General features: G+C 39.1%; 1 protein-coding gene across 2 annotated transcripts; it reads left to right on the top strand.

The window, feature by feature from the left end:
* The first annotated feature begins 46,036 nt into the window (after nt 1-46,036).
* Nucleotides 46,037-212,009, top strand: ITGA8 (integrin subunit alpha 8). Of its 2 annotated transcripts, XM_074324799.2 has the most exons (31): nt 46,227-46,565; nt 47,327-47,460; nt 69,963-70,063; nt 72,902-73,025; nt 74,190-74,354; nt 80,928-80,989; nt 82,049-82,094; nt 85,570-85,695; nt 86,645-86,689; nt 93,153-93,196; nt 94,604-94,660; nt 96,985-97,037; nt 109,126-109,331; nt 112,247-112,438; nt 134,067-134,112; nt 136,676-136,783; nt 141,316-141,371; nt 141,797-141,951; nt 143,204-143,341; nt 143,829-143,896; nt 145,259-145,406; nt 152,809-152,901; nt 157,320-157,399; nt 162,277-162,357; nt 173,528-173,633; nt 175,892-176,050; nt 187,025-187,153; nt 191,415-191,528; nt 198,565-198,666; nt 207,266-207,388; nt 209,091-212,009. In XM_074324799.2, the coding sequence occupies exons 1-31, from the start codon at nt 46,360-46,362 to the stop codon at nt 209,175-209,177; spliced, it is 3,354 nt and encodes a 1,117-aa protein (XP_074180900.2). In that variant the 5' UTR covers nt 46,227-46,359; the 3' UTR covers nt 209,178-212,009. The 2 variants fall into 2 exon arrangements, with proteins under 2 accessions (XP_074180901.2, XP_074180900.2); XM_074324800.2 differs by lacking the exon at nt 74,190-74,354 and having other exon boundaries at nt 46,037-46,565.
* The last annotated feature ends 32,651 nt before the right edge of the window (nt 212,010-244,660 follow it).

Here is a 244,660-nt window from a genome sequence, read left to right as displayed (position 1 = left end):
GTCCCAGCCCAGGGCCTCACTTCCAGGAAGAGAAGTACCCATAACATCTGGCTGTGAAAACCAGCAGGGATTGCTTCTGAATGAAAGAAGGGCTGCTGGAAACCTAGATGCTGCCAGTCTTAAATGGCCTGCACACAGACTTGCTCACTTACAAACTCACTCTGTAGGCTCCAGGGCAGAGGAAGCAGTTCAAAAAGCGCCAGGGACATATGAGGAGGAAATAAATTGACTGGTTTCAGTGAGAGGGCTGGAGGGGCACAGGTAGAGACAAATCTCCAGGGACAGAAGTGAAGGCAGGCACCATTGTTCCTTTGTAGAACCCTCCCCACAACCAGCCCACCTGGCACAGGTCCCAATTCTGAGCTCTCCATTAAAGAGAGGTTGGGTAAAGCCATTAGAACCTCTCTGGTGATTCCCTGAGACCCTGCCCCACCCACCTCATGCACTGTGCAGAGCGACTTCCAACAGCTACTCCATACAAACAGACTGCCTCAGCTTGCATTATGGACTTTCCTAAAATCTCTCACAGGTCCACAAACCCCAAACAAGCAGCAGCTGGCCTCAGTGTGCCCTGTACCTCTTGCTAAGATACCTCAAGCCTACACAAGCATCAACCCCTCTCAACTTGCATTGTAAGTCCCATCAAGTAGCCCCAAGCCTGGCATTAACAATAGCCAGGCTTGGCTTGGAATGTAGCCTCAACTGTACAGTCACAAACCCAGCACAAGTGGCAACTGATCTCAGCTTATATTGTGTCTACCAAAGTGTCCAAAGCCCAACATTAGTGGCAGTGGGCCTTGGTTCACAATATGGCCTCTCCCAAGTGCTTCCAAGCCCGGAACAAGTGGAAACCAACCTCAGATCACTTTGTAGCTCCTACCAGATAGCTCCAAGGTAGGCACAAGTGGTGGCTGACCTTGACTTGCACTGGAGCCCCTTCTAAGAGGCTCCAAAAACAACACACTTGGTGGCCAGCTTCAAACCACAGCAGAGAAAACATACAACCAGCTCCCCAAATGATAGACCCAAAGGACAAATTTGGCAGTCACAAGAAGGTCACTAAAGTAACTTCTGCTCTGTGGGGTCATCCCTTGCACAGCCGCTCATCTGCTGTAGTCACAGCTAGCTGTCTTGGCCAGTCAGCTTGAGGATCTAGCCCACCCACTTACATGCCAAGAGTCAAGGCTCAACTACAACAGGAGGGCACTCACAACCCACACAAAGGACACCCCTGGAGAACATACATCAGGTGACCAGGGTGAGACTATGCCACTGGAACCTACAGGCTACCTACTATATAAGGCCGGTCTGTCAAGACCAGGAGATGTAGCAGATCTACAAAGTCTGACAATTAAGATCGTGAACTTGTTGCAACAATGTTGCTAACCTTTTTTGATGTTAGAGGGATTATTCATTATGAATTTGTACCAACTGGACAAACAGTTAACCAAGTTTACTATTTGGAAGTGCTGAAAAGGCTGCATGAAAAAGTTAGATGACCTGAACTTTCGCCAACAATTCATGGCTCTTGCATCACGACAACTCACCAACTCACACGGCACTGTCTGTGAGGGAGTTTTTAGCCAGTAAACAAATAATTGTATTGGAACACCCTCCCTACTCACTTGATCTGGCCCACAATGACTTCTTTCTTTCCCCAAAGAGAAAAGAAATATTGAAAAAAAGACATTTTAATGACATTCAAGAAATCAAGGGTAATACGATGATGGCCATTCCAGAAAAAGAGTTCCAAAATTGCTTTGAAGGGTAGACTAGGCACTGGCGTCGGTGCATAGCTTCTCAAGGGGAGTACTTCAAAAGTGACAGTAGTGATACTCAGCAATAAGGTATGTAGAACTTTTTCTAAAATGAATTCGCAAACTTAATTGTCAGGTCTCGTATATTTGTATCATTATGGTGTACCCCTAAAACTAAAACAGTGCTATACATCAATTATATCTCAATAAAAATGGTCATTAAGGATAGGGATGTATAGACGATTATAGGTTACCGAAGCAAAAGAGACAGATAAAGCCTAATGAAACCAATGTATTACTCTTCTTTCAAAATCAAACATTAGTTGTTGAATAAATAGCACAGAATACCACTGATCTTTTCAGCTTACCCAAGTCCCTTCCAGGAAGACGAACCATAAAGCAGAAAGAGTGCTTGACTGGCTTTATTCCCGGAATCTATCACTTATTTTACTTAGTTAACTTATTCAGCAAGCGTTTATTGACAATCTGCCACGTACCAGACAATTCTAGATCCTCTGATAAAAAATGAAAATAATTATACCTCTATTACCAGGTTCTTATGCGAGTTACATGAGATAAACTCTGTTCTTGACTCTCATTTATATTTAATAATAGTTGATGGAAAACATTTTCTCTTCCTTAATTCTTCAGAATAAAAGATTCTTGACTATGATCAGAAAAAAAAGGAGGGCAATTAGAAAAGAAGTAGTCACACAGTAACTAAGGTTCAGTATGTCAAGTATTACTTTCTCAAAGTCTCCATGATAATGATAGATACCGTGTTTACAGTGTCTCTGAATCAGTCACTGGGCTTAAGCCCTTTCAGCAACACTGGTACAGTTTCCTCATAGCACAGGTTCAATATCTGAAGTTTAGAGAGAAAGTTACTGCCTGTAATCACAAACCACAACATGGCGGGACTGGGGGACAGATTAGCCTGACCGTTTCCAGTACCAGCCCCTGAACAGCGGTGAACCCAGTGGCCCTAAGCCTACAGAACAGTGCATGTCACTCACACCTTCAAAGATAGGACGACTTTGCCCAGCTCAGTACTCTGAGGTACAAAGTGGCCTGGTGTCACCTCTGAATATTTGCTCCCAGTATGGATTTGGGCAATTTTCTTAAAAGTTATAGGCAGTAACTTTATCTCTAAACATGTGTATTTTATACAGTGGGGTTGAAAAGAGACACACCTTCATTCACAAGATCTTAGTGAGCACTGCTATACGTACAAAATAAGATTAAATATAAAGCATTCCACACAGACTAAATGATCAATGAATGTTTGTTCTTATCTGCCCACCTCTTCCTCATGAAGATGACGGAATATGGAAATCACAGACCTGCCATGTGTACCTGGGAGACAACTGCACCACACTGCAAATTTATACCAGCCCAGAATTTGTAAAAATAGGATCAATTCAATTGAAGAAAAATATGTATTACTCACTGTCACACATTTTATACTATTAGGGTATGTAACTTACAACAATTTCCTAAGCATGAAAGAAATTCATGGAGGTATTTTGATCTGAATTTAAGACGGAGAGTACAAATACGTTTTACATATTAAATCAATTGACTAATTCTAAACAATTGTTTTGAGTGAAAAAGCAAATGCAAACAATTTCCAACTATCTTATAGATCTAAATTAAAACATTTTGTCTATGCACACACATATGATTGTTACAATTTAATAAGGGAAATCAGCCATGTCAAAATCACATTGCTCTGAACAAACAAGCAAGCAAAAAAACGGTCTTCCTTTTTATTTACTACATTTACTATGTAGTCTTATTTACCGTCACAATACTTCTCTATTCATTTTTCACATTCCAAGAAAATCAGTACTGTCTTTCCCCATGTGGCAGAGTTCCCAAATCCTAATTGAAATACACAGTATTTCCTTGCAAAAGGAAGGAGCTGAAAGTTAACACAGTGGACGTTTCTGGGGGCTCAGTGGACCCCTGACATGGGTCCTAGTGTTCGCTACCTTTCTTGAATAACCTGCTTGGTTTCAATCTTTTTCTCTTCCCCTTAAAAATGGGTTATTGTGAGAATCCTCAATATTCTGCACGAATTTTCTGCTTCAAAGTCAGTCCTCTATAAGGGGTGGGGATTATAATCATTATTCTCAGCTAAGTCACTTGCCAACCAATGACGCTGTATCCTGACCAGTCAAAACTACTACCTTTCTAAAGGAGATGGTGCACGACTCTGCTGAGAAAAGACAGAAAGATATAACTACATTTAAAATCTTCAAGCTTCCAAACAATCCCCCTTTTTATGGAATGGGTGACTGTTTTTAGCAGATTCCCAGAAGAAGGTTTGTGACTCGCTTACAATGTTAAAAATCACTGCAATGAGTTTTAAGCTTTTCAAAGGCAGCAGCCAGGTCTTAATCACTTATGGAGTTCGAACCGTTTACAGAACAAAAATGGGGCTTAAGACTGGTGTGTTGAACTGTTATTCGATATAATACCTATTTGTAATCCATTATAATCTTCACCCATTTGAGTAGGAATTTCATGAACTGATTTTTCTCTTAAACTGCTGGGTTTTTAAGTTTTCCTCCAGTTGTCCTCAGTAAATGTAATATCAACTACGATAAGAGATGGATATGGAATAAAATAACATATTACGATTCAACTGACTAGAGCTCCCATACGTCAAAACAATGAGGATACTGGGTGACCCAAATGAATCTTGACTGGTGAAATTCGAAGAAGCGTTGGTTACAAGATTAGATTAAAAAACCTTAGGCATTAAAAAAAAAAAAAGAATGTTAACTATAATATATATATATAAAAAAAAAAAAAAAGCCTTAGGCATTGAGATAGAAAACACTGCTTTAGGTATGAAGGATTCTGTCTTTCTCCCAATACGGAGCCAAACCTTGAGGGGATGCTAGCTTTGGTTTCGCTGCATAGGAGTTTTATCATTTTGAAGCAGGAGGAGGTGGGGCCTGGGGTGGATTCCTGCACTGAGGATTGAGGTCTTGTGCCTAGGTGTCTAGGAGGAAAGCTGTGGGAAATTGGTGAGGGTTGGGAGAAAGGGAGGTAAGAGAAGGTCAGATGCAAACACCTGGTTTAGTATTTTCAAGAGGAAAAGGTGTCATAACCAGGACATGGAGATCTGGCAGCCAGAACCAGATGTTCCCAAAGGGCTGGAACTCAGTATAGGGACACTCTCAAACAGCAGACAGGAGGGGCTGTCCAGAAACACAGGTAGAGGGTCCTTGGTAGGTTTCATGTCACATCCTCACTATACAGATGAGAAAGTAAAGCCCAGAGGTTAAGGTCCAAGGTCACACACTGTTAAAGTGGCAGAGCAGGGACCCAAAGACAAGTCTTTGAGCAGGACCTACCTGGCCCCGTGTTTAAGGCAAGGCTAGACTGGCAAGTCCATGGTCTCTAGGGACAAGGAGCCAAGGTCACTATTCCCCTTCCTCCTGCAAGCACTTCCTGGCCACCTGGACGTCACATCATCCAATGCTGGTGCTTCTACTTCATTTCTGCTGCACTGGTTCGCCAGCCACTTCCCCTCCCTGTTTCTTTGTGTAAGAAAGTGAGCGGGGACAGAGGAATTTCTCTCGGGTTGCCAATCTTTGTAGGAGCGTAATATTCAGAGAGCATTCCCTTCTCACGCCAGTTTGAGAGGGTAGAGGGTCTCGCCTCCCTGAAAACAAATAAGAGTCATCAAGAGAACACATTTGGAGTCTGTGGGCACTTGCAAGAATGAGGGACCCTCCTCAGACAGCAGATATGGGCTAAGTCAAGACGCCGTCCTGAATGAGAAGGAAGAGAACTGCAGAAGGTGTGACAGGGAGCAGCCTGCATTTCTACTTGTTGGGGGCGCCAAGGGATGTGGCTGTGCGTGCGTCAGCTCCAGGTGGCCCAGCTAGGAGGGCTGCCCACCAGTACCTGGTATTTCCCACATCAGGAAACTGGGAAGAAAGGAGCCCCTGGGCACATTCTGAAGAACTCATCCATGTACATACATCCTATGAGAACAGCACTTGGGGACCCACTAAACGAAGAGGATCGATGGCGGGTTAGTGTTAGCCAGGAAACAAGTGACAGCCAGTCAGGGAAGGACTGTAAGACTTTCCAGTTACATCCTTTTCCCTCCCCTCTATCCTGGCCCGGCACATTGGAGCATCATTCCAAGCACTTTCCTCACCCCCAATCCAAGTCGTCAGAATCCTAGTTCCTCACTCCTTTGCTCCATGGAGTGAGGACAAAGGTATTAATCGAATGGAGGGAGCTGAAACTGACGATGCGTTTGAAATGGAAGCTTCACACTAGATTGATTTAATAACTATAAGTGAGCTGAAAGTTAAGGCACCTTAAAGTCAGTCTTGGTTCCCTCTCTTTCTCTCTATCCCACAATCAAACCATCAAAGGAGCCCATCAGTGCTAGCTTCAGAACATATCCCCAAGCCAACCACTTCTCACCACCACACTGCTTCCATTCTGGTAGAAGCCACCATTCTCTGATACAAGCCTGCACGACTGCAAAAACCCTCCCACATGTGTCCTGCCTCCCAACCTTGCACTACTACAGCCTTCTTTGAACACAGCAGACAGAATGACCCTATTGAAATGCAATTCAGATCATGTCAGTCTCCTGCTCAAAACCTTCCAATGGTTGCCCATCTCATTCAGAATCAAAACTGAAGTCTTTACACTGGCGAATATCGTCATATATATATGATCTGTACCCACCCTCCCCCATTTTCCCTCTAATTTTATTTCTTATGACTACCCCATAAAGACACTTCTATTTTCCAGCCACAACCGGCCAACCTCTTCACTGTTTTTTCAAATCACTAGGCATGTTCCTGTCTCAGGGCCTTTGCACTTGCTTTCCCTTTTCCTGAAACTCTCTTTACCCAGATATCCCAAGTCTCATCCCCTATTCCCTTCAGATCTTTGCTCAAATGTCACCTTCTAAATAAGTCCCAACCCTGGAAATGCCATTTAAAATTTAACTACTCCTCTAAGTCACCAGCACACCCCCTCCTCATTTCTTTCTTTTTCAAGAGTATATTACTGTTACCTGCCACTCCCCCTTTTTTTTTTTTTTTTTTTTTTGCTTTTCTGATCAGTCAGGATTGTTCATGCAACTTGCTTTGGCCAATAACATGTGAGAGGAGTGATGTATGCTACATCTGACAGCAGCTGTCAGAGTCATTACACGGCTTCACCATCTCTCCCCTCTGTCAGGAGGCCAGCGTGCCCTAGGGAACGATCTCTCCTTGACCTTGAAGGAGACATGGAGCACAGCAGGAGCCAACCTACAAAGGTCCTATAATGTAAACTTTGTCATTGCTTTTTTAGGTTGTTACCACCATACAACTCAGCTACCTAATACATTTATTTATTTCGTTTGTTATCTATATTTTCCACTCAAATATAGGCTCAATGAGAGCAGGAATTCTGGCTTGTTTTGTCACCACTGTATCACGAGTGATGAATACACCGTGGGAACTCAGTAAGCATTTGCTGAATGACTTAAGCTAGCCAAGAATTTGTCAAAGGATGGGAAAGGGAGACTTAACGAATTATGGTTTAAGCCAGTGACTGGGGGAAAAAAATAAAACCTTTTGATATGTACAACCACAGCATTTTGATCACTGGTTTTAATAAACCAGTGATATGTATGCTTGGTACATAGCAAATGCTGCGTAAAGGTCTGCTACCAAGCCTATTATTGCTATTTGTATGTCAAGGAGAATACATAACCAAAATTAGAGTATAAATGCCAAAGGTATTTCGACAAGGGAAAACTTTGTTTCAGGGCCAGGCACTGGGATGGCGGGAAATTCCAAATTGCTCTGCTCTTGTGACTGAGCGTTGGTGCCAGCTGATGACTGGGAGTTCAGCTGGGGTCGTATTCAGAGTCCTCTGTTCTTTCCCACGTGGACCTCTCCACATAACTGCTCAGGCTTCTGCACAGCACAGAAGCTCGATTCTAAAAGGTAGTGTTCCACGGAACAAGTTCCAAAGTGTAAGTGCCAAGCACGCTGCCACTCGTGTTTTGTTTGCTGACATTCCATTGGCCAAGGTTAGGCAAGTGGCTAAGCTCAGAGGCAATGATGGAGGCCACTCCACCAGGACGTCAGCATCATGGAGTAAGGGTCCCCTGGGTACCTGAAGGAAGAGCCTGTCACAGCCACCTTGGGACCTGCCTGGACTAAATATAGATTGAACATCCAGCATCGCAAATGTATCTCTTTACCCAAGTGTGAACGAATTTGGGAGATTGCGTCACACAAAGCAACTTTGCAAGAGCCTGATTTATAAATGATCGTGTGACCTACTTTATTTTTCACGGGAAGTCTGCCTGTATGAAAACTTGGTACCACACACGTGCGGGCAGTAGGTCCTCGTAGAGGCGAGGATCAACAGGAGACCCAATGGCAGGTCACTTGGAGAGCCAAGAAGCAGTAAAAAGGAAACTCTGTCCTGTCCAAAGAAACGCTCACAGGAAGCTAACAACACCTCATGTGTTGTCATTCTCCACGGCGAAGAATAGTTCATCTTAGTCACTTAAACTGGTCATTGGAGTCACGAGCCTCATGGACAATGCTAGGCAGAGAAGCCGGACCCCAGTCCCTAAAATTCTTCTTAAGGACTTACTATAGACCTATGCAATTATTACTTCAAAATTAAATATCACCAGGCTTCCAAGGACACATCTTCTACTAGTTTACATTTAAACGGGTGGTTTCTGATGAAACATTTAAACATTAAACTTCTACTAGGTTACATTTAAACGGGTGGTTACATTTAAATGGGTGGTTTCTGATGAAACTCAAGGATACAGGTTTCAACAACAAAATACAGACATGCTACCTCACAGTCGACGCGTTAGTCTAATAGTTAATCGCATTCACTTCTTGATGCTTCTCTTAGTACCGATTGTACAGAGTGATAGTTCTATATTTGCTTCCAGTTCCTAAAAGGAATGTTCCTTACTGGGACATAAAATTTGAAAACAAGTGTTTAGAAACAGCAAGTCATGCCAAAGGGAACATTCTTATTTAGAAACTGGCAAGATGAAGGCAAGTCACAGAACCATTCACAGAGACAAATGACAGAGTTAGGGAGGCAACCAGAGTTAAGGAGAGAACCAAGGATTCTCTCGCTGCATAAAGAGAGAATCTAGGTCTCAGATGACTCTGTCTATTAGCAATGCCCAATACAGGGTATGGTTTTTGTTTTGTCTAATCTCAGTTCTGAAAACTGAGAGGAAATTCCAAAGGCCTCAGTGTTCCAGGAGGATGAGGGCTCAGAAAAGGCCAATTTATTTTTAAAAAGGAACTCTTGGCAACTGTTGAAAATGAATCAGTTAAAACAACAATGAGATACCACTACACACCTACTAGAATGGCCAAAAGCCCAAACCCTGACAACACCAAATGCTGGCAAGGATGTAGAGCCACAGGAACTCTCACTCACTGTTGGTGCGAAATGCAAATGGTGCCGCCACTTTGGAAAACAGTTTGGCAGTTTCTTACAAAACTAAACACATTCCTGCCATACAATCCAGCAACCTCACTCATTGGCATTAACCCAAAGGAGTTGAAAAGTTATACCCACACAAAAACTTGCACGCAGATATTCGCAACAGTCTTATTCATAACTGCGAATACTTGGAAGCACCTCAGCTGTCCCTCAGCAGGTGAATGGATAAATAAACTGATCCATCCAGACAATGGAGTATTACGCAGTACTAAAAAAAAAGAGCTGTCAAGCCACAAAAAGACATGGAGGAAACTTAAATGTACATTACTAAGAAGCTAATCTGAAAAGGCTAAATATAGTAGGATCCCAACTATGTGACATTCTGGATCAGGCAAAACTATGGAGACAATAAAAAGATGAGTGGTTGCCAGGGGATGGGGGGAGAGAGGGATGAACAGGCAGAGCACAGAGGGGTTTTAGGGCCAATGAAGCTGCTCTGTATGACGCTATCACGACAGGTACATGTCATACATTTATTTGTCAAGACCTATAGCATGTACAATACCAAGAGTGAACCTTAATGTAACCTATGGGCTTTCAGTGGTTATGGTGTGTCAATGTAGGTTCATCAGTTGTAACAATGTACCGTCTGGTGATAATGGGGAAGGTTGTGCATGGGGGAGGGGACATCAGAAGGTATATGGGAAATCTCTCTACTTTCTGCTCAATTTTCCTGTTAACCTAAAATGACTCTTTTTAGTTTATTAATTTTTAAAAATGGAATCATTCGAGTGGAGTGGCCTGAAGTAAAAGAAAGGGGACCCAGAACCACGGCCAGAGCAGTGACATAAGCATAGTGGGAGCTATTTGCCAGCTAAACTCCATGCTTCCAGTTGCCCAGGCCAAAAACCACACTGCTGTCATCGTTACTCTCCTCCTCCCACGTCTCTCATCCGATCCATAAGCACATACTGTTGGTTGTACCTTCACAACACTGGGGGCGCCAAAAAATGTACACACATTTTAAGAGACGTTATCTATGGATTACTTTTCGAAGTTGAGTTACGTAGCAATGTGTATGTAGTACGACGTTCACTCAAAAGATGGCGTTAATCAAATGAATGCTAGCGTCATTCATTGTATTACAATTTTAATACAGTTTTTTCCTTCCTTAATATATATATATATATATATATATATATATATATATATATATATATATATATATATATAGCACCCTCTGTATATCCAGAAGCTAATCACTTCTCCCCATCTTCGTGATCTTCTTTCTAGATTATTGCAACAGCCTCCTAATTAGACTTCTGCATCCCCCGCCTTGACTCCTTAAGCTCTGTTCTCAATACAGGAGCTGAGGGATCCTAGTAAAACCGGAGACAAGAGTCAGGCCTCCACTCAAAATCCCCCAAAGACTTCGCAACTCACTCCAAGTGAAACCAACATCCTTACCCAGCATAAAAGACCCCATGTTATGTACCCTCTCTCATCCCCTCCCTATCAGTCTCACCTCACCTTCTAGCCTTCTTCCCCTGAACTCCATCCATCTGGAGCCTCCCTGTGCTCCAGAATTCATTACGTAAAAGAAGGCTTTACCTGTGCACTTCTTGCAAGGCTTTTCCCCAATGCTCCCTCCCTCATTTCCTCCGGATGTCTACACAACGTTATCTTATTGGTGAGCCCTCCCTGCCCACTCTGAAAAAAAAATAGAACCCCTCACCAACCACTGGCCAGGAACCATGCTTTCTCCCTTACCCTATGTTCTTTTTCTCCATAGCACCTTTTACTATCTGGTATACTATGTCTTTATTGGTTTATTATTTTACTGTTTGTCTTTCCTTTCTAGAATGTAAGGCTCATAAGGGTAGAAACTTTTATCTGCTCCTGCTTTGTCCACTGAATGCCTGGCACACCTCAGGAATTTGAAGATTTGTTGGATGAACTAATGAATTAGCCAATAGCAGAAATTTCTAGAATTTTAAAGGTGCAGGTTAAAAAGAAATGGAAAAGTGAGAGAAACTGATGCTGTTGGAATGTCCCTGTCTTGGTCTGTTTGCCCTCCTAGAACAAAGTACCATAGACTGTGTGGCTTATAAACAACAGAAATCTACCTCTCACAGTTCTGGAGGCCGGGAAGTCCAAGATGAAGAGGCTGGTAGATTCAGAGAGTCCACTTCCTGGCTCATAGACAGCCTTTTATCTCCCATGGTGGAAGGGGCAGGAGAGTTCTCTGGAGGGCTCAGAACTTAATCACCTCCCAAATACCATTACTTTGGGGATTACACTTCAACATATGAATTTCAGGGGCACACAAACAATCAGTCTATAGCAGTCTCTTAGTAGAGTTTTGCTACATAATTTTAGAACACATTGCACTATTCTATTGATTATGGGAGTTTTGCCCCTTTAATTAGTCTCCACTGACTGACCAACCTGATTTGGTTTATATCTTTCACTTATATTTGTCTTTTCAAGCTCATGTGCTTAATGCAGTCTTTACGAACTAAGTTCTTCGGATGCATGGAGTTGATTATAAACTCCAACAAGGTCTGAATAGTAGAAGGTCTTTGTCTTTCAGTTTGCTATTTTTGGACGCCTTTGCTTGAACACTGCAGCACTGCAACTGAAGAGAAAAACAAACGAGTCGACACACTCTCAAGGACATGACCACAAAACAATTGTCATGTTTTTATTAAAACCTGATAAGGTTTTCAAACTACATTTATCATTAGTTTATAGCCAAGCAAATTACAAATAGGTCAAGCATGTTTTTGGTAAGATGTCAGTTTGCTGCCGCTGAGAAATTATAGCAAAATGAAAAATCACTTGTCTTTTTTCTCAGTGCTTTAAACAACTGTAAAATAGCTTAAATTACACTTACTGAGCAAACAGATAAAACCATCTTAAGGCATTTGATGGTACCACCCAGCAAGGAAAACCATTTATTGCTGAAATTGCTTAGTGCCACTGATATTTTCATTTTTATCTTTAATTATTTAAATATTATAGTCAAGGATAAAAAGGAAAACTTAGACTACCCCACTGAGCCACTTGAGAATGGACCAAAATTCCACATTTTGTGAACCCCTTAGATTTGCAGCTATTTCTTTTCTACAGTTTTGTTATTGCTGTCCTGCCTCCATCATCCCTTCAAACTTCCTTGTTTAGCCTGAAAATGCATGGAACCATCTAGTAAAAGAGTATCTCAGTACTCAGCATGAGAAAACACTAAAAGTTCAGACCCTGTGTTGTGCTATGTAGCAATAAAACAGACATGAGGTTAAAAGTTGTCTGCCACTGCTGTTAAGGACTTTACAAGGTAAGACCTCATTGTAGGTCTCCACAGCCTGTCTCTATGGGAACTGCAAAACATCAACACATGACGGAAACATACAGCGTTCTTTGCACTGAACACAACAAACCACAGTTGAGTTGGGAGAAATTTTTCATGGCTAAATCGTTACGTACAGGTCCACATTACTCTTATAGTTCCTAAATTCAGAGTTAGAATTAATTACATTTCTTGGCCCATCTGTCCTCAAAATAAAACTACAATAACAGAACTACAATAATTGTAGTGTGATATAGACCCAGGAACAGACAGAGAGATGAATGGAGCAGAACAGAAGATGCAGAAATGAGCCCATGTGCATGCACACACATACACGTGTGTGTGTGCACGTGTGTGTGTATATAATATGTAGTATTTCAAATCAAAGGGGAAAGGATGGATTATTTGTGTGTCACCTTTTATCTATTTCAAGAAAAAAATTAGACCCCTACCTCAAAACCCTGTAATAAAATATAGTCCGGTTCCAGATGGTGACATTAGAGGCTGCAGAACTCACCTCCTCCCACAGACACAATGTATCTACAGCTATATATGAAACAATATGAGAGAAATCCAGACACTAGCTGAGTGACTCCTACACATTGGGCAAACAAGAAAAAACAACATGGAAACAAGTAGGAGAGGATAAGACACAAGCTTGCCATAAACCCCACCCCTGGCACAGCGACATACAACTGGGAAGGAAGTCACAACTCCCAACTTCTCCCTGAGGAGTGAAGGGTTAGACCCAATATCTAGCACCCCAACTTTTAAGACTTCCACCCGATGGGTGGGTCCCCAAAACACCTAACTCTGAAAGCCAATAGGGCTTGGGTCCATGAGACCCACAAAGCAAACAAAGGGGCTTGCAAGGATTCAGTGGCTATTGTCCTGAGGCTCAGCATAGAAGCAGCAGACTGAAACACACATCTCCCAGTCTTTCCATGAAAGAGTCCCCCTTGCTATCTTAAAATCCTCAGCCTGTGAGGCTCCTAATATAACACAAATCTGGGTGCCATCTTTGCATGCGCTCTTTCTTTTTGCCCTATTCCAAGTCGCCAAGTCTCCATGAAAGGAGCTTTTGCAGCTGCCACCCAGGGTTACTTTCAGCAGAGGTTACTTTCACCAGTCCCACAGGACTATAACAAACAAAGACACACTTTTTGACTGGCTATACCCTCAAAATTCAGTGCAGGAGGAACAGAGAGATATGCCCGTCTCCCAGTTCAGCCCGGAAAGAAGTCTATTTGCATATTTTAAAAACTGCTGTGTAGGGTCCAACTTTCAATCGGCCTGCATCGCATCGAGGTGCTAAGACCCTCCATTTTGAGACACTGAACGGCTTTGATACACCATCAACTACTGGTAGCCACTAAGAACAAAGGAGGTGGCTTGGACAATCACAAAGTTTAGAGATACAACCAAGAGATAGGGCTGGGATAAAAAAAGATAAAAAGATGTAAATTGTGATATCAAAACATACACGTGGGGGGAGGTTTAAAATGGAGAGCATTAGTATACATTCTAAATTAAGTTATCAGCTTAAAAATAGACTGCTGTAAAATAAGGTGTTTTATATAAACTTCATCGCAACCACAAAGCAAAAACCTATTAATAGATACACAAAAGATAAAAGAAAAGGAATCTAAGCATACCACTACAGAAAAATCATCAAATCACAAAGGAAACAAGCAGGTGAAGAAGAAACAAAGGAATTATAAAATGGAAAACAATTAAAAAATGGCAACAGTAAGCCCATATATATCAGTAATTACTTTAAATGCAAGTGGGCGAAGTTCTCCAATCAAAAGACAGAGTGCCTGAATGGATAAAACCCAAAAATCCAACTATATGCTGCCTACAAAGACTCACTTCAGTTTTAAGGACACACAGACTGGTAGTAAAGGGTGGGAAGAGATCTTCCATACGTATGAAAACCAAAAGAAAGTTATATGTAGACAAAATAGACTTTCAGACAATGACTATAATAAGAGACAAAGTCATGACATAATGACAAAAAGATCAACCCAACAAGATATAATATTTATAAATATTTATGCACCCAATACAGGAGCCTATAAATATATAAAGCCAATATTAACAAACCTTAAAAGAGAAATGGACAGAAATACAATAATAGAGGACTTCAATACTCCATTTCAACAATGACTGGATCATCCAGACGAAAAGTTAACCAGAAAACATTGAACTGAAACTACATGTTAGACTAGATACACTTACATGACATTTACAGAATATTTTATTTACAGAATGAAAATAGAAAATTCACAAATATGTGGAGATTAACAACATGCTACTGAATAATCAATGGGTCAAAGAAGAAATCAAAAGAAAAAAAACTCATTGAAACAAATGAAAATTGATATACAGCATACCAAAAGTTATAGAATACAGCAATAGCAGTTCTAAGAGGGACACTTATAGTAATAAATGCTAATATTAGAAAAAAGAAAGACTAGTTATCAAAGAAATGCAAATTAAAACCACAATGAGATATCGCCTCATACCTGTCAGAATCGCTATATTATCAATAAGTCAATAAACAGCAAGTGTTGGCGAGGATGTGGAGAAAGGGGAATGCTTGTGTGCTGTTGGTGAGATTGAGAATTGGTGCAGCCTCTACGGAAAACAGTTTGGAGATTCCTTAAAAAATTAAAAATGCAACTACCTCATGATCCAGCAATTCCACTTCTGGGTATTGATCAAAAATCAACAAATAAACAAACAAACAAAAAACCCCACAAAACACAAATTTGAAAAGCTATATGCGCCCCTATGGAAGATATGGAAGCAAGTGCCCATCAATAGATGACTGGATAAAGAACAACTGGTACTTATATACAGTGGAATATTACTTGCCCATAAAAAAGAATGACATCTTACCATTTGTGACAACATGAATGGACTTAGAGGGCACTATGCTAAGTGAAATAAGTCAGAGAAAGATAAATACTATATGACTTCACTTACATATGGAATCTAAAGAAAAAACCAAATGAACAAACAAAACAGATATATGTTTGCCAGATGGGGGTGGTGGCGGTTGAGAAGGCTGGGTGAAAATTGTGAAGGTATGAGGTATAAGTTGGTAGTTACAAAATAGGCACAGTGATATAAAGTACAACATAGGGAATATAGTCAATAATATTGTAATAACTATGTATATGTACCAGGTGGGTACTACTAGACTAATCAGAGGATCACTTCATAAATTATATAAATGCCTAACCACCATGTTCTTCAGCTGAAACTAACATAAAATATTGAATGTCAACAACTGAAAAATAATTTAAAAAACAAGAAAGATCTCAGATAAACAATCTCACCTTGCATCTCAAGGAAATAGAAAAAAGAACAAACTAAGCTCAAAGTTAGTAATAGAAAGAAAATAATAAAGACCAGAGCAGAAATAAAGAAGTAGAGACTAAAAAAGACAATAGAAGAGATGAATATAAGAGCTTATTTTTTGAAAAGATAAGCAAAATAGACAAACCTTTAGCTAGACACCTAGGAAAAAAAGAGAGGACTCAAATAAAATAAGAAATAAAAGAGGAGACATTACAACTGATATCATAGAAATACAAAGATTCATAAAAGACTACTATGAACATTATACTACAAAAAATTGGACAACCTGAAAGAAATGGAAAAATTCTTAGACATATACCTACCAAGACTAAAGCATGAATAAACAGAAAATCTGAACAGGACAATTAATAGTAACAAGACTAAATTAATAAACAAAACTCTCACAACAAACAGAAGTCCACAATCAGACAGTTTCACCAGTAAATTCTACCAAGCAGATAAAGAGAATTAACACCAATCCTTCTCAAACTCTTCCAAAAAAACTATTAGACGTAATAAACAAATTTCAAATTATATTAAAAAGTTAGAGTAATCAAATTTATTAAACAGTATTGTTTGGGGCATAAAACCAGAGACATAGATCAACAGAACAGAATACAGAGCCCAGAAATAAATCCATGCCTATATGACCACTAATTTTCAACAAAGGATCCAAGAATATACAAGGGGGAAGAACAGTATTTTCAATTAATGGTGTCGGGAAAACTGGACAGCTACATGCAAAAGATGAAACTGGATTACTATCTTATACCATACACAAAAAATCAACTTAAGTGGATTAAAGAATTGAACATAAGACCAGAAACCATTAAACTCCTAGAAGAAAACATAGGGAGTAAGTTCCTTGACATAGGTCTTGGCAATAGTATACTTTTTGGTTTTGACACCAAAAGCAAAAATGCAAAAGCAAAATAAACAAATGGAACTACATCAAACTAATAAAGCTTCTGTACAACAACATAAATCAACAAAAGGAAACCTATGGAATGGAAGAAAATATTTGCAAATCACATATTTGATAAGTGGCTAATACTATATATATATATATATATATATATACACACACACACACACACACACAGAACTCAATAGCTACAACAACAACAACAAAAACGCCCACCCCAATCTGATTAAACTATGGGCAGAGGATCTGAATAGGTCTTTTCCCAAAGAAGACATAGATGGCCAATAGATGTAAAAAGATGTAAAAAATGTAAAAACACCACAATAAGATTGTCACCTCATACCTATTACATTGACTATTATTAAAATCACAAGAGGTAACAAGTGCTGGCAAGGATGTGGAGAAAAGGAAACCGTTGTGCTCTGTTAGTGGGAATGTAAATTGTAGCCACTACGGAAAACACTATGGAGTTTCCTCAAAACATTAAAAATAGAGCTACCATATATGATCCAGCAATTCCACTTCTGGATAGTCATCCTAAGGAAACCAACCCACTATCTCAAAAAGGTATCTGTGCTCCCATGGTCATTGCAGCATTATGTACAATAGTCAAGACAAGGGAACAACATAAGTGGTCGCCTGATGAATGAATGGATAAATAAAATGTGATCTCTCTCTCTCTCTTTCTCTCTCTCTCTCTCTCACACACACACACACACAAACGTGTGTACCAGGGGTACCAAAAAACTGTATACAAGTAAAAGCAGTAGTTCGCCATCATCAGAAGTGTCTGGACGCTGATGGTAACCACTTTGAGCACCTCTTGTAATTGCAGAAGTCAAATGTGACCTGTATTCATCTTTTGTTATCGGTATATATTGAGTATTACAATTTTAATAGTTTTCCTTTCTTAAGATATGTGTACAGAGGGTGCCAAAAAGTGTATACACATTTTAAGAAAGGAAAAATCTATTAAAATTGTAATACTCAATATATACCAATACAAAAGAAGAATACAAGTCACGTTTGACTTCTGCAATTATGAGAGGGGCTCAGAGTGGTTACCATCAGCATCTAGACATTGCTGATTATGGCGAACTATTGCTCTTACTTGTATACAGTTTTTTGGCACCCCTGGTACACACGTGTTTGTGTGTGTGTGTGTACACATAATGGAATATTGTTCAGCCATAAAAAGAAGGAAATCCTGCCTTTTGCAACAACATGGGTGGACCTTGAGGGCATGATGCTCTGTGAAATAAGTCAGACAGAGAAAGACAAATACTGTATTATCTCACTTATATGTGGAATCTAAAGAACAAGATAAATGAACAAACAAAACAGAAACAGACTCATAGATACAGAGATCAGATTTGTGTTTCCATGGGGCGGGGGTGCAAAATGGATGCATGTGGTCAAAACATGCAGACTTCCAATTATAAGATAAATAAGTCCTAGGGATGTAATAAACAGCATGGAGACTATAGTTAACAATATTGTATTGCATACAGCAGGTCCTCAAATAATGCCATTTCATCCAGTGTCATTTCATTATAATGTTGATGAGATGCCCTGGGAACTTAACCCTTGTTTCAATCAGCCGATGGTAAAACTGGTTGCATTGTATGTCATTTTGCTTAAAGTGGAAGAATCTATTAATAATGTTAAGTGAGGACTTACTGTAGTTGAAAGTTGCTGAGAGAGTTGATCTTAAAATTTCTCATTACATTAAAAAAAAAAAAAACCACAACTATTACCAGGTGGTGTGAAGCATGTTAACTAAATTTGTGGTAATCATTTCACAATATATACACATATCAAATCATTATGTTGTGCACCTTGGACTAATACAATGTTAAATATTAATTATATCTCAATAAAACTGGAAAAATAAGAAAAATTTAAAGAGTACTAGTAAAATTTCTAAGTGACTTTATATGGCCTTGGTATGAAAAAAAGACTTTTTAAGCTTCACATCAAGTGGGAAGACAATAGCACTGACACAAAAATTATAATTTCTGTATATAGAAAATTGTAAGTAAAATTTAAAAAAATATATACTAGAAAAATACGTACCCAGTCATGTATGGGGATACGTTCTGAGAAATGCACTATTAGGGGATTTGGTAGCTGGGTTGACATCACAGAGCACTTATATAACCTTGGATGGTCTAGCCCACCACACACCCAAGCTCTGTGGTACAGCCAAGAGCACGGAGGCTGCAGGCCTATACAGCATGTTACTGTAAAAAACAGCATGAAACTAACTCCAGCACTCCAGCAAAAGAGAAAATGTTGTACTCGAAAGACATGGTAAACAGAAGTATGAGGCTGCTGCCAGCGTAACATGGCATACTGAATTACCGCAAACTTTTTTATAAGCAGAAAGAGCAGACTCTAAAATAACAATAAAAAGTATAGTACACTAAATACACAAACAAGTAACAGAGTCAATTATTATCAAGTACTATGTACCGTACATAATTGTATCTGCTATACTTTTATGTGAGTGGCAGTGCAAGTTTGTGTACACCAGTGTCACCACAAACACGTGAGTAATGTGTTGCACTATGATGTTACCATGGTTACGATGTCACTGGGTAACAGGAATTTTTTAGCTGCACTGTAATCTTATGGGACCACTGTCGTCATGTATTTGCTCCATCTTGACCAAAATGTCGGTATATGGCACATGACGCTAGGGGGCTGACAAAGAGCTTACATCACTACCCTGCCTCAATGGAAAAACTGACTTAGGATATTAAAGGACACTAATGAAAAAAATGCCTCTCTAAGCTGTAGTTTACTTCTTGAAAATTGAGCATAAAGATAACGCATGTAAAGAGCTTTGTGTTGTCCCTGCACTTGAAGTTTTTAATAAAAATGGTTTTATTTATTACTGTGCATGTGTGCTCATGCACAAGTGCATCTACACTGGGGGTGTCCAAACTGCAGCCCGCAGGCCGACTACGCCCGCAATCCATTGTTTATTGGCCCACAGCAAATTCCAAAAATATATTTAGTTTACTTAAATAAACCAGGTGAGGCAATACGTATTTCACCTCGAGTGAGTGGCCCGGCTGTTTGTGTATTTTACCGCATATGGCCCTTGGTGAAAAACATTGAAAAAAGTTTGGACACCCCTGGTCTACACAAACCCACTCCACCAGTTTGCCCAGCCATCCCAGGAAACTTCTCAGCCAGCAAACTGGAGTGGCTGGTCACCCTATTACATACCTACATACAGCAAGGGACCTGAAAGAAGGGGCACCAAGGTTTTAACAGGACTTAATTCTGGGAAGGAATTGTTATAGATTCCTTTTATTTTCTTTGCTACGCTTAGTTGTGTACTCTTTTTCCATAAATGTATGTGTTGGTTTTAGAAGAAAAAAACACACATTTATTCCAATTTGACATTTTTTAAAACCTTGAATACAGCCTCCAGAACTATTAATAGCTGTGGAATATAATTTCCAAACTATAGGCTGAGTCAAATATTAGCAGTTCTTAAAATATGAGAAATTCTTCTGGCCCCAAACATGATATGGGATCAATTTACCAGCGCTAAAGCAATGTTCCCCAAGCACTATAATGCCTTGACAATTAGCATGAAAAAGACAACATAAGTGGTTTAATAAAAAGCAAGTTATGCAGTTGTATTAGTATGCAATGTTTTTAGTGCTCAGTAAAAAGTGGAGATTTTCCATATTTCTGCTCCATGTAATACAATGACATTTGTGAGGTCATCATCTCAAAGACTAAGTATGACTTTTGTGTTAAAACCATGTACATCGGTTGCTAGGATTATGTGATTATGTCATGAACGTGATAGCATAAACATAGATGTTGTGATTTCTACTTAAATCGAGGGGTTTTTATTCTTGTTTATTTAATGTCCTTAACATTCAAAGTGTTCCTAACTTAAATACATACTTTGAAGTATTTTTTCGCTGGGTAGGAGAGAATCCAAGAACTTTAAAGAGCCAAAAAAAAAAAAAAAAAAAAAAAAAAAAGATATTTTCATTATTCTTTAAGTACCCAAGGAGCTGCAAGCAGCAGGGCAAACACGTATCTGTGAAGACCAAACCGTGGGGCAGCCTCTCAATGTGACTGAAAAGCTGAGCAATCCACGCAAAGGTTCTTCAGCACCAGTGGGGTCGTCTTGCATTTCCCTGTTTAGTGCCAGCAAGCTGTTAATGGCTTTATTACAGTCTTTCCAGGTACTGTACTTTCGAATACTACCACGTGAGATTTAGAATGTCTGAGTTGTTCAGAGAAAAAACAATTTTCTTTGAAACTGGAAGCACACAAGATAGCTTCGCATTCCCTAAGTCGGCTTCTTAGGGCTAAACTCAAAACGCAGACACACAGACAGACACACAGACACACACACACACAGCAGACACAGCTGAGGGCCAGGACCTCATGAAAACAGAGACATAACCCTGTAACTCGGCCCTTTCCAGCAACTCATGCCCTGATTTCAATGGCTCACCTACATGACGGCCAATTTGGCCGCAATTCCAGGGGCGTTCAAAATCCCGTCTTTTGAATCGAGCACAGTTTCCAGCCTTCTCAATGTATTGCCTCAGCCCCCTCTATAGAGAATTTGTGCTTATCACTCGGCCTTACTTACAGAGCCCAAATCAAGTATCTGGGATTACATTACTGCTATATAAACTCCTCTCTGGCTTGCCCAAGACAAAAGGTCTTTTTTTCCCATCAATTATAGCTAAAAAGCAGACTGTGCTTTGGGCTTTACTGCTGTCAAAAAACAAAAACAAAAGCCAGACTGCACCAGAATATACTCCTCCTATGTCACCAAACCCCTGCATCTCCAAGTGGTCCCTCCTTTGTCACTGCCTCACCAATCCCCAGGCCCCTCCATATGCAAACTGAAAAAGAAAGCAACCAGGTAGATTTTTTTTTAAGAAGTCATGAAAAACTTGTTTTCTGTCCACTATTATAAATTTTAGAGGAGCTGTCCTAGATGTATATAGAATAGCCCCCTAGGGAAGACGCAGCATTATTTTCATCGTACTGCAGCACAGAGAAACTCACACGAGTCCTTGAAAAGACATATAGGCTGACAGCAAGCAGAGTTCTAGAAACTGGTGGTAGAAAGTCGAGAGGGAAATATGCCGACCTGGGGAGCAACCAGCCTGTAACACCTGTACCGGAAATGAGGTGCTGGGGTTCACGCTAACTCCAGGACCCAAGATGGAATGAACCAGTGAGTTTGGGCCATTGACCTGTTGTGGGAAGGACTGTCACAAGGGCAGCTCATTAACTCACACAGAGCCCACTTCCACATTCTTCTGGAATGATGTCACCACCAACCCCCTCGCCTCTGCCTCCTCTTATTTTATCTCCCACCGAGAAACAAAAATATTCCCTTGGTCTGTTTTTTGTTATGCTTCCCTCATCACTAGAACCTATCACTGGCTCTAAAATTGATTGAATCAGATGTATTGTTTGGATCCAATGAAACCGATCCTGGATTACAGGGATCTTTACTAGGTCCTCTTCTCTCCCATCATCAAACCACCTTCATCTCCAACTGCAAACAGCAGCACCTCCTAAACCCACCCCCACCACCATCCTGTGAACCACAGCTCCCGCAGGCCACGAAACCCAAGGTAAGTGGTGACAACACTGCGAAGCTGTATGATTCTGAGACACAGGAGTGTCACGGCAGCACAGAGGAAAGCCCGTTTTCAGCTCAGACGCCAAGATGCACCCGCCAAAGCTGTTTGAAACAACTGCAAAGAGTCAGTTCCTGCACAAAGATCCTCATTGCCCAAAGAGAATAAAGCCTGGGAACATTCTCCAAGTCGAAGCCTGCAAAGAGAATCTACATGCAGTTTAGTCTAGGTAGAGAGAAAACGAGGAATGCAACAGTTTAAAGAGTCTAGCCAGCATTTGCAGAATACACTGGGAGAAATAAAATCTTCCCTAATCAATTCATAAAGATTCATCACTTACAGACTGTTCGGGGAGCAACGACATGAGCAAAGGCTAGTTATTTTCTGTACTTAGTTATAGAAACTTTGAAGGAAAAGAAGAAAAGATGTCATAGAGCAGGTGGTGCAGCAGAACGAAGGAGCCTGGAAAAAGAAGATTCCAGACAAGTCTCCAGCCCACCCTGCTTAATGCAATCACAGGTTCATGAAAGGGGAAGAACTGAAGACTCTTATCACAACCCACTACATGTTCCTTATAGCTTTGGGGGAAGAGACCTTGAAAAATCTATAGTCAATTGTAATTGCACAGAGCTTTCATTTCAGCGTATGAGTTCAGCCATTCTCAATGAATCCTTCTGTTGGATTTGTGAGACACCTGCCCACCTCCTTGACTCTTCCTATTTGTCAATGACCCTTTCTAGAGGCCTCCAACTATTCAACTAGTACATTTCATTTCAGATCACAGAAATGCCTCTGAACCCATCTCGTTTATTTCTATCCTTGTATATAGAGATAGCACTAGTTACGTATATCTGTCTATTGCTTAGTGTTTAAATGTATTACTGTTTATTTGGCACCTTCTTCCATGTAAAAAGCCATACCAGATATTGTGGGGACACACAGAAGACATAGCACATTATTCTTGTTCTCAAAGAGCTAACAATTAGTACGATGAAAGAAACCAGACAGGAAGTCATGAATTATTATAAATAATGACAAAGCAATTAAGAGATAGCTCAGCACTAGCGGTAACAGCTCTAGGGGGGCAGAGGGAGGAAGCCCACTGGGGCTAGGTATTCTTCTGTAGCTTCTTCCTACATGCCGGAAGTGGTTTATCTTACGGAGTCTTGCTGGATGCTTTCGGTCTAGCCCCTGCACCTACCCCCCAAAAATGGTAGTTTGGGTGCTGGGCATGAGTTGTAATGTTTTCATCCCAGAAACCCAGGAAAGGTGCTGGGGGAAAGGTCGCTTGACCACGAAAGACTCAAGAAGCAATATCTTTGAGAGGAATTGAAATCAGAACCCTGAAGACCATCCAATCAGAAATGCAATCCAAAGAGGCTAGGATTGGAGAAAGAGAAAAGAGGTGGAGAGAAAATACAGATGCGAGGGTGACCATCAGCTGGATGCTAAGGAAGGTGAGGTAAGTGAAAAGATTTGAACCTGAGTCTGGGAACATTGCCCAAGTCTAAGAAAATAGTTGCAGTATCTTTTATTTTAAAAAACTCTACCCTTGGGTTTTAGTGGGATGCGTCACAAAAGGGGCTCACTAAACTTAGATACCACCTTCCCCCAGGCCAAACTCTTTCCTACCAGGAGGGGAGAGATGTTACTTTCCTGGGAAGGATTACACAGGGCAGACTCTAATATTCCCTAGAAGATTTCTGAGGTGGGAGAAGGGTTCCCTCACCGACCTCTCTGACCCATACACTTCCCAGTAGCTGATTGTTAATGCCATAGGTTGCCCAGAACACACACTTAGGGATCTGAGGCAGAGAAGGAACTCGTGAGTCTTGATGAGCTGGATAAGTGTTAATAGAATGCCTGGGGTGTGAAGACCTTGAGAATAGCATCTCTTGGTACCTTGGAGGGTCAGAAGTTGTGGTTCCAGCAGCTGCCTTGGGCAGAATGTACCTTGTGTCTGGAGGTGAGCCTAAACTCACAAATCTCCAACTCCCTCCCACAGGGCCCAGCACTAGTTACAGAAATCTTTATATGTATATGGTGACAGCTTCCTTAATCGTGACCAGCTGTTAGGGTAACAGTGGTGCCAGGGATGGCAGGGGACCAGCAGGAGCGGAACAATGACTGATATTAAAGGGAGTGTTCTGGCCAGTGAACGATGGTGAGTCATTACAACTGAATTCTGTTGTGAGTACACAGAGCATATGTCGTTCTTAGTAAGAGGTGTTATTCTGGAGTTCTCATTTAGTATCAATTGATACAATCCATGTGGCTGAGAATCTATATGCAGTGGGCTGTGGGAACCAGACTGGGAAGGTCTGGAATAGTTGGCTATTGGGTCTGACAACAGAATCACCTGTGAAGACGATAGACCATTGGGCCTCATCCTAGATCTACCACATCAGGAAATTCAGGGGCGGAACTTGGGCACACGAACATTTTTAAAACTCCACAAGTGATTCTGAGGCCTAGTCAAGGTGGCGAACTACTGTTCTAGAACAATCCTCAAGAAAATTGGGATACAAAACGAGGACTGGATTTTGATATTATGTGGTCAGTTAAACTGTGAAGATACAAGGGACCAGCTCGTAATCTGTGGAGATGTTCTATGCTTAGGTGACCTGAGAAGGCAGAAGACCTTCTTAACGAACAAGGTGGCAGCTGATTTAGTAATTAGTGGAAGATAAATGCGCCCTCACTATGCAGCTAATTAACAATTACTTCAAAATGTGTTTTGGATTATTTCACTTTAGGAAGTACAAGAGAAAAGAATAAATTTTAGTCTGTGCTCAAGCATTTCCCAAAGGATACTATTTTGATTATCTTTCTTAGAAGATAAGTGAAAGTCATAGAGGACATGTTTAAAGTTGGATATTACATTTTAAATGTTTAAAAATATATAATCAATCAGAGAGAAGCCTTCTTCTGGTCAGCTTGACCTAGTCAGATATCTCTCTTATTCCTAAGTATTTCATTTGCTAAGTTAAATAAGGTGACACCAATAGGATTTGAGTCACCACTCTTCTGACCAGACCCGAGTAAATAGACCAATGGCTTAAAGCTCAACTCTGATAACAGCGGGAGGGCAGGGACAGAAGCAGGAGTGGTAGACCCTAGAAGAAAGCAGAGAGAGCCCTTTAAAAAATGAGACCACTGCTGGAAACATGTCAATTAAGATAGTCAACATCTTCTGGAGGATATTCCCATAGGGAAAGCAAGGAAAAAATTATGTTCCAGCAGCCGTCCGACCGGGGTACAAGGAGATTAGTAACATCTCCTTTGCCACCCACCCTTGAAAATGTCCTCCTTGGGAGTGTGGGTAGAGTAGCGGGTAGATATTTTATTGTTGCCACCCCTTCTTTCTTTGATAGGTAGGTCTCATTTCATCTTAAAGTCCCTGGTGTTTTCAGTTTAATCAAGAGGAGAATGGGTTCCAAATGTCCAAATTCTTCTAACTACATCAGTCCATCCACGGACATATCCACTCGTTGGCAACATCATATAACGTCATGGCATATGTAAGGCCACTAAAAATCGTGTTGGGTCACATTTAATGCTTTAATGGATCCAGTGGCCAGCTGGGGTGTTGTCATGGCACAAAGTACATGGGGTCAACCTCCCTTCATTGCTACAAAGAACCACCCTTTCTCCATATTCTCTCTTCTGCACCCTCCAACTTCCATGATTGCCTTTTCATGTCAGGGATGGGTCATTATATGTAAGCTACCACTGTTAGAGCTACAGCATCACCAAAGTTTGGGGGCCTAAGGATTCCCTGTGAAAGGACCTTAGTAGCCCACCAAGTATATCTGCTGACCAAGTATATTAGCCAGAGTTCTCCAGAGAACAGAAACTATAAGGTAGGTATGTAGGTGTAGGGGTGTGTGTGTGTGTGTGTGTGTGTGTGTGTGTGTGCGCGCGCCATAGATAGATCAATAGATAGATGTATTTTAAGGAATTGGCTTGCACAATTATAGAGACTGGCAAGACCATAATCTGCAGGGTGGGCAAGCAGCGTGGAGACCTAAGGAAGAGTCATTGTTGCAGTACAAGTCCAAAGGGTGTCTGCTGGCAGACTTCCCTCTTGCTTGGGGCAAGTTTGTCTTTTCTTCTATTGAGGCCTTCAACTGATTAGATGAGGCCCACCCACATAATGGGGAGAGATCTGCTTTACTCAGACTCCACCACTTTAAATGCTGATCTCATCCAAAAACACCCTCACATAGTCTGCTAAGTGAAATAAGTCAGACAGAGAAAGACAAATACCATATGATTTCACTTATATGTGGACTCAAAAAACAAAACAAACAAAACAGAAACAAACCCATAGATACAGAGAACAAACTAATGGTTACCAGATGGGTGGGGGCTTGGGAGGGCTGGATGACAAAGGAGAAGGGATTAAGAAGTACAAATTAGCAGCTACAAAATCGTCACGATGATGTAAAGTACAGCACAGGGAATATGGTCAATAATACTGTAATAACTGTATGGTGTCAGGTACAGTACTAGACTTATTGGGGTGATCACTTTGTAAGTTATATAAATGCCTAGTCACTGTTGTACACCTGAAACTAATATTGTATGTCGACTATAATTGAAAAAAAATATCGTGGCAAAAAAAAAACAAAACACAAAAGAACAAACAAAAAACACACCCTCCAAGACACACCCAGAATAATGTTTCACCAAATAACCGGGGACCAAAGCCCAGCTAAGTAGACCACGTAAAATTAACCATCACAGTGACGAGTGGGCACCCTAATCCACCTCTTCAAGCACCAGAGAGTAGCAGGTATAGGCAGTCCATAACGGGGTGTCCTCCTTTTCCCAGGTTGTAGAGGGGTAGCTAAAACAACTAGGTAGGGATAAACCCCCAAACCAATAAGATACCAATCTGGCCAGGATGATAGTCATTCCTTCTGGAAATCACAGTGTTGGAAAAAATGAGAAGCCCAATGGGGCATTTGAAGAATATCCTTGTTTCCAGTGCATGTTACACAGGGTCCTGAATGAGGATAGAGGGACGTGTGTCACATTCTTAATCCACTGGAGCAAAGGACAGGCTGCATTAGGGGTGAGGGGAGGCATGGAAGCTTACACAGCTCAAACCCACTCTACTGGGATATTCCCTTTTAAATGCTTTGAAGGCTGTAGGCTAGGCTTTTGCTTACCATTTGCTTTCCCAGAAATCTAATTAAAATATCTCTGGAAAAACTCTTAGTGATATTATGGATCACGTCCACCTTTATGGGTTTCACAGGAGTACACACAAACGAGACAGTCTGTCCTGTAGAAGAATTTGGCCAAACAATATGCTGTGACTCAGTTCAGGGTAGTCAGCTTTACCACCATCTCTGGATTGAAAAGCAGTCCACACATAGCCCATAAAATGCATCCCAGTAGCAGAGATGCTATTGTGATTGCAGCTGAGTGAGCCACTGCAAGGGACCTCATCCCACCCTGGAGGCTTTGAGGAGTTTCAAATCTGAGTCCACTCAGCAAACCGAACCAGCTACAGGACTTGTTTGACTTCAGCAGGAAAACAGACCAGGCCTGAGAGGAATGAGGGAAGGGACAGCGTAAAGGATCCCCCATCTGCTCTCTGTCCAGTAGATTGCGAATGCCTGAGGGCAGAGTCTTTGTCTTGTTCTGTTTTGTCCCCAGAATCTGGCACCTCTCAACCTGGGCTCAGTGAACACTCGTTAAGATGGGCTGATGAAACCAAGTCCAAAGTAATCTTCCTCCAAGTGCTCACACATAGTAGACAAAAAGGAACGGGACTTTTTTTGGCCAGAAAAATTGGAATGTGCTCAGAGTGATTAATTTTTTAAAGGAATGTATTTATATTGTAATAGCCACCATCTACGCACATCTGCTTGCTTCTCTGTAAAAGGAGACTGGGGAATGGCACCTTTCCTTAGCCCCCATACAACGCTCACGGACATATCTGATAGGTAAAGGTGGCAGAGTGGGTAACTCCCAAACTACTCGGTCACAACAGCTCTGTCTCTTCCTGGTGGAGGGACAGGTCCTGGATGATCTTACCAGGCTGCTTAATAAGCCTGGATTTTCATTCCTTGCAGTCAGAGGCTGCATAGCTAATCCCCAGCAACTAGCATAATGCCTAACCTCCACAGAAGGTGCTCAGGCAATGCGTACCCCAGGATGATGTCGTTGGTTCTTTCTTGCCGAGAAAGGGGATTGGAGCATGAAGGAATTTCAGGAAGGCCGTGATAAACAGAAATCTGGTAAAGTGGGCAAAGATTATTACACTGGAATGGGAGAAAGAAGTCAGAAGAGTAGCAGAGGATAAAGAGAATAACGCCTGAGGAGAACGACTATCGAGTTGTAGAATATTGAGTAGGTGGAAGTAGTAAGAGGACAAAAAGGAAGAAAGGTAACTAGACTCCCAGGGAACACCGACCCTGTCAGGATGCAGAATAGATTATGACATATATAGAAAGATGGAGAGCAAAAGATTGAGTCTCTAGAGAGATTCAGTGAACATGAAAAATAGAGTTTTCAATCTTAAAGAGCTTACACATTATATTTTTTTCATTAACAGCTATCAGGACCAAATGTCATAGCAAGAAATAATAATTAATTACCAGGGAATATTATCAGCTTGGGTAATTTACATATATTTCCCTTTAAATAATGCCTATAATATAAATATTATAATACATAAACACGTGTTTCTGTAAATTATATATTTACAACTACATTTCTCTTTAATAAACTGCTAAGTCATAGATTAAAACCCCACAAATATATGTAAATTTTGTATTTGTCATCTTAAAACTGAGGCATTTAGTACTTTCAAATGAAATACATCCTAAAGTCATCATTTTGGATGCTGCTGAAAATCTCCAGCTCTTTTCGAAAGCCATCCATCACATTCTAAGTGGACCCATAATTAATGCCTGAACTTTCATTCCTGTAGAGCAGTGAATCTTGACCATTATATAATTTCATTGTACATGGTTCGGGTTCACATAAATTATATAAAAGATGTGTAGTTATGTTTTTCATGGAAAAATTAATGTGTACTTTGAAATAAAACTAAATGAAAATTCCTGATCACTGCACTGTACACCTGAAGCTGAAGATGAAGAATAATGAATGCCAACTATAATTTTATATATATACATATATATGTATGTGTGTGTGTGTATATATATATATATATATATATATATATATATATATATGTATGTATATACTTACAAGAAGCAGAGTACAGCATTAGGAATAGAGACAGTGGAAATGTGGAAATGTAATGGCTCTGTGCCATGTCAGAGGGATAGTGGATGGGGAGGGGGGATCACACAGTGTGAGGGATATAAATGATAAACGTCTAAGTATTACTTTGTCTTGTGCACCTGAAACTAATAAATAAATAAATAAATAATAAATAATAATTGTTGACAAAAAAACTAAATGAAAATTTACAAATAATAAAAATAAAATTTTAACTTTGCTCACATTTCAATGAGAATTTGAATTTTGTTTGCCTTGGATGAAAGGATAAAATTAGAACGAGGCCTTTTTTACAGTGATGTTCATCTCAAAGTAATGTTGATATCTATTCAAATTTGACCTTTCTTGCTGATAGCCGTAACTGCTGGAGATTCCAATACGCAAAACGCTGAGATTTCCAATAAAATTAGAGTTCACTGTATCAGAAGAGCCCAGGCTTGTGTCAAGATTCCCTGGAATACCTCCCCTAATTCTTGGAATTGAATTAATGCCCCCATCGTGTCCTTTGTCTACGAAGTGACCTTAGGCAAATTCTGCATCTTTGATGTCGTCCTCAAAGACTTTTTAAAAAGGAAAACAGTACGAGCAGAGACCTTAAGACGTAGGCTGTGAGGAGCCGCTGACTTTCTCATCCCCTGGCTATCATGCTCTCATCGCCTCTCACCGCCCCTCATCCTGTTCCCTTCCAGATGTGAGTTCTTGCCTACTCCCAACCCATCAACAACCTTCTGCTCACTGTGCCACGTCCCTATGGAACAGCCAAGGGAGGGGACCCCAATCCACTACAGCCAGGAAATAGGAGGGCAACCCAAGTGGGGTCTGAACACTGTCACTCAGAAGCACCACTACCGTCATGGCTGGGCTTTATGGTAACTGCTCCATCATGAGGCCATTACAAGCAAGCCAGGTGGGCTGGCCTTTCAACAATCACATTTGTTCCTATCAAAAAATATGTTCCAAGTTCCATACACCCCATAAAAACTGGTTTCTGGGGCACAGTCTGCTCGGAGGCTAGGCGCTGCTTGCATATGATGTTCTACTTGCACTAGCCACAAGTTTCTCCCTCATTAGTTTTAACAAAGCCGCAATCCAGATGTATTTTCTTCCTGTGGGAATGTAGGCTTTATGCCTATCCATGTCTCAGCTGTCAGATATAGTAGTGAATGTTAAAAGAAATAAAAGTGGAAGATAAAAGCTTCTAACCACGTCTCTTTTTACCACTGCCAGGCAGGCCTCTAGTTTCTTACTATTTTGTTCTAAGAGCAGAGTAGAAAGTTGTCATCTTCACTGTGTTATTCTACAGAGTCATCCTGGGACAAGAAACTGACAGGGAAGCTGAAACATAACAGGATGTCTCAGGTTAGAGAGCGAACTTCTCTCCAGATTGAGCGTCCCAATTTGGTCAGCATCTCAACTGATTCTTAATTAGCCTTGGCTTAGTGCTCTCAAGAGCCTGCGATCTCCATGTAACATTCAATTGGACATGGAGGGAATGTCCTTTGAAGCGTCCACACTCTTGGGTAGAATGTAACTTCCCCTGCATTTTGAAATCCTAATCACCTGATTATTATCTTCATTCTTCATTACTAGTTATTAAGAACGAAACTGTGTTTTTAAATCTGGTGCGCAATGTGTGATTAATTAAACACGAGCAGACTGATGTCTTGCCTCTCACGTTATTATAATCTAGTGGTGTCTCACGGTCCCACTAAAAGCACAAATCTTTATCACAGCAAGCTCTCTATGTTTGTGGTGGCAAACCGCCCAAACAGTGTTGTTTGGCAAAAACAGGAGTGTTTTTAGCAACAAAATCCAAGACTCTACAATCTGAAACCAGCGTATCCTGGGCCAATTAACTGAGCATCTGTTACATCTGGCCCCAAACTGTTCAATCACACTCTAGATTATCTTCATGTGTGAAACAAAGGCATCGCCCGGGCTAGGTGAATTTTATTTTATTTTACTTTATCTTACTTTTGTCATATAAGTCAGAGTTTGCAAATGACCTCTAGATGTTTGAAGTCCTCTAGATAATTTAGGTTTTTTCTTTGTTTGTTTTAGTTTCTTATGAAATTTATTTTTTTTTAATCTACTTAAATATTTAGGGTTTGTATACTTAAAAAAGTTATTTGTATCAAATGTCATAGTTTGGGGTAAAATTAAACTCTAATAGACTTAAACAATCAAGAGTATTTCTGACTCACATTACTGAGAAGTTGAGAAGCCAGGCAGACGGCAGGGTGGTTCAGTCAGAAGCGCAGCTCCAGTTATCTGTGCTTTTCTGAGTCCTGCTCTGGCTGCCAGCAGAAGTTAAGGTTGTGGACCTCCTTTTTCCTAAGCCTCATCGCTCATCTTATATAAACCTCAACCAATAACGGTGGCTTTAGAATGCCAATCACTGATTGGTTTATGCCTGGGGCACTAACCTGATCCCTACCAATCATGTGGCCAGATGGCACAGGCTGCTTTGTTCATGCCAATCAGAGCCTACCCATAAAGTCGGTGGTGGGTCCATCCCACCTGAACTACCTGGATACTCTGCAATCGGGGGAGGGAAGAACAGGGGGAAGGGAGGCTCACCATAGAAACGGGAAAGAGGGATGGTGGATGCTAGCTAGCTACATAAGCAATTATTGAATGCCAACTGCACTATTTTCCTTAAAAAAGAACTGCTTTTTCTTTTTAGAATTGTAATAAGGAGATGTCACAGATATTGTTTAAAAGTAGCATACAATTTTTTTTTTTTAGAGCAGAAGGAGAAAGATAGAAATAGGACAGTATTTATCTACCCAAATAACACTTTTACCAATATTATGCTGATTAGGAATCCAAGAACTCTGGAATCTGAGTCCTTGGTTTTCAATTATATCTCCATCACTTAACCAGCTGCATGACCTTGCGTAAGTCAGTTAGCACCTGTGTCTCAGTAACTGAGGCTAACAATAGCGCCTCCCCCATCAGCACTAAATGAAATCACACATGCAAATAAATCTTGCAGCAGTAATGAGTGTCCGGTAGTTGGTGCCCACCCATCAGAATGTGACGTCTGTGTGGGCGAGGACTCTACCTGCCTTCTTCATCGCTGTCACCTCAGTGGCTGGCATAGAATAGAGGGTTGATAAACACTTGTGGGAAGAACAAATGAATCGCCTTTCCTCCATCTCTAATTCCCAAAACTAGAGTAAAGAAGAGGAAAGAGTTAAGGAACTCAGAGGCCAGTACAGCTGGAGCAAGTTCTTGGTGGCAGGCCAGCACTAAAATCCAGGAGGAATGGGGTTCAGAGTTGTAGATCTACGCTGAGTGCTGTTGGAACAGAGCAGCTGACAGGGGCTGGAAGAGAAGAGGTGGAAGTGTTTGTTAAATCCCACAGCACGGGCATTTTTTCCTTTTTGAGCCTGAGAAGCAAAGGACGAAGCTGGATCATCTGGTTCAGTAACATAATCTTAAAATAAAATGAAAAAGCTGGGAGGTTCTGTGGGAAAAGGGAGAATAAGAGGATTCAAAGGAAAAAGACAATAGAGGATTTAGTCCAAAACATCTAAAAGCAAATATTGTCTTCAGGGATTTTCAGAAACTCTCAACAAAAGGAGAAAGAAATTGACGATTAAAGCAGGGAAGGATAAAACTGTGGCGATGTTTCAAATATAGGACTGCACATGCTTCTTTAAAGTATACCTACAGGAATTCTCATCCAGACAGATAAACGTGCTCCTTTTTGAGGTGGCGCTCCCCACCCCCGAGCCTTCCTGATCTCCTGGGCTTCTGCCAAGGGGTGGCAGGACACTGACTGCAAACACCGTGAGAAGAAACAAAGCTGGACTAAACTGTCTTCCCACAGTAAAGCTAATGAATATTCACTGTAGAATATTCATTCAGAGGAAGGATACAGAAGAGAAGTCATATGGAATATACAGCCAATGCACAATCCTGCATTTTTATTTTATAGAGACATTTAAACTTAGAAGAGTTTTAGATTTACAGAAAACTTGCACCAAAAATAGTACAGATAGTTTCCATGTATGTCCTATGCCCAGTGTCCCCTGTCATTAAGATCTTCCATCAGTATGGTACATTGGTTACCATGAGTGAGTCCATATGCATACATTATTATTAATCAAAGCTCATACCATATTTAAATGACTTTAGTGTTTACCTAGTCTTTTGTCCCAGGATCCCATCCAGGACACCACATCACATTTAGTCTTCATGTCTCCTTAGGATCCTCTAAACTGTGACAGTTTTTCAGACTTTGCTTCTCTTGGATGACCTAGACACTTTGAGGAATACTGATTACGTATTTTGCGGAGTCCCCCTCAATTTGGGTTTGTCAGATGTTTTTCTGTTCATTCGACTGGGACTATGGTTTTTGGGAGGAAGACCAGAATTGTAAAGTGCCATTCTCATCACATCATATCAAGGGTACATTATCAATATGATTTACCACTGATGAGCTTAATCTTCCATACATTTATACCCCCTATCCATACCATGCTCTTTGGAAGAAGGTCACTGTACTGTACACATTTAAAGGTAGCGGGTTATGTTCCACCTTCTTTAAGGGGCAGTGTCCACATAAAATAATTAAAAAAAAAATTCTTCTGTATGGAATTTGTCTTTTCTCCCCCTAAATTGAATAATTTTTTCAAACATTTATTTATATCAGTATGAAGTTGTCTTAGTCTGCTAGGGCTGCCATAATAAAACACCACAGACTGGGTGACTTCAACAATAGACGTTTATTTTCTCACAGTTCTGGAGGCTGGAAGCTAAGATCAAAGTAATAGTGGGGTTGGTTTCTGGTGAGGACTCTCCCCTTTGTTTGGCTGCCTTCTCACTATAGCCTCACTTGGCCTTTCCTCTGTTACATGTGGAAAGGGAGGGAGGAGGAGAGTGGGGGAGGGAGAGAGAGAGATTTCTCTGGTGTTTCTCTTTCTCTTCTTATTAAGACACTAGTCCTATGACCTCATTTAGCCTTAATTACCTCCTTAAAGGCCCAATCTCCAAATACATTCATATCAGGTGTGAGGGCTTCAACATAAGAATTTGGGGTGGGGGACACAAATCAGTCCATAACAGGACTCCTGATTATTTATTGTATGCTTTGGGTTATAAAATAACACTACATATTATTTATTTTGTTGTTTAAGTAGCCATTGGGAGCTCTTCCATTGACTCTTGTGTTCCCTTGACGTACCTCCATCGGTTTGTTTTCTAAGCACTCCCTTATTTTCTGTACCACAAGATGCTTCAGTCTTACCTTGTATATTCCTGGCCCCAGCCCTAGAATCAGCCATTTCTCCAAGGAGTCCTGGTTCCTTTCATTGGAGAATGGCATTAGAAACCAAGATCTGGTTCCTGGATGTGCTTGTTGCTACTGGGTGTTTTTGCCCCTCAGCCCTTTCCATGACACTTGTTTAGTGCTCCTTATTTGGACTTTTCAAAGAGTTTGTTGATAGTGTCTTGTCCCAAACCTAGAAAGCAGAAATAGAGTAATATAAAAAGCAAGTTCTTGGGAATCAGATAGACCTTCCAAGATTTAGCCTCAGATTTCACCACTTTCCAGACATAACCTCTTGCAAGTGACTTAACCAGAAAGTTTAGGTTTCCTCATTTTTAAAATGGAATATTTAAAAACATATTAAAAGAGCTTATATATATAACAGATAAAGCAAAGCACCAAACTCATGACCTATCAATATCAGTATAAAGGGGTCACCCAGTCTTTCTGAATTTTGGAGCTTTTGAGCAAGAGATAATTGCTTTGGTCAACATTTTTCTCCATGGGCAGTACCTAGTGCAAGAATCAGTTGATATATTTATCAAGATTCTGTCCTGTATTTCAAACCAACTGTTGGATAACTCTACATGAGTGTACGGATAAATTCAAAATAGGGTGCTGAAGTCTTTTCCCAAAACCAAGTCCCACATTAGAATTTCATGTTTCTAACAGGAACACCATAATTCACCCAAATTATCTAGATTCAAACTGATAGTGCCAGACTAGCTATTTCACACTAAACCTCCTGTTAAGTACAATTTCAAAATAATAAAGTATTTTTTTTCAATAGTCTTAAAGGCATTACCGCATTTACAAGGCACTAAGGAAATGTAGGGTCAATAACTGAAAGAAAAAGGATAATCATAGTTGGCAGCCAATATACAAGGTATGATCATAAAATATAGTGAATGCTGCTGCCAAGTGCCATCCAACAGAAAGGCAGGGATCTTCAATACGGGAAGCGGTGCATCGAACCTTAGTAACCATGTGTGACAAATTTCAACTTGTTCAATGCAGTCAGCCAGGTGGGAGCTATGGTTGAGAGAGGTGTGTTTTAAAGTGTGCTATAGATCATCCTCCATCATGACAGCGCTCGTGTCACACATCGCTTCTGGTATACTGCAATTTCTGGCAAATAAAAATGTTACAGTGTATCCTCATCCACCTTATTCACTGGATCTGGCACCGCGCAACTTCTGGCTCTTCCCCAAAGTCAAAATAATTCAGGATATTGAGGCAGCCACAACAGCACAATTAAAGAAGATTTCCAAAACTGCTTCAGAAAGTGGCAAGAATGATGGGATCAGTGTGTTGAAAGCAAGGGGGCATATTTTGAGGGGGGTTAATGGCAATGTGTCTTTTACTGTAATAATTTTTTTAAAATTTAAGCATTCACTGTATTTTTTTAATCATACCTTGTATGGAGCTATTTTTCCTTAGAAGAATCTTCTGTTCTTCTAATAAACAGGAATACCGAGAAGTGGGGGTGGGATAGGCTGGTGGAGCTCAGGGAACCAAAATTGCGATCTATGGTCTTACGAGGAAGTTGTTCAATTGTAAACACCCCACACTTAGGGTTGAGACCCCAGGACTCTAAGACTAAGCATGAATTAGAAATAGACTAGACCTTCCAGGGACTGAAGCCCAGTTTTGAGTGAATTCAATCCCTGAAAATTGATTAAAGTGAGTGAATATATTATTTCTCATAGAAGCCTGCCAGAAATAAGTGTAAACTCTGTGTGAATGAAAATAACATCACATTAGGCACCAAATTACTTGTGTACTATTTCATATGTGATATCTGGTATTTAATTTTTTATAAATGTCTTTAGGTGAGGGGCACATAAGGAACAAGATAATATGATCAAAACAAAAGAGAAACAATACACAATATGAACAGACCTCTCCCCTATAACTCATATAATGGAGTTAATAGATACAAACTTTAAAGTCACTCTGGAAATGTTGAATGAAATAAAAAAAATAATAAGATTGATAACTTTAGCAGAGAACTGGAAACAATAAAAATAAAATAACCTATGGCTATTCTATAACTTAAGGATACACTAACCAAAATTTAGAACTTGATGGACTGATTTAGCAGCAGATTAGTCACAATTATGGAAATCATCCATGAACCGGAAGATAAATCAGAAGGAAAATATTAAGATAAAACAAGTAGAACGAAACAGGTGGAAAATGTAAAAACAAAATTACAATATAGGCTATCCTATAAGAAGGTCACCATACTAATTGAAGTCTCAAAAGGAGATGAGAGAGACATGGGAAAGAAATAATTAACACAGATCTTAGAAGTTATATACCTCAAGAAGTATAAATAAAAAGAAAATCACAACGACACACATCAGATTAAAAGCACTTAAAACAAAACTTTTAAATGCCTATCGCTACTTCATTGCACCATCCTAATTCTAACCTTTATTTTTCCACATGAAGACTAATATAATTATGTACTCACTAGTCTCTATTTCTTCCTCATTTACGGAACTGTCAGATTAGTCTTCCTAACGCATCATTTGTAACCCAGAAAACACTCAAAATAATTTGGTAACCTCTGTACAACCAGCTATTGCCCAAAGGAGTATTCATTAAGAAGACTCAACCAAGACAGTGAGGCACATTGCTCACGAGTGTTACAATCTCTGGTAAATAGTGAATACCCAAGGTTCCTGGGGAAGGGCAGGCCCATGTGGATAGCTGAAAGGAAGAGATCACATCATTCTGTTAGTAGTTTTTAATCAATCAGAAGTGTAAGTAATAATAATGACTAACATTTATAACGCTTTTCATACGGATTCTCCTATAGGTTTATATATTTTAACTCATTTAGTCCTCACAAGTCCATGGGACATACTGTTGTTCATATCTACATTTTGCTGATGGGGAAACTGAGGCACACAGCTGGTAAGTAACTTGCCCAGGATCATACAGGTAAGTGGCAAAGCTGAGCTAGACACCCAGATATCTAGCTCCAGAATCCACGTTCTCAACGTCTCATTCTACCTCCTCTCCACAGGTGAGCAGCACTGCTTTCCAAGCAGAATCATACTACGCTGAGCTGACAGCAGGAGTTAGAATGCCAGAGAGAAATGTAAATGATGCTTAGCGCTAATCTCTCACCTCCCAAGAATGACATGCAAATGAGTGAGATCCCACAGTCCAAGGGCTATGCAACATCCCAACATTACTATGAAAAGAATTATAATTTAGATCCCATTTCTACCTGAGATTGCCCTAGTTCCCTGATTTGGTATGATACCCTGTTTCCCCGAAAATAAGACCTAGCCGGACAATCAGCTCTAATGCGTCTTTTGGAGCAAAAATTAATATAAGACCCAGTTTTATTTTACTCTAAAATAAGACTGGGTCTTAATATAATATAATATAATATAATATAATATAATATAATATAATATAATACAATATAATACTGGGTCTTATATTAATTTTTGCTCCAAAAGACACACGAGAGCTGATTGTCCGGCTAGGTCTTATTTTCGGGGAACCATGGTAATAAGTACTGGCAAAAGTTTTTCAGGGGTTTTATACGAACTTACCCTAACATCTACTTTGAATAAGTCCTCCTTGTAAACAGATGAAAAATCGACTGAACTTTTATTCATTTGGTTTAGTTTTCTCCTTCCAGTAATGCTACTTGGCATCTTTCTGTTTCTTTTATGAGAGTATTTTAATTTTCATCTTCTGGTTTTAATTTAATTTGAAATATTTCTATTTTTTGTGCCTGTGCCCAGAGGCCTTTGGGAAAAAGGACACATTTTTTAATAAGTCACAACAATAAAAACCAGAAAGGTCAAGTTATGTCAATTAGTCATGTTTTAAGCAATCTAAGTAGAAGACAAGAAATTCACTTCCAACCTTCCAATTGTTCTCTCAAAGACTGCTAACCCTGGAAAGAGGCAAGCCCATGGCCTGCACAGAGAGAATTAAAGTGGTGAAGGCCATCGATATGGGTACCTAAATGCTATGGTAAGTGGGAGGCATTCGTGTAAGTCACACAGATGACAAAACACAAAGATTCCATAGGAAGCATATAGCGTTTTATAGGGGCATTCAATGTCTTGATTCTTTGTGCATAGATGAATTCTGCTCAGATTGACCTTTTCTAAGTCAATGGCCCCAGACAGGCCTCCAGGTCCTTTGTTTTCCAGGTTTGAGTTACAACCACATAATTTTTGAAAAGTTATGTCATAGATAGTCCATTACGTTGTTTGGCTTGTCACTTGGCTATATTCTTCTTTGAGGAAAAATATCTCACAAACACACCACCGTACCATTACCCCCATTACTCCCTAACCCCCTACCTTGTTAGTTTTGCTCTTGGCGTGTATCAATTTAATTGTACTCTTATTAGGCTGCTAGCTTATTTGCCACCTATCTCCTCACTAAATCTTAGATAGGGAAAAACTGTATCTCTTTGGCTCACAAGTATATCTCCAGCACTGGCACAGTACCTAAGACATACCTGGTGCTCACATTTGTTGAATGGTTAAAAAGGATGAATAAACAAAGCACAAAATCAGGTGGGCAAGTGAGGTTGAGTAGGAGACAGTCCTTGCAGGGATGACACGGAAATCTGATGTGGTTTTTCAGGTGGTTGGGAAAATATGAAATATTGTTTTCATAGGCAAATTCCTTCTTCCATCCTCTTTGTCTCTCTCTCTTTTTTTTAATTGAAAGTTTATTGGGGTGACAATTGTCAGAAAGTTACATAGGTTTCAGGTGTACCATTGTGTAATACCTCATCTATATATCACATGTGTGTTCACCACCAGAGTCAGTTCTCCTTCCATCACCATATACGTATTGGACCCCCTTTACCTTCTTCTACTATCCCACCTCTCCCTTACCCTCTGGTCACCACTAAACTATTGTCTGTGTCTATGAGTTTTTGTTTCTTCATTTGTTTGTCTTGTTCCTTTGCTGTGTTCAGTTTTATATCCCACATATCAGTGAAATCACATGGTTCTCTACTTTTTCTGTCTGACTTATTTCGCTCAGCATCATAATCTCAAGATCTATCCATGTCGTCGCCAATGGTACTAGTTCATCTTTTCTTATAGCCGAATACTCTTCCATTGTGTATGTACACCACAACTTCTTTATCCAATCATCTATCAAAGGACACTTTGGTTGTTTCCATGTCTTGGCCACCATAAATAAAGCTGCAATGAATATTGGAACACATATATTTTTTTATGGATAAATGTTTTCAGATTTTTTGGGTAGATACCCAGAAGAGGGATTGCTTGTTCTTTTCTTTTTGCTTTTTCTTTTTTTGGTTTTTGCCTAATGATTTTCAAAGTAAGAATAAGAAAATGAGATGATGATAAATGTGGGACAAAGCAACTCACTATTTGGAAACTTTTTAATGAAAAATCGGTCATCTAAATTGCTGTGAAACTAAGTCATTTTTCCTAAGAAAATATCACAAACTGTAACAGGATCACAGACACTAGAGGGCAGTCCAAACACCCTGTGGTGTCTTCCCCAGGCCCAATAAACACAGCAATCTAGCCTGGTGTTTAAAACACACTCAAATCAACAAATCAGATGTTACAGCCTCCACTTCTTCCCACAATTGAAGAACCTCTTCCATGACCTCCGCACCTGTTTGTAGGAGACCTGCGGTGTCTCACCGGAGTCCTCCAGTCTCCCCCAAGAGCTGAATGAAGGAATGTCTGGCTGCTTCCGTAGGCCATGGCTGCTGTCTCTCCCAGGAACCCACAGCCACTGTCCTGTCCTGGGTCCAAGAGGTACCTGTAACACTATGTTCACAGAAGCCTCTGCTTTCAAGTCCTGGTGCAATGGCCTGAATGTTTGTGTGTCCCCCTCGATCCCCCAAATCATATATTGAAATCCTAAGCTCCAATGTGATGGTGTTAGGAAGTGGGGCTTTGGGGAAATAATTAGGTTATGAGGGTAGAATCTTCATTAATGAGATTAGTGCCCTTATAAAAGGGACCCCAGAGAGCTCTTCACCCCATTTCCATGTGGCCATGGGGCCACGTGAGAACATGACGAGCAGGCAGCACTCTCAACCTAGAAGAGGATCCAACCATGCTGCCACCCTGACCTTGGATTTCTAGCCTCCAGGACTGTGAGAAACAAATTTATATTGTTTTTTATAAGCCACCTAGTCTATGGTATTTTGTTATGGAATCCTGAATGGGCTAAGACACCTGGCACATGCATGGGTGGGGACAGTGCCTGGCTCCCCGTTTTAAGTGAGCCTCTTTCCCAGAGACCAGAGCTCTGCTGCCCTAAGCCCTAACACCTTGTTGGAATTTAATAATAATAAAAAGTCTCTCAATGATATTGCACTGGACTCAAACATGAGCTTTTGGGGAGCTGGTCTCCCTAACTGCCAGACTCCAAATTTATAACAAGATGTTGTGAATTGTTTTTCCCTGGATGTTTGCTTTAGTCACTTTGGCCAACAGTTACCTAAAAGGTCCATCCCGCCAATGCATTGGACATGAGAGGTTTTTCAGGATTCTGGAGTGTACTGGCCCTAATTGAAATCTGTAAATCATTCATGTTCCTGAATATAAGCTCAGGTGTCCCTGGGGCTTAGCCTCTCAAGAAGATTTATCCCAAAATGTCAAGGCTTTGGAAGAGCATCGATTTCCTCAGTTACTTTCCCTTTAGAGGAAGAATTGTTTTATTTACTTTTATTTTTGTTGAAAGCAGAGCTGTATTTAAAAGGCTCCTTCTAAAAAGAGATCAAATCAGAGTCTGGTTTCGACTAGTGGGAATTTTCCTTCAGCTGAACCAACTCTTGGCTGTGCTTGAACTTTGGCCAATGCTGGGGCCACTGGGCAGTGCTTTTAACTTAAAAGTGACTAATAAAGTCATGAAGGAAAATCATAAAAGAGCATTACAAACAAAATTATCAGAAAGAAAAAATATATATGATTTTACTATGATGAGAGTCACCTTCCAGGGACCAGAATAGAACATTTGCAGACATAAGCTTAAGTTAACAGAGACACTTGATGGATTTAAAAATTCTTTCCCTTCAATTGGTTTAACTAGCCAGGTTCTACTAACCAGTTGTTTCTAACATTGCAGAAAAACTAAGTATAGTCGGCCAAAAGAAAAACCTGAGATCACCTCGATTCCAGAAAATACAAGAGACTGAAAAACTACCTTCCATTTCGGGTCCGTTTTTAAAGCTGATGGAACATCCAAGAACACACTGTTTTTACATTGACTTATTTTGTAAATGGTTTCATTAACATATTGAAAATGTGGTTGTGTTAATGAGATAACTATGTTGGGACTCATACCCCTTGATTTGAAGGCAGGATCACATTTTGTTATACAAAGAAATAGATTTAAATGGAGTCAGAAATAACAGTTGGTTAAATTACGAATGTATTTGGTCTTCTGTTAAAAAGTATTCACTAATGGTTAAATGTTACAACATCTCTATTTTTAAGTACTTTGTGCATGGCTACAACCCAGCAATCATTTTTTTTTTCCTGTGGTGCTCCTTACTTATTTATTTTTGGAAAGTTTTGGCCAAATCTGTTCCATCTTTGACCTTTGGGTTCTTTTCTTTTCTTTTTAGAAAAACAACTATGTATACCTTTCCCAGTATTAAACATACACACGTACTCACATGCATGGTAAACAATTCCCAGACTTGCTTTTCTGACAAATAAATCGGCGCTAGGAGATCTTTAAAATGTCAAACTTCTCATTCAGCATGAGACCTGTCACGGCCCATGTGTTTCTTTGACGGCACCCCAGACCTCACTGATTGGCATGCTTCCCATGTGTCAGACACCTATTTAGACCTATCCCATCCCTGCAATTACTGCAGTTTTTTCCCCCTGGCTTCTTGGGAGAGGTACTACTATCCCAGGCTTTTGGCCTCCTGGGGAGGTCAAAGAGCTTACAGTTAGTTTGCTTTTCCTCCACTCTTTGAATACAGAGGTACAGTAGTCCCCTCCCTTATTCACAGGAAATGTGTTCTACAACCCGCAGTGGATGCCTGAGAGTGCAGATTGCACTGAACCCTGTAGGTACTAGGTTTTTTTTTTCCTATACGTAGATATATAGGAAATATATTTTCACTTAAAGGAAGCACGTTTTGGTTTCTCTTTGGCATATGTGAATTGCCAGCATCACTACTCTTAGGCTCTGGGGACATTTGTAAGTAAAATAAGGGTCACTTGACCCCTGCGATATGGTGACAGTCGATCTGATAGCCAAGGTAGCTACTAAAGGGCTAACTGGCACGGAGCATCTACAGTGTGGAGACTCTGGACAAAGGGCGGGACAGAGCAGGATAGCATGAGATTTCATCAAGAGACTCAGAATGACGCGCAATTTAAAACTGATGAATTATTTCTGGAATTTTCCATTTAATATTCTGGGATCACAGTTGGACTGAAACCACGGGAAGTGGTTTCAGTGGCACCATCAAACCCTTTTCCAAGACCTCGTGGAAGAGTACACAGCTATTTTATCCTACTTCTTAATCATTATTCACAGGCATGCTCGAAGGGTCACCCCAGAATAGTTTATGAATTCTAAAATGACTTCTTCTTATTGTAGCTTAAAAAGATAGATCGAATAGCATGAGGAACTGGTTTTGGCACCTGACAGTCCCAGTTTCAACTCGTACCACTTACTTGCTCTGTGAACGTGCGTATTATTGCACCTCCCTAAACCCTAGTGCCTTCATCTGTAAAGTGGAAAGTGGCATTATTAAGAATACAGGCTTGTTGTGTAAGTCAAGAACAAGTGTGTTTTAAAAGAAAGGAACAAGTAGATGTAGCCAATTACGGGGCGATAGTAGACTCTTTTTTCCTACCTACCCTAGCTTAAATAAAAAGATACGGAATATACCAGAAATACCACAAAGCAAGGGCGTAACAAAAGGGGACACCCTACACGAATCAAAGCATTTTATAATATAGAGCTGCTTCTGCCCAGTAGATTGGTACATGGCCCAAGGGCACATCTAGGATTATGCTATTACTTTCTACCTATTTAAGTGTTCCATTTCAACCTCCAGCTTGCCTACAATAGACGAATTTATAAATTCCAGCATGCCAGTGTCAGGGAATGATGGAGTTGAGTTTATTCCCCAGCCTCAATGTCCTCCATGGTTCTGAACAGCCCATGTGTATGTTGCATGTGAATTACTCATTGACATTTACTACAGGGAACATGGCTTTTATTAACAATAGTAACTTGACCACAGAAACAGACTCTGTCTCACACAGAAGGACTTTGGAATAAGAAAAACGTCTTCTACTATCTACTCCTAAGCCCTTGTCAGGGAAAGGACTATCCAGTTAGAAAATTATCCAGCCTGGTGATTTGCCAGGTCATCTTATAGCTTATTATTTTCTACTATTTTTATAGGGACAAGAGAAGCAAAGATGAAGACACAAAATTCAAATCTGTCTACCACGTGGGTTTTGATGTAAGAGAGATGAGAATGTCCAGCTTTTCAGTTCAGAAATTTTCTGTGGATAGACTCCCGAGTCTGCACCGTCAGACTAACCACGTCTCTGAAGTGCAGTTTATGCTTCCAGCATCTCTGGGGCTCCCACAGTAGGAACTCAGATTCAACAAGTCCAGTTTTTAACTCACCGTTTACCTCCCATCCTGCTCTCCTTGCCCAATCATCACTGTTTGTTATTCTTCTCTCCTAAGTAGATACCTTCAGACTCACCTTGGACTCTCTTTCACTTTCATTTTGCCATCCGTCTTATGACCCCTTTCCTTCTCATTAACACTGTGGTCTTCCCTTCCCACCCCTTCCTTCCTCTTCCCTTCTGTGAATCACATTGAGGTCCTCATCACCCGCTGCATTTGGGCAACAGTTCCTTCCAACAACGGCTCCCTTTCCTCCACACGCATCCTCACCACTGAACTTTTTGAAGCCCTGTGGACGTGTCACACCTCTGTTCTAGAGCTGCCTCCCTCAGCCTAGATAATGTTCACATTGTTAAGATCTTCTGTCTCAGGAGATCCATCCCCATTTCCTACCACTCTCTAACGCACTCTTTTATTCCAATCCCTTGCACAACCGTTTGTTTCATCCTAGCCTTTGCGTCTTTAATATCTTTAATACTCACCCTCAACTTCTCCACCCACGATGCTCCAATCCAAGCTTTCTATTCAAGTCCCGCCCAGATGTGCATCTGCCACCAAATCTCCCCAAAACACTTTGGAAACTACTTACCTCTCCTGTCTCTAAACTTTTTTGTTTGTTTGTTTGTTTGTTTACCCTAGCCCCACCAGTTTAGTACTTAACTACTCTGGTTTAGCATCAGTCCTGTTTCCCTGGAAGACCCTATGTTATGTGAGGGCATCTGCACTAGGTTTCTCGTCCCGGTTCTCCACCTACATACTCATTCTTCATTTCCGCCCCCAAACGCAGGGCACAGAAAGAGATCAGTAAGAGAACTCCTGTAGGTTCCAGCCCACACCTTCTACCTCTGCTGAGGGTAGACTGTAAATTCCAACATTCCTAACTGCCAGTCTTCATCGCAATTACACAGGGTCAACAAGATGTAGTACCAAGACATCTAAAGTGTTCCACGTGCCTTTGAGAAAGACCTAAACGCCTGGTGGCTTTCTTTGTTCATTAGTTTTCTCTACAATGACGTGGGGTGGAGCTGGGGAAGGAGAAGATCGTTAGGATTTAAACTATAATTCCTAGGTACAGATGAACAAACGCATTGACTCTCAGGGGCTCGTAGGACTGCAGAGGTGAGGCAAAGGGCGCTTTATCTCATCTCGCGGTGGGGTACGCTTTCACATTCTTCCATTTGGGAGAAACTGGAGCAAACTCTCGCCCCACGCGGGGGCATTGCTCCCAAAAGCAATGGCTTGAATTGACGTGTGCGAGACTCAGATCCTCCTTGAGATGCGACTGCAATAGAAAACCAGGCGATCGAAACTGGCGCCGGCCGCCAGCAGGGGCGAGGGCTGCGGCGGAGTCGCCGGCTCCCGCCCGCGGTCAGCCGACCCGCCGCTAGGAGGCGCCGCCAGCGCGCCCGGCCCCCGCCCGCTTCCAGAGGAGGGCTCGGATCTCCTCCGCCAGCCCCTGAGCCGGCCGGGAACTGGCGGGGAGCAGACCGCAGGGGACGCGCGGCTGAGCGCCCGGGGCTGTCACCGCGGACGCGCCGTGCACACCGGGACGCGGGCATCTGGGGACCGCCAGCCGCCACCCCCGCACTTTTCCGCCGGGGATCCAACTCCCCGGGGCGCAGCTGCCTGGACGGAGGGCGATGTCTGCCGGGGCCCGCCGCCGTCCCCGGGGCAGCCGGGCGCAGCTGCTCGCGCCCCTCTGCTGCTTCTCGGCCGCGCTGGGGATGCTGTGGTCCCCCGCCTCGCAGGCGTTCAACTTGGACGTGGACAAGCTCACGGTGTACAGCGGCCCCGAGGGCAGCTACTTCGGCTACGCGGTGGACTTCCATATACCTGCCGCTCGCACGTAAGTCGCCCGCGCGGGGAGTTCGCGCGCGTGGGCGAAGCCGGCTACAGGCTGGGTCCCTGCCTTTCTGCAGGAGGAGCCGCGTCTGTCCCACGGCCTGATGGAAGGCGGTTCCTGAGGCTTCCTCCCGCTGCCTATTTGGGGTCCGGTCCGGCTCCCGGCCACTAGCCTCTTTTTTCCCTTTCTAGACTAGATGTGCCTTGTGCACTTTTATCTAGAGATCTGCCACTTGCATAGAATACACAAGTCCTGGGGACTTCCCAGTACAAAGACTCGAGCATCATACAAAGGGGAAAGCGGGACCAAGCAGACAAGCCAGTTAAAACAACGACCACAACACGGTCTGTTTATACATAGCCTGTAACAATTAACTGTCTGGGCGCAAGTGCTGTCTGCTTCAAGCAGCTGGGCTCTGTCCTATGCTTTACTCTCTCTCTCTCTCTCTCTCTCTCTCTCTCTCTCTCTCTCTCTCTCTCTCTCTCTCTCTCTCTCTCTCTCTCTCTTTCTCCCCCTCTCTCTCTCCACTGTATACACAGCTCCACTTAAAGAATTAGGACTACTTGCACCCTCTTCCAAACCAGGTTTCAAACGCCCATAGGTTTCCAAAAGGAAATCAAGTTTGACAGTGGATCTCCCTCATAAATACACTTCTGCCTAAGACCCCCACCACCCTAGTCTCAGTGGGCATGCGGCTAGAGACTGCATCGCGTGCTCGCACTTTCATGATTCCCACCGACTGATTTTCTCCAACCCTTTCGCAGACCGAGTGTCTTGGTGGGGGCACCCAAAGCCAACACCAGCCAGCCAGACATCGTGGAAGGGGGCGCCGTCTATTACTGCCCTTGGCCGGCCGAAGGGTCAGCGCAGTGCAAGCAGATACCGTTTGACAACACCAGTAAGTGATATTTGTCATTCTCAACCGTGGGCCCTGGTTTCAAAGAACCAAAGCCATCCTGCTCGAGTCAACTCCCCACTTTCTTTGTACTCATTTGGCCTATCTGATGGGTCTGTGTTGTGGGCTGTGCAGGTCCCTGGGGAAATCAGCTTTTTTCAAGCCTGAGTGGGAGGAACATGCTGAGTGAACGCCAGAGAGGGATCAGTATTTTGACCTGGAGTATTTGCAAGCATCCTAGTAACTTCTGTTTCCTTACTGTCCTGAGATGAGCATTTTTGGGGTGAGCAGATGCTTTGGAGAAATACACATGTTACACCCTAACCTTGATTATGGAGAGAATTTGGTTGCTTCCCAAAGACAGAGCTGGGAAAAGACAAATCCTTAGCATTTCCAGTGCCCAAACTCTGGAGGCAAGCCTCAGCAGCTACAGACCCAGACATCGCTCCATGTTGCTATTTAATTCTTTACAGAAAGAAAGAATTTTCTTTCAAAATATTGGACATTGGATGCAAACTAGTACAGGCAGAGTGTGGATGGATTACATTCATTTCCAAAATCCCTAGACAGATGTTTCCTATTTAATTAAAGGGAAAATACATTTTAAACAATTCAGGCTGGTTATGTTTCCTCTGGTGTTTTCTCTTTGGGTCCTGAGAAAATAATTTAAACGTAATGCTTTCAAAAACATTGACACTGAATGTTTTAATTTGTACCTCCAAAACTTCATGAATGCAAAAGATATACATTATCAGAAAGCAAATATCTCTTTTCAGAAAAATCTGACTATGTCAACTCAAATAATGTTCTTTGATGAACAATCATTTAAAATACCTTTTGCCCCACACAACTATTTTATGATATCATTCTTCATTATTTTTACATTAGTGTGCATTTAGAATTTATGTAGAAAATCCATTTTCACAGAATTTTGATGAAATTGGATGGGTGGTATTACCGATTACTTGAACTGATTTGCATTTTTTATTTTAAAGGAAAAAATAATTGCAATTCTATGAATATGGAAATCATTTCACATGAAAGAAATACTATATAAGCATTACTTTGAATTATGACCAAATTAGGAAAATATTATATAAAATGATTTTTAAATTATGTTTTTCATATGTATCTATATATGGTTACAATAGGTCATTTACCATTTTATTAAATAAATTAGTTATTTCATGTCAACTATTATAAGCTTTTACTTTTAAGTTTAACTATTAGAAACTGGAAAAAATAAGCCACTTGATGTTAATTCGCAAAAGAAATCTTTCAATTCATTTAATCAGGACTTTAGATACCTTCTAGTTACTAAGCTCTAGCCTGAGAATAAATTTCCTAAATCGGAAGAATTAAGCAAAAAATTAATGGCATTTTAATAATTCATGTCAAAATCATTTGTATTTTAAAAAGTATTTTAAACTTAAGCCTTTATAAATAAAGACATAAGTCATTGGTATTATTTGAATTTACGTTAAGAGAAATAAGCATTTATGTTTTGAGACATGTTTGATGTATTTTTATCAAGAAGCAACCTATAGTCATGGACATGATTTCAATAACCTCCTAGACCATTCCCATAACATATCACCTCAGGATCTGGTTAGCATATTTTTCCTTTGATAAAGGAAGAAACAGTGTCTGCCCAGATAAGTCATACCTGAATGCCTTTCTAAGTACTAACCCCAGGAGATGTCATGGTTTAATAAATGAAAACCAGAGGATACAGACATCAATATGAATTTTATAAACTGACCACTCCCAACCAAAAATTTCCAATGTCAAATTACAGTAGGTAACATTTTCCAAAAGTTTGTTCTAAAGCAACTGGAGCTTTGAATTCGCTTTCCCATAGAGAACTAATTGTGAAAGATTGTGCATCCATTTCCAGAATAGCCCACAGGAATGCATTTGACCCTTATTGTAGATGAATTATATTTGCAGTGAAACAGTAGGGGACAAACTAGTACCACTGTGGCAATTAAATAAATAGGAACATAATCTGAGTTGAGAAAAGATCAGTGTTACTTGGAGACGAGAACAGGGGGTAGATGGCATCATCTGTTCAGGTTCTGAAAAAGACATCTGAATATCTCACAGGACTTTACAGATTATTTCTGCTGGTTCTACATGATGTCTTATTTTCCTTTTAAATATATGAGGTTTTATTCTTGATAGGCAGATGCAGTCATCTTACTGTTATTCTTAGCAACCATAACCACAGTAATTTGAGGATTTATAAATGGAAACAAAAACGGGAAAGAAACAGGAAGGGAGGTACACGTATCTGAAGTAATTGAGCAAGAAATGAAATTTTTAAAAAAGCCATACAGAGGAGTCCACGGAATATTTGTGAGAAATGAACGGTCCATGATGGAATAAACAAAGCCTGGGGGAGTTTCACAGAGAGAGAAAAGAATCGCTGAGAAAAGAAAATTCCTCATGTTAGCCATCAGGGGGTGCTGTGGGCCCAGGAACTTGGTTGCTGCTGGGAATGGCCTGAGAACGGGTGGGGGGAAAGAAATGAAAGGAGGACACTCAGGTGTTTGCTACTGAGTGGCTGCCAACACAGTACCAATCCTTTCCATGCGCCAGTTACTTTATCCATGCGCCCCCAAGGCGATGGCACTGCCCATGGCTGCCATTTGCTGCGAAGCTGGGAAAGACAGGAAGGGACAGCAGGAGCCAGCAGAGCTATTTCCAGGTTGAGCATCTGTTCTGTGGGTAGAGTGTGATCTTGGAACCAACCATGAAAGGCAGAAACAAAGGCATTGCTGACTCGGGATCTTGCCGTCGATGTTACCAGAGGCATTACATTTATTGATCGCCTTCTCGGTACCAGTCACTTACACACATTCTTTTTAATCCATAAACAAAGCAACCATCTCAAACTCATTTTATGAATAAGGACACTGACATCAAAGGTGTTTTGATACATCCAAGACCATACAATGGTAAGAAGTAAATGCAGGGTTGGGAAAGCGGTCTGTCTGCTCCAAAGCTGGCCTTTCAGAAATGGGGCGAAGACCGGTTCTAATGGAGGGCAAGGTAAGGGCAGATGGTATGGAGCTGAGACACTGCTCACCTTTCCTTCCCCTCCTCAATTCTCCCACCCCAATGTTAACTTCCCAAATACCAATTTAAATGATCCTACAGAGAAGATCTGAAAGGGAAAAGCAGTTTGGGTAGAGGGTTATGGAAACCAGAGGACCTAGAAAGAGGCTTTGTCTTGGTGGGAATAATAGGTTGCATATGCCCCCGGGTTTGCCACAGCTCCCCACTGCATGCCCTTCTCTGTGTCCTCATCAGCTGCCTCCTTTCTTGCTGTCTGCCCTTTGGCAGCAACAGTTTCCTGAGAAAGAGGAAGAAAAGCTCTCTGCTTGACAGAGTAGTGGTTCTGAGAGCTGGACACTCACAAACTGACATTCATGTAATAGTGGAATGTTTCAGGCATGAAGATATATTGCAAATATTCCTCCGTAAAGATAGTCATGACATTCCCTATCTTTACCCGGTCTGCTTTTACTATGACATCTGAATTCAAGGCATTCTAAATAAATTTGACCTTTTGATGACATTGTTTCAACTCATTCAGGCCCCTGGGGTGTCTACAATTTTGTGTTCGTTGTGGTAACCTAGACACTGAAGGAGACTGGCCTATAATTCAGTCCCTGAATCTGGTTGTGATCTTGAACCTCAGTTTATTTAAGGTCAACTGACTTTTTTTTTTTTTTAAACTTGCCTTTTAGTTTGAAATTCTTTTCATTAAATCTTTTTTTTCTTACATTATCATATAACTTGGATTTTTTTTTTATTACTTCTCATCATAAATGCAACAACAGAGGAAGCTGGGAATAGCCTAGCACTTCAAATGCATGAATACTATTAAAATCTGTGGTCCTTTCAAGTATGGCAAAAGGAAACTTTAGGGAAGCATATGGCGGTGGGGGAGGTGCGAAGTGCAAAGAGTAGATAATTTTCCTGCTCTGTACAAAATCAAGTGGTTCCCAAAAAGCACTTCTCTCATCTCCCTTCTTTCTTTCCCTCTTACTTCACTAGAATACAATTCCCCCATCACCAAATTGATTTCTTTCACTTTTGCCTCCTTTTAGGAACACTAAACTATGCCCCATGTCTTCACTTAAAACATCACATCTGCCAAATTCATGCCTCTCATTACTAAATCTCCTTCAATGTTCATTTCTTCTTTTTCCTACATTTTCCAAACCCATGTATGGATTAAATAAGAACTGCTAGATTACAGCCCTTGGGCTAAAAGGGGATTGAGTGAAACAGAATGAAACAGACACCTATCTTTAGAATGAGTCAAGGGCAAATTGCAACCATAATAACAATGGCTAGTACACAAATATTTGGTTGTTTTAAATGCTCCAGTGAAACATTTTGAGGAGAAAGATAATAGCATGTGCTCATTAATGATGATAATCATCATAGTACTAACAATAATGGCTTGGCAATGTACCTGGGAACCACTCGCAATTAGGGACCCACAGAAGGAGTGAACAGGAAGAGGTGGGAAGTGCCACTGAGATTTGAACGTCATGTGGGAAAGACTACTTGAATTTGCGGTGCCTTAATTTAGTACCTTTGCGTAAAACAAACAAACAAACACCCCCCCCAAAAAAAAAACAATAACAACAACAACAACAACAAAAAAGAAACACCTTAAAATGGTAGGTCATTTGGTTAGGATATTCAAAACTCTGGAATGGTAAGATTTCTGTTGGAATTGTGTTTTAGCGGGGAGACCGGAAGCCTTTGTTTCGGGGGGTGTCTGTTTTATTTTGTATTGAGTGAGCCCACAGTAAGAAGCAGCTTAAAGCATCTGGTGCTGTGACTGGTACAGGATTGTTTTTTGATAGTCTTGGGTGTGCCCTTTTTCTCATGTGAGGGTTGGGAAACATATTGGTCGCATAAGTCTTACTTTTCCAACTTCCTCAGAAAGAAATCAGTTTTTGTTCAGGAACAAAGAAAAGAAAAATGTAGGTCAGAGCTATTCAAGTAAATGACAGAGGAAATAACACAAATGTGACAGAACTCACCGAGAGCAGAAATCTGGGCTCTAGAAAGTTCAACTGAAAGTGAAAAAAGGGAGAAGGCAGCCTAAAGATAACCTGCCCTTTTAAGAAAGAATAATGCCATCCATGTATTAGGGCAGACAGCTTACTCTGCTAAGTACTGATCCCACTGTGGCATTAAGGGTGGTTTAGCTGGATGGCTTACTTATTCTAGAAGCAATTCGTGATGGTGACCATGTCTGATTTGCTGGCCTGACAGATGCAACCAACATCCCTAAACTTCTCCCAGTTGGCTCAGATTTTTGTGCGACAGAATGCAGCGGAGTCCTGATATGAGAAGGGAGGAGGCAGTGGTCCCTACATCACATAGCAACTGAGGAAGCAATTAGAAAAAGGAAGTCCTTGAAACTCCAACAAGAAATGGGAAACAGATCTGCACTACGGCTTGCTGAGTCGTATGAGCGTTAGGCGCCTGTTGCTTAATCTGCAAAATTCTTTCAAGAAGTTGGAAGTCTGTGTGATGGAACAGGCTTCCAGGCTCTTGGCAGGAATGGTCCGTGCAGCAGCTGCAGCATTCTGGAGAAATGTAGGAAATGGGCTTGAAATTCTTCTGAAAGCAGGAAAACACACTTTGACATTTAAGCTTGCCGGCTGAGATGTGCTCATTCAAACTTTACCTGTTGTGTATAAAGAGTCCTGTAGCTGTCACTATGCATGAAGAGAGTTTGCCAACACTTCTGAAAAGCTCAGCTCAGGTGCACCCTGACTGACACCTCCCAGAAACGCAAACATGGATTTTTGAGGAAGAGGGATAAAAGACAAATTATTGATCTCATTAGAATCACTCACTTAAAAATTTAATTTTCCAAATTCAGTGTAAATATATCTTTATAAAACCATATTTGGTGCACCAAGCAAGGTGTACCTATACAATGAAATCCTAAAACAGTTTAAAAATAATTTTAATTCTGGGTTATGTTATATGGAGATTTAAGGTAGATAAGCAAATCATGATTCACCAATAAGCAATTTATACTGAAAACATTCTACTTGATACACTCGTGTTATTGTGTATGGACTTCAGCCAGGAACTCTCAGACCAGTTGGAAGGAATAGAGCTGAACCCCAACCCTGTAGAAAAGCCAACGTATCTCTGATATTTAGGGGATTGGCCCAAAGTTCTGCCAAATTGAGAAATTCTTCTGCAACCATAAGCATTGGTGAAAGTGATCATTTACCCTTTCAATTGTTTTATTAAAATTAAGGCATAGATTACAAAAATAAGTCTTTAGAGAAATGGTTGCCAGGCATTTAGAGTGGGAAAGAGGGGTTGTCCTCAAAGGGGCAGAACAAGGGAGTTTGGGGAGGTGATGGAACTCTCTGTGTCTTGAATGTAGTGGTGGATACACTATTATATATATTTGTCAAAACCCGTTGAACTGTACATCACCAAGAGTGAATTTTACTGGATGGAAATGAAAAAGAATGAGAAAAGAAGACATTATGGAGAATGTTATGTATCCAATATGATGATTCAGTTTGGTTTTGTGGCCATCGCTCTGAGCAGGTGGGCTGTTAGCTCTTAGACTATGGAAAGGTCCATAATAATAATGGACCTTTGTAATGTAATAATAACTGGATGTAATAATAACTGGAAGTACTAGGACTTATGATCCCTGAAGAGCTTAGACTACTGCCTCTAAATAAGGGCGAACAATTATATCATCATGGAGGACCTCCTTTATAATTCTTTAAACAAAGGATAATGCATTAAGAATGTATTTAAAAGAGAACTGTGAATGAAAACATGTTAAGTCAGAATGAATTTTGCAATGAACCGTCATACTTGTGTAATTCTCGTATCCTTACTGAAATTCAGGCATGACATCCCTCATTGACAGTCATTAAAGCAAGGAGAACTTGCTTCAAACACATTACTGTAGTTATTAAAATTAGTATCATCGTACTGCAGGACATTTGCTTATTAACATTACCTCAACTTTATTCTTTAGTTCTGATATTTAACATATGGACATAGATTTGTAAATGACATTGCAAAAGGGCAGATTGTACCAATCTACCCTGATTTCCTGGGCATGCAGAGATGAGAGAGAAGGGCACACACCATTGCTACAGGGAAAGGTTTGTGCGAGGACCCTGCACAGCCCACGTTACACACAGCATCTCACTCTAGGTGACAAGTCAACTCCCCCCGACAGGTTATGGCTCCATTTCAGATTTGTCTCAGCCTCCCCTATGATTTTCCCGGATGTCTCCAACTACGCCACATCCCTCTTGCCACACTGCTTATACAACTTTTCTCTATAGCACAGTACATCCACAGCCCAGCTTATCTGTCAAACATGTGTTACATAGTCCACTTGTCCCCACTCACTCTGGGTCCACGTGCTGGTACTTCTTTCTTACCTACCCAGAATATCTTCTCTTCCAGTAATGACTTCTGGAACTTCTGCCTTCTCTCTTCCTACAATTCTGAACAGGACATATGTTTCAGAAATTAATTCGAAAGTTGCTGCAAATCTTTTTTTGGAAGAAAGGGCGCATAACACTAAAAAATAATGTTTTCGAATATCCTCAGTATGAAGAGTCAAGTAAATTATGGCATAAATCACACAAGTAAACGTTATGTAACCATAAAAGATGGAGTCTACCAAGAACATTGTTAATAAGGGAAGATGCTTTTGTTTTAATGTTAAGTGAAAAACATAAAATTCACAATTGTTTCTACAACCTGTAAAGGGGTACAAGAAGGGGACATGCCATGAGAGGCTGTCTTTGGCGAATATGATTAAAACCATTTTTTTCTTTTTCTAATGCATTTTTCCCCTTTATTTTTAAAACCATTGAACAAGCATTCATTTATGACCAGGAAAAATAATGATAAAAATACACTTGCAAAAATTTCTGAATGAAATTATTATGGTCACTGACGTGTTATGAAGATTAACAATAAAAGACCACAATTAAGGTTCAGTACTGGCTGATGGCAATCTGACTTGCTACTTCTTTTGTGTTGAGTATAGATAATACTTTAGAAATACACTTATAGGTGCTTATGTTTCAAAATATGAAAAACTGAGGATATTTTCAGTAACAATTATATGTATAAAAATAAGAAGATGCAGTGTATCTATCCCCTGCCTTCCTTCTAGATTATCTTCAAATCAATAGAAATATGGACTTCACATCTGACACAGCTGTTTCTAGAGTCTTTTAGAATAAGATAGATGTTTGTGAGTTTAACTGCTTTTGAGTATACCTGGGAAAGCTGGGCAGGTCAAAAGAAATTAATTCACAATCTTCTTATACCACAGTCAATGCACAAAACTTGTTATAAGACACCTTTGGCAAAAATCAGAATGACCACAGGTCCGGATAATTCTCTGCACCTTAGAACATGGAAGGCATTCAGTTGAGTCAAAAAATCCAGGTAAACTCATGAAGCAGTATGACATTTCACTACATGAATCGGTGCTTCGTTTTTTATCTGTTATGTGCAACAAATCAGATATTTTTTTCTTTAAAACATATGGCCCAGGGATGAGTTACATCTATCTGGAGTATTCCTCCTTCTGAGGCACACCGTTCTACTCATTCTCAAGTAAGGTTTGTAAATATTCCGCAGAGCTAAGATGTATCCGTTTACGTAAGTTAAGAGTATGCCCGTGTGCTTGTCAACAGTACCGGATGAGCAGAAAAGAGTGAAAGTTGCTGGGGGATCTGAGGAGACTGGTAAAATGAGGCTGCAGCAGCATTCCTCAAGATCTCTTTTATAGTGAGCATGCAAAAAGAGTCTCCATGTCAAATATATCTGGAAATGGCTGCATTCACTCCCCGTCTGTATTAGTCAGGATATACGCATAAAGGAAGAGATTTAGTCTAAGGACTTGGCTCACACAATCATACAATTATAGAGGCTGAGAAGTGCCACGGGCTGCCATTTGTCACCTGGGCACCCAGGAAAGCCCGTGATATGAGTGAGTCTGTGTCCAAAGGTCAAAGAACCAGGAGCATTGAGGTAAAGAGAAGGTCAGTGTCCCAGCTCAGGCAGTGGGGTGGCGGGAAGGGCCAAATTCTTTTCTCCTCTTCCTTTTTGTTCCGTTCAGGCCCTCAACAAACTGGATGAGGCCCACCCATTTGGGGAGGGCAAACCGCCTTCCTGAGCCCACCAATTCAAATACTAATTTCATCTGGAAACACCCGCACAGACATACCCGGAAATAATGTTTCGTCAAATATCCCGCCATCCATGATCCAGTCAAGTTGACACAGAACGTTGATCATCACACCCTCTATGAGACTCACATGCAGATTCTCTTAGAAGAGGCACTGAGAATTCATGAGCTAAAGAAACCCATTAGAGTCTCAGGATAGAATAGTCATTGACAGTCATTATTTTTCCTCACATTTCTTAGGCCAAAGCATACCTAGGCATTGCTGTAGTAACAATGGCCCCAAATGTCTGGCTTAAAACAACCAAGATGCATTGCTCGCTCACACTCTATGTTTAATATGAGTTGGTAGAGAGCCTCTGCTGATCCAAGCCTCCCACAGGTCAGGCAAACGGAAGTTCCTTATTGACATATACTTTCAAGATCACTCTAACTGGAAAGGGGATGTGGTAAAATGCACACTGTCTGTTAAAGCTTGACATGTATTCCTTTTCCTCACGTTGGGTAGACCAAAGCATGCCTAGGAGGTTGGCCATGCCAACTTATTTGAGTATCTAACCCTTTCTTTATCCATACCTATCAAATTGTATCCACAACCTTTAAAAGAATACTAGGAAGCAAGTGTGATAAAAGAGGTTGTCTTTGGAAATGCAATTCAAACAGACTTTTCTTCTATTTCTAATGGGCATGTGTTGCAGGACATATCGTGGGGGACACTGTAATCGTAGCATAGTTATTTAGGGCTACAGTTCCAATTCCCACATTTATGGTAAAGAGCAGATACATGGCAAGGAAATGAAGGTGTTTCAACAGATGTGAGGATAAGAGAGACTTTTATACCAATAATCAGTCCTCGACATGTTCCAGGGAGTCTCCATTCTCTACCACGAATATTGTTTGGGAAGATGGAATACCCTTCATTCTTTCAGTCAGGCTCCCTGAGTGACTTGCTATTAAGTCGTAATGTCTTTTCCCCCTCAGAGTACCCTTTGGTTAATTTTAAACCAATTTTTTATTTTTTTAATTATAAAAATGTTATCTAAAGGGAACAGTGAAGTTGAAAATAAAGCTTAGTGTTAGCAAATAGTAAAATTACATTTCAGTGACTAGAAGTGCTAGTGACTTTGTACAAGCAAATGCAGGTCTAGACACTTGAAGTATGGCTGTTAACAAAGTCCAGGGCCTTACCCTGGTGGGGTTTACAGTGACTAACCAGTGACAAGCTGAGGAAAAGGTAAGGTTAAGGAGACAGAGTGGTGAGTGTGTGTGTGTGTGTGTGTGTGTGTGTGTGTGTGTGTGTCCGTGCATGATTATTTTAGATTAAGTGGGGTATTAGCTTCCTGTTGCCATTGTAACAAATTGCCACACATTTAGTAGCTTTAAACACCACAATTTGATTATCTTACATTTCTGCAGGCCAAATTCTAAAACAGGTCTCACTGGGCTAAAATCAAGGTATTGGCAGGGCTGTCTTCCTTTCCAGAGGCTCTCAGGGAGCATCTGTTTCCTTGCATTTTTCAGCTCCTAGAGGCTGCCCACATTCCTTGGTTCGTGGCTCTCTTCCATTTTCAAAGCCAGCAATGTCTCACAGTGCCGTCTCTGGTTCTCCTTTTCTGCCTCCTTCTTTCACTTTAAATTATCTTTGGGCTCACCCAGATAATCCGGGATAATCCCCCCTAAAGTGAGAGTAAAGAGACAGGTATAGGCAAGATTACACAGTTCCTTAAAGGCCAGGGTAAGGATTTTGGATTTTATTCTAAGAGTGATGGCAGCCAATGGCGCTTTTGAATAGGCAAGTCACATACTTTGAATTATGTTTTTAAACATTTAATACACTGTAGGCAAGCAAGAGCAGGAGCAAGGAGACTAGTTGGGAGACATTCCCTCATCCAGTGATAAAGAAGTATGGTTTGGGATGAGAGACAGCAGTTAGGATTCAGAAATGGTTAGATTTGGGATTCATTTGAAAGTGCAGTTGGTAGGATTTCATTTTAGATCAGATGAAGGGTACAGAAGAAAGAGAAAATTTTGACCTGAATAAATGGAGGAATGGGACTCAGACAGGAAACAGTGGGGAAGGAGCAAGTCTTGGAGAAGACATCAAGAGTTGAGCCCAGATATGTGAAATTTGAGATGCTTATTAGACATCCAAGTGATATCAAAGGGGCAGGTGGATAAAGAAACCCAGAGTTCAGGCAAGAGGTTTGGAGATTTAAATTTGGAAGTCATAAGTATGTACATGATATTTAAGACCATGACTTACAGAGTGAGTGTGAATGAGGAGAGGAGAGGAGAGGAGAGGAGAGGAGAGGAGAGGAGAGGAGAGGAGAGGAGAGGAGAGGAGAGGAGAGGAGAGGAGAGGAGGGAAGAAGAGAGGCAAAGACAAAAGAGAAGGGAAAGGAAGAGGACAGATTAAGGTTGAGACTGCGTCTTGGAGCACCCTGACATTTAGAGAAATTCTGGACAATTGAGGATGTATGAAAGACAGACACCAAGAAGAAGTGGCCAGTTAGGTAAAAGAAGTCATGAAGCCAATGAAGAACATCTTGGGAGGTAGAGTGAAATAAGGACTGAAATTTGAACATTTGATTTGGCAATGGAAAGTTCTGGATGACTGAAAGAAGCAGTTGCACCATGGAGTGTGTCAAGGGAATGGGAGAAGACCAACAGAAGACAAGTCTATATAGCCATTTTTCCCCTCAATGAGTTTTGCTATAAATAGGACAACAGAAATGTAACAATCAAGAAGATATTATAGCATGTTTATAGTCTAATAGGAATTATTCTGTTAAGAGGTAAACAATGATGATTGAAAGAGAGGGGGTGTATGCAGGAACAAATTCCTGAGAAGATGAAAAAGGATGGGTGGGATTCTTATGCAGATGGAGTGCTGACCTTAGAGGGGCACAAAGGCCTTTCATCCTTACTGACAAAAGAGGGTGGAGTGAGGGGACACCTCAGAGGAGGTTGGTGGGTTTGGTGACAGGAGGAAGAAACTGATTTTTCCTTCATTTCTTGAAATAAGAAGCAAGATTATCAGCTGGGAGTGAGGAGGTAGATAGAGAAGGTTGGGAGAAGGAGAAAATGTGAATTGTAACAGCAGAACGGCAGAATGAATTGAGTAGTGAAGTAATAGTATTACCAGGCAGTGCACTGGGACCGTGTGAATTATAAATATGAATTTATTTGTGAAAAGAATACATTTTTGCCTCTGCTCACCCTACAATGTGGTCCTGCCTGATTGGGGTGGAATTTAAGCCCTCCCAGGGGACAATTCCAATTCCATCTTGGGTGTTAATCTTTCATAAAGATGCAATGCAGACACAGAAGGTTCGAATTCTGAAGTGCCCATTTTGTGTAACATTGGGACTGGCGGTTGTTTTTTGTTTGTTTGTTTTTTGGTTTTTTTTTTTCACAGAATGAACCATTCTGTTAGATGCTGGTTGGGATCCTTTTTACTATAACATCCTCTGGCAACAGGGATGAGATCCTGAGGAAAATGCAAGCATACAACAGGAGTAGTGTAAATACATTTCAAGTGCTATTGGGAGGCAGGTTTATACAACCTTCATCCTGAAACCCAATCATATCCTGTATTTAAAAGCATTGCTTTGAGGTCATATTGAAGAGATTTATGTCATTTAGTCTGCTTCCTGAGATTCCCATGCTGAGAGGTTTTCATTACTTCTTGAAGCAAATAAATTATTGGGCACTGAACAGAAGCATGCTGTGCTCCTGCCAATCGGAAGGTGACATATAAGCCATATTGAGATTTCTCATTTCCCCAGCTGTATATATAACCAAGACATTTGATCCCCAGGTCATTATTCCAAGTGCGAGAAAACCTAGAGATGAGAGAATGTATGAAAAATTCAAGGAGCTGAAAGAAAATCACTAGGTTGGGAATGACAAGAGATGATACTGGCAAGGCCAAGGTGATATAAGCCTAGTTTTAGGGATTTTTGCATTTTAGAAAGAACTCTGGCTTCAGGACAGAGAATGCCTTTGAAAGTGACAAGCCTGGAGGAAGGGAAACCAGCTAGGCGGTCACTGCAGAAACTGAGGCTGAAGAAATGGTGGTCATGACCATGGAAGTGGCACTAGAGATAGAAGTAGATGGACTTAAGAGAGATTTAGAAAGAAGAATCAACAAGAATTTATGACTGAATAGAATTTGGGAGTGCAGAACGGGTGATTGTCAAGGATGTGTTCCAGGAAACTGGCTTGGTTGTTAAGGCTGCCATTATATTGGGGCAGCTGGTTAGCTGAGTTGGTTAGAGCGCGGTGCTCTTAACAACAAGGCTGCCAGTTCAATCCCCACATGGGCCAGTGTGAGCTGCGCCCGCCACAACTAGATTGAAAACAACTACTTGACTTGGAGCTGAAGGGTCCTGGAAAAACACAAATAAATAAAAGTTTTGTTTTTAAAAAAAGTCTCTCATTATACTAGCTATAAATAGTGACCAAGATGGATGTTTGTTCACAGACATATTCTCTGACCTTGCAATACTCTCTGACATCCAATGGATGAGAAGATTAGTGGCTGGCAGTGTAATCAGGGTGTAAGTGCTATAACAGCAGACAATGAAGAGCGTTTTAGGTGTTCAAAAGTAGGGCTCCTGTCCCTGACTGAAAATGGGGCGGGGATCTTTCTGTGTATCAGGGAAAGCTTTTCGGAGGGAGCATCATTAAAGGGTCAGACAGCTGAAGGGTGATGTGTGTGTGTGCATGTGTGCTCATGTATGTGGGTCTCTCAGTGTGTCTGTCTTGGGGGTGGGTGAGATGAGAGAGAAAACCATTTTAGCCAGTGTAGATGAGGTGGAGTGTGTCATAGCAGATGAGGTCTAAGTTGACGTCTCAATCTATACAACCAAACTGTAACCAGCTCTGCCTTTCAGATTTTCGTGTCATACAGAGGAGTTTTTGTTTTGAATCTGATCTGCTGCAGATGGCTTATTTTTGCCCTTTGGAGAGGTAATTCTTTCATTTAACATTTGCTCCTCTAGCTGCATCATATAAATTAGCAGAACACCCACCCAAAAATCACTTGCATTGAACCAACAAAAGTCCATATGTATTTCCAGAACAAACCTTACATACAACCTGAGTCAACTTACATGTGAAAAACATTTCAAAGGATCGTATATGATGTAGAAAACTCATTCATATTTATTACTAAGCAACGGCCTGAAGAACATTGGCTAGGCACTATTGCTTATTAAAAACAGAAATTTGGGAACATGATCTCTAGTCTTGGGAAGATAAGATAGACATGAAAATAATTGGGGCAAAAATTTTATATTCTCATTTAGATAAAAAAAACTATGTAATAGGAAGTTTGTAATACATTATTGAGTACGCTATCTCAAACCCATATTTATAAACATTATTATTAGAACTCTAAAAGCATACATTCAACTCAGCTTTATTACCATGTTTCCCCAAAAATAAGACCTAGCCGGACCATCAGCTCTAATGCGTCTTTTGGAGCAAAAATAAAAATAAGACCTGGTATTATATTATATTATATTATATTATATTATATTATATTATACCCAGTCTTATATTAAAATAAGACTGGGTCTATATTAATTTTTGCTTCAAAAGACGCATTAGAGCTGATGGTCTGGCTAGGTCTTGTTTTTGGGGAAACCCGGTAGTTATTTGGTTATGTATGAAACAAAACATTTAGATAATGATATGAAACAATTATTTAAAATAAAAGTTTCATGATTTCCAGAAAAGAAATGTCTTAAACTAGAGGGATGAGCTAGAAGTCTCTTGAACACTGAATGCTGGATGGGTTTACCAAACGTAACAGCTTCTGTGTCCAGGGAGTAGGATTCCTACTACCTCATATAATTTTCTATATCAGTTTTGTTATTTAATATTGTTTAAATTTTTAAAAATGATAATCTGAAAAAATTTCAATTCAAAAAGAGTCTTTGGCCCTACATTTTAAAACGGGTGTTTAAGGAAGTGATTTGGATTAGTTGGCAAACTACTAATGGAACTTTAGAATTCCAAAGGAATGGAATTTTGCAAGAGTAATATCACATATGAAGTTTCGGAGTGAGACTTAGTAGGAGACATAGAGGAAGTTACCTGAATGGAAGGAAACACCATATCGGGAAATCAGGTATGGGGTCGGGACCTACATTGTGGAGGACAGGGTATTTAGATTTGATCTACTAGGTAAGACAGGAAAACCTGTGTGTGTGTGTGTGTGTGTGTGTGTGTGTGTGTGTGTGTGTCCATACACACATATTTGTATGTAGTATACATATGAGGTCCAACAATTAAGTTCGAGAACTCATCCTAGAAAAAGTGCTACATACCTCATTGCTGAATATCACTACGGTCACCTTTGAAGTACTCCCCTTGGGAAGCTATGCACCGATGCCAGGGCCTAGTCCACCCTTCAAGGCAATTTTGGAACTCTTTTTCTGGGATGGCCATCAGAGCTGTTGTCGTTTTACCCTTGACGTCCTGAATGTCATCAAAATGTCTTCCTTTCAATACTTCCTTTATCTTTGGGGAAAGAAAGAAGTCATTGGGGGCCAGATCAGGTGAGTAGGGAGGGTGATCCAATACAGTTATTTGTTTACTGGCTAAAACTCCCTCACAGACAGTGCCGTGTGAGCTGGTGCGTTGTCATGATGCAAGAGCCATGAATTGTTGGCAAAAAGTTCAGGTCGTCTAATTTTTTCACATAACCATTTCAGCACTTCCAAATAGTAAACTTGGTTAACTGTTTGTCCAGTTAGTACAAATTCATAATGAATAATCCCTCTGATATCAAAAAATGTTAGCAACATCGTTGCAACAAGTTCACAAACTTACCTGTCAGACCTCATATATTGTATAAATAATAAATCTCAGTTACGTGGAATATTCACTTATCAGAATAACACACTTTTGTCCATTGATGGATTCATGGATAAAGAAGATGTTAAACACACACACATACACAGACACACACACACACACACACAAACACACAGGAATATTATTCAGCCATTAAAAAAGAGGAACCTCTGCATGTGCAACGACATAGATGAACCTTAAGAACATTATGCTAAGTGAAATAAATCAGACAGAGAAAGACAAATACTGTATGATCTCAATAGTATGTGGAATTTACAAACCACCACAACAAAAAACAACCCCAAATTCAGAGAAAAAGAATTGAGCTTTGTAAGTACCAGAAATGGGATGTGGGGAGTGGGAGAATTGAATGAAGGTGATCAAAAGGCACAAAGTTCCAGTCATAAGATAAATAAGTCCTGGGGATGTATCGTACAGCATGATGACTGCAATTAACACGGCTCTTTGGTGTATATGAAAGTTGTTAAGAGAGTAGATCCTAAGAGTTTTCATCATCAGAAAATTTGTTCTTTTTTTATATCAATATGAGATAATGGATGTTAACTAAACTTATTGTGGTAATCATTTCATGATATACATGTAAGTCAAATCATTATGCTGTATACCTTAAACTTATATAGCGCTGTATGTCAGTTATATCTCAATAAAACTGAAAAAAACTCATTTCTTGAGCATTACATGGAAAACTGAACTAGTGTGGTATTTTCTTAAATACTTGAAAATTCACCATAAGATAATCGAGAGTATCAAGGGTACAGATGTATTATTTAACAGTTTTTAGTAATCGTTTTAGGGTAGTTGAACTCATACATTTGGAAATTTAATTTTCTGGGACACAAAAAATCAATCCAGGTTCTTTTCTCGGATTTGTTTCTTTTAGACAAGGAGTTCTCCGGCCACAGCTATTTTATTTTGAATTTTCCATATGAGTATTTCCTGTTCTCAGATACAGAGTTTCAATTTCAATGAAACTTTTACAGCATACATTGACTATGGGAAAGATTATAAACAAACGTTTAAAGATTTCTTTTCCCTTTTTCCTGGTTAGAAATGTCTGGACAGCTCCTGCAATGGCTTTGAGAAAATTCCTAAGGCGATGCACTTAAAGTGATGACTTGAGGTTCTAGAGAAACTTGTTGTTTTCCAGTATGAGGTCGAGGACTTTATAAATAGTTTTCAAAAATCGTCCATCTGCCAAAACGTTTAGTCACACCTGTGTCAGTTTCAGCTTTTCTCTTCTCTCTCCCATGGTGATCTATCTTCACTTCTTGTAATTCCTCCCATTTTACTAAACTAAAAGATTAGAAAAAGGTGCTTGTAGACCATATGTGCACCATATTCTACATCCCCTCACTCTGCTCTGAAATGAATGTTTCCATGAAAAAGGAACCGACAGTGAGTAGGCTCGCCACACGTTGGGATTCGGTTGCCCAGAGACCAGTGCTGCCAATTTCAGAGAGGTGCCTTCAAGCCCAGAAATGTCAGACAAGCCAAATCCAATTTATTGCTACCACCCATCTCAATTTCTCGCATTGGCCTACAATTCTTTTTATTTTATCTTTAGGTTTTCTTTCTTTCTTTCTTTCTTTCTTTCTTTCTTTCTTTCTTTCTTTCTTTCTTTCTTTCTTTCTTTCTTTCTTTAATCATAGATGCAATAATGTTCTCTGTTGCATCAAAACTCAAACAATACAGAAATCTCTGAGGCTAAAATATAAAAAGCCATTGAAACATGGACACTGCCTGTCTTCAAGATAAACAACATTAACAGTTTGGTGTCTATATACTTACACATATCCATACACAGAACGTTTGATTTTTAAAGAAAAGTGTCCTTTACACTGAGCAATGTCCTAGACAAACTTCTGAATGAATAGATAAGAGCTTGGTCATTCAACAAACACTTATGAGGGCCTCTTGTGTACCAAACACTGTTCTAGAAATAGGAAATGCAGAGGTGAAGCAGATAGCATTTCTGTCCGTGAGATTTATGGATTTCTCAAGGGGAGAGACAGTCAATAAGCATTCAGACTAAGAAATAAGATCATCTCAGATGGGAAAGTGCTATGAAGAAAAGTATAAAGGGCAATAGGAGATGAATGACAACGGGTAGAGAACTGGCTGCTCAGGGAAGGTGTCTTGGCGGAAGTGGCATTTGAGCTAAAACCTGAGTAATGAGGAGGCAGGCACGCCAGAAAACTGTGGGAAGAGTATTTTAGGCAGCAGGAATAATAAACGCAATAAGGAGAAAGAAAAGCTAGGCATGTTCAAGAGAGGTAGTATGTCTGCAGCTTAACGAGAGTGAAAAAGTGGGAGGAGATAAGGTGCGAGAGATAGGCGGGGCCACATTATATTGCCCCCCTTTGGCTGTGTCAGGAGTTATTACTGCAGAGGTGGAATAACCACTCTCCGAGAAAAAAAGATGGATTGTTCGATAATAGTGTTGGGACAGCTGGCCTTTCATGCTGAAAATAAGTAAAACATCTATACCACATCATATACAAAACCAAATTCCAGATGGACAACAATGCCCATAAACAAAGTTAAACGACTAGCAAAAATCGGGAGAAGATATTTGCAACATATACATGAGGAAAAAGAATCAATACTCGGAATACATATTGCATTCTTACTAATTGATAAAACTAATAACCAAACAAGAAAACGAGCAAAGGATCTGAACTAGCAATTCACAGAGGAAACACTCATACAGTCCATGAGCATAAAAAGATGATCCACCTCACTAATACTCAGGGACAGGCAGATGAAAACGGAACAAAATGAGGTACCATTTCATAGTCATCTCGGTTGGCAAAAACTTAAGAGGCCTACAGTAACGAGAGTTGGTGGTCCCTCTCTCATGAGCTGCTAGTATGCATGGAAATTGTAGCTACTTTGCAGATCAGTTGGCATAGATGATAAAATGGATAGGATAATTCTCCATGACCCAACACTGTCATTTCTAGTCTAGTGCCTGAAAGAAACTTCTGTATTTATGCAGATAGAAATGAACATAAGGATTCTCAGGGCGCCTGTTTATTGGAGTGGAAAAACTGAAAAACCTAAATGTTAATATGTCAATGTAATGGATAAATACAATGTAGATGCCTATTCAGTGAGATACAATACTATACAGGGGTAAAAAAGAATGAGCTATCTATATTTACCTATCTATCTATCTATCTATCTATCCTCTATCTATCTATATAAACATGGATATATCTCAACAAACGTAAAATTCAGTGTCAAGCCAAGACTGCCACATACAGATAGCACAATACCATCTTTTCTAGTTAAAGGAACACACCAAAGGATACTGAATAATAATCAATTGCTGGCAAACTACAACTAAATCTGACCCACCACCTATTTTTTTGTTGTTGTTTTGTTTTGTTTTGTTTTGTTTTATGGCCTATAAGCTAAGAGTAGTTTTTACATTTTTAAATGTTTGGAAAACACTTTTTAATGAATAATATTTAATGACACATGAAAATTACATGAAACTCAAACTTCTGTGTCTGTAAATAAAGTTTTATTGGAAAACAGCCACGCCTATGCTCTTACGTATTGTCCACAGGCTATTTCAGCTACAAGGGCAGCAATGAGCAGTTGTGACAAAGACCACAGAGACTGCGAAGCCTAAAACATTGATTCCCAGTCCTTTACGGGAACATTTGCAGACCCTGTTCTGTATTATTTGTGGACATTGTTTTTTAAATGACCAGAAGTATACACGTCAAGTTCATACTTCTGGAGGAGGAGGAGAGGAGAATGGAACTGGAGATGGAGGTCAAGGGGTAAAGGTTAAAAAACTTAAAAATGGTTGATTCTGCCTGTTGGGAACACAAGTGTTTATTATCTTAAGTCCTTGTATTTTTTGTACTTTTTGTAGTTTGTTAAAGCCTCGGAAAAGCTAAAAAGAAGAATATATTTTGTAGATATTATTCTGTATCTGTGCATACAAACCTATTGTATATGTTCTAACAGTTGAATAGTAGTCTGTTTTATAGATGACAGAAATTTATTTTTGAATCCCGTCCTTATGAAGATTTAAGTTGTTCCAGGGTTTGCTATCACAAACAGTACAGCAAATATCTTCATATTGGATCTTAAAGCATTTCCATAATTATTTCCTTTGAACAAAATCCTAGAAGCAGAATTCCTTGGTCAAAAAAATAAATAAGTAAATTTACATTTAAAATTTTGATATATGTTGCCAAATGGCCCTTCCAAAATGCTGCATCAAGTTTTTATCTTGAAAACAATGTGATTATCCTTCTTTGCCAAACTGGTAGATGACAAGTGTTAAATCATTATTGTTTTAATTTGAGACTTAGGATCTCTCCATGAAATTACAGGCTATGTGATTTCTTTTTTTCCTACAATGCCTGTTCATGTCCATTCCTTTGTATTCTTGGTCCAGAAGAAATTTGTGGCTGAAAAATAACCCATGAGTTACACTTTAAACCAAGTTATTATATAGTTTAACCTTATAATAGCAGAAAAGACACCTCAGGAATCACAAAAGAAGAGTCATATCATTTTCTCTAGCAAAACAAGGCAGAGTTTGGAAGTGGCTTCTCTTTCCCCATAATCCATTTTCTTCCTCGCAGCAGCCTGCTTTTCTTAAATCCTTTTGGGATCTCCTGTAAGTATTTGTATTTTTGAGGTGCTGGTCTTCTTTGCATGGCTTTTACTGGTTTCCAAATCTCAGAGCCACTGTAGCACTTTCTCCCTGGGCTTTAATGAAAGCCACATTGGCATTCTGTGAGGTGTCACTAATTTAATTGCTGAGTACCACAAATCACTAATAATAACACATTATACATGTGTGTCTGTGAGGTCCTCTCCAATTCTGGACTTGGAGTGAGTTTATAAGTTTCTAATTATACATACAACTTCTCAGCTTATAAAGCACTTTCACATTCCTTTATGTATTTTTTATATATAAATGATGTATTACAGAATTGTACACTTGAAAACCTATGTAACTTTACTAACCATTGTCATCCCAATAAACTTTAATTAAAAATAAATAAATAAATAAAATTAAAATATTTAAAAATTCCTTTATTTTATGTGATCTTTATGATTCTGATCACTTGTGAAGAAGGAAAGGGGGAAGGTGTTCTCAGCCTCATTTTACAGAAGAAATCAAAACTCCGAAAGATTAAATCAATTGCCCAAGATCACCCAGTTAATGGTGACAAGATCCTTTGAGTTCTATAATCTTCCAAGGTGTCTAGAAGCAAATAGAAATGTTTATAGTTTCAATTTTATATTGTAATCTTGTAAGATGCTCTAATTCTTTGCCAGTTGTGTGCAATTGAGGTAAGGATTTCCAGAACATTTTTTTTTTTAAAGCCCAGAAACATCAAAGGCATACCATTTGTAAGAAGGAAATTCATGATTTTCTACTAATATGTCAAAATGTAAATTTTAGGTTAAGATTGAGTATATATAATTTATTCCTTTTTAAATAGTCTGTAATCATATGTAAACTCAATTGAAGGTTAATTACATGTATATTTTGGCCTCATTTAATAGGAGTTAAAAGTTCATGTTGTAATGCGTTTATTATAGTGTCAAAGAGGAAAAATTAAATGCATACCAAAGGAAACACAAACAAATAAGATACCCTAGTACAAATGTCTCTCGAAATTCATTAGTTATTACTGAGGAAGCTCCAGTTAGAACCATGTGGTTAGAGCCATGTGGGAAATACTTTGACCGGGAATCAAGAGTGAAAGAAAAGATATCTGCTTTTTATTAAGACCTGCAGTGTGCTATAATTGGATTGAGTTTCTACCCAGACGGCCCCCCTCATGCTGACATCTGCCAAGTGTATGTAAAACTGTGTTGAGGTGTTATTTTCTGTGGCTGTGTGGACACATGTTACTCAGTTAAAAACCGAGGCCTTGGGAGTCCTCCATGCTGATTCCTGCTAACCCACGTTGAGAAAGCCTGTGCCTCCCAACCAGAGAGATGCCTATGGTCTATGCGTTTCACTGTTGGAAAAGACTCAGAATTCTTTAGAGAAGTTATATACGTTTGGTCTTTTATCAGACACAAATCAATGACAAAAGTATAGAATTGAGACTCTCAGAGTCCACGTCAGATTTACTGTACCATTAGCTCTGAAAATGTAAGTCGTAAAACAAAATGTTTCCTTTAAGTGGTGAAATGTTCAAATACATCTTTTAATTCGATTGGTATTGTTCTAAATGAAAAGTCTAGCTTAGACTTACTTACTCAAAGAAAATCCCCCTCTCTATGAAAATTGTTTTTCAAGTATTTTTAATGGATGAGTTCATTATCACATATTTTAATTGGCTACCACGTTTTACAAGTTATTATTAACAATTCATGTCCTCCTTCTCAGACAACAGAAAGATCAGAGTTAATGGAACCAAGGAACCCATAGAGTTTAAATCAAATCAATGGTTTGGAGCGACCGTGAGAGCTCACAGAGGAAAAGTGGTGGTGAGTATGAATTGTGTGCTCATGGATTGCCGTGGAATAAAATGTACACTGAAATGCTTTAGAGCTCATATTTACAAAAATCCTTTCATCTAAGACTATGTCAGACTTTCAAAGTAAGCTTATCAGCATTCTAAAACAGAAATTGAGTGCTTAAAATTAAAGACTGTGTTTAAAGCTATAGGAAATAAAGCTTGTTTTCCAGATCAATGAGATATTTTCAAATATTTCAAAATAACTAAGGAAGATAGAAAAATAAAAGCTATATCTTAAAGAGGCAAATAGTTTATTGCTTAAGATGGATTTAGAGGACTGATTAAAAATTGACCGGAGAAATAGGACTACTATGGTTAGGATTCGTTAAAAGTGAATTGACTGTGATGTCATTCCTCTTTTTTAGAACTAAAGAAAACCTTTATTTAAAAATATAAGTATTAACTATCTGGTTCTCTGAGTACATTAATACTTTTTAACTTTAAAAACTCTCACTCCCAAATAGATATATTTCAGCTTTAAAATGATATAACTTTGTGATTCTATTCTCTTATTATTTTGAGTGATGATACATGTCTAAGTTATTGAGAAATAAATGAAGGCATTAAGCTAATATAGACATTTTTTTGTTGGGGGAATTTTTTAAACTGTAGGCTTTAATTTCCTTATAACAACAAAGCAACAATTTGGCTTTTAGGATTTCTTTAAAGGTGCTTGAATTATGATTTAATAAGTTTCTAAAGAAAATGCCTTACTTTATTTGGTGTGTGGTTAACCATCCCAAAAGATTTTTACATAAAACAGGTAATGTATAAAATACAGTTAGTCCTCCCCAGTTACAAACCCAGCATTTACAATATGCTCTCTGTAGAACTGTATTTGCATTAATACTGTTTTCACAATCCAGAATTGGTAAAAACTTTTTTTATCCTTTAGTGATGTATGACTTACATGAATTACTATTGAAATAGTCGTGTAATGACTATTTAGGATTCAAAAATGTTTCAGGTGCTGTACTAATTTCTTTTTAAGTCTTAAAAATGTTTCTGTAACATAATTGTTGTGTGTTTATTCAATATTTATAGAAGACTTTAAAATCATTGAAAATAAAACAATGCCCCAAGTTCATAATGGTTAATCTGTGGGCATGCTTGCATTTTCAAGGAAATGCGAAGGAAATAGGATAATATAGAGTACATTTCAAGTACCACTGAAATGACCACTGAAACTTAACAGAATCAAGAATTAAATTCTATCTTACATGACAATTATTACAACTGCAAAATGCTGCAAACAGAAGTATCATTTTGAAGATCTAGGTGTCAGGTGTGTACATGTTAAGTTTGGGTCAAAGACTAAATACATCACATCGTGATTTCACATCACTGTAAAACTGAGCAGATATAAAAAGGATAATATTTAGAGCTGACAGCAGGCAAGCACTGGAAAGAATTTTCATGGCATTTAAATGTCTTATGGTGACAGGGAAGGTGAGGCCAGCTGTCATAGCCAGCCACACAGGTGAATGCTTTCACTGCCCAAACCCCTCCTACTTTTCCCCATCTGCTCCTTATGTTAAATGTATTAACCACATAACTTGTCAGTTCACTAAGAGTACCTTAAGACAAGGGAACTGAAATGAATTAGAATTTTTAAATATTGGCAGAGACCTCCCAATATATAGAGTTGCAAAACCAAAACAGCTTAAGCTGTAGAAGCACGTTTTTTAAATTGAGAATGTAAGTTATCTTTACTAAAAGTAATTATACTTTGGACTGATTACAAAAGATACCTCTGGAATCATGAAAGGACTTGAAAATTGGGAACTGCCTTCACTTTTCTGGCATTCTTTTAAGTGTGATGTCATTAAATTAGGAGATAAGCTAGTGGTTCCATATGCCAGGAATTTGTAATTCTGTGTCATTGGAAATGACCGCTGGAATAATCAGATAAAGCACTTAATGGAGGATTCGATCTAGCAAAACAAGTCAAAAGGTGCCTTTGTTTTCTCCGCATTTATTTTTATTGTCTCTCATTCCTAGCAAAATTAATGTGATTTAATTTACTTAAAGAGGATTTCTTATATCTTTTTTTATATTTGGTATCCTTTCAAATATCATCCTCTTGTTAAGAGTCTAAGCTTTTGAAGAAGCGACCAGAATATTTCATTCAAGAATGATGTTCTAATTACTGTAAATTATTTTTGTTTTTATGCAAATAAAAACCATTAAGTGAAAAATAAAGCCAAGAACACGATGATAAGGGTGTCATGTGTCCAAAGAAAGTGATTGTTTAAAAAGTCATAAGATATACCTTCAGTGATCAACTAGGGGAATCCACAAAACAGGTTTTTAAACTTGTCTGCATCCTTTGATTAGAAAGTAAATGTTCTTTTGTGTGTTTTTTTAAAGCAACAATTAGACAAAAAAGGAACTAGTTCTTATTTTAAGACGTCACACTGATTCATTCACTGTTTAAATGACCATTTGCTTTTATGTAGGTCCAATTAGAAAAAACAAAACTGTGATTTTTTTGCGTTGAGGAAATATTTACTTTTGCCAAGTTACTTTTATTTAATGTTAAATCCTCTGGGGGAAAACGCATTCCTTTGTATACATTTAATTGGTTCCAATTCTACGGTGCATTAATGTTAACAAATTGGCTTTGGAAGTTTAATTAACTCTGACTACCAAGGTACTCATTAGCATGCTGGAGGCCAATTAATTCACCTAATCATTTAATATTGTTTGTCACAAATTTAGGTACATTAATCAACAAGTCAAATTAAATCATAGTATGAGGAACCTACGTCAAAAAAAAATATTTATTGCCTTTGATGTTTCCCAGGCTTGTGCACCGTTATATCACTGGAGAACTCTTAAATCCGCACCAGAAAAGGACCCAGTCGGCACTTGCTACGTAGCAATTCAGAATTTCAGCGCGTATGCAGAGTACTCTCCTTGTCGGAACAGTAAGTTATTTTGATTTGTTGAGACTGAAATTTAGCTCAAGACCGTACAGGTAATGTCAGCAGCCCATTGGTAAGGAAAATGAAATGGGGGTAAAGATTACTGACCATTTTCCAGGATGTCTTGCTGTGGCATGAAGACCGAGACACAGAATTCTGCTATCTTCGTCCTTGTGTTAGAGAATTTCTGGTTGTGAGATATTTTGCAGTAGAATTGATTGGGTCCTTGTTGGAGGTCTTAAACTCGCTGTTGGGATTCAAAATTCGCGCTATGATCTGAAGAATGCTGACCACCCACTTGACTCATCAATCGCAAGGATGCTGTTAGTTATTGTAAGAAAATAATAGTAATAGAAAGAGTCACTTTAAAATGGAGCTAGAGCTGCCATCCCTGAGGAACTGCCTTGCCCCTCTTCTGCCTCAAACCTTTGGAATGTTAAAACAAGGCCAAATAACCTTAGGGTTGGGCCTAAAGCAACACTGTGTCCCAAAAAAAACTGTTTGCAAAAATAACAAGAAAGCAGATATTATGACATATGGCTACCTGACTGAAAATTACAAACATTATTTAGAATTAGCGTCACTGTGTTAGATTTTCTGTACCAATTGAAATGCCTTCCTTCTATTCATGTAATTGCTCCCCTTCCCTTTCTCATAAATGTCTTTTGCCTTTGTCTCCTGATCAGAACACTATTTGTTTTTTTTGGCCTGAATCAGTGATGCCCGAATAACTATTTTTTTTTTTTAATCTTAAATAAATGCTTGTTGCCTCTCACTGTGAAAGGCTTTGTATTTTTCGGTTAAGATTAGCATGCTTGGACCTGGGGACACATTGCATATGAGCTCTCTAGTCAGCCTGTGCTCTCAATGGCTGCTGCGTTCTTTGGCAGCTATGTACTCAGGTTATCTGCGTGATACGACTTTCTCCTTTAGGTGTTTAATCCCCATTTTTCAAAAAGACTCGGTACACGTAGAGGCCTCTCATCTGGCGGTTCTAGGAATCTTTCAGTGAAGCATCCTTTAGAGTGAACCTGTGAGTGCCATCTTTGGGGCACTGCTGTTTAATCACTTCGTCTTGGTGGCATACCCAAGGACTTTGGGACATTATTAGTGATTGATGCACTGAGTCCTATTGTGAACTCTCCCATTTTTCTGTGTATCATGTAGGTCACTGGAATTTATCAGGAAGCAACCAATGGATTTTTATTCTTTTTGTTGACAATTCACAAGACCACAGTGAGGAAAATGGCATTAGAAAGAACACTCTAGTGACTGATTTCCAGATATTGATTTTTAAAAACTCAATCCTGAATTGGATTCTCAAAACTGCAAGTAAATTTTCCCCATTTTAGTAACTTTTTAAAATTCAAGATTACTTTAGGCAAAATAATGAACAAGTATAAGAAATAAATCAATAAAATTAAGAATGGATCAGTTATGATGTTTGCCAGATGGGAGGGGAGTTGGAGAGCTGGGTGAAAAAGGTGAAGGGATTAAGAAGTACAAATGGGCAGTTACAAAATAGTTACTGGGATGTAAAGTACAGCATAGGGAATATAGTCAATAATACTGTAAGAACTATGTATGGTGCTCGGTGGGTACTAGACTTACTGGGGGATCATTTCATAACTTATATAAATGTCTAATTACAATGCTGCACACCTGAAACTAATATAAAATAATATTGAATGTCAATTGTAATTGAAAATTTTTTAAAAATTTAAATAATAAAGCACTTAAATGAAATTGTGTTACAGTTTAAAAAAAAAGAATGGGTCAGTGATAATAGAGGGTTAATAAAGAGACGGCTGAGATTTAGAAATCTAAAGGACTCAGAGTGGAACAACTAACTTTGATGGTTTGGGGTGAGGATTTTGGCACAAAGAAAATTGACTTCCTGTTTAAAAATACTAACATAAATCAGCCACTTCCTTACATCATGACAAATGTCAGCTGAAATTAGGATTTTACTTTAAATGGTTTTAAAACAGGGGTTTCTTGTAGATAACGAGACTTAGTTATGTATTCATCATGTTTATTAAACACACTGAGCACTAATTCTACGTTTAGAGACTAACGCTCAGAACAAGAGAAACAAATCCCTGTCTGCAAGAGACTTACATTTTAATGGGGGAGACAGACAACAAACATGTAAATAAATAAGTTGAGATTCAGCAATTCCACTTCTGGATATGTATCTGAAGGAAATGAAATCACTGTCTTGAAAAGACATCTGCATCGTCATGTTCATCGCAGCATGATTTTCAAGAGCCAAGACTTGGAAACAACTTAAGTGTCCATTGATAGATAAATGGATAAAGAAAATGAGGTATATATACACAATGGAATATTATTCAGCCATAAAAAGAATGAAATCCTGCCATTTGCAACAACATGAAAGAGCCTTGAGGGCATTACGCTAAGTGAAATAAGTCAGACAGAGAAAGACAAATATGTCTTTACATATCTGTATGATCTCACTTATATGTAGAATCTAAAAAACAAAAAAAAACAAGATACAAACTCCTGGATACAGAAAACAGATTGGTGGTTGCCAATAGTGGTCGTGGTGAGGAACCAAATGGGTGAAGGTGGTGAAAAGGAACAAACTTCAAGTTATAAATCCTGGGGATGCAATGTGCAGCATGGTGACTATAGTTAATAATACTATATTTTATATTTGAAAGTTACTAAGAGAGTAGATTCTTAAAAGCTCTCATCACAAGAAAAAAAGGAAAAACTTGTAACTATGTGTGCTGATGGATATTAATTAAACTTATTGTGGTGATCATTTCACAATATGTATATATATCAAATTAGGTTGTACACTTTTGACTAATACAATGTTACATGTCAATTACATCTCCATAAAAATTTTTGAAAGAGTAGGGGCCAGCCCGGTGGCTTAGGCAGTTGGAGCTCTGTGCTCCTAACTCCGAAGGCTGCCGGTTGGATTCCCACATAGGCCAGTGGGCTCTCAACCACAAGGTTGCCGGTTCAACTCCTCGAGTCCCGCAAGGGATGGTGGGCTCTGCCCCTGCAACTAAGATTGAACACGGCACCTTGAGTTGAGCTGCCGCTGAGCTCCCAGATGGCTCAGTTGGTTGGCGTCCTCTCAACCACAAGTTTGCTGGTTCGACTCCCACAGGGGATGGTGGGGCTGCGCCCCCTGCAACTGGCAACGGCAACTGGACCTGGAGCTGAGCTGCGCCCTCCACAACTAAAAATGAAAGGACAACAACTTGACTTGGAAAAAGTCCTGGAAGGACACACACTGTTCCCCAATAAAGTCCTGTTCCCCTTTCCCAATAAAATCTTTAAAAAAAAAAAAATTGAAAGAGTAAATAAAGTCCTAATATAATGTTAGGTAATGAAAGTGCTACAAAGAAAAATATAACAAAGCAGGTGAGAAGGGAGCGACATGGCCTGCACAGAGAGAGGAGCTTTTCCACAGGAAGATGAGAAGGGCATCTCTTCTCAAATGACTGTTGAAGTAGGGAAGTGGGGAGCTTTCCAGGCACGGGTTACAGCAATAAGAGCCATATTTTGTGTCATGTTCCACTGAAGGGGCTGTGCTCCTTCCTGTGTTCAGTAAGAAATCATTATTATGCTAAAGATAAAAATCACGTAGAGAGATAAGTTAAATCCCGAATCTTCTCAGAATTAATTGTAGAGCTGAGATTCAATACGGAACTTGTTTCATCAGTTTTTATACCGATGTGCATCACAGTTCTCATGATTTGCTACAGATGCTAACCCATAATAGTAAACAATTGCAGCTAAAATGACGCACCCATCCTTCACGTGCCTCTTGCCGTCGTGATATATCCTTCTTCCCACTAACATCTAGGATAATCGTTTAAAACACTTGTCGCTGCTTCTTGTTCTGCCTTTTTGACTGACTGCCTATGTGATGGGAGAGCTCAGATTAAAATACAGCACGTGGCATCTAGACTGGTGGGGTAAGAGTTGCAGTGTGAGTTTGAACCATTGTCTAAAGATATAAATTATAGGAGGCTTGCATCTTGAGTTACACAGCACATTATAATGCCAATTTCTTACTGTTTATTTTCCTAACTAAAGGAATAGCTTGACAAAGTTAAAAGTGGAGTTTATAGACTGCTGTCAATATGTACCAAAATTAACCCAAAATGGATCAAAGACCTAAACAGAAGACCTCAAACAATAAACTGCATAGAAGAAAGCATAGGTACTAAATTTACGGACCTAGGTTTTAGAGACGATTTTATGGATTTGACCTCAAAGGCAAGGGAAGTAAAAGCAAAAATAAATGAATGGGACTATATCCAACTACAAAGCTTCTGCACAGCAAAAGAAACCATCAACAAAACAAAGAGGAAGCCAGCTGAATGGGAGAAGATATTGGCAAACAACACCTCCAATAAGGGGCTAATATCCAAAATACATCAAGAACTCATACAGTTCATCAACAAAAAACAAAAAATCCAATTAAAAAATGGGCAAAGGCTGGAGCAGACACTTCTCCCAAGAAGACATACAATGGCCAACAGATACATAAAAATATGCTCACCTTCACTAGCTATTAGGGAAATGCACATCAAAACCACAATGAAATACCACCTCACACCTGTTAGAATGGCCATTATCAACAAGACAAATAATAACAAGTGTTGAAGAGGCTGTGGAGCAAAAGGAACCCTCCTACACTGCTGGGGGGAATGTAAATTGGTGCAGCCACTATGGAAAACAGTATGGAGGTTCCTCAAAAAATTAAGAATAGAATTACCATATGACTCAGCAATCCCTCTTCTGGGTATCTACCCCAAAATCTGAAAATATTTTTCTGCAAAGATATATGTGCTCTGATGTTCACTGCAGCATTATTCACAGTGGCCAAGTCATGAAAACAACCAAGTCTCCTTCAATAGATGACTAGATAAAGAAGATGTGGTACATATACTCCTATATACTGGAATATTATTAAGCCATAAGAAAAGGTGAAATATTGCCATTTGTGACAACATGGATGGATCTTGAGATTATTATGCTAAGTGAAATAAGTACAACAGAAAAGTCGAGAACCATATGACTTCATTCATATGTGGCATATAAAACTGAAAACAACAAACAAATAAGACAAACAAACAAAAACTCATATGCACAGACAACAGTTTAGTGGTTACCAGAGGATAAGGGAAGAGGAGGGGGTGGTAGAAGAGGGTAAAGGGGGTCAAATATATGGTGACGGAAGGTGAACTGACTCTGGGTGGTGAACACACATGCAATATATAGATGATGTATTACAGAATTGTACAGTTGAAATCTATATAATTTTACTAACCAATGCCACCCCAATAAGTTTAATTAAAGAAGTGGAGTTTATGTTGAGTTGCAGAATAGCTAAATAAGTTGCCAAGAATTCTTTCAATTATAGTACACATCCATGGTTTTCACGTCCTCCTGGTCTCTAACGATTCTTCCTTCTCCAGTCCAGCCAAGGAGCATACTTCCTGTCTTCCTCAGGAGTTCACAGTTCATTAACACAAAGCTAGCTTGTTCATGAGCATATGGTCCATCTCAGAGAACAGGAACATCAGCAATATTATTTTCGGAAGAGAGTTTAAAGAACGCACTCATGTTCATCCACACCACAAACCCCCTCCCCTGATAACTTGGAGCAATATGGGTGCTAATCTGCTCATTCATATTAATGGTGAGCCTATAGCTCTTACGGTCATTCATAAATCAGGTGGGGATGGTTTACACACACCCTCATTGTATTTTGGAAGCCAACAAAGAGTAGCGAGGGCTCAGCATGATTCCCTGGATTCCTAAGTTTACTCTGGGACATAATTGTAAAGTTTATTAAGTGCTCTGAAATTCCAGGAAGAAAAATTCCTTCAGCTCTCATGAACTATAATTCTAAGAGAAAAAATTGCTTTGCAAAAGAAAGAACCTCACATTTCATTATAGTCACCACTTAAACATTTGAGGTTGGTTATTATTTTCTCAATTAATTTTATGAAAAATTACTATTTTCTCTTAATTTTTTCAGTTTTGAAGCAAAATAATTGCCAACAACAGTCATACTTCTCTTTTGAATAATTTACAATGTTAAAAATACAAAAATCAGTTGATTTTCAAAAGGATTTTTAGAAACGTTTGAGCATTAAAAAAGTATGTCTTAAATATACTCAAGATTACATATGTATGTTTACATTATATATCATGTATTCATATATTTTTCATATATATTTGTATTCATATATATTTCTAGATGCATACAAATATTTACACATGTGAGCCAGAAAAATGGTACATAGGCATTTGAGGTTATAGAGATGAACTTTTAGGGAACTATTTTATAGCATTCATAACTATAAACTACAAAATATTGTTATCAAATAAGGAACAAATTTTGTTAAAATACATTGTAAGGTATCATGCACTTAAAAATTTGTTAAGAGGGTAGATCTCATGTTAAGTGTTTTTATCACAAAAAGCAAACCACGAAAAGCAAGGGACACTAGAAATATTTTAGAAGTGATGAATATGTTTATTTCCTTGATTGTGGTGATGGTATCACAGGTGTATGCATATGTCCAAACTCACCAAAATGTATACATTAAAACATGCAATGTTTTTGTATGTTAAGTTTACCTTAATAAAGCTGTAAGAAAAGAACTTAGCTTAAAAATGCACAAAGCATTAATTGACATTTGAATTAAAAACAGATCTCATCATTGCCCCCCTCCTAACCCCGCAACAAGAAGAAAAAGCAATCCAAAATCCACAGTGTATGAGGTAGAAAAGTATTTTAAAAATATGAAAGGAGCATCTGGAAAGAGTAGGTGATGACAATGCTAAAATTAGCTGAGTAATAGCCAATGGGGGGAAAAAAAAACACACCAGAAAACATTCTAGGGAAAGCTGGAAAGGTCAAACCTATTTCAAGAAGCTTCTGGAACAGGCACATACCCAGTCTATGAATTTTTTTCTGTGATGATGTGCATTTCCTCTCCTGCCATCTTCTTCTAGTTTCCATTCAGGTATATCCTTGATAAGAAAGGAGCAATTATTTACATGTTCATATCTAACTGTGTAACGACTGAGATTCCCCTCTACTGAACTACATTTTCGGTTTAATTTAAGCACTTTAGAAGTTGTAGAAACTCTTTCAAAGTAAAAGTGACAAGTAGTAAATTCCTGATCCTACTGTCCTAGAGACTTTTTAATGATAGTATCATGGGAATTCACATGTCGGGCCAGTCTATGGTTTCAAAAACTGGTGCATTTCGTTAGTGACCTGGATTGGACAGAGTACAAAATAAGCCATTACTAGAGTTTGCTCTCTTGCGAACACTAATATTGCAATGTTCAAGATTCACTGTGACCAGAAATGCAATTTCCAAACTGACCTAACTAATGGCAATAGAATAATGTAAAGTTAATTTCCTATTAGAGATCATAAAAATTGGCATATTTGTTGGTGCCCTCACCGTGGTGACCAGTACGTTTAGCCCTCCCTTCCTCAAGACATTGCTTTTGGGAATGATCTGGCTTCATTCAGAACACACAGTCAATGCAGGAACACATTACTGCCACTTAGAGAACTGAAGCCTATCTGGGAGGTGGAGATTTCATTTCTTCAAATGTGAGTTGTAAAACGCAGTATAATAACTCCAAGGGACATCATTCCTATGGATCTTACTCTAGAATCACAGTGATATTTGGGACAAGAAAATGATGGAAATAGGTTTAATAAATGACTTGGAATAAATTTAAAAGTAAATATAAAACACATATTGATCATTTTAAATGTAGAAGTCTAGAGAGAAAACAAGAGAATATCCTGAATTGGTTATTAAAATACGTCTTGGGAATGATGACATTATAACATCATATATATTTTGATCATTCTAGGTAATGCTGATCCTGAAGGACAGGGTTACTGCCAAGCAGGATTCAGTCTGGATTTTTATAAGGTGAATTCCTTTTTCCTTGTACCTTCTAAATATTGATCTTACCTGATTTTTTTTTTTTTTACCTTCTGCCTCTCGCTTCCACCCTCATCCCTCAGTAACCAGCAACAACAAAAGAACCGTTTGGTATATATCTAGCCTCTTTTGGCAACTCCTTTAAAGTTTTCTGTTTACTCTTTATTTCCACTAATCTATGCATATGATAACCTACTAAAATAGTACAGAAATACAGATGATAAAAACAACCGTCTTTCTTCCCACCCCTTGTGGTAATCATTTTTAAATGAAAATAATCTCAAAAACTCAGTAAAGAAATGTGCTTTTGAAGAGATCACAAGCATCTGTAAATTGTTTTATCTCTTTGCTGTAATTGACCTATTAGATTCAACGTGTGTTAAAATTCACATATCCTTTCCCAAAATTAAACACAGAGCTGTGTAATAAGAATACAGAAGGCAAAGACTCCATGGTTTTAAAGATATAAACTTCATCAACATCTGACGTTTTACTCTCTGTCTTTTCTTCCCCCACTGAAAATTAAAGATGCAGAGTATAGAAGGTGGGGTTATTATATAAGAGAGAAAATTTATATTTGCTAGTCTGGACTTTTTGCTCTCTCCTGGGAAGGGTGGGTTTGCAGATATATATATGGAAAAAAAAAATAGGCATCACTGTGGCCTTGAGATAAATAGGAACCAAATTTTCAATTTTATTGCCAAGGCTCAAAAGACCAGGTCTGCTAATTGCAAAGCACTAAACATGTAGATATTTTGCTTCATTGCAGCAGTGCCAAAAAAACAAAAAACCCTGAACTTATATATTCTCAGGGGAGAGAATTCAACTCAACTAACTGCATCCAATTAAAAGTATTTAATATAACATTAAATAATTGAAAGCAAGAAAGGAAAGGAAATGACCTGTGTGATTCAACTATAAGGGCCTCTTTTAAAAATTGCTTTTTTATGTATCACACATTGTTAGAGCAATCCTTATTAACAATAACTTATCACCCTTTAAGAAAATCACCATCTTTCTTTTCCAATTGTTGTTTCTGTTTTATAGAATGGAGACCTTATCGTAGGAGGACCTGGAAGTTTTTATTGGCAAGGTATGTTGTGTTAGCAGAGAAGAAATGCCCGTTTGTTGTTACTAACAAGGAGATGAAGCAGAGAAACGTTAAATATTGACTTTTTATTATGTGAATTTTATATCCAAATTTATCATTTCTCAAATGTATCAAGCATCATTTCAGTTTGTACTTTGTTATATAAATGATGTTTTAAAGTACAGTGGCAACATAATTCATTTATTCACCACCTGTTTGCTGCAGCTATGCCAGGCTTTGTGCCAGCTGCTGGGGACATAATAATGCACAAAGATAGACATTGTTCCTGCCCTCACAGAGGTTACTATCTGCGGAAAGACCAGGCATTCATTGAATACTCATTCAAGTACCTGAGAAACCCCAGGCATGATACTACCTATGAAGGAAAGGTGTGTCAAGATGGGCCGTGAAATGATAGGAGGCTTTTCCCGGGTGGCTGCATGCAAATGTCCTCTGGCTGACAGGTAGCTGAAGTGCCACCTGTGCTCTGCTGCGGAAGCCCTGAATCCTGGGCAGAATGACATCTGCCCAGAGGGAGTGATTCCCTCTAATTCTTATAAAGGTGTTACATAGGCCAACAGCAGCCCGGCGGTCTACTCATTTGGAAGCAGGCAACCCTGAACTGAGATCTGAACCTCAAGTAGGAAATAACAAGGCAAAGAGAGGAGGGACTGTGTGAAAATGTCCTTTGCAGAACATTTGGTCCAAAACGTCCATGGAGACTTTTGGTCCATGCCAACCCATCTACCTAACCCACGCGCCATGACCAGCTAGGCTGCTGAGGCAGGAAGGGTTATTACTGCCAGTATAGCCACAACATAATTATTGGACCAATAAAATGTAACAGTATTTTTATGCTTTAATCCTGTAACCCCAAAGTGTAAATAAACATTATGGGCTATTTGAACCCAGGGACCTTTTCTAAGCCTGGACCTTTGGGCAGGACCAAATGTCCACTAATTGAAAATGTTCCATGACATAAAGGAGTGCAGGGAGGTGAGAACGGAGGGAAATCAGGGTGACGAAACCACTGGAGAATTTTAAGCTCAGGACACTAGAACCACGTCTGTGTTTTGAAAAGATCGCTCTGGCTACAATATGGAAAGTGGATAGGCGGCTGGCCAAAGTGAAATATCAGCAAACTAGTTAACAGGTTATAGGCTGGTTCTAAGTGTGTAAGGTAAACTAGTTATAAGGTTCAGATGAAGATGTTTGCTTCTTAGAGTGGTGACGGTAACATTTAAAAAGAGGAGAAATTTGAGAGATGCTTTGGAGGCAAAATAAACGGCCTAGATAATAGTTTGGACGTATAGGGGTGAGGGAAGGGAGAATGTCAAGAGTATATTTCTGACTTATGGAATGGTTATAGGTGGACCCAACACACTGAGATGGAGAACACTGGAAGAGCATAGGTTTGGAGTGTGTTGGAGAGGAAAGAATATGAGTTTCCTTTGGTTATGTTGAGTATGAAAATATTTGAGGTATCAAGAATTTTCACCTAAGTATGTATGTATGTATGTATGTATGTATGTATGTATGTATTTTGCAATAATAGATCTATTTTATTAAACAAATGGATGTACTTATTTTATGCAAAACACAGTAACATTTCTTCCTCTCCTCTGCCTCAGGCCACTATAGTAGAACCTCATGTTTATAAAAACACTTTTTCACCTAAGTATTTAGATGTGTGGGTTTAAGCTCAGAGGAGATATCTAGGCTTAAAAAAGAAAAATTACTTGTGTATTGGTGATAACTGAAATCATGGTGTGGACAGGCTGCCTAAAGAGAGATTACAGAGAATACAGACTGAATTATGGCTGTATTAGGACAAAGACAGAGTCTGAGAGAGAGAGAGCTGACTGATGTTGTTTTGTTTTTCATGGAAGGGGCCATGATCATTTTTAAAAGCCAATGGGAAAGATATAGGAGAGACGGATTTATGATAAAATTTTATATGAAATTACTGTGAAGCTTAATTCATACATAGACATCTATGAACGTCAAATAATTAACATTTCAGTCTTTAAAATTGTTTTGCAAACTGAAAAATAATATATTTTATGCAGTGGATCACTATAAAATAAAATTATGTGTTTGAAAGATTGTCTTCTAATTCATTTGATTAATTTCACACAATTCTGTCTTTTCCTTAAATAGAAAAATGTCTGCTACAGATGATTTGCTGAAAATTAGCCATATCAAGGGTACATAGAAGCATTTGTCTGAGATAGATCATTTAAAATTTTATTCAGTCTTAAGATTATAATGTTTACAGAAGCAGCTAAAAGGAAACAAGCAAAGGCAATATGTATATAAGAGGAAGAAAGGGGGTATTTAGCTTTACCCTAGAGAAAATTGGCAAATTCTACAGATATTGTTCCGAAATTCATGTGTAAATACCATTGTCTTAATATAAGAACAGTTATTTCAGGCACAGTCACTTGGAAATATTTATGGCCTCGCTTGGCAGTTTTATTCTTTTCGGACTTCAAATAAGACTGTGGGAATTATGTGTGAATTTTCAAAGAATAATTTGGCTTTAAAATTAATATTAAATGTTAGTCTCTTGAAAGCATTCCTCCATTTTTCCTCCAAAGAGCATGAGATCACATCTTCCTTAGGTGTCCATAATAGACATAGGAACGCTAGAAATTGTAGTGGGAAATTACTGGCCATCTTAATACAATCATATTTCAAGATGTCTGATAGTGACTTTATGTGGGAGTGATTAACCAAAGTTCTTATCCTATCAATATTGGTGGCTATGGATTCCTTTGTTTGCTAAAATTCTGAATCTCACTGGACCTTGCTGCCTGTCATAATGTTACAGTTTAGCATAAAAAGTAAATGGCTCAAAGATTTGCTAATTCCTTCCTTTAACATAGCTGGTATTGTTTTACAATCTCCTAATCACATGATTTAGATTTAATACATATTTTGTGAGAACACAAAAAGTCTTATTAGAATGCCAAAGGAGACCTTTGTTGTAATGCCAGATACCCTAATAGCAAAGCCACGTGACCTTGGAAAACATACTTGAGCTCTTAGGGCCTGTTTCCTCACCTGTAACAAGTTATAATTTGGCTAGATGGTCTCAAAGCTAGATGACATTTCTTCTAGCTAGAATGTTCTAGAATAAAAATTTAATCACATAAATTTTGCTTGCAGGCATTTTCACTCTTAGATATTATTATCTTTTGGAGGTAGAGGGAGTATGTATGGTGAAGGCAGCAGGAAGACAAATAAAATATGTAGTTCATCTTTGGTTCTTCTATCAGAATGGAAAGCCCTACCCAGCTATAACCAATTTCACACTGGAGTTCTAGTGACAGGCAAGAAAATTTATCTTGGAAATACATACAATTCCATGACCATTTTTAAGGAAGTATGTGTTGTTCAGACATTCTGTGTCTGTTGAGGGAGGGCCTGCCTCTTGCATTCATTCAATTGATGTATTTAATTCGTTTGAATGCAGGTCAGGTGATCACTGCTAGTATTGCCGACATCATTGCAAATTACTCATTCAAGGATATTCTAAGGAAATTGGCTCGAGAAAAACAGACAGAAGTGGCTCCAGCTTCCTACGATGATAGTTACCTTGGTGAGATCCATTGCTCAAGATATTTGTGGTTTCTCAATAGACAAACATTAAATATAGAGACAAAATTTATCCCTCAGTTACCTGATATTATTTGGTATTTTATGCACGTTTTCTTTTCTTATTACCTCAGAGTGGACTCTTTTCTTTTCTTTTGATTCAGTCATGACACATAACCTACATGATATGAAAGCTATTTTATAGGCTCTCTAAACAATCTCTTGCATATAAGATATTTTGCCGGTAGTGAGTAGTGTGGATTAGTGGGGCTGCCTGGTACTACACAGGCAATATGATAGCGGCCTTTCTGGTTTCTAGAGCAACCGCAAGAGACATTCCAGTTGGTAGAATGACCTCAAAATTCATTATGTACAATATCATTTCATCACTACTGTTTCTTACCTTTGGTATCCTATTGGCATTTTGATTGCTCAATGAATTTCTAAAATTTATAGCTAGGTCTTGTCACCTTAGGTCTTGTCACCTCACCTCACTTTAGAGCTAAATGAAATTTGTGGAAGACCGTCATTAAATGAATTAGGAAGTAGGCCTCGTTGGTGATCAGACATAGCAAAACCTTTGCACAAAGGATACCTTTAAAAGTATCATGTCTGATCACCGTGAATCAGTGACCTTAAAATCCAGTGGCCGCCATTTACAATTTAAGGTGGGGTATGAAGCATTCCTGCTTTAAAAAGTGACTTCAGAGACTGACTGTGTGGCCACACTCAGAAGTAGGGGGTCTATTGAGCCTAGAGGATTTAGTACAAAAGTGTTCATATTGGTTCAATTAATGTTTCCCTTTATAGAACCCTAAACTTTTATGTTATAGCATTTGTTGAGATTTCTATACAAAGCAGTACTATGGTAGTTCTTTCAGTTTTCTAGATATAGAGCTCATTGGTAAAGCCTCATAAACTTGTAATTAGTTTGTCTCTTTTCTTTAAAACAGGATATTCAGTTGCTGCTGGGGAATTTACAGGAGATTCTCAGCAAGGTGAGAGACATTGTTCAATGTAAGTCCTTTATAAAACATGGGGATAAGGTAAAATGATCTAAAAAGACCTTTTACAGGTGTAATTTTGTTTGCTACACAAAATGTATATAAATAGAATCCCAGGATGTATATGATAATATTTTGTAGGAAAAAAGTACACTTTGGCACAGATTTTTAAGTCTCAAAGGATTTCAGAAGACTGAATACCAATCTTTACAAATCTAGTTAAGCAATAAAAATTAGTCCAGTAGTCCCAAGTTAGGAATGAAAAAAATACAGATGATTAAGTGACTTAGACAAAAGCCATGCTGTTAGTGACACATCAAATGTGAGGAATCAAGATCCTTCATTTTAGTTTCTGGAATCTCATATCAGACATGTTCAAATTAAACTCTCTATCCAACAACAGCCCAACATCTCCACACTATTTCCTTTTTCCCTTTGGAGATGCCCAAACCTAAAATAACAGAACAAACTAATCCATATTCTCATATATGCCCCTCACTTTTTGTTTCCCCACCTCTGATTCTGTATCCATCCTCACTTTCCAGTGGTCAAATACTGCTTGTTTTTTTTTTTTTGTTTTGTTTTGTTTTGTTTTGTTTTGTTTTGTTTTTTTTTGGGGGGGGGGGGTTAGGTCCATTTCAAATGTCATTTCCTCCAGAAATCCTTCCTTAGTTTCCCTCTTTAAACTCCTATATCATCTCATTTTTCCTTTTTTAAGGCATTTACCATTCATTCATTCATTAAATATTTTTTGAGCACCTGCTACATACCAGGCTATGTGTGAAGTGTTGAAGACACAGAGGCGAATAAATGGTCCTTAATCTCAGAGTTTACAGTCTAATGGGGCTGACAGACATTAAACAATGAGCACAAATTATCTGATGAAAACACTGTAGTAAGTGCTAGGGTAAAGTTCTAAACACAGAACTAATCCCATTCATGAGAACTCTACGTCCATGATCTAATCACCTCCCAGAGGTCCCCACTTCCTCATATCATCATACTGGGGGTTGGGATTCAGCATATGAATTTCACGGGACACAGACATTCAATCCATAGCAATACCTTTCATATACTAGACAATAAATGGTAGCTTTGACTTTACTACTGATATTTAAATATTTATTTATTTATTTAAATACTGATATTTAATACTCAACCAGCAATCAATATTTGCAATTTTCTATCTTGTTTCATATGAACATAACTGTTTTTCACTAATGTGTTTTAACTAATTCACAAATAATTAAGAGTAAATGAAATATGGCCATCTTTAGGAATCATCACAGCTCTTTTAGTGGTTTCATGTGGACAAGACATTTGTAAAAATAATAATAAATGGAGCCACTTTAAAATGGAGTTGGAGCTGCCATCCCAGAGGAACTGTCTTGCACATCTTATGCCTCAAACCTATGGAATGTTAAAACAGAGCAAAATAACCTTTTGACTGGGTCTAAAGCAACATTGTGTCCTAAACAACTGTTTGCAAAGATAACCAGAAATCAGATATTACGACTACCTGACTGATGGCTAATGGACTGAAAATTAAAAACATTCTTTAGAATTAGCATCACAATTTTACCTTATCTGCACCTATAGAAATTCTTTCCTTCTGTTGATGTAATTGTTTCCCTTCCCTTTCTCATAAATCCTTTCACCTCCTAATCAGAACAGTATTTGTGTTTTTGCCTGAATCAGTGCTTCCCCAATAGCTATTCTTTTGGATTCCAAATAAATGTGTTGCCTTTCACTTTGGTCTTTTCTGTTTAGGTTAACACATACAAAGCAGAAATTCATAAAAAAAAAAAAAAAAAAAAAAAAAAAAAAAAAAAAAATTGCTGTTACATGGATGTTGAAAACAGTTGTTTTTTTTTAAAGAGCATTTTTCTTTTAAATACAAGCTAATTCGTAAAGGCCCTCTCTTTCCATAATTTTCTTCTTCAAGATACTAAAAGACAATTTATTGTCGTAGTTAAAACTATAGACCATGACTTTGCCACTTACTAGGTCTATGACCTAGTTGCCTAACATTCCAGTGCCTCCATTTCTTTATTCCTATAGAAGGATGATGATGGTGATGATTGTATCATCTATCAAAAGATTCTTGGGGGCAGCCAGGTGGCTCAGTTGGTTAGAGCACGAGCTCTGAACAACAGGGTTGCCAGTTCAATTCCCATATGGGCCAGTGAGCTGCGTCCTCCACAACTAGGTTGAAGGACAACGACTTGGAGCTGATGGGCCTTGGAGAAACACACTGCTCCCCAATATTCCCCAATAAAATTTATGTATAAAAAAAGATTCTTGTGAGGATTAAATGAGTTAATCCTATATATTCATAAGACGGTGCAATACCTGACACATAAAAGCACTATTTAAATATTGGCCATAATAAGGACCTTTGGGTTAGGGACCATCATAGACAGAATTGAATAGCTATCACCTTTATAAAGTCAGATCTTAAAATCAATAATTTAGCAAAGGAAAGTGCAAAATGTGCCAAGTAAGTTTTAAACATGGAGCTAGGCTCTTGTTGGAAAGCTTTCCAGAAGAGCACACAGTTCTCACCCAGGGAAATTAATGATGATACATGACAACTCATCATGTGGAAAGATGGTAGAAAATTAGAATTTTCCATCGGATCTCAGAATATCTAGAAAATAGATACAAATTTTAAGTGATTTGCAGGTCTCTTAAAGTAAAGGCACTAGCAGAGTTCATGATCTGTTCATCAGAACACTCCAAGTCCAAGGATGCCCATATTCACTATTTACTTACTTAGACAAGAAGGAATCGGAATTCTATGAAAAACAGTGAGCAACTTGATGTTCAAAGATGAGAGATTCGTAATACTGGATCCTTATAACTCTTGGGGGGACTTCATGGCATTTGAACCCCTAGTAATTATATGCAAAATTTTATATATGCGTGAATTTTTCTGGTGAGAAGATGCATCACTTTCATCTAATTTTCAAATGTGCTCAAAAAAGGTCCTCCATTCTCATTTTAAAATGAGGTGTGGTGAGCTAAGGCCCAAGAAATTGATCTTTCCCTAATGAATCCTAGGAAATTCATTTAATATGATGGGAAAAAAATATTGATTTTGCTGCCAGCTCTTGAGTTCTACTGCTCACTAACTATGTATGGTGACTGAACCTTTCTAAGCCTCGATTTCCCAACCTGCCAAAAAGGGACAACTTTTGAGAGGTTCAGTGAGGGAAATATTATAAAAAAACATGGCACATTGTCCAGTGGGTAGAAGACATTCAATAAACCCTGGCTTCCGTTCTGAGTCTCACCAGGGGGGTTGATGTCCACATCATGTATTTTGAGGCCAGAGATCTAAAACTTTCCTGCACATACTTATGATATTAAGAGACCTCTAAAGGTTTTGCCACGAGTTATTGAAATGGTTCTAAGAACAGTCTCCTATTTTTCCTTCCCACTGAATATTTAGGCAGATGAGTGACAGTTCTCCTAACTTGCTTCAGATTCCAATCAATTTACTGGCTCGATCATTTTTAAACAGTTATGAACACTTTTAATCAATATTACATTTAATAACGTCTTAGTGTCGTGGCCATATTAAATTACAGACTCCAAAGTTCCTGAGTATGATGATGGTTGATGTGTTTCAAAGAAAACATCAGTGTTTGTGGGATGTGAGATGTAGTAGTTGCCATGTATATCAAATGGCATAATTTCTCTTAATCTTTCCTGGTTGACAAACTGGTTGAAATCTTTCCTGGTTGAAATCAAGCAACTCCATTACTTAATTCCTAAAAAACAGATTACTGAAAACCAAGCAGTGTGCTACCAATTCTAACAGCTTTCCTGACCACCTATCCAGATAGCTTAGTTTTTCTGAACCCCGTTTCATTGTTTAAGGACTCACTTCCCCTTTCCTCCTGTTGCTACAGTTGAACTGTCCATGCTCCTATTTAAAGCTAATCATTCCACTTTGCACCAGATCCCACCCCTTTTGTGACTCAGAGATGCGACTCTAGCAATTCTTGATTCTCTGTCTCACATCATCAGTTTTTTCCCTTCTTATGGGATCACTTCCACCAACATACAAGCACACTCTTATTTCTCCCATATTAAAAAATCTCTTATCCCACTTTCCTTTCCAGCTACCGCCTGTATTTCTCTGCTTCAAAACAGCCCTCACTGTTCTCTGCCTGTATCTCTGTCTGCTAGTTCTGCAGCTTCCCTTCTCTTAACGTCACTCCTATTAGAACAGACCACTATCCCTCTAGTGAAACTGCTCCTGTCAAGCAAACCAGAGGTCTCCATGCAGTTCATCTTCCGAGACAAACAGGAGCATTTGCCAGAGTTAATCCATCCCTCTTCATTTCTTCCCTTGCCTTCCCAGACACTGGCAGCTCCGTCTCCCTCTGTTTTACTGGTTCCTCTCTAGTTTCCCTCACCTCATTCACGTGTTCCAGGGTTAAATATCTGGACTCTTTTTTACTCTTTGAATTCTCTTTGGATAATCTCATCCAGTCTCACTTACTTCTCCAGCTTACACTGAATTCCAAGTTCATGTATCCAGTTCTCCACTCAACATCTCTATCTGAATAGCTATCCTAAACTTAATGAGCTCGTAACCGAGCTTAGGTCTTCCCACTGACACATGCCCTACCCTCCGTCATCTCCGTTTCAGTAAGTGGCAATGCCAACCTCCCAGTTACTCAAGCCAAACACCTTGAAGTCAGCCTTGAACTGTGCTCTTTCTCTCATACCCCATCTATATCTTACCCATGAGCAAAGCCTGCTAACTAAACTCTCAAAATAAGACCAGACTCTGACCCTGTCTCATCTCCTCCACGGCACCTACGGATCCAAGTCCCCATGGGCATTATTGCAATAACTTCCTAATTGGCGTGTGTGTGCTCCTCCTTGCCCTCCTGTGTTCTACCCTAAACCCAGCAGCGAGAGTGGCCCTTTAGAATCAGACAGCAGATCCTGTCATTTCTTTGCTCCCAATGATGTCCCAACGCATTCAGTCTAAAATCCAAGTCTTCACAATGACCTAAAGACTCTAATCATTAAGCTACTAACTACTTTGACCTTGACTCCTACTCCTCTACCTCTCAGTCCCTCTACTCCAGCCACCCTGGTCTCCTTACTAGCCTTTGAATACGCCAGACACACGTGTACCTCAGGACCTTTGACTCATTCCCTCTGACTAGAACATATTTCTCCGCAATCTCCGTAATATTTACTTCCTCACTTTCTTCAGTCTTTGCTCAAGAGTCACCTTCTCTAAGTCCTTCCGTGACCACCCTAATAAATCACAAGTCCTTCTTCATCCCAACTCCAGCAATCGCTGTACCACGGTACTGCTTAGTTTTCTCCACCAACCTTATTGGCTTAACTGCTTCTTCCAACTAGAGGATTGGCTCCATGACAGCAGGCAGTTGTGTCTGTTTTGTTCACTGCATATCCTGTCTGCCTGTAAATATTTGTGGTTTAAATGAGTTAATTTACTATGGACAAGTCCAACATCTAACCCCAAAGGCGTCCTCTCTGATTATTAATGGTAACCTCAGGAGCACCCAGCTCTGCTGGAGTTCGGCACACCAGGGAGAGCTCCTGATGGAATTTGTGCTCTCTCCTCAGGGGCAGGATTGGAGGAAGAGGAATTGAATCAAAGGGGGCTCTCTTCCAGGCCCTTCTTCTTTAAATTAAAATTTTAACCCCAATGAATCAAAGAATAATTTAGGTTTACAGAAACAAGAGCTGGAATGATCTTTGATAAACAGCAATTCCAGCTCCTACCTGTTGAAGGTGCCTGAAAAAAATTAGGTTCAGTGACTTATCTCAAGTATACAGCAGAGCCAAGGATCAAAACCATTGCTTTCTGAATCTGGAGCCAGATCTCTGTGCCTTGGGAGACGCTGCCGCTTTCCACCAGAGTTGTTTCCTGTGTGTCTATAGTTGATTAATTGATGCTTCCTTCTGGGGGTCACCTTGGCTGCCAGGTTGTGTCCTAATTCTGCTGCCAACAAACAGTTCCAGGGGCCAGACTTGTATCACCTAGGCTATGTGGCTTTTCCTTACGCAATCGAAGCTGTTTTAACATGGTAGTGTGACAGGAGCTGTTAGTATTTACATTAGTACTGAAGATGTCATCACGATAAAAACTGGAGTAATCAAGGTTAGAGGTTTAACCTACAAATCACACACAGACCTGAGAAGCCAGGCGTATGTTCTGGAGGCAGAAACACATGGAGACTGGTGATGGAGACTGGTAAATCTCAGAGTTTGACTTTTGGTCTTCTGTTTTCTATTGTCTATAGCAGAAGCAAAATCCCATGCAGGCAAAACCATGACTTCAAACTTCCAGCTTCCTACATGATGTACTCATTTAAAAAGCACTATCTTTAACTGGTTTGTTGTATAGCTTTAAAGTATATGTGTAATTCACCTTCTAAATAACAATTTTTCTCACCAGAATTGGTTGCTGGAGTTCCAAGAGGAGCACAGAATTTTGGATATGTGAGTATGAAGAATGCACTACTGGATATTTTCTTATGTATGCAAAGAAATGTTTTGTTTCATACAACTTTCAAATCTTTTTAAATGCCCTTTAATAGCAAACCCTAATGGATCCATGCCTATCTCCTTCCAAAAAGAGGCCCGATTTTTTTGTTTTTCTGATCTAAGTGTGAGATCAGCTACATAATCAGTAAGACCCGGTGTCTAATGAAAATGCAGGGCACCTTGTTCAAAATTATTAAGAATTTCAGGTCAGTGATAGCTGGACATTAAACCAAGGGCAGGGTTCATCTGAGCCTGGGGCCCGTTTGACTGCACAGGTCACACACCCATGCAGCCAGCCTACCTTTGTACATAATCTAGGAATAATTGCAGAGGATCCCATTGTTGATGGGATCAACACGTTAATATGTCTTCTATGGTAGAAATGATAAAATCAAGTGTTATTGCCCTAGGGCAGGAGTTTTCCTAGGGCTGCCATCACAAATTACCACATACTGGGTGGCTCAAAATACACAAATTTATTCTCTCAAGAGGCCTGAAGTCTGAAAGCAAGGTGTCTGCAAGGTCACATTCCTTCCAGTGCATCTAGGGGAGAACCCTCCTTGCCTCTTCCCACTTCACACAGCCCTGCCTTTCCTTGGCATCCGGCAGCTTAAACTCCATTAGTGGCTTGGTTTTCATATGGCGTTTGTCCATCTGTATCCATGTGTGTCCTCCCTTTTCTTACAAGGACACCAGTCATTAGATATGCGGCCCACCCTAAACCCAGGATGATTTTATCTCGAGATCCTTAATTTATTTCAATTGAAAAGACCCCACTTCCAAATAGAAACATGGAGTATTCAAACCCACTATAACTAGTTACCACACAAATAGGAAAAGAAGATAAATAGGTTTATGGAAAGAAAAACTTTTGAAATAAAAATATTTTAAATATTTTCTTTTCTTTTTTAATTCTACAAACCTGGTAATATGTACAGAGTTGGGGTTGACAGAATAGAATTTAAAGGAATAATTGTGCTATGTGAATAACATTAAAATTGCATTTTTTGCAAAGAGCCATAATCTCCAATCTCTCACAGTAGCATGTGCACAAAAATCCTGATTAGATCAATTAACTGACCATCAGATTAACTGCTCTCAGTATTCTTGAATTCAAATATTATTTCTCCACTTCAGAGTAGTAAGCATGCATTTTGTCTGAAAGGATCCCAGACTTAACCCTAAACAAAAAGTTCAACTGGATTCCTTTAAAGATCATTCTCATGGCCTTACATTTTTATTTTATATATAGCTAACCATTTATCAATCTTCTGCAAAATTTAAAAATGATTTAAGTTATTATTATTTTTTTCTCCAATGCTATAGCAAATAATGTAACCTATCTAATTTCTGTAATTTCAGGTTTCAATCATTAACTCTACAGACATGACCTTTATTCAGAATTTCACTGGTGAACAGGTAAAGACATTTTAATATCAAATAATTACTGCCACTAGGTACTAATAGCATATAGTAATACTTATATCATTTATTCGTTCATAAAATAAAATATTTACTGTGCACCTACTATGTTCTGGAAGCTGTTCTAGGCACTGGGAATAAAACCAAGATCCCAACTTTCATGCCGCTGGGAAAGGGAATTGGGGAGAAGACAATAAACAAACAAATAAGTGCCCATGATAATTTCAGGTAGTGGTAAATCATAAATAGAGAATATGATTCTTAAAAGCCAAAATACCACTAACTGCTAGGATCTGAGAGGGACCCCGTTATATTGCTGGGATCTGAGAGGGACCCCGTTATATTGCTGGGATCTGAGAAGGACCCTGTTATATTGCTGATATCGGAGAAGGAGCCTGTTATATTGCAGTCCTGTATGTAGTGTACGTACTGGTGAGTTCTGGATTCCCGCCTTCCTCTGAGAAGACACAGGCTTCTCGTAGGTCCCACTAGTGGTTGAATCAATGGGCCTGGGCACTGCCTCCCTTCCTCACTGTGACTGGAGCCCTCCCTTGATCCTAACATTAAACGAGGTTGACAAGCTACCTGGTTCTGCTCCCTGCCTCCCAGTGAGGAAGTGCTCCATACTCAGTCACTGGCTGAGGTCTTATTAAGAATGGGCCAACTTTCTGAAAACAGGCTTCTGTCACTCTCCTGATGTAACATGGCCTGGGGTCACATTCATCAACTACCCTGCATTTCCCTGGGTATTGTGACCTGTGGAAATTCACCACATTTCTTTAACCAATGAATGTGGTACTGCCATCTAAGGGAGCCAATCGTGAGTTGAATTAGTTTCTTTGGGCAACCAATTTTCTCTCTTAGCTACCAACCCAGGTTACGGAGCTTCTAGCAAGTCTCACATTTTAATCTGGCCAAGTTACATCTTGGCCTTCTGGATTATGGTATGAGATACTGAAAAATGCTCAACTGTTAGCGAGAGACATAAATTTGGAATAACACATTTGTCAAGCAATTTTGATTAATAGAGTTTTTCAATGAACACTGAACATTTTTTACATTCCTCCTCTTGCCCCCAAAATTGGGGCTTTAGTTTATCCATTATTCTGCAGTTTCAACAAAACATTTAACGATGTCTCTCATGATACTTTTGTGGTAAATATGGAGAAATAAGGCTGGGATGATAGTGAAATTGGATGGATTTATGAACTTTGAACATTATTCCCAAGTGGTGATAATTAATGGTTTAATTCATTAAACCATTTGGCAAGACTTCTTTGCTCAGATTCACTTTACATTTTTTAATCATTATAAGCTTTTTAACACTGTTAAATAATTTGGCCTTTCTATAATTTCTCATCCTCAATGCCACCTAGTTCTGCCATCTTGAACCTCAGAACTTAATACATCATAGATGAAATTCCTCTGAGTAAAGGCCATACAACACTACACCAGGAGTAAGAATTTCACACAATGTATGTTTGGAATAGAGAAAAGAGGTGGGGGAATTGAATTATTGTGCAACACTTGTTAACTCATGTATTCGTTCTCTGCAGAGAGTACTGGCAGCTGCTTTAAGCAAGGCCTTGGTCATGCAGGGCCGACGGAAGGGTGAACAACACAGACCAAAGTCTCTGCCTTCTGTGGAGCACTCTTTCTAGCGGATTGTGGCTGATTGGGCACTAAGTCACTAAAGCATTGGATGGCAGAATATGGAGACAAAAAATCTTGACAAGCTGAAACTATGGGCCAAATCAGAAAAGATTACAAATCTTGAAAGCATAGGTTGAAAAACAAAAATTTAAGAGCTAGAATACGGGAAAGATGATGGCACTCTGATTAGTTACACTCAGTGTACTCATAGGTTCGGATGTTTTCTTTGGTATCTCTAAGAAGGAGGGGCCCAGGATGGTGAACCAGCTGAAAATATTTCCATATGAGATTTCGTGTGGCAGTGGAATTCGATTTATTCTGTGAGGTTCAAGATTGCAGAAGTAGGCAGAATTAAGGACACGTAGTTATAGACAGATCAGTGTTTAGCAAAGAAAATTCTAATAACTGAGACCACAAATTGAATGGGCTGATTGTTGAACATCTTCAAAGGGTGTCCAAGCAGACGTCAGGGGTATCGAGGGGAAAATTATGCATTGGGTCAAGGGTTAGCCTAAATGACTCCAAGACTCTGTCCACATCCAAGAGTCTGTGAATTTAAATGCACAAATGTGCTGCAATGAGATTAATCTTTCAGGAAAAATTGAGACATGAGTATAAAAGTGATATTTTTAACACAAAGTATGTCCTCTTATGGTTTTCCTTTGCAGATGGCATCTTATTTTGGATATACAGTTGCTGTATCTGATGTTAACAATGATGGGTAAGTTAGTGAGAGCTTCCTCACTTACCATGTATTATACTCATCCATAAAAATGTTATATTTCTTCCTTGATGAAATACATCCTTCTATACTTCCTCAACAAGATAGAGGCTCTCTTGTTTTAACGTTTTTTTCTTTCAGAGCAACAGGATACATCTACTAAAGAATCCTCTGTCATCCTAGTTTATGTCTTTACTGAGATTTTCCAGCAGTTTTCTACTTCTAGAAAAGGACTATTTTACTTCATGTTGTCTTCAATTTTATGAATTGAATAGTCCTTAACCATACAAAATCCACAGCTGTTGAAGAATCTGCTCATCTGTCTCTCTTCACCCCCTAGCACATGATACATTCATTAAACATTTGCACATAAATAAGTATTTTTTTCTCCTGACATTGCTTTAACCAACAGACTAGTAAACACCCATAGAAGGGATGAAATAATAATGCTATTTTTTAAAGACTATATCAGTAAATGACAATTGAGCTTGGACCAAACAAGATGATAAGTTATGGTTGTGTTTGAGTCATTACTTCAACAATAAATTATTATTAAATATCTCTTTGATTCACTAAAAGCACCTAACTGACAGATAAAACAAATGACCAAATAAGAAAACTAATAAATTGAGATGAACTGATTATCCATCCAATTAATATTGTTGGAGCACTTACTAGGTACCAGGCATTGTTCTTGGCGGCCAGGATATAGTGGTGAGTAAGGCAGGACAGTTTTCTCCTCTCACAGAGCTCACATTTTTGTAAAAAGCAAATACCTGAGGAACCCTGACTGTGTTCCAAGATACAGGCTAAGTACTTGAGGTTCATTATTGACATTAGCTGTGACCTGCGTAAAGCTAGAAATGCACTTTATACGTCACACGGTGGCATATGATTAGAGATACATTTAGTAACTTTTGTACCTTTTGGAAAATACCTTTTTGATATTCTTTCATTGAATGTGTATTTCCCAAGTATCTACTATACACTAGTACAGTTCTACATGCTGGGATACAGCAGAGAACAAAATAGAAAACCCCACCCTCATAAAGGTTGTATTAGAGTTGGGGAGGTATGGACGCTACAGACAAAAAATGAACAAGTCAAGTCGAGAGCGTGTTAGGTGGTGATGAGCACCATGTAGGAAAAGAAAGAGGCTGAAAACAACCAAACTGTCCTTCGACAGGTAAACAGATTAATGAACTGTGGTACGTGCTGGCAATGTAATATTTATTCAGTGCTAAAAAGAAAGGAGTTTTCAAACCATGAAAAGACATGGAGGAACCTAAAATACATATTACTAAGTGAAAGCAGCTAATCTGAAAAGGCTACATACTGTATGATTCCAACTATAGGACATTCTGGAAAAGGCAAAACTATGGAGACAGGAAAAGGATCAGTGGTTGCCATGGGCTGTGGGGGAGAGAGAGATACACAGACGGAGCCCAGAGGGTTTTTAGGGCAGTGAAACTGTCCTGTATGACACTATAATGGTGGGTACATGTCATGCATTTGTCAAGAGCCATAGAAGGTACATCACCAAGCGTGAACCCTAATGTAACCTATGGACTTGGGTGATTATGATGGGTCAGTGTAGGTTCATCCGTTGTAACAAATGTCGCCGTCTGGTGGGGATGTTGGTAACGGAGGAGGCTGTGCATGGATGCTAGAGAGGGAGCACATGGGACCTCTCGGTACTGGCTGCTCCAGTTTGCTTTGAACCTAAAACTGCTCTGAAAAATAAAGTCTATTAACTAAATTTGCAAGAACAAGAACAGAAGGGGCATAGGGACCATGGGGAGGTATATGATTTTAAATCAGGTGGGTAGGGAAGGCCTGGATGTTAAGCTTACAACTGAGGAAAGACACGAAGAAGGTGAGGAGGCAAGTCACGATGATATATGTGGAAGAGTGTTCAAATTCCTGGAGGTGGAAGCTGCTGGCATGATCTAGAAACATCAAAGACATAAGGAGAGGTCGCAGTGGGCAGCGGGTTCATGAAGGTTTATGAGCACTGCTTTCCCTCTAAACGGGTTTATCCAGTGCCACCCAGACTCCACCCTAGATAGATGAATCTGTTTCCAAGAAGGACACCTCATCTCATGAGCCCCTGGACAATTCTGAGTGAGGCAGTGGCTTGCTCCACCTTTGGTTTTAGCAGGTACGCTGTGTGTGCAGGGTCTCGACGGCCGGAGGCCTTCCGGGAGCCCGTTGCCATAAGCCAGGTGAGGCAGGACAGAGGCTTGGACCACAGCCATAGCAGTGACAGGAAGTAGAAGTAGCCATGCTCTGGAGAGATTTCAAAGGTATATTTGAATGCCAACCTTATCCTAGAAGCAGATAATTTGAAATCAAATTGCTTTCATCTTCAGCTGCCTGGGTTGTGAAAAGAAAGTAACCATTAGGACCACCACTCACCATTTCCAACCTGGATGAACTGTATTTGTCATCAGAGTCTTTTAGTAATTTAGGAAGAAAATTGCTCAAGAGGAACTTGAGTCCTAAACTTGGCATGTTGTCCAGATTTAAGAAGCCTATTCTTTAGGGAAAACAAAAAGTCCCACAGTGGCCTCTGGAATATGCGCAGACATATTTTTCTCAACAGATGGTGACACGACAAGGCCAAGGGCTTTTCCCTGGAAGCCACAGAACATTTTCTAGGACATAGATTAACTCAGTATGTTCCCTTCCATGGTTCACTCAGTTTTGAATCCTTTCAACTTTCCCCCAGTTTCACAATACGCCCTGCAGGGCACTGTCTCCTTCCTGAAAACACATGCATTTTAGTCTATAGCAAAGTTTTGTGACAATGTTTATAGTACTTTTTTTTTTGCCATGTTAAGAAGAAAAAGAAAACTTGTGAGAAAAGAACCTCATTGGTTTCCTGCCGATCAAAACAACATGGTAGTAACAAACACAGGAATTTTCCAGTGATAATTTGGTCTTTTTTGATGTTCTTAAAAATTGCTATGCACGTTATTTCTTTCTTATTAGTCAGTATATTCTGAATTCTTTAGACTGCATTGAAAAATACATTCATTATCTTAATATTGCTATTTTTAAAAATAAAGTGCCCACAGATTCTCAGCCTGTATGTAATTTGCTGTTTTAAATTACTTAGATGCTCCATTAAGGTCCTAGTAGAAGAGAGTGTGCTATGAAGCCACTGAGAATCTTTCATCCCAAATAAATATAGACAACTCATGTGAAGACTGAGATTACGATAATGAAGATATAATCTGCCATTGTCTTTGTAGCACTTGTGTTTCTAGAACAATCACTTGATATTGTTGGCTTTCAAATAGACACAAATGGGGAAAACATAGCCGCTTGTGTTTCTGGGATTATACTTGATCCCAGGATGGGGGCTGGAAAACGACTAGTAACAGTGACAGCCAGTGTCCTCACTGCCCTGGATGGGTTCTCATCCTCAGGGAAAGTACAAAACAACCCATCTGGGAAGAGACGTAAACCTTCAGTCCCTCAAAAATCTCAGCAGAACAAGAAAAGAATTGCAGTAGATCAGGTGTGTGGCAGTGACTTTTCCTAAACTCCAGGATGACTCCATGTCAGACACATGTGGCCTTGTTCTGAGAACATGGGCTTTTGTCATTCTCAATTTCTGACCAGGTTTGCAGCAGAGAGCCTAAGGTTACATGGGATTTGCAGCAAACATGAATCCTTATGTCAAAGTTTTCCTGGATATATATATTTGGTCTCCCCAGTTAGCAGTTTCAAATGCAGATATCTCTATTCTCCAATGAAACTATTGTTGAACTTAATATGGCTATTAAGTAACACAATTTTATCATGTATGATTAGCAGACAATTTTTTTTCCTTTTAAAGTGTCTTCATGCAAAAGATGTCTCATAACATATGACGAGTCATACTACAATCCCGTGAAACTGTCTAAAATTCACCTATAAGGAAACTGAGGCACAGAAGTCAATGAATTGCCCAAGATCACACATTAACTAGGGGAAGGTCTTGATTAGTTCCTGGACCTTCTGCTGATTTAACCAACACATTTTGTTTTTTCTATTTTTCTCTATATACAGAGAATTCTTTACTAAGCTCTATAAAATATATAATTTCAGTCTTCAAGGGTTTATCATCTGTAACTGCTAGGAATTTTCAATCTAATGAGTAAAATAACCGGCATGCCTCTCACTTACTTTTAAAAGTTGGGAAATGGGGTAAACTACATAGTATATTTGGAACTGAAGAAATCCAGTAACCTTTTTTATTTTTCATTTTTATTTTTTAAAATAAAAACTGTTTATATTTAAGGTGTACAACATGTTGCTTGACATACGTAGTGAAATGAACTACGTCCAAGCTAATGACTATATCCATCTGTGTAATCCATCTATATCCATCGCTCACATAGCTACCTTTGGAGTGTGTGTGTGTGTGTGTGTGTGTGTGCGTGTGTGTGTGCACACATGGTGACAGCTTCCGAGATCTACTCTCTTAGCAAATCTCCAGTATACAATACAGTATTGACTATAGTCACCATGCCATACACTAGATCTCTAGACCTATTCATCCGATATAACTGCACCTGAGCACCCTTCCCCCACATCTCACCTTTCCCCCACCTCCCCGCCCCTGGTAACCACCGTGCTGTTCTCTGCTATTATGGATTTACAGAGATAAATACATCACAGAGATAGATAGCTAGATAGATGATAGATAGATAATAGATATAGATAGGTGTTGTCTAGCTACATCTATATATACACATATGTAAAACATGTAGTCTATATATGTATATACATAACATATACATGTACAATACACAGAGATTCCAATAACCTTAACTAAGGGTTATAGTAGAAGAATAACATATGAGTATATGCGTGTTTCATGTGTTCCAAGTGTTTTACTGTATTTTGGCTGTTCGTAAGAATCTACATTCCTATTTATTAAGTGTGAATTTTATCAATTTCCATTACTTTTATAAGCAAGGTCTTACTTCCACCTTTTAAAAATATAAAATCACAATGTCAAAGTTATTTCACCCAAAGAACATTAAGATTGTCTTTAATGATGCTAAAAAGAACTGACTATTAAAATAATTTTCAGTTACAGTTTTTAGTGTCATGGCATATAAGAAAAATCAGTTTGTTTGATTATATTAAAATAGCCACACTAGAACTAATCATTATTCTGTACACCTGAAACCAATATAAAAAACTAAATTTAAAAAAAATCCACACTTGTCTGCTGCATTTTACTGAGTCACTAGTTATAATTCATAAATAATTTTACAGAGTCTGTAACTGCTACATTTTTTTTTTAAATTAAAGTTTATTGGGGTGACAATGGTTAGTGAAGTTAGTAGGTTGGTGCAAAAGTAATTGCGGTTTTTACAATTATTTTTAAAACATTTTAAACCACAATTACTTTTGCACCAACCTAATATCTAGATTTCAGGTGTACAATTCTGTATTACATCATCTATAGATCACATTGTGTGTTCACCCAGAGTCAGATCTCCTTCCATCACCAAATATTTGTGGAACTGCTACATTTAAAAAAAAAATTTCCAAAACATTTTCTAGGTTTCCCACATTTATCAGTGATTAAGGAATTATCAGTGAACATTAATTTTATCCAGCAGAGTTCAGTACTAGAATTGAGATTTAATTCCCATTTTCACCCCCAAATTCCTAATTTCCAATAGCCTTTTTTTTTAGTAGCCTGAATCTTTTCTTTTAAACCCTGGACCTGAGTGGATGTTGTGCAGCGACTCAAAATAGGATTAAGTACATCGCTTGGCTAGCTGAGTGTTTACGGTTCAGAAGTTAGGACTCCCCACGTTTTGTGGGATTGAACCAGACTTTCCTTTCTCCCGCCAAGAGATAATTAAGTGCTATTGTCCATGAGGCTACCTAGGGAACATTCTTTGACAGCATATGTCATCTTCTCTATCCATTAAATGACAAAAGCAAGCTCCCTACAAATGCTCCGAAATTTCAAGATCAGGGGAAAACAGAGAAAAAGATAGTGCCATTAAGTAATGCAACCAAATAAGTAAATTTGTGGGAATGTTCACCTCACGTTTTTTTATTTTAAAAAAGGTCTTCAGATATTATGAGTATATCCCAAAAGTTTAGACCAAACAGTTGCATGCATGCTGGTTGGTGGTTGGTATTGTCAAGCCTGTGCCTGTTTTGAAAATGTAAACAAAGCTGGTGAAATTCACGTCAGTTTAGTTATCTTAAGATAGCCAGAGCTACAAACTCTGTCAGTGTAAACTCTGTTAGGAATTTTTGGACAAACTTAACAACAAATGGAGATGGTGTTTTTCATCTTGAGCCTAAACAAGCACATCTGATTTTTTTCTAATGGCTTTTGAAAGTTATAGTATTTATACGATTTCCGAAATTCACAGAATTACAATTTAATCCATTGGACTGTTTCTAGCCTCTGGAGGGCCAAAAAGAGCTAACATTAAAGAGATTTTTAGCAGTTAGTTAACTTGAGAGCACTTTTGAAAAAAGTGATTTGAAAGGAAGCAGCTTTTGGGTGACTATGTTTTAGCACTAGATTTAGTCCAAGAATTTTCTCTCAAACAGGAGAGAGCATTATGACTGAATAAGTAGGAACTCTAGAACACTAAAACATAAAGAAACTAAATTTAATTGATTTCTATATTATAATTGATAGGCTATATTATTTCTTGCCTATCATAAGTAATTAAGTTAATTAGATATCAACTCTAGTACACAGTTTTCTAATCTATATTGTTTCAATAAATAACTACATTCTGAAAATTAGTCAAGAGCATTAACACGCAATATGTACTATTGGGGAAAAAGAAACATAGAAAAGTTTATATGTTAAATCAACACATTAACACTATTTGGCTACAGAAAACTTGAATTCAGATTCTTCATATTGAATATTCTCATAGGTGGTATCTCTCACCCTCTCTATTCATTATATTTATGCTCTGCTTTTCAGGAACATATTTATAATGTTTCTATATCAAATGACATGTGAAAGATGAGAAATTGAGTCTTGCATGGTATTATTAGAGTAGATTTAGATATACAAAAGAGACACGAATAAAACCTGTGTGAAAGCTACACAGAGATTTAATGTAGACATTTTAGATAAAATGAAATTTAGTATATATATTCTATTTTTATGAAATCCCTTTAAATAATAACTTAATCTCATCCAAACCACCAACATGACCCAAACATAGATGATTTTTGGTGAAAACCTGATCATTATAATTTCTTCATCAATGTTCTTTAGTTAGATAGATAGATAGATAGATAGATAGATAGATAGATAGATAGATAGATAGATATACAAATATATAGATATATGGATATATCTATATCAATCTAAATCTCAGCCAATCTATTACTATGTAAAGAGTCTCGTAGGATGGCACCCAGCCTATTCCACAACTCTTCTATCAGAAGGTCAGTGAAAATAATTTTTACTAATAAATATTTAAAAACTTTAAACTTGAATTGGACATCCTCAAGAAAGGGAAGGATTTGACAAATTTTGAAATAACCTAGTAGTACACATAGCCTACTGCAGTGGTTTTTTCAATGATTTCTTTGCCTCCCGGTCCTTAAGGAATACATTTGACATTGCAACTTAATACACATACACAAAACTGAAACAAAAGTTTCATGGAACAATATTTTCTTGGAAGCTTATTATGTGTAATGCATTCACTCTGATATTTTCTATTGTATTCTATTTCATTTCTTAAAATTGCTTGTCAAGACCCATTAAATTTATTTCACAATCCACTAATGAGCTGCAAACCGAGATTTAAAAACACCAGCCCAAACAATAATATACATTGTGCCTCTTAAATGGTATTGCTAATGTAAAAAATATTGACACTAAGTGCAAAGAGTTCTACAAGACACATTGTACCAATTGCATCCAAGACAGTTATTGTCTCTCAACCTTATGAGAATACAATTATAAATTAAGAACAAATGTCTTTCTCTCTCTCTCTCTCTCTTTTTTCTTTTTGGCATGTAGAACATTTTAGAAGACTTACACTTCAATATCTAGGGACATGTATTTCTAAAAAAAATAAATCAGTGCTGTTATAAAATACTTTCAGAATCCAAAGACTCCTTGGATTTGCTAGTGTTCCACAATGATAGGTCAACTAATTTTCCATTTCTAGGACTCGCTGTTGGCAGTGAGAAATGTAGTGAACCAATTGTGTCAGTCCCATGTCATTGTTCAGAGACCAATTATATGACATTGTCCTTCCTATATAGAATGAGAAAATGGCCCTGCTCAATCTCTGCAATACAGAACTAGGGATTTTAGACATCTTTCAGCTACAAGGCAGCAACATACACAATCCAGTGTTTAACAAATGCCTCTTCATACAGGCAATAATAATATCAGAAAGCAAGGCAACCAGGTTCCTGCAAGGCAGGAAGGGGAAAAGGGAATGCATTTTGCCTTTTCAACAGGAACTCTTTCTGTTTGCACTGTTATAATGTAAACTATTGTGTATTCCCATCAATGGGTTGCCCAATGCCTTCATGATAACTATCATTTATTAAATACTATTGTATAACCTGTGTATATGTGTGCACATCTGGAGGCAGAGACAGACAGAGAGAAATCTTACGTGATATAGCTAACGAAGTAGCCTATTTCTATCTTATCCACATTTTAGAGCTAATGTAGCATGTTCAATAGGACACAGCTAGTTACTGAAAGCCAGATTTTAAATCTAGATCAGTAGGATGTAAAACTCATGCTATTCTCATGTCATCTGTGCTCAACTTATTTTTCCAATTATCTTTTTTTTTTTGCTTGTTTGTTTAATTAATAAACTTTATTTTTGGGGGGCAGATTTGGGTTTACAACAAAATTGGGCAGGAAGTACAGAGAGTTCATACAAACTCCCCATCCCCTCTGCCCTCAGTTTCCCTATCGTTAACATCTTGCATTGGTGTGGTACATTTGTTACCGCTGATGAACCCACACTGACACGTTACTAACTAAAGTGCATAGTGTACATTAGGGTTCACTCTTTGTGTTGCACGGTTTGTCGGGTTTTACCAAATACATCATGTTGTGTACCCACTTGTAGTACCATATAGAATGCTTTCATGTCCTAAACATGTCCTGTGCTTTACCCGTTCATCCTTCTGCTCACCCAACCCCTGCCAACTACTGATCTTTTTGCTCTCTCTATAGTTTGCCTTTTCCAAAATGCAATAAACTTGGAATCACAGAGTATGTAGTCTTTTCAGACTGGCTTCTTACACTTAGCAATTGACATTTAAAATTCCTCCATGTTGTTTTGGGGCTTGATAGTTCATTTCTTTTCATCGCCAAACAATGCTCCATTGTATGAAGTGACAGGGTTTGTTTATCCATTCACCTGTTGAAGGTTATCTTGGTTGCTTCTAATGTTTGGCAATTGCAGGTTTTTGTGTGAACATAAGGTTTCAACTTCTTTGGGTAACTACCTAAGACAGGGGTGTCCAAACTGCGGCCCGCGATTCATTGTTAATTGGCCCGCATCAAATTCCAAAAATATATTTAGTTTACTTAAATAAACCAGGTGAGGCAATACGTACTTCACCTCGAGTGAGTGGCCCGGCTGTTTGTGTATTTTACCGCATATGGCCCTTGGTGAAAACCGTTGAAAAAAGTTTGGACACCCCTGACCTAGGAGAATGATTGTGGGATCACACGGAAAACATATGTTTAACTTTGTAAGAAACTGCCAGACTGTCTTCCAAAGTGGCTGAACCATTTTGCATTCCCACCAGCAATGAGTGAGAGTTCTCATTGCTCCACATCCTTGCCAGCATTTGGTGCTGTCAGTGTTTGTTTGTCTGGATGTGCTGCAATTTGTTTATTCATTCACCTACTGAAAGATCTCTTGGCTACTTCCAAGTTTTCGCAATTCTGAATAAAACTACTATAAACATTCATGTGCAGGTTTCTACGTAGACATAAGTTTTCAACTCGCTTCGGTAAATGTTAAGGAGTCCAATTGCTGGACCATGTGGTAAGAGTATATTTAGTTCTGTAAGAAACCACCAACTCTCTTCCAAAGTGGCTGCACCATTTTGTTTTCCCTCCAATAATGAATGAGAGTTCCTGTTGCTCCAAATCCCTGCCAGCGTTTGGTGTTGTCGGTGTTTTGGATGTTGGCCATTCTGATAGGTGTGTGGTGGTGCGGAATTGTTTTTTTAATTTCCAGTTCTTTAATGACATATGATATTGAGCATCTTTTCGTATGCTTATTTGTCATCTGTAGATCATCTTTGATGAGGTGTCTATTCAGATCTTTCACCCAATGTTTAATGGGTTGTTTTCTTGTTGTTTATAGTATATACAATATTTATATAATATTAATTATATATAACAATAATATATGGTGTTATAGAATACATAATAACAATATTATATTGTATGTTATTGTTATACATTATTATTTCTATTTTGTATTATTGAATTTTAAAACTTCTTTCTATATTTCACTTTTCCAATTAAAGTCATTAGCATCACTCTAGCACAGAGCCCACTTGCATGGACCACACTCACTGTTGCCTGACTCCACGCAGAGACCCTCACTTTGGTTCTCAGCACCACCACCTAGAAAGCCTGCCTCTAGATTTAGCAGTCAGACTCCCACCCAGGTCCAATGCCATCTCCTCCCTGAACCTTCCTTGATGCTTTCCAAGTACCAGCTCTCTCCGTTTCCAGAATCCTCAGCATTTAACTTGGATTTCTCAATCTTTTTCCCCCTCTGCCTTGTTTATAGTTGTATGAGTAGCAATTTGACCTAACTTGTAAATTAATTAGGAACCAAGTTGACCTAATAGTCATTGTATTCTTTAATCACTTACCACAGTACCTTAAATATAGTCAGTACGCAGGATGGATATTGAATTATACAGAGAAATAGACAGTACATGACCACCACAAGGAAGTCAAGAAGTTGGAGAGAGGGGTGGGTCAGAGTGATGTTGCAATGTCTTGCAGATCCTATAAAGGAGGTGTCTTACTCGGTAACTGTTCCCACTTCACTCCTGCCTTTTAGATTAATGATAATATTTTAGTAATTAGTTTCCTTGGCAAACTTCTGCATATTACCTAATCAGCCTAGGCATGAAAGTCAAATGCAGATTTGTATTTCTGTCTGACGTCATTCTTCAGATTATTCCATCTCCCAGATGGGCGTGTCCTTTGGGCAAATTTTTGTCGAGGTCATTAGTACAGATCAAATCATGAATTTCAGTTGATGTGACTTTGTTTAAAATTGTTTAAATAACAATAATATATCTGTATGTTTTTTTAAAAAAAACAAATAACTTAGAAGGCTCTGTTTTATTCCTCTTTGTGCCATCTAGCTCTGTGAAGGAAACACTTCTAACGATTTTTGGGTTTTATTCTCTTGTTGGTTATGTCTTCATCGCTAAACAATTTGGTTAAGTGTCTGTTCCTTGAATTTTTTTTTCAACCTTAAAAATTATCTATTAGTTTTCTACTATAATAATATCTACATTTACAAAAAATAACTATAAATTCTCTTTAAGAACGAAAATTTTACTTTTTATCTTTCTAGCCTGTACTGTAACCCTCTCTGGGCTCTGTTTTATTTAAATGAAGGTAACAACAGGAGCGAGGAGAACAACATTTATTTTAAACACTATTACTGTAAAGAAACATAATTTAAACATGTAGTCATATAAATTCAGGACAACCTCTAATCCACTTTTAGCAAAATCTATTTAGGTCTTTTGATATATTTCACTTGTGTAACTAGTTTCTGGAAATGCACTCAAAAGCTGAAAAGGGAGAAATATCTGTGGTTTTCTTAAAGCAGTCACTTTTAACATAAAAAGTTCAGTGCGATCATTTCACAACTCTGATTGTCTTACCACATACTATTCTGTAGACATAACAAAATGATGAAAGAAAGAGGATGATTGTAAAATGTCCCTTGCAAAAGGAAGACTATCATTGAAAATGTACTGATCTGGTTGATTTTAAATGTACCAAAAAGAATCCCACGTTCGCCAGTGCAATGACCTCTCTCTTTTGTCCCTACAGAATGGATGACATATTGATTGGGGCACCTCTCTTTATGGAACGCGAATTTGAGAGTAACCCTAGAGAAGTAGGGCAGGTTTACCTGTATATGCAAGTGAGTGCTCTCGTCTTCGGAGACCCACAGGTCCTCGCAGGCACGGAGGTTTTTGGAAGATTCGGCAGTGCTGTGGCCCATTTGGGAGACCTGAACCAAGATGGATACAATGGTAATTTACACCAATGTGTGGACATCATTTACGTGTCATCATCTAACGTTACTGTGTCATGAAGGAAACAGTGGACCTTTTGAAGTATTCACAGTGTCGTGTTTGGCACAGTTGCTATTATTGGTTTTCACTAAAGTATAAACAATCTCATGGCAACTTAAAATATATATGTTTTACTAATTCAAAAAGATATATGCATCCCTATGTTCACTGCAGCACTATTTACTATTTACAATAGCCAAGATATAGAAACAAACTAGATATCCATCAATAGACAATTGAATAAAGAAGAGGTGGTACATATATACAATGGAATATTACTCAGCCATAAAAAAATGAAATCTTACCATTGCGACAATATGCATGGACCTAGAGAGTATTATGCTAAGTGAAGTAAGTCAAATTGAGAAAGACAAATACCTTATGGTTTCACTTATCTGTGGAATCTAAAGAACAAAGTAAACAAACAAAGCAGAAACAGACCCATAGATACAGAGAACAAACTGACAGTTGCTAGATGGGAGGGAAGTTGGGAGGCTGGGTGAAAATGGTGAAGGGATTAAGAAGTACAAATTGGCAGTTACAAAACAGTCATGGGGATGTAAAATACAGCATAGGGAATACAGTCAGTAATATAGTCATAAGTATGTATAGTGCCAGGTGGGTACTAATCGGAGGGATCACTTCATAAATTATATAAATGTCTAACCACTATGCTGTACACCTGAAACTGATATGAAATAATATTGAATATCAACTACAACTGACAAATTTTAAAGTTTAAAAACAATGAAATATTTGTTTTGAATAATATAGATGTTACATAGAAATTTTCTCACATTGATTTAGGGCGTCATATAACAGCTCTAAATACAGGCAGCAATTATTTTTAAAATTTATATTTGGATTTAGTGACTCGAGAACTAGAGAATCTTCTATATGTATAGAGTCAAGACAAATAAATACATGTTGCTATATTAGCAAATATATTACCCTCTGATTAACCTGTATGGGTTATGGATAGGTGATGCTGAATTTTACTTGGTTTATAAACTTTAGCTGAAAGTCAGCTTCAGTGTTTGCAGTAAAGTAGTATTCAATTCTTAATTTAAGGTTGTGGTTCTTTAAGTTGGGAATTTATGAATGTCTTATAAGTACCCTTTCCTCAGAAAACCATGCAAGCTCACACAAAATTCTGCATGTGTTTTCAGGGCCTTTAGGTGAAGAACCAACATTTTGTAGCTTTCTTGTTTGAAGTTTGAGGAAGTAGTAGGATTTGCTCTAGTATTCGCATCAGATCAGTGGACCTTTGGCGGGTCATCAGGACCTTTGGCAGATATTGGTCTTTAGTATTTGGTATTGTACTTTTATGATTTCTTTGAAATAAATATCTCAGCAATGCATGGTTAGTAATTTTTAAAGTGTCATAAAACATAAATGCATATTAAAAGCTCATGGTTCCAGGAAGTTAAAAAAAAAAAAAGACAAGTTCATGTTTAACTGATTTGCTGTTTTAAAAAACTGCCATATTCCTGAGCATCTAAGTGAAAAAAAGAATGCTAAATTATCAACTGAGTCATCTTTGTCGTCATAGTTTCTTTTGTGTCTTTTCTCTCAAATCGTTCGCGATATTTTTAAGAGCTAAGAGAAGCATTTTTCACGACATAGAAGGGGTTCTCCTTCTCTAAGCCGTGGTGACTTTGAGTATAAAGTGGGTAAATAATGCCCAACTTACTGGGATTAATCAAGGGGACAGATACAAAGTCACTGATTTTAGAAGAAGTAAGCTTAGTGCTCCTTTCTACCTGCCATATGACAATATCGCTATTTCCTACAACAATCTGAGTTTTTAGATCATTTACCTTTACCTGTTAAATGAAAGTGCATTTATAATCCTCATTATGTAATCAAAATCGATTCACAATTTATTCAGTCTTATCAGACTTACCTAGGGATAAAGAGAAATGAATGAATAACAACATGAGGACACATACTGTCATCTACTGTGGTAGACAATTATGTCATGGGGGTTTGGAACTCTTTTTCACATAAACCTAAGTATTTATGTTGATCATTTAGAACAATCTTGATGAGCCCAGGTGTAGAAGATGATTTTCATTCAATGCCGTATTTAAGTGGGAGTCAGTCAATAGGGCTCTCTCTCGGTTTCCCAGAGTCCTCAACTATAAAATGGGTCTTGCCTACCTTGCAGGATGATGTAATCACTAAATGAAAGATTGTTTATGAAAGAGGTGGTTTATTGTCTTAATAAAAACCTCTCAAGTACCCAGCAAAGGTGCCTGACCTGGTCCAGCCAGCCCGTGGTCTGATCCAGGTCTCTCTGTCACTCACTGCGTCCCCATGTGACCATCGCTGGCTATTCCCCAAATGGACCAAGCTCTTACCACCTTTGAGCCTCTGCACAGCAGCCTCTTCTGCCTGGAATGATCGTCCCTCTGATTCCATATGGCTCATTCCTTCTGATCCCTAGATTTCAGTTTCAACATCAGCCTTAGCGACACCCGTGTGGCCACCTACTCTTAAATAGCCATCCAATCGTTCTCCATCACATCAGTTTTTTTAAGTCTCTGCACAGCATTTGTCACTTTTGTTCTCTTCTTGATTATTTCTCTATTCAAATTGTCTAGTACCTGCACCAGAATATAAACTTTCTACAGGCAGTGTCTGGTTCACAGTTGTACCCACTGTATCCAACACATAGTAGCCCCTCAATAAATATCCGTTGGATGGATAAAAGACAACAAATAACTTACTTTTGCTGCGGTCCTACATATGTGCATGGGAAACTTACTGAGCTCTTTGGACTGGATGGTACTGCTCTTCAATTGTACTTAATTCTCTTTCTAAAATGTTCTTCTTTATTTAAAGAAATGTCCACGTGTCTCTGTTTGCAGACGTCGCCATCGGTGCACCCTTTGCAGGCCAGGATCAGAGAGGGAGAGTACTCATTTACAACGGGAACCAGCATGGCTTAAACACCGAGGCTTCCCAAATTCTGCAAGGAGTGTGGGCCTCACAGGCCGTCCCTTCCGGGTTCGGCTTTACTTTAAGAGGAGATTCAGACATAGACAAGAATGATTACCCAGGTAAGGTTTTCTTTCTTTCCCCATGAGAGGGGCCACTTCCTAGAAAGAGCCCACATTCTCTGGGAAATGTATCATGTGTAAGCAGCTCTCAGACAGGCGGAGGCCAGGCTTGCCCACGGCACAGGTTTTTGTGTACAATTCCAGAGTGACTTTCATGAGAATTTGAAGGCAGACAAAACAAACATTCCCTTTCCTGTCAAGAAAAGCAAGATGGCTTTTTAAAAAATGCATTGGACATAAAATTTGTCAACTTTGCAACAAAAGTTTTTACTTGAAACCCCTCCATAATTTGGTCTCCATTGACAAAGACAGCTTGCACTGAATGGATACCTTTCCAGAGCAATTTATTTTAACCCCATAATTCCCTTTTGAGCTCATAGGTCCTACTAATTAACTGATGAACCTCAACGTTTCCGTTCTAAAGCTCACGTTTTTAGAGCATAAATATTTTCCAGCCATACTTTGGGGTTTTACAAAGACAGACTGAATATTTTTAAGGGGAGCGAAAAGAACTGGTTCATGATAGAAATCATAAACCATCCTTGATGACCTAATTCGTATTGAAAACTCACGGAAATCCATAACGCAGAGAAGCATAATTCATCTTTTGTGCATGCTGTTTGAAAATATGGATTGGTCTTAAAGAATTGTTTCAGTAATTAGGGTTTTTAACAGAGAACATTAGACTTCTTGGTTTTATGGTTCACTTTTCACTTTTATGTTGGTTATGTTAAGATGGTTTCAATAAATACTTAGAAATCATTAATAGTTAACTGACAGCTTCAACTATTTATTAAAACCTTGTCTCTTTCCACCACCCCTCCCCTAATTGAGTATTTTCCATATGTAGAGCTTTTTCTGGTTTGGGGCAGGGTTCCAATCAACTTACTGCCTAAATATACATCACTAATTTCAGTCCTTCAGCTTTCTCTTCCCCTCTGGGATCAGGAAAAAGAATACCACAACAGATTCTTATAAATCTGCCAGAAATCTCTTATGGCTCTAACACAGACATTGTAATGCGCTCCAAGCATGTTGCCACTATATTGCACACAAATGCATCCTGCCTCCGGCAATTTCAAGAGTATTTAGTTAAATTTATTTTCTTTGGTTACCTTATACTAGTCTAATTAGTAACCGTTAGTGTTTTTGTGGGGAGGAATCTCACACATAATATATTCTATTTTAAATTATCCCCAAATTAGGTTCCTTATATGATTATTTCCCCCAAAATATGCAGTTCCTGGGTTGCAATTTTAGACAGTTAATTTAGAAAGTTACTGCTCTTCATGACGGTTGTCGTTGTCTTTCCTTAGTGCCAGGGAACTTGACAGACAGAGTGACCCTGCCTCCACAAGGGAAAGGAGATAAAGGATGTATAGGTCACATAGCCAGTCCATCGACTTCCTTTGAAGTCGCCTAAATAAGGGCCAGGAAGGAGAGAAATAGAAAACAACTTTTCTGTCAAAGAATATTCCCTTCAGGTAGGAGTAGGACAGGGAACAGAGAAACTAAAGTAAGCGCAATAGTACTAATTGGTCACTTATTATATCTTTTTCATCCCTTCTTAAAAATCAGTAAAATGTCCTTTGAAGCCATTTACTAGTCAATAACTTTATCTTCTGAGCCTGATTCGATGTATCGTAACTAATGACGTTAATGAAGTCTATAGCCATCTGTCTGTCAAGTAAATGTTCTTCATTAAGACAGGACCATTAATGCCCCATCCTTGAATTCTTATCCCTCAAGAGAGTCTTGAGGCTGTCAGGGTTCATCTTCGTAGACCTGGTTCTGGTCCCAGTTCTGCCTCTTCAATGGGACTATAGATGTCTCGTGATTGGTGACCCTATAACATTTTTCCTCATCCTCATCTTCTTGCAGAAAAGAATGCCACTCAAAGCCTTTTTATGTTGACACCAAGTTCCCAGCAGCCTATTGAGAGGAAAACTGTCTTAGAGGCAGGCAAGTAGATTCTGTTAACTTGTAGAGTCGACTTGAAATCTGCAGGCATCATTCAGGAATTAGACATGCAACGCCCCTCATTTTTGTGTCCATGAATTCCATTTAGCTGTCCAGCCTCCATTTCCACCACGACAGAAAACCTTAATCCTGCCGTCACTTCTAGATTCGGACTTAATCTGATGTACAGAGTGGCTGTGAGCAGGGAAAGGGAACGCAGACCATCTGGGTGCAGAGTCCCCCATTAGTCACTGATGAGCTGTGTGGCAGCGGACAAGTTATTCGATTTCTTTGCGCTTCCATTTCTTTATGTGGTATCATGGGCCAATGATACCTACTTGACTGGGCTGTGTGTGCTTGAACTTTCTAGGATGGGAAAGAATGTTTACGAAACGTTGGGAAAGAATGTTTACGAAACGTTGGGAAATGGCTTAGAATAGGAAAGGCTGCCAAGCTGATGAACATGAGCAGAATCAAAGCTACTTAACGGCACAGACATATTGGGCCACCTAGGAATTTGAAAACCTGCGTTCCAGGATGCCGCACCTGGACAGCACAAGCGTGGACTCCACTGTTTTTTAGCTACATACGAGTGAAACGATTTCTTAACCTCTCTGAATTTCCATTCCCTTATCTGTAAAATTAGATTATAACATGTTGGTATAAAGATGAAATGAGATTATTTATATAATATGAAATGAGATGATGTGTTTAGGTTAAAATGAGATTATACAGAACATAGTTTAATGAATGGTGGCTCTTCAGTCAAGCTGTAAGACAAGACTATATTTTGGAGGTATTCCTTTTCTTAAGCACACTCGTTGATATTATTTTCTTTTGCTTATTCAATTTCCATGGTCCTCAAGCTTAATTGACAGATGCGATTTGCTTCCCTTGCCCCAGACACATAGGACTATGAAAGTAAAACATACCGTGTTTCCCTGAAAATAAGACCGGGTCTTATATTGATTTTTGCTCCATTAGGGCTTATTTTCAGGGGATGTCTTAATTTTTCATGTACAACAATCTACGTGTTTTTTTTTAATTTATTGGGGTGACAATTGTTAGTAAAATTACATAGATTTCAGGTGTGCAATTCTGTACTACATCATCTATAAATCCCATTGTGTGTTCACCACCCAGAGTCAGTTCTCCTTCCATCACCATATATTTGATCCCCCTTACCCTCATCTCCCACCCCCCACCCCCCTTACCCTCTGATAACCACTAAACTATTATCTGTGTCTATGAGTTTCTGTTTCTCATTTGTTTGTCTTGTTCTTTTGTTGTTTTTGGTTTATATACCACATATCAGTGAAATCACATGGTTCTCTGCTTTTTCTGTCTGACTTATTTCGCTCAGCATTACTCTCTCAAGATCCATCCATGTTGTCACAAATGTTCCTATATCATCTTTTCTCACCACCGAATAGTATTCCATTGTGTATATATACCACAACTTCTTTATCCATTCATCTACCGAAGGACATTTTGGTTGTTTCCATGTCTTGGCCACCGTAAACAAAGCTGCAATGAACATTGGAGCACATGTGTCTTTATGTATAAATGTTTTCAGATTTTTTGGGTAGATACCCAGGAGAGGGATTGCTGGGTCATATGGCAATTCTATTCGTAATTTTTTGAGGAACCTCCACACTGCCTTCCATAACGGCTGCACCAGTCTGCATTCCCACTAACAGTGTATGAGGGTTCCTTTTTCTCCACAGTCTCTCCAACACTTGTTACTATTTGTCTTGTTGATGATAGCCATTCTGACTGGGGTGAGGTGATATATCATTGTGGTTTTGATTTGCATTTCTCTGATGATTAGTGATGTTGAGCATTTTTTCATATGTCTATTTGCCATTTGTATGTCCTCTTTGGAGAAATGTCTCTTCAAGTCCTCTGCCCATTTTTCAATTGGGTTGTTTGTTTTTTTGTTTACATCAATCTACATTTATTCAAATACAGTCATGTCATCTTCTTCTGGAACATCGTCATAACGCACTAAATGCATCCGTCTGACTGTGATCTTAACTGGGGCTTATTTTCAGGGTAGGTCTTATTTGCGGGGAAACACAGTAGCTATGGAGACTCTGCTGGATTGAGAACCATTCATAAAATTCCTGTCACTGGACCCTCACTAGAAGCTTCCCCTAATATGAGGTTGCTGCCCTACTATGACATAATTCTAGCACTCAGCCATCCTAAGTGGGAGATGAGGCATATGTGTACCAGTGATGTTAGTAATCAGTCACTTACTTTATTTTTTCGGTCACTTATTATGTCTTTTTTATCCCTTCTTAGCAATCAGAAAGAGGTCACTTGAGGCCATTTACTAGTCAATAACTTTATCTACTGAGCCTGATTTGATTTATAATAACTAATGACATTTCTCCCATTTCTCACTATGGTGATTTACTGGGTACCAGGAATGGAAAATACTCTTTCCTCTCAACCCCTTAGCTATTTAAAGATATTTCATTTCACATAAATATGGCCTGAATTAGGGTGATGCCAATGACAATTGAAAGGAAGAAACTGACAAACTCGTGTAAATGAAAAATAGACAAGACTTGGTAATGAATGGCTGTGATGGAAGGTAGAGGAGGGGGTGTGAGTAAGGAAAAGGGGACGTTAAAGATGACTCTGGAATTTTGATCCGCGTACCCAAGAAAAGTATGGTAATAATGGGACAGACATGGGAGATTTATTTATAGAAATATATAGATTCTATTATAGAAACAATATTTGGAATAATTTTTCTAACATTTAGCTTAACCACTCCATATTTTTTTAGGCTTCTTACGGTAAATATTGTCATCAGCATACATACATGAATAGGAGTCATAAGTATTTTCATTGCTGGCACCGAAATTCTTTTTCCAATTCAAAAAATAGATGTGTTCAGGTTTCTACTCTGGTGCTCATTGGAAAACTAGGATTGGCCAGAAGAGTATCTTGTACACATTAATTGAGTGAAAGCATTTCAGAGAAGAAACAGCTGTCATAGTCAGGAATCCCTAAAATTCAATGATCTAGTCTAATCCTGTTAGACATGATTGTATAACTAGGCCATCTGCTAAGTGCATAGTCCAGACATTGGAGGGTGGAGGAGGGGAAGTACTGGTTTTGTTGAGGAGCAGAAATCGTACAGGCAATAAAAACAGGAGGAAAACATGAACTGAATGCCAAGACTATCATTGTCTTGTTCAGGCCCCTAATTATACTACGATTATATCATGAAGCCATTGCAGACAATTACGCCAAATGAAATAAAATGACCCATTTTCTGTTTTAATAAGTGGTGTGTGTGTGTGTGTGTGTGTGTGTGCATCTGCGTGCAAACCAAGCAAGAGAAGCTACACATGAGAAGAAATAAAAGGATGGCTTTTACCAAAGAGAATAATGTATTGTAATCAAACCTTGAGCTCCTTGAATTAATATGAAGTTTAGTTGAACTAAGTTTAAATCATAGTTAAGTCTATATCTACTTCTCAAACTGCTACTCAAGTTTTTATGAAAAGCAAAACATTACATTCTTCTTGAGCAAGATTTTTATAATTTCATTATAAACACATTAGAAATTGGAATATTACATTTCTTATAAGAAGAAATTGTGATTAAGTCAACTGAAAGAGTTCTTGGATTTGAATCAGCAGTGCCATAAAGAGAAGTAAAAATGGATGGAGCGATTGAAGAACCAGTTCTAAAACCTGTTCTCCCAAGACAGTGTGAGGTTAGTAACTCAACTTCTCTGGGCCTCACTTTCCTCACCTGTAAGTGCTTCTCCAAGGGTCTTTTTAAAATTCTAAACTTCTCTGGTTCTGTAATCCAAGATCTAGACTTATTGCCTCCCTAGATTTCTCTGTAATATTGGGTAGGTTATTAAGGCTCTATCTTAAAAAAAAAAAAAAAGAAAAAAGAAAAAAAAAGATTTTATTAAACTAGACAAAACTTTTTTTCTTGAAAATAATTTTAAACTGACAAAAAAAGTTGCAAATATAGTACAGAGTACCATAAACCCTCTCCCGACTTCCCCTAATATTAACATTTTATATAACCATAGTAAAATTAGCTCCTAATTAATCTATAGACCTATTAGAAATTCTCATAATAGAATTTCACCATTTGTCCCACTGTGACGGGCCAGCCGTCACGAGTCGATGGGTTCCCGAATGGGGGAGTGGGAATGAATAAAAGACACTCTCACATATGATGGCGATCGCGGAACTTCAGTGATCCTGAAGACACTAAGTTTATTTTACTGCCCCCATATAAGCAGTTTGAGCACGTGCAAGTATGTATTAACATAACAAATGTAAATTCTTTAGCTTTCACATAGAGGATACAAAATTCACCGAAACTCACAAGTAATTATCTTATCAATTGCCCTGATAGGCATCAGCCTTCTGTGTCCGGGAACTGGCCGCTCCCACCAAATTCCTCAGCAGCTTACAAGCTCAAGATCCCCTCAGGTGCAGGCAGAGACAATTGCCTCAGGGGGAGGAAACAGGTAGCATAAACTGAGCCATTCTGCAAAGCTCAGAGTTTCCTGTAACCATGGCTCCCCACATCCCACTAGTGTTCTTTTTCTAGTCCAGAATCCAATCCATTGCATTTGGTTGTCATGTCCCCTCCAATCTGTGACAATCCCTTGATTTTTCTTTGCTGTCATGACTTTGACATTTTCAAAGAGTTTGGCTAGACATTTTGAAGAATGTCCTTGAAGTTAGATTTGTCTGACGTTTGCTCATGATTACTTTGGGGTCATGTATTTTGGGCAAGAATACCACACAATTAATGCTATGCTGTTCTCAGCGCATCACAGCCAGAAGTACATTATGTCTACTGTCTTTTTGCACCTTGGTCACTTGCTTGCAATGATATCAGCCAGGTTTCCCACAGTAAAGTTACTACTTTTTCTTTTGAAATAAGTATCTTTGGAGAGATACTACGAGACTATGCAAACATCCTGTTTCTCATCAGACCTTTGCCCACTAATCTTAGCTCCATTGATGATTCTTGCCTGTACCAATTATTACTGCCTAATTGCAATTTTCTATTTCCATCATTCCTTCTACATTTATTAATTGCAATTTTAATGTAAGAGAAAGATGTCTCTTCTACCCATTTATTGATTCAATATGTTATATTTGTATGGACTCATGGATATTTATTTTATTTTATGGGCTATAATCCATTTCTGTATGTATTTATTTATGTTGTTTAAATTGTCCTGTATTTGGCCAGTGGGAACTCCTTCCAGCTGGTTCCTGTGTTCTTTTAACATTCCCATCCTTTCATGAGCATTTCCTTACTTTCTGACACGATGAGATACAGGCTCACCTTGTATATTCCCTGCCCCCGCCCTGGAATCAACCATTCTTCAAAGAGCTGTAGTTCTTCTAATTGAAGAATGGTGTTTAGAAACCAAGATCTGGGTGTCAAGGTGAGACTTGTAATGCACTGAATTCTATAGATTGCCATGTTCCCCATATAGTATAGCTACATTTCAAATCATTCATAATACTTGAAATCAACACATTACGTTTTTATTACTCAACCTATATTGTGTAAGTCAGCATTTTTGCATTTTAGTTGTCAACAACAGGTATTTGGGCAACATTAATAATATTCAGCTAATATTGAGACCAGCCAATCAATTTGTTTTCATTTTTAAAGATGATGAATATGATGGTGATGATAGCAAAATATTTACTGATTATATAATACTCAAGAGAATGTGCTATGGGAATACAATTTGTTAATTTATTCAACAAATACTTATTGTATTTGTTGTATTGCCTTTCATGCACCTGGCACTCTTCTAGGTTTTTAGGATACAGCTCTGAATTAAACAAAGATCCTGCCCTCAGGGGCCTGAGTTCAAATTCTAGCTGTAACAATGGCTGACTGTATAACTTTGATAAGTTACTCAACCTCCTCAAGCCTCAGTCCTCATCGGTAAATGGGTGTAGCTGTGACTAATAACATTTCCCCTTTAAAGGGGTGTTGTAGATGTTAAATTAGATAATAAGTGTAAAGCATTGGACACTGTGAATAACACCTAGTAGCAATCATTAAATAGCAGTTATAAATGACATATTCATACAATTTGACATAATCCATGCCCTTAAGAAATAATGCAATTGTGGACATAAAGGAGTCAACCATTGATTGTAATACAAGACAGCATATGAGAAGAGTTTTAAGAAGGTTAAAAAATAATGAATGGAAATGCAAAGAGAAAGTTCTTCTAGCAAAGACGTTCAAAGAAGGCTTCATGGAGGAAGTTACGCAGGGTCTTAAGATGTAGGTATGATTATAAAGTGATTTTTATGGAGAAGGTGTTCCAGAAAAGGAACACAGCATGAGCAAAGATTCAGAGATACGAAAAGGCAATTTTGGAAGTGATTTGGTTCAAACTGATGAGAAGAGAGTCAATGAAATCTTAAGACAGATAATAAAGGACCTTGAATAGCATGTCAAACAATTGGTGCTTTGCTAGGAAAATAATGGAATAAGAGAATATGTTTTATATTTCAAAATGACACTTCAAGAACGTTAGTCTTTAGCAATGAGCAGAATGAGTCATAATGAAAAAGAAGCCTGAGGTCAAAAACCATCAAAGTAGCCCAGGTGAAAGTAGTGCACTGAACCAGGTGAGTGCAGCAGTCATGCCACTGCCGTGTGAAGGTGCTGGGGATAAAGAGCCTCAGGGCCACCTTCAACTCCTGCTGAGGGTTGAGATCTGGTGGGTAACTAACCAGGCAGATAGTTTGGGAGCCTTTCAGCACACGTCTCAAGAAACCACATTGTCTGTGCCTTCAACCTTGAAATGTACCTTTATATTCAGAGGTGTGGTGGTAAATGTTTGCTAAGCAGATCTGCAGTGCAGGAAAGCCCAAATCGGTCTCATTTACCAATTTCCATAGTATAAATAGTCCCACTATGGTTGATTTCAAGCTACAGCGATTCTTATAGCATAAGAGTTATACAATTGCTCTATGTACAGATGAGGTGAACCTGGCACATCCCCTTGTACCTGCCCAGCCATGTATAAACACACTGACCTTCTATGTTTGTGATAGCATTCCCAGGGGGAATCAGGATGTGTGATTTTCTGTTTCAATTCAGAAATTCACAGATCTGAATTAAAATAGAAAATCACATATCCAGGCTGAGAATGACTGTTGTCTATACTCAGAACTGCATTTATGAAAGTACAAAACAAAGATTAGCAATAGTCATTTTCAAGTCCAATAACTTAATATGCGGACTTTATCTTTCCTAACTTAAATGAACACATCAAAGGTGGGAGACTGTCATGTCTCTAAAATAGATATTTCTATTTTGTTTATTCTGGTGTAAAGATCTGTGAGAACCTTTATCTGCTTCATTTCTGGCTCACCTTTGAAGAGGCAGTCAACATTGAAAAATCATGTCTTATATCCAAAGCTGGTTATCAATGATTCTAAAAATTAGGTTAGAACTCCCTTACTCACCTGAACTGCCTCCCTCCACACACCTGAACCAGCTTCTAAGATACAACCTTTCACAAATAAGATTAAATCCATAAATATTTAACCCCAGATTCTGTCCTCAACAGATTCAAATCATATCCCACTTGTAAGTAGTAAGTATAAGTCACCAGATAAAAGAAATCTAACCATATGGCTGTTACATTTATATGGTACATATCATTTGTCAGTTTACGGTTATTTTTTAATATACTTTATTTTTTAGAGCAGTTTTAGTTTCAAAACAAAATTAAGCAAAAAGTACAGAGAGTTCCCATATATCCCCAGTGCCCACACTTGCAAAGCCTCCCCCGTCCTCAACATTTCCTACCAGAATGGGACATGTATTACAATTGACAAACCTACACTGATTATCATTATCATCATTATCACCCAAAGTCTGTAGCTTACATTAGGGCTCATTGTTGGTGTTGTACACTCCATAGGTTTGGACAAATAAATGTATAGTAACCTGTAGCCATCATTATAGTATCATATAAAGTGTGCTCCACCTACCGTGTTTCCCCGAAAATAAGACCTAACCAGAAAATAAGCCCTAGCATGATTTTTCAGGATGACATCCCCTGAACATAAGCCCTGATGCGTCTTTTGGAGCAAAAACTAATATAAGACCCAATCTTGTTTTTAAGGAAATACAGTATTCATCCCTCCCTGCCCCCAAAACCCTAACTAACAACCACTGATCTTTTTACTGTCTCATAGTTTTTCCTTTTCCAGAATGTCACATAGTTGGAATCATACAGTACATACCTTTCCAGACTGGCTTCTGTCACTTAGGAATATACATGTAAAGTTCCTCCATGTTTTTTCATGGCTTGACAGCTCATTTATTTTCAGTGCTGAGTAATATTCCATTGTCTGGATGGACCATAGTTTGTTTATCCATTCACCTGCTGAGGGACATCTCAATTGCTTCCAAGTTTTGGCAATTGTGAATAAGGCAGCTATGAATATCCATGGGCAGGTTTTTGAGTGGACATACATTTTTTTAATCCTTTGGGTTAATGCCAAGGAATGAGATTGCTGGGTCGTATGGCAAGAGTATGTTTCGTATTATAAGAAATCACCAAACTGTCTTCCAAAGTGGCTGCACCATTTGCATTCCCACAAGCAGTGAATGATTTCCAAGCTTCTTACACGCTGGACCAGAAACAGGGAAGTGTGTCAGTTTAAGTAAAGTCACTACATTCCAAACACTTGATCATACAAACTGGCTTCTTTCTGAAACCCAAGGCACTAGTAAATGTGACAGGATACCATTTACCTGATCTTGCTTGTAAAGATGGTTAATAAAATCTTGCTGCCTTGCCATGGTGGGAGTTAGGGGGGGATGTGGAGGAACTGGAGTAAGTTCTCCTATATTAGAACCTCCACATTATTTCTGACCTCCCACTGCATGTTCTTTCTGTAAGTCATTTTAATTTATTGACACACAATTTAAAAACCATATTTTAATGCAATTCACTTGAAGCATCCCTTCCTTCTTTGCACACCCTGGACATGTCCCCGGAGTTCACTCCCCATTTAGAAACTCAGTTCAAATGTCACTTCCTCAGGAAGCTTCCCCTGGCTGTTCTCCAAATTGAAATTATACATGTGTGTTATTATTTGATAAATGTCTCTTTTGCACCATTAGACTGGACACGATTAGTGGAGGGCAAGCATTGGCTTTGGTTTTGCTCACTGTGGGATCCCCAGTGCTCAAAGTAGTTGCTGACACTAAAGGTACCTAGTAAATATTTGTTGAATGAATGAATGAGAATAGATAAATGAATGGATGAACGAATGAATCGATTTCCTCACAGCCATACACCTTGCATATAAACCATTGCTCTCCTCTCTCTCCACCTAGCCACTATCTTGCAACTCTGCTTAAATCTAGTATACCATTTTATTTTTGTGCAGAATATGAATGGAAATGTAAGTGGAGATGAAGATGCCCTTTAAAAATGAACTTTGGCATTTTCTCCGGAGACCACGGGAGGCTCCACTCAAGGTGGTGCATTTATTCTTGAGAAGCAGAACCCTGGACCCTAGCTCTGTATTCACTGGGCGCTTAAAGGCCGATTGCTGTTCGAACTGTTAGACCAGGAGAACAGGTAGTCAGCACAATGGAAACAGCAACAAACTGGGAGTCGGAGGGCCCATATTTTCATTTCTTCACCCATCATTTATCAGGACATGCCACTTACGTCTCTGAACCATAGTGTTTCCAGCCATAAAAACGCCATCAGACCAATCCCCCACCCCTCAGGATTGCTGGGAAGGTGATTTGCAAACTGTAAAGAACTCTATACAGTCAACTGTTGTCATTTTTGAACACCACCCACCAACAGGAGGTGGGAAGGACCAGAAACAACCTCTAACACTGAGATCCAGGCTCTCTGTGCCAGACCTAGGCATGCATTCAAGGCGATGACTCAGGTAACTTTTGCCTAAAGCCTCCTATGAGACGAGGGAGGAGAGATTTTCAAAATAACTAACACACCAGCAAAAATCCTCTTCATTTCTTCCTATTTGCAAACATTGTTTGTGTCATGCTCTTCTTCCTATATGGCCATCATTTTATGTTTCCTTATTGACTTTTTCCTGTGATGACATTACAAATAGCTGGTTTCCTGAAAAGTACCAACCCTAGCAGAAATTCATGAGCTTGTGAGTGTACAACGGAAAGCCTGGGATCAGAGCAGCCCTCAGGCTAAATCGGGAAGTGGTCATTCAGGGGCTGCTCAGCCCCTCTCATCGCTGGCTTCCTTTTCTTGCGGTCCCTCCACACCAGCTGCAGAGACTTACACTATTTATTTCTTTTTCTCAAGCGTGCAGTAGGGAAGGATGTAATAATTTTATTTTCATCAGGATAATAGTTACCCAGGGGAAGTAGGTGACACCCAGGGACTCCAATTCATTGGTGCTGGCCTGCATTTTTAACCAGCCCCTCGAAAAGCTGAGTGACCAGTGTCTCAAGGGCAGGAAACCTGTCTGTTTGCTCACTGCTGAGTTCTCACCAGCTCGGACACGATTTGGCTCGTAGTGGGTGTTCAACAAGTTGTTGAATGAGGATGCCCAGTATAAGGGACCACTGCATAAATGCCATGCCTTCCTTTCCTTTCCTACCCCCCTTGCAAGTCTATAAATTTGTATCTTTGTGTATTAGTTTGCTAGGGCTGCCCTAACTAAGCATCACACACAACAGAAATTTATTTTCTCACAGTTCTAGAGGCTGTAAATCCAAGATCAAGGTGTGGGCAGGGCTGGTCTCTCCTAAGGCCTTGCTCCTTGGCTTGGAGCTGCCATCTTCTCCCCGAGTCTCCCCATGGTCTTCCTTCTGTGTGTGTCTATGTCCTAATCTCTTCTTCTTATAGGGTGCCGGTCAGATTAGATTAGGGCCCACCCTAATGACCTTGTAAAGACCTTATCTCCAAATAGAGTCACATTCTGAGGGACTGGCAGTTAGGACTTCAGTATACAATCTTTGGGGGGACACAGTTCAGTCCATAACACTTAAACTTATAAAGTCCCACAAGGTTTTAATCATAGGATTTTGTCTATGGGGCTGGATGTGGGCGAAGTGTCTTGTGGAATACCAGGCTCTTCTGAAGACTGTAATCATTCCCAGTAGGCAGCCTCCTTCAATGGGACTGGTCCTAAAGAAACAAACTTTTCTCCAGGATTTGGAGCAACTGATTGGATAGCACACATATTGTAAGTGTGGCCACCACAATGATAAAGGGAAATGCCTTTGTTACAGTGAAGCATCCAACAATAGGAGAGGAAAAGGTGATTCTTGCAGCCACAGGTTACTAATAATGTATAGAAAACTGTTTCCTTAAGGCAGACTCATTGTTTGATGTTTCACTCTTATTTTTTGTGGGATTGTGGGATTTTTTTTTTTTAAGGAAAATAAGCCCTCAGTAAATTAGAATGTTGCAACCTAATACCATGTTCCAACTCATAAATGTTTTTCTTCAGAGTTCATTTGGAAGCATTTCAGACAGATTGTTAGGATTATTACTTTTTGGGATAAAATCACACTTTTTTTTTTCAAACATTTCTCCTTCAATTCATAACCCTCCTCTCAGTAATATTTTGCATGTTGCAAGAAAAACGCAAGGAAGAGAGGCTGCCTCTGTCTATTTTTAGATTAATGCGTTGGCCAAACTCAGGAGACTCAGCTAAATGCCTGCTTCCCACAGACATGAACTCTTTTTCCAGGGCCAAACACTTAAGCCAATTTCATAACCCACTTGCAAGTCAACATCGCCATATTCACACACCATCTTTAACCCCATCATTTTACACGTTGTCTTTAATCCCATCATTTCTCTTAATATCCTCGTTGTACAAAAGTGAGCAGACCCTGGGTGGGTCCAGGTAAACAACTATACCTGACTACTCTCATTCGTCTATAAAACATCGTGTTATGTGGGAAGCAGGCTCAGCAGAGATGGAGCCTGGATGGTGTGAGACGCGCCTGGAGAAGATGCTCTGAGCCGTGAGCATCAGCAGTGCCAAGACAGGAGCCGAAAGTCTCTGGACAATGAGCTCAGGTAGCTGAAGCATGGAGGTGCGTGGGGCTGATGTCCAGGTCTGGTTATGCCAGAGAGAGCCAGAAAGTGGCTGTCCCACCACGGAGACAAGAGAAGATCCAAACCCTGCAGGAGCAAAGCTGACTCAGGAGGCAAAAGAGAGCCCTGGATTGTAAATCAGAGCAGAGAGGTGCAGTCGTGGGACCCCATCCAATTCTACTGAACTCTTGACTTTCTCATGTGGAGAACTTTGAGGACTTCGCCAGAGATTTGGCAAGAAATAGTGACTTGTCCAGAGTCATTCAGAAGCCAATGGCAAAGTGAACTAGAATTTAGAATTCCTGCTTTTTTACCCTCCATTTGGTGATTTTCCACTTGAGCTAAAACACTGCGTTTGAAAGAGGGCTTCAAAGATATTAGAGAGATTCAATGAGAGATAATTTACAAATCAAAATTTTCCTGTAGGTACACAAAGTACTGCACACAAATGTTTATAATGACTTTCCAACAACTGAAAACAACTCATATCCCTTAGCCAGAGATGGATAAACAAACTGTGGTCCATCGACACAGTGGAATACTACACGATAATAAAAAGGAATGAACTCGGACGCATGCAGTATCACAGGTGAATCGCAGATGCACTAAGCTGAGTGAAAGAAGCCATACCCAAGAGGCTACAGACTGTACGCCTCCATTTATGTAACATTCTGGAAAACAGATTAGTAGATGCAGAGGATAGGGGTGCGGGTGGGGGTGGCCTTGACCACAAAGCCGCAATGGACATTGTTAGATGATGGAACTGTTCTATATCTGGATTGTGATGGCTATGTGACCAGATGTATTTTTCGAAGCTCTTAGAGCTGGGGACTAAAAAGGATGAAATTTACTCTATGTAAAATATACCTGAATTTTTTTCAATTTTAAATAGAGAAAAATAGCCTGTAGATATGCTCCTGAGAGACAGTGTGGTAAAATAGTTAAGAAGGCCTGGGTTTAAAACTTGGCCTTGCTATCTATTATATTTAGCTTCTCTGTATTTCATTTTCCTTATTTAAAAATGGGGGTAGTTCAAGTCTTTGCCTCATAGAATTGTGGTAACAATGGAACTAATATATATATGTCGTACATGTTTAGAAAGTTAGGTTTTGTTTGATACATCTTTGCACAATTGCCCAGTATATCCTCAAGATAAATTCCTAGAAGTGTAAATGCCAGTCAAAGGTTTGATATGATGTCATCCATATCACCAAACTACCTTCCCAGAAAATTGTACCACTTCTCCCAAGCAGACATACAGATGGCCAATAGGCATATGAAAAGATGATCAGCCTCACTAGCTATAAGGGAAAAGCAAATCAAAACCCCAATGTGGAGGAAAAACTGAGGGTTGCTAGAGGGGCAGGGGGGTGGGGATAAGGGGAAGGTGAGAGGTTTAGAAAATAGTCGGTAACCACAAGATGGTCATGGGGTTTTGAAAATTAATTTGGGGAACGTACAGAGGGATAGTGGATGGGGGGAAGGGGGTTCACACAGTGTGAGGGATATAAATGATAAACGTCTAAGTTTTGCTTTGTCTTATGCACCTGAAACTAATAATAAATAAATAAATAAATACCCCAATGTGATACCACCTCGCTCCTGTTAGGATGGCTGCTGTCAACAAGACAAGTAATGACAAGTGTTAGAGCGGATGTGGAGACAAAGAAACCCTCATGCACTGCTGGTGGGAATGCACTCAATTGGTGCAGCCTCTATGGAAAACGGTATGGAGGTTCCTCAATAAATTAAGCATAGAGCTCCCATAGGACCCATCAATCTTTCTTTGGAAAAATTTTAAAATTCTTATTTATAAAGATGTAGGTACCATGATGTTCATTGCAGTATTATTCATATTAGTCAAGTGTCCTGTGACAGATGACTGCAGAAAGAAAATGGAATATACATATAAATATATATACAATGGAATACCACTTAGGCATAAAAAAGAAGACGAAATGTTGTTATTTGTGACAACGTGGATGGATCTTGAGAGTATCATACTAAGTGAAATAAGTCAGATGGAAAAGGACAAGAACCATATGATTTCACTCATAGGTGGGGTATAAAACACAAAGTGAAAAAAAATGAACAAACTCATAGACACAGATAACAGTACAGTGATTACCAGAAGGGAAAGGGGGTGGGGAGGAGGAAGAAGTTAAAGGGGATCAAATATATGGTGACGAAAGGAGACTAGACTTTGGGTGGTGAGCACACAATGGAATATACAGATGATGTGTTATAGAACTGTATACCTGAAACTTATATAATGTTATTAACCAATGTTACCCCAATAAAGTTAAATTTTTTAAAAATTGTGCTAACTTATAGTTCCACAAACAGAGTATATGAGTTCTTGCTTCTTGGCTCTCTACTTAACACAGCCTAGTACTAATCTTTATATCTTTTCCAATTTGAAAGGTCAAACACAGTATCTCCTTGTTCCTTTCCTTTGTATTCTTTTGATGACTAATGAGGTAGACCGTCTTTTCACATACTTATTGGTCACTGCTATTTATTTTATGTGAATTGCCTATTTATAATCTTGTATTCGAATGTTTACAATTTTGTTATTAATGTATATGACTTTTTATTATGAATTAGGATTAATAATAATCGTTAACATTTATTTTTTACTAGGTGCCAGATATTCAAGTAATCACTGAAAAATATTCACATTTGATTAGGCATATACATTGTAAACATTTTCCCCTGTTTCTTTCACCACCCCTTCGACCTTGCTCAGATTTTTTGCTAAAGAAGTTTAAATTTTAAAATTCCTTTGTGACCTCTATATTTCCTCATGTTTATGGAAGCTTTCCCTTTTGAGTAATTGTAATCATTTTCTACAACTGTTAGATTTACATTCCCATGTTCTCATTTATTTGGAGGTGCTTTGTGGCATTCTCATTGTCCAAAATTATTCTAAAATACTAATCGATTTTTAATTCCAAAATAAAACTGCTGGCGCCTGATTGCATTTTTAGCAACGGGCTTCAGCATTAACGTTATTTCTCAACGAGATGAGAGAGTAAGAAGTGAGAAGTAAGACAGTAGCAGATAAAACGGCTCACAGTTTCTGAGATGTCAGTGCTTGGGTGGCCATGGTGATTTAAAAAAAAACGCTGGGTGATTCTTTAATCTGAACCTGTCACTGCTCTTCCTGTTGTCTTCCCCTTCATCTGCCTCCCACCCCTTCTCCTGGGAAGTTTCCACTCTCTCCTTCCTGCTCCCTGCCCACCTAAACCCAGACATCAAATCCACACTCAAAACAAAGCTGATATTTTCAAATAGAACTTCTTCCAAGTCCAAAACTTTCTCTACAGATTAATGAAATCCGACTCTATGGTCCAAATATCACTTTAAAAGCTCAGCTCCTTTCTTCTTCCACATTTAAAAATAACAGTTTGGAGAAATGAAATACAAAACGGAGGTGTAATGCATCTCCTATGACCTCACATTTTTAGGGTTATTTTTTCTTTCCAACTGATCCTGCATTCATGCTAATGTCCCTTTTTTGGATCCTTAAAAGGACTCAGTTATTCCATCAAAAGCCAAAAGGAAAATAAACTGTGTTTCTCAGTCAATGTGAGGTGCTAACAAAGGACTTAGCGTTTGGAGAACAGTTTTGATTAAGAGGGAAGAATCAATTTTAGTTGCCAGTTTTTCCTTCAAGAAAAAAAAAAAAAAACTGGCTAAGTGTCTTTGTATAAAGAAAGCCACAGTGTTTTGTTTATTTGTTTTCAGAATCTGCCTTTAAGAAATTTCTAGAAGAAAGGAGACATTAGCTAAGGAAAATTATCATTAAATAATGATAAATCTTCTTGTCTCAAAGTGAGAGGAAAAGTTTGCAGAGATGAATCTGAGTATCAGAACCAAATTTTTTTTGTCTTCTGATTATCATTTCTATTCCCAAACATGATGGAATTATTCAAGATTTTAAAAAATTGTGTGTGTAGAGGTGTGTGTGTGTGTATGTGTGTGTGTGTGTCTATGCTTAAAGACAAACGGTTGATCATAAAAGTTGTATTACTTCATACTGAATTAAATTGGAGAAAAACTGTATGTTTAGTTGGTGCTATTCAAAAAGCACAAAATAAGAAAAGGTTGATATGAAAAAAAATCCATTTCCCTCTTTCAAAGTACATAGTTCAAGTCTCTTTGTTTTATTTAAACTATATCCATGTATGTCAGGCAGTCTGTTTTGGACTCCTTTGCTGGTGTTAAAGATGGAAATATAACCATTAATTTGAATATACAGAGGGTGCCAAAAAAATGTATACACATCTTAAGAAAGGAAAACTGTATTAAAATTGTAATACTCAATACATACCGATAACAAAAGATGAATGAATACAAGTCATGTTTGACTTCTGCAATTACAAGAGGTGCTCAAAGTGGTTACCCTCAGTGTCCAGACACTTCTAATGATGGCGAACTACTGCTTGAGCAACGTTGACCAAAGTGTCCACGGGTATACATTATTTTGGCATCCCCAGGATGTGTGTGTCCCTATACATACATGTTTATGTGCATATGTACACATAAGTGTATATACATATATACACAAACATAATTCTATATGTATGTATGTACATGGAACATACATAAAAAACATTATGTAGTACTTATCAAAACAAATGGCATATTTTGGAAGGAAAAATTGGTTAGGAACACAAATCAGCAGATTACTTCTCCTCCCCTAGGGAGATCTGAGACTTTTAAGGTCCTGAGCATAAAATGCTTCCAGCCTTTTCCAGCAGGCGCAACACCAAGGTGGTGTCTCAAAAGACAAACATACTTTTGGGGTAGATAACTGTTTCCTTGGCCTCTAAATAACTGTGGCCACATTCTCAGAAAGAAAATTGTGGCCTATTTTGCCAGTTATTTTATTTTTTCAGAGTAGGAAAATTCCCACCATAAGGCACAGGAATTAACGTCCCTAAAAGAAAAGGCCTTCTGCTTGTGACCATTAGGAGGGTGTCTCTCAGCTTCTCATCTATAATGACATGTAATCAGGATGCAGCCTCTATATTACTTTCTAGAATTTTCTAGAATCTGGAGCATGTGTGTGGTGTGTGTGTGTGTGTGTGTGTGTGTGTGTGTGTCTGTGTGTGTATCTATGAATGTCTTCAAGTGCACATGCAAAAATCCAGCAGAATTTAACTGTAGTTGCTATTAGTCGATCTCAATAACTGTCTCATTTCCTTCCTCTCTGTCATCTTTAGGATATTATATTGTTATTACTTATCCCCCAATTTCACAGGCATTTATAAATCCCTGAGTCTGGCAGGCTGTCTGGTCATATAGGTACAAGGATTCTTTATTTCTTCATTTATTTCAACCCATCCCGTTCCATACAGTATTTGTGATACACGTATGTAAACCTGAAGAAAGATTCCTGCCCTGGAAGAGCTTACAGTCCTGTTTTCTTTGCCATTTGCAGAGTCAGTTCTTAAATATATAAGATGTCTAATCTTGGTTTATAAATATTTGGAGCCAAATCAGTTTTCATAATGGAATGCTCCTGGTATGGTGTCATGTCAACAGATATGGATCAGGGCAAGGGCCAGCTGTGTTACACTTGTCTAAATATCGGAGCCCATGATTACACAGGAAGAACAGAGTTCATGTTTCATCAAATCAGTAGTTTGTCCACTGGCATAGCCACAAGGCACTGATATACTAGAAAAGATGAAAATAACAAAAAATAAATGTGAAAATAGTTGAAAAAGTTAAAATGCTGATACAATTTTTTTAAGTGGGCGACTCAGAAACTTGGACTTCTGTCATCAAAGATTTGAACCCTTGGAAAGGAATATTTTATTCCATGAACCATAGTTGGCCAAGTTATAGCCCTTTTCTTACTGTGTTTTTTAATCTCAGGAATACAGAGCTCCTTCGATGACCTTTAGTTGACTTATTTGAACGTCATCATACACAGCTTTTAAAATATGGAGCTTTGGAGTCCAATCCTGGGCTATAATCTAGATCGGATTCTATATCGATAAAGCAAGAGACAGTCTGACTATGGTTTTAACCCTGAGGGTGTTTGAGTCCATTTTTTTAAAGACAAACATTTTTAACAAGAATTATTGTGTCTTAGGTTGGCTTCTTCCAGCATGGACATTAAGATGATTAGAAAACAAGCAATTTATTTGAGAAATAATCCAAAGAAAACATTGCTAAGGGAGAAGGGAAGACATATGTGGAAATGAAGGATATAATAAAAAGATTAACATCAAGGGCTGACACAGTGGGCAATCAGGGGCTCTGTCTTGCTGGGGAAATCTGGGAGATGGGGAAGTATGTGCCTCAGAGTTGTCCCACTTGATGGGGTAAAGAAGCTGTGACAGCTCCTGTCCCTAGTTATCGTCCAATTCCTGTCCCTCATTGGCTGAAGGCTATGGCGAGGGCACTTCTGGCCTGCCTTCACCCAGCCAAGAGAAGCTTTCCAGAGAAGAATCATAGTTGCTTGCGGCCTGACACCGTTCCTATGTTCTGGAAAGGTGAATTCTGAGGGTTGTGGCTATAAATCATTTTCTTGTGCAAATTCCATTAAACCAACCTAATTCCTTGATCGCTTTTCCATATGGAGCAGTCAAATATATCCCCCCACCCTTCTTTTTTTTCCATTTTCACTTCTGTTCTACTAGAATGAACCAATTATAGTTTCGACCATCGTAAGTTTTCTTCTGTGGACATAATTTCTACCAAGCTGGTTTTCTCATCTCTACATCTAAACTTGACACTGCAGATTTAGCCATTGTCATTTTTATTTTTCGCTTGATTGCATTCACCAACAATAACCCTATAAATTCGATTAAGAAAATCAGAGTTCTGCCTATATATTAGCCAGTCACTGAGATCACTGCAAGCATTACCCCTCAAATAGCCTAAGACTGCTCTATTGCCCAGGACGGCTCCACCTCTTCCTAGTTGTGTGAACTTTACTGAACTTATAGAGTAGCCTCCTTAAACCTCAATTTACTCCTTTGCAAAACTGTGCTAATAATATTATATTAAAAATGCAGTCTTATATATAGTAAAATAAGACCGGGTCTTCTTTTAATTTTTACTCCAAAAGACGCATTAGAGCTGATGGTCCGGCTAGGTCTTATTTTCGGGAAAACACAGTACTGCTTGCCTCATAGGGTTGTTGCTGGTAGAGCAATAGTAAAACAATATGTTTAAAGAGCCTGGTACACAGTAGGTACTAAGCACATGCTTTTTCCCTTTTGCTTTCCTTAAGATACGTGCCTTGAGTCTAGAGGATGGGCGAAATGGTGTTATGATGAATTTCTTAAGCATTTCTAGAAAGTTGGCCTTCCTAAGTCCAGAAGGGTTTGAGATCTACTGGTTTGTGTGTCATTTTGAGCAATTACAGTGAAGTTCCAACATCCTTTCAAAAATGTCTTAAGAAAGGTGTGATTTGCTATTCTTATTTGTATAATTCTCACTCTGCAGTCAGCATTTCAGGATGCTCTATGTGTTAGGTATGATCATGAGCTTAGATTGTTTCTATAAAATTTGGGCATGTGTTTTTGTCTTTTTTAGATTTAATTGTGGGTGCATTTGGAGCAGGAAAAGTTGCTGTTTACAGGTATGTGGTTGGTGATACGCAAATGTTTTTTTACTGAAGTATAATTGACATATAACATCATATTAGTTTCAGGCATACAGCACAATGATTCAACATTTGTATATATTGTGAAATGGTCACCACAATTAGTCTAGTTACCATCCATCACCATACATAGTCACAAATTTTTTTTGCTATGATGAGAACTTCTAAGATCGACTCTCTCAGCAACTTTCAAATATACAATACAGTATTATTAACTATAGTCACCATGCTGTACATTACATCCCAGGACTTATCTACTTTATAGCTGGAAGTTTGTACCTTTTTACCACCTTCACCCATTTCACCCATGCCCCACGCCACCCCATACCATCCTCTACCCCCCGCGCTGGCAACCACCAATCTGTTCTCTATATCTATGTGTTTGTTTTTTGTTGTTGTTGTTGTTTTGTTTTGTTTTTAGATTCCACATATGAGTTCATACGGTATTTGTCTTTGTCTGAATTTTTTCATTTAGCATGATGACCTCAAGGTCCTTACATGTTGTCGAAATAGCAAGATGTCTTTTTTATGGCTGAATGATATTCTATTGTACACTCATATGTACACCACATTTCCTTTATTCATTCATCGATCAATGAACATGTTGTTCTAATTGTTTCAAATGCATTTCCTTTTTGTTGCTAGTTTTGCCTTTAAAAAGATACACCAACCATTTATTTTGGAGAACATTTAGATGCTCTTTTTAAAGTTTGGAGGAATTTTATCATCATTTTCTTTCCTTTCTTTCATCCCTCTGTCTTTTTATTCTCACACCTTATGACCACAATTCCACCCCCTTCTAACATATTGTGAAATAAGATAAATCTTAGCAGAACTTATCAACTGACACACTTTTTCGATGTTACTATATTTCAATGTTTTCTTTTGCATTGGAAATGCATTAAAATGTGCTTATAGAAGGAATAATGGGTGGGAGAATGTTACGATGTACCCTGGCCTCTGTAATCACGTGTGGACACTAAGTTCAGGAATAGAACATACCCGGGATTCATAGCCTCCAATAGCAAACACTGAACAACAGTTCAGATGTGACTGGTGTGATTTCAAAAACCTGGTCATTCCACAAACTCACTAATTTGTAATCTTGGCCAAGTTCCTATAATTTTTTGAGCCTCTGGTTTTTCATCTATAAAATGGGGATAACAATATTTGCTTTCTAAGGTAGCAGAAGGATGAGGCAGTGTTTGAGGTGATCTTGAGGATGCGCCCCTTAGAGCTGAGGAGTAAAACTGACTCTCGGTCTAGCTACTGGCTGTGAATCCATCACCACATTTGTGCCAACGTCATATATTCCATTGGCTGGTTCCCAGCCAATTACTGGGCACCACAGGGATATAAATACAGGCCCATTCCTGTGAGCCGTGGAGCTGCTCTAATGGGCAACTTTGGCTCAAGGACTCCCCCCCGCCCCGTGCTCTGGCTGGGGCTTCCTTACTGCACCCCCTTTATTCCACTCCCGCCCCTTTATCCCTCCTAGGTGTTGGCCCCACTAAATGTCTTGCATGTCGAATCCTGCCTTATGGGCTGCTTTTCCGAGAACTGGAGCTAACACAATATTGAAAACAAAACTAGGTAACAGAGTACAGATAAATAGCATAAAGGATTTTAGGAAAATCCCCAGTGGGCCCATTGTGGTTACGGTGAATTTGTTTCAAGTCCTGTCCTAAGCAACACTGTCTCAAGGCACAGCCCTCCCACCTGTCAGAGGAAAACATATGCAACCCAGTATCGTTTCATGTTGTCATCTGGAGACTGGGCTTGCAGCTATCATATCTTGGAACTAACTGGGCTTTAAAAATCGCCCCATCTCCTTTCTCTAGGATTTACATTCCCATCTGGTTTTGCTTACCTGGGTGGTGGGAATTGAGTTTACTCTATTGGCTGCACATTAGAATCACCTGGAAGGTTTGTCTAACATTCCAGTGCCTGGCCCTGACCCCCACAGGTTCTGATTCAATTCGCCTGTGGTGGGGCCTGGGTGTATGACCTGTTTTAAAACTCCGTGAATGCTTATATTGTGCAGTTAAGATTGAGAACCACAGCCCTGCGTGAAGTACAGCATGAATCTGTCAACCCACCCTCATGTGTTTAGCCAAATCTGCAAAGCTTGGCTAGAACATTGTCAACCCAACTAAAAAATCATCCACCGACAAGGCAAGAAAATTTGCAAAACTCAAGTACTTACAGACACGAGTGACCGGAGGATGTAGTTCCTCAAATATGAATAGAGATATAGTCGCAGATCCCAGAGAGGTATTTCACAGCAAAATCACCAAATACCATGAGTGCACTCCATGAACAAAGCAGGTGTGTGAATGCGGCTTTTCTTGACCGGCCTATGACATCCTTTATTTGTATTCGCACGCTACCAGATGTAATTAGTTGAGTCTGGTGCCCACCTGTTCCCGCAAATTCTTGGCACAAAAGCCGGGAACGTTGGCAGGGATCCCTAGAAGTGGAGTGGGGTTCTGCCTGTGGCTCCTGTGGCTCATTTAAACCCTGCGTTTTCTCCCTGCAGAGCGAGGCCAGTGGTGACCGTAGGTGCCCAGCTTCTGCTACACCCGATGATTATCAACCTGGAGAATAAAACCTGCCAGATTCCAGAGTCCACAACCTCTGTGGCCTGGTGAGTCAGTCCATTCGAATCACCTGGGGATCCTGTGGAGACACAGCTCTGGGTCAGTAGGGCTGGATTGGGGCCTGAGACTCTGCACTTCTAAAGAACAGAGCTCCCAGGGGATGCTATGCTGCAGGCTGTGCACCAAGTTTGAGTAGCGAGGAGTTAGTCTTTCCAACGAACAAACAAACAAACAAACAAATGCCGGGATCTATGACATGATGATCTTTCGCTGTAACTTATCACATGAAGGCTACTTCTCTAGTCTACAGGTTCCAAGTGAGGTGAGAGGTACAGGTGACTCTTGAATGGCACAGGTTTGAACTATGCGGGTCCACTTATATGCATTTTTTTTTCAATAAATGCAGTCGGCCTTTCGTGTCTGCTGGTTTCACATCCCCAGATTCAAATGACCACTGATCAAAAACAGTATTTTTGCGTTCCCAGCCGCAGATTCCCAACCACGAACGTAAAATACTGTTTCCATTAGTGATTGGTTGAATCCGCCAATGCAAGGGGCCAGCTGTAAGGGGGATCAAATATATGGTGATGGAAGGAGAACTGACTCTGGGTGGTGAACACACAATGGGATTTATAGATGATGTAATACAGAATTGTACACCTGAAATCTATGTAATTTTACTAACAATTGTCACCCCAATAAATTTAAAAAAAGGGGGGGCAACTGTAGAGTCAAAAGTTGCATGTGGATTTTCAACCGCGAGGGGTTCAGCGACCCTAAGCCCCACCTTATTGAAGGGTCAATTATATAAAACCATTTGGGAAAATTCGCAGTGAAGCAAATGTTGGAGATCTCTTTTAGATTCTTGGCATATTAAAAGAAACATTGACCAATCTGAAAACACAATCAAATACCTTGACTTTTGCATTTGCATATGCTAGGGATACCACTTTTCAGATATATATAATACCTTTTTTGTAAATAGTCAAGCTTGTGTTACATTACCTGATTTCCTGTGCTGAAAACGGATGTCAGTTTTTTAACTTCGCATGGACAGTTAGACAGAAAGTAAACATTATGAAAACAGAGATTTTTGTATCCTAAACTATATTTTTGTGGCCGTGAATTCATCATCAGGAATCACAGGAGAGGTAATGGTTCCTTTGCCTGGGCCATAAGAGAGCATGACATATACAGCTTCAGAAAGTGTTCCTTTTGAATCATTCCAGTCCTCCAAAGGAACTAGGAGATGGCACTTGATTGGAACACAGCCCCTTTGTGTCAATATTAGGTCCCCGAGGATCAGAAGTCTGGCCTACTGGGTAATGCTAGCAGGATATGTCCTCTGCAAAATCAACAAATACTTGAAGTGTTTGAGATTTGCCCTCATTTTCCAGAAGATATGGTCTAACTCAGGCAATATGTTTGGTTCCTGAGAATGTCAGAATGTAGAACAAACCAGTCTTGACCCAAAGAAGCTGCAGTATTTCCAGCCAGTTTCAACGTGTTGTTGATGGCAGTACCGTACCACAGTCAAAGCCTTTGAAGGGGAAGGGTGGGGAATGAGGAGCACCCTGAAGAATTTTTTTGGAAAAATATCCTTTGTGGGGAGCTCCTCATTTTTGGAGGCCTGTCCTCTCCTTAACCAGTTTTGGGAAGTAGCTGGGAACTGCCCCGAGCACTTTTTTAAATGGTTTAAAACCATAAAATATTATAATGAAAACCTGATCTGAGAAAATATGTGAAAGAGCTAGCATCTATCCTTATTCTGGCATGATTGCATGAACTTGAAATGAGCTGTGAGAGTTACTTGGGCATGAGTATTAAAAATTCAGTATTTCCCCAAATAGTCCTATGTTTACATATTCACAGCTGAACGGACTCTAGGCTGAATTCTTTTAAGCATATGTGTGAGTGGCATGCTCTGGTATAGTGATAATTGTTTCAAACTAGATCATTTTTTCTAAGGATTTTAGTATTTTTTTAAATTTCAATATTTTAATAGACTATGTGATATATTTGTTTTTATGGAAAGACTTACTTTGTAACAAGAAAATGTTTCTCTTCATGACCCATTTTCTTTGTTGCATTAAATCATATTATTAAGATAAAATGCCATTTATGTTGACAGATGTATAATGTATGTCTTTATTATTTATTTGATTCCATTGCATACATTTTCTGAAAGATGTTTCATTTTCACGTTCAAAAATTTTGAATAGTGGCTCAGAGCTTTAAAAGATGGAAAGTTAACAGCTGGTTCAGTCTAGAATGTGTTTCTCTGATACCATTCTAATTTGTTCTGGAAATTTAGCTCAGTTTTTCCAAAATGATTGAAAGGCATTTGTTGATTTTCTTTTCTGTAATTTTGGTCTGTATTTGATATAACTTGGTATTGTACATCTGAAAACTATTAAGTAAACTCTAACTGGGAAATAGTTCTTCACTTCCATTGATAGGAATTTCTGAGTCTTTCAAACAGCTGTGTAGTTTTATAAAGTATCTGCTACTAGAAGTTCTAAATTAGAAATAAAAACATAAAGCCAGCTCAATAAATCTTAATATAATTGTTATTAACCCATCAGAAAAATAAAAACTACTTAGTAACTATTTCCATTTTATAAATGTAAAAACCCATAACTATCCACTTTTCAAATCTGAAAAACAATTTCAGCTATGCCTAACTTTATGTAAAATCTGATCTTTGCTATCAATGAAATAGGATTGACCCGGTTAGATTGAAAAATGAATTGCTTTCTACTTTTCAATCCTGTTTCGCATTTATCTCATTCTTGCTCACTCATGTATGGATATGAGCACTGATACGTCACAGAATCATTGTTCCAACCTTTATTGATTGGTTTAGGACTCGTGTTAGAGGATTTGTAGTGGATTGTCCTGCCTCTGACACATCACAAGCACTGCAGACAATGAGTTTCATGTAGAATTTATGTGACGAGGGAGCTGAGTTGATTTAATGGTTGTGTTCTAATCAGTCCTATTCAAACCATAATGCACCACGTTGAATACGACCCTAAATTCTAGCTTGAAATTTTAACTCGATTAATTATTATTAATAACTCACAGCTTTCTCGGACAACCAAGTACTTCCAAAAAAAAAATTGGACACAGAAAAAAATTCCAATTTTGAAAGCCAGACCTGCTAAAAAATTTAAAGATGTGATTACCTATTCATCTTTCTTGAAATACTTTAATGGAAGTAGAAGTGGGCTGGAATTTGTGATTTCTCTGGGGAAGTGGTAAAAACGCTGTAATAGCAGAGACATCTCAGGAAACTTTTGGCTTAATGGCATGTGGCAAATTATTTACCCTGAAGGGAAAGATTGACTGAGGTCACGGTAGATAGATGAATCCCAGATGTGACACATTTTCATTATGTTTGACACAGGAAGCTGACACATAATTAAAGTATGATTGGGGATTATTTACTCCTTTTGGATTCTGTAGAAATATTCTAATCATTCTCTAGTATTTTACTAGTAAAAATGCTAAAACTGTCATTAAGTCATCCTTAGGTACTTCCTTATGTTTTCACTATTTTAGAAATATGAAAAAGCCCCATTTCAAATGCCGGCTGTTAGGACTTGAACATTTTCAGGAGGGAGGCGAGCACATCCAGCCAAGTCAAAGTCAACCGGTCATGTCTCATTCCCTCCACAGTCACAGAACAGGCCCAAGTGTGGGTCATCTGATAAGCCATGGCAGACCTCTCTCTGAATTGAGTGTAGGTCACGTTCAAGGCAAAACTGTAAAGTACCTCTTGTGCACATCGACCCTCTTTTTATTGCCATACGCCATGTCGCTGTGCCTACCTTGCTTGAGACAGCCACTCAATGCCCCTTATGTTCTTTCTCTCTCCCTTCCCTCTTTCAGTGTTTCTGCCTCAAATTGTACCCCACCCCTAGCATTTCCCACCCAGTTCGCGTCTCCATCCAAGCAGAGTGGGGCTGTGGGTTAACCACACACCACAGTGGCCCAGGCCTCTGAGGAGTAAACTCAAGTTCTTGAACATGACTTTCAGAGAGAGCTCTGGCTCCTGCTTATCTTCCCCATCTTGTTCTAACTCACCAGCCACAGCGAATTTCTTCAGGTTCCTCAAATGGGGTCATGTTCTTGCTCATCTCCCGGCTCTACCACTAGCTGTTCCCCTGCCTTACTGCCCAGTTCTTCACTTCCTGGTGCGTGGAAGATACTCATTTGTCGAATAAAGACAGCAAGTAATTGATTAATCAAGCCATTAATTAAATCAGCTGACCTCTAGTAATATTTTCAAGTATTACATTCCTATGTAATAACGTTACCTGTCTTAATTGTATTAGTGTTGTGGCCATCTGGTAGATACACACACACACACACACACACACACACACACACACACGCCTATATATGTATATATACTGATAAATATATACATATTAATTTTTTTAGTTGTGAGTATATAATAGAGGTATAGAGGAAAATCATGTATTCATTTTATCTGGGGTGAGGTAAAGGAAGAGTTGTACTTCAGATTCAAAACTTTATTAATCAATAAATTGTTGACTATTATTTTCCGTAGCTTTTCCTTAAGAGTATGTGCGTCTGTAACAGGCCAGAGCATTCCAAACACAATAGGTGAGCATGTTTTCTTTGTTATACTCCTATAATATATTAAGAAAAATCAACTGTAAGCATTTCTCTGCACAGACCACACAGAACTTTTAACGAGCTCTTTATTAATACCAAGATTTCTAATGTGTATATGTGGAAACTTCTACGTAAATATTACTTGAATAATTGCTGTTAATATTATCTATAAAAACATAGAATTGGGGGAAATGACGATTTGTATTAAATTATTACATAAGTGTTTTTTTTTAGTTTGGGGAGTAGTTTATAAAATTTTCCTCAGCTCTTGTATTGTTTTTGATCCCAGCTACGAAAAAAAAAAGTTTCCTGAGTAAGCAAGTTGAAATAGGAACTCATACCTCTGATAAAGCACCGCATTCACTGCATACTTTTCTTTTCCTGATTATATTTACTTTATTTCTGTCCTTCAGGCCTGACTGCCGAGGTGCAATTAGATTCCTTGAAACAAAAAGGAGCCGTTAAACGCACACTGTTCCTTGAGAACCATCAGTCACAGCTCATCTTCCCTCTCGTGATAAAGCAGCAGAAATCCCACCAATGCCAGGACTTTACGGTTTATCTGCGAGTAAGTGTCCCAGAATCACCTTTCTGGCCTCTCACATTCAAAGGCAAATTCCAACTATTTTTCTCCATTTCAGCATCACACTTGTCCACATCTATTTTCATATTATAGAAGGAAAGTTTATTATAAAGACTCACACTTCCCTTTCCAGTCTCACTTCAGCTCACCCAGTGATGTGTTGCTATTAATTCCCATGGCTTCTTTTTGTTTTGCACACAATCTTGATAATAGCACTAACTCAGGTGGTTTTCATTTCTAACCACCTCCCCTGCAAAAAAGCATAAACGTTAAACACAATTTATTTGAATTTTTCTCCTATGTGAGTATGGTTGGCCAGATTTTATCAATGTGCATTTCAGAGCCAACTCAGGAAACTGTGTAGGCATTCAAAGCCTTTATTAAAAGTCATTTATAATTATATTTTTAAAGGAATGGATTTTTACAATGACTCCAAAACCTACTGTGAAATTTAAAAAGCTAAAATATTTATGATACAATTATTCCATCTTCTTAGCAGTTGTGAGGCTGTTCTCACTTGCATTCTGTCTCCTCCTCTCACAGACTTAGTGAGGGGAACTCTGGTGAAGGCAAGGTTTACAAACACGCTCTAGAATGAAAAGCTGGGCTCCTGAGCTTTGAGTCCCCTTCCTACAGTGACTGGCCCACAGCTGAAGGGTGGCATGTCACCACAGGGTGCAGGGTGTTGTTTCCTCTGTGCTCAGGGCTTGCTACTGGTGCCACTCACTCACCTCACAGGAGTTGTGTTCCTTTTCCTGAGGGAACTCCAAATACGCTGAAGGTATTTTGAAGTTCATGCCAATGGAGGGCTTGAAGACATGGTAAGAGAGAAAGAGAATCAAGATATTTTCTTCCTCTGAGTCCAAGAGGACTCATACATTCTGCCCACTTCATGCAAATAAAAATCCCAATTCATGAAACCTCCAATGACGTGTATTGCCTGTATAAGTGTGATTTTTTTCCTTTGCAATTGGACCCATCAGGGTGATTTTCGAAAATCGGGAGAACCTAAAGGTTACCGTTAGCAGCATATATTTCAGAGAAGCCACAGCTCTAAGTGATTCATCTCTGAACATATATTCATTAAGCTGGCTACGGCCACTGTGTGCTTAAGCCTGCTGTGGTGATAATTACTTCATCATTCACTTTCATTGACCAAAGTCAAATGCCTTTCCCAGGCTAACATCTTGCAGCTATTTCACAGAGCCATTCTCCAGTTGGTGATTATTTTCCCTAGGATGAAACAGAATTTCGAGATAAATTGTCTCCAATCAACATTAGTTTGAATTATAGTTTGGATGAATCCACCTTTAAGGAAGGCCTGGAAGTGAAACCAATATTGAACCACTACAGAGAGCATGTTGTTACTGAACAGGTAGGTCCCTGACGCTCTACGATGGTGTATTATTCTCTGTCAGGCCTTGCTCCTGTGACCTTAAGACGGAATCCAGTCCCTTTTGTTTTCGTTCCGGTGCACAAACATGTAACAGTTGGGAGATTTTCCTAACATGTTTCCTGAAACACTGCATCATTGTGTTTTCGGAAGCCCTTCCCTTGGTGCCACCAAGATTCAATTTGTTCAAAAAGCAGCTGTCATGGAAGCAATACAGCCTGTAATCCTCAAAACATTGCCAGAGTAGCATTCCTTATAGACATTTCAGGATGAATTGGAATTGGACTATTATGTAAACTAGCCTATATCAGGAGGTCCCTACCTCACATAGGGTTTCTAGCTGGGTAGAATTATGCCTGGTGAAATAAAAGCTTGGATTTAATTTGTGGAATCGTTCATTATTTTCAAGAAAAAAGGATGTGATTCAGGGTTTCCAAGATTATTCCTGATGTATGTTTGCACAACACAGGCTCATATCCTGGTGGACTGTGGAGAAGACAATATGTGCATTCCAGACTTGAAGCTGTCAGCTAGACCGTAAGTTTAAATAAATAAACTTGTACATTTTATCTAATAGACTACAGGTGTTTACTTAAAGGTCCTCTGGAGAAAGTATACACTTCCAACTACTACCAAAAAACAGTGTGCTGCATGAAATTCTTGAGCTTGGCTACACTCTGAGTGAGCCTGTGGTTTGGGTCAGTTCTTTGTCATTGGTGTCAAGTGACACACCCTAAGGTTTCGCCTGGGCTGTTTCATCTTTCAGCAGAAGTGAAAAGAAAAATGTTTTTGTTCAAAGTCAACTCATCTATGGGGTGGTTCAGGTTGTATTTACTTGTCTCAGTTCTGTGGGCAAAGGACTCAGACAGGCTGGTCCTATCAACACCTTTGCCGAACTGGTTTTGGAAGTAACCCATGACTCAAAGGCATCCTTAAAATTGTCAAAACAAAATCAACTTTAATTTGCTGGGGAAAAAAATGTCCTGGCGCTCTATGGAGTAAAGCAGAGCTGTCACAGAATCAAAGGGTTTCCCAGTTGCCTGTAATGGAAAGTCACCAGTCCAGCACTGTTCATTGCATTGCGTTGTGTTATGGAAAGAAATGGGACTAAGATGTAAGACATCCTAAGGTGGAAAAAGCAGATTCATGCTTCTTCACCCCCACCCCTCCTGGACCTGTCTCTCTGCCAGCGTTTGAAATCTGCTTGCTACTCTCTCCAGGAGACTTTCTCCAAATTTTGCAATTAACCCAGCGTCCAAAGCAATAGTTTTGATTAAGGGTCAAAAGTGAACAGGCATTTCCAAATGTTGGTTCAATTTGAAGTTTGGAGTGAATTAAATTGCCTCAAAATACCCCAGTCAGCTATCTGCGGCCTCCTTTTCTCTGCCTCTTTCGTCCCCTCTGTTCACTTTGCAGTACACACCTGCCCTCTGAGTGTCTAACCCGTCTCTCTCCCTTTTTTTCTCACTGTACATCTTCTTCTTGTTGGATGTTTCCGAGGGTACACTGGAGCTGCCTCATTCTGGCATGTGAGCCAGTTGTTCAATTTTCTAGAATTTGTGCTGGCAGGTTGTTAAGTATGTCAGCAACTCGAAATTGACCACAGTGGAAGAGGTCACTAGAATCGACAAATGCTACAAATCAGTACTTTTTTCTTTTTTCTTTTTAAGAACTGGTTTCTAAACATTTACCATCACCGGATGTTTTCCTGCCCTTGCCATCCAGACATGGTTCTCTTAATTCTTCTCACCACCCCTTCATGACAATCCACCTTCTTTTTGTCCCAGTCTTACATTTCCACATCTCCCTTCTTTTCCTCTCAGATAAATCCTTAAGAAAAATATCCAGGAATCCAGAGGAGTATAGGATCTAATGGTTGCTTTTAAACTGCATTTCTAGAGATAAGCATCAGGTCATCATTGGGGATGAAAATCACCTTATGCTCATAATCAGTGCACGAAACGAAGGAGAAGGAGCATATGAAGCAGAACTCTTGGTGACAATACCGGAGGAGGCAGACTATGTCGGGATTGAACGCAGCAGCAAGGTAATGCCTGCAGATCATTTGAAGTAGTAAAGAACTAAGTATGTTTTTGAAGTCAGATCAACGTTAAGTAGAGCCATCTTAGCTGTGAGTTCCTTCCTAAATAAAAGAGACCAAAATGGCACCTTACACTGTGAATCACGAGCCGGGAAGGGGGATGGTCGGAAGCAGTATTATTCTCTTTCTTGGCCATAATGCAAAGATAAATCGGCCAAAGCGTGAATGCTGAAGCAAGGAAGAGGATACAACTGGCTGCAAGCAGCAGCTTACCCATTGCTGGATTTATCAGCTAAATTCCTAAGCCAGCTCCCACCCACCCTCGCGGGCTGTTTTCAGGTCTTTGTCTTGAGTTCCTTCCTTTAAGTTTCAGTCAGGTCCCAGGAGGTCTGGTTCTCATTACTGCTTATGGAGGGAGGTCCAACCAATCCCAGCTGAGCACTGATAACAGCCTGGACAGGCACTGGCAATGCCACACATTCGGTTTTCTTTCTTCTCGGTCTACCTTTTCGGGACTGGGACCAACATAAGCCAGGTCGCCGTCATTTGCCAGTCCTGCAATGCCACTACTTATTAGACAGACACCAATGTTCTCTATCGCCTTTCCTTCCTTATCAGAACATGAATCTTCCCACTCAGAGTATTCTCAGGGTCTGCTGTATTTATAATCGGTGGATCTAAAAAACCGTTACAAACACATTGTATTAGGTTGGTGCAAAAGTAATTGCAGTTTTTGCAATTATTTTTAACCTTTTAAACTGCAATTACTTTTGCACCAGCCTAATAGGATAATGGAGAAAGTCCCTTGTTTTCAGAAACCTGCGGAGTCACAATTAAGGGCAGAGACCAAGTTTAACATGCTTTCATAAGCATCACCACACTTCACAAAGAGGTAGGCACAATGGGTGCTTCTTCATGACTTACTGATGGATTTGTTCATTTAATTACAATTTATTAAATGTCTTCTAGTTTCCAAATGCTGCATGTTCTGAGGAGTTCTAACATTCTAATGATTAAATAATTTAACGAAAAATTAATTCTTCTAAAGAGATGTTAACAACTTGTTGTGATATTGGTATTTTACAGGCATTTAAAAACATCAAGAATATATAATTCTCTATTAACGCCTCTAGTTTCATGGCTTATGTTTTGTTTTGTTTTAATTATCTTCTTAGTAAAAAAAATAAATCCAGGTGAGTAACAATCATGTATCTTTGACAGTCATAAAATCATTACGAGTTTCTCTTGAAGACATTTATAGAAAAATATCACCTCTAAATACTTCCATGTAGGTAATATATAAGCACACCAAAGAAATGAACTTAAGTATGTTAGTTTTTTAAATGTTCCAGGGCTCTACTCACTCATATTTTTATTTCAGTTCCCTTCATGCCACTCGGACTTTGTTAAACAAAGCATCTATTCTACAATGGTCTTCTTTTAGCAAAACATCCAGTTTACTGTTCACTTTGTTGCTGCGTGGAAAACATGGGAGAGTATTTATCGTTTCTATCTTTGGCTGGAAACGTTAGGCAGACATTATCCACAATCTTAAATGAGTCCTTAACTACCCTTCCTATCAGTTTCCCTGGGGCAGAGACTTAGCTGGTCTTTGAATTTGACATGACTAAGCCACATTCTGACTTCTTTGTTTTCAAGCAGTTTGAGGTTTCTGTATCTTCTTATTTAAACTCAGTTCAAGTTTAAAAAAAAAAAAAAAAAAGAAAATTTTTTCTCGAGGGGAAACATGTTAGGATTATCTGATCGTAAGTGTTGTTATTCTTTTGTTGAAAACATTCATCTTTTCAAAAATGTAAATGCTGGTCATCTGTCTCTCTGGAAACCCTAACTGAGCCAGCCTTTATACTTCACTTCTGTGACCTTTCTTCTACATTTTTCTAGGAATAAAGGCCTATATGCTTTTTATTATTATCATCATCATCATCATCATCATAGTAAAATATATGTAACATGAAATTTACCAATTTTAAGTGTACAGTTCAGTGGCATTAAAATTATTCACCTTGCTGTGTGTATCCAGCACCACCATCCATCCACAGAATTCTTTTCATCTTGCAAAACTGAAACTCTGTACCCATCAAATACTAATCCCCTACTTCCCCTTTCCTCAGACCCTGGTAACCACCATTCAACTTTCTATGTCTATGAATTGGTGGCATGCATGGCGGCCTGCGGGGTCTCAGCTCCCACTCCCCACATAAGAACGCAGGATGTGGTGAGGCCAAAAAGGAACACCACGGAGCCATAGATGGGGGAGTCATACCACTATATTCTCTCTGGCAGCCGGGTGAGACACACGCAGTAGTAGCCACACCATCCGCAGTCCGCCATTCACTTCTCTGCCTGCCAACCAACCAACCAATCAACGCAGCCCCGCAGTTACATCAGCAGCCAATTGGCTAACCAGTTACAGCCAATGGCCAACCAATCACAGTTGATGGTCATTCACTACCCGAGCCAGCATCTCCCCACGCAAGGCCCAGAGCCTGGAAGCTGCTCTCTGGGACTCTATCCCCACAATCGGCTATTCTAAGGACCTTGTATACTCCACTCCATTCCTGTGTCTCACACCCTCCTCACATTCCATGTGTCCAGAACTATACTTTTCATCTTCTCACACTCACGTTCTGCCTCATCCTCTACATATCCTATCTTAGAGAATGGCCCCAGCATCCACATAGCTTCTGAAGCCTGAGTTAGTCCTAAGTCTCTCCAGTCCGTAGCCTCTTTCCATCTCACTGCCACCGTCACTGCCTTCATCCAAGTTGGCAGTGACACTTTTTCTGAGATTACCTCGACAGTCTCCTAATTCACCTCCCTGTCTCCCTGCCTCCAATCCCTTTCCTGGAGGGGAAGTTGTCTTTCTAAAATGCACATCTGACCACGTCACTCTCCTGCTTAAAACCCTCACTAGCTCCCCATTGCTTTTAGGATAAAGTCCAAATCCCTGAGATGACTAACAAAGCCCTAAATTATGAGGTGTGATAAAAAACTACAGTGAATATTTAAATTTTAAAAAAATGTATTACAGCAAGACACATTGCCATTAACCCCCCTGAAAATACTCCCCTTCACTTCGAACACACTTATCCCATCATTTTTACCATTTTCTGAAGCAGTTCTGGACATCCTCTTTTGTGAGCATCTTCTTTAATGACGCTGTCTTGGCTGCTTTGATGTCCTGAATCATTTTTACTTTGGGGAAGAGCCAGAAGATGCACGGTGCAAGATCTGGTGAATAAGGTGAATGAGGACACACCATAATGTTTTTATTTGACAGAAATTGCTGTACCAGAGGCAATGTGTGACACGGAGCCTTTCCATTGTGATCACAAAATACCGTGAATGCTGCTGCCGAGTGTCATCCAATGGAAAGACAAGGATCTTTAACACAGGAAGCAGTGCATCGAACCTTAGTAACAGTGTGTGACAAGTTTCAACTTGTTCAGTGCAGTCAGGTGTGAGCTATGGTTGCGAGAAGATGTGTTTTAAAGTTTTGAAGTGTGCCGTAAATCATCCTCCATCATGACAATGCTCCGTGTCACACATCACTCCTGGTATATGGCAATTTCTGTCAAATAAAAACATTATGGTGTGTACTCATCCACTTTATTCACTGGATCTGGCACCGTGCGACTTCTGGCTCTTCCCCAAAGTCAAAATGATTCAGGACATCAAGGCAGCCATGATAGCGCAACTAAAGACACTCACAAAAGAGGACTTCCAGAACTGCTTCAGAAAGTGGCAAGAATAATGGGATAAGTGTGTCTGAAGCAACAGGGAGTATTTTGAGGGGGATTAATGGCAATGAGTCTTTTACTGTAACAGTTTTTTTTTTTTTTTATACGTTCACCATATTGTTTGATCACACCTCATATATCTCCCCTGCTTACCTCTTCAGACTCATCACCATCATTGACTCGTACCTGTACCCCACACCCTAAATTTGAACAGGGCGGAAATTCTTTTCAGTTTCTGCAAATAGCCATGTACGCTCTCACCACAGAGAGATTGTACCTGCAGTTCCTTCTCACTGACACACTAACTCTACTCCCTCATCTCCTTTATCCAGTTTATTCCTTTCCACTCATTCATTAGGCCTCAATTTAATAATGACTGAGACTGCTAACATTGATTTTGCAATTGCTATGGGCTGGCACTGCTCTGAGCTCTTGCATATATTTAATTTACTTAATCCTCATAGCAGCCATATAGAGAAAAGACAAGGCTATCATTATCTCCATATTTTAGATAAGGAGACATTTAATAACGTGCCCAAAGTTACATACCGTGTTTCCCCGAAAATAAGACCTAGCCGGACCATCAGCTCTAATGCGTCTTTTAGAGCAAAAATTGATATAGTACCCGGTATTATATTATATTATATTATATTATATTATATTATATTATATTATATTATATTATATTATATTATATTATATTAAAGACCCGGTCTTATAGTAAAATAAGACTGGGTCTTATATTAATTTTTGCTCCAAAAAATGCATTAGAGCTGATGGTCCAGCTAGGTTTTATTTTCGGGGAAACACGGTAGTTATTAGGTAGCAGAACCTAGATGGAAACCTCAGCTATTAGGTGCAGGCCCCTATTCTTAGCCACTGCTCTGCACTGCCCCCCATCAGCTTATGTGTCACTTCCTTTAGGATGCCTTCTCTGATTGCTTAAATCTCCGTGCATGCCCTCCTCTCTCACTATGAATCCCTCCTACCATAAAACTTAACAAAATGTACTAACTGTGTGTTTCCACCGCATGTTAACAGTTGCTTGTGATCACTTATTACAACTGTTATAATAATTGGAAATTCAATGAGAACAAGGTGTCTTTTTTATCAGTGCTAGGTAAATAGCAAGAACATAGTAGATATTTTCAGTGAATGAATAAATGAATGAATGATACTCTACGAGCTATAAATGGATTAGAACCAGACTGTTCCTGGAACAGCTGAGGAAAATAACCTAGAAATATCTAGAAAAACAATTATTGTTTTTCTCACTCAGAGAGGAAATAAAGGTTAAAAAAAGAAAAAGGGGGGGGGGATCTGGGTAGAGAAAAGCTCTTTGATTGATGTGGAAAAGCTATTTCTAGAAAGCTGAAAAAATGTATATATAACTTTTAACCTTTAGATAAGATAAAAATATTTACTATAGAAGCCAAATCCTTGAATTATATTCAGAGGACACATGGGCATTTTTTAAAAGGTTTTGCTGGGCTTTTTTTTTTTTTCTTCCTGTTTTCAGGATTGAGTTAATAATCTCAACAAAAAACATTTCTGTATGATTAGAGTTAGTTATGAATCTTTAAGAACCTGAATACATGTGTAAGCTATTTTTGAGAAGAGAGAATATTACCAGGCTTAAAAAAAAGTTTGAGGTCTGACAATTAAGTTCGCAAACTTGTCCTAGAAAAAGTTCTACAAACCTCATTGCTGGATATCACTACAATTACCTTTGAAGTACTCCTCTTGGGAAGCTGTGCACCGACACCAGTGCCTAGTCCACCCTTCAAAGAAATTTCGGAACTCTTTATCTGGAATGGCCATCAGAGCTGTCATCGTATTATTCTCGATTTCCTGAATGTCATCAAAATATCTTCCTTTAAGTATTTCCTTTATCTTCAGGTAAAGAAAGAAGTCACTGGGGGCCAGATCAGGTGAGTAGGGAGGGGGTTCCAATACAGTTATTTGTTTACTGGCTAAAAACTCCCTCACAGACAGTGCCATGTGAGCTGGTGCACTGTTGTGATGCAAGAGCCATGAATTGTTGACGAAAAGCTCAGATTGTCTAACTTTTTCACGCAGCCTTTTCAGCACTTCCAAATAGTAAACTTGGTTAACTGGTTGTCCAGTTGGTACAAATTCATAATGAATAGTCCCTCTGATATCAAAAAAAGGTTAGCAACATCAGTGCAACAAGTTCGTGAACTTAATTGTCAGACCTCATATTTCATTGTAAGCTCTTCTTTAGGAAAGAGTGTGAACTACACCTGCTCTATGGCTCCCAACACCACCTACTCCTCTGTGCCAAACACTGTTCTACGCATTGGGAATAGAACAAAACCCCTGCCCTCTAAAGTTTATTTTATTGGAGCATATGATCTACCTACAGAATTCTTTACCTAGATACCTGGGTTTGTTTTGCTTTTCTTTGTTTCAGGGTTGAATCTGGGTTTTTCTCAATAAAGTGGAAAGAATGGAATAGAGGGTGGTTTCTGAAACTTTTACTGGGAAATTCACATGACTTCCTTAAATGACATTTTAATAAAGCTGACAGATAGATAAAAGGTCCTCATGTTCTGAACCCTCTTCCGTGGACCTCTCACGGGGCAGAAGTTCCCAAGAGGCTGCTCCTCTGTGGAAGTCCTCATACTCCAAGCTTCTCTTTGGGAATGAGGGTGACAGGGGATGTGTTAGTAGCACTTAACAGGTTTGAGTGGAATAATGGGTGAACTAAGTAGCTATCACCAAAGGCAGAGCGGGGCCCTGGGGACATTAGGCTTTGAAATAGGGAAGGGGCTCCGAGTAGAGAACAAGGTGTAGATTTCTAGGTACCTGGGAGTAATGTGAGGACATTAGGTGGAGCTGTGAGCAGAGGGCAGGAGTTCAAAGATAAACCTCTTTCTCTTCTCCCCTCGTCTAGTATAACCTTGAGACCTGCCTTCTCCAACACATAGTTCTAAGCACCTCTTCAAACTTGAGTTTTTGTACATTCTAATCAGACTAGGACAGAGGGGGAAGAAGGAAACAGGAAGCACTGGGTAGACATAAAACTGTTCTCTTTCTGCCTTCAGGATTTAGAGGATTGAACTAAGATTGATTGTATCATCTCTAAATGGGACCGTGATGTGTAGAAATGTGTGTTCAAAGCAATTCTGCAAAAGGTCATTGAGTCGTATGATAATCCATAGATGCTACTGTCATTCCACTTTTTGCAAGAATAAATTTGTTTAGTCATGTTGAATATCTTCATGGCTCAAATTTAACACTAACAATAGTGAAAATAATTTCTAAAATGTTCATATATATATTTTCTTATATATATACATATTCATATATATACACACATATATATGAATACACACACACACACACACACACACATATATATATATGGTATCTTAAGCATTTTCTTCTTGAAGGAAATACAATAAATGTGTTACCAATCTAAGACGTTTCTTTCTAAAATTAAACTTCAATCTTTTCTCTCAAGTTTCTTTTCTGAGCTGATGGTCACAATTAGTTCTTGGGCACAGTTGCCCACACAGGTGTTTGAAATCAAGAGGAGCTTCCCGCCCACAGCATTGCTTTCCTGACAGGATGTGATTTATTCTGCCCCCTGAACTTCACGCTGGTGTTCTTTCCTGTTGTAGGGATTCCGACCACTGAGCTGTGAGTACAAGATGGAAAATGTCACCAGAATGGTAGTGTGTGACCTTGGGAACCCTATGGTGGCTGGAACAAATGTAAGAGAAAACCAGAAGCACTTTCTGATTTCTGTCTCATTGAATTATAAAGAGAACTAATGGAAAACTCCCCAATTAGCACTCAGCAATTTAGCACATAGCCATTAAAACAAATTAGGCAGGAAATTACCAGGGTAGGGGGATTTAGCATTATAACCAACACAGAGTAGATAATCTAAGGTTAAAAACACAAAGAGACAAATAATTTTAAATGCTTTCTCTTTGGATGTTACTCTTACATGTCTTTTAGTCACGACAAATCTATGAAGACTATTTTTTTTTTACTACAAATTTCTTTCTTTGAATATTTTTTCTTTGAATTCCACTACAACTTGTTTCTTAGAATTCAAAGCAATGTAAGTAAAGGATTTAAGAAATAACCTAATTAAAAATTTTAGGAAAGACGATTAAATTTTTATTTCCAGTATACTTCGCATATGAATATCATTCACAGTATTTTTCCATATAACAATATTTCCATAATTCAGCTTTTGAATCCGTTTTCCCAGGTCTTACTTGAAAACCTGGTGTCTTACTTGAAGAATTACACATCTTACTTGAAGTATAGCAAGAAAAAGAAAGGGTTAATACTGATCTGTAACATGCTTATGAAAGAATAAGGACTTGGGTTTTTTCCTCTCCTCCCTCCACCATCTCCTCCTCCTCTTCTTTTATTTTCTTTGTTTCCACATTTAGGAACTTCCCATCAGGATTACATAGACAATAAATTTATTTTATGCAATTGCAGTTTAAGTATTCACCTAGGAACTTCTTGTAATACATATCACAGCAGAAATAGTTACTTTATAAGTCATAAATCAGGGGGAAAAGAAACCCCTGAAATCTGCAAATATTACATAATTAAAAGTTATATAAACTGAACATACATATTCCTCTAGTTTAAATTAGATGTTTATGTATCAATGAAATGGACTGTTTGAAAAAAAAATTCCTGAAAACTTAAAATTGCATTGATTTGTATTAGAACTTCCCAAATTATATCCCTAAAACTGCTAATCCCTTGAGATAAGCCTTTATTTAAAGGGGAATTCTGTGGTCACTGCTGATTATATCCTCTGGACACTATAAAATTTTTAAAGGCTCTGAGAAGTCCTGCAGTAAATAAACCTGGTAGCCCAGTGTTTCACACATTCATTTGAGCATTTGAAACTTTCCATCTAGAAATACCTATTCCCAGTTTATACTTCAGGATACTGTGCTAGAATAATGTTTTTGCTTTTTTACACTAAAATAAACTCTATTCCATTGACCCTGGATGGATTAAAAATGTGCCAAGCTGTAGTCTAGTGAACTCACTTCTTGGTTCAAAAAAAGTAAATATTTAAATGAAAGATAAACTTTTATGACAGATTTTTATTAGCTAACATGTATTGATGACCTTCTGTGTTATCAACCCATCACTGGGTGCTTTTTTAATGTTATTTCATTTCCACAACCACCAACCCTATGGTATTTCTCCTATGTTATGAGTGAGAAAAATGAGACTAAGAGAAGTCAAATGAATGGCCCAAGGTCACCCAGGTAATGAAGGACAGACCCAAGATACGAACCAGGCCTGAACACAAAGCCTGTGTCCTATCCTATCTGCAAAACTGTGGTAAGTCCTTGGATGAAAACTAATGGATAACAGATGAGATATTTAAATGAGGCAATGAAAGATCGAATGGAATGTCTAAGCTGAGGTATTAGAACATTTTCCGTTATAATCCTTTTATCTAGAAGCTGATAAATCCTTTTGCTAATTTTCATCAAAAATCCAACCACCTAATTTGATATGAAGAGGTCTCCCTAAGGCCACAGAGACATGAGATGACATGGTAGCAGCAGTGTTAGCATCTATTGATGGCCAGGCACTTATTCTTTTTTCAATATCAAAAGTGTGAAATCTAGACCAGAGATCATCTAAGATCGTCAATAACTAAGAATAATCTTGGAACAAAAACTGCGCACCAGTGTCATTCAAAGTGGAGGATAAAAATGGCAGTGTGGTCTTAACCACAAATGTGTTTATGTGAGGCGATGTCAATCCGTTTTACCAGCAAATAATCTTTAGAAGTCAAGGAAGTAAATTGTTTGTATTCGTTTATCTCTGAGGTCTACAGTGGAAGAAACCTAATAGCTTTCTTATCTCACTCTTTAAAGCCCTTAAACACATCAAATTTTATTGCATTCTGTTGTGTTCTAAAACACTTTGATTTATTTACTTCTGCATTTTGTATTTTAAAAAGAACACTCAGTGGATTACAGTAAAATTCCAAATGTAAAACTAGTCCTGAGTATTAAAAAGCATCATAAATTGCCAGGAATATTTATTCTAGTCTCAATATTTAAAAAAATAGCCTTCAAGTGACTTTATGTTTTAATTTAACAAAACATTTACAGCAGTATTCAGAAGTGTTACACATGATTTGTAAGTAGTAATGTCATTTTCATACAATAGCTATAGCAATATAAAATATTTAGCTGCCATAAAGATTCATAACAACTTGCAAAATCTCCCAAGCAGGAAAACAAGAAAATAGTGGTTCAACAAAGGCTCTTTAGAATCAATGCCCAGAGATCTGGTGTATGATTCTAGTTAAGAACACATGCATCTCTCTCACTTGTATGAAGTTGTCACACCTTCTGTGTATCTTCCCCCCATGCTGAATTGTTTTATAATGAAGACCAACAATGTGTTGCAGACAGGTTTCATCACAATATAGTACAATCCCCATCACTGGAAGTATACAAACCATGGCACGCTCTTTCTCCTCATTGTTTTTTAATGGCATTTTTATTGCCACCCCTTCTCTGTGCCTGGTGCAAAACTAGAGTCTGACAATATCAAGATGAAAATATACGATCTCCATTCCATAAGAAACTCAAAATTAGTACTATCATAGGTTGAGTGATAAGAGAGTAGCAAAGAAGGAGAGAGAATAAAGAGAAAATGTCTGCCTGACCTGGCCTGGGATCAGAGAATGTGTTGCAGGAAGTATTTCTTGTCCTGAACTTGGAAGCATGAGCAGGAGTTCTCCACATAGAAAAAGCAGGGAAAGGCTTATGAGGTTTCCGAAGAAGAAAGAAGAGCATGTGCAAAGGCCCAGAGTTCTGGGGGAAACTTGCACATTTGGAATCATGAAAGTATTCATCATGACTGGGGCAGAAGGATGCATAGGCTTAATAATTAGGCATACCTGGGTTTAAATCCCAGCCTTGCCGTTTATCAACTGTGATGCTTTGGGCAAGTCAGACTGAAATGGGAGAATTCCTATTTGCAGGAATATTTCGGGCTATGCAATGATGTGCTATAAAGCACTAGTGGCTTTATATATACTAGGGCAGTACCTGGCTTGTAGCACATTCAGTAGTGAAATGATGAAGATTTATGATTAATTAAATTTAAAATGATAATTCATTATGAATTCAGATGATTACTCATTCATATTAACATGAGTTTTTAATCACCGGTTTGTCTCATAGTCTAGTGGCCATGAATACAGGTTCTGGAGTCAGCTTGGAGGGATTTCAATTCCAACTCGGCAGTGTGTTTGCTCTGTACCTGGAGCAAGTCCTCAGACTGCTGCTCGATTGTAAAATGTGATGAATCACAGTACCTACTGCCCAGGGTAGCGGTCACGCTTACGTGAGACAATGCATGTGAGGCTTAGCACAGTACATGGGACAGTAAGTGGTATCGTTGCATACCTTAACTACTATTTTTACTTCCTTACTTACATTATTGGATTTGTTTTTCTCCACGTTTTTAAAATCTGTTTTCAAATTATAAAAACAGTATGAGCAGTTTTAAAACTTCGGAAAGTAAAGGTGGAAAAATAATCCATACATACGCATACACTGATAGTAACATAACTATAATATATACTCTGGTACATATTGTTTTACAATATATCATTAGTCATGTACAGTAATTTTTTCCATTGAAACACTTTTAAAACCATAGCTGAAACACACTGCACGTGCAACTTTTTAACCTTTTTTTCTTTGTTGATCATGATTGTATCAGATGACTTTTCCACCTTGTTGCATAAGCTTCACAGCCATAATTTCAATGTCTACATAAATGTCCATTAAATGGAAGCATCACAGTTTTCCAAATCAATCACCTCTTGTATATTTAGCTTTTTAATTTAGCATATGAGGAAGGTGTCAGAAGAGTTGATAAGGGGCTAAATGAAGAGAGGGAACCAAAATGTATAGGGACTGGATGGTCTCGGCCCTACAATTGTATAACTTTCTCTCAGCTCTCAGCCATCCAGGGTGGAAGCAGAAAAAGAAACAGCAATTTGGAGTGGAGTTTTACAGGATGACTTTAAAAGACTTTTATGCTGTGTATAAAGTTCCTCCCATGTAATAACGTAATGTCTTGTGTGATTTTTTAAAATTTTATTTAGTATTCTCTGGGCCTCCGATTTGCAGTTCCACGTCTTGAGAAAACAAACGTGAGCATTAACTTCGATCTTCAAATCAGAAGGTTAGTTCTTAAAATGCCTAACACGCAATATTAAAGAGATCCAGTCAAATGAATGCTACTTGTCAAGCTCCTTCATGTTAGAAGTCCACCTGAAATTAGAACCCAGGATTTCACAGCCCATTTTTCATTTGTTTTTCTCAGTTATTTGTTTTGTGTGTGTGTGTGTGTGTGTTTCAATGTTTTTGGCTCTGAATAAGAGATTGTTTTCTGTGAGCCAATTCATGAGAGTAAAATTTTGTCCTGGGTACCCGACACCACCCCCCCGTCCCCCCCCACCCCATCCCCCGCCCCCCCTCCATTTTTCCTTATTCTGATGCACATGCGTTCTCCCGCCCTCACCCATACCTGCCATTCTCTCAGCTGGGAGACAGCTAGCTAATCCCTAAAAGCAATAATTCTGCAAAAAAAGGCATAGATTCTACCTTTGAAATCTTGAAATCTTCTAACTTTTCAAGAATGAATGAGTCTCTGATGATTTAATGTGAGCAGGATGCAGGTAAGATGGCAGAGCCATCTCTGGCAACTTTAAGCTGAGCCATGTAAGTAGCTGCCCCCTTTCACCAAGACTGACCCTGTTCAAGGATTCAGGTATGATTTTACCCTTTCACCATCTATTCTGTTTGCTCCTTCACGGCCAAAAATAATATTTCATGAGTGGGAAGACCCACAGAGAGCATTGTGCATGAGAGTCAGGGAGTGCCAACCGTAGGCTGCTACCCGTGAGCCAGTAATGGAATCCATACAATGGCTCTCAAGTCACATTAAAAGAAAAGGACATTAAATAAAATAGAATATCTCAGAGTCCTCTTCATGAGACATTCCTTTCAGATAAACATAAATATATATAGTAAGATACCCCGTTTGATGGATATATTGTTTTTGTGGTCTGCAATTTTAAAAGTTTGAAAAACACTGATGTAGACAGCACAGGCAGGCCTTCCATAGTTGTTTATAACTCGCCCAGCGTGTTCTAACATAAAAACGACTCTGAAGTCAGTATATACGAGTTGGTTCTCAAATACTCCCGTGTAGTGTGGCTAATCTCTAAATGTACCTCTGTCCTGCAAGAAGAAGGTGTCAAAAAGTGTTATGGCTTTTAGAAAAACGATGTTGCCCAGTGGATTATTTTTAATAGCTACTTCACTAGAAGTTTAGGATTTTTAAAAAATATATAGACTCTGTAAGAATCTAGGAGATTTTTAAAATGTGCAACCTGTGTACAAACCATAGCCCCCGAACTTTGTCCTACATTGCTAGGGAGAGAGGTTTCCTAACTTACTTTGGGTATCCTTTCCTGACCTTTATTATGTCTTTTTTGAATGTAAGTTAAATATTTTCTGCTGAATCTTAAGGAGATTATTTTATTTTACTCAAATTAATGATGGGATGCAGATGGAAGGAATTCTTCAGTAATATCCCTTCCCTGTACCCAAAGCTTATTAAATCACTTCTTTGATCTACAAAATGTATATTTCCCAGAAGGCTCAGGTAGTCCTAAATATTTTCATGTGGGAAATCTGTTAATAGTTGTACGTTTTCAGAAAAAAAGAAAAAGCACTTGATAGAGAAGGACCCCCAACCCCCAGACAATAGGCTGCAGTTTCCGTTTCTCACCATCATGGTTGGTGACATTGATTCTACCTACAGTGGCATGAAGCTTCGTGTCACTTGGGGAAAGATACACCTCTTATAAAATATACAGCCTTTATTTAGAAAGAAAGTCTGTTACAAAGGAGCAAAGCAAATTCCTTGAGGTTACCTCCTTACACTTGATTACAGTTATGGATAATTGGAATAGATGCAATTTGTAGTTCACTCAAGGAACAGAGAACACTAAATGTTCTAAATACCTTCCCCAAATCCATCCTGAAGACCATCGTTTAGATAATGAATTTGGCAATGAAGTGCTGAATTTGATGGAAAATAAGAATGGTCACATTTTTAATATCCCCCTTCATCTGAAAGAATGGGCCATGATGATGTTCCATCCTTACATGCTGTAAAAATGCATGACTATTTTAGCATTTTCCTGAAAAACATAAAAATGGAGAAGTGCAAAAAGAACTGGAGAGGCTACTGCAACAAGCATAAAGCGTCAAATTCCAAAAACATACATTACAGAGATAACAGTGTTTGAGAATACTTTTAATACTCGAATACTAAAGTACTTGAGAAGTGAGCATTTATCTTCATGCTTTGCTGTCAGACTCCCAAGATGTAAATAAGTATTTAATGGATGTTTTGCATCCAGTTCAAATGTGTTTAAACCAAAAATAAACCAAAGCAAATGCTCTCAAGTTGAAAGCTTTTGACCATATTGACCACTGCTACGTACATTTAATGCCCTTTTCCACAAATAGAACCCAAAAGAAAAACGGGCTTTATAAATTAATAAACTTAAAATATTGCATGTTGCCAAATATTTGCATTAAATGGTGTCTCCGTGGCCTGGCTCTGTGTGACATATAAACATTTTCCTCCCTCTGTGAAGCGGGTCTCAAATAGCAATTCCCACAGACAAACATGACTTTGTGATTATTTGTTGCAGTTGCTTCCTCAATGCTGGTGAAGTGAACATTGTATTGTCTTTGCTGACATTCCAGAGACGGCAGAACACATACAGGGAGGGCTAGAAAATAGCAAGCAGGAAACAGGAAAGAAAAAGAAAGTCGTGTCGGAGTAGGAAGTGAAAAACATGTTTATCCTTGGGGCATGACATAGGGTGTAGTCGTGGAGAGGAAATTCTCATGCCTGGCGTAGAACTAGCCCTGACATAAATAGCTCAGCATCCACAGCCATGATGAATGGCTTGTTTGAATGCAGCAGTGATATCAGTGATGGAGGTTTCCTTCCAGGAAAGACGTTAAAGAGGCATCCAAGTTCTCTATCAAGCCCCGTGGCTTTCTTACCAGGAGATTTTTGGACACCACTAGTAGCTGTACCAAGTGTCATGGCACGCTGGTGTGACACAGGATGATTTTGATTCTCCAACCAGGTCTAGCCTCCAAGTCTGCCATTGCTTTCGTTACATTTCAGAAAAGTCTCTGTAAGCCTCATATTGGACTCCTGTCCCAAGATGATTTCAACGCTTGACATGTATTTACATTTTCAGGATGTTGTGAATAATGAAAGTCATGTTATGTGAACCACTTGAAAACAAAATGCAATAGAATTATGGAATAACCTAAATGACACTTTTTTTTCCTCCATCATTCTAATTTGCACTGCCGCAAAGCAGTAGTGAACTAGAAAATAGAACAAAGTCAGGGTAATCTGTGGAACAATTAGACTTAAATTTCCAAAACTAAAGAGTTTCCTGTAATGGATTTGGAACCACAATGTCTGCAACAAGTGGAATTACTTAATGACTTCTCAGTGGTAATTCAGAATCCTGTCGTACAAAAAAATAAAAAAAAAAGCTTTTTAGTTGACTGATCCTACCCAGATGTGATAATAATAAAGTGGCCTGGAAACTGGGGTTCAAACTTTGGTGAACAAGTCCCTTTAGGCTCATCACAAGCTTAGCAGGGATACCCCATTACAGGAAATGAGCGTAACATTTGCCTGTTTATGTCTTTTATGTGTGTTTGCAGTTTAAGTTGCCTTATCAGTATATACAATCGAACAGGACTTTTCAAAAGCAATGTGGGAACAATTCTGTCTGCTCCTCCTTTGAAAGCAGACTCTTATCCTGTCTTTTCCAGCTCCCACATTTGGAAAGCTTCACAAGCTAATCAGAACATACCCCATTACCATTATCGCAGTGTTCGAGCCTGTCCATTGAATCTGTGTGAGGTTCGATGAGGAGAAAAACAGGAGGCTTCCTCTTCCTAATGAGAGCTGAATATAAACATGACCTATTAGTGGTGGTGCGGCCACATCTCCTTTTGTTAAAAGCAGGATCCTTTGGGATATTAGGGTGACTTCGATGCAAGCACAGTAGGACAATAAATGCAAGTGGGATTGCATCCAAAGCACAGCTACTGGTTAAGCCTCTCGTGAGACACGTTTCCTTTTCCTTGCAGAGCTGGCGGCTTAACACGTGCATTTTTTAAAAGTTAAATTTCATATCTAATTCTGTTTGCTTGAGAAAAAGACACAACAAACTTGAAAATCATTTTGCCACTGTTCAAAGAAATGTTCTTAAGCATGCACCTTCCATCTTGAGATTCTGAAACCACTTGCAAAACATCATGTCACCTTCTTAATACCTCTGCATGGACTGCCCAGCTCTCCTTGATCTCACTTTTTCTCACCCTTAGCCATGCTTCTGTTCACCACCACCCCCACACACCACCCTAGTCAATCAGTGAGCAGGCAGTGAATGTACACTTATTTTAATATTATCTAATAAATCATAAGGAGATAAATTTGCTATGAAAAAAAAAATGTATGGTATGATGCATTCCAGAGCCAAATGCAAATTCCTTTTCCATTGTGTGCTGCTCTTGGATCATTCTTCACAGTCTTATGCTGTATGAGCATGGAAAATCAGGAGTTGAATATGCTGTCCTTTCCTATTTGATGGGCAATAAACATGATGCTCAGAGAAGTTAAGGAATGTGTTCAGGGCAGACGCTGGAAAATGAACTCAGCGCTGGTTCAGCCATTGAAACAAAAAAAATGTTAGCGTCTCTAGATACCTACTGTGGTTGCAGAAAAGGTGTCTCTTCATGGAAAGTTACTATATTACTTTAGATCGTGGTGGATCTTAGCATTTCCCTCTACACATGGTTATGTTTTTGTAGAATGTATATGCCATTGTTTTCTAAATGATCGTACTGATCATGTGTGTTATACAGAATGTATTTTATGACCATGTATTATAACAACACATCTGAGGAAATATATTTAAATCATATGTCCTTGTATTCTAGTTCCAACAAAGATAACCCAGACAGCAATTTTGTGAGCCTACAAATCAACATCACCGCTGTAGCTCAAGTGGAAATAAGAGGGTAAGTAATAAGCAAAGCATTGTAGTAGTTTTACTGTAATAATAGCTTTCTGTGCGTGAGAGTAATGATAAAATACTAGTAAAAACTATGTGGCATTTTCCTAATGCATTCGCGATCACAGTTCACTTTGGTTATAAAGTCTCATTCTTTTCTACCCATCATTAGCCTCCCTTTGGAAAGCAGAGTAAACCCTGTATGATCATTAACTCTAAGGATATCAAAACAAGAGCTCACTTTATTCCCCAAACTGACAGGTCAGTAATCAAACTATAAAAGCTAGTGATAAGAAGCCAGATAAAATAGACAACCATGTGACTGTCTGAAAGTCTCACTTCTCCAATAATTATTTTGGCAGAATGAAAATTCAGCCTCGCCATACCACATCTTGAGTTGAAGAAATGGCTAACTCTTAAATGTGAGGGTTGATGGGATCTACATTTTGTGTCTTTTTCCTTCCGTCCTATTCTTTGAAGAAGGTCCCAATAAGCAATTAATCGAGAGACAGGAGGAAAGTGCTCAAGTAAAAGGCTTAGGAATAACTACCATCTGGGAAAGTGGTGCCTGGGGGTGCGGGGGAAGAACTTAGAAATGGATTGCATGTAGTTTTCATCTTGTATAGCGTAGACTTCACTAATTTTAATTCTTGTCTCTTCACAACAATCAAGGTTGGCTAAAAATGTCAACTGGTCTTTTGGGCTCAAATGTCTCTGGGGCTCCAGAAATCCAAGTTCCCTTTTCTTATTCCATAGGTCCTGAGTGGTTTACACTCCTTTGGGGGGACAACAGTAGATTTCTGCACTCAGAGCCATTGTCACCATGCATTTCTTACTGCTGCACCCTGCTACTTTCCGTGGAGGGAGAGCGGGGGCCTCTACCTGTTATCCTGGCACCACTGAATCTCCACCTAGTGAATTCGAGAATAATAATAATGCCTAACATCTACTGATACTTTCATGTGCTGCCCCAACATGTTAGTACATCTTAATACACGTATGTACTAGTATCCTCGTTGTACAAGTGAGGGAATTTTGGCACGAGCTGTTGAAGGCTACACTGCTAGGAAGTGGGAGGCTAGAAGAGAAATACAGGCATCCTGTCTCCAGGTGCATGTTTATAAATGATCATGCTATGCAGCCTATGAGATAGTGTTTTGAACCTTATCTACACCAAATCTTATTTTATGTATGCTGCTGTGATTTTTTTCCTTGTTCAAATGAATGTTGTTGACATTCACCACTTTAGTACATGTGCCTATAGTTCAATGATTTTAATTGCAGAAGAGTATAACACTGTAAAACTATACCATATCTTGCTTCTCCAGTCTATTCTTGATGAACATTTAGGGGTTTCCTTCCTTTCCTTCCTTTCTCTCTCTCTCCTTCTTTCTTCTCCTCCCTCCCTTCTTTCTTTCCTTCCTTCCTGCCTTCTTTTCTTCCTTCCTCTTCTTCTTTCTTTCTTTCTTTCTTTCTTTCTTTCTTTCTTTCTTTCTTTCTTTCTTTCTTTCTTTCTTTCTTTCTTTCTTTCTTTCTTTCTTTCTTTTCTTTCTTTCTTTTTTTACAAACTTTCTTGTATATATCTCCTGGAACACATGTAGAAGGATGTCAGAACGGTATATGCTTAGAGAATTTCAGGATCCGAGTGTATACACTATTTAACTTTACTAAATAATACCAAACTGTTTTTAAAATACTTACACCAAATTACAGTCCCACAAAAAGGGATGAAAGTTTCCATTGCTCCACATTATTAACTAACTCGCAAAATGGTCCAGTTTTTAATTTTGGGTCAACCTTACAGATAAGAAATAGTATGTAACTGAAGGTTTCATTAGCAGTTCTCTGATTTCTAAATAAGCTTGAGCAATGTTTTTATGTGTTTTTGGTGTTTTGTTTTATTTTTTGACTAATCTTCCTATTCAGGGAAATTTCTGTTCACATTTTTGCACATATTTCTACTGAGAGGCTTAACTTTTTCCTGTGAGTTCCTTTTATATCCCAGAGTTTAGACATTAATTCTTTATCAGTTACATATATTTCAACTATCTTTTCAGTTTGTGAGGTATGGGTTTTTTTTAAGTCAGGTTTCTTGAGGTGTGATTTACTTAAAGTAAAACTCACCCTTTTTTAGGTGTCCAGTTTGAAGGATTATGTCACCATATATAAAACAGTTCCATTACCCCAGATAGTTCCTTCATGTGCTTTTGTAATCAACCCTTCTCCAGCTTCAGGCCCTGGCAACCAAGACCTACTTGCTGTGGCGATAGTTTTGTCTTTTCCAGAAAATCATATAAATATCTCCATACAGAATGTAGCCTTTTAAGTCTGGCTTCTTTCACTTAGCATAATGCATTTGAAAAACATATATGTTCTTGCATGTGTCAGAGAAGTATTCCTCTGCATGGATGTCCCAGGAATTGTTCAACCATTCACGAGTTAGTTGGTGAATATTTGGGTTTTTAATTATTTCCAGTTTGGGACAATTATTAATAATAAACCTGCAATAGGTATTTCCATACAGGTGTTTGTTGGGACATTTGTTTTGACAAATGGAGACACTGAGTTGTAAGGCAAGGGTATGTTTAACTTGATAAAATACCACTGAACTGTTTTCCAAAGTGACTGTACCATTTCCAGTTTGCATTCCCACCGACAAAGTATGAATTCCAATTGTGCTGTATTCTTGCCCACATGTGCTTGAGGCTTGTTTCTTTCTTTGTTTTTAGCCATTCTAGTAAATCTATAGAAGTAGCTCACTAAGGTTTTTAATTAGCATTTTCTAAGGGCCAGTGGTCCTGAACAGCTTTTCACTGCCCTTTGGCCATCAGTATCTGTTTTTTTGGTGAACCGTGTCTTAAAATGTTTGCCCGTCTATTATTGGGTCATTTGTCTTATTATTGAGTTGTAAAAGTTCCTTATATATTGTGAATACAAAAATCATGTACCAGATCGATTAGGGTCCTGCAAAGATTATCTCCCAGCTTATGGTTTGGCTTGTTCTTTTCTTAACAGTGATGTTGAAAGAGCAGACATTTTTAATTTTGATGAAATCTAACTTTTAAATATTTTATAATATGTGCGCTTTGTGACCTATCATTTTAAAAAAAAAATCTTTGCCTTATCCATCACAAGACTTTTTCCTATGTTTTCCCCATAAGTTTTATAGTTTTACATGTTGGTCTATGATTAATTTTAAGTTAATTTTTGTATCTGGTGTGAGCTGGGACAAGGTTTACTTTCTTGCATGTGAATATCCAATGGTTGCTGTCCCCTTGGTTGAAAACACCATCTTTTCCTCACTGAATTACTTGACACCTTTGTTGAACGTCAGTTGTCCCTCTGTGAGAGTCTATTTCTGGACCTCTTATTCTGTTCCCCTGATGCACATGTATAACAAGTCTTGAAATGCAGTAGTATTCTGAGATCTTGGTAAACTCACAAATTCTAATAGTTTCTTCTTTGTTGATTGCCTAGGATTTTCTATAGCATGATCATGTTATCTGTGAATAATATAGACCATTTTATTTCTTCCTTTCTAATCTGTATGTGAAAACGTTTAGCCAACTACAAAGTTACAGGGAACAGTCCCTGCAAGAGATCACCTTAGCTTCTGACACCCATCCAAATCTACCCTCAGTTTCAATAATTCACTTAGAAGGACTCACAGAAGTCATTGAAAGCTATTATACTTGTGGTACAACTTGTTATAGGGAAGATACATATGAAAATCAGTCAAGGGCAGAAGTGCATAAGATAGAGTCCGAGGAAATATCAAGCAGAGCACTTCTGTTGTTCTCTTCTGTAGAGTCAGGAAGTACTACTTTCTTGATATTGATGGATAATAGTATATGCATGGTGTATCATCAACCAGGAAAGCTCACCTGAGCCTCAGTGTTCACTTTGTTGTTGTTGTTGTTGTTGTTGTTGTTGTTGTTTGGGGGGGCTCCATTACATAGGCATGACTGATTGATTGACCACTTAATTGATCTTAGTCTCCAGGTTGACTTCCATGATTTGACCAAACCTCCCATCCTGAATCATACTGTTGGTCTTTTTGGTGTGGGCAAACCCTACCCTAAATCATATTGTTAGAATATCTAGTGTGGCCCAAGCCCCCCTGGCAAACAAAGATACTCCTTCATCTTCGGCATAAAATGTTGAGAGCTTAGAAGTTTCCTCTTAGAAGCTGAGGGCAAAGGCCTGACCTCTTTGGGGACAAGGTTAAATTGTTTATTATGTAGTTATGCCTTTATTTCTTTTTCTTCTCTTACTGCATAGACTAGGACTTCCAGTACAAGACCGAACAGACATGGTAAAAGGACACATCCTTCCCTGGTTCTTAGATCCAGCCTTGACCTTAAGAGGAAAACATTCAGTCTTTTACCATTAAGTCGGCTGTTATCCCTCAGGGTGTTTGTAGATGCCTTTTTCACGTTGAGGATGTTCCCTTTTTCTCTAGTATTCTTGAGAATTTCTAATGTGAATGTGTGTTCGTTTTTGTCAAGTGTTATTTTCTGTGTCTAAGAAGATGATTAAATGGTTTTCCCTTATTTGTCCATTAAAGTGATAACTTGATTAATTTTTGTTTTTGAATTTTTAAAAATTTCTTAGATTATTTTTTAAATTTATTTTTCAGTAATCGTTGACATACAATATTATGTTACTGTCAGGTATACAACCTAGTGATTAGACATTTATATACAGGTACCTTATGAAGTAATCAGCCCAGTAAGTCTAGCATTCATCTGTCACCATACATAGTTATTTCAATATTATTGACTATATATTCTCTGTGCTGTAGTTTACATCCCCATGACTATTTTTATAACTGGAAATTTGTACTTTTTAATCCCTTTCACCTTATCTCCCATCCACCCTACTCCTTTCCATCTGGCAACCATCAGTTTGTTCTCTGCATCTGTGAGTTTGTTTCTGTTTTGTTTGTTCGTTAATTTTGTTCTTTAGATTCCTTATCTAAGAAAATCATACCATATTTGTTTTTCTCTGTCTCATTTATTTCACTTAGCATAATGCCTCTAGGTCCATCCATGTTGTCACAAATGGCAAGATTTCATTATTTTTTATAGCTGAGTAATATTCCATTGTATATATATACCACATCTTCCTTATCCATTCATTTATCAATAGACACCTAGGTTGCTTTCATATCTTGGCTATTGTAAATAATGCTGCAGTGAACATAGGGGTACATATATCTTTTCAAATTAGTGTCTTTGTTTTCTTCAGATAAATACCCAGAGTGGAATTGCTGGGTCATATGATAGTTCTATTTTAAATTTTCTAGTTTCATATCATTGTGGTCAGAAAAGATACTTGGTATTATTTCAATCTTTTTAAATTTACTGAGACTGGTTTTGTGGCCTAACATGTGGTCTATCCTGGAAAGTGTTCCATGAACACTTGAAAAGAATTTGTATTCTGCTGTTTTGAGTAGAATGTTCTATAAATATCTATTAAATCCATTTGATCCAATATGTCAGTTAAGGCCAATGTTTCCTTGGTTTTCTGAGTGATCTATTCATTGATGTCAATGGGGTGTTAAAGTCCCCTACTATAATTGTGTAAACTGTCAAACTCTCCTTTGATGTCTGTTAATATTTGCTTTATGTATTTGGGTGCTCCTATGGTGTGTAGATGTTAATAAGAGTTTGTTCCTCTTATTGTATTGATCCCTTTATCGTTGTGTAATGCCCTTCATTGTCTTGTTACAGTCTTCGTCTTAAAGTCTATTTTGTCTCAGATAAGTATTGCTACCCCAGGTTTCTTTGTGTTCCCATTTGCATAAAATATCTTTTTTTATCCCTTCACTTTCAGTCTTTCGATCCAAAGTGAGTCTTTTGTAGGCAGCATAAGCACAGGTCATGTTTCTTTATCAATTCAGCCACCCTATGTCTTTAGATTGGATCATTTAATACATTTACATTTAAAGTAATTGTTGATAGGTATGTACTTATTGTCACTTTATTAGTTATCTTCTGGTTGTTTTTGTTGTTCTTATATGTTCCTTTCTTCTTCTCTCGCTCTCTTCCCTTGTGCGTTAATGACTTTCTTTGGTGATATGTTTGAATTCCTTTCTTTTTTCTGTGTGTATCCATTATCGGTTTTTGGTTTGTGGTTCCCATGAGATTCAGATATAACAACCTATGTTTATAGCAGTCTATTTTAAGTTGATAGTCACTTAAGTTCAAATACATTCCAAAAGCACTACATTTTTTTACTCACCTCCCCATATTTATATATATTATTGACATCATATTTTAGACTCTGTGTGTGTGTGTGTGTGTGTGTGTGTGTGTGTGTGTGTTGACTTTTAAGCCAAACTTTCATTCCAGAGAAGAAGCATACTTCGTCATGATGACTCTTCTTTTTATTCAACTTGCTAAAATTTTGTTAGTGACTTTTGCATATATTTTCATGAGAAATACTGATCTGTAGTTTTCTTTTCTTACAATATCTTTTTCTGATTTTGGAAACAGGGGGATGCTAGCTCCATAAAATGAGTTAAAAATATTTCTCTATCTGCTCTATTTTCTGAAAGAGTTTGTGTAGAATTGCTATTATTTCTTCCTTAAATATTTGGCAAAATTCACCAGTGAAGCCATCTGAGCCTGGAGTTTTGGGGGGATTTTTTCTGTTTGTGGTTTTAGGCTTTTGTTTTTGTAGGAAGGGTTTTAACAATTCAATTTTGTTTTTTGATAGAAAACTATTCATATTCTCTATTTCTACGTGAGTGAGCTTTGGTAGTTTTTCTTTCAAGGAATTTGTATATTTCATGTAAGTTGTTACATGTTTCAAAAATTGTTCCTAATATTCTCCAATTTCCTTGTAATGTCTGTAGGACTTCTAATGCGTTCCCCTCATTATTCCCTATATTCGCAAGTTGTATCTTCTACCTGCCTTTTCCCCCCCGCCCCGATCAGTCTGTCTAGAGTTTAGTGATCTTTTCAAATAACCAGTTTTTTTGGTTCATTGATTTTTCTTTTTTAAAATCTTTTTATTATGTTTTTGCTTTTGTTTTCTATTATTTTGTTTTCTTTTGTTTCTATTCCATTGGTTTTTGCTTTTGTTCTTATTTCCTTCCTTCTGCTCACTTTGGGTTGGTTTTACTATTCTTTTTCTCATTCTTCTATGTAGAAATTAGATCATTGACTGGAGAGCTCTCTTTTTTTCTTACATAAGCATTTGGAGCTGTAAATTTCTAACAACTACTTTAATAGCACGCCAAAATGTTGATATGTTAGGTTTTCATTGTAACTCAGTTTGAAATATTTTCTAATTTCCTTTGAGATTTCTTCTTTAACTCATGATTGAACTCATGGGAAGTGACCTGTTTGATTTACAGATATGTGGAGCTAATCTAGATGTTTTATTTTTGTGCATTTCTAATTTAATTCCCAATCCCTCTCTTGATGAGCAAAACACTATTTTAAAAATCAGAAGAGAAAACACAGTCATTATCAAGCATTATTTTTTTACTATCTTATTTTCATATCTCAAAAAAATCACAATTAGTATATCTAAAATTTTTATCTCCTTTAAACTTGACCAATCTTTGTTTTGCTAACCAAAAATAAATTGAAACTGTTTGATTTTAAATTAGGAACTGTTTTTATTCCATAAAACATAATTCAGTCCAAGGTAACTAAGGGATTAATGTAACTGTATTTATTCTCACATATTCATCTTTATGAGATTAATATTTTCAAATGTATTTCTGTCATCGCTTATGGTACCAATGTTTCTAAGTTTAAAAAGTAGGAATTTTTCTATTCATTTTGCTAATAATCAAAACTTGTAATTAAAACTGTGTTTCTAATGGGAGTGCAATTATTTTAATTGCTAGATTAATGTTTAACAATTGACCGTAGTTTTTCCTCTAAGAGAATGTTAAAGTTATTTTTAGTCATTCCACAAAGTAAACTCTTTCCTCCAAATGTTCAGCAAAAATATTAGTTCCGATGTTTAATTCTTAACAAATAGCTACTGTGTAGAAAATCTTCCATGTTCAGTCTTCAGGAAGAAAATCTAATTTTCTTTTTAGCCAATGATGTTTATTCCAATATATGGTATTATGCACTATCTCTAACAGTATTGTTTTTTTGTGTTTTTTTTTCAAATTTACCATTGTTTTTATAATTTTAAAAATCAACTCAAATGGATTTATTTCTTTGAATGGTAAAAAAAATATTGAGAATGGTCTCATTTGTTTCCAAGCCAGGTAATGTCAACACTGTCTTTAAGCAGATTGGCATGTCACTTGTTGGTACAAAGGATTCATTTAGCATAGGTCTGTAGGAAGCAAACTTGGCCACAAGAAACAGCACTACATGTATTGAGATCTCAAGGACTAATGTTATATTTTATAAAATAATCAGAATTGAATGGGTTTGTATTAAGAAAGCCTACAATCGTGACTAACTATTTTATGAATAGATTCTATCTACAGCAGGTAGAACCAACATTGGTCCATACAATAAATGGAAGTCTGCCATTTTGGACTAATAAGGCTTGAGAACAGGGTTGTGAACATAGGGTTCACACCTTACTACCACGTCATCAGATTTCAACTTCCTGAGAGCAGATAGACTTTAACTTATCAAAAACCTAATTCACTGCTTTCCCTCAAAACCCTTCCTAATGTCCAGTGTTAGCAATGAATACCTCCAATCTTCTTATTACTCAAGAGTCTTCGTGAAATAATGTGCTATCCTCCATCTTAGAATATAAGGGCTATTCGGTAAAGGTTGTTAGAGCACTAAACTGGCTGTGATCATCCTAGGTTAATTAGTTAATAATATTCTTTCTTTTTCCCTTCTTTCTTTCTAAAAACAATAACTGAAAACAGTGAACAATGCTTCACTTACTTAATTGGGATCTTTAGAAAGCCATTCTTTGCCATGGTTTCCCCAGAGTTGACAACGTCTTCAGAGGGTAGATAAGTGAATTTTGTGAGTCATGCTTTTTGAATGATTTTGCAATGCCCTGTGATAAGTTTCTTTATAGATTTTTACTTGATTTTGTTACAGAAGTGGGACAGGAGATTTCAAATTGTGTTTACTAAAATCACTGCAGCTTTGTGGCCCCTGTGATACTCTGTATATTAAAAATAGAGGGGATGGTACTAAGTAAAGCAGAGTGATAGTCTTCACCTTTAAATAACCCCCTACTTCTCTGGATGTCAGTTTTCCTTTCATTTATAAAATGAGGGATTTTGAACACAATATCTCCACAGTATCAGCCCACGGTCTAAATTTATGATTCTGTGGTGCTAGAGGATTTATGACTAGTTCTACAGGATTTATGACCATCAGAACAACAACAACAAAAACGAAAGTTTTTTCTAGAGCCTCACCATGGAGGTAGGCATGGAATCAACTCTCTTAGCTAAGGAGATAAGAGCATAATAAAGCTTTGGGTGGTGAGGTCATCAAGACCCCGTGGGAAGGGAAGCCCAAGCTTTCTGGGCTTTCCTCTGGTGAAAACGATCTGCCATGTTCCGAACTCTTCTCCTCATCAAGTCCTCTGTGTTTGATCTAAACATGATTTAATCGAATCAGTAGGAAAGGGGTGCATCACAACAAATCACTCTAAGGGTAGAGAATGTTGTGCCCTGAACTTTTTATTCAGTAGTTACAGATTGAGGATGAATGTAAAGGACTTTACAATTTAGTAACATTAAGAGTTTTCAGTTTTTAAAATGTACTTCTCCTATTCACTCCTAGAAGACATGCAGCCAAATTGACTTTGACCAAAAGCGTTTGAGATGCTTTCCGATTATTTGTGGTATACAACCCAAAACATTTATCATAATTTCCCAGATAGGGAAATAGAGACACGCAAACATTAAATTATTTGTCCTTGGGTCAGACTTTAACCCAATCAAGTTTTCTTTCTCCTGTAGAAAGAGATTACCACAGGGAGGGAAAAAAAGATAAATTTTGAAGTTGATATAGGCTGTGTTAATTACTGGATATCCTGAAAAGGTCATTTAAGATACCTGATTGCCAAAAGAGGTGTTTTTGTTGAAGTTACTTTTAGCTGAAAGTCTAGGGATTCTTTTAATGCTATCTTTTAGTTAAAAATTTCTAGAAATCATTGTGGGTTTTTTTTGAGAATTATCCTTTTTAATATTGTGTGAAAATAATAATTTGGTTTGTGGTCAGCTTTTAATATGGAATAGTGCTATGTACTGTATTTCATTCATCCAGTGTTTACTCTCTAGTTGTAAGTTACAGGCAAACATACCTATACGTCAAATTAAACTCCTACTTACATGATTACACCATTGAAGTCTTTCTGTCATCCTTGAGTTATCTATACGACAACTCTAGAACACAAACAGGCTTTATTTTGTTTTGGTTCTAGGCCTGACCTTGTGAACGGTATGGCTGAATTAATGGGAAGCCAAACAAATCTAAGAAAGAATACACAAGTGGTCATTTTTCTACTATGAAGTATTTCACTGGAAACTGTATTTCTTCACAACTGGACATTTAACACACCACACAGAATTCTAGATTTTTACTCACAAAGAAATTCCCATTTCTTAATATGGCTTAAAGCAGGAATTATATACACTGTATACACACACACACACACACACACACACACATACACACACACATAGGATCTATAGATAAATGTATATACAGAGGGTGTCAAAAATATGTATACACATTTTAAGAAAGGAAAAAACCTATTAAAATTGTAATACTCAACATACACGGATAACAAAAGGTGAATGTAAGTCACATGTGACTTCTGCAATTACAAGAGGTACTCAAAGTGGTTACCATCAGCATAATTTTAATAGTTTTTTTTCCTTTCTTAAAATGTGTATACATTTTTTTGGCACCCTCTGTGTTTATATATGTGTATGTTAAATTATCCATCTCAACTCAGGAACGCTCTCTGCTCTGCCCGCTAGTGCCCAAGAGATGAGATGCTGTAAAACAGTCCCTCTCTGAGCCAGACGGTGGATGTCTCAGACCCTTCACTCTTCCTTTAGCTATTTTACTGAACATCACTTTCCTTACTCTTCCTTATAGGCAATATCTATTCAAATAAATTGAGAGCCACTTTTTGCTGCACTCTAGCGAAGCATTCTTTACATGTGCCCTCATCAGCAGTTAATGTATTATTCCATGTTTCAGAGTCTCCCACCCTCCGCAGATTGTTCTGCCCATTCCTGACTGGGAACCGGAAGAGGAGCCCCGCAAAGAGGAGGGAGTTGGACCATTGGTGGAACATATTTATGAGGTAGATGCTGTTTCTGTTGAAGCTGTGTTTGGGGTTATTCTTATGCTCTTTACTAATGAGTTCTTGATAGCATTTTAAAAGACACCAATATAAAATCTGAGCTTTCTTGCTGAGCTTTCTGCCTGGATTCTTGCTGTTATGCTATCACATTGCAATGGGGACTGGTGGGGTGTCCTGTTAAGTAATCACTATATGGTCCCTTACTTTTTAGTGGTGAGAGCCATTATATAGCGAGAAACATTTTATCTTGTTACTGTTGTTCTTTTTTAAATGTTCTTTACTTCCTCTCTTTTTAATTCTTGGATGATGGTCTAATCATACAAGTGACTACCTCCCTCGACTTTATTTCACTTCTTCCTACAATTTCAGATATCCTTAAAATCCACCCACCTTGAAAACTGAAAGTCACCAACCAGAAGGGACCAGACAGAAAATTTTATGGATTATTCACTATTGCACACAAAAAAAATGCATATGGAATATATATGATGGGTAGATGGTAGATAGATAAGAATAATTTTACTGTTCATTCAAATAACCCAAATTGGACATGAATAACTGACTCATGCCTATTCATGAGATTTGAAATAGTCCGTAGGTTAGTACACTATTTTCCAGCAGCAAAGCCGTGTCTCATGAATAAAACCCTGCTGATCTTTTACTCCTTCAAATGTTAAATCGTGACTAGGGAAGAGTTTTGTTGATACATCATGTGAAACATTTAAATCATGTACAGTTAGAAACCAAGATACAGTAAAGGGTTCATTTAGTAGTCGTTCTTTTTATTTTCTAAAATAAAGTCAGTGCTCTCGGTGGAGGATAGTTATTCTTCCTGTTCATTTTCAAGAGACCAGGGATGGAATTTTGATAAGAACGATGTTCCAAGCCATTTTCCATTTGGGATTCCGTCCTGATTGATGTCCTCTGTCCATTTCCTATGTAACTCATACCCCTAACCTAATAATTCTGGCTAGGACTTTCATCTTAAACTGCATTCTCTACAGTTAACAATAAAGCCATCTCAAAACTGATGAACTGTTTACATGTATAGGAAAGAAGCATCAACTCCTGTGCAGTGTCATCATGAAAACCTCTGTCATCCTCCCAACCTGTGGTTCAGTCAGAAGCCCTGTCCAAAGCTGGATCAAAGCTTTGCCTTAAGCTCTCTTTTGATAGTAAAAGGATAACACAGTCCCCAAGGCCACTTGGATTAAGAACGTCACTGGAAAAAAAGGCTGTCAAATAATTTATTAAACCTCGTGTGCACCAGTTTCTACTTAAGAATGCCTAAACATTCAAGTTTGAAACCATATTCAAATTCAATCATTCTCAGGGCTACCCTGTTTCTAATCTTAGCTAAATGGATCAAAAAATTTTAGGGTAATAATCAATAGAGCCAAAAGCAATCATCGAATGCTTCTTACATGCTAATCTCATGTCTCAAAAATATACTGTCATCAGTAGATGCCATGTTGCTTTGATCATGTGAAGTAAATGGGCCACCTAATAAGGAAAACTAATTATAAATTGTTTTATTGACCATGATAATTGTCGGAACTGTGAGGAAAAAAGACAAAAGTTCCCTGCTAACTTTGAATGTTTTTACAACCACAATAATTTAAATATTCTTAGTGTTTTTTGCAAGCTGTTTTGTGTCCTGCAAGTACAGGATTCATGTGTTTAAAAATGTTCATCTCTTTATGAGAGGCAGTCTTTCTTTCCCTGTGACTCGCTGATTAAAACAGAAGGAGCTCAGCTTTGAAATGCACACTTGAAATGAACTGTGGTGAGCCTGGGTCTTTGGCGTTTGATGGATAGCCATTTTTCCAGAGGGTGAAAGAGAGTGCATCGCATATGGTTGCAATTGACAAGTCAGTAGTCAGGAAAGAGGTGATTTCAGTGTAAAGAAAGAATAACTAGGTCTTGAAAGCATATAATTCAAATTGCATTTCTAGCACTGTGAGTAAATTAATATAAATTTAAGGTAAGCGTCACATTGATCAGACACGGTTAATGTGGTCTTTGGGGAGGAAATCTGCTCTTAGAGCCTCACAGATTGAAGAGTCTTCCCTGAGCACCACACATCTTGCTTTCAGAGCCCCCTCTTGCTTACAGAGACTCTATTTACTATTTTCCACATAGTCCAGATGACTTAAAACTAAAATTACAGGCTTTATAAATGGGTAAAGAGTATGTAGAATTTGATTTCCTCCTGCTGCCTGAGTTGTACCGTGACATGTTGTGTCCCTTGCTCGTAGCTGCACAATATTGGACCAAGTGCCATCAGTGACACACTTCTGGAGGTGGGCTGGCCATTCTCTGCCCGGGATGAATTTCTCCTTTATATTTTTCATATTCAAACTCTGGGACCTCTACAATGTCAAACAAATCCTGACATCAACCCACAGGATATAAAGGTAGGAGTCTGGTATAACCAGCAGCTTTGTTTATTTTTTTTATGGTAAGGTAAAAACAAAAAACAAAACAAGAAAAAAAAACAAAAATACAAAACACACACACAAAAAAACAGTGGCTTGTAAAAGAAAGCAAAGTAATTAAAAGCTATTTCCATGATAATTGTCCAGACCTTTTCTTTCAGTTTTGTAGTAAAAATGTCAGACCCAACTTAAAATATCATTCCTAGAAAACTTAAATTTCTCTTAGTGTTATTGCTCATGGTGACTTGTTATTTATTTAGCCTATTTCAATATGTACTTGTTATATATGGTTTGACTAGCAGCATAACCAAACTAAAATCATTGACATGTCATGTTTTGCAGAATTTGTACAAAATGCTATTTTTAAAGTCTTTTTGGTATATTGCCAAAAGTCATGCGGATCTTTGCCAAAACAGCTTTTCCAGCTGTTGCCAATAGCGAGTGATGAAATGCGATAATTTGCCAAAGGCCATATCAGTGCCCTGAGAACCCCCAGACTGGAATTTTCAGGACCCCATTCTTTAGTGACGCTTATAGAGAAGCCAAGAGCACTGCCTGTCAAACTCTCAAGTGTATCCGAATCACCTGGGACTCTGGGATGCAGCGTCCGGGGTGGGGCCCCGAGGGGCTGTCTCTTGGCACACGCCCACCTGATATCCACGAGGCTGGTTTGGTCACACTTCAGCTAACGAGGAGCTGAAGCATCCAGAGAGCTGATCCCATCCAGATTAAGGTCCAAATTTGGCTTTAGGTTCCTTCTGGAAAGGAAAGAAATTAATTAGTATAAGCCCTTGAAAATGTCACATTTGAATGAAGGAAAAAAACAAAAAACCTTGTTAATCAGATGTCCTCACAAGAGAACTCCATTGAAGAATGAACATCCCCTAGTGGCTGCAGGGACATAGTGTCTCCATGAGAAATGATACAGAGGGCAGCTTCATGAAACACTCACTCAACAGTCCGGGACACAGGTCTCCCTCTACTTTCAACCAGAGACACTGGGAACTTGCCCGTTATGAAAGGCTTTCTTTTCTCAGCTCAACATGCCTTCTGTTCAGAGAGAGGAAAACTAAAAGGGGGTTCAGTATTAAAAGATTTACGGGGCAACCAGCTTCCTTCTTTATGGGGAAATAATAAAGAAGACCACTTGTATTCCACGAAATTATTTAAAATACTCCCTCCCTGGAATTCTTTTTCCATTTCCTCTCTCTTTGCTTTGCATTGAGATGATTTTCACAAAATCATCTTCATAGACAGTAGCTTATTATACAATAACATCTTCGACTGTTACTGTGTAACACTGAAATCATTAAAACACATCCCGTTCTGCACTTAACATACACTCTATTTCCATCATAGATGCTTGGAGCACGTGAGTATGCAGAAGGTCTCTAACGCTCTTTGAGTGTAATGTTTAGTTTATATCTGACACTATTTATATATGTTTGTATATATTATGTAACTTGTTTAATGTGCACCATGTTGGTTGTATTTTTTTTCTCTGTTGCAATTTAACAATCATTTACAGTGACTGGCACAGAACAAATAGATAACTTGCCTTAAATGTTGACAGATTCATGCAAACTGAGTGGTAGTAAATAGTAAGCGCCTACATTCCCTGCTACCCAGTTATTCTTTAAGTGTAGACTTTAATTAAAAAACTGTCAGAGGTTAGTAATTTTTAAAAAGCAACTTAATTATGACCCTTCTATAAAATTCTCAATCTGTGGAAAATCAACGTAAGATTTGATTACAATATCAAGTAACAGCTCCCTAAAATAACTAATTATAACAAATTCATGAATTCTTGAAATTCTGAATACGTGGGACACTTGAAATGTTATTACTTTCAGGTTCTCAAAGTACTGTTACCTGTATTCAATAAGCATGACCCAGAGAGTCTAAAAGAGCTTTTACCAATAAATACATTTTAAAAATTTATAGTCAGTTTATATCAGTAACTATAAACAATTGAGAGTATTTGAAGATTATTTTCCTTTTAAGATATTAAATAATTTCTTGGTGAAGTCATTAGTAATTTACTTAGCAATTTATTTCTTCCTACATAACTCAAACAAAGCCAAAGTCTATTTTCTGTCTTAAATATGAATTGGAAATTAGTCAGGAACAAATTATTTATTATATCTTGTTATCTTCAAAAGAATAGGCCTGGGGAATTTTTAAATTAATATCAATTTCAGATTCTTACATCAAAGCTAATTGCCGTTTGTTTGTTTTTTAATTCAACTATAGATGGTTTTATTTTTAACTATCTGTAGTTATTTTTTTTAACATGTTTCCTTAAGTAGTAGAGAGAGAGTAGGTTTAGTAAAAGGATCAGGAAAGCAGAAATATATTTGCATAGGCAAGAATGAAATTCCAGTATTAAATCTTACCCACTGAGGAGTGGACTATGGTAAAATTCCTTACTATTTGGTTATCGAATTTCTTTTTTTTTTTAATTGAAGTTTATTGGGGTGACAATTGTTAGTAAAGTTACATAGGTTTCAGGTGTACAATTCTGTATTACATCATCTATATATCACATTGTGTGTTCACCAATGGAAGGAGTCAGTTCTCTTTTCATCACCATATATTTGACCCCCTTTATCCTCCTGTACCACCCCCCTCCCCACCACCCTCTGGTAACCATTAAACTATTGTCTATGTCTATGAGTTTTTGTTTCTTCATTTGTTTGTCTTGTTCCTTTGTTGTGTTCAGTTTTATATACCACATATCAATGAAATCATATGGTTCTCGACTTTTTCTGTCTGAATTTCTTTATAAATGGGGAGTGCCTCTTAAAACATCTGTCTCTGTGAGCAGTCAATTTTCAACAAATCCTTTCTGAGCATGCTCCAGTCCCCACTGGACTAGCCACCAAAATATCCCAACTGTGGATCTGTCAGAGGGGGAACTACCACCCCAATTTTCTGACGCTTCCTCTGGAAGATTTTCAGAGTCCTCCACCATGTTTTCCTCTTCCACCACTCAGTTGATTTCCTTTCAGTAAAATCCCTTTCTCTCTTGTTCACATGCACTTTTTTAGTCACTTTCTCCCTCCTGTATTTATATTTTTGCCCACTTGCCATTGAAAGCAGCTTCTACCTTCACTGTCTCTTTCCAGGGCTCACAAGTTTCTAAGATTTGCTTATGAAGAAGAAACCGTCAGATTTCCTCAGAAACATTTTCTAGGCTACCCAATCCAAGGAATCAGTGCCACCAACTCGAAAACCTTTACAATTCCCCAGTAGCCTCTGCAGCATGCCCTCAACATTTCCTTCTAATTAAATGTATCAGCGTTTAACACAATGTACTTAACACGATGTTTTTCTCTACTTTTAAAATTACTCATATAGCGACTGTCCTGGCTTTACTCTTTTATTACAAATATATAGTTTTCTGCATCAAAGACATACTGTGGATAAAATAGATTTTGTGTGTGTGTGAGCTGGCTTGAGAACTGGACCACCATTTATAACATCATTTCTAAACATAAATATATGCTGAGTGCCAAACGTCTAGCCTAAAACCTCCTGAAATACAACCCGTCTATTAATTGAATATATATTCCAACTGTGACTCTCCTCACATAAGCCTCAAGTCCGAAAAGGCCTGAACAGGGTTCAGTTTTCACAACAATAACTGATACGATTTGGTTATACCTGCAAGTTTTGAAAAGCACACACTGGCTGCCTTTGAAAGCCGCTCACTACCATGGTCATTCTGTCCCCTGTGGCTGTTCAAGAAGACGGTGCCCAGGAGATCTCACCCACATCCACCGCACTTGGTGCCCAAATACAGAGCACCAACAACTGAATTAGGGTTGGGGGCCGTCAGCAAGGACACACACATGCCACAAGAAGTCGGTGAGTTCTTTTATTTAACTACTTGCCTCATACCAGGTGTCATGGGGATTCGCTTAGCCTGCTTTGTCAACACTGTTCGAACATGCAAGTGTGAGGGTCAGTGGCATCATGAGCGGAGGATGGGGTTCAGGAAAAGCGGAGGGGCCTGCCTAGCCCCTCATGGTAGCCAGTTCAAGCGGGCGTGAAGGTGTGGCCGTGCCTTGGGCACACTCACTACTGCTTTCCCTTGTGCCTGTCAGGGAGAAAGTTGCTGTCTTCGGTTGTTTGTTCCTCCCATGATGGTGTCACTTCATCAAGGTCATTTCTCTGTCTTCTGTAAACTTTGTGGCATAAGCAGGTGGCCAGGAAGGTCCTGCATCCCTGCTTCATGGTCCATGTCAAGAGGTAGAGGACTTTCATGGGGCAATTTCTCCGCATTCTCCCTTCTACAACATTTTGAAACATTCAACTGTCTGCAGCATTCAGACCAATCCATTAAATCTAATTCATTCCAGATCCTTCTTGGAATAAAATTTTAGAGTTAAGTATTTCTCAACTATTCTAAAGGCAGTAAAATAATGGTTTCAAAATACCAATTTTCTTATTTTGGTGGAGTCTATCCTGAGGTTTGGAGAGCCCTTCAAACGGGCTATATGATTTCTAGATAAGATGACATTGAAAAACTATACACTATTAAGTATCCGAAGTGCATAAAAAATAAAGGATTTTTTTTAATTGGCAAAATTTTGTAATGAACAGCCAAGTGTGAGATGCGGAGAAGGGGCTATAGAATGTAAGACTGCTCTCAGAAGAGGGAAACAAACGAGATACTCAAATTCAATTTGTGTTAAGATCATAATACAACACTCTGGGCCCAAGTTCAAGGAAGAATCCCAAGGTAGAAATGCTCCGACAGAGACTACACTGGGACAACAGTCACAAGAGAGAACGCCAGTGTTGTATAAGGAACTGTCTTTGGAGCCTGGAAAGCAGGAGGTCCTGACTAAGAAATCATCTCTTGAACAAGACCATTCCCACAGGAAGTCCAAATTACAATCAAATAGTACAAACATGGAAAGCAGAAACACAGAAACCGTTCATCAAGATTATAGCCTTGCAAATAGTTTTTTTATTTGTTACATCAGTGATCCCACAGACAGTGGCTTGGCTTGGCAAATTTGCATAGTTTTGTCTTATCCTTAAGAGAATTTTCTTCCTTCATAACTGCCTCCACTTATTTATTGCCTCTTATTAATTCAGAATGCAGGGATACTCACTCTTTTCTCCTTCTCTCCTCTCTCTCTCTCTCTCTCTCTCTCTCCCTCCCTCCCTCCCTCCCTCCCTCTGAAAGAAGAATTTCATTCACCCTTTACTTTTTAACAGTGCCTACAGATCCAATTGTTTGGCTACTGACAAGAATATACTCCCTGGGGCCAATTTGTCTTTACCTTATCTTCTCTGTAAGATGGTCTTCAGGTTCTCATGTATATTTTAAAATGTAAAACACATGTCCAACAACTAAGAAAAGCTTCAAAATTACCAATGGAATGAATTAATTCTTTTAGTTATGCTTTGCATGAACTTTTCAGGATGTTAAAAAAAAAAAAAAAGTGGGTTTCTCTCCCAACAAATCCTTAAGGTTTATGTCTTAAAGAAAATTACATGGTAGACTGACCCCCTGGGCTTGTCTCTACTTCAATTTAATTATAGGTGAAGAGTTACATGAGAGAAGTCCACCATCTCTTGAATACTAGGAATACCTGAAATCCAAAGACAAATTACAAACAACAAAAAAGATAGTATGTGTTGCGTTTGTTTGGGTTCACAGAGCCCTTAATTTTATTTCATCCAACTCTCCTTTAAAAGCTGCATTTCCAACTGTACTGCACATTCCAGCTACACAGTATCCCTTTAGCCCATAAATTTAAACCTATACCAGCGTGAAGAGTTTGGTGAAGAGTTATGAAAATAGAAAACTCCTGTTGGGGTCAAAATCTGAGTAACAGCTGGGGAAAGAACCATATTTACTAACAATTGTTTCCTTATTGCAAAAAGGAGCAATTCTCATATTTGTTCTGAAGAAGATACTTGAGTGTTTACCACCAGCTTCTCATAGCACTTGGCAAATGTTACTCTGAATTTGAGTGTCTGCCTAACATGGGTGCTAAGAGGCCAGCTTCCCTCACCTCTGAGGATTTCAGATTAAGGAAAAACATGACCTGTGGGTTCACGATCAATTGTGAAACAGGCTCCAAAAGTTCATCTGGAAAATAGGCTTTAACTGTTGTTTACATTTCTTGGAGTACTTTTTCCGTGTGTGTGTGTGTGTGTGTGTGTGTGTGTGTGTGTGTGTGTGTGTGTGTGTGTGTTTGGAGGTTTTGTTTTGTGTTTTGAAATAATTTCTGGAATACCATTTGAGAAAACTGGTTTGCAAGCCATTTGAAGACTTTCTGACTATAATGTTTAAGGGTAGCATTCCTCTATCTGCAAAACAATGTTACTGAAAAAAGAAACATGTTTTATCAACCTCAGCTGTGTGATATATTCATTCTGTAGCTGGAAGTAAGTCCTATGTTTTACTGAAAGACCACTTGTAAATATTTGTGAATGACGATACACCAGGGGCCACCACTATAGGAGGTTCTTTATCTATACACAAACTGCATCACACAGGAAGTTGAAGAGTTTTCTTCTGTTATTTTACTACTACTACTAATAATAATAATAATAATAGTAGTAGTAGTAATAATAAAATAATAGTAATAATAGGCTGTAACTTGGGAATAAAGAAACATTCCCTAGTTCCTTCCAGTACCTCTTCTCTGTAGTTTGATCAGAGAGAGAGAGAGAGAGAGAGAGAGAGAGAGAGAGAGAGAGAGAGAGAGAGAGAGAAAGAGAGATTATATGATAGAAAATATGAGGGGATCTTAGAGATTTTCTATCTAAACTCAGATTATAACCTGATGCTCTTAAGGCTTTCCTATCAGACTCTCCTTGAGCAACGCCTGGCTTTCCCTCCTTCTCACTGAGCCAGGCCCTACCATTGTCTAGAATACTCGCTTCTCTCCAGTCCGCATGCGTGGGGCCGACTCTTCACTTGCATGCCTTCATCATCCCAGTCCTTGGACTATCACTTGGAAGGACACCACCTCTGAAATATTCAATTCAACATCCAAGCCTCCAGATCAATCTCCAGTTTTTATAATTTTCTCGCTTCTCTCCACGAGAACTTTTCCTCCTTGATATGAAAACTTTCTCTGAGTTAGTTAACCCACCCCATTCTCAAGACTGCCCTTGGCCATACTTTCTTTCCTGCCAACCCTGGAATCCACGATGAGTTGGTTGAAACATTCTTTTACAAGCTCCCTTACTTAGCCTCCCTTCTCCATCCCTCCAAGTCCCTGCCCTGAAAATCTCCATCATGCATGGCCTAGTAGTTTGGCTTCTCTACCCTTTAGGCTGATGATGGGAAGTGCTCACTGGGCGGCCAGCATCTGGAGGAATCCCCCCTGCCATTCTGATGGTCTCTCCTTCCCACTGTCTTTGTTGGCTTCTCCACACCTTCATTACTTATATCTCCTATCCAGCCTCTCTCTAGCATTACTGTTAGCAGGTGACCTTAAAGCAAGAGAATCTTCAAATGGCCCATTTCCCCATCTCTAATTCTCCTACCCCCAACACACACACACACACACACACACACACACACACACACACACACACACCTTCTAATTGTTTCTTCCTCATCCCCAGCTCCTTTCTAACACTTGCAGAGGAAGGAGAGTTCTCCAAAATCCAGTTTCAGATTTAACTTTGCTACATTAAGTATCCCCTGTTTCCTGCATCCCCAACCTCTTCCTCTCTAGTAGTTCCTTCCTCAGATCCTATGAACTTACTTAAATTTCCTCCATCTTCAAAACAAACAGTAAGCATATAACTTAGCTCTGCACCCTCTTCCAGAAGGAGCCCCTTTTTCCTTCCATTTTTAGCCAAGCTGTACTTCCTGTCCCTATTTTCTTATTTCTCTTTTATTCTTATTGTAATTGTAAAATGAGGTTGGTTTTTGTTGTGATTGTTGTTGTTTTCATATTAAACAATACTAAATGTCCATCATAAGAATATATCAGGCAATGTGGAAAAACATAAAGAAAAAATTTTTAATTTCTGATAATGTCACCACTCATTTACTATTACATTTCCTATTTATTTATGCATTACTTTAATTTTCCATTTCACTGGAAATGGAAATTTCCAATTCACCAATAATTAAGTATACTCTTTAAAAATCGATAATATCATTATCATACTTAAAAATAAATTAGCAATGCCTGCTTAATATAATCAAATCTCTACCACTGATAATACTTAAATGACTATTCTTCCAGATTTTTTTCTATTTATAGATATACAAGATAAGTATACATTCATTTTCTATTAAAATACACAATCTTATTATATATGCTATTTTGTAACCTGCCTTTTTCCCTTACTAAGATTGTGCGTCTTTCTAAATTACTATGTAGCTCTACATCACCATTTTAAAAACCATCCAGTAGCCTTTTATTAATGTCATAATTTATTTAACCAGTAACCTATATAAGCCCATTAAGTTTTATAGTATTATCTTTTGTCTCCGTTATAAATCGCTGCTAAGAACATCCAGGTTTTGTTTTGGTGCTTTCTTATTTGGGAAATAAGGCTGCATCTCATCTCTGAGCCACTGGGAATTGCTTCAATAGGAGAATAAGAAAAAGATTTAATTTCATACTTTTTCAAAAAGATTATCCATTTGTTCAAACCCATTCACTCTTTAGCTTCTGTAGTTCAATTTTCACCCATACTAATTCCCTGTTCAAGAAAGGTCATCCGTAAATTCTTTGTGTTTTTTTCCTTTTTTTTTTTTTAAGTTGAGATATAATTGACATATAACATTGTATTAGTTTCAGGTGCACAGCGTAATTCGGTGTATGCACACACTGCAAATGATCACCACACTAAGTCTAGTTAGCTTCCATCACTCCACAGTTATAATTTCTTTTCTTGTGAGGAGAACTTTTAAGATCTACTCTCTTAGTAATGTTCAAATATACAACACAGTATTGTTAACTATAGTCACCATGCTGTACATGACATCCCAGGACTTATTTATAACTGTAAGTTTGTGCCTTTGACCCCCTCCGCTCATTTCACCTGCCTGCCACCAATCTGGCAACCATCCATCTCTTCCTTGTATCTAATGAGCTCCATTTTTATTTGTTTGTTTGTTTGATTTTAGATTCCACATATAAGTGAGATCATACACTATTTGTCTTTCTTTGTCTGACTTACTTCATTAACATAATGCCCTCAAGGTCATCCATGTCACAAATAGCAAAATTTCCTTTTTACGGCTAAATAATATTCCATCAGAGGTAGGTAGATAGATGATAGATAGATAGATAGATAGATAGATAGATAGATAGATAGATAAAGAGATACCACATCTTTATCTATTTATCCATCCACGAACACTTAGGTTGCTTCCATGTCTTGGCAATTATAAATACTGCAGTGCACATGGGGATACAGATATCTTTTCAAATTAGCATTTTCATTTTCTTCAGATAAATACCCGAAGAAGTGGAATTGCTGGATCAGATGTCCATAATTTCTCAAGTGACAAATTCAATGAATACATTTAGTCCTAACGCTTCTTTACTTCTCTGCAGGATCTGGCATTCTTGGTTACTCCCATCTTTTTGCAACTTTCATGTCCTTAGGCTTCCATCGATTCATACTCCTATGTCTGCTGTCTCCCATCTTCTTTTTCCTCACTGTATCTCCTTCCTCTCCCTGTTTTCTGATATTTCCTGGGCTCTCCTGTGTGACTTCCTGCTTCTCGTTTTCCATTTTCTCTCTGAGCAACTTAGACCAGTCAGCGGGCACTTAGGTATACCTTGATCAGTGCTGATGGGGAACAGCCATCAGGGGGCACATCAAATAGGGGCTGAGGTCCACCTGGGGCAGGTGAGCAGCGGGGACAGTGGGGAACAGTTCTACATGCCAGGGGTCAGGCTGCAGGGGGCTCTTGTGAGAAATGAGGCTGGAAAGCAGACCGAGGCCAGTGCTTACACGGCTGTGCGTGACAGACCGGGAACTCTGGACTCTGTGTTTGTCCACTAGGTTTTTCTAGGTTCCTAGGATATCCTGAACCCTGTCATTTCATCTTTTGTGGTTCATCCTGCATCTGCAAAGTGGGACTGTCTTTTTTCATCCCACAGAGATGAGCATACAATTACAGCTCCTGCGACGACAAGGAACAACTGTATGAAAAAGATGTGCTTCTGGGAGATGGGGCAGGAAGAGCAGAAAATTAGGCTTCTGTATTCAGTTAGTCTCAAACAAAGACTGTTCACGGGATGTTATGTGTGATGTATTAGAACTCTCAAAATATGTATTCAATCATCAGATGGACCCTGCCTGGAGCCTGAAATAAAATCCTAAATTCTAGAATATTAGCAAAACCAACTCAGGCCTGAAAACAAGCTCCATTATGGCACAGTGTTCGTGGGGCATGCTTTGGAAAAGTCATTTTCATTAGCATGTGGTTCTCTCCTGAGGCAGCACTTCTCAGAAGTACAGGAGTGTGGGGCTCAGACATGCTGAAGTCTGGTCCTTGCTCACGTCAGGCTGTGTCCCCATGGTCAGCGCCTCACATTGCTGCCACCTCAGGATCCATTCCTCACACAGAAATTTCCTCCGTTTAACCTACGCCAATACATAATGAGAGGAAAGTAATGAGAGAACAATAACTCAGGCTGGAAAGTCACTCCACGTTGCCTATCCTTCTGGGGAAATCACGTCTGCGTAAAATCTCATGATCACAAGATAAACTTTCCAGGTTCATTCCCCAAGCCTCATGAGTGCCTATACTTGGAGAATGGAAAGGTTGTTCCTTTTCGGTATGGTTCCTTTTGCTGTGGAACATGCTGCTGGTAAGTCAGAACATGTCTGAATTTTCACGTGAATCATACTGAGTTGAGAAAACAATTGCCTAGAGTTCAAGACTAATGAAAAGGTAACAAGTGTTCATGTGTACGTGATATCTCTTCCTTCCATTTACAGCCAGCTAACGCCCCAGAGGACACCCCCGAGCTGAGCGCCTTTCTGCGAAACTCAACCATCCCTCATCTTGTCAGGAAAAGAGATGTGCCTGTGCTGGAGCTCCACAGACAGAACCCCGCAAAAATCCTGGTGAGTCATCGCGTGTACAGAACCGAGGAAACGATCGGATTGCACAGAACTCCCACATGCAGATGGTTTTAACTTCAAGTATTGTTGTTCACTCTCCTCCAATGCTCAGACACGCCTGACATTTTTCTGGCGGTACATATTGTGAGAAATGAAAGTGATTTTTCTATGGGGACTAATGAGTATTTGCAATGTAACGTTTCCACCCTCTCAACCTGCCGCGGAGGCCACACTGGAGAAGTAATGATAAAAACATAAAATGTGACTGTTAATGTATTTCAAGAACGTAACGATTCGACTGTTAGCCTGTCCCCAGACACTGCAGTGATGAGAGTTTGAAGTGAGGCTGAAGAAGGGCTGCCCGTGCCATGCCTGGGTTTTTGGACTCTTACACCTGTCAGCGTCCTCTGCTTGTCCGCAAGAGATGAGAAGGGCGTTTTCCGGTTTCCTGGCCAAAACTCCCGCAGAGTCTTAGCCCTGGAGTCTGTGGCAGATCTAGCCTGAGCTTAGTCAGCACTTTGCAAAACTGGGGCCAGCGTGCCTGAGTCAGCACTCTCAATCCAGTTCTTTCACTTGTTGTAATTTGAATGTTAGTGTCACTGAACTAGCCACGTAAAAGGGTTAGAATGTTTTTTTTTTAAATATATGTCTTGAACATGCTCTGACATTTATTTATTTCATATTGACAATATAAAAAGTTTCAAACGTGGAAACGGATAGAAAAGTACAACAAGCAAGTCTGACTTAATGAGTTAAATGTAAGTCAAGAGAAGAGCGTGTGTTATAATAGAAATACCTGAAATTACATGGCAAAATCTATGGAAGTTGGCAGACTGTGATTCGATGATACTGTAACATTTTTAAACACGTAAGCACAGGGAATCAATATGCTATTGAGTTTAGACTAAATTTATAAAATTATGCATATTATTATTTTTCAGAAGCTTCCAGGAGGAATAGAACAGAAAACAATAATTTAAGTCCTGGAGATGTAATGTACAGCATGATGACTATAGTTAATAACACCGTACTGTGTATTTAAAAGTTGCTAAGCAAGTAAATCTTAAAAGTTCTCATCACAAGAAAAAAAATATGCAACTATGTGTGGTAACAGATGTTAACTAGACTTACTGTGGTGATCATTTTGCAATATATACAAATATCAAATCATTGTGTTATACATCTGACTCTATCATTTATACCTCATTAAAAAGTTTTAAATATTTTTTAAAAAGAAAATTATTGACATCTATAGAATTCTAATATGCAGTAGCAATGGGAAAGCCCTCTGGAAAACCAATGTCCAAACCTATGGGGACCAACAATTCGGAAAATCAAGATTCAACTATGTTTTTTCAATTTCCACTTCAGTGTGTGTCTCATGAATACAAAAGACAGTGGAGATCAATAACCAAAATTCTTTTGTAAAATATGTGATCTGTTATAGGATAAGATTTTTTCCTTCTATTTTGTTCCCATTAAAGATTTTTAATGCAAGATGATTTCTAACCTCTGACTATCATAGAAACTTATTACTTGCAGATGAGAGCAAGGCAATCCTTGATTTCCATGTCTGATTTTGTTAACTCGTGCTTTATTCCCTTTCTCTCTGATTGGTTGAAAAAATTGCAAATCATATGCCTCCCCATGTCCTCAAGTCAAAATAATTCTGGATAGAAAGTGATTATGCAAAGTTTATTCTAAAATCAAAAGCTAAATAAGACCTCCCACCGTTTTTGTTTAGTTACAAACAACTTACTGGATCACGTTTCTGATTAGGAATTTGAAAGTGCAAAATGCCAACATCCTGTGCTGGGATCATAATTTCCAATTTGCATAGGAAAAATCTGTATCTGTAACACTGCAATGTAATGTCTCCCTGCCCAAGAATGTCCTTGCCTTTCTCATCTTGGGCCCCTGCTGCTTTTGCAGTTAATCACCCCCATCTCCTCTCCCAGCTTCCTTCTCCTTTCTCTAACTCGGTTTACAGAAACCTTATCTTTCTTAACCCTCTTCAGCACTTGGTACTCTTGACCACTTCCTGAAACCATCAGCTCCCTTGGCTTCTCCCAGAACATTCTCTCCTAGTTGTCTTCCTCCCTTTTGAGTTCCCACTTTGACTATTTCATGGACTTCTCTCCCGCCCATCCTTACGTGCGCCCAGAGCTCAGGATTCCATCCTCCGCCCCTCCTCTTTTCTCCCATTGACTTTGCTCTTTCCAGGAAATGTCTTGCATTCCTAGGTGCCTCCCTCACTGCGTTGGAGACTTGGAGGGCTCGCTGTATATGTTCATCTGGATGTGTGACAGACACTCCAGGCCCCACATGTCCAAAACTCTGTCTCCATGTGCTTCTTCTCTAGAATTCGCAATCTCAGTAATGCCACTACCCATCGACCCAGCTCCCCAAGCCAAGACAGCTCCCTCCTCCCTTCCTTGTCATTCATCCCAACCTCCAGTTAATCACCATAGATCTATTCTACTTCCGAAACTTCTCTAAAATGCATCTTCCTCTTCCCATTCCCTGACTATCATAGAAACTTCCCACTGCCTCATTCAGGACCTCATCATTTCTCACTTGGACTCTTGCAAGAAGCACTTACCATCCTCCTTGCCTCCCACTCTCCTCTCTCCATACTTTCCTCACATACCACCTGACCCCTGAAATACAAACATGATCATATCCCTTGCTTAAAATGCTTCATGGGCTCCCCGGTGCCTTCTGAATAAAATCTAAAGTGCTTAGCACAAATAGGAAGACTCTTTACCACCTACACTTTCTCTCTCCCCTATCTCATTGCCATCTGTCCACCCCACCCCCAAATGTCCTTTTCTCCTCTTTCCTGAACATGCACTGGTCTTATACGAGAGAACCACGTCCTCATCATCCTCTATGTCCAGGTAACTCTGTCTCACCCTTCAAGATTTGTTCTAAGCATCACCTTCTCCAAAATCTCTCACCAGACCTAGCTAGAATTCTCAATCTCAGTAATGCCAGTACCCACCATCTTCAGAGAGTTTACAAGAATTACCTCCTCTGACTCTCAGCCTCTTTCACTTCCAGAGGGTGGGATTGGCCATACACAGCATGTCAAATATGGAACATAGGTAAACATGGGCGTCCTCACGGCTGGCGTGAACTGCAGAACTTTGAGAATTCCTGCTCCTGCTGGAGGCACAAGACCCTAAGCACCTCAGTGCCCAACTCCAGTAGAACAAGAGCAGCCGGGCCACCTGTGTTTGGAAACATCATGAAAAAAATCTAACCTGACTGCCATTTATCAGACACACATTACTGATCGTTTGATTTTTAGACAGTTCTGAGGTTCTCAAAAAAAGTTCTCATGGCAGTATATTCCTCAGATTACTACTCTGTGGTTTATCAATTTCACTAAACTGAAATGTCTCAGTAAACGACTTCACATAAATCCAAGAAGCTGGTTTTATTGAGCATCTATTGGCCAGTGCCCAGTGCTTGAGACATGAAAAATAAACAGTAGTCCACACAATAAATTCATATCAGTGAGGGAGTGCAATTCCAGAAGTACCATCCAATATATAAGCACATGGAAAATGGATGTGAAATTTCCCTTTATTTCCATACTGGGATGCAATCAGAAAATACGATTTGATAGGTAGAATGTCATTATAATGAATACTTTCCAGGAACATGCATTTCATATATTAAAGGTTACCTGTTATAAAGTGGGTAATCCTAGAAACTAGTTTAAAAACAACTTCATGGATGGAACTCTCAGAAGATCCTGCTTTGTAACCAGGAAGTACTTTAGATGAAGAGAAGAATGTTATGGAAGAGACGCTTGTCAGTGGGTTAATAACTTTGGATCATTGAGATAATATACACTCAGGGACCTCCCTTGAAAGCCTTCCAGAACTTTGCTTACTCCAGGGTCAGCTGTTGTGAATGTCTACAAGAAACGTCTTCCTGACTTCTGAGAAAATGAAATAACAATTCAATCGCTGCTGCAGGAAGCTTGTTTTAAGTCCTTAGAAAAGAGCTTAAATTTTGTATTGTATTTATGTTCCATTTTATCTCTATATCACCACTGAAGTTGATGCATCATTGCTACCAAACTGTTTTTTCCTTGGTTGTTTTAATGTACTTGTTCTTCATTTAAATTATTAATTTATGGATTAGGTGATGGCTTCTGAGGACATAAGATATAAATAAATGGACTTAAATGTTGATTCTGAACCACAATCTAAAAACACTGATTTGCCACCACGGTTGTTGTTTTTTGCAGAATTGTACAAATATCGAGTGTTTACATATCTCCTGTGCAGTGGGACGACTAGAAGGAGGAGAAAGTGCAGTCCTGAAAGTCAGATCACGATTATGGGCCAAGACATTTCTCCAGGTAATAAAAAACACAGAAGTACATACATGCAACTCACAGGGAAACTTTTCTCAAAAGCTCAGTAGGAAGCTTTTCTTTTTAACAATTTTTAAATTTTTTAAAATTTTCTAGTTTTTATTTTAAAATTTTTTTAGATTTACTTTTTTCGTGTTTAAAAATATTTTTTATTAAACTTATTGGAGTGACATTAGTTAGCAAAATTATATAGGTTTCAAGTGTACAATTCTATAATACATCATCTATGTATTGCATTGTGTGCTCAACACCCAAAGTCCATTACCATAATATTTGGCCCCCTTTTCTCTCTTCTATCACCCCCCCTCCCCTTCCACCCTCTGGTAACTGCTAAACTATTATCCGTGTCTATGAGTTTTTACATATATGTTTGTCTTGTTCATTTGTTGCTTTCACTTTATATCCCACATACGAGTGAAATCATATGGTAGCCAAGACATTGACACAACTGAAGTATTCTTAAATAGATGATTGGATAAAGAGGATGTGGTATATATACACAATGGAACATTACTCAGCCACAAGGAAAGATGGAATACTGCCATTTGCAACAACATGGTTGGATCTTGAGATTGTCATGCTAAGTGAAAAAAGTCAGACAGAAAAAATCGAGAACCATATGATTTCATTCATATGTGGGATAATATGAAAAAATATTTTAAATTAAACATTATGTTTAACTTTTCTTTAATTTTTAAAAGAAATTTCTGTGGCAGATTTGAGCCAAAATCAGCTGGTCATCTTTCCCATCAGATGAATATTTTTTCAGCATGACTGAAATATTGTTGACATATAACATATCTGTGTAAGGTATATGACATGGTGCTTTGATACATGCACATACTGCAACATGATTACAACCATAAGGGCAGCTAACACTTCTATCCTCTCACATGTTATCTTTTTTGTGTGGGTGTGGTAATAACTTTAAAGATCTATTCTTTTAACAACTTTCAGGTATATAATACAGTATTGTTAACTATAATCATCATGCTGTACTTTAGATCCCCAGAATTTACTCATTGTATAGGTAGAAGTTTGTACCCTTGACCAATCTCCCATTTCTCCTATCTCTGAGCCCCTGGCCAACACCATTCTACTCTCTCTCTCTCACTTTGGTTTTAGATTCCACATACAAGTGAGATCATACAGTATTTGTCTTTCTCTGTCTGACTTATTTTACTTAACATAATGCCTTCAAGGTCCATCCATGTTGTCACAAAAGAATGGATTTCCTTCTCTTTGTGGATGAATAATATTCCATTACATGTATATGGAATATTAATATATATATATATATATATATATATATATATATATATATCCCATATTTTAGGTGAAGACAATTTAAATAACTTGCCTCCCTAAGACCTTCAGGTAGCAACTTACATTCAAACAAGTCTATTTAGCGCACTACAATATACTCAGTGCCTGGCACATAGTAACATAGCAGTTCCTCAGTAAATATTAGTTAATGGAAATGATGGTGAATACAAAAACATAACTCAAGCCATATGCCCAGAAAAGTGAAAATAGAAATCAATTTAGAAGGGAAAAGAGAGATTGGTCTAGAAAGTCCATCTTGTCTAGTGACCCCACAGCCTGGGCTCCAGCCAGGACGGCATCTCAGTAAAGTTCCAGGGACGTGTGATATGTAGATTCCTTGAAGCTTTGGCTTGGCTATAGTGTGGTTTCCCACACTGCCACAGAAATCTCCATTGATTATGTGCATTTGAAAAGTTTTAAATCTCTTTTATACTAAGCAGATACATTTTTCTTATTTATTTAAATGATACTACTCTTTTGTGACCTTCTAGTTTAGAAAGGATATGGGGGGCAGAGGGGGAAGCTAAATGAAACTCCTACCAAGTCTGTGCGTTCTTGCCCGTATTTTAGCTCCTAAAAAGTATTTAGTTCATTGTGCCATAAATAATCAAATTGTAAAATCCTTTTGAGTCCAGCTAATAAATATAGAATTTTGCAGCTCTAGATTTTCATGTTTTCTAATTCAAAATACCTCTATAGCCTCAAAACTCTTATTTAATTTTGTTTCTAAAATAAGCAGGAGGAAAATGTAAGTTATTTTTTTAAAAGGTTGTGTAGCTTTCTTTTTTAACTTAAGGCAGGGTTTTTTCAACTTTAACACTATCGATATTTGGGATTGGATAATTCTTTGTTGTGGGGCTGTCCTGTACATTATAGGATGTTTAGCAGTAACCCTGGCCTCTACCCACTAGATGCCAGTAGCAACTCTCAACCCATTTGTGACAACCAAAAACATGTCTTCAGACATCGCTGATGTCCCCTGGGGGCAAAATTACCCCCATTTTAACGACTGACCAAAGGAGAAGTGCAGTACACAATTTACATCTTTTTAAAAGTTAAACCATTGTTTATTCATTCACTCAACAAATATTTATGGAGCGTCAGCTATTGTACCAGGCACTGCTTCAGGTACCACTTGCATTCAATCAATTTATTCATGGTCACTCTGCTGTTACTTCCTGTTTAAGAGTTGGGGAGAGGAGGCTGACTGCATACCCAAGCCCGCACAGTCTAAATGATAACCAGACGCGTACATTCCTTCTATCACTTTGGGGATCACATCCCACTGAAACAAGGGAGAACAACTTTTCAATGAAGCCTGAGTAAATTCATTGCAACACTACTGTCAAAGGAAAAAAAATGATTTTAGACAGCATACATCAGTTCCATCCATAACATTCTACTTCAGTAGGAAGTCTAGAGAGTGAAAATTGCATCTTCATTTTCCTGTTAAAAAAGACCTAGTGAGTCTGGAAGAAATCAATAGCAATGGAGGGACTTTCCAAACAACAAATACTTAGCACAAGTAGAGTCAGATCAGAACAACCTGAAGGGGCATTCTGAAGTCCTACCAGAGCAAAGTCTCTCTCTCTTTCTGTCTGGGAGGTTTTTGATTGTTTCATCATGCAACCCAGAAGGAGGTAAACATTTACTGCCCTCCTAACCCCGGATAGGAAGTTTACAATTCTTGCGTGACATGATTTGCTGCGCTGTGTTTGTTTCTGTCCACACGGTGAATATGCAAATTGGCGAGGAAAAGATTTTATTTAGGTTACTCTTAGATGCTCCCCTAGTCTGTGATTGTTGCTTGAAACAGCAGCCTCCCTTCAGCTTGAAGTTTTACCTGCAATTGTTTAGGTTTGGTCATCTCCCCAGTTAAATGTTTCTGTGAAATGTTGAGTTTTGAAACATGGACTACATAAAATGGATATGTGTTTCAAAATCATTCCTGAGAAGGAATTGGCAGGAAGGTGGGAGTGGGAGAGCTCGTATGGTTACCAGCCACACTAAGTATTTAATCAATTCAAAAGCATCCCTCTCCACTTGATGTGTTACCAACTCTGTAACCTGAATGAGGGCCATGCTCATCGTTGTGCAAAAGTGCATACTAGAGGCAGCCCGTGGGCTGCAAACCACAGTTTCAATGACGCGCCAATGACAGAAGACTAGGGCATTTTCTGAGGATTAATAACTAGTTGGGACTGATTGAAGGTCCAAGATATTGTCGAGGGATATTAACTGCAGCTGCTTTTTCAATCCTAAATTGCCGACAATATGGCAGTGATTGCTATTCCATGAGGAGATTGCTCCATGGAAGAGGAGATTTTTTTAACAGAAGAATAATATAGTTGCTATGTAAAGAGCATGGCTGAAAGCATTCAACTTGAAACATGGAATCAATAATATGACCCTGCTCATAATTGTTTCTCATGAATTAAATACTTACCTGTGCCATGCCTTTGACCTACAGCCACAGGATTAGTTTATCTTTGATGCCGACCCAGCCGATCACAGCCTAATAGCTCACATTTTTTATTCCTTGGAGCTCCAGAGCATCTTAGAAAAATGAAAAAAAAAAAATTCATTTTCTTACTGAAAAGGGTAGAAGGCCCCTCGGTTTGGGAAAATACTTTAAAATAAAGAACAGATCAATCTGTGCATTGTATTGTTTACAGGCCATTTGCCTACCCCATGATTTGTTCAGGCCTCAGACTGTGCATGGCTGACATACGCAGCAGAGGTGAGAGCATGGCAGTAGCCCCTTAGTATGACTGCAGCTGTCATTTAATAACATTACCTTCCCCTGCAACATCCTGAACTTCCTAATGTAACCGATGGGGGAGGGTGTCCAATTTAATAACTGAAAGAACTAAACCTTTTATCAGGTGCTATCGGAACAGTGTTATGTGGAGTGGGAGGGTCTTCGTAGAATCGAACCATCTGATGGCGGTCACTCACTGCCCATCGGTGTGGTCAGTCCAGCAGGACTGCTGACGCCCTGATGTGCATGCTATCCTAGGTGCTGTGGAATGTATAACCCTGACAGTCCATGGTGTGTGCCTTCCATTTTGGTACAGTCTTGTTGGGGAGAAAAGTAACAGAGAAAAAGCTAAACGACAATGTGAAAATGCCAAACACTGTAAGACAAATATTGTCTCATCCCAGAGTATGGAAGCAGAATCTCTGAGCATGATCCTGGGTGTTTCTGAAGCTCAGCATAACACGGTGGTTTGCAAACCCCCGGAAATGACCACAAAGATGGGTGATGAGTGGAAAGTGTGAGGAGGAATCAAATGGTGGCCAAGAGCAGGGTGGGTAAAGGAAGAAGGTGAAAGAAAGTCTCCCCAGAGAAACATGGTTCTCCACAGTCTACAGTTCAAATCTCATCTCTTATTCATTAAGAAATTTTCATACTCCTAAATGCAGAATCACATAGGGCAAAAACTTTCCATCTAGTATCCACACAGAGATGGAGTTCTCCCATGATTTGTTTCCCAAAGACATGACTTCTAGAGCAAAAGAAAATTATTTTCTCTCACTTTTTTTAATTGAACTTGGAGACTAAAGAACATGTGTTCATTGGAAGTTTGAGAGCATGGACACACATATTTGAGCGTGTAATTATAATCCTCAGGCACAGAACCTCATTACCAGAAAGTCATGTTTCTTCTGTGTCTTCCAGCCAGTGTGGTAAGGAGAGTAGATTTAAATCACCAAGTACACACAAGATTTTATGAACAAAGATTTCTACATTTTAAAAAACACTTCTCACTCAAACAACAACAAAAATCCAGCTTTTAGTTAAAATGGAAATGCCAGGAAATAAAAGGACATCAGAAGAATAACAACCAAAAGAATTTTTCCAAATGAATAGAGTTGCTTATCCTGGAATGTAGGGTTAGAAAGAAAGAAAAAGCCAAAGATATAGTGCCTTTAAGTATATAAAAGTTTTGCATACTCTGGCCTGCCCTTATCATGTAGAGGAAATGGGGTTCATTGAAGGGAGAAAAATATCAGCCACAGGGGAAAAAAGTAAACTTTGTAAAAAAAAAAAAATTTTAACAAAATTATTACAATCCAACCTGTTGGACTGGTCTCAAGAAACCCAGCATTGGATTATAGATGGTCAAGTGCTGGTAAATGTTTAATAAACTGCTCTCTGGGAGGAGAAAAGCTCCGATATATAACATTTGCTGACTCCCATGGTGCAAATATTGCCCCCCCCCCCCCCCATGGCCAATTTCAAGCTGCCAACAAGATGTCACTGAACATGGAGTTGGGAAGAGATTCCGCAGCTCACCATCATGTAGTATTTCCCCTTACAGATTCAATAGACATAAATACCGTGTTTCCTCGAAAGTAAGACTGGGTCTTATATTAAGGTTTGCTCTAAAAGACGCATTAGGGCTTATGTTCAGGGGGATGTCGTCCTGAAAAATCATGCTAGGGCTTATTTTCTAGTTAGGTCTTATTTTCGGGGAAACACGGTAATATCAAGAGCACAGATAATAGTAAAATGCAATAAAATAATTAGTAAAGATTGACTTTTGAGTTTTTATTGCCTTTTAAAAAATAATTTACTAAAGTTTACATCCATGTAATTTAAATTTTAGTAATGGCTCTATTTAACAACTGGTACTTAGAATTCCTGAAACTTTAACGATCTCTCAAGAGCCATTATGAGCCAGCTTCAGCCCACCACTGGATAGATCTAATCATTGTCTCAAGTAAACGGAGGAAAACCACAGGAAAACCATTCTTGAAATGGCTTTTCTTGACTTACTCTTAAATATTTTCCTTTGACTTTAATCAACAGTTAATATGAGAACCAATAAAAAGAACTCTTGCTACAAAGTTCTGTCAGAAACATTGTATGGCTCTGGGCCTGTGGTTCTAAATAGGGGGATTCTGCTCCCCAAGGGGACATTGGCAATAATTAGAGACATTTTTGGTTGTTACAACTGGGGGAGGGGTGCTAGTGGCCTCTAGCAGGTACAGGCCAGGGATGCTGCCAGCCATCTTACATTGCACAGGTTCGTAGCCCATCTAACCCAAAATCTAAACAGTACTAAGACTGAGAGACCTTGCTCTGGGTCTTCTATATAAGATGAAATGTGATCAATTTCTTTATCCTTTAGTACCAGTCTCTTCCCTAAAATATTTCCCTCTATAAAATAACAAGAATTTTGTGGCCCACTTTGTCTCCCCTTTGTTCTTCACTAACAGCAACTAGATTAATTCTTCTGCTTACTCCCGTTTAGGACCCTGTCTGTTTTTTATTTTAATTTTATTGTACCAAGGTGTTTGTTAATAAGACAAATTCTCCTTAGAAATAGGAAGAGGATGAATGGTTGGTTGGATGGATGGTTGGACGGACGTCTGGATGGATGATGAATGAATGATGGATGGATGATGGGTGGACAGTTGGATAGATGTCTGGATAGATGATGGATGGATGATGGCTGGATGATGGATGATGACAGATGGATGTTCTGGATGGATGATGGATAGATGGATGGACAATGTTCTCCATTTCCAAACAGATGGCTGTTTGGGGGAAAAGTAAAAGACAAAAAATAAGAAGGAGGAAAGTTTGCTTTGGAAATGGAAAACATTGAAAACAACTGGGTGGCTACCAGTATAACTTTTAAAGGCTTTATATGGAATATATTTAAATGAATATTTTTAATTTCAGAGAAAAAATGATCCCTATTCTCTTGCATCCTTGGTGTCCTTTGAAGTTAAGAAGATGCCTTATAAAGATCAGCCAGAAAAACTCCCAGAAGGAAGCATAGCAGTGAGTATCTTAAAAATAAAAAGATACAAATAATTTCCTTGAAATAATTTTTTTTTTAAAGCACTGTTCAGCTTGGGCTAGGTTTAAGTGCTTATTACATTGCCTTGAGAAAAGTTTCCCTCTTCAGATCACTATTTTCTTACTCCAGTCTGCAAATTCCTTAGTGTCATTTGATCAAATTTTTAAACTTTCGATGTAAATTTTTACCCCTCAAAAAGAATCACAGAGCAGAACTAATATCATTTTTTAATCCAGCCATTTTGTTTCAAAGAATTCCAGGTAGCATTATGATGAAATCATACCAATTGTGTAATTTTAATGTGAGTGAGTGGGGGGGAAGTCTCTCTTCCCGAAAGCCAGTTGCCAGGGACCAGCTGCATGATATTAGACAGTAATCTTTCCTTTCTATGTAAAGAACCATAATTTTTACCTGAGGGGAAAATGTATAGTGTGAGCTTCATTTGAATGAAATGTTATTTTTCTAAAATTGAAACTGTTAAGCGTTACTGACACCCAAATCTCTGTCACAGCACAACTGCTAATATCCTCAGCACCCAGATAAGGCCATGCAGAAAGGAGGGGAGACTGGATGAGAGGGGCTGAGCAGTTCCAGTCACCAAAACTCTGCCTTTACAGCGAAAGTGATCACAATCAGGGCTCTGGGAAACAATATTAAGATTTCAGCCTTCGTCGCTTGGTCATTCCATAGATATTCACAATACCACGTGCACTCTGGTCCCCAGGTCCTTGTGACTCAAGGTGAAATTTGCAGACCAGCTGCGTCAACACCACCTAGGAGATTGTTAGACATTCAGGCCTCACTCCAGTCCTGCATTTTGTCCAAAGCTTCAGGACGCCATGTTCACAGTAAAATCTGAGAAGCACTGCTTTGGATGGTACATCCATTGATACTACCATAATTTCTTATCAGCCCAGGTCTTCAGATGTAGTTGTAATATTTAATCTTTCTAGCCTAACCTACTTTTAGTAGTTTAAACTAATCCGTCGATTAGTGATTTCTCAACCCTAGGTATGCAAAAGAGTCATCACTCGTGCAACTTTAAAAATACATGCATGCTAAGTCTTCACTCCAAACATCAGGATTGAGTACATCTGAGGTGGGGCTTTGCCACTGCTTTAAAAGATCTACAGGTGACAATTCTGAAGTGAAACTAGGACTGAGAACCTCTAGCACAGGCAGGCAGCAGAGAGGAAATCCACAGTTTCAGAATAGATTCTCTGGCTTTATCCTGGCTTCACCCCACTCTATTTAGGAATGCTTCCAGAAATCATTTTGCTTTGCTCAGGCTTTTGGCCATGTTCACTTGAAAGAACTGTTGAGATAATTCATGCAATTATGTATATAAAGGCTTAGCGTTGCGCCTGGAACAGGGTAAGTCGCAAGTCTCAATAACAGTAACCCTCCCCAAAATGTCTGACCTTCTCTGCCTAAGTCAAGTAAGCCCAAATCAGAAATATCAACAGAAGTGCACAGTCAGACTATTTCAGTAAACTTTGGTGGCATTTGAAAGCAAGCTCTACCACATCTTTCTCCATTTAGCTCACCTCTCTTTCTCTCATGAGATGTCTGCTATACTTTGGATTTATGTTCAACCTAGAAAGTAGAGGCTTTGGGTTTTTAATATAGAATGTTCATCCAGAGAGGTTCAAAGGCTTATAGCTCTAAGGGAGATAAATCTTGGCCCTTTTGTTGTCTCTGAGCACATGTTCATTAACAGAAACATATGTTACAGTTGATTCTATCAACTGTATTGCATCTTTCCATACTGTTGGCCACAGGTGACAGCCTGCTGTTCTCAACTCATCTCAGAAAATCCACAAAATGATCAGATACATGCTTCCCCCACCCCCATCACCCTTTTTACTGCATTTTTGGAAAACAGTCTTGTTATCTGATGGAGCGGCCTTACCACACCATGTATGTAGTGGTACCACCAGGTCCTTGAATAACATTGCTTTGTTCAGCGTCATTTCGTTATGACATTGATGAGATGCCACAAAAACCTACGTCTTATTGATGTCAGTTAGCCCATGCTGATGTTGGTTTCATTATACATCAGTTTGCTTCAAGTCGCAGAACCTGTCCATGACATTAAGTGAGGTCTTGCTGTAATTGGAAAACACATTCAGGAATAGAGGTGCTTTCAGATACCTGACTGGAGAAGATCTTGTGTACGGAGTTAGCTTTGCACTACAGAGAAATGGTTTTTCTGTGGCTTAGTTGGACAGAACTGTGCTTGGAGCTGGCAGGCATTTCTTACAGTGCGGTCTCAAAAGTCTTGTCATTCTTATCTTGAAAAGAGCCCTGAGGAAGAAAATCCCTTTACTTTGATAGAATTCATTAGAATCAGTAGTTTGAAAATTATCAGAGCTCCAATCCATACTCTAGCACTGGGGAATCTCTAAGTTCCTTCTTCTGTTATGAGGCTAAAGAATATTTGCTTGTTTTCCTAGGTCCTTGTGTGGGATGATTAGTTCATTTATGTTCCCTTTCAACATAGTCATAATTCAAGCATTTCTTGAGGCCTCTAAAGCTTTATGTATTGAAAAAAATAGCAATCCCCATCTGTTTCTTGCCTAGTGTCTGTGTTGGTAAAAAATGAACTCCTTATGTGATGTGACACTTGTCATGTTTGGAGATGAGGGAAAGGTTGCATGAAGCAGAGGCAGAGGGATATGACTGAATGCTGAATCACTACAGCGCAGCAGAAAAAAATACATTGTTTTTGTTATTACTATTTTTTGCTTGCCAATGAACTTTGACATTTGTGCGCCACGGAACTGAAGCTGAATTCCATAATTTACATCTAGAAGAGAGTATTATTGTCTGGTATTAACTCCAAAGGTGGCTATTATAAAATATGTCATGAAAATTCTTATTTAAAAACTCATCCATAAACTGTGACCATATTTGATTTTCAAACTTGTCAACAAAACTCTCTAGCAGCTTAAAATGGAATTCTTGTATTAAACAATTATTTGGGGTTCAAACTTATGACAGGCACTACTTGTCTAATAAGGCTCCTTAAACGTTGTTAAATGTTCTTCCAGCTGGTCTACCTTATGTTATTATTTTGTTCTAAATGGCACTGTAGGTAGGTGTGTCGTGGTACATTTATTTAAAACATCCCTGTGACCCCACTGAAGTATGTTTATACAAGATTTTGTGATATATAAATACAGATGTCAACATTAATTACAGTTGCAAATTCAAGGGAGCTTTTTCCTTCTACCTTGGTATTTTGTCAAAATATACAAAAACATATCATAAATGTCAAGGAGAAAACGTAGGCATATTAAAGATTTATTATGGTCTTTCAACCATAATAAAGAACAACAAGATTTACGACATGATGATGGTAAGATTAAATGTTCCTTTCTCAGCATCACTTCAAGAAAATCTAAACTACTTACCATTTATGGATCCCGCTTCCTCAAATTGCAGATAATTAGAATAAGTGAATTGTTAAAACTTTATACTATTTCCTTAAATAGCTATAGGTTCTTGATACATAAGCGTGAATGTAAATGGTTTGTTGATTAGTTGGCATGCAATTGAATTTTTCTCCCTAAATTTTAAGTGCTTCAGTCACTCAATATTACCCATCTTTCTTAAAGCAGTTGCAATATATAATCACAAGCCCATGTTCGTAAGGTAAACCTTTAGTCCTAAATGCATCCCATCTTCTGCCTTGGAACCATCTTCTTGGTTAAAGAATCTTATAAAGAGGGACTTGGGTAATTCAGTTAATCACTCCATTGTGTGAGATTATACAGAATGTTCTAGAGCTGGGTAGTCCAGCATGTAGCTACTAGCCACGTGTGGATCGTGAGTACCTGAAATGTGGCTAGTGTGACTGAAGACCTGAAATAGTTTTATTTCATTTTAACTAATTTAAATGTAAACTTAAACTGTAGCTGTGGAAATATTTTTTTTTTCCATTAAACACAGCTTTATTGTTTTGATAAGACTACATTTTACTTTAACCTTGAAATTTTAGCAATTGTTACATGCTGCAAGTGGAAAATATACACTGGATTTTGAAGACTGAGTTAAAAATAAAACAAACAAAAATAATTGTAAAATATCAAGAATCTTTTTATATTAATTACATGTTGAAATGATAGCTTTGACATTTAGGGTTGAATAAAATATATCATTAAAATTAACACCCCATCTTTCTTTTTCCTTTCTTTTAATATGGCTACTAGAAAATTTTTAATTACACATGTGGCTTGCATTATATTTCTATTGGACAGCCCTGATCTAGAGCAGGGTTATAGAAGCTTCCAGCTTAGAGGTGATGAGGATACTTACAGCGTTTCAGAGAACATGGGCTGTTTAATAAAACTTATTTGAAATGAATGAAAAATTCTTACTATAAATCAGTGGTTAGGCATTAGAAACTAAAAATTAAGACCTATTTTTCTCATTTGTCCAATGGGTAATGTAAGCTTCTTGCAGGCTTGTCCAAATGAGCGGCAAGAAAAAACATAAATATTAGAGGAGCAACGAATTTTTAGTTATTTTCCAACATTTTATGTCTTGGCCAAGCATTCCCAAAGCCCTTTTGTAATTTCCACAGCACCAATACCAATTAAATAAATTTGGGTCTATAGAACTGATCAATTAAGTCTTGTCCTTTTAAGCTTGCCTTGCAGTTCACGTGTCTAGTTTATTTATACAGAGCGTTGAGTGTCAGGAGAAGCTCTGCTTGACCTGTTTCCACCTGCAGATGAAATGCCCAATTGCCGTTTACAGACGTGACTGTCACATGATTCAGTGTGTTCTCAGAAAGCCCTCTCTTCTCAAGATATATCTGACTCTTCCAGTGATGCCCTCCATCTGACTTTTCATCCACATCTTTCGAACAGCTGTCAGCTTGCCCCTCTGAGTTGGAAATATGAGGAAAATGATCGGGGGCACTCTTGTTGGTTTTCTGTATTTCCACTGTCCTTCATGTAGTGACTTCTTGACGATGCAGTGAAAAACCTGGATGCGTTTAGAAAAACAGCTGGGGCCAAGGAAGTTCTCTGAAGCTGCACCCACTTAGATGGAGAAGACTGGGCAGTCTCAGTGCCCCATGGCGTCCTGAAGGCAGCTGACATGGCAAGCAGAGGCACTCTGAGTTTGGCACTTCTAAAACTCTTAATGTCCTGTCCTCTTAGTTAATTACATGTGATGACATACAGGAAATATATACAACATGCACAATCCTAACATTTGCAGAATGCAGGGAAAGGGTATGAAGTGATATTTTTTAAATGAACATAGAGCAGCCTGGAAGCAGACTGACAACAGTTGTGGTGATGAGAACTTTTCAGTTTGGAACTGAAAAGGACACCGGTGATCATCTCTTCCCAGACTGTCCTAAGATGCAGCTGTCAGTCTTTGGAAGCAAATGCAAACAAAAAGCCAGTCGATTTCCTAATGATACCTAGAAAGCTGCTTTCTGCTTCAAGAGACCCAAGTAAGCATATCCTGTTCAATGTAATGTTTTATTTCTACCTTTCCATCACTGCTACAAAAAAAGAAAAAAAAAACTTTCAAATAGTATTAGCTCTTTGTCAGTGACCTCCCTGCTCCTTTCTACAGATAGACCAGTTTTAAAGATAATACATCAAAACCTGCATGAGCCAGATGGCAAAGGAACCCAGCAAAGTACTCAGTGGCAATTCTCTCATTCCATTCTATTTCTTTTTATGAAACTAACAATCTGAACAGTCTATGACTTTTATTTCAACTCCATTAGCTATTTTTTACTTACAGGACTGTTTCCTAAGATATTAATTAGATGACTCAGGAGAGGGAAAATTGAGAAGCACCATTGCCTGTATTACTGTAAATTACCTATGAGTTAATTTTGGCAATCTCAAACACATGCACAAAATATAGACTGAAACTGTGTTGTGTCCTGAGTGGACTTAAAGACTAGGGGGGAAAAAACATAAGAAACCTCAGAATTTTACATAGCTCCAGATTTTCTCTCCTGGGGCATGGTAACTAGCCTGAGTTCGTGATCCTTACCATGCCTTTCAGTTCCAAAATCCTGAAATTCTCATGACCAAAACTGTGTCAGTCTGCTTTGAGTAACATTAGGGTCATTTTAAAATACCAATTTGTGCTTTTTATCCAACCATCCTAAAATGTTAGGACTGTACACTGGTTTCGGGTATGTTATCAGGTAGAATTCAGTCAGGGAAAGAGACATAAAGAGCCTTAAGAAGTGATCTACTCCATGACTTCTCATGTGGGATACGTGAAGGATCGTTTTCAAATAAATCCTCAGGCTGCAGAATCCGGGTGGCACTGTAACTGCTTTGAGGCCTTGCACTGCATTTCTTCAATAGATGAGGTGTGACAATTAAGTTCGCGAACTCATCCTAGAAAAGTGCTACATACCTCATTGCTGAATATCACTATGGTCACCTTCGAAGTCCTCCCCTTGGGAAGCTACGCACCGATGCCAGCACCTAGTCCACCCTTCAAAGCAATTTTGGAACTCTTTTTCTGGAATGGCCATCAGAGCTGTTGGCATATTATCCTTGATGTCCTGAATGTCATCAAAATGTCTTCCTTTCAATATTTCCTTTATTTTGGGGGGAAGAAAGAAGTCATTGGGGGCCAGATCAGGTGAGTAGGGAGGGTGTTCCAATACAGTTATTTGTTTACTGGCTAAAAACTCCCTCACAGACAGTGCCGTGTGAGCTGGTGCATTGTTGTGATGCAAGAGCCATGAATTGTTGGAGAAAAACTCAGGTCGTTTCCGTCATTTTCACGCAGCCTTTTCGGAACTTCCAAATAGTAAACTTGGTTAACTGTTGTGTATGGTGCAAATTCATAATGAATAATCCCTCTGATGGCAAAGAAGGTTAGCAACATCATTGCCACAAGTTCACAAACTTAATTGTCAGACCCCAGTGTACCATGTGTCCTGTCCGAAAGCGGTGGCTTGTGGGGTGAATGCAATGCCGTTGGGGCCATGGAATGCTATACTTCCTACTGATCTGTTGGCTGCAATAAGGACAATACCAGCAAGGCAAGCTACTGCAGGAAGAAAGTTGAAGAGTGAGTAGGAAACGGCCAAGCTCTGCCTGAGGGAGCACATGTATACCCAGTTCTTGGCACTGGTGTCCATGTGGAACGACTAGCAGTCTTATGACTGTTGATCCTGTAGTTTGGTCTAAATATAAATAATATTTGGGTCGGGAGACTCGCAAGAATTAAGTCATCAGAATGTCCGCTGCATAGAGGAAGTGCACCAAGATGAAAGGAGCAATAAAACTGTGACAAGCTGAGAAGAGCACACACAGGATGCTAAAATCTGGTTAAGAAGGCAAAAGCAGAGACATGAGCAGGGTCAGGGCCCAATACTAGGGTGCAGACTACGAAAACATTCATGTTTCCAGCCGGGGAAAGTTCCACAACCACCAACCTTCATCATTAGTTCTTCCTCCCCTGACTGGTGGGTTAGACAACTATGGACTAGAGTCCTCGAGCGTGTTTCAAGACTGGACTCATGTTCCTTCCAAACAACACAGTTCAAACTAAGGGTCACTTCAACCAGTTTGGCTGAGGCAAGGCTTACTTCTGTCTATAACCAGATAGGCCTGCCTCAGTGAAGAACATTTTGGATCCAGTAACATATGTATTTCTCTTTTCCTTGACAAAAGGTGTCAGCAGCATGGCTGGGTCTCCCTTGGTTTTGTTTGGGGGTCTGCAGCTTCTTTGCTGTCTGGGTCTCCAGAGGCAGAGGTCCACAGCACATGGGCAACAGGAGAGCTGCTTCTGCCCACGTCGGGGGTAGAGGAAGAAAGGGGACGGGTTCGCAGACACTGAGTGTGAGGTCCTGCTGGGAAGGTCTCCTTTTCCTCCAAGTTCCCCTGCAATAGTGGAGAATGATACGTGTTCCAGTCGCATCTGAAAACTGGATTTAGGATTGAAGGTGTCTCCAAAGCATCAAGACAGTTAGTGTTCACTTCACTTCCTGTAGTTACTTCCATACAATGGAAGATGGCTAGCCGCCACCTTTATTGATGGAGTACAGGACCTTGGGATTAGTTATGTGAATCACTTAGCCCCTGTGGGACTCAGTTTCCTCATCTGTAAAATGGGAGATTGAATGAGGTGATTTCTAACCTTCTTGCACATTCAACAACCTGTGGTTGTTCACAGGCTCACCTCTCCATGAAGTTAGCTCAGTTTGGTAGAGAAACTGAGTGAACACACTTGGCCTTTCGTAGGGTCTACTTTTAGCCATTGTTGCTGTAAAAGGTCCAGCCCAATTTAAGGTCATTTCTTTTCCACCTTGTTGGTTCCTTGGTTCCTAGTCCACCTCAATTCTATTCTAGGGTTTCTGTGCTGTTATAAGCCAAACACCAAAAAGTGGCTGTAATTAGACTTTCACCCAACCTGGGAGACCTGAAAATGTGCTTTTTTAAGATTCCATGTTCAAGTGCTATAACCCCTCCAATCTCCCTTAAGATGATACCCTAATAGTATATTGATAATTACTACTGCTTTATTTCACCAAACCATTTTTAAATTAAAGCTCATTTGCTTTATTTTCCATTTCAGATTAAGACATCAGTTATTTGGGCAACCCCAAATGTTTCCTTCTCAATCCCGTTATGGGTCATAATACTAGCAATACTTCTTGGATTACTGGTTCTGGCCATTTTGACCTTAGCTTTATGGAAGGTAAGTTTATTTACTGTCTTTTCCTTTTTGAGTAAAGAGGCCACTAAAGGGGTTTAGAAGGATATACCTAGCATCTTAAAAAGACAGTGATGGAGGTGTGAATTGGGGGTTTTATAAAAGGAACATTGCATCTTGTTTGCTTTGGCAAACAATATGCTTTGGTAGCTGACAGTTAAGAAGACAGAAGGTGTTTAATGTTGCTTTTATCTTGAGATTTCCTATAAATAAAAATAAAGAAAATTAGATTTTATTAACTAAACCTGTGATCTTTTTTCTATAATGTTTAGAGTGATAATGTTATTATGAAGACTTTTTTCTTGTTTAATTAACCAAGAACTTAAGCTTTTTATTGACATTGTCCTATCAGACACCCTTTGAGATTTTTCTCTATAAGTACTACACAGATGCAATAATAGAGTAATTAACTGATACTTGGACTTTCAAGTAGGGTAAAAAGATCACGCATGTTATAATATTCTTGGACTTTTTATCTTGCCAATTAGTTTGTCTCCATTAGGAAGTCTTAACTTACTCTCTCATGTGTTCTACTGAAGTTTGTTCTGAAAATCTACAATGGGAATTAATTTCTGGCCCCAAAACAGATACGACTGCCAAGTTTCACAGAGTTTTCCATTCCAAAATAGAAACAATGTCACAATTACATGACTATCAGAGTAATTAATCCAGTCACATCTTAGTTAACCACTATCGTTGTGGTTCTCCAAAAATCGTAGTGCATTTTTATTTTAAAACAATATGCAGCATGCTTAATAAACCTATAAACTGAGAAAACCTTGCCTTTTAAGTTAAATATTGGCTTTCCTGGCCATTATCAGCTGTTTTGTGCCATCTTGAGCGCACACAATCTACTACATGCATTTAGAAAATAGATTTTAGTTTTATTCTATTATTTATAGTAACTGTATTTCCATAAGTGTTATAGTGATATGTGCCAATTGACAGAACACTGCACTAGTCCTACAAAAGAAAGATGACTTAATAATTAACAGGCAAACCCAGTGAATTGGGCTTCCAACGTAAGAAACAATAAATAAGAGTGGAGGTTCCAGGTTTCTAGGAAAAGATATATTCTCCTAAACCAAATACTAATTCAGGAGGATGAACATTCTAGAATCACCTCTTCCCTGGGTTGCTGGCTAAGCTTTGCAAAGCCCCTGAGGCATTCCGGGATCGAAATAAATGACCAATCTAATCTTCCTCTATAAATGACATGTGCCACCCAGTGCAGAGGGACATGCCAGCACCCCCTCACTTCCTCCTGTCGTCTATCCGCCTGAAGCCCACCGTGCCCTTCAGGAGAGAATCCCCCTTCCATGGCCAGCAGTTAGCACTGCCGCTGGCTCCAGAAAATAGGCAGAAAAGCAGAGAGGGAATCCCTGAGCCACGTTGCTGTCATCCCAGGAAAATATACAAGGTCCGTATGTGGTTTGTATAAACCAGGGACAGTCTCCTATTATCAGTACATGGCAGGAGGGAGACACAAACACGCTGTCCAACACAATGAATTCCTCTGCGAGTAAAGAACACTCTGATTTCACCTCCTAGCTTGGATAACCGGGAAGATTGTCATCACACAGCTCCAAGTTCCTTAGAAAATACATAACGTGAAACTCCTTAGAATGATGGGTTTCCCAAACTCCCAGAACGATTTGATCATATCGCCTGTTTTTCTTTTCCGTAGTGTGGATTCTTTGACAGAGCAAGGCCCCCACAAGATGATATGAATGACAGGGAACAACTGACTAATGAGAAAACCCCTGGTGCATGAAAAGGAAAACCAAAGACCACAAAACTCCAACACTGGTCCTGTTCATAGAAAAGAAGGAACATAGGGTTAAAGAAAGGTTTTCCTGTACCTGCCAGTGTCCTAGGAAATGGAAGGGCCCCGGGAAACATCACTTCAACTATGCCACGCATTGGAGAAGTTGCCACGGAGCCCAGAGACCCTTTTGGGAAAGGAAACACCTTCAACAGCATAGAAACAATCAGTCATGGGGCAGATTTCTCTGCTTGAGTCGTTCTGTATTTGGCAGGCACTTTGAAATGGGTACAAGAACTGAGGTTGCTTTCCAGGTAAATCTAACTTTACGGCACAGAGAGAACAATGTCTGATCACAATAGAGTTTAGAAGGTGAACTAGGACCAAACCTTCCACTACTACTGTATCCAAAGGAATATTTGACACCTCCCTACGGAAAAGAAACATTTCGAATGACCTTACGGCTCAGGGAGACACGCATATGGTGTTGGTACTGTGAAAGTACTTTGGAAATGACAAAGATAATCTTGTAAGCGAGGATAACTATTTATTTATTTTCCATTTCTCTAGGCTGATATTCTGGTCATCTAGAGGATTTGGAAATTAAGATTTGGTTAGCTGGTTTTTGAAATCACTCACTAAATTTCCTTCTCAGATAACCATGTTGTGCAGATAAATTGTTTGACAGAGTTTCTTCAAGATTTAGACAGTGTTAAGGAAAAGCAAATCGGTATTAGAATATAGTTTCACTTAGTACGTTGCTGCCTTCTACCTGAAATTTTATTCACATTTTCAAGGAACTCACATCTGCTTAATTCAGCGTTGCAAGAAGTTGCATTTATCGTTCCTTATGCAAAAAAATAATCATTTTGTTGACTTAATTAGCAATACACAAATTTCAAGGTACTCTCAACCCTGTGTGGTGTTTAAAAGTTATAGTAAAATTTCTAGAGTCCATTAATTTAAAAAAATGAATTTAACAATATGGATAAACATTGTTTTTAATTGCCATAAGAAGCAACACCAATATCTAGCTTCAGATTAAATACCTATTTGCTATACCTCAAACTTATGTACACAGAGGAAACATGTTAAATGTAAATCGGAAGGAAATATCGAGTTATACAGATGTGAGGTAAACCTAGAAAACGGATTCCTAAGGATGTTAGGATTGCTATCCCAGCTTTACTACTCATTTTTTACTGTTAATCTTTATAGTACGTGACTTTGGAAAATAAACTGTATTGAAACTATTTTCCCATCACCTTGAAATTAACCGTCACAAAGACTTGATGCTTAAAACTCTTGTAAATAACCCATAATCACATGTAATATTATCATTTTTGAAGTAAAATTGACCAGCCAAATTCATATAGTCTGCACAATTTTGTATCCTTTTTATAATAATGAAAAATTACTATGAAGAAATGCTGAACGGATTTTATATTTATGTGCAATATTTTATAGACCTATGTACCTAAAGCATGTTTACACTGGCATTAGTTATTTTTAAAATTCATATCCTGAATATAAAGTGTGATAGAACCAACAGACCCAAATCCTTAAGTTTACAAAGCCATTGGAAAATGTGTATCCCAGTTTCAACCATTACACGTTATTTGAAAGATGAGCCAAACTCACAGATGCTAAATTTTCTATTGTGCCTTAACTTGGAGACAAGCCATTTGGCGAAAGCTGCACAACTTCTTTGGAGACCAAATGAAAGGTACATAGGAGAATACACTGATGAAATTCATATTGTTCCTGCTTGTGAATTAAATCCTGTTATGGTAGCGGTTTCAAGTCCGTCAAGAATGAGGTCTGGCTCCCAGTGTGTGTGCTGACAGTGGGTGTCTGATGGCCCTCGGTGAAATGCCTGTAGATTTCAGAGAATCACACCTGCCTCAAACAGCTTGAGAGTCCCACACCAGCCTCCAGTCTTAAGTGTTAGTGGTCTAAGTAGGCTTTTATAGGGAGGTGGCGATCTAGAGGATGTGCTTTGGGGGATCCTGGACAGTTCTCTCTGCCCCAAAATAATGCCCTAATTCTTGTCATAGTGCCTGACTTTTGGCCAATAGAGATTAGCTACTCAGGATTTTAGGTCATAAAAGGTCCTTGAGAAAACACACCCGTTGCTTTTTAAGCTAACAGTGGTGAAGGAACTTGCAAGTTCTTCAGGCTAGATTCATGTAGGACCCTGTGAGACGGGTTGTACAGATACTAGAGTCAATAGAGGGGCCAAGAGGAAGTTCGGGACCCAGAACAGAGCAAGACCTGAGGACTCCAAAGGCAAAGTCTGTCTTCCGCACAGTCTCAGCCAAGAGTGGTCCCTTCTAAAGGGACAAGCATTACTAGCTACAGGCATTTCACAGAGGGCCATCAGACACACGCAGTGGTCCTCTCGGCCACTTCGAAGGTGGGAGCAAATGGAGGAAGGGGGACACTGAGGTCAGGTGAACCTTCCAGTTCTCAGAGCACCCCCTCTGCACGGAGAGTCCTCTAACCATGCACTGAGTGTCTGCTGCTTGACGTAGCAATGCCAATCACCCCCCTAACTCATAACTATGCTGTACTTCCCTTACAGTCTTTCTCGATGTTAGATAGCCCTGTTCAAATTCTTGCAGCTGGTTTTTAAGATGTGGAAAGAAATGGGCAAATCAAGTTTTATAAACTTGGACGGTTTTATACAGTAAATATACAACATGGACTTGTCATCACTAAAACCCTACTATTTTGATTCAACTCTTTCTTTTTTCTTTTATTTAAATGCATTTGTAGATATCTGTGAAGATTTTCATGTACCTACTTACTTGTCACTAATAAAATTGAAAATTATAGACATGATGATGTACTTGTAGTTTGTTTCACATGCAATGTAAAGCTTTCCCACAATGGCAGATATCAAGGATTTCTGTCTTTACAACTTCATTCTTTATTATAAAAATATTTAACGGGAAGAAATTTGAAAGAGTGAAAATACGACACTCCTTTGGGGTGATGAAAATATTTCAACTTAGATTGTGGTAATGTTTGCACAACTCTGCAAATATACTGAAAAACATTGAATTGTATGCTTTAAATAGATGCGTTTTATGGTATGCAAATTAAATTTCAATAAAAATGTTTAAAAATTTTAAATTTATTTCTAATACCCCTCCCCCATCCTTATACGACTGATTTCTTATCTCTACATTGCCGTTCAAATTTTGTCTGCACATAAATGTTTATGAAGCTTTTGCTTGCATCTTTCTTTGGGCAACTCAAAGGCACCTCCTGTCTGTCAATGGCATTTGCTGAATTACTGCACGTTTCCATTTGTTTGCACGACTCTCTTCCAGCTGAAATGACCCTTGATGAGAAGAGGAACCGTATCTTTTCACTTTTGTGTCTCCTATGCTTCACACCAACATCTGGTATATGGTCGGTGCTCAAAAACGTTTCTAGAATGAATGAATGTACATATGTGCACAGTAATAACCATGGGGATCATGAACTTTTGTAACCTGCCTCCGTTACAAAGCCCCAGGGTACACACATTCTACATTCTCCTATTTGTAGTGTTCCTACAATATTATAATAGGTACCCAATGTCCTATTCAAGTTGCAGACCATTGTTTGTTTAATTATCCCCTTTTACTGAGAATAGTTCTCAGATTCATATATTAAGAGTAACATTAAGTTGAATACTTTCATACATCGGGCTTCTTTTTGGTTATTTCAATGAATGAACTTCACAAGAGAGAGACTCCTTGGTTAAAGGATGTAAAGACTCTTGTAGTTCTTGATAACATACGATTTGTTTCTTGAGGATGCTAGATCAATTTGCATTAACCTAAATATACCATTTCCTTCATAATTCTGTCAGTATTTTAAAATATTTAGATAATTGTTTTCAAATAGTCCTTTATTTTCATTTGTATTTCACTAGAATTCATTCCATTTAATGTACACATTTCGAGTTCTCACATTTATGAGACATTCAATGTAGACCAACTTATTGGTCACACTCCTTAAGTTATTAATACTTGCCCCTTTGGTGGCCGGCATTCATGGCTCCAGGTGAGAAGAACCCAGTGTCTGTGCTTTCCCTCTCGCCTAAAGCGCGCAGTAGGATGACTCCTTTACTTCATGTCAGAGAGCACTAACACTTCAAAGCCTAGACATAGCTAGAGGCTACGGTGGTCCAGGGGTTCCTGTGTATCCCAGGTGAAAAAATGCAAAACCAAATCTAAGATTTAGTAATATTGGTGCTGAAGATCAAAGCACCCTTCCCGTACAAACTAGTCTGAGTGGAGCAAGACTTCCCTGAAGTACATGGAACCATCCATACTGGGCCAGCCCCATGGCTTAAAGCCTGCATGTGCTCATAGTGAGAAAAAACTAAACAAAAACAAACGCTTACTCTGCCTTTTATGGTAGTAAAATGCTTGGTAGTTGAATGTGTGCAATGAGAGCTCAGTCTTCTCAACAAATTTTGCTGATATCTTTGTCACTTCCAGCCTTTTCATCTGGAGACACTTAACTGTGTCAATACTTTCTAAACATTGAGTTGAGATTTGGGTGCCTAGAGAGGGTAAAACGAGATCAGGGTCACCCCTTGCAGAATTCTGTGACAAAGTAGGATTCCCTTACGAGTTGCATACTTCCTCTGTGAAAGTTTCACCATACTCACAGATTACCCCTATGGAACCCATCATCCTGGCCCCCTCGGGAAGAGCTAAAACATGAAAAGCTTCAGTTGATATCCATGAATGTTAAGACAGTACCTACCTGGGATCTAAAGTTCTTTTCCTCAAATACAGCAGATTTTCTCCTTCAGAACTCTGATGACGTTCAAAGATTGCTTTCTTTAGTGTGAGAAGTTCAAGGGATTAAAACTTTGGACTCACTTGAGAACTGAGTCAAACCATAACTGAGTAAAATCCCAGTGATGCTTCAGTCAATGGTGATTTCAGAATGGCCAGAGGGCATAAGGCACAGCACTGCTTCCCATGTTAAACTCTCCCCCACCCTCACTCCCAAAATACCATCTGCCTGACACACTGCCTTTTGGAATTGTTTATGAGCAAGTTCTCTGTTATTTATGATTGTTGGCCAAAACCCACATGGGAATGTAGTCTGATACTAGTACCTCTTGACAATAAAAAGTCTTGAATTTCACTTCTAGGTACCATGGTATGACACAGTAGGAATGTTCTTAGAATTTCTGTGCTGTTGTTTGTTTGGGTTGTGTATTGTGTTGCAGAAACAACCAAGTCATCAGCAAATTGCCCTGCTAGCCAACCTTCAGGTGGGATTTATTTGTAAGCAGTAGACGTCCCTGGCTTTAAAATTCCAGATTTCAACTTCCGTTCACTTACTTGACTGTAGGGTGCCTGCATATTTAACTATTTTTATTTCTATGAGAATTTTTAATTTTTAAAAGCTCTATATTTCTCCTCTGGATTAACCTTCCGGGGCTGCCATGACAAAGTACCACAAATTGAGTGGCTTAAAACAGAAATGTATTGCCACACAGTTCTTAAGACCAGAAGTCCAAAATTAAGATGTCACCAGGACGTGCTTCCTCTGAAGGCCCTATGGAAGGAATTGTTTCCATGACTCTCTCATAGCTTCTGGTTCTCTCAGGCATTCCTTCGCTTGTAAATGTACCACTCCAATCCTCCCTCTTCACATGGCATTCTCCCTGCATGGCTCACATTGTCTATCATCTCTGGGCTTGTATGTCCACGTTTCCCCTTTTTATAAGGATACCAGGCATACTGGATTAGAGTTCACTCTAGTGACCTTGTTTTAGCTTGATTACCGTTGTAAACCTATCTCAAGTACAGTCACATTCTGAGATAGTTCAACGTATCTTTTTGAAGGTATCAACTTCAACATACCTTTTTGAAAGGACATAATTCAACTCACAATATCCTCCTTCAAAAGTACCTACGTATCATACAGGACAGTTTGACATGTGCAGGAAAGATGACAACGCACATATGAATTAGGAACAGGCTTAAGAGTTTAAAGAGAGTATCTTTAAGAGTCTCCTACTCTACCAACTGAGCTAGCCGGGCATCTAAAAGAGAGTATCTTTATATCAGTCTCTTGATTTCTACACACTCAGGTAACATACTAGTGTTATCCAGTACTTGACAGATTTATAAATATTTGTTTTCCCTCACTTACTGCCTTCCTGCACATATTAGATTAAGACCATTGCATTCTTCCTATTATTTACTCATTGGCTGTGCTCTGAAATTTCCTACCACCACCACCCACATTCATTCTCCACTTGCCTTTTCCTTTGAAATAATCCTCTTATTCTCATGGACAATATGAATAAATGTGAGTTTGTGATATAACAGAGTAGGGTCCACACTTGTTGGAACCTGAAGAGTGTTGGTCACTGAGTTAGTGGGAAGCTAAAGGGAAGTCCCTTTCTTTGGGCTGTAGGCCTTGATCCCCAGGCACACTGTCCACAAAAGGAAGGCGCTGACCTCTCTGGGGGCGGACTGAGATTTGTGACGTGGAGATGAGGAGAGAAGCTTTGTATAGTCACAGAATCGGGGACAGGGGTGCAAGGAAGGAAACAGGAATCCCTCTAAGGAACTTCATCCCACTGACAATGGGAAAGTACTGTCTAGTGTGAAGTTTCTAACTTCTTTTCCTCCTACATTGCAATGCCTTTCTGTGCTCCCATTTCAGTGGAATTTGATCCCCCCTTCAATGCTGGACTGCACTGATGGCCCCAGCTCTTCCCTCTTCCTTGTACCCAAGCCCTTTGCCACATGACTTTGCTGTTCCTCCCGTCAAAAGGCCACCTATGTTTCCCGACCCTTGATTCTGAGTTCGGCCATGTGACCTGCTGTGAACAGTGGGATGTTAACAGAGGCTCGAAAAAACACATGCCTAATAAAGCTTAATCTCCACTAAGTCTTCCATTACCATAGCAGGGCATGATGGGGTAACCTCTTTGGCCCAAGAGGAGAATGAAGCAGAACCACCCCACCCAAACCCAATGTAGATTAGCTACTTCCTACCAACCTGTAGACTAGAGAAATAATACATGTAATAAGAAGCTTATCTGAGAGCAAGACAAGCTTGTAGGCGCCTGAATCCAGAGCCCAGTCTCAACCACTACTTTATGCAGTTCCTTTCTTCTAACTCACCGTGGAGGCTGAAGGTGCAGGCAAATAACGGGAAGTGTGACACGCCCTGAAATCTCACCTCCACTAATAGTTTGCATCGGAGGAGCAACATCACACTGAGGAGGCCATGGCCAGAAATTCCCAGTGGTAAGAGGGGCCCATGGTGACCTGGGAGCAGGGAAGATCTTCCTCCCCGACCATCTACTCTCCACTCGGTCATATGCCAGGTCTTGAGATAATCACAGGATAATTCTCCTTAATATACACTAGAGGAGGGTTCCCATGCAGAAAAGGGAAAAATACCTCTTGGACTCCATGTCATGATTTAAGTATAATGAAGTACTATATCTGTGATAATAGATATATATTATATGAATACATAGTATATGTGCACTGAGCATTTAAAAAATTTGTATAGGAAAGTATAATAGGTATATATGGATGGGGCTATAAACAAGGGAACTAGTATATTAGGAACCCTTCACATCTGTGAAGTGTTGTCGTCTTCAAAGAGGCCTTCTTTCAGAACTGTTACTATAATGACAGTATTAATACAAGGCTGACATTGCTCAATGAATGGTTAAAAATTCCTCCTTTGGACTTCAGATCCTTCTCCAGTCAAGTAAACACATATACTGAGAAGAAATACACGACTCACAGACACCTGACATTTTGTGTTTTCACCTTTTCCAGCTAAGTACAAGCACAGGATGATTAATTACAATAAACTTCTCTGATCACACACAGTCTGTTGGACTCCTCACCCTGAAGTGGAAGATAGTTCCTGCTATTTGGATTCTGCCCACGAATAGCTTCCACTGTAAAACTTAGAGTCCCTTTCGTGCTTGGCAATTTGTGAATACGAAATTTTAAGAAGTCCAGTCTCATTCAACATCCCCATCGGTGGTGACCAAAGCACTTCTCTTGAGTCACGCCCTGGACACTACCCATCACAATCTTGTCCCCTCACAGTCGTCACCGCCATTATAGTCATCAAGGCGTTGAGTATCAGGGAAAAGGACTTATAACCGCACCATCATTTCCTACCTCATCCTATGTTTCACTAGGGTCTGAGTCTTCTGTGTCATTGTGGATTCTTCCCTCACATCCAGTCAGTTATGTCCCAAGACTTCTGTTTCTTGAAGTCATCCTGTTGTCACGACCCAAACAAGCCCTTGCCTAAATTGCCTTAGCCACTTACCTAGGGACTCTCTCCCCCCACCCCCGCAACAGACACACACACACACACACACACACACACACACACACCTCCATCCTTAATACTATTGTCTGTGATAGTTGTTACAAGTAAATTGTCTTTTTTGGTTGAGAACCAAGATTTTATTTTTTATGGTTATATTTTTTTTAAATCTAGTCCTTTTGACCCAACTTTAAGTATTCTTTTTTCCTCACAATCCTATACCCTTACATGTCTATCCAAGGGGCAGGAGAAAAAAAACCTCACTCTACCAAGTATTTATCACTGAAGTTGCAATTCTGTGTCTCTAGCTTTTGAGTTCACATGAGAAAAAAAAAAAATCCTTTAGCCGTGTTGAACTCAAGACAAAAATTATGAAGAGGGAGACGGAGTTAAGGGTTACATCTGGAGAGAGTTAAGGTACGTGGCTGGAGAAGCAGCTGGGACGATGTAGTGGGGCAGCTTCCCTCATGTAGCCATGTTGCTTGTGCTTGAAAATGTGTGGGTTTTCGAATGGTGTGGTTTTATTTGGAGAGAAACAATACCGTGTGCATTCTGAGAGGAAATCTAAGTGTATCTGTGCTCTGAAACCACATTTTGCCCTGAATTTATTGATCAGGATGAGACCATTAACTAAAATTGGGAGGTCTTGGAGAAATTCTAAATCTTGCCTAGCAGTTCATTATTGAGCGCTATTAGAGCTTTTGGTAAGATTTTGTGGAGTGCTTTTTTTAAACAGTTCAAAAACTTCAGGTCTTTATTTATCTGTTCCTCTTTGATGTCTGTGCTGCTGTTACTTCACTTACTCCCAGACTAGCAACCTGATAATCCAAGCGGAGTCTAATGGCCTTGGGTGTTGCCAGCAAAAATGCCCCTCAAGCATCATGCCTTTGTTGGAATCATCGGAGAATTTGTCATCCCTTCTCTTCTCCTCTCATCTGTCTACAAGCACCATTTGATTAATAATAAAGAATAATTCTGGCACATAAAATCATTTTGAAATGGAAACGTTTCCATCTGAGTATAAAGCAGTATTTTATCTATGCTAAAACATGACCTATTATGCCAATTGCTGCCCCTATTTGTTTATAGGAAAAAAAAAACACCTGCCAAAATGTTTTAAACTCTTCTTTAGACTTGATGAGAGAGAACAGTTTAGAAAAGCTTCTTTATTTACAAACAAGTTAGGTTCCAAGAGGTGGTTCATACGTGAATTTGTTAATAAGTTCAAAGGCGGCAATTCCTGAGGCATTTCCTCCAAAATAGAGAATGAATGGGTTCTTTGAATCTTGGAAGCTGGGCATAAACTTCTCTCACTTACTGAGAAGTACTCTCTCAAGAACCATCTCTCATTCACTGACTTTCCTTCATGACATAATCTCTCAAAAGAGTGGTGCCATCTCCATTTCCCTCACTTTCCTGGAGCTGCCTGGTCCTCCATTGATCTTCTTGACGCCAAATTCACTGGCCATCTTTTGTCCTTCATCTCCAGTTCTCAGCAGTACTCAGCTCAGCTGACCACTTCATCCTTTGGGAAGTATTCTTTTCTTCTGGATCTTGAATCACCCCATCCATCTATACTCTTTCTCACTGTTCTTTCCTCTGGTCGGTCTCTTGGGTGTTCTCCTTCTCCACCGCTCAACTTCTAAATCTTGGCGTTTCGTAGTGCCCCATCCTAGGCTCTCTAATTTGGTGTATTCACACTCTCTCTAGATTACCTCTGCCAGCTGGTGGCTTAGATACCACCTTTATGACAATGGCTTCAATTCTTAACCTTCAATCATGCCCGGTGACTCTTCCATCATCCAATGGCCCACTCAACATTTCCACTTAGACATCTAATAGGAATCTCAACTTTAGTGTATTCAAAGTCTACTATGAAATTATGTTGTTTGTTTGATGTTTATTCCTTTATTGTCTGCCACCCACCCCAATAGCAAGGACCGGGTCTGTTGTTTTCACCACTGTATGTATCCTTAGCACGTAGATCAATGCTTAGCACATACTAAGGGTTCGACAAATATTTGTTAACTTAATGAATAAATCCTTTCGTAAAAAAAAAATTAGTTTCAAAAGGACAAATATTGAATGATTCCTCTTATATGAGGTACCTAGTCAAATTCATACAGACAGAAAGTAGAATGGTGGTTGCCAGGGGCTGGGGAAGGAGGAAGTGGGGAGTTAGTGTTTAATGGGAGCAGAGTTTTGGTTGGAGATGATGAAAAAGTTCTGGAGGTGGATAGCGGTGATGGTTGCACCACAATGTGAATGTACTGAACTGTACACTTAAAAATGGTTACAATGGTAAATTGCATGTTACATATATTTTATCACAAAAAAAGAAAAGCAGCTCCCTCAATATTGAGTCAGTTGAGGCAAATAAATCTCTTCACTGAGGATATCCGTAAGTGTTACAGCAAGCTCCTTAGTAGCTACAATATTCACACTTTTGTCACCTCTCTACCCAAATAGCACTTGACCCAATGGACATACCCGTGGCTTATGACAAAAGTTATATCCACAGGACTTGACAGTGTGTAACCTTTAAATTCTTCAACAAATTGCTAGCCTTCTCCTGAAAAAGTGTTAGGCTTATCGACATCTACTTTGTATGCTGAATCCTACAGCTATGGATGAACGGACCATAAATCAGATGACCCATAAGTAATATTCAAATACTTAATTATAATCAATCTATATGGAGGCTTTCTTTCTTTTTCAAATTGGTTTGAAAAATACTGGCTGCATCTTGGAGATTCTACTGTTCTCTGTTTTTCTAGTGAGACTGTGTCTACTACACTCCCCCTAAGTGGTCAGGACACTAAACAGAGGGGATGGCCTTGGCTAAAACACGGTGGATGGGAAATGCCACATCCTACTGAGAGTCCCAGCTGAAACAGATGTCCATGGCACAGAAACAGGTTGATCGTGACTCTCCATATAACATTGTAAATGACACCACCACCCAACTCATGCTGCCCGTTCCTGCCAGAGCAGCAGTTCAAGGGTATTTACGTTTTAATCAGTTCACATCTAATATCATTTGAGTAAATTAGTAGGACGTGAAAAACTACTCAAAATAAATTAAAGGGGAGAAAGGGGACGGTTTCCATGAGTCACTTGAATGAGAGATAAGGAGATAATCATGATTCTGTAGAAAGGATTCCACTGTTTAAATATTACTTGTCTGTAATTAATATGCCACTACCTAAGGAGCTTGAAGTTTTCAATTCAATCTTTCTGCTATACCATCTTGACCAAGTCTGTGCCATAGTGTTCTTATTTATAGGAGATGGGTAAAAATGTGACAATCCTTCACACAGCTATAATGAGGTCCATTTTAAAGGAGTTTAAAGCAGGGGGCAAGTCTTAGTACAGGTCAAAGGGTTCTGTATACAACCACTAAAAATTCTTATAATGCTTCTGTAGCTCAAGCTGCATTTTATCCTTGTAATCTCACAAGAATCATAGGTTCCTTGAAAACATGACCTTGAAAAAATCCTTTTAATTAGGTGTTGACAGCAGCACTGTCTACTCCCTCCTTTCCCAGATCACTTTCCTCCGCCCATAGAAATAACATAACTATTCACGCTGGAAGATAGTTTTGTGCTACCACACGTGACCACAAACTTTATATCTCAACTAAGCAGCTCATATTGCTGAAATAACTAGTTAACTTTCACCCACAATGAGCAACAAAGTAAGAGTGGCCATCAACTATAGACTTTATTCATTATGTTTCCTTATAATCCACAGATTTGGAGCTGGATTACTACCAAATTATTTCGTATGTGTCAGCCTTAAATGCCTTCCTCCTACGTAAAACTTTGTTGTTTTACATTTTCATTCATTTCATTCCCATTGCTAAGGTATATTAATCAAAATCCAGGAGGATACTGTTAGAACATTCAAAGGATTGAACTGAAGAGCATTAAAAGAAGAATTATTTATAGAGGGCATAGCTGTGGCTGGACAGGGAAAAAGGAAGAGGAATAAATACTCTGATCTCTCTTTCATTCCATCTTCTGACCTCCCACCAATACCTGTCATCGGGCAGCCTCAGATGGATGCCAGGGGGTAGCAACCCAGGCAATACAGGCTTATGGTCCTTATTGTTGAGTACCACATGCTACTGTTCTACTGTGTCCTAATTCATTGAGTCCTACAACAATGTGAGATAGTACTACTATTAGCCTTCCCATTTTTCAGACACATAAACTGAGGTATAGAGAGGTTGAGGAACTTGGTCAAGATCACACAGCTAGTAAGTGGCACATCCAAGATTTGAATCCAGACAGCCAAGCAGGGGCCATGCTCTTAACCCATGCCCTAGCTCGTTCTTTTTAATGCTACCTGAAATAATCACGGAATTTTTGTCTAAAATATATAAAGGAATCCCAAGATCAATAAGAAAAATAAAAAACCTCCTAGAAAAATGGGCGAAGGCTCTTAATAGGCAATGCAGAGAAGAGAAATTAAAATGATTGGCAAACATACAAAACTTCACTGGTAATAAAAGAAATGCAACATTTTTAATGTCTTTTTTTTTTTCACCCATTACATTAGCAAAAATTAAAAGATTGTTATCATGTATTGGCAACAGTATTCTCATAAGCTGGGTTGGAATACAAATTAGTAGAGCTTTGGTGGCAGTACATAATAAAATACTAAGTATCCATCAATTGATGACTGAGCACTTAACATCTTAACATCTATTTTAGAGATGTATGTGCATCTCTGTACCAAGAGAGCACTGTAATATTATTTATAACAGCAAAATTTTGGAAAGTACCTCAATGTCAATTCATATTGACAGTTTAAAAAACTGCCGTTCAGTCTATGAAACACAAGTTGTACAGTATATGAAACCCTGCCCACAGTTAAGAAGCCTGAGAGGCAGTACTACGTGGTAGTGAAGCTTCCAGACTCTGGAGTCAGGCCGGCGGATATCATGTCCCAATCGCATCACTTACTATCCGCGTGAACACCAAGCTCCGACCTCTCTGTGTCGAGGTCTTCACCTGAAAGTGAGACTTAACAAGAGCACCCATCTCATGGTGAGAATTCAATAAGGTGGTACATGTGGAGTTCTCAGAACAGCGTCTGACACATACAAAGTGCTCAATAAATGGTACCTGTTGTCATAAGCAACAACATGGAAAGATCGCCAAGACACATGGCTTAAAAAAATGCATACACATGCCCTCATGCACACAGACAATATGATTGTAATTTTATATATATATAATTTATATATATATATATATATTATATATATATATATATATATATATATATATATATATATATCTGCATAAATGTGGATGAACATAAGCAACCACTTAAAAGTGACTTTTACAGTTGTCTTTAATCCTTTTTGGAACAAAGTGAAGTTAAAACAATAAATGATTTTTCTAACATTACATAGAAAAAAGACTGGGAGAATATGAAAAATGTTCAGTGATTGCTTTTGGATGGAAAATTTATGAGATCATGTTGCTTGTTTTTTCTGTCTTTTCCAAGTTTTCCTTCAGGCTTATCTATTACCTTAATAACAAAATTTAAACAACCATGGTTTTAAACAAACACATTGATAACATAGTAATAGAAATGATGACGTTTGAAAACAAAGACCTTTTCTCAACACTGATGGCTTTCATATTACCATATGAACTTGGCAGAATTTCCTTTTCTACCTTTTTAAAAAAGAGGCATGGGGGTCTGAGAGCAAGTAGTGAAAATGACTCCTGGTAAAGAGGTCATGTGAATAAAGATGAAGGATTTGGAATCATTTGATTTGGAAGGAAGAAGAGATTACTTAACACAGGTCCCAAATGTACAGGCTTTCATGTTCAGCACAGCCTGGAGATGTGTGCTTCGCTTGACCGTGGTACTCAACATGGTTGTGAATATGGAAGCTTTCACCCGGGCTCACAAACTACATTTTCTCATAGGTCCCATCATCTCTACTTGACTTAACTCCCTTTGCAGCTTTTATTTATGATTCCTGCCTGGTCCCTAAAAGCGTTTGAGCTTGCAATGCCCAGTTACACCCTTAGTACATAACCAGAAAGGAACTGAAAGCACCTCAAGAGACTTTTATTAATTGTGAAGAAATACTGTACAGTTTTAAACCAAAGGGAGCTTTGCAGGCCCATTTCTGGTGACTTTTAACATATGATTTTTAACTGTCGCAGATTATTTTTGCATAAACATTCATCGAGACCAGGCATTAAGGGACCATTGACAGTCCCAGAACACAGCGGTTCCCCATGGTCGTTGAGTATCAACATCACCTGGAGAGCTTGTTAAAATTGCAAATTTCTGGTGCCAAAGTACCAATCCAATCATGTGTTGTTTTCCCACCACCCCAAATTCTTTGCCCATTTCTCAGAGGCGTCTCCCTCAAGATGATGGCCTATGAGGTTCTTCACTGAATCCATCTCTGAGGTTCTGATTCATTAGCTGAAACTAAATCAGGGAAGCCTTAGACCACATTTCAAGAAGCAATATTGTGCTAGATACCCTTAGAGGTGCCCATTAAACCCACGGCTTCCTTCCCACAGGGGGATCCCACAGCAGCCACCAGTTTGTATAGAATGGCCCTGCCATCAGGTCATAGCAGACTTGCACAGGACAGGATATCTGCCTCCAGTTGGGCCTATTGGGTTCTCTATCCTGAGGTCTGGGAATTCAGCAATGCTAGTAATCTCTACTAATAATACAACTAGAAGGTTAGGAGAGACATGCAGACTTAGGGGTGGCTATCTTCTGCCTCACATATGCAGAAGCAAAGGAAGCTAATCAGTTAAGGAAATGATGCAGCAGTACTGAGGAAAAAAAAAGATTGAGAGATCATGTGATCCTGTGTTAGGATATGATAACTGTTATAACAAACATCCCCAAATTTCAGCGACTTATAACACAATAAAATTTTATTTCTTGTTCACGTAACGGTCTACCATGGGAATTCTTGGTCAGTGTGTGCCCAGTACCAGGCTCCTTCCGTCTTATGATTCTGCCCTTCCTTGGGTGCCTGGAGTCTTTTCCATTTTCCCAGTTTCTATGGGCCAGGCTTGGGAGCAGCAGATAAACTCTATTGGCCAGAAGTCAGCCACATGGCCCTGCTGAACTACAAAGGATGCTGGGAAATGTAGTCTGGTTGTGTACTCCCAAGAAAGGGGGAAATGGAGTTTGGATAACACAGAGCAGTCTCTGTCAAAAGCTCCAAAAAGAAAAAAATTAAGAGAATAGACGCCAAGCTATTATCAAAAAAATAAACATGTAAAATAAGTGCTGGTGAGGATGTGGGAAAATTGGAAACTTTGTGCATTGCTGATGGGCATGTAAAAAGCCACTGTATAAAATAGTATGGTAGTTCCACAAAAGCATCAACATAGAATTCCATATGACCCAGGAGTCCATATGCCTAAAAAAAAATTGGAAGCAGGGAATCAAGAAGATAATTGCACACTAACATTATTCACAAGAGCCAAAAGGTGAAAACAAACCAAATGTCCATCAACAGACGAATGGATAAACAAAATGTAGTATATTCATACAATGGAATACTATTTTGCCTCAAAAAGGAAAGACATTCTGATACATGCTACCACATTATAAAAGGAAAAATATTGTATGATCCCACTAATATGAAATTTCTAGAGTAGTCAAAGTCATAGAGATAGAAAGTAAAATAGTAGTTACCAGGAGCTAGAAGGAGGGAGTAATATCTCTAGGCCAGAGTTCATTCCTGAGCTATAGACATGAATACACAAACATTGTTTATACTTAGACACCACACATCCAATTTGAATCCTCCCCTCTTCAGAACCCACTCTCCCCTGCTCCTCCTGCATTCTCTATCTCAGTCAATAGTTCTGCTTTCAGTTGCCCAGACATCAGAGGAATCATTTTAGACTCCTCTCTATCATCCCACCATCAAAAGCATCTGTTAAATCAGAAGCAATTTATCTATCTCTGTTTCACTGTTCTGGTCCATGCCTGCTTTCTTTTTCATATTCATTACTACGACTGGCTAATCACCTTCACTACCACCAATCTCTTCCCATCCTCCTTTTCTCACCCTTTTGCCAAACTGCTCATTCCAAAGTACCAATCTGATCATGTGTTGCCTACCCTCCACCCCAACTTCTTTGCCCACTTCTCAGGGACTCTGCCTCACTGTCAAGATGACAGCCACTGAGGTTCTTCACGACACCAATGTTGCCCATTTTCTTCTCACATAGCCCCTTTCCCACAAGCACCCATTATCTCCCTAAACTGGCTTCCTTATCATGCCTCCATGACTTTGCAATGCTCTTCGATCTGTCCAGAGCACCTTTCTCATCCCCATCCTTCCCTTGGCCTACTTCCACTTCTCTGTTGAGTCAGTTGAGACATCACTACCTCCTGAAAGCCTTTTGTGACCCTCACCCCCATCTCTCATCTGGGTCAGTTGGCCCTCCTATGTTTTCTCACAGTACCATAGACAGTCATTCTATGTCCATTTCTCCGTCTACTCAGTTGTCAGCCTTTAGGTCAGGGACCCTCCCTTTGCCTCTGGGCTACCAGAGCTCATCTCTGTGTCTGATATGTCTAGACACAACAAATGCCTGTGATCACCACTAAGGGGGTACTCATTACTTCCTGGGATTGTGTAACAAAGACAAGTTGCCAGTCAAAAAACAAAATAAAATCAACCAAACACCAAATATACATTGATGTGTTCATTGCATAATCAATCTCATTTTGATCTGGGAAGGCTGGGTTTTTTTGACTATTAAATGTCATGCAAGATATTTTCTTACACTAGAAGAGTTAAACAAAGTCTGGTTTTTTTTTCCGTTCCTGAGAACTGATTTTATTCAAGAATTTGGACATAGAAAATAATAAAACACAATCGGAATGTAATGAAGTACTTATTTTCACTCAGCCTGGCCATGCCTCTACATGAGAGTAGTTCCGTTTGCATTTCTAGCAGGAAAACCTGGGTTTCATTTTGTAAATTCAGAACAGAAATAAGGTGCCTGAAGACATCCTCATACTCCAGCAGCATTTTTGAGAAATTCCATGTACCACACATTTCCTGATGAGATGACACCACCACTCAGAATGTGTCGTTTTCTACTGAAGGAGAAAGTACAGAGGGTGCCAAAAAAAAAATGTACACATATTTTTAAAAAGGAAAAAAAAACTGTATTAAAATTGTAATGCTCAATATATACCGATAACAAAAGATAAATACAGTCATGTGTATACATGTTTTTGGCACCCCCAGTATAGCCATAATTTGACAAGTCACCTCTGAAAGTTGAGTTTAGAGCTGATTTGCTCCTAATTCCCAGAAGAAATATTCATGCAATCTCTATTTATAGGTTACATTGAGCGACGACAAGAATGCACAATAATAGAAGAGCGTCACACACCAAGGGGATAACCTACTTAAAGGAAAACCACTGATCACTAGGAAAGTGCAGACCACAGATTTAACCCAAGTGTTGGCTTAGAGGAATTTGACCTGTGTAACAACTTCCCTTCCTCACGTAACAGTTCTACAGCAGAGTTTCTTCACAGGCTTAATCTAAACCTTTCTTGCTACTTTCCTGATCCGTTTCTGGCAAATGGTATTTTGTGGGACTGGATTGAGTTAAGATAGCTATACAGTTTCAGTGGCTAGGCACACAAATGTATGAATGAAGGCATGGTGGATTCGAGTGCTCTCACTTCAATAAAGGGTAGGAACAAGGCCCATATAAGGTACTGGGGTAAAATTCCTCTCCTCTTGGCTCTAAAAATATTGAAAATTTCATGGTATGAATAAACAATACCTCATTCCTTCTGTAGATGAATATTTCACACAATGTTCTAGTCACCAATGTTCATGTTTGCAATCCGTCATTTCCCACATTCTTATTTTAAGAGTAATAGATAAGCTTAGCTATCCCAATTTTATAAATGTGGACATTTCCTTTTGCAGGGACCACCTTGGTACTGAGTATAAGTCAATGACTACGGAGTTCAAAATCATACCATTCTTTTACTGGCCCTCCCTCACTGCTATCCTTGCTTTCCATTATCATCCATTTCTAGAAGGTACGCAGTATGATCAAAACATATGGTGAATGCTGCTGCTGAGTGCCACCCAATGGAAAGGCATCTTCAATACAGGAAGCAGTGCATCGAACCTCAGTAAGAGTTTGTGACAAGTTTCAACTTGTTCAGTGCAGTCAGCCTTCTACAATTGAGAGAAGATGTGTTTTACAGTGTGCCGTAATTCATCCTCCATCATAACAATACTCTGTGTCACACATCGCTTCTGTTATATGGCAATTTCTATCAAATATAAAAACATTACAGGGTGTTCTCATCCACCTTATTCACCAGATCTGGCACTATGAGACTTCTGGCTCTTCCCCAAAGTCAAAATGACCATGAAAGGTAAACATTTTGAATCGATTCAGGATATCAAGGCAGCCACAATAGCACAACAAAAGGCACTCTCAAAAGAGGACGTCCAGAACTGCTTCAGAAAGTGGCAAGAATGATGGGATGAGTGTGTTCAAAGAGAAGGGGAGTATTTTAAGGAGGATTAATAGCAATGTGTCTTTTACTGGAATACATTTTTTTAACTTAAATATGCACTGTAATTTTTGTTCACACTTCAGATATACCTAATATCTAGAACCTCTACTGTTACAGGAATAGCCCAGACATGTACAGGCACTCCTAGGGGTTCAGGCCAGCACTGAGACCCCAGGCTCTGCAAACATCCTCATAGCTAAGGCCATCCTCCCATCTTGAGGATTTCTAAAAGAACACACCACTTCAGGACATTCAAATCTGCTCAGTTCACCAGCATCCAACCATCTCCTGGGATGAAGATGGTTATGATTTCTTTCTTCATTCCATCGTGACAAGGTCAGGGCCATAGGAAAATTACAACAAGTAAGGCTGTTGAGGGTTGACTTGCCAGCTATCAATCATACTATCATGCCACATTAACTAAAATAGTGTAGAACTCACACAGGAATAGAAAGATAGACCAATAGAAAAGAATGCGGAGTCCAAACACACACACACACACACACACACACACACACACACACACACACACAAGAATTTATTACATGATGCAAATGTTTTTAATTGGTGATTCATGGAGAAAATGCTGTTACCCAATACTATCGAAACAATGGACTACCAGTTGGGGGGTGGTGAGGAATGAAGGTCAATCGTTATCTTACATTGTATCACCAAATAAATTCTGAATAGTTTAAGGTTTAAATATTTTAAAAGTCCCATAAAAATATTCCAAGAAAACTGGATAGAATATTTTTTATAATCCTACCATGAGGGATGTCTAACTATGAAAAAAACTCAGAAATTGCAAAGGAAAAGATTGATGCATTTTAAACTTCCCTATGGTTAAAAAAAAAAACAGACAAATTTATAGATAAATAAACAGTTAAGGGAAATATTTGCAATGCATCATTTTCAAGGTGTGTACATAAAGGCATTTCAGAAGTTAATAAAAAAAAGAGGAATTCTCCACTAGAAAAAATGGGCAAAAAAAACAAAGAGGCAATTCACAAAGGTAAAAATACAGATAGCATGAAATGTTATTCGAGTTCAAAGAAAGGCCTATTAAACAACAATGATATATCATATTTCACATATCAGATTGGCAAAGACTGAAAGGAGTTATCCTGCTCAGGGTTAGGTAGGCAGAGGGAAATAAGGCCCTTTGATCCACTGCTTATAGGAGTGAAAATTGATACCAATTTCGAGAACACAATCTGGAGCTGGGTATCTAAATTCAAAATACTCACATCATTTGACCAACAATTCCACTTCTGGGAATCTATCCTGGAGAAATAGACAGGTATGGGAAAAGAAACGCACGTAACATTGTGAGGTACTTGTATATACTGGGGAGTGGGGATGGGAACATAGAAAATAGGTCCTGGGGACCAGGGAGGACAGAAAAAGAGGATTCCAGATTTCCCATGAAGTGAGAATGGAGGAGGGGGATGCAGGGTGGGGGCTGGGGAGGGGCAGTCTGGAAAAACAGGCGGAAGGCGGAACAGGAGAGGATCACAGGACAGAGGTATGGCCGGGAGACATACAGTTGGGGACTTGCATCTTGAACCTGGGGCCAGGATGCATGTGGGAACCTGGCAGGGAACGAGGACCAAGAATATGAATGATGGCTCCTAATAAAGACCACTTTTGGGGTGAAGAAACTGAAGTCTGGTTACATAGCTCCGGTTAATAGAGCTGGTCACATAACTTGTAAAGACAGAGCTGGCATTCGAGCTGAGGTCCCTCTGACTGTGGAGCTCAGGTCACAGCCAGAAATTTGGACTCCACCCTGATGGCCATGGGCTGCTTTGCAAGGCACGTAGGGTTCACCTTTCCAAAAATTTTCTCTGGCGGCAGTGTGGAGAATAGAGTAGAGGTGGCCCAAGAAAGAGGAAAGAGGGAAACCAGTTGGGAGGTTTATCACAAGAAGAAAGGCCCGGAAAGATAAAGTGGGAATGGAGCAGTGGGGGATTTGAAAGATGCTCAAGAGATAAAATTCACTGGCTTGGGGATTGTTGAGTGAAAGGTGGTGGGAGGCAGAGGAGGAGTCAAAGTGACTCCTGATTTCTAGCTGATATTACAGGATGAGCAAGAGTTAAGATCCAAACGCTTGCCTACTGCTTCTTGAACACACCTTATGTCCACAAGCTTTGCTCTCATTCTTCCCTTCCTGTGAAACATCATCCCCAACTGTCTCCAAGGTGAAAGCCCATCCTCCATCAAAGCTATCTCCAATGCCACCTCTCTCATGAAGCTGTCACAGAAAACTCTCCCTTCACTCCAGAGTGTGAGTATTGGAGCATTTTGTTATCTTCTATTTGCTTTTATCCGCCCCATAGTTCATCAATTATGCAGAGATCTTGTTTTCCTCTCATGTCAGCCTCCTGATGGTAAGGACCACCTCATTCCTTTTTCCACGGTTTTTTGCAGCGTATAGCACAGCCTCTTGTGCATGACCAACATTTAAATCATTTAAATTTTTTAAAAAAATGTTCTCCCCCTCTTCCCTTTCTTAGATTTTTGCCTTCTCAGCTTTTAGCAAAAAAATAGCTTAAACGTTTCCTCCTCCAGAAGAAACCAATGAGTTGGAAGGAAGTTTCAGAATGCCTGCAGGAGATTTTCTTAATCCTTAACTGGCTGATAACACTGCAGGAAACTATCTTAAGGAAAACAAAGTGATGAAACAGTAGAGTCCTATTACCACTTCCTTGCTATGCTGAACAGAACTTTTTGAGAGTAATTTCCAGTGGAATGCCTTCCAAATGTATATAAATAGTCATGGTCAGCTTGGTGAAAGTGTGTGTTTCCAAGATGAACAGATAAGCTAAGCAACATAAAAGAGGTCAAGTGGACAAGATGGATTGAATGAGACATTTACAGACGTAGTTAGAGCATTTTGCTGGAAAGCAAGTGCATGAGAGTTCAGACACTCTACGGGTCTGCCTCATTTTAGAGAGCACAGTACACAACTATAATCTAATATATGTATGGAAGATTGTTTACAAAACTGAAATATCCCAAACTCTATAGTAGATCAGGCACAATCAGGTATCCATGCAAGAAATAAGGCTGATCTTTGGTAAAAGTGAGTCAACCCAGCACTTTTTACCATATAACATTTTGGCCATTGCAGTGATACAGGCGTCCCTCCTGGAGTTGTCTTTCTTTCCAATCACTCCATATAACCAAGCCAGAATTTCTCAAAGTGTGTTGCCTAGAACACTAATCCCAGAAACTTCTCTGCCAAGGGGGTGCCATTGTCAAATACACTTAGGAAATGTTTAATGTTATAACATCTCAGAGAATCACAATGCATCTTGGCATCATAGAAGCTCTGAAACGCCCTATTATCAATTAACTTTTACTTTCATTATGGTTTTTTTTCCAACTTATTTGGTCATGGGACCTCTGAGGGGAGTAAAAGTAAGACCTACTTTTGATAGAGTGTTGAAACAGTGTTTCTCCAAACCCCACCGGGGAACCTCAAGACTTTATCCTCTCTGATTCTCCCTCCTTCTTCTAAGCCTCACCTCATCCCTTGGAAATTCAACATCCTTGCTGCTCACTGCCTCAGAGCCCAGACAGGTAACTAGAACATACAAAGAGATCATGTAATTCATTTCAAGTTGCTAATGGGTACTGATATTTTTTTTCTTTCTCCCTGGGATCATTCACATTTTAACTGAGGCCTGCTGAAATGTAAAGGCTAAAAGCAAAGGAATATTGCAAATGTCAAGAATCTTGTGCCTAGATGTCACAGAAGCAAAGCCACCTCCTCTTTCCACGTGTAGGATAACTACCAGGAAAGTGAAGGAAAATTACTCCTTCCCTCCCTTCCATTAAAGCAACTGCAGTGACAACAAACTATCAAGCTCCTTTGTAAACTGTGTGCCAGGCTCCACCCCTCATCTCTACCTGGTTCACTCCTTCTCGTGCTTCAAGAATCAAAATACTGCTTCCTCCTCACTGACCCGGAGAGGAGACTACGCACTTTCCTAACATCCAGTATATCCCCCTTCCCAGCCTCGGTAGCATGTATCACTCTGTATGTAACAGCAGCTTCCTTCTCTGTCTCAACCATCAGAATTTAAAGTGTGTGGAGCCAAGAATTCTGTCTGTCTCATCTGCTTCTGCATGTCCAGAATCTGGTCCAGGTTAGGGTACCTAGAAGGAAATCCATAACATGAAGAACAGAGAAATTTGTTTGTTTGTTTTGACTCCTATGGAACTAATAACCTCATTTTCAAGAAGAAATTTAAAAGAAGATGAATGTAAAAAGTGGGTAAGTTGGTGAGAGTCCAAAGGTCCCATTCAGCCATGCGCATTTGACGGAGCTTTGCTATATAAGGCATTATAGGGGAAACTGTAGGAAAATATAAGACGTATAAGATTCAGCTCCTACCTTCAAGGAACTTAAAATAATGGGGTGATCATCGGTTCTAACTCTTCCAATGGCCATCAAGACATAGCTGACACAGGAGAACAATTCTGAGATCTGAGAGTGTCCCCAATACTGTGTGGGTTGGCCAATTCCCTCTTGATCCACTAATTAAGAACACAAATATTTATTAGATTGAGTTTCACCCTGGCTCCTAGCACCAACAGCTGACAATAGGGCAGCTTGCTGTTGCACGCACGGTTACTCACCACAGGATACCTAAGTGACTTAGTGTGTTCCTGCTACTAAATACTGTGCAGGCACTAGTACAGCCTGCCAAAGTGCAAGGGACCAGGCTTATGGGGGGCTGAGGAAGTCGGGGGTGGAGCTGTGCGGCTTTGCTGGTGTGTGTGATCGCAGCTGAATGGGGAACATCTGGGTTCTGTCAGAGTTTCCCAGAGATCTTCTCTGTCTAACTGCAGCATGAGCAAATTAAGATTGATAAATTGTATGGCTCTTTCTGGCTTTAAAGATCCCAGATGCTCTGCTAAATTAATGGATACTCTATCTCCACTCAATCTGACACCCAAACAGAACCTGGAAAACATACCAGACTCCCACTCCCCCGACCATCCAAGCACACCCAGGGCAGCACCGCTTCTTTCAGCCTAGATTCCAGGGTGGAAATTCATGTACTGAAGTAGGAGCGTGCGTGCATGTGTGCGTGTGTGCGTGCGTGTGTGTGTGTGTGTGTGTTTGTACGCATGTTGTGCACTCATGCATTTTCAGACTAGAGCTTATCTTCACCACAGGGCATGTATGCACAATCTTGACCAACAAATGTACATCTGGAAACAAATTGCTCCATTCACCCAGAGTTCCTTAAACACCAAACTGTCCACTACGGAATAATTCCAAGAAAGATGAGATCATTTGTGTCATTTGGAAACTATCGTTTTACACAAATATAACACATTGCTAATAATAACACCTAAGATTGTTCTGTTCTTATTCTCCAGCACTCAGTTCACTCACCCAGTTGTCTGTGTGGCTGACAGTGTGTTTTGTTTATATCAATGGGAAACAATCAAATGTAGCTTCAGGAAAAGGATTTGGGGCACTTAGCTAAAGCTATTCTGGTTGAGATTCTAGAGATCAAATACCATTGGAAAAGGCTCCTTGGTGGCCACCCAGGTACCCTAAGTATGCAACTCCAAAGAACTCACTTTTACAATGCTACATTCTTTAGAAAGGAATTGACAACAAGGAAATACCTCTAAGGAAGGAAAAGCATCCTAGGAAGACCCCAAAGCCAAAAAAGAAGAAAATCCTACAAATTCAGACCACTGGACTGTTCTGATAAAGACCACTCATTAGACTGACTACATTCTCCTTCTGATAAGGGCACCAGGGGAATTAGAATTTATCTTCCATGACAGTATCCTGAAAAGTTTAAAATGTTCCTAAACATCCCTATGGTAAATTCCTCATCAATAGTGGGTAAGAACGACTTAAAACAAGGATTTCGTTCGCTCACACCTCTTCTTAGCAAAGCCTGCCTACCCACGGGCCCCAAGTCAGAAGCCTCCAGCGTGGGAAACACATTAGTTTCCTGAGCTGTTTATGAGTATTATTTGGTTTTAAAAGTTCTCCCATTCCAGAGTCCAGTGATCAGACCGGCAAGCCAGCTTTCACTCACTCATTCATTCCTTCATCCACTCGGCCAGTACTTATGGAGCATTTTCTATGCCACATGCTGGGACACATTGGCGAATAATAGACCTACGGTTGTCAAAATGTGGTTCTGGGACCAGGAACAGTCAGTATTACCTCGGAACTTTTTAGAAATGCAAATTATTGGGCTCCACCTCAGATCTACTAGACTGCAAACTCTGGGGGTGGGGCCCCAGAAATGTTTTCTTCACAATTTCTTCCTGGAAATTCTGATGCTCATTCTAGTTACAGAACCACTGGTATAGACCAAGGCCCCACCCTCACAGAGCAGTCTTTCTCGTGGAGAAAATAGGCAATAAATAAAACAAACAAACCAACAAACAAACAATGGCAGGCAATGACCAACGGTTTTGTTTTTTCAGAGTAAATTGAGGACACAGGGAGACAAGAACGGGGTCCTTTTTCACATAGGGCAGCAGAGAAGGAAAGGCCTCCTTTCTGAGCAGTGAATAAGTGAGGGGCAGGGACATGTGCACAGCTGGCTCAGCATCATAGCACTGCTTTCTGTTTCCCTTCAGAGTTTCCAGATAAATAAATATCAGACCACACTGGAGAGAAGCTTGTCTCACCAGCCCGTCAAGAATACCTATGGCAATTTGAATCCTGAAGAAAAAGTAAAAATCTAGCACCTGCTCCAATTAGGCTCAGAAACCAGAAGATACCAAAATAGCCAAAAGCCTCAATGATTTCAGTTGCCATTTGAAACAGACATAAGAAAGAACTTCTTAACAGCAAAGACAGATACAGCATAGGCTGCCAAAGAAGGCAGAGGAATGCTTTATTGAAGGAAAGATTATTCTCCAACACTCAGGGTTCAAATGCGATTCTGGTGGGAGGCAAGCCTGAAACAGACGACCCTGTGGGGTCACATTTCACCTCAAGATCATAAACATCTGCTGTATCACTTCCAATGCTTTTGATGAAAATCGTCAAACATACTAAAGAACGTGATGATCACGCGTAGACCCTCCATCTGCAATCCAAAATTGTTAATATTTTGCCATATTTGTTTTATCGAGATAGACTGGTAGACAAATCGATAATAAATAGATACTGCAAGTCGTTTCAAAGTAAATTACAGCAATCATGACACTGTACCTCTTACCCCATATATATAGTCATGTATGTCCTAAAAATAAAAACATTTTCTCACATAATCACAATATTATTGTCGCTGTTAAGAAAATTATCAATGGTGTGCAAGATAGATGCTGTCCCTGTACTTTGGGGGTCACCTCAGCCAGTACAGGAGGGGTCAGATGTGAGAGGACACAGCTACCACCTAATGGGAATCACTTCATTGGCTCAAAGCATACCGATCAGCTACCTCTTTCATCGTACTGCCATCCATGATAATTTCTTCTACTTACTTCTAACATGGGATTTCACCTTTGCAGTGGACCCACTGGTTGTTTCAGGGCCATCTGCCTCAGGGCTCCTGGGATTAGACCCTAGTCAGTGGGACAACAAGAAGAGGTGCTAGATGACCAGTCAAGGTCATGTTAGATGGAGGCACTAATAGAAGAGCTGGGGGGGTGCCTGGTCAAGGAGTGTCTGGGCCATGGTGAGAGATCCTTTGGCCTCTTCAGCATGTGTGTGGAGGGGGGAAGAAGGGACATCTCTCTCCTGCACTCCTTTCTTAAGGGGTTCGTCTAAAAGCTGGCCCATGAGAGACACAAGCTTGACTCTCGGTGACAAAAGTAATCTGTAATACCATACTCTTTGAATAGAGTGCTAGAAATGTAAGAGAATATGAGGTCTGCTCATTCGGCAAACATTTGTGGAACATCTATTAGACCCAGGAATTGGTTAGATGATTTAGGAGATTTGGACAATTGATGCTGGCGCTGCCCTTCAGGTTACAGAACAGAGCCTGGGACTAAAGTATCTGACTTTCCTGAAGACACATAGCTGTTATGGTGGTAACAGCTACTTTGCAAGCATATGTTTCTTAATGTCCCATCCAAGGCTGTCTCCACCAACCCCTACTGGCTTTGGTGAGATTTAATAGTACATGAGATGGAAGGAGAACTGACTGGGTGGTGGACACACAATGGGATTTATAGATGATGTAATACAGAATTGTACACCTGAAATCTATGTAATTTTACTAACAATTGTCACCCCAATAAATTTAAAAAAAAATAGTACATGAGTTCTTTGTTGTGTTATTACCTGTAAGTTTCAAGAGGGCAGAAATTACTGCATCCCCGACACGGCGGTGAACACCTGTACTGTATGGCTGGCACATAATAGGTGCATGATACTTTTTTTAACTAAGGGAACACGCACATCTAAGGTCATGCAATACATTATAATATCTTTTCACATTTTGTACCAAACACGTTTAATTTACATTTCACTTGCTTTACCTCCCACACTTGAAAAACACAAAGAGGTTAAAGGAGTCATGAGGACGACTTAAACAGCTAGGGATGTTTTGTTTTTCTCAGAGCTGATCTTACTTTTCAGAAGTGAATTATTCTAATTTTAGTTTTAAATAATGAAAACGATACAGACAGAAGATATTTGATACTACACTTTGGCAGGGGAATCAACACTATTGCAAGTTATTGGTGCAACTTTAGCAGTAATCCATTGATCTTCTTCCCACTTTATTAAAGCAAGAACCACTTCATAGATTTTCTATGATTTGACAAGAAACTAAAGCTATGTCTGGATAATTTATTTATGCATCACTACAGCAGTAACCTAATTGGCATTTAACCCAAAGGAGTATTCTCAATAGCAAATACAATTTAGAGACACCATTTACCTTGCTGCTCAAAGCCTTTGGCAACTTCTCTAACTGTTCCTCAACAGGAAGTGGGCTTAATTTTTAACTCTGATTGAATTTCTCAAGACACTGAATGGCTTATCAGTCTTCTCTCAGTTAGAATTTTGCAATAAACAGTTAATAATTATCAAGACTTGGGACTTCTTCACTGTCCGTAAGGTAATTTTTTGTAATAAGTTCAACTACCATGTCAACACCTCCTATTAATGTTCTCAGTGCTTCAGAGTTCCTGGAGGCATTCTCCAAACCCCACTATATTTTTTTATTCTATTTGCAATTCATCAAACACTCTATGGAGAGGTTATGGCATCTTTCTGTGGTGGTGGGATATCTACCCACAATGGCCAAAATCTTATACCTGGTGTTTCTCGGGCTCAGTTAGAAACTCCTGTGGAGGTCCTGCTCCTGGCTAAGTCAGGAGCGTCATCTCCCTCCCATGGTACCATTTTATGAACTCGCTCCAAGAAATAGTGCATTGAACGAGAAGACTCTGTTCCCCAGTATCTGCTGGTCAGCTGCGGTGTGAAGGGAAGGATCCCTCAGCTTCAATTTCACTGGGCCTTGTCCTTTCCTCAGCCTCTTCACACAGGTCATTACATATAATATGTTCTATTTATTCTTGTAGAGAGTCCAAAAGGACCAGAAGGCATTGGTGGGAGCCCAAACCCTCGATTGCTATACGGGGTCCGCTAAGGCCTAGTTCTCCTTCTACACCGTGCTCCTGACCTGTCAGCGTCAGCTTCTGGCTCTTCTGTCCCAGGGTCCAAGGTCCTCCAGATCAGTTACCTCTCAGAATCACAAGGTTTTTAAGAAGAAGCAAAGGAGGGGATGGGATTGGGGGATAGACACTCTCTGAGAGGTATAGGAGAGTCTCACTTTCCATCTTTTGCCCCCCTTAACTTCTCCTGATACTGACAGCCCCTCAGGACTTAAGAGACATTTTTACTCAAATTCTGAATACTAGCCCTTCTCTCTTCAGAAATGGCTGCAAAAGCTGGCCCCTCTCATGCCTGAAGGGTAAGGGGCTCGGCTCTCATCACAGGAAGAATGGTGTCATGCAGTGTTTCTGGTCCTGCTCCCCGCACAAGAGCACAGGATATGGTGAGGCCAAAAAGGAACACCCATGGAGCCATAGACAGGGGAGTCATACCTCTATATTCTCGCTGATGACTGGGTTGGAGACACAGGAAGCAGGAGCCACATGATCCGCAATCTGCCATCCACTTCTCTGCCAACCAACCCTTTGCTAACTACAATCCTCACTTGCTAACTTAGCCACGGCAGTTATATCAGTGGCCAATAGCTAACTGGCTACAGCTGATGTCCAACTAGCCACAGCTGACGGCCATCTACTACCCGAGCCAGCACCTTTTCATGTAAGGCTCAGAGCCTGGAAACTGCTCTCTGGGACTCTGTCCCCACAAATGGCCAGTACACCTTCTCACTCTAAATCTCCCTACGCTGAGTGCATGGAGGCTGACATCTTTCAGTTCATCAAGGAAGCCGCAGGTCTGCACTCCCAGGGACCATGTGCGTATGGGACAGGCACCTCGCCTGGCCCAGGTGAAACCAGTAAGAGCTGCAGAGAAGAAAACGCACGACCCCCAAGATGATATCATGTGTTCCACAGCAATGCCCTAGGTGAGTCATATTCGAGTGACTCTGAATTGTCTAGTTTGTACTTAATGCTGGAAAATTCCACAGAAGTGATGAAGTAGACCCCAAAGTGGCCTCATACTCTGGTTCCTTATCTGGGGAGGCTGATTAAAATCATCCAGAGGTTCCTTACGCGGAAAACATGGCCTTGATCATCTGCCCCTGCCTCACTCTTCAGCCTGTGCTCACAACCCTTCACTCCTTGTTCTGGAAACTGAACTGTTTGCAGTTCCTTGTACATTCTGGGCCACGGGTCAGCTAACGTTACCTGTAAAGGTCCAGACAGAAAATAGTTTAAACTATGCAGGCCTTACAGATTCTGTCACAACTACACACTCTGCCATTGTAGCATGACAGAAGCCCAGGTAATATATAAAGGAATGAACGTGGACGTGTCACAGTGAAACCTTAGCTATACAAACAAGTTTGCTGGGATTTGGCAACACCTGCTCCAGGCCGTGTTTTATCACTGAGCCTTTGCTCACACAGTTCCCTCCATCTGGAATAGCCTTCCCACTCAGATGTTTCCTTTACAGTCATGTATCGCATAACAGACAGCATATATGATGGTGGTCCCATATGATTATTGTCATGCTGGGTGTCATGCTGAGTCTCTGGTCCCTCTCCCCACATAAGAACCCAGGATATGGTGAGGCCAAAAAGGAACACCCACAGAGCCATAGATAGGGGGTCATACCACTATAATCTTGCTAGCGGCTATGTTGGAGACACAGGAAGCAGGAACCACACGATCCACAACCCGCCATCCGCTCCTCTGCCAACCAACCTCACTTGCTAACTGCAATCCGCTGTTGCTTGCTCAGCCACCATCTTCTTGCTAGCCTCCATTTGCTGCTAGCGTAGCCACGGCAGTTATATAAGTAGCCAATGGCTCACTGGCTACAGCTGATGGCCATTTACTACCTGAGTAAGCACCTTTCCACGTGAGGGTGAGAGCCTAGAAACTGCACTCCTGTCTCTGTCCCCACAACTATAATGGAGCTAAAAATTCCTATTGCCTGGTGCTGTTGTGGCCATAGTAACCTCTAGGTGGTCCTGACATCAGAGCCTTGGTAACGTCTTAAAGTCACAGCTGTGGTAAAGGAGCCGACGTAAAGTTGTAGCCATTCTAAAGCCATAGCCATGGTAACGTCTTAAAGTCATAGCAGGTGTCCTAAAGTCTTACATGGCCATCACAACATCATAGCACAATGCATTACTCACAGCTATCAACATAGAATAAAGATAAAAATGAAATATTTTTTGTATAGCTGTATGATGTGTTTGTGGTTTAAGCTAAGTGTTCTTGCCAGAATCAAAACTTTTTAAAAAAAATTTTAAAAAGTAAAAAAATTAACAGGAAAGTAAGTTTAATTTATTATCAACAAAAGGATTTTTATTTATAAATGTAGTGTAGCCTGATGTACAGCGTGTATCAAACCTACAGCCGTGTACAGTCACGTCCCAGGCCTTCACGTTCATTCCCCACACTCACTCCCTGACTCACCCTGAGCAACGTCCAGTCCTGCGAGCTCCATTCACGGTAAGTGCCCTATACAGGTGGACCGTTTTTTACCTTTTATACCATATTTTTACTGTACCTTTTCTATGTTTACATATGTTTAGATACACAAATACTTACCATTGTGTTGCAGTGGCCTCCAGTATTCAGCACAGTTACAGGCTGTACAGACTTGCAGCCTAGGAGCAACAGGCTGTACCATAGAGCCTGGGTATGTGGTAGGCAGACCATCCAGGTTTATGTAAGTGCACTCTAGGATGTTCCCACAATGACAAAATGTCGTGCGGGGCGGCCTGCCGGGTCTCTGCTCCCACTCCCCACATAAGAACGCAGGATATGGTGAGGCCAAAAAGGAACACCCACGGAGCCATAGGTAGGGGAGTCATACCACTATGGTCTCACTGGAGGCTGGGTTCACACGACGTGCGACCTGCTGTCCACTTTGCTGCCAACCGACCGACTCTCCTCTACTCTCCTCAACTCTCCTCCGTAGCCGCAGCAGTCATACCAGTGGCCAATGGCCCAATGGTCACAGCCGACAGCCAACCAGCCACAGCCGACGGCCATCTACTACCCGAGCCAGCAAACCCCCCCACATGAGGCCGAGAGCCTGGAAACTGCTCTCTGGGCCTCTGTCCCCACACAAAATCACTAACAATGCATTTCTCAGAACGTACCCCATTGTTAAACAACGCATGACGATATAACCTTCTTACTCTTGAAGACACAACTCCTAAGCACGGCTCCATCAGTTGCATGGGCAACACCTTGACCTGCAAAGGCACCACCTGAGATTCTCCCTGAGGCATCTGACCAAGGACCCATGGGCACTCTTTGCACATCTCCTGCCATGGCAACCATATTCCCATGGGCACAAACCAACATCATCTCCCCTCAACACCTGTACCGGGGCCTCTCACCTCCTGACAAGAGACCTCCCAGTTGGTTCTGGTGTGTGAGATTCCGCAGGACTCCCTGAATGCCCACATGTGCACAACGCAGATGTGGAGGAGACTGCCCCGTGTGGAGAACTTGTGATGGAGGGAAAATGGTAGATAAACCCTTCTCCTCTCTGACATGTAATTCTTCATGTGGCCTGTCTGAAGGTGGGCCTGCAAAATCAAGCAGTTCTTTATGCTTAATACAAAGTCATACCCAGCTCTGCAATGCACCCCTGATGATGCTCTCAATTCTTTTCTGATTTATTTTCTTGTGCTTCACTCCTGCCTTCCTGGGATTAAACTCCAAGTAAAACATTGGCATAGAATATTTTACTGAAGATTCTCTTTCAGAGGAAACCTGAACTAAAACAAGATTAAATGTGTGTGCGCACGTATGCATGCTGCGTGTGTGTTCTCGCACGCGCTTGCACACACATGCACACACATGGGTGGGACAGGTGATCTTCCCCAGGTGTTCTTCCTATGATATCCTGTGTATATATAGCTAATGCTATATTTCTGTTTGCTGTGGTAATCATCTGTTTTTATACACCTTTCCCATCAGACTCTGATCTCCTTGCAGGCAGAGACTGTATATCTTTATATATTTGTATCTCCAGAACCCAGCAAATATATGGCATATCTTGTGGTCAATGACTGTGCTAAACAACAATACCAATGAGAGCAAAGCTATAACCACTCCCAATCTGAGGGGTGAAGGAGGGGGAGACAGATGAGAGAGATGAGAGAGAGAGAAACATCGACAGATAATAGCTGAATGCCAGAACTTGGGAGTAATTTACACTAAGTCACACAGAGCTGCGTTAAGGAAAACAATGAGCTGCTCACATGTAATTTCCTATGAAAACACAGATATCTCCTAGACCTGACTAAAGAAAGGAGTGTCAGTCAACTCATCCTCTGGACTCAGATTCAGGGTCTGTAACATCCTTACACATGCAGATTCTGCTTTGGGGAATGAGTCATAATAAATTTTCCCTCCCCCCGCATTCCCAACCATTCTCTCCCTAACCTGTAGCCCCCAAATCTTTCCGTCCACGCAGAAACCATACAGAATTTCCATAAAGCAATGGGGCAGAAAATGTTAAAGTAAGAAGACATGGTCGAATATCCCAGATTGAAACAGTAAGTTTCAGAAACATTTCTTTCGAAGATCATGAAGAATTTTAATTTTCCTTTGTTTTCTTACATAGTTCATAATAACTGAATCAAGATTAATGTGTTATGTAGTCACTTAAGTTGTTTATAAAATAGCATGGGCGATGCGTGGATTATGATGCCATGGGAAACAAAAAACAGAATAAAATTTTATAGAGTATAAACTTTGATATATAAAAAACTGTATAGAAAAAAACTGTAAAGAAATGCACCAAAAAGTTAAGAATTTGAGAGTTTGGTTACCCAAGTTCTGAGTAAAATTTTTCCTTCTTGTACTTCTCTTTATATTCCGAATTTTCTGAAATGTGTACATTTTTACCATCAGAAATATAAACTTTATTTTTTAAGAACTGTGACCTCACCCACTACTTTATGAGTGTTGGTGGCTCAGTGAGAAGAGCACTAGAGTTGGGACACTGGACTGTTTTAAGGAGAAAATCAGCTCCATTGCCCGGGGTTGCCCAGGACTGAAAGTCATCCAGCACCGCATGCCCATGTCTGTTCACACGCAATATGAGAAAGCTGGAACAATGATCTTCAAAGTTCCTTCCAATTCCACAGAAAATAGTACTGCTATTATGAAAACTCATAGTAACTCTGGAGACTGTGAGAATGTGTAATGCAAACTTCCAACTACAGGAAGCGTAACTGACCAAGTGGTCCAACTGCACGCTCTGCTATCTATGGTCGCATTTTCCTCCAGGTCCCACTTTGCACAGGGACTGAGCACGGCAGGACACATCTGAGAGACCTGTGACTCCTCTTAGACACGGAACCTGGCTTTGCCTCGAGGACCCCCAACGGCCTTGCTGAGCCTTTCCTGAAACGCATCGTGATCTCGGACATTTCCACCCAACCTTCCGTCCACTCAACTTCACTCAGTGTCAGACTTGTGTTGTGGTCTGCTGGCTCTCCATCCTTTCCTGCCTCCCTCTGCATTTTCTCACACAGGTATTACCTCTATAGAAATCTTTGCACATTCATCTCATCTTGTCATCTACTTCTCAGAGGACCCAGACTAACCCAGCATATTATAGATCCACAGACCACACCTGTGGATACAAAGACTGAACAGAAGGCAGCCCAGGTGGTTCAGCTCCTCGGGGTACCTGGTTTATACTTCCTGTCTTGTTGTTTTCTTCCTTTTAAAAACAAATGTCAATTACAGTCAAAAAAGAGTAATATTCTGTAGACCAGTAGTATTGCTGTAGACCATGAAAAAAATTTTTTTTTTCAATAAGCTTTTCCTGGGTTTATTTTAAACTTGCTCTTGGTTCTTCCTCCTATCAGCCATATGTATCTCTTCAGCAACTTCTGACTCCCTACTTCACATCAGATAATAAAGTTCATTCTTCATTTCTGTCATCTACAACATTAGAGGAATCTTCCTCTGAGATTTAAAGTACAATTAATCACTTTCATCCCAGTGTGACCCCTGTAGATGGTTAAGGGACCGTTTCTTGCTAAAATCCTCTATTTTTAATACAGTGGCCTTTCATGGTTGTTTGTCAGTCTTTGTCCATCTTAATAACTCCTTTGAAAGTGTCAGCAGTTCGGTTGACCTGTCTCTTCTGCTAACCTCTCCCAGGTGGAGGGTGCTAGAATTCAAAGGTCTTCCTGCTGTGCTGTTTAGAATCTCTTTTGCAAGCTGAATGAGGCAGTCTCACAAATTTAAATTCAGAGTCTCCAAATCAACATTTCAGAAAAGACACCCCTATGCTTTGGTAATTAAGAGGAAAAATAAGCAGCTCTCCGGGGAAGTAGAGTCCTGTCTTTGATGAGCTCTGAGTAATTCAGGGACTCTTTGGCAGACATTTCCTCCTCTGGGTGAGGGGCAGTGGGTCCTGGGGAGGGTCACCACCTAGGATGCAACCAGCGTCCCCTTCTGTCCCCTGAGCAATGGATTCTGCCTGCGGGCCTTGCACATAGAGTGTTTCATCTTGTGGGTGATGTCAGATTTGGCTCTGGTTCACGGATTCTTGTGGCGATTGTTATGCCTGAGCCAAAACCCTTACAGAGCGATGCTCAAAGAGATGAGGAAGGAGAGAACCCCCCCACCTCCGCACGTGCACAGACAAGGTCATGCCTCTGCAAGGAAAGGTGCTTTGACTTTGCCCTTTCTCTCCCTCAGCCAAGACTACAAAACTGTCTCCAAACACTCTATCCCAAAAAGCCTCAGGTTGCATCAGATGAGATGGATGGAGACATAGTTGATGCAGAAGAGCCCTGCCAAATTCCCCAGAAAAAGAGCTGGGCCAATCTTGGAGACGTGGGAGGGGTCTCACCCCACCGGATATAACCATCTAAGTCCTGGGTCCCAGGACACTGAATCAGCTCAGGATCAAGTGTCCCCATTCCCTTGTT

This window comes from Rhinolophus sinicus, chromosome 1, assembly GCF_057876585.1.
Source record: "Rhinolophus sinicus isolate RSI-liver-muscle chromosome 1, RSI-T2T, whole genome shotgun sequence".
In the NCBI taxonomy this organism is placed as follows: Eukaryota; Metazoa; Chordata; class Mammalia; order Chiroptera; family Rhinolophidae; genus Rhinolophus; species Rhinolophus sinicus.
This window is presented reverse-complemented; position numbering and strand designations above follow the sequence as displayed.

Bases quoted from the DNA above. Each gene is read 5' to 3' on its own strand.
- ITGA8 (XM_074324799.2), top strand. From the start codon at position 46,360: ATGTCTGCCGGGGCCCGCCGCCGTCCCCGGGGCAGCCGGGCGCAGCTG. The intron at 141,372-141,796 runs GTGAGCATGTTT...TCTGTCCTTCAG, and splicing joins GAGCATTCCAAACACAATAG to GCCTGACTGCCGAGGTGCAA. The intron at 141,952-143,203 runs GTAAGTGTCCCA...TATTTTCCCTAG, and splicing joins ACTTTACGGTTTATCTGCGA to GATGAAACAGAATTTCGAGA.